This window comes from Eumetopias jubatus, unplaced genomic scaffold (assembly GCF_037043125.1).
Source record: "Eumetopias jubatus isolate StellerSeaLion01/CBP00866 unplaced genomic scaffold, mEumJub1_p1.0 scaffold_17, whole genome shotgun sequence".
In the NCBI taxonomy this organism is placed as follows: Eukaryota; Metazoa; Chordata; class Mammalia; order Carnivora; family Otariidae; genus Eumetopias; species Eumetopias jubatus.
Genome location: NW_028274823.1, coordinates 81,601,074 through 81,833,632, shown reverse-complemented (window position 1 = coordinate 81,833,632; position 232,559 = coordinate 81,601,074). Strand labels below are relative to the sequence as shown.

Genomic DNA, 232,559 nt, shown 5'->3' with positions numbered 1-232,559 from the left:
CCATTCATCTTTTGATGGACATTAGGGTATTTCAAGTTTCTGGCTACTAGCGTGGTGCTGTTATTAGCGTTCTCGTGCCTTTAGTGAACATACATATGCGTTTCTAAATCTGTATACAATTCCATTAGGAGCGGAATTACTAGGTCATAGCGTGTGCATACATTAGGTTTTGGTACTCACTGCTAAACATTTTTCCAAAGAAGTTGTACCAATTCACACTCCTGACGACTGTATGTGGAAGTGCCATTTGGCTGACATTCTACTTGGTTTTACCTGTCTTTTTTGCTTTAACCATTTTTGTAGTGTGTTATTTCATTGTGGTTTTCATTTGAATTTCTTTTAGATAATTAATGAAATTGAGCACCCTTTCAAATGGCCATTACACAGCTTCTTTCGTGACATGCGTGTTTGAATCTTCTCCGCCTTTTCCTGTTGGATCGTCTGCCCTTTTCTTTTGTTGATCTGTAGGTTCTGATAGCTTTTAGGGTTTTCTCTCTATCCTTGATATTCTGAAGTGTAAGTGTGGAATTGCCTTTGTTCTGTATGAGAGGGTAGACCTCAAAGCTCATGTCTTTTCCCAGCTCTGGAAACGTCTTGATTTTTCTTTCTTTAAATATTATTTCTCTGCCATTTCCTCCATTCCCATCTACTGGAACTCCTGTTAGATGTGTGTGGGATCCTTTCCATCTCTTCACCTTTAAATTGATCCCCGAGCCTCTTCACTACTTTCTATATATTTTTAACCCTTTGTCTCTCTATACTGCTTTTTGATTCATTTATTTTTTAGGGAGGGAAAGAGGGGGAGGGGCACAGGGAGAGGGAGAGAGAGAATCATAAGCAGGCTCCATGCCCAGCAGAGCTGACGTGGGGCTCGATTTCACGACCCTGAGATCATGACCTGAGCCGAAATCAAGAGTCTGATGCTTAACCAACTGAGCCACCCAGGCGCCCCTCTCAGTAACTGCTTTCTGAGTAATGTTCTTACTACTCCAATCTGGTGAGGGGTGACGTGGTTTTTGTTTGTTTGTTTGTTTGTTTTTAAATTCATGACTACTATTTAAAAAACTTCAGTGATTACTTAAAAATAATTTCCAGTACTTCCAATTGGTTGTTTTTCATATCCACCTGTTTTATTTCTGTGTTTTATCTTCTTTCGTTCTCTTAAAACTGAAGGTTAATCTTCAGTTTATCTCTCTGGTCATTCTGAACATTTATTTTAAGTCTTTGTCAGCCTGTAGCATAAAATTAATTTTCACTTCATCCTGAATGAATTCATGTTCGCATTGTTGATTTTAGTTATTTGTTTTTCTTTTCCTAGCATTAGGTTCCTTTTTGGAAATGGGCTTGGCATAGAAGTTGTGTGTGTTTCTGCCTGCTTTGTCTCCTTCTCTTCTTTCAGTCTTTCTGACCTCACCTCAAGTTGCTGCAGCAGAGATTCCCAGTCCCAAAGCACATCTTTTTTTTTTTTTTTTAAAGATTTTATTTATTTATTTGAGAGAGAGAGAGAGAGAATGAGAGATAGAAAGCACGAGAGGGAAGAGGGTCAGAGGGAGAAGCAGACTCCCCGGCAAGCAGGGAGCCCGATGTGGGACTCGATCCCGGGACTCCAGGATCATGACCTGAGCCGAAGGCAGTCGCTTAACCAACTGAGCCACCCAGGTGCCCCCCAAAGCACATCTTATAACAATATTTGGGGGTGTGCTGTATCACTGAGCCACTCCTGGTGCTCAGCCTTGTCCTCCCGATTCCCGGGGCACATTGCCCCCTGACCCCCTGTTGGCCGCTTCCTCTTAGGCCATGTCTCCTGAGAGTGGGTGTGCAGCGGTTGATTTCATCCTTTGAAACCCCAGACCCTGGTTTCAAGCAGTAAATCACTAATCTCTCATCCCATTTGGAACATTTTTAGTCCCTGTTAAATCTCGGAGGTTGTGGGCCCCATCACTTGTGCTGCTTCCTGGTCGGGAGCAGCAGCCCCTCTCACTGCTCCATGCGACTCTTCTCTTCCAGTTCATGGGATATGTAGTCTGTGTTTGAGGCCTTCCCGTCTTGTCTTTTTTTAATACCGTATTATTATTTGAGCAGACGAGGTGTGTCAAGGTAAGGACCTACTTACTGACCATCTTGACCAGAAATCCAATTACTGTGTATGTTTTTAATATTGGTGGCTACTTCCAAACATGGGGAAAATTATCGAATTTCTCTGCACTCCGGTTTATTCAGATGTAAAACAAGGCTTTTGGGGGCGCCTGGGTGGCTCAGTTGGTTGAGCGTCTGCCTTCGGCTCGGGTCATGATCCCAGGGTCCTGGGATCGAGCCCCGCATCGGGCTCCCTGCTCCGCGGGAAGCCTGCTTCTCCCTCTCCCACTCCCCGTGCCTGTGTTCCCTCTCTCGCTGTGTCTGTCTCTCTCTGTCAAATAAATAAATAAAATCTTAAAAAAAAAAAAAAGGCTTTTGGACCAAGTCCCTTAAAGTCCATTCTACTTCTGAATTCTGTAGTTTATGTAACCTATAGCCTATGATTGTGTCCACGTTCACTCGGACCATTTGTAGTAGGGTGGACTTAGAACCCATGGCTTCTGCCTTCTGGCTCAAGAGTTGTTGCTGCCCTAATTCCAAACAGAAAACCGGATAAGGTTTCAAAAGTAGAACCTCTCTGATGCAAAAGTTGATTTTAATACAAAGAGCGAAGGGCGGCCACCGAGAAAGAAGCTTTTTAGTGTGGTTATTACAATCTCAGAAACCTGGGAGCAGTCATCAGGGTGAGCGCCATGTCTGGAGCAGAGGTAGGTGGAAGAGGGGCGATTGGGGAATGGGTGCCTCTTAGGTCGTAAAAACAGTTACAGCTACCCCACCATCAAGGAAGTAGGGCCTGGCCAAAAGTACCTGTGCCTGTTCATCTACCGACGAGACAAAGTTTTTAAAAGCCACAAAAACGTGAAACTTTCAGAAAACTGATGACATTTTTTTCAGCCAGTTCAAGAAATCCAGGCTCTGGTTCTGCCATGCTAGCAGCTAGTTGGTAGAGTAGCTGAAGGCCCGGGTCTGTGGACGGTGGGAAGGCTGTGTTGTGTTTGGGGACAAAACCAAGGCACTAGACTGAAGTTCAGCCCCTGGGGTCTCCTGTGATCTCTGCCACTAAGTAGCAGTGTGTCCTGATACCTTCGCATCTCACCTGCTTGTCCTCCTCTGGAAAAGGAAGAGAGAGACTATGTTAGTAATAGACCAAGCAAGAAAACACCTATACCAGGAGATTGGGGCACGGGAGGGGGAGGGGTCCTTCTTCCTCTGTGAATTCTGTCCTTTGTTTGTTAAGCACAAAGGATCCTGGTCAACCAAATTAGTTCAATTTCGAAACCCCGGAAGTAAAAAATATAAGAAGATGTTACTAGAAGTTGATTTAATTTTTAAAGGTGGTGAGGGTAAGTGGATGGGAATTCCAAGGAAGAACTGTAAAGGCTCTGTTGGCGTAACCAGTGATCTGGGGTTGGCCTGGAAAGGAAGCATCTGGTGGGGGCATCTTGTTGTTGTCTCTAGCACTTGGGCCTCCACTCTGCTCACCACGCTTGAGTGGATTATGACTGCCCTCAGCTAATCCTAAACTAAACTCTTCCCGCTTGTGATGTAAAGCAACCACATCATTTCCCAAAGCAAACAAGTATAGGATTTCCCCAGTCCAGACCAAATGCTAATTTTCTCCTTTCGGCCTAACGACAGTCCCGCGACAGGAACGTGGGGTCCGTGATTACTCGGGACTGAGGGGGAGCACTGCGGCTTGAGTTACACAAGGAAAGAGGCTTCGTGAGAGCAGTCCCCACTGGGGTCAGCAGGACCCCTGCTTTCTGAGCTCAGAATGTGAAACCAGAGGAAACGGCCAAAAACGTCTGTCTCTTGATGCCTTCCGTGACTTGCTATAGCTCCGGAAGCTTAAACCTCCCTTCTGCCAGCTCTCGTCCCCTCTCTCACACCCTGTCCCCAGCATAGGTCAGGGTAGAGGGCAAAGCCATTGACAAGGGAAGGAGTTAAGCTCTGAGAGTAGAGGGCAGGCTTGAAGGGAACGGGGTCAAGGGCCTCTTTAACTCTGTAACTAGTTGACTTCTAAACTAGGGGGTGGGGGTGGGGAGGGGGCTTTGGCATCTGGAACAAGTGCCTACCGTATCATAGGGACTCAATAAAATACACGTTGAATGAACTGAGTGAGTTAACCTTCTGAGCCAGGTGTGGTGGTTGCACTGGACTTGTGACTTTTCCTCTGCTGGGGCTAAAGGAGGAAGCCTGGAGCAGCTGAGGGCTAGGTGAGGGACACATGCTCTTCTGAATGTGTTGCTTCTTTGCTGACTCATACTCCTTTTTCTGGGCTATTACTGTGGTCGGATCCAGAGAAACCTGGGTTTGGGCTTTGGGAGGGGAAGGGACGCAGGAGGTCCTTTGCTCCAAGGCCACAGGCCTGCCTCTGGCCACATGAAAGGGATCTTCTGCACGGGCCAGCCCGGCTGCCTGCGGTCTACAGGTGGGGTTCCGGCCAAGGTCTTACAACGTGCATTTGCCTGGCCTTGTTTTTTGTGCTTTGGTTTCTGTTTGCCTCAAGAACCTAAGGTGGGAAGGGGAAAGAGAGAGGCATTTGGAAGCCCGAGTCCCTGTGTAAATGTGACCTACGTTGTTCATGAAAATCTGTCTGGAGGGAGCTGTGGTCTGAAGCCGAAACATCATCCACACGCGCACCAGGTTCCTGTTGCACTGATCTCAGGCATGCCAATGGGCAAAGAGAAGAGCCGGAGGGACTGACTGGTTGTGTCTGCACGGTGCTAGCCTGGGACGAAGTCACTCACCCGCAGTCCCACCTCACGATAGCCCGTGAGGGAGACACTATTATTACTGGTATTTTACAGATGAGGAAAGTGAGCCTCAGAGAGCGGTGCCTTGTCCAAGGTCAGGGACACTGATCCCAGCAGTGGCCCCGGTGCCCTCACCCATGGTATGTGCCCCCCTCCGCTACGCACGCAGCTGCCAACAGTGTACCCGCCACGGCCCAGCCTCGCCGATGCACCGCAACACACTGTCCACACCGCATGCTTGATGTGTGCGACTCCACCAGGAGACACACTTCCTTGTGCCTCACAGTTGTGCCCTGGACATGGAGTGGCACACCGCACTGCACCAGGCATTTCCCAGAACGAGAGAATGAATTCGTTGTTTCTCTGTGTGGGTCGTTCATACATTTGTGCTTCCGCCAAAGCAGAGTTGCTCCTTAGGTCTATTTGTCTTCATAGAAATTATCAAAATCGGAGTTTGTCAGTCATTCCTCAAACACTGACTAGTTTAAATAGCTCCTTTTTGTAGCATCTACGTGTCATTTTGGGAAGGGCCTGGGCCCGTAATTATTCTTATCTGGAATATTTCAGCAAAAGAGCTACAGAAATGTGGTTGGACAACTGAAGCCCAGAGGGGGTAGGGGTATTTCTGTTCTCAGTGAAATAGTGCTTTATTGGCACTAACGTGAAGTCACTTCGGGATGACGAGCAGGTCAGCCAAGGGACAAAAAGACTGTATTTCCTTTCAGTAATCTAATTGGGTGCCCTTGGAAATCACTAGGTCTGTGCACAGAGGAGGAGGGACACAGAGAAGCCCTGTATTCACTAGAATTACCATCCACTTTTAGGTGATTAAAAAAAAAAAAAGTCTCTGGAACATATTCAAGGAACTACTTCAAGGAATAACATCCTTCTCTGCCAAGCACGTGTATCTTTAGCATATAAAATGACTTCATTTTTCACATAAAATTGACTTTTTAAAATGACTGGCTTGGGGGCGCCTGGGTGGCTCAGTTGTTAAGCGTCCGCCTTCGGCTCAGGTCATGGTCCCAGGGTCCTGGGATCGAGCCCCGCGTCGGGCTCCCTGCTCGGCGGGAAGCCTGCTTCTCCCTCTCCCACTCCCCCTGCTTGTGTTCCCTCTCTCGTTGTCTCTCTCTCTGTCAAATAAATAAATAAAATCTTAAAAAAAAAAAATGACTGGCTTGAACTTTGCTGAGCTAGAAAAGTAAGGCTCAAATTCTCTTCTCCCTCCTTCCCGTCCATTATTTATGGATGTTAATTAAGGCTGATTCATTCTTAGATAGTTGTGTAATAACAACTCACACGAGTGTCAAAGGTCACAGTAAAATGGGGCCATGAAAAGAAATGTCATGGGGAGAGTTGTTCCCAAGTTCAGTGGGAAGAGATTTTGGCTTCCTTGCCATAGTTTCTAGTGTCATTCTCTGATGACACTTTTTAAAGAGAGCCAGGAGACCCATTGTTTCCCAGTCGGTCATCCCATACACACTAGCAGAGTTCATCCAAATCTGATGCCCAGGGGCGTCTGGCTGGCTCAGGTGGTTGAGCGACCAACTCTTGGTTTCCACTCAGGTCATGATCTCAAGGCTGTGAGTTGGAGCCCCGCGTGGGGCTCCGCGCTCAACGGGGAGTCTGCTTGAGATTCTCTCGCTCTCCCTCTGCTACTCCCCCTGCGCACACACACTCTCTCCCTCTCTGTAAAAGAAATAAATCTTTAAAAAAAAAAAAAAAGTAAATAAATCTGATGCCCAGAAGCTGTGCTTCATCCTCCAGGCACGCCTGAACGTTTCCTGAGGCTCTGTCCCCATGCGGGGCCCTGGAGAAATGACCCAGGCTCCTATCTCAGAACTCCTGGTCTTCTGAGGGAGACAGACCCTGGAGAGGCTCCTTATTGTACAAGTGCTAAAAGGGAGGCACAGAGTGCTCAGCTCTCCCTGGGATGGCCGGAGAAGCTTCCTTGAGAAGGTGACCTCTGGGCTGAGCTGTGAGGGCAGCAGCACCCACCTGGTGGGAAGGGGCAGATGCTGCCAAAAGGCTCAGCAGAGTTACGCTGAGGGAACTGCAAGAGCATGTCTATTAATCTCACAGTTATAAAATGTGAGTACTCTTTTTTTTTTTCCCTAAAGACTTTATTTTAGGAGAGAGAGAGAGCACAAGCAGAGGGCAGGGGCAGAGGGAGAGGGAGAAGCAGGCTTCCTGCTGAGCAGGGAGCCCGATGCGGGACTTGATCCCAGGACCCTGGGATCACGACCTGAGCCAAAGGCAGACACTTAACCACTGAGCCACCCAGGTGCCCCCAAAACGTGAATACTCTTTTTTTTCTTTAAATTTGTTATTGTTATGTGAATCACCATACATTGCATCATTAGTTTTTGATGTAGTGTTCCATGATTCATTGTTTGTGCATAACACCCAGTGCTCCACGCAGAACGTGCCCTCTTTAATACCCATCACCAGGCTAACCCATCCCCCCACCCCGCTCCCCTCTAGAACCCTCAGTTTGTTTTTCGGAGTCCATCGTCTCTCATGGTTCGTCTCCCCCTCCGATTGCCCCCCTTCATTCTTCCCCTCCTGCTATCTTCTTCTTTTTTTTTCTTAACATATATTGCAAAACATGAATACTCTGATGTTGGTCTGAACAAAACAGTCATAGCAATTACTGGTTTTCCTGAGAAGCATGAACACAGGGCCTTTGTGTTTAGGCAGATCTAGCTTCACATCCTGATTCTACCACGTACAGACTATAATTGGAGGCTCTAGCGTACTCTCTCTCTGAGCCTCAGTTTCCTTATTTGTAAGATTAGCATAACACTTCCTTGGTCGGTGGGCTTTAGGGATTACAAGAGATGGCATATGTACAGACCTCCGATGATGACAAGTAGGAATGCTGGATTTGGCAAATAAAAATACAGGATACCAGTTAAATTGGAATTTCATAAAACAACAATTTTTTAGCATAAGTATGTCCCAAATATTGCATGGGGCATACTCCCTCTCAAGAATTATTTGTTGTTTATCTGAAATTCAAACTTAACTGGGCATCCTATATTATTTTATCTAATATGATAAACTCTCATCATAAATGAACTGTAACTCAATAAGTTATTGGCATCATGAGTATTTTTTTTTTTTTTAAATTCTGGGAAGTACTGACTTGGAGTAAGCAGGAATTTTGGGCTCTACATGATATGTGGGTGTGGGTGTATATACATGGGGGTGGGAAAACTATTAATGTAAGGAATTCAAAAGCTTCTCCAGGACTTATGAACATATGAAGAATCTTTTTTTAAGTTGGTTAACAACAGCAACAACAACAAAATCAAGATGTTCATAAGAACCATTTAAAGTCTAAAGTCCGGTCTAATAACCACACCGACGGATCCGACTTTCGGCACTTTACGCCCTTGCACTTCTTAGGAAACTGGAATGCTATAGCTGTTGACCTTTTTTCAAGGCATAAAGATAGTTCCCAGGCCCTTACGGGGTTGGACTCTACATTTATGGCCTCTTTCTCCTAATCGCACTGCCGGGTCATGGCGTCCTTGCCTAATGAGAGGACAGACCCCGGCCCGCCAGCTGAAAGAGCAGAGTCTAGCCCTTCACAGGACGCCTAACTTAAGCCAGCAGCTCTGGGGAGGGGCTCCGAAGGGGATCAGATAAGCCCCCTGCCCTCTAAGAGTTTATAATGATGCTACTGAGTCTGGAAGAGGAAAGAAAGATCATCGTCACATGGAGTCACTTCTGGCAAGTAATGTCTGTTGTGGGCAGGCGAGGTTGGCTTCCACCTCCCCAGAGCCCAGCCGGTCCCTGACACACAGTAGAGGCCTCATAAACATTTCATGGGGAAATGAGTCGGTGTGGGTCGGATTCCCTAAGGACGGTCTCATGGAACAGCTGAGTCTGAAATGGGCCTTAAAGGAAGAAGATCTTGCTGAGCAGAAAATTGTCTTCATCATCACTGTGGCAGCCTCCATGTGCTATGAACCAAGCACTGAGCGAAGTAATGTGCGTAAACTCTGCTCGGACGTTTCCAGTACCCTTTAAAAGGTTAGGTCCACGTGGCCCAAAAGCCCATTTTTCTTGTGCAAATCAGCTTGAATATTTCCTTTTCAGAGAGGCCTTCCCTGACCATCCTATCAAGAAGCATTCCTTCTTGTTCTCTCTCATCCCCCTATTCCTTCAAAGCATTTATGACCACTGAAGATGAGTGTATTCATTATTTTTGGTCTGCCTCTCTACAGTTCATGAGGGCAGGAGACATGCCTGTGTTCTCACTTCTCTGTTCCCGGCACCCACCAGCCAACTCATTTCCTGGCACTTAGCGGACCCTCAGTAAATATTTATTGAACAAGTACATCATCTGCACAGAATCATCTCCTCAGCCAAGCAAACAAACAAACAAACAAAACCACAACACCTAAAAACAAAAAAATAACCAAAGCTGACCAGGACTCGCCCCAGAGTTCCCAGATCCAAACATCCAGGAGTGAGCCCAGGCATCTTTTTCTTTTTTTCTTTTTTTTTTTTAATTCTGTGTGGGAATCTAATGCATAGCTGAAGATGAGGGTCTCATGGAGGGCATGCCACTGTAGGAGGGTATGTGGACCCATGCTAAAATCTCACGGATGAAATGTCCTCTATGCAGTCCTTCACAAAAAGCTTTCTAGAACCTTCTCTACTCTAAGAAACACGATGACCAGGGCCTTTCCTCAGTATAAACTTGTTTCTGGGGGGTGTTTCTAATCACCCATCATGTTCTCCCCAACTTTATTTTAATTCCAGTAGAGTTAACATACAGTGTTTTATTCATTTCAGGTGTACGATGTAGTGACTCAGCAGTTCTGTACATTCCTCAGTGTTCATCATAACAAGTGTGCTCTTCATCCCCATCACCTGTTTCCCCCACTCCACCCCCACCACCTCCCCGCTGGCGACCATCAGTGTGTTCTCTGTAGGGAAGAGTCTGTTTCTTGGTTTTTCTCTCTTGCTCTCTTTATTTCCTTTGCTCTTGTTCTTTCCAACTTTAGAAGTGAGACAATACCACCATAAGCAACAGATATGTTTGAATTAAAATGTATTTTCCATGATGCTCAGCCTCATTCCAAGTAAGCGACATGGAAGTTACAACTTCTGATACTGCTTCTCAAATGTTAGGTGGCGAAAATGCAAAAGTTTGACAGTGCATTTTATTGGCAAGGACTACAGGGAAACAAGCCACTCAGATACATTCCTGATGGAAGGCAAACCAAGCTAGCGGAGGGAAATTTGTCAGTATCTGCAATACCACATATGCACGCACCCTTTGTCCCAGCACACTGCTTCTGGGAATCCATCCCAGGGGTACACTGGCAAAATATAATGACACACACCCAGGATTTTCACTGCGGTGTCATTTGTAGTAGCAAAAGAGAAGAACTAGCCCAAATGTCTACCAGTAGGGGATTGGTTGTATGCAGCCTGTGGTATGCACCATTAAAAAAAATGGGGAAGCCATCTTATGTACTGGTATGAAGTAATCTCCAAGGTAGTATTTTAAGCGGAAAAAAATCAGTGCAGATCTTTATAGTATGATACTTTTTGTATAAAAAGCGGAGGGAAATATGAATACCTGTAGGCATTTGTTCACGTTTTTTAAAATAATGGAAAGATAGGGGCGCCTGGGTGGCTCAGTCAGTTAAGGGTCTGACTTTAGCTCAGGTCATGATCCCAGGGTCCTGGGATTGAGCCCCACTTCGAGCTCCCTGCTCCGCGGGAAGCCTGCTTCTCCCTCTGCCTCTGCCTCTCCCCCCATTAGTGCTCTCTCTCTCTCTCTCTCTCTCTCTCTCTGTCTCAAATGAATAAGATCTTAAAAAAATATACTGGAAAGATAAACCTAAAACTAATAAAAATAATTAGCTATGAGGAAGGGAAACCAGGCTTTTCTAAATATACCTCATTTAAGATTTTATTTGTGATGAGGTAAATATTATAATTTAAAAACAAAATTAAGTCAAAAAGAAAAATACATGATCTCTAACATTCAAAAACAAATACAAAAGAAAACCTAATTAGGTATTAAGGTGGAGACATATTTACACTGAGAAGACTTATTTCACACTAATTTAAAACACAGTATTTTGGGGCACCTGGCTGGCTCAGTCGGTAGAGTGTGCTACACTCAATCTCGGGTTGTGAGTTCAAGCCCCATGTTGGGTGTAGAGCTTACGTTAAAAAAAAAAAAAAGAAAGAAAAGAAAAGAACAGAAAAAAACCCATAATATCAGGAAATATTCTAAGGGCAAAAATAATTTTAAAGAAACAATGTATAGCCAGTAGTCTTACTGTTAGTGGTTATATTGGTTTTTCAATGTTTGATATTATTATTTATTTATATGATTTATCCTGTTGTTAGGAATCAAATCTTTTAGCCTAAGAAGGCTGCAAATAGAAAATAAAAGATAGTAAGGAAAATCTTTGCCATCTTAAATTTGAATTGAAATTATTAGCATGAACATGATTTACTTCCGTCAGAAACACACAGTTAATACCTCTGTCCACTGGGGCCTAAGAACAATGTAGTGAAGACCAGTTTGTTTTCTCCAAAAGCCATTTCCCACCAGAAGGAACCAGGGCACGTTGGAGGAGTGACTGATTCCTGTTCTGGGGCAGGAACCTACAAGATGAGGCTAGGATATCTTTTGTACCCATGGCAAGTCTCAGGCATCTCAGACTGATAGGGTCCTATCAACAGGCCCAGCCAGCACCAACCTGGAGGGGCTCCTAACTGGCCAGGGATGAGACCATTTGAGCATCGAAAATAATAGCTGCCATCAAGTAAAACGTACTGAATATAGAAAACTCTGCATTCATAATGATCCTTAAAATGAGAAATCCAAACGTCTGACACAAACCATTCACCACTGAAGGCAGCTAGCACATTAATATCTTGCTCTGAAAACTGGTCATTAAAAGGAAAGAATTAAAATACACCCAGCCTTGTACAGACTTATTTGCGGAATGGCCACACACACCTTGAACTGCCTGTTTGTGGAATTTTTAAAAGAAGATTTATTTATTTATTTTTAAAGATTTTATTTATTTTTGCGAGAGAGAGAGAGAGCACGGGCGGGGAGAGGGGCAGAGGGAGGGGCAAACTCCCCGCTGAGCAGGGAGCCCAATGCAGGATTCGATCCCAGGACCCTGAGATCATGACCTGAGCCGAAACCAAGAGTCAGACACCCAACTGACTGCGCCACCCAGGTGCCCCTGGAATTCTTGTACACTCGAGAGAAACCCTCGTGTGTTTAACTCCCTTTGTTGGGGTTTCTGTTGTGCACACCCAAACTTAATTGTAGCTGAGGCCACGTGTATAAACGAAACACTACGTTTTCTTGACTGATGAAGTTGCTTTCCTCCCACATGGCTGGAACTGCTTTAGTCTTTGCTCACCTTACAGTTCCCTCCGCCAGTACTTCGGTGCGATAATAATTATAATGAGGGATGCATAATTTCAGCTCTGAAGAGGAGCTGCACAGACTCTTGGTTCACAACAATGAAACAGGTACAAAGACCGTGGGAGCCTTTCCATGCTGAAGCTGTCAGGAGGAGAAATAAAAAATATTTGAAGGATGATGGGGAGGAGAAGAGAAAGATGGTAGTGGAAATTTTGCGGAAGAGTGACTTTTGTGCAGAAGTAGGTGAAAGCACCTGCGGTTTCGACCTCACGTTCCACTAATATGTGGTCAAGGGTGCTCCGGGCCAAGCCCTGGGCTAGAGACACGCAGTGCGGGTTACCTGATTTAATCACCACTAAGGTAACCTCAGGTCTCCATTTTTACTGTGCAATTCCCCTTCCTTCATCAGACTGTTATGTCGGCATTTTCCCATTTTATCACCGCTCTTCTCTGGAGGTGCCAGTGAAAAGTTAAGAGGGCCAGAGGCGCAACCACAGAGACCCGTTCCCCTAGGCAGAACGATGGAACCACGAAGACGGCTGGGTTCTAATCACAAACCTGCCAGGCTGCAAGGCAAAAGAGGAATGAAGGTTGCAGACAGAATTAAGGTCACTAATCAGCTGACTTCAAGAGAGAGGGAGTAGGCCCAGTATAACCCCACGGGCCCTTCGATCTGGGAGAGGGAGGCAGAAGAGAAGGTCAGGGCGAGCCCCATGTAAGGACCCGGCCAGGCTGTTGCTAGCTTCGAAGGTGGAAGGGGGCCAAGTTCCAAGGGCTGTGGGTGGCCTCTGGGAGCTGGCAAGGGAAGGAAAAGAGGCCCTCCCCTAAAGCCCCCAGAAGGGAGTGCAGACCTGGGGACGCCATGCCCTTAGCCCCGTGAGACCCATTTCGGACTTCTGGTCTCCAGAACTGTAAGATCGTAAGTCTGGGTGGTTTAAGCCACCAAGGTCGTGCTTACTTGTTGTAGCAGCAAGAACGGACGAATACACGTATTTATGGCCCCAGACTGAACCTCCAGCGTGAAGGGGTCCTGGCGCGTGAACTGCCAGTGCTGTTGGTGGGAGGCCTTTCTTTGCAGAGCACAGAGGAAGGGGGTGAACGTGTCAAAGGAGTCTGAGAAGTTACCCGGGATCGTCGGGTGTAACTTGAGCCCTAGCGGCAGGGTGTGCTTTGACAAGGAATCACTGCAACACGCCCATCTTGGACCCTTTGTTCTTTGTATAGCCCCTCCTTCCTATCAGTGGCCTCAATCTCTGTGTGAGAGGTAAGGAACACATTTCACTTTATGGCTACATTTTTTTCCCCTGCGTGTGGAACACCTCCAAAAAATTTTGAAACTAAAAAAGAAAAAAAAATTTAACAGGTATGTCTAGGTGTTTATCTTTTTTCTTTTCATTTGCAGGTAATAGGATGGGCTCTTGGATTCCACGGACCGTGGTCTATTTTCTTATCAGGAAAGTTTTCTCCTCTTGTTAATTCCCTGCTTACATTTAATCCTGGCTTGTGGTTTTGGGAGAGCTATGATCTTCTTGTTGGGTTCTCCAGTCTCTGCCCTACATATTTATCACATTTTCACCTCTCACTTTTCCCGTTCCTTCTCCCCCTTGAGTTCAGCGTGTTCTCCACTCCCAGGCACATACAGACCCACGTCGGACGCACTGTCTGCTGGGTCCCCAGAGCCACAGATTGAAGAGAGCAGATAGATAATCCAGGGGACAGCTGGGTCACTCTGAAGGTAGCAACACAGGGTTCACACTTGGGCCTGGTGAGGAAAGCCAATGCCAGGGGGAAGCTGAATTAATGAAAGAGCACACACTAAGCATGGAGTTTGAATTCCCAGCTGGTAGGAGATCTTTGAGGCTGACAACCACGAAAAAATAAGCAGATGAAAAACACATAGAAGAGAATAGGTTATCTGTTTTTTGTTATGCTCTCCTTTTCTCGAGCTTATTCTCCAAATCACTGGCCCTGTTCCCTTTCCTGTCGATGTGTGGCCAATTGTGTGGCTGTATTTCTAACTTTTTTTTTTTTTTTCTTAACTCTGGTCCCATTATCTCTTGATTTCTGATTCCCTCTTAACTAGCTCCTTTTGCATCTGTTTTGTCTTATCCATATTTGGTCTTCTATTTCATAAGATCCACATCTTCCTAAATCTTATGGAGAGTCCAAACCTGATGTTTTCGAAAATTAAATAGGTTTCCTGTAGAAATATTTTTCAAACACATGTTCTTCTGGAAACCTCAAGTGCCAGACTCTCTACTGTGTAGGTTAGGTAATGTTTCATAGGTTTCCCTCACCACTTTTTCAGTATTATCCTTGAAAAAGAAGAGCTGTATTCAGCTCTTGCCAATTGCCTGTAATCATGGGGAGATGGTCAGTGTCAGAATCCTTTGTTTGCATCTTAGACCGGAGGATGGACATGCACACCCCGAGCCCGTCTTTCGGTCAGCTTGGGACTTATTTTCATTCCAAATCTGTTCACTCTAAGGGACAGGTCCCTGGCCCTTCTGAGAGAGAGCTTCTGGTCTTCAGCGTTGATTCTTCCCACAAGCCAGAGGAGAGTAATCTCTGGCAGTTCTGCCTGCATTTATCCCTCCCACCTTCCCCCCACTTGGAGCCCCTCTGTTCTGTCTCTGGGCTTCTCACTCCAGGCTTTGGTACATAGACATCTGGCAGATAACCAAGGGGCATTTCCAGTTTCCAATGCCGCTGTAACTTCTTTACCTGCTCTCTTTGGTTCGTATTTTCATAGGATGTAGGAGAAGGGTCATCAGTGTTTCCTGGTTTCTTCCCTCTGGAATTTTTGGTTAAGAATCCATGAAGACTGGGGCGCCTGGGTGGCTCAGTCGTTGGGCGTCTGCCTTCGGCTCAGGTCATGGTCCCAGGGTCCTGGGATCGAGCCCCGCATCAGGCTCCCTGCTCAGCGGGAAGCCTGCTTCTCCTTCCACTCCCCCCTGCTTGTGTTTCCCCTCTCACTGTGTCTCTCTCAGTCAGATAAATAAATAAAATCTTTAAAAAAAAAAGAATCCATGAAGACTTCTCTGCTGGGCTTTCAGAAACTCTCTGCACTTTCTGATTTGCCCACCCCCAAATATGAACCCTGTGCTATGGCTCTCCTGGTTTCTTCCCCTCCTCTCTGAAATAGCACCTGCATTCCAAGGCCACCTGCTCCAAAGTAGCTCCACAGGTTGGGCTCCCGCACAGCTGACTCTGAGACGGTGATAAAGTCCAGGAAGTCGCTAGGGAGCGCTTTCTATGCACACCTGTGGAAGGGTCTCATGGAGGCAAGAATAGGCAGAAGCAGAATGTCCCCCCACGTTGGGATAAGGGGGCAAGTGATCGTTCTTTGGATGTGGGCTGCCCTGGAAGGAGGCATGACCTTGGGTCAGGCAGTTTATTTATTTGTTTATTTTTTTAAAGATTTTATTTATTTATTTATTTTTTGAGAGAAAGAGAGCACAAGAATGGGAGGAGGGGCAGAGGGAGAAGCAGACTCCCTGCTGAGCAGGGAGCCCGACGTGGGACTCGATCCCGGGACCCTGGGAGCACGATCCGAGCCAAAGGCAGATGCCCAACCGAGTGAGCCACCCAGGCGCCCTGGGTCAGGCAGTTTAAATAGGGTTGATGATGAAGACCCTTTCCAGCAGCACTCCAGCTTTCATTCCTGAGGGGGAATCTGGGTGGGTTAGCAGTGTCTACACCTTGGGCAGTCAATGGATACGACAGCCCGGTACTTTGACTTCTCAAGTTTTAAGGAACTAGATAAGAATATACGGAATGCTATCTTCATTGGGTTGATTCAGGTATAAGTGCAAGATTATAAACTTCTCGCAATCGATTAGAGCAAGATAATAACCAGATGGCCTTAGATCGTTTAGAGTCAGTACTTAAAGCTAAAAACATTTTTTTATTTTTTATTTTTTAAAATTTTTAAAGAAGATTTTAAAGGCATTTTTAATTGAGATATAACTGACATTGACATATAGCATGTAAGTTTCAGGAGTACAACATAATGGTTCCGTATTTGTATGCATTGTGAACTGATGACCACAAATAAATCTAGTTAACATCCATTGCCTTACACAGTTACCAAAAAAAAAAAATTGTTTTTCTTGTGATGAGAACTTTAAAGATCCACTCTCTTAGCAATTTTCACATATGAATGTGGTATTATTAGCCATATTTATATTATCATAACTATGTATATTTATTAGCTAAAAAACATTGTTGGCAGCTGGAGAGGAAACACAGAATGGCATTAGATAAATACAGTCCTCCAGGAGTAAGTGGTGAAAGCTAATAAGTATTGCCCGCCCTGGGAGGTGGCAAGGAGAATTAATGCAGAGACTTTTGGATCCTCAAAGAGAATTTATGCTGACTCTGTTGTCTCCCTACGTGTTATACAAGAGCTTGAAAGTAGAATGATCACAAACCTTAAGTGTCTATAGAAGAGACTTTTGTCTCATTCAACTGTGAAGCGAATCCCTCGTGTGCATCCTGTCTTCCTCAGAGAAAATTAATGCCTAGTGATCACAGCAGTTCCAATGGGGGTTACAACCTCCCGCGCCTGCAGAGGGGCGGGAGGGAAATGGCAGTAATGGTGGGCTGGGACGGGGACACTGATTAAGGTGGTAATCTCTCCTCCCATCTGCACTTCATGGTCTCCGTGTGTGATTTGGGCCCAGTGCCACCAAACTGAGTGACTTTGCAAGAGAAGCTAGAAATCCAGACTTCTAGGTGAAATTCCCAGATTGTTTAGTATGGGAAATTAATTCAAACTTAAACAACACTGTGTGAGCCAAGCAATAACTGTTATCAGGTGAAGTCAGACCTATGGGCTGCCTGATGATGACTCCTGAGTTACGTCTTTCCTCAGAATCCTTTTCGGTAAAGTTAGTGACAATTAATGTATGAACAGAATGATGCTATAGTTTATAGTTTAAATTGGCCCCAGGGTATTAACTATACATTCCTTCATATTGGGCAATAGTCCAGGTCAGTAAAAAACCCTAAGGCTTTTGACCAAAGGCCATTATGTAACTTTTAGAGATCTAAGATCCAATGCTGTTTGTTCTTCAAAGCCATTCATGACATGGACACATACTACTTTCTGTTAGTACCTCCTCTTTCTACTGGGAATGCCTTTCTGTTCTTGGGAATTAGTCTCCCTCTTCCCCATTCCAGCAGTGTGGCTCCATTGGGAGCTGCTGTGTTCTTACTGGATTTCCTGTTCGTTCTTTACTCATCGGATCCCGAGTGCCTGACCTGAGGCAGATGAATCCGAACTCCCTGAGGACAGGCAATCAGGCCTTCTCTGGTGGCAGCTGGAAGCAGCCGTGGGCAAGCAGGTGGTCGCAGCAAGAGGGAAGGAAGCTCTGCCCACCCACAGAGGGAAGCCGAGCAAGTGACAGGAAGAAAGAGAGGAGTCTTGGCTGCCTCTGTGATCCTGACTCTAGTTGTTTCTGAGGCCCCACTGCATCCTTTCCCTGCCTTCGTTCTCACTGTTTATGAAAACCAACAGCGTTCATCATTAGGGAAATACCACTTCCGGAACACTAATATGGCGATCATTAAAAAGACAAGACCGTAGCGAGTATAGGTGAGGATGTGCAGACATCGGAACCCTCATTGCTCATGGGATTGTAAAAGGGTTGCCACTTTGGAAAAAAGTTTGAAAGTTGCTCAAAAAGTCAAACATGGGGTTGCCATATGATCCAGCAATTCCGCTCCTAGGTGTATGCCCAAGAAAATTAAGAAACACATGTCCACACAAAGCTTGTACTTGACTGTTCATAGCAGCAGCATTCATAATAGCCAAAAAATGGAAATAACCCAAATATCTATCAACTGGTGAGTGGACAAATAAAATGTGGTAGCTTCATACAATGGACTATTATTCAACCTTAAAAGAAATGAAGTACTTAAACGAGGTACAGAATTTATTGACCTTGAAATCATTACGCTAAGTGAAAGGATCCAGTCACAAAAGATCACGTGTTGTGTGACTGCATGGGTATGAAGTGTCCAGAATAGACAAATCTGTAGAGAAAGATCCCAAAAGACTAGTGGTTTCCAGAGGCTGGAAGGAGAGAAGAGAGGAGAGTGGATATTAATGGATATAAGCTTTCTTTTTTAAATACCACTTTATTCTGAAGCTGTATGGTGGTAATGGTTCCATAACTACCAATATGCTAAAAATCCACAGAATCATATACTTCCAAAGAGTGAATTTTGGGGTGCCTGGGTTGTGCACTCGGTTAAGTGTCCAACTCTTGGTTTTGGCTCAGGTTGTGATCTCAGGGTTGTGAGATCAAGCCACACGTCAGGCCCTGTGCTCAGCGCAGAGTCTGCTTGGGATTCTCTCTCCCTCTCAAAAAAATAAATCAATCTTTTAAAGAATTAAAAATAAAAGGGTGTGAATTTTATGCTATGCAAATTATGTCTCAATAAAGTTATTGTAAAAGGCAGTGAGGTGTACTTGTTCACAATAATTTTGTCTCTGTTTTTCAGATAGTGTCAGTATTTCATTTACCATAGAGTCAGAAACCTAGTAAGTAGCAAGACTCAGCAAATCAATATACTAACAACCAACAGCTACAGCAATGTTTATCACAGAGAACGGAGGATGTCGGGTAGACAAAAGTCTGGGATATAAAAACGGGTTCAGAACAAAACAAAGATTTAAAAGGTGGAGGGTTCAATGCAGTCCTGCCCCAGGTATGGTCTGGTTCAGGAAGGAGCCTCTGTAGCAGAGTGTCCTCATCCCGCTGGGCATGTGGTTCACTGCACAAGGGCACAGAGCTAACAGCTAAGTAAGGGCTGAGCTTACTCTCTTCTCTGCCCCCAAAGCCATGTGCCCTGGTGCTTCCATCCAGAAGGACACCTTTCTCTAACCTGCACCAAGGCGCCCTGCAGCCTAGTGACAGGCCTCGATAAAGAAAGTAATAATGCAGGAGACAAAAGGTGACACACAGCAAAGCAGAGGGTGATCACCATGGGGTGGGACAGTTAAGGAAGCCTTCCTGAAAGATGTGACAGTGGAAATGGGCCTTGAAGAAAGGGTAGATAGATGTAGACTGAGCGAGGAGGACAGTGAGGGGTTGAGAGAGGCGCTAAAGGAAAGCTAAATCAGGAAGTGGAATGTTGGGGCATATTTGGGGAAACACATGTGGCCCAGTTCATCCATTGGTCACACATTTACTGAGCCACCCTTGGGGGCCAGGCCCTGAGCTAAACACTGGGACTAAAACATCACCAAGACACAGACTCTGGCCAAAAGCGAAATCTGGAAGGAGGTGGAGACCAGCACTCCCACCAGAGGGAGACAGGTGCAATGGTGGAATGTTTCACAGCCTCTAGGTTCTCTATAAACAGAGAAAGAGCAGTTCACATAGAGAGTGCTTTCTAGTGTCCAGATGACCAAGAGAAAATCCTGGCTGCCGAGTGCAACAGGAAAAAAATGTCCCTGGAAGTGTTCTCCTATATAAATAAAATAGATTTGGAAGTTCTCTGCTTGGAAATCTTACGGATGTTAGACCTGGAACATAGGCTCTCCGAGGCTGATTTATTTTACGACTACTTAATTGTCCTCAAGCTTTCATCTGGGATCAAACTGGTTATGAAAACAGTGTAGAAAGGGCACATCCTAGGTTTCACTTCTGCTTTAGATTTTGTACCCTCAAAGTAAAATGTCAGAGAATTTCCTCTTGTTCCCGTGAAAGACAAGAAGAGGACGTGTGATTTCACATGCATGTGGTACAGAGCAGTTAAATTGGACTCAAGTTTATTCTTGGAGACTCCTGAGTTATTTCCTGATGAGAAACTAATGGAACTTCTGTGTAATCTTACCGTGCGGATGTGTGGAGAAGCGGCTGCTCAGCGGCCAACACAATTATGAGTCTCCCTCTCCAAAGAGGAAGCATCAAGCACATCACCAGCCTGGATCTATGCTAATTCCTTTTCTGGAAAAGTTGCTTTAGAGTATTGGGTCTTATTAATTTAGAGGCTTCAGGATTCAAATCGCCTGAATATTTAGGGGGCCTCATTCAAAATCATGATCAAATGATCAAACAAGTGAAGAAGATTTGAGGTCAAATCGCTAGTCTTCTGGGCCAATTTCATCCGATTGTGGGCTTCATCTCACATCTTGAAGCCTTTTCTACAGATCAGCAAGAGCCTTCCAATCCAGCTTGAAGTGCCAGCTTCGTGTTATAACATGGGTGACACTCACAGGATGGAGAGGGACACTAGGCGGAATGCGAATGCAGCATGGTCGAGTCGTTGGTAGAAGGCTGGGGGCCTTCCTGCCCCATAGAACTCTTTTCCACAATGGCTGCACCAATTTCCCATTCCCACCAGCAATGTATAAGGGCTTCTGTCTCTCCACATCCTTGCCAGCATGTGTTATTTTCCATGTTTGGATAATATTCCAGTTGCTATGAAATGTTTTCTCATTGTGGCTTCGATGTACATTTCACTGATGACAAATGAAAAAGGGGCACCTTTTCATGCACTTTGGATCATTTGTCTTCTTGGGGAAAATGTCTCTTTGAGTTCTTTGTCCATTTTTTAATTGGATTGTTTGTCTTTGTTGAGTTGTAAGAGCTCTTTAGCTATTCTAGATATTAAATCCTTATCAGATATATGACCTGCAAATATTTTCTCCCATTCCATGGGTTGTCTTTTCCCTCTCTTGATAATGTAGTCTGTTTTTTAAGCAATATCTTCAGTTTTTTGGGGGGGTTATTTTTTTTTAAACTAATCTCTATAGCAGTGTGGGGCTACAATATCTCCAATTCTTAATGGAAGGAGGAAGCCATAATTGGGAATGAAGAAAAATGCAAGGAAGAGATCATGGGAATAAAGGAGAAACAAACAGTGGGAGGTAGAATAAATGCATGCCCACATGAAACATCTGTCACCTTCCCCAGAGCCACAAACTTCTAAGAGGATTTGAAGCTCTCCACTTCATCTTACCTGGTTTGCTGGAAACGAATGATAGAAGTTTAGAGCACATATTTCAAGAGTCATACAACCTGTGCTAGAATTCCAGATCAGCCACTTACTAGCTGAGGACCTGGGAGGAGGTATCTAGTCTGTCTGAACTTAAGTTTCTTCACCTTGTAACGATTCAGGGAGATAATATAAACCTGGCATATAGTAGGAACTCAATAAAGGGTATCTGTGAATACCATTGTTGTGCTACATCAACATCTAGCCCTGTCTTTCTGACACCCTCTTAGCTCTTCATGTGACCTAGGAGTCTGCAGCTGATGTGCTTGCAGGACAGCTCCCTGGAACATCTCTCTTCTCTGTTGGTCGTTGACCTCACTCACTTTGTCAGGTTGGAATTTTGGTCCTTACCTTTGAAGTACCTACGTGTATTTTCATATTGTGGTGCCCCTGTATATTCCACTTATTACTTTCAGGGGGATGTGAGGATTGAGGGGGGGGGAGTCTGTTTGCTGTCTTTCTTTTTGTACATTTTCCCAGATTTCCTGAAGAACAGAAAAGGGTGGAGGTCTGCATACTTTGCTTTGTTACCTGTAGAATTTGGCTCCTAATTAAAATGAAGGCATTGAGCATCAAGGGGCTAGGCAGTGTTCTTTATGGAATTCAGATTATGAATGAGAAACAAATATGCAAAAATTAAAGTACAAGGCAGAAAATGATTAATACTATGAAAATGACACAAGCAAAATGTTACAGATTTATGTAAGGAAATATTTACAAATGGTCAGAAGATTCATAAAAGGCTTCACGGTAGGGCTGCCTGCCTGGCTCAGTCTGTAGAGCATGCGACTCTTTGATCTCGGGGTTGTGAGTTCGAGCCCCACACTGGGTGTAGAGATTACTTGAAAATAAAATCTTAAAAAAAAAAAAAAGTCTTCATGGAAAAGGAAGAAGTTGTGGGGCGCCTGGGTGGCTCAGTTGTTAAGCGTCTGCCTTCGGCTCAGGTCATGATCCCAGGGTCCTGGGATCGAGCCCCGCATTGGGCTCCCTGCTCTGCGGGAAGCCTGCTTCTCCCTCTCCTGCTCCTCCTGCTTGTGTTCCCTCTCTCGCTGTGTCCCTCTCTGTCAAATAAATAAATAAAATCTTTTAAAAAAAAATTAAAAAAAAAAGAAAAGGAAGAAGTTGAAAGAGTAAGATAGATTGGTTTTCAACGAGAGGATATAAGATTAGTGCTCCAAGTATAGGGAAGAGTATCAGCAATGACATAAAGGTAGAGTGTTACACGTGTTTTCTTATTTAATCTATCAACCAGCCTGTAGCAGGGGTCTCTACGATGTGCCCATCCCTGGGATCCAGACGTGTGTAGGTTTAAATATATGTATCAAAGGGTCTGGATGTGTTGTTCCGTTCTCTTTGAACTTTTCTTTAATATTTTCACTCTCCTTATCTCCTTGAGCTGCATTCTGGTAGATATACTTTGTTTGAGCTTTTGGTTCACTCATTCCCTCTTTAGCAGTGAAGAACCCGCAATGAAGCCCATCTATTGGATATTACCTTTCCACAGCTGTGTCTTTCATTGTAATGTTTCTAGTTGATTCTAATTCTAGCGCATTCTCGTTTCAAACTCTCTCTTGTTTTATGGCTTTTTTATTCCCACCTAAACTTATTTCTTTGAGGAGTTTGAGAATATCATCCTTGAGGAGTTCACCCTCCACCCAGCACTCATAGGTACTGAACAATACATGTTTATGAATGGATCAAATTGAAATAAACGTCCCAACAGCTAGAAGCTTCTCAGGGAGGGAGAACCAAGAACACTGCCCTCCCTTTCTACTTTCCATCTTCTCAAAGGATGGCACGTGAGGATGAAATGGAGAGGTTTCTACAATGCATTTTACACACTCAGAAATAGTTACAAGAAATTATATTCCTCTGGAGGGGTGCTGGGAAGTCACTTTCCTTTTTCCTCCCCTTCGAGCCTTAATATAGAAAGCCCAGAGGTCACATCAATCAAGAACTGTTTGTCATGATCAAAAGTTCACGATGAAATATCACAAAGCCGACCAAGACAACAAACCCACAAACTCACCGGTGGCCAAGACCCTCGGCATCCACAGGCTAACAATCGGAAGTTTAACTAAACAGTGGCACAAACCAGTAACAAGAAGTGAGAGTAAACTCCGTCTTTAACATTTGAAATCTGAGATCAGTAATCAGGTTAACATTGTAATTTGGATTTAGAGGAGATTTTAGCTTAATAATTCTAGCTTGAACCCTGAGCTTTGCTGGGAGGGCTGAGGTTGAGTAATTTGGGTTTCTTTAGGCCACATTAAGAAACCTTGAGTTTTGCTTGATTGCTCTTCAATATGGAACAAAACAAAATATGAAACAGCTGGTTCTGATGAGGTGGGGTGGACATTTAGGCCTGCTAATGTGGGGGCATCCTATTAGAGGCCAGTGTCACAAAAAATAAGACAAACTTTGCTCTGATAATTTCCATCACTGCTAATTATATTTTCCATTTCTCCTTTATGCCCCCAAATGATCTTTTACCCCGTAAAGTTTGCTTTTATTTGGGTTGGATTTGTTCCTTCATTCAGAGAGAGAGCATTTTGAAATGATCTTTGATAAATTGGAACTTTGACAATTTGATAATACCACGGAGCAAATGGGAAGCCACCAGACTGTTCCATCTGCCTAGAGTTTCATAGGTCGCATACTGTTTGAGGAACTCCTTTCTGCAGCACTTTAAAGAGTCATGTGCTTTGCTAACCATCGATTGGCAGTTGTTAAATGACAGTCACAGGTCATTTGTTTATGTGTGTGTCCTTCGGAGGAATTGTTCTATCAAGATGTCATGGCAGGAAAAAATAAACTTATCAGGAAGCCCAGACTTTCCTCCGTGTCATCACCAGAATTACTTTCAAACTCTGTTCACTGGAAAACCTGCTTTACAAGTAGATTTTCATTGTGTTTTGGTGAAACCTTTTGTGCCAAATGAATCAGCAAAAACGTTTTCTAGATCTTGTTAGCCTCACACATGAAAGCTGCTAATGCTGTTCCAACATGACATTTTGTTAGAGAAGTCCTTGGACAGTAGAAATGACGGATACATGTTAAATATAGTTACGGTCTTCATCTATGTAAGTGAACCAATTTGCTATACAAACCTTACATACCAGGTTCGGGCACAGCTTTTCAAAAATTTATTTTGAAACCTGAGAACGTCAAATATACTCATTCCCCAAACCCCTGCTTCTCCCCTGTGAAATGAATTGCTTCATTAAAACCTAGTTTGTTTCTAAATCTAACAAATCCCCTTGTTGTACCTGGGCTCTAAATAGTCCGTTTTAGAATTTTCCAAAAGTGATCCTAGCACGGACTCCAGCTTTCTGAGTACCTTGGACGAGGTTTGGCTCACTTGCGAGAAAGAAATCCAACATTTGTTGAGTACCTACTGTGTGCCAGACGCTGCGTTGTCTTTAGATATGTTCTCTTATTTCAACTCTATTAACAGCCACGTGCTGTAGCTGTCATGTCCCCATTTTACAGACGAGATTACCAAGGATCAGAGAAGTCGAGTGAGGTTCCCATGGTCAGAAGGTGGAAGACCAGGAATTTAAACCCAGGTTATCTGGTCTCCTTCCCATGGTGCCATCCTGTGGAAAGGAAGGACATGAATGGACGGGCCCACTAGCTGGCCCTGGGGGGCAGGTGGGTCAGCCTGGCTCTGAGCTCACGGCACAAAGCCCTTCCTGAAGAACAGCTCGTGGCCAGGCAGGCCGGCCAGCACAGGAGCAGGCTTTCCTCCTAGTTTTTGGTTCTTGTATAAAAGTGTTCACACTGGGGTTTCAGGAACAGAGGGTCGGGGCCAGCACATTGCTCATGCATTCTCTTTAAACCAATAGCAACCTGGCAACTGTATTTTCCAAGCCTGGCTAGACAGATCATTCTGTTTTGCTCTGTTACTTGCAAGGGAGTATCCTGCCCTTTCAGGCTCAGGGGTGGGTGGCAGGCTACATTTATAGAGTGTTCTGGATAATGAGGTCAGGCAAACATTTGAAGAGACAGCTCACAGAGTACAGGGGCACCACTGTCTTTTTTCCAGGGCGATCTGGGGAAAGAAATTGGAGGCTGGACCAGACAACGTCTGCAGTTCCCTCTGAATTGGTGAAGCGCGCCAGTGCCTGGCTAGCAGGGACGCAGCTGAAGAAAGAACTGTAACAGTATTATTCTAGAAGGATATATTTTTAGTACACAGTATATAAGGTGTGACCCTCTTCTGTGGAGCAACACAGAATGGAAACTTGCCTAGCGCCAAGTTGCCACCGCATGATGAAGAACCGACGTGAGCTGAAATTCACAAATCGTGTACATACTTTCAGAGAACTTTCCAGCAGAGACCCTCAGATTTGTTTTTATTTTAATCAGGCATACAGAATTACCAAGGGGGGAATGAAAATAAGCCAAGATTTGGTATGTTGGTACCTCTTGCTGATTTTCCCCCATCAATTTCCCTGAGGTTTTTTCCCGACTGTCCTCTAACCAGACACGAAGGCAGTGATCTCTGACCTTTGTTGATTTTGTCTCTCTTCCCCACAGACCCTTGGGCCCTAATTTCCAATATATGTATTTACATATTTAGGAATTCTATCCCTTTACTACGGTGCTAATATTCTCTGCACAATATAAAACAGGCCAGAATTAAATTTTAAATATAAAACAGGCCAGAATTAAATTTTAAAGGACAAAATAAATAAAGATTAAACTTTTTTTTTTTTTAAATTTGAAGATCTAATTGGCTTTATTCAAAATTCATGAAGCGGGCAGCATCCCACCTAGCAGGTAGAAAGAGCACCAGGGAGGTGTACAAAATGCAGAGTTTTGTAGGCAGCAGATGGGGGCAGGAAAAGGAAGTTTCTTAACAAAGTGGGGACTCTTTCAGGCAGGGTCCTCCTTTGGGAAAGGTGGGGTCCACCACACAGATTCCCTCACTAGTATGGATCAGGGAGTTCCAGACTGACTGGTTACAAACCATATTCCTGGGACCTCGCTGAAACCGTAGTGGGATCAGATGGTAAGTCTTGGTTTGCCGATGTGGGGCCTGGCATGAGTGACTCTATTTTGGGCTGGTGTGTCCTTAGCACCGCTCTCCACTACTGCTCTGTGGTTCTCTCAGCTTCTGTTGATCCTTTGTGTGGTAGTCACGGGCCGAGACATTTTGTGCTTGATCCCTATGACTTCAGATTTGAAGTTCTTAAATCAGTCATTCTCTTCGTTCCTTTTCTGACATTCTGGTCTTAGGGAGACCATTTGCTTGGTGGTTAGTGGCTGCAAACATGCATTTAAAGGTTTTGAGAGAAACACGCCAGGGAGATTACTTGTAACTGTCTTAAACAGGATAATTCCCAATGTCCAGAGTGTCCCTTGGGGCCATCACCCCCTCCCCTGCCCCCCAGACCTAAACCAATCAAAATCAAATAAGTTGAAGACCCCACTGAAGGAGTCACCCTTTTAAGCCAAAGAGCTTGCTCAGAGATCTCAGGTCATGGAATTTCAACCTCCCCCAGAAGAGTTTATCCAGCTGCAGCAGGGGTGTTGGCCCCAGCACTGACATCTCCTTGCTCACCTGAAAGATAAACAACAGCTATCCTATTATCAAGAACAACTCTGGCCAGAGAGTCTAAGGATTTTTGTTGAGCAACTCTTGCTTTAGCAATAGATTGTGCAGTGTTCTTAAGAGAGGTCAAGGAGAGGTCCCTGATTATTTCACACTCCGTCCTAAGCAGGGAAGTAGGGCCCTGCCAAAGGAGGTGAATCCCTAATCAGGAATGCCTCTTGGTCATTCCCATTTGAATCTGTGGCTCAAGACTGGTTAAGTGACCGCCACGGAGGCCAGTAAAATTTTAGGAATCTGTAGACCACACAGGCAGTTTTCTTCTTGTTATTCTTGCCTTTGTCCCGTTTTTTTGCTTAGAGCCTAGACAGGAAAGGATTGAACCATCAGCCATCAACAGTTGGGAGCGCAGACTGAGGGCTCCACGCTGATGGATCAGGAACTGGCAAGAATGGTTCCCATGTGGATCAGAATTAAGGGCTGGGGGGTTTCCTGCTCAGAACCCTGGGAATTGTGGTCTGAAAGGCTAGGGGTGTGCATGGCTCTGGGCCAAGCCCTCAGCTGGGCTCCAGATTACAGGTTGATTCCATCAACGTGCCCTGCCCTTTATGGAAAAGCCAATTATATCAGGAGCTCAGGGCAGAGAGAATCAGAGCTCAGAACTGAGAGGAAATCACCCAGGGCCCTCAGAAACATTGAGAAAGACGGAGAACTCAGAGGGGTTCATGGGTCCTGGGCCTTGTTTCTCATTGTCCTCAAATACCATCAGAAGTTCACTTTGGATCCCACCACTGCCATCAAATCTGTTAAAAAACAAAATTCAACCAAGTAAACCTGAAGATCTCATTGGCTTTATTCAATGACTCATGAATTAGGCAGCACCCCATCTAGCAAGTAGAAAGCAGCTCCCAGATTAAACTTAAAAGTAAATAAGTAAAATAAATAAAAAGTACTTTTTAAATTGTGTTTTACTTAGTAACGTACAAAAGCCACTGCTTTTGCTAGGGAGAACAATATGATTATTTAAATATACTTCTTTCTCTTTAAGAAAACATGATTTGTGACTATGAAACTGCAGTGCAAAATTTGGGGCTAGTTCAGTTTATTGCAATACTTGTCTTCTTTTTTTTTTTTAAGTTTTGTTTATTTAAGTCATCTCTACACACAAAGTGGGGCTGGAACTCAGGACCCTGAGATCAAGAGTTGCATGCTGTACCGACTGAGCCAGCCAGGTGCCCCATACTCGTCTTCTTTTAATGTTTCTTTCCACTGAGATATAATTCGCATACCATAAAATTTACCCCATTTGAAGTATACAATTTAGTTTTTTTAGCACATTCACAAAGTGATGCAACCATCACCACTATGTAATTTGAGGATATTTTCATTGCCTCTGAACAACCTCATACTCATTAGCAGTCACTCCCCACACCCTCCTTCCCCAGCCCCTGGCAACCACTAATCTATCTTCCATCTCAGTGGATTTGCCAGTTCTGGACATCTCACGAAAATGGAATCATGCGCTATGTGGCTTTTTGTGCCTGGCTTCTTTCACTTGGCGTGATGTTTTCAAGGTCCATCCACGGTGTATCACGTATCAGTACTATGTTCCTTTTCATGGCCAAATGATATCCTACTGCATGGATAGCCCACCGTTTCTTTATCTCTTCTTCAGTTGCTGGCTGTTGGACTTGTTTCCCCCTTCTTGGCTGTTAGGAATAACATTGCTATGAACATTTGTGTAGAGGCTTTTGTGTGGACATTTGTTTTCATTCCTCCTGTATAGTATATGCCTAAGCTTGGAATTGCTGGGTCATATGCTAACTTTGTGTTGATTCATTCGAAGACTATATTCTGAAGTGGCTGCACCATTTTACAATCCTCCCGGCAGTGTTATCGGGGTTCCAGTGTCTCCGTACCCCCACCAACTCTTGTGACTGCCCATCTTTTATTAGAGCCATCTTCACGCGTGCCAATGGTATCTCACTGTAGTTTTGACTTCCGTTTCCCAATCACTAATGTTGTTGAGTATCTCTTCCTGTTCCTCTTGGTCTTCTGCCTATCTTCTTTGGAGAACTGTCTCTTCAAATCCATTGTCCATGTTTACAATGAGTTATTTATCTTTGATTGTTGAGTAATAAGTGGTTTTTGCATATTCTGGACACTAGACCCTTACCACATATATGATTTTACAAAAAAATTTTTTTTTCATCCTGTGGGTTATCCTTTTCACTTTCTGATAATGGTCTTTGAAGCACAAAAGATTATTTTGAGGAAGTCAATTTATCTATTATTTTTTGGAGGTTGCTTGTACTTTGGATATCATATCTAATAAACCATTGCCTAATCCAAGGTCATGAAGCTTTACATCTGTGTTTTCTTCAAAGACTTTTATAGTTTTAGTTCTTATGTTTAAGTCTTTGATCCATTTTGCATTAATCTTTGTACACGGCCTGTTGTAGGAGTTCAACTTTATTCTTTGAATGTGGATAGTCAGTCATTCCAGCATATTTGTGGGAAATATTATTCTTGTTCCTGTTGAATTATGATGGTACTTTCTCAATTCTATTCCATTGATCTGTACGTCCCAGGACTTGTTTTTTGTTTTTGTTTTGAAAGAGAGAGAGAGAGAGAGTGCACATGCCGTGGGGAGACAGAGGGGGAGAGAGAGAGAGAGAGAATCTGAAGCAGGCTCCATGCCCAGCATGGAACCCAACATGGGGCTTGAGCTCATGACGCTGAGATCATGATTTGAGCTGAAATCAAGAGTCTGAGCCTTAACCTACTGAGCTACACAGGCGCCCCCCCCCCATTACTTGGTTTTTAACATATGTCACAGCTGAAAAGATAACTCACAAAGATTCTTGGATCAAATGGAAAGAAATATGCTTCATTGGCTCCATTTACTAAGCATTTCCTGTCACATCCACTGATTACCCAAATGTTTGGTTAAAGATCTAGCTAGTGAGTTTCCATCTTTTCTGATGTCTGTGAAGTGATCTTGCAAACCAATAGTAAGGTATTGCATTTTTTTCCTTTTTAATACATAGACACAAAACTCATTAAAACTCTTAATTTGGAAAACTTTTTAAACAGGTTAACAAATTCTTTTCCTATGTGTTCAGAAGTACAACTATGAGAGTTTTTAGGAAGTTGTTATTACACTTTTGTAATTTTAGCAGCAAAAACTGCAGGATAACAAAAACATTTTGAAAGATTTATTTACAAAATGATCTTTCCATAGCTCATGTTTGTTACCTGAAGAAGGACTTAATTTCTTTCTTAAAAGCTGTACTAGGAAGTGTGAGATAAGTCAGCTCTTTAATTCTATTGTTATTCACTTGTGATTACGCAAATATTTTTAAGCTACATGTCCATATTGGGAGAGTATGTTAATTAAGACTTAATAATATAATTTGCTGATTTTTTTTTTTATGTCATTAGTTACTTCATTTACCTTTCTTTCTTTCTGCACTTTTAGGGTTAATTCCAGTATTTTTTTCTCGAAACTTCTAAGTTGGATGATATTCATTTTTTAGCTTTTTTTCACCTAATGTGTTTAAATTTGCCTCTAAGAGCTGTGTTACCTGCTTTTGGATATTATTGTTATTTTTTAAGAGTTTATTTATTTATTTGAAAGAAAGAGATTGCAAGAGATAGAGCATGAGCAGCAGGGAGAGGGAGAAGCAGGCTTCCCGCTGAGCAGGAAGCCCCACATGGGGCTCCATCCCAGGACCCTGGGATCATGACCTGAGCCGAAGACAGACGCTTAACCGACTGAGCCACCCAGGCGCCCCTGCATACTACTGATGCTTGAACTTCACTGAGGCAGGTTCTATAGCTTGATACTTGGTGGACTTTTGTAAACTTTTGCCCAGGGTTAGCCAAACTGTAAAGTTTGAGGGTGCAGTCTCTGCACAAGACTGCCCCCATATCTGACCCCAGGAACTATAAGGACTGTCAGCCAGCTTTAACATTGAAAGGAATAGTCCCCAAGCTGGCCCTCATTTCTGACACCAACTACAACTTCAGGGGGTTCCCCAAACCGGGCTCAGGTTAATAATTTGCCAGAAGGACTCACAGAACTTACTGAAAGCTCTATGGTTATGTTTTTTCTACAAGCAAAGGAGACAGATTAAAATCAGCCAAAGGAACAGACACATAGGGCAGAGTTTGGGGCATGGCAAGTGCAAAGCTTTCCTTGTCCTCTTCCGTGGGGTCGGGATGTGACCCTCCTGTCGATGAGGTGGGACAATGCCCAGGGGGCTTTGCCAACCAGAGAAGCTCATCTGAGCCTGTGTTCAGAGTTGTCGTCGCTGTTGGTTTTAATTTTTAAAAAGCTGAAGATGTACAATGCATTTGACTTATTAAGTGTTCAGAATTCTTATTGGGGCTTCTTTATATGGACATGATGGATTGATTGATGATTGCCCACACAGTTGAACGCCGTATTCAGGTGGACCTATACTGTGTGACCCAAAGCCCTCATTCTACAGGCTCTGTGAAACAACAGGAATAAAGCCTAGGAGTTAAGTCTCATTTCTGAAAACCTCTGTTTAGCCTACTGAATCCAGCCAAGGTTTCCCTGGCTCGGGTCCCATTTTCCTCAGTGGGTAAAAGGTCTCTTGAATTCTTAACTACTCTCAGTTGGAGAGCAGCACTCTTTTGTAGGCCTGATCAATAAGGAAACTGGATCTTGGTCAGGAAAGCCAGTCCCTGTCAAATTCTTCTCAGCTTGCTTTCTCCTGCAGCCCATTCCCTGACCTTCGCTTTGAGTGATTCCCTCCTCCCTCTCTGTTTCATAAAACTTTGCTGCTGGGTTAGAGCACTTATCACAGTCTGTTTTTCTTCTTCATTGTTTATTTACTCCCTACTAGACTGTGAGCTCCTACCTTATTCATCTTTGTATCCCTAGGACAACCCAACGTGGAGTAGTAACTACTGTATTGAATGGACTGGAGCTTTGAAACAGAAGACTGGCAGGAATAAGAAAAAGACACAGTCAGTACACATTTCATCTAGACCCAGTTGCTGTAAGAATTTAAGCTCAGGGCGCCTGGCTGGCTCAGTCAGTGAAGCATGAGACTCTTGACCTTGGGTTTCGAGCCCCAGGTTTGGTGTAGAGATTACTTAAAAATAAAATCTTAAAAAAAAAGAAAGAAAGAAATTAAAAAAGAATTTAAAGAAAGAATTTAGGTTCCAAGATAACATAGGGGGATTATCTTTAAATGTGTGACACAGTTTACAGAAATATTTTGGAAGAGGCAGCCAATGGATTGTGCAAATTCCTGAGGCTCAATCATAATTTCTGCAATCCGTGTCCTTTTTTAAAAAAAAAAAAGATTTTATTTATTTATTTGAGAGATTGAGAGAGAGACCACATACGGACAGGGGGAGGTGGAGGGGCAGAGGGAGAACCAGGCTCCCTGCTGAGCAGGGAGAGCGATGTGGGACTCGATCCCAGGACCCTGAGGTCATGACCTGAGCCAAAGGCAGACGCTTAACCGGCTGAGCCACCCCCCCCCCCTGGCGCCCCTTGTTTAGGAATTTAGAAGGTACTGATTAAATAGTATCTGACTACATTTTCAGTTTGAACATTTTTTACTAATATAGTTGATACTTAAATTTGCACAAAGACAGTGACATAGGATTTCACTTGTATGCAGTGTTCTCTAAAAGGAAACAGAAGCATGGGCCCCACTGTGGATAGAAAAACTCCCAAGAACTTCTGTATTCGAAAGGCCTGACTTTAACCTTTCGATTGGAAAGGCATCCATTTCGAAGAAATCCACTGCAAGTAGTAAGACATAGCTACTTACTAAAACAGCTAGATAAGGAACGGTGTCGCCTCACCTATGAAGTTCCCCTTCGAGAAAGCCCCTGGGGACCTAGATAGCTGACCACCTGAGTGACTCATCTTCTCCCTTCCTGTACCCTAATTTCTGCTCTAATGCTTTAAATTATCCAAGAGAGAGTAAACGTGAAGTTTACTCTCAAATCCCCCCTCACCCTCAAATCCTAATAAAAAGAGCCCTCGGTAGGGGCGCCCAGTGGCTTGGTTGGTTAAGTGTCTGCCTTCGGCTCAGGTCATGATCTCAGGGTCCTGGGATCGAGCCCCACATTGGGCACCTGCTCGGTGGGAAACCTGCTTCTCCCTCTGCGTCTCTCCCCTGCTCCTGTGCACTCGCTCTCTTTCTCTCTTTCTGGGTCAAATAAATAAAATCTTAAAAAAAAAAAAAAAAAAAAAAGAGCCCCAGGTAAATGCTCCCTTCCTCTTTCTGCACCTGTGACCTTGCTGTGTGGTCTCTGAGTATGCTCGCCATGCTCCCCTCAAGCTTTGTGAGTAATAAATCTTGTTCTTCAAGATTCCTTGGTGGTTTTGCTGAGGTGTATCCTCCAATCACAGTAAGAATGTAGAGAGCAAAATGGAGTCTCTCACGTCAAGCAGGGGCCTGTATCAAATAATGACACGAGCAGTTAAGGTCCTGCAGCTAAGAGACATCGCAGGACCAGTGTCAGCTGACACCCCAGAACTGATCATGAGCAGAAGCAGAGGAGGTCTGTGGGGACCCCAAACCAATTAAATCTCTTTAAAAAGGAGAGGACTTTGGCAGCAAACTGTCAGACTCTTCAGACCTGATCCCTCTACGTCTGACCACTTCAAAAAGGGCAGCTGCCGCCGAAGGCTCAGCCCCTTGATCTCCGAACAGAACCGAGAGCCTTCCCTGCTTGCACGTCAGAAGCAGTCAGTGCCGAGAGCTGACCCGGAGCAGACCGAGGCCTCATATCAACCACGTGCCCACAGACTGACTTCGAGTTTGGGTCGTTCACTTCCTGCATCCTTCTGTTATCTAGTTTGTTGTGTGGTTTGTCTTCTGCCATGCTCTGTGTGCTGCGGGAGAAGCCAGGTGTAATCACGTGCTGAAATGCCATTGAGTTCGGAATCCTGAACTGCTTTATAATTGTGGCTTCACTTTGCTTTATGATTGAATACAGCTGACATTGTGGAAAGACGTGTCTCGTGTGCACCTTCATAGCGTGCTCATGCTAAAGAACCACAGGGCCAGCCTGGCCACAACATTGGCCCCAGTGGTGTTGGGGGAAACACCTGTAGGGTCCACTGTGAGTAAACATGGCCCTTGTGAGGGCCTCAGGTATTTCTAGACAAGAATGTCACTATCAATAGGCTGAGAAGACACAACAATTTTAAGTGACTTTGGATGGAATGCTCCCTTGGTGCCCAGAAGAAGCAAATGCAAATGGTTTCCTAGAGAATGTGCCCTCAAGGTCAGGCCTCAGGAAATTCCCACAGAGAGCACAACAAATTTGGGCTCAGAAACAAAACAAAACAAAGCAAAAAAAAAAAAAAAAAACACCCGCAAAGAATATTCAAGAAAATAAGTCACCATGAATGAGAGGCAGCAGAAACAAGAAATGATAAAAGCAACCCCATGAAGACTTCAGATAGCTGGAGGTGGCTAGTTTGTTGTGTTGTGTGTGTTTTTTTTAAGATTTTATTTATTTATTTATTTGAGAGGGAGCGAGCCACAGAGAGAGCATTACCAAGGGGAGAGGCAGAGGGAGAAGCCGACTCCCGCTGAACAGGGAGCCTGATGTGTGGCTCGATCCTAGGACCCTGGAATCATGACCTGAGCCGAAGGTAGATGCTTAACTGACTGAGCCACCCAGGTGCCCCAGAGGTGGCCATTTTGAGTCAGGCATCCTAAGGTACTTTTTTTAAAATTCAGTTAGCAAAAACATATAGTACATCATTAGTTTCAGATGTAGTGTTCAATAATTTGTCAGTTTCGTATAACATCCAGTGCTCATTACATCCCGTGCCCTCCCAAATGCCCATCACCCAGTTACCCCATCTCCCCACCCACCTCCCCTCCAGCAACCCCTCAATTTGTTTCCTATAGTTAAGAGTCTCTCATGGTTTTTCTCCCTCTCTGATAACTTCCCATTCTGTCTTCCCTAAGGTACTTTTTAAAGAGAAATATACTGATTAAATTTACCCTAAGCATGTATGTTAAAATTCTAAGAGTAATCACCCAAATAATAGAAATCGAATGTATATGCTCCAGACTGATAAAGGGCAGAAAAATGGAATGAGAAAAAAAATACTTTAATCAATCCAAAAGAAGACAAGAAAAGGGAAGGAAATATTTAAAAAAGCAATGCAAATAGATGGCCATCTGATATATGCAAATAAGAAGAGGGCAAAAATAAATCCAAATAAATCAGTAATCAGAAGAAAGGTCAATGGCATGAACTTTTCAGTTAAATGTCATGGACTCTTAGGCTGTATAAAAAATTAAATCCAGATATGTGCTGTTTTCAAAAGACGTAACAGAAACAGCAAAATAGAGAAAGGTAGAAAGTAAAAGACTGGATAAAATATAAGCCGGTAAAGAAAAGAGGTGGGGGGGTGGATTACACAGGTGATGGGGATTCAGGGGTGCTCCTGTTGTGATGGGCACCGGGTGATGCACGGACGTGCTGAATCACTATATTGTACACCTGAAACTAACATTACACTGCATATTAACTAACTGGAATTTAAAAACTTAAAACAAGAACACAAAAAGCAATCAGGTAAATACTAAGCAAGAGAAAGCTGGTGCAGCCGTGTAAATCACAGTCAAAACACAACTAGAATTTTAAAATGTTGCCAGTAAGTCATCACTGAATGATAAAAGGCATGTTCACCAGAAGAATATAATAATTCTAAATGTATTGTACCTATTAACATAAATACAGCTTCAAAATATTATTGGGTAAAAGCAAAATGAAAAGGAGGAATATAGCTATATCTGCCATTATCGTGGGAAATCTTAATACATTATTTTCTCAATAATTCCTAGATCAGATGAAAATTTCTAAGGCTGTGGAAGAATTGTCCAACACAGTCAGCAAGCTCTAACTACTAGAAATATATAGAACCCTTGGCTCAGCAACTGGAGGAAATACATTGTTTTCCTGAACACAGGAACACTGTGCAATAAAGAAATTGACCATGCCAAAGAGAGGTGTGGCTTTTCCCTTTGACTCCTGGGGGGTAATCTATATCATACATCGTGGAAGTGTCCTTGTTTAAGGGTAGATGTGGCTGGCCACCCCCACTGGTCTTAGGTTAAGGGGCTAGTCATGCAAGGAAGACCAATCATGTGATATAGAGTGGGGGGCTTTGGGTCGCACAGTAGAGGAGACTGGATTCAACCATGTGGGCAATCGATCAGTCAACCAATCATATGTACCTAAGAAGCCCTAATGAAAACCCTGAACACCAAGGCTCAGATGAGCTTCTCTGTTTGGCTGTACTCTGTGCACACTGTCACAAATCAGTGCCGGGGGAGTCATGTGTCCTGACCCTGTAAGAGAAGACAATTGGAAGTTTTGCATGAAAACAAAAAATAAAGACCCTTCCCCTCCCACATATTGGGAATTTTAAAATCACCCTAGTAAATAGCTTATGGATCAACATAGATCTAAATGAAGAGTTTTAGTTAGTTTTGTATCTGTGTGTTAAAAAGGGGGGAAAAATGCAACATCGTACTATTGGTTTGCAAGATCAATCACAGACATCAGAAATGATGGAAACTCACTAGCTAGATCTTTAACCCAAACATTTGCATATTTGGTGGATGTGATAGGAAACACTTAGTAAACAGAGCCAGTGATGCATTTTTTTTTTTCCCTTTGATCTAAGAATCTCTGATCTTTTCAGCTGTGACATACATTCAAAACCAAGTACTGGGACGTACAGATCAATGGAATAGAATCAAGATTCTAAAAATAAACCCATATATCTATGGTCAATTGACTTTTGACAAAGGTACCATGACAATTCAACAGAACCAAGAGTAATATTTTCAGCAGATGTGCTGGGACAATGGGCTGTTCAGATTCAAAGAATGAAATCGAACTCCTACCACATGGCGTGTACAAAAATTACCTCAAAATGGATCAAAGAGCTAAACAAAAGAGCTAAGACTCTAAAGCACAGATGTAAAGCTTCACCAGCTTGGATTAGGCAGTGGTGTTTTTGGTAGGACCCCCAAGCGCAAACAACCAGAGCAAGGGCTGTGGACTCGGACCTTGGAATCCTGTGCTCACCACTGGATTTACAGTCTCGCTCGTGTTGTGTTCTCTTTGCCTCTGTGTTATCATTTGTAAAATGAGAGTAAACTACCGCAGAGAACTATTCTAAGAATTCAGTGAGATATGTTTATAAAGCATTTACTAGCGTGCCTGCACGTCCTAGACATTCAATTATGACCATCGTCATGAATATTATAAGGATAAGGCTGACCAAGAATCCAAGTGTACCAAGGGTCCATCTGATTATGATGAACCAATTACCCGGTAATTGGTAGATAACTGATCCCAATGCAACATAATTCTTGTCTGTAGATATGTAAATTCTGTCCTTTTAGTGGTTCAGTTGACTTCCTGTTCCAGTCCTGTGGGGCAAGCACTTTGCCTCCATTTGCAGATTAATTTTTTGATATTCCTAATCTCTAAGCAAGAACACTTTGTTGCATACTTTAAGTGGTTAAATTGTATGGTATATGAATTTTATCTTAATCAAGCCATTACAAATCTTTTTTCTTTTTTCTTTTTTTAAGTGCCCCAGCACTAAATTCCATGAAAGAACCCAGGTAGGAACAATTCAGGCCACTCTTCTGGAGCTAGAGGTAGGCCATAAGCCCCTGGGAGGAACCCCTAGGTATGGATCCCAGGGCTCATAGGGGCATCTGGTTGACCCTGCAGGCATGGGCAGAAGGCCAGAGAACACTCCACATGCACATGGGAGAAAAGAGATACATGGTCAAGTGGTTCCCAGTCGAGGTCCCAGAACAAAAGGAGCTTATAGAATATCAAGGAAGGCACTTCAAAGTGTGGGGGCTCCCAGGAGCAGGGCTGGGGTAGAGGCTCCTTTGGCCAAGATACCACTACCAAGAAGATGTTTCTTTCACAAATGCTTGCCTTTAGGGTTGAGTTCTATGAGTATACGCTAATTAAATTGGAAAGCTGAGTACAGCAAAAATAGAACAAGATTTTTAAAGTCTGTGCTACAAAATCCTGATCTTCTCCAATCCTTGGGGTTGTTAACCTCTAGATAGCTTTCACACTTTGAATTTAATGCCCTGGGGCCTTTCACCTTTGCAAACCCTGTTCCTAGAATCTTTTCTACCCTCCACGGATCAAATTCTCCTAGAAGATGTCCTTCCTGGCCTGTCATATTTCCATTTCCAGGAGGTATTTTACATCTGCTTTGCAAAACTGCAGTCCTGCGACCTTCTCCCTTATCAGCCCAGGGTAATTGTTATTTTCCTGACAAGCCTGGATGCCTTCCAGCCCCCAAGGCCTGTGCATCAGTCTCTATGGAAACCCTTTTCCTTTCCAGACAAGCTTGTCTCCTCCAGTACAAAATGGATTTTGCACTCTTTTGCCCTAATTCAAGTTGCCTCCCCCCACTCCTTCCCAGAGCTGCAATTCTTCTAGCAAGGAGGTGGAGGAAACCATTTCTGGCCGGCCAAGCTCATCTCTGCACACCCACGCCGGACTCCACCCCCCCCCCCCCCCCCCCCCCCCCGCTCGCCACTTTCCTGCCTCCTGCACCTGGGATTCCCGCGCACCCTGCCCCCAGTTTAATCACAAGACCAAATTAAAGTACCACCTTTTCCAAAGCACAGTGTGGCTATCTGCCTTTTAGAAGAGTCTAAGAAAAGAAGCACAAAGTTGGCCACGTGTTTGTAAAGATTTCCAGCTTTAGCCAGTGTACCAGTCTGGCAGGTAGAAGTCCAAAGGAACCCAGCTTTGTACCCAGCCAGCAGCTGATCTATTAAGCAGGCTATTCAAAATAATAATACTTTTTTAAAAAAAAGCCCAAAGTTATACATTTTTTTTTTAAAAGGCACAAATTTTTTGTTTTGAAAATTCCTGCAGGTAGAACTCCTGGGGCTTTGAGCATTTTGGGCCCATGGGCCTCCTGCCATCATAATGGCTCTTCATGGGCCCTACAGTTTTCCTTTCTTTCTTTTTTTGGTGGTCGGGGGGGGCACGGAATGGCATGAGAAAAAAAAATGAAAAATTTTCTTTCATCCTAAATTCATTTTTCTCTTCTGCTTTTAAAAGAAATGAAAACCATTTGACCTCTAAAAGTATTGTAATTCCAGGAATTATTCCTAATGGAGAGTTAGCCCTGAGACTGCATCTCATAATTCTCATCATGTAGCATAAAGGGGGTAGCTTGGTGGTGTGGTTTGCAGTTGCGATTCCGGCACCAGGCTGTGTGGGTTTGAATCCTGTCTCTGCCATTTCTAGCTGTGTGACCACAAAGGAGCTCTTTAATGTCTTTGTGACTCAGTTTCCTCATCTGTAAAATGGTTCATCAGGTCATGGCTAAGGTTAAATGGGCTAATTTGTGCTAAGACCTCAGATTGACACACAGCACTATATGTGTTAGCTATTATCATTATTAATTATTGCCAATATTAGGTACTTAGTCACCATATAGTGAATGAAACAACAAATACTCTTCTTATGCCAAGATACTATTTTCAGCAACATCAAACCACCTTAAAGCGTTTTTAAATATGGACATAATTATTTCTATTTTTGAGAAAGAGGAAAAAAAACCCAAAGCCCGCTGGGAGATGAGGTAAACCTTTGATAATATAGGAATGTATCTTTTTTCTACACATTCTCGAAGTCACATACCCTTTTCAGGTGGAAATATTAAGAGGCTATCTAGCCTAGCCTTCCAAACACCAAAAAGAATCCTTTCTCTAACACAGCATCTTGAACACTTCCAAGAACATGGGAGAGTTAAATCTCTAGTCCAGCATCTCTTTCCACCGTTAGTCAGGTCAAGTCTGAGAATGTTCTTACATATATGCCAACCAAAAACATTGCCCACTTCCGTCCCATCCGTGGATCCTGCTTCTGCGTCCTTGAGGCTACTTAGAACAAGGTCATTCTTTTTCAGACAAGCTGCCAAGTATTTTTAGTTGGAGGTCATGTATTCGTTTGTCTTCTGTATTCCAAGGTCGTATCCATACTTTTCATCAATGCTCAAGAGCCTGTGACTCACAGACTCTACGCCAACCTGATCTTTCTCCGAGGGGCACAATCTAACGCCAATCTTGCTACTTGGCTCCCCAGCATGCTGAGCTCTGACCAGGCATGGAACCCCAATACCGTTCCTGCCTTTGGTCTGGGCCCCTTTCTACATTCATAGAAATATAGGTGGACATTGCTTATGTTTTGATGTTTTGTCAGTTTCATTGTACTGTTGGTTGATGCTAAAGTAGTGATCAACTCAATTCTCTAGGTCCTTTTTGTATACAAAATCATGAGGCCAGGCCTTCTTCATCCTTCATGTCTACAATTCATTTTATAAACCTGAATGTAGGCCTTTCCCTTGTGATGACTATGTCAAATCTTACTGCTTGCAACCCAGTGTCTTAGCTTAGTAAACCGTGGTTTTCTTTGGGCAGTCACATTAGTTTTCCTAACTTTTTATCACCTAAAAAACGTGGTGAGCATACTTTGTCTGGTTTTATCTAAGTCGTTTACATACATCTCTCCTAGGGCAAGGTCAGACCACTCATCTGAGGAACTGCCTCTGGGTTGACTACTTTTTGGGTAAAGTCACCCAACCAGTTTTGAATCCTACCTGCCACCATTTATCTCAAATGTGAGCAGAACATACTTTGTTAATAGGCCAATTCAAATCAACATTTAATTTGTCTAGCACAACAGTTTGTAGACCAGGATGCCCTTCAGAATCACCTCCCTTAAAATATAGATTCCTAGGGGTGCCTGGGTGGCTCAGTTGGTTAAGCGTCTGACTCTTGGTTTCAGCTCAGGTCATGATCTCAGGGTCGGGAGATTGAGTCCTGTATCAGCTCCACACTCAGCGCAGAGTCGGCTTGGGATTCTCTCTCTCCCTTTCCCTCTGCCCCTCCCCCACTTGCACTGCCTCTCTCTCTCTCTCTCTCTCTCTCTCAAATAAATAAATAGATCTTAAAAAAAAAAATACAGATTCTTGGGAGTGCCTGGCATGCTCACTTGGTAGAGCGTGCGACTCTTGATCTTGGAGTTGTGAATTCCAGCCCCATGTTGGGTGTAGAGATTACATAAAAATAAAATCTTTAAAAAAACAATACAGATTCCTGGGCTGCACCCAGAGACTCTATGTGAATAGCTTCTAAGTTCTGAGAAGTAGTCATTTTTAAAAACACCCCCAAGTCGTTCTGCTATGGCTAGTCCCTGGGGACCAAGTGCTCTTGCTAATCAAATTGCGGTTGGGAAGGCAGAACCTCCTCTCCTAACTCAGACCTGCTGGATCAGCAGCTAAAGGTCACCAGCTGATTTGTAGGCACATTAAAGTTTAAGGAACACTATCTAAGCCATTCCTATAAGTTAACTCTCTAATTACTCAAGAAGGAGAAGGAAGAGGAGGAGGAAGGAGGAAGAGGGATGGGGAAAGGAGAGGAGAAGTTCTATCCCCTCCATTTATTAGAAATTTGGAATGAGGCACATTATTTCCCCTCTCTTTCACCTCAGTCCGTTTGTCTACCTCACAAGGGCTTTGTAAGGATTAATGAGTTAATGCCTGTGAAGCACTGAGCACACTCCCTACCCACAGTAAGCTCTTGGTGTGTCTTGTTCTGGGTTGAATTGTGTCCTCCCCAAATATACTGAAGTCCTAACCGTTGGTATCTATGAATGTGACCTTATTTGGAAATAGGGTCTTTGCAGATGTGATCAAGCTAACATGAGGTCATTAGGGTGGGGCCTAATCCAATATGGCCAGTGTCCTTATAAGAACAGGAAAATGCCTGTGAAGATGCATAGGGAGAGTGCTATGTGGTGACGAGGCAGGGATTGGGGTACTGCGGCTGCAAGGTGAGAAACACCAAAGATTGACAGCCAGCCCTGGAAATACAAAGAGGCAAGGAAGGATGCCCCTACAGTTTTCAGAGGAAACACAGCCTTGCCAACACCTTGATTTCAGACTGCTAGCCTTCAGAACTGTAAGACACTAAATTTCTCTTGTTGTAAACCACCTAGTCTGGGGTTCTTTGTTACCACAATTCAACAGCGGACAAGACTCTCCTGGTTCATCTTGTCCCAAGGTCTCAGGACCAAGGCAAGCTGCTCTACAGCCCCTTTCAAAATTGTTTCATCAGTTGTACACTAGAGATTCATTTCCTGGAGTCGTGCTGAGGGAAGGGTTGCTCCTGACACTCAGGTTGCTGTGTGTGTTGGCGAAGCACGAGGGGAAAACCTAAACATGTTTATTTAGTCCAATTTTTTGTTTTTTGTTTTTTTTTTTGTTTTTTTTTTTAGTGAAAGCCTTATTCATGTTTCCTTGAAGTAAACTATGATGTTCAATTTAAAATCAGTCTCCAGAATCTCTGTAAGCACAACATGGAATCCCTCACTGCCAGTAAATGCCAAAAGGCTGTACTTTTTTTTTTAAAGATTTTATTTATTTATTCATGAGAGAGAGAGAGAGGCAGAGGTAGGAGCAGACTCCCTGCTGAGCAGGGAGCCCGACGCAGGACTCGATCCCAGGACCCCGGGATCATGAGCTGAGCTGAAGGTAGATGCTTAAACATCTGAGCCACCCGGGCACCCAAAAGGCTGTATTTCAAGCTGGGGTTCATTGTAGACACCACCCCACCCACTGGGAATGAGCCCCTTTTTGTCTAGAAAGGCTTAGGCTCCAGAACAGAATGGCTAATATATTAACAGAATGAAGGAGAATAATTCAATTAAATGCAATTCTACTGGATTATGCCATTTCACATGAGTTTAATGCCTGAAAAAGACTATTCTATAACATTTCGTTGGTGACGTACATGTCCGAGGCACAGAGCTATTGGTGAGGGGAAGCTCTGTGAGATGTGATCCTGCCTTCAAGGAGCCCAGGGCACATGGTGGCTTCCAGTGCCTCAGAAGCAACTGTAACTTCAACCAAGGGGAGGGGAGATTGGCTGGGACAAGCCCAGAAAGCTTGGCAGAGGGAGTGGGCATGGGAGCCTTGAAAAATGGGAGGGTTTCAACAGTAGAGATGGGGGAGAATGTCATCCTAGGAAATGGGAACAGTGTGGGTCAAGGCACAGAGCAGCTCCCACATGTAGTCCCCACAGTGAACGGTGGCCATGACTACAGCATTAGGTGCATGGGGACAAGTGACAAGGGGGAGAAAAGCCTCGAAATATGGCTTCTATCTTAAGAGACTCGAATGCCTCCATAAGGAATTGTAGTCCAGAGGTGGTAGGGAACCATGAAGAGCTAGAGGCAGGATGTGGCATGATTTGATTTGTGCTTGGGGTCAGTGACTCTGGATGCAGATGGTGTAATGGATGGATTTAAAACAGAAAAGGTGGAAGAGCCGTCCTCAGGTTTATACTTGTCTTCTGAATCCCTTACTGCGTAGACTTGACAGCGCATTACACATGAACAGGTACAAGTTGTGCATCCACGTCCTTCTTTCTTAGAAGGTGGTCTGCTGGTCTCAGGGAACTTAGTCCCTCAACTCTCTCATTACAAAGATCACCTCTACAATATAATACAAGCAGCTTCTTGTGTGCAACTGACTTGAGTGTTTTTCCCCTCCTAGAAGGTAAAGTGTGTGCTGTAAAATATTTACCTATTTAGGTTAAAATTGAAATGTGAGCTTTATTTAAAAATAGGTGAACTCTTGGGGCACCTGGGTGGCTCAGTTGGGTAAGCGTCCAGCTCTTGGTTTTGTTCAGTTCAGGTCATGATCTTGGTCAGGATCCTGGGATCAGCCGGGGAGTCTGCTTGGAATTCTCTCTCTCTCTCACTCTGCTCCTCCCACTGCTCGTGTGCTCTCTATCTCTCTAAAATAAATAAACAAATCTTTAAAATAAAATAAAATAAACCATGTGAACTCTTTGATCTGGTAATTCCATGGATGGAAATTTGTCCTAAGGAAATAATCAGGGCGGCCACAAAGATTGATCTGTAAGACCAGTCCTCTCTGTATTGCATATAGTAATAAAAAATTGGAGGCAGCCTAAGCATCCAAGAGAAGACTGGGTAAATAAGTTATGTAGCCAATTAAATGTTTTTTGAAGAATATCTAATAATATGGGTAAATGTTATAATGTACTGTTGAGCTTAAGAAGCAGATTCCAAAACAGTATGATTCCATTTTTGTGAAAAAACAAATTAAAGAGTTCATGGAGAAAGATTGGAAGGGTATTGACCAAAACTGTAACAACAGTGGCTATCTTTGGTTGATGAGTGAGGAGTATGAGTGATTTTTATTTTATTCTTTGGCCTTACTTATAATTTTTTTTAAGTTTTCTACAATGAATAGGTATAATTTTTGGTTATCAGGAAGAAATGCTGTTTAAAAAATTGCTTTTACTCTCCAGGGGTAGAGTACCATTCAGGACTGTTCTTAGTTACTTTGCCTCTCTTGGGTGATTCCAGCCTCCCTTTGAATGAGAGGCTTGGTTCGGATCATCTCTAAGATCCTTTAAACTGTAAGCTGTCTTACCACATCGTGTGTGCCTTTCGTGTTCTCCTGGCGCCAGGCGCAGACCTTGTCATAGTGTCCATCACAAGGCAACAGCCTTCTCAGGTACATGTCTGCCTCTTCCCCCAGAGCCCTGGAGCTCCTTCAGCCTCTGTCTGTGAGGCGCACTATGGTTTCAAGTGACATATATTACTCAAACTGACTTGAGCAAACAAAGGAAATTATTATTAGGTCCTAGCACTAGAAGATCTATTTCAGTGTAGCTGGATCTGATATCCAGGTGACGGCATCCAGGCTTTGTGTCTCTCAGCTCTACTTTTGTTTCTGTTGGCCTCTTTTGTCGGCTCCCAGCAGCCTCGAGCTCACATTCTCACAGCTGCAGCCTCAACGGAGTCGGGGGAGACCTTTGTCCTCTCTGTAGTTCCACAGAAGTTCCAGGTCACTTTTCTTCAGGTCCCATGCATGTCACTGTGGTCAGGGGCTTAGAATATACCAGGAACCCCCCTGTAGCTGTGGTTGGTGGTGGTCGGGGTGGGACAGAGTGCAAAAGCTAGCTCCCTACTGAAGAAACCACATGAAAAAAGAGCAGGTTTCCAAAGATGCTATCAGCAGTTAAGGAGGAAATAGGTTCTAGGCTAGGAAGATGACATACCTTGTCCTGTGCCCAGCATCAAGTGGGTGAGGACTCAGTACAGCCTGTGGGGTGGAGGAGGGACCGACATAAGCTGTTGGTTTTCCTCCCCACAGACTATCATCTCACCAGCCAGGTGCACTCCTGACCGATGTTTTCTATGACTGTACATGCCAGCTCTGATCGTTTTTTTAAATAACTGGCTTAATCTTAGCTACTAATAGAAATTTGAAGCTGTTTCTATGAAGTCATTTTCCCCTTCAGCCTTTGTTACACATTCATTTTCTCAGGGTCAAGTGAGAATTTCTACTGGATTAATATAAAATGAGAAGGACTATCGTGACTCCAGGCACCACAGTGAACTGATATATGCTTTGTCTTTGAAAGGCTGTTGGGACATTTCTTTCAACAGTATGTGGGAAATTGTCCATCTCAAATATGGACTACTTTACTTAATGATTGTAAAACTCTTTTGCTAGAAAAGAAAAACAAAGAGCAGTAGGTGTTCTATTACTTACTTCTCTGTTTTAATACAGGTGAGATGTGTTTTTTTGGTTTTTTTTTTAGTTTCCTAGTGATTGGGCTTCCATATTCTTATTTTTAAAAATGTAATACAAGGGGCGCCTGGGTGGCTCAGTTGGTTAAGCAACTGCCTTCGGCTCAGGTCATGATCCCGGAGTCCCAGGATTGAGTCCTGCATCGGGCTCCCTGCTCAGCAGGGAGTCTGCTTCTCCCTCTGACCCTCTTCCCTCTCGTGCTCTCTATCTCTCATTCTCTCCCTCTCAAATAAATAAATAAATAAATCTTTAAAAAAATGTAATACAAGAATGTGCAAAAAAAAAATTCAAACAGTATAAAAGAATATCCCATGAAAATTAAGCCTTTCTTCTACCCCTGATTTGCCTACACAGAGATCACCGCTGCTAATAGCTTTCTATTTATTTTTCCAGAGATATGTGATACAAAAATAAGCCTATCTATGTGTACTTGTCTCCATAGTTCCCCTTTTCCTTTTTACACAGTTGGTACATGCACCTGTTCTGCTCCTTGGGTTTATTTTTTTATTTTATTTTATTTTTTAATTATTTTTTTAAAGATTTTATTTATTTGAGAGAGAGAGAGAGAAGTAGGAGTGCTGTGTTGTGGGTGGGGGAGGGAGAGGGAGAAGCAGACTCCCCACTGAGGGAGGCCGATGTGGGGCTCGATCCCAGGACGCTGAGATCACAACCTGAGCCGAAGGCAGACGCCCAACCGACTGAGCCACCCAGGCACCCAGGGTTTTTTGTTGTTTTTTTTTAACTTATTAGTGTGTCTCAGAGAGAGTTCCATATTAGAACAGATAGCTTTACCTTATTCTTTGTAATGACCTCCCAGTATTCTAATATAAGACTATACCAAAACTGGGTTTTTTTTTGGTGCAGAAAGGTGTTTTTTTTTTTTTTTTTGGTCTTGAACTAATTTTTTTCATTTTTTTTATTATGTTATGTTAATCATCATACATTACATCATTAATTTTTGATGTAGTGTTCCATGACTCACTGCCTGTGCACAAAACCCAGTGCTCCATGCAGAACGTGCCCTCTTTAATACCCATCACCAGGCTAACCCATCCCCCCACCCCCCTCCCCTCTAGAGCCCTCAGTTTGTTTTTCAGAGTCCATTATCTCTCATGGTTCATCTCCCCCTCTGACTTAATCCCCTTCATTTTTCCCTCCTACTATCTTCTTCTTTTTCTTTTTTCTTAACGTATATTGCATTATTTGTTTCAGAGGTACAGGTCTGTGATTCAACAGTCTTGCACAATTCACAGCGCTCACCATAGCACATACCCTCCCCAATGTCTGTCATCCAGCCACCCCATCCCTCCCACCCCCCACCACTCCAGCAACCCTCAGTTTGTTTCCTGAGATTAAGAATTCCTCCTATCAGTGAGGTCATACGATACATGTCTTTCTCTGATTGACTGATTTCGCTCAGCATAACACCCTCCAGTTCCATCCACGTCGTTGCAAATGGCAAGATCTCATTCCTTTTGATGGCTGCCTAATATTCCATTGTGCCTATATACCCCATCCAGAAAGGTGTTTTTATTAAGGCATGGGGGCAGGACCCATGGGCCGAAAGAGCTAAGACTATACCATGACTTTTTAACGACTCATCTGTTGATAGGCATGTAAGTTGTGACAGTCTTTTGATACCTGACCAATAAGGACTTTCCACTTTAGCTGACACAACGTGTTTGCCTTTTATTAAAAGGTATCACTGGAGGACTCCTCAAAGGATAAATAAAAATAAGAATTTTTAAAATTCTAAAGCCATGGCATTGGCAAAGTACCACTTTATACTGCCAGGCAAATTCCGGAATGCCTTCGTTTTCCTGGCAAATTGTACCTTTGTCCTTACACTCTATTCCTACCAACTCCTGTTGGAAGATAAGGGGAGGGCTGTTATATTCTTGCCTTAGGTTATTACCAACCTCAAGTTCTGGAACTGTGCTACTTCCCAGAGGAGACCTTGAAATCTCAGATTCAACCAGATTGACCTTAAGTGCGCTCTTGTCACACTCCTTCTGTCTCAGGAGGGGTAAAATAGGAGCTGCCAATAACCTCAATCACAAAAAGATTTGGGGGTCTTTGACCTCCTCTTGGACACCTCTCAAGGTCTTTCTCCTGGGGGCTTATTCAGCCCTTTGCTAACTAACTTACAGATTTTCCTTTACTTACTATGGGGTTACATCATGATAAACCCATTGTAAATTGAAAATACCGTAAGTAGAAAAATGCATTTAATACCCCTAACCCACAGAACCTGATAGCTTAGTCCAGCCCACCTTGAATGTGCTCAGAGCACTTGCATTAATCTACACACTTGGGCAAATCACCTAACACAAAGCCTATTTTACCCTGAAGTGTTGTCTCTCCCAGGTAATCTCCTGAGCACTGTGCCGAGGTGACAAACAGGACGGCTGTGTGGGGGCAGAGTGGTGGGAGGTGTGCAGGCTGCTGACCCTCGTGATGGGGCGGGGGGTGCGGGGAGGCACCTGGAGGCTGCCGCCCCCCATCCTGGGAGAGGATTGTACTGCATCTCGCCGGCCCGGGGAAAATGTCCAAACTCGAAATGCCAAGTGCGGTTTCCACTGAAATATGTTACTTTCGCACCCTTGTAAAGGTGAAAAAGCTGAACCACTGTAAGTTGAGGAATGTCTGTAGATACTTAACAGTAGAGTCACATCATACACATCTTTAGCTTGCAAGAATTCTATCGTGTGTCCTTTGCAAAAAGAGAAAGAATTCAAATAATGTGGGAACGGCCCTGCTGGTGGCTGGAGGAGCGTGTCCCCCGGGAGGGGTACGTTGTTGTGCCTGAAACCAGCACCACTGGTCGGCTGAGGACTTTGGAAAGATGGTGTGAATGACCGTAAGGGTTTAATCCAAAAAGTGAAACCATTTTTTTCCTGGGGGCAGGTATGAGAGTGGTGATGTAAGAAAGTAAGCAATTCGTTGGGCATAATTAATGGAGAGTAAGCGAATCTGGTAAAAGTGTTTTCACCATCGACCACACTAAACAAGTATTGGAACTGAACTTGGTTTTGTATCTGAAGGATTTTCAAGTTTACTGTTGCCTGTAAATGAATTGCACCCCCCTAATGTGGTTGAACTTAAACCACATTAAATATGTCCTCACCGTATCTCATCTGAGCTTCTGTGAGGCTCACGGGGGTAATGTAGCATGCCAGAATTTGCAAGCCAATAAATAAGTGACAGGTCTAGGATTGAAACCCATGCTTCCAGCAATGCCTAAAGATGTACGTGGCCTCTGCCCTTTACTGCATCCTCATTTATAACTCCGTCATGTAACAAGGAGAATGATGATGGCTCTGGGCTAACCAACTGGGCTTACCCAATACTAAAGGATTTCCTGGGACATAAACTGTTTTTTTTTTTTTGTTTTGTTTTTTTTTGAGAGAGAGGGAGAGAGAGAGACAGAGAGAAAGAGCATGGAGGTGGTGGGGAGGGGAGAGGGGCAGAGGGAGACGGAGAGAGAGAATCTTAAGCAGGCTCCACAACCAGCACGGAGCCCATGACAGGGCTCCATCTCACAACACTGAGATCATGACCTGAGCTGAAATCAAGAGTCGAACCTTTAACTGACTAAGCCACCCAGGTACCCTGGGACTTTCACTTTTAAAATTAAGATAGTTCCAGGCAAATTGTGGTGGTCGGTCAGCCTGTTTGGGTTTTGGAAAGCTTAAAGTCACATGATGTGGTCCTCCTATTTCATTGATCTTTCTGTTCTTTTTTTTTTTTAGAGGTTTTATTTATTTATTTGAGAGAGGGTGAGAGAGAGGACAAGCAGAGGGAGGGGCAGAGGAGAGGGAGAAGCAGACTCCCCGCTGAGCAGAGAGCCTGATGCGGGGTTTGATCCCAGAACCCTGAGATGCCCCTGATCTTTCTATTCTGAATACTTCCTCTGATATTCTGTGGCTGGACCTTATTCTGAGCCATAGTTCCAGGAATAATGCCTTGAAGGTTAAAACAGAGCCTGTGGATAAATTAAGTCTATGAGACCTAGGAGAGGCCCACTTGCCAATGACTTTGAACTCTCTGAGTCTTTATTGAAATCTTGAGCTCTATTAAAATCAATACTTTGATAATGCAAGTAATCACCGAGTGACTCAGGTGCTTTATGAATCTGTTTTCATGATTTTCTAGAGCTTGTGGATTGTAATAAGATGAACAAAGCCAGTGACGAAAAGTGTCAGGTTGCAGTACCTTTTCCCATGAGAGGTTAAAACAAAAGCAGATAAGAAATGAGTGATGGATAGGAAGCTCTCCAAAGAAGGTATACAGATGGCCAATAAGCACATGAGGAGATGTCCATCATCATCAGCCTTCAGGCAGATGCACAGCCAAACCACGATGAGATACCACTTCACACCCATTGGGACAGCTCTAATAAAAAAAAGATGGTCAGTAACAAGTGTCGGCAAGGATGTGGAGAAATTAGTACTCCTACACCACCGGTGGGAATGTAAACAGTGCCTTCAACTTCAGAAAATAGTCTGGCACTTCCTCAAATCGTTAAGCGGAGTTAGCACGAGGCCCAGCAGTTCTACTCCTAGATACATACCCAAGAGAAATGGAAACCCGTCCACACAAAAACTTGCACATGAATGTGCACAGTGGCAGCACTATTCACAACAGCTGCAAGGCGGAAGCTACCCAAATGTCCATCAATAATGGATGAAGAGAATGTGGGATTTCCATACAATGGGAGATTGTTAGCCATAAAAAAATGAAGTATTGATGAACGCTACTACATGGATGAACCTAGAAATATTACGCTAAAAAAATGAAAGAAGTCAGATGCAAAGGTTCACGTATTGTGTAGGAAATACCCAGAATAGGCGAATCTAGGAAGATAGAAAGTAGGTTAGTGGTTTCCAGTGGCTGGAGGACCGGGGAATTGTGGGGTGATGGCCAAGGAGTGTGGAGTTTCTTTGGGGGGGTAATAGAAATATTCTCCATTTGGTTTTGGTGATGGGTGTACAGCACAACTTTGTGAATATACTAAACCCCACTGAATTGTATACTTAAAACAGTGAATTTTATGGTATGTGAATTATATTTGCAACGAAACGATAAGAAGAGAAAAAAAAGGAAGGAAGGAAGGAAGGAAGGAAAGAAAAAAGGAAAAGATGAGAGATTGTTCTAAGCCTCGCTTCTGTCTTGAGGCATAGCCCAGACTGCGTTGCCAGCCTTCTGACCCAAGGAGGTTAAATCAAACCCAAGTTCAGCAATCAGTTCAGCTGTCAGCCCCTCCTTCCAGGTCTGGCCAGAAAGTTCTGGGGATTTTAAGTCGCTTTTACTATAAATAAAAGTAAGTGATCAGGTCACCACCCTCCCACCACAGGCAATGGAAGGGCTAAAAGGAACTCCTGTTTGTTGAGCTTTTAACATTGTCCAGAGTTTAGGTTGAATCTATAGGAATCCACGTAAACAACACTAATTATCCTGGCCAATAGGAGAGAGAGTTTATGTAGGATTTTATTTTATTTATTTATTTAAAAGATTTTATTTATTTACTTGAGAGAGAGAGCACAGAGGGAGAGGGAGAAGCAGGCTCTCTGCTGAGCAGGGAGCCCAATGCAGGGCTCGATCCCAGGACCCCTGAGATCCTGACCTGAGCCGAAGGCAGACGCTGAACCGACTGAGCCACCCAGAGGCCCGTTATTTAGGATTTTAAAATAATACTTAGTCTATTCCCTATGTCCTGGAGCCTAGCAGGGAAAGAAGGCTGGTCACTAATATGCTCTGATGCCAGTTTTTGTTTTGTTTTTGTTTTGTTATGTTTTGTTTTTAAAGAAGTCAAGATCCCTCCTTTGCATTCAACTGAGGGGAGATGTCTGATTATTCAGCCTGGGGAGAGCACACAATAGGACTGCAGAAACACTGTCCCAGTGAAGGGCTTGCTAAGCAAACGGGTATTATTGACCTAACACACCTTCAAGGATTCCTTAAAACTACATGAGAGATATAGTTGTTCCTAAAGTTCACCAGATGAGCATGTGTGCATGAAGCTAGTACATACGAACGCCCCTTCCCTAGCAGTGCCTCCATCTGGAAGCATCATTCAGGAGCCAGGAGTTAGTTCTTGCTCTTGGAGGTCATTTGAAAAGAATTGTAAAACCATTTCCTTTAAAGCAATAAATAAAATATTGATATCGCCTCTCCAACCATTTAAGCTTCTCTTTTCCCTTACGCAGGATGACTTTCCCACTAATAACTCCAAGCTTAATGCACATTATTCTGTTTGATAAGTTTTTAAGGAACTGCACAGGCATGGGCAGGCTGCGTGCCCGGTTGTTAGAAGCATGGCCTGTCAGCCACACCCTAGGTTTGAATCCTGGCTCAGCTGTGGACTTAGATCCTTAACCTCTTTTATGTCTCATTTCCGCTTTCGTAGAACGAGTGAAGCACTATTACAAGCTTCTGGTTGCAAAGGTTAAGGAAGTGAACATATGTAAAGCACTTAGGATAGTGTCAGGGGCTCTGTGCATTAGCTCCCTTGTCATGACTCAGCCAACCAGGCACCAGGCCTAACACAACAAAGTAATCTTAACAGCTCAACCTCACTTTGTTGCACCACCCCGGGAATCTATTTGTAAAAGGACCCAGTCCTTCACGGATGGGTGAAGCTAAAGCTTTCTCAGCAGAATTCTAATATGAAGAAAGGGGTCCGAGGCCAGGCGGATTAAGGAATAGAATGGGTAACTGGGACCAAGGGCGAGAACATGTTTTTTTAGGCAGGGAAAAGTCTACAGAATCCCACTGAGAGAGAGATCATGAGCAGGGGGGAGGGGCAGAGGGAGAAGCAGGCTCCCCGCTGAGCAGAGAGCCCGGTGCAGGGCTCGATCCCAGGACCCTGAGATCATGACCTGAGCCGAAGGCAGATGCTTCACCAACTGAGCCACCCAGGCGCCCCGGTTTTTCACTATTTGTATTCCATTTTGGATTCCCCACACACGCTTTTTTTTTTTTTTTTTAAGTTCACATGCAGTAAAATTCACTCTTTGTAGTATACAGTTCTACAGGGGCTTTTTGTTGTGTGTTTGCATTTCCATCGTTTTGACAAATGCATCGTAGGTGTCTACCTCCATAGTCAGGGTATGCAATAGTCAGAACAGTTGCATTACCTTCCAAACCCCCTATCGCTGCCTTTTAGAAATCAAACCCTTCTTCCAACTCATTTCCTGGCAACCCCTGATCTGTTTTCTAGCCATGTAGTTCTGTCTTTTACAAACTATTTTATAAATGGAATCATGCACTACATATAGCCTTTTGGATCTGGCTTTTTTCAGCTAGCAAAATGCTTTTGAGGTTCTTGCGTGTTCTTGTATGAATCAACAGTTTCTTCCTTTTTACTGCTGAGTACTATCCCATTGTATGGAGTAAAATATGGTCTGTCTGTCCACCAATTTATCCATTCGCCATTAGAAAGGCACCTAAATTGTTTTTAGTTTTGGGTGATTATGAATAAAGTTGCTATAAACATGCATGTACAAGTTTTTGTGTGAACATAAGTTTTAATTTCTCTTAGGTAAAATTTTAGGAATGAGATTGTTGGATCTATGATAAGTATATAGAGATCCATCTTTTTTAATAACAATTTTTTTGAGATTTTATTTATTTATTTGACCGGGAGAGAGAGAGAGAGCACAAGCAGGGGGAGTGGCAGAGAGAGAGGGAGAAGCAGACTCCCCACTGAGCAGGGAGCCCGATGCGGAGCTCGAAAACGGGACCCTGAGGGCGCCTGGGTGGCTCAGTTGGTTAAGCGACTGCCTTCGGCTCAGGTCATGATCCTGGAGTCCCGGGATCGAGCCCCACATCGGGCTCCCTGCTCAGCGGGGAGTCTGCTCCTCCCTCTGACCCTCTTCCCTCTCATGCTCTCTATCTCTCATTCTCTCTCTCTCAAATAAATAAATAAAATCTTTAAAAAAAAATAAAAAGAAAAGAAAACAGGACCCTGGGATCATTACCTGAGCCAAAGCCAGAAGCTTAACTGACTGAACCATCCAGGCGCCCCTTTAGTAACAATTTTGTTGAGATATAATTTACAGAGCATCAAATGTACAATGAAATGGTATTAGTACACCTCTTTGCAATATATACATATATCAAATCATGTTGAACACCTAAGACTAATACAATGTTATATGCAAAATTATGTCTCAGTGAAAAAAGAAAACAAAACACCACCACCTCACTGAATTGAACACTTAAAAAAATGTCATTAGTATAATCACAGAGTCAGGCATCCATCATCACTCTGCGAATTTAGGACATTTTCACTGGCCTACAAAGAAACTGCATACCCATTGGCAGTCACTCTGAGTCCCTTCATTCCCAGCCCCTGGCAACCACTAATGTACCTTCTGTCTCTATGGGTTTGTCTATTCTGGACATTTCAGACAGATGGAATCGTACAATCGTTTATAATCTCTTATAGTTCGCTCCTTTCACTTAGCATTATGTTTTCAAGTTCCATCCACATCGTAACAGATATCAGTACTTTGGATATACCAGATTTTGTTTATCCACTCATCAGCTGATGGACATTTGGATTATTTCCTTTTTTTGGCTATTATGAGTAATGTTGCTGTGAACATTTCGGTGCAAGTTTTTGTGCGGATGTTTGTTTTCATTTCTCTTGGGTATATATCTAGGAGAGGAATTGCTGAGTAATATACTAACCATTTGAGGAAACGCCAGACTGTTTTCCAAAGCGGCTGTAACCCTTTATACCTGGGCTGAATAAGGATTCCAATGACTCCATTCCCTTGTCAACACTTGTTATTGTTTGTCTACTGTATTGTAGTCATCTTAATGTGAAGTGGTATCTGACTGTGTTTGGTGACACTTTTTCCCTCCCTCCTTTTAAAAAAAAAGTTAATTGAAGTACAGTTGATATCCAATATTATATTAGTTTCAGGTGTACAACATAGTGATTTGACAATTATGGACACTACGAAATGCTCACCATGGTAGGTGTAGTTACTGTCTGTCACATACAAAGTTATTACAAAATTATTGACTACATTCCCTATGCTGTACTTCTCATCCCTTGACTTATTTATTTTATAACTAGAAGTTTGTACCTCCTAATTCCCTTCACCTATTTTGCCCATCACTCCATCCCCATGATACACTTTTTTTTTTTTTTAATTGAAGTACGGTTGACAGTGTTAAATCAGTGTCAGGTGTACAACATCATGATTCACCAACTTTATACTTTTCGTGACGCTCACAGGTGTAGCTCCCATCTGTCACCACCCAGCACTGTTACAGTAGAATTGACTCTGTTCCCCATGCTGTGCCCTGCATCCCCATGACTGACTCATCCCGTAACTGGAAGCCTGGACCTCTCACTCCCCTTTGCCCATTTTGTCCATCCCTCCGCCCCCTCCCCTCTGGCAACCATCAGTTTGTTCTCTGTATCCATGGGCCTGTGTCTTTGTCTGCTTTTTTGTTTGTTTTTTTAGATTCCACATATAAGTGAAATCATATGGCGTTTGTTTTTCTATGTCCAACTTACTCCACTTAGCATTATACCCTTTAGGTCCATCCATGTTGTCGTAAATGGCAAGATTTCATTCATTTTTTTTTTTTTTTTTTTTTGAGGCTGAGTAAATTCCATTATATCTTCTTCATCCATTCATCTGTGGATGGACACCACTTGGGCGGCTTCCATGTCTTGACTTTTGTAAATAATGCTGCAATAAACATAGGGGTGCCTGTAGCTTTTTGAATTAGCGTTTTTGTTTTCTTTGGGCAAATACCCAGGAGTGGAATTAGCAGATCATACAGTATTTCTATTTTTGTTTTTAACTTTTTGAGGAACGGCCATACTGTTTTCCACAGTGGCTGCACCAGTTTGCACTCCCACCAGCAGTGCATGACGGTCGGTTCCCCTTTATCCACATCCTCACCAACACTTGTTATTTCTTGTCTTTTGATTCTAGCCATTCTGACAGGTATGAGGTGATAAAGTGATTTCGATTTGCATTTTCCTGATGAAGAATGATGTTGAGCATCTTTTTGTGTGTTTGTTTGCCACATGATATACTTTTGATTAAAAAAAGAAAGCCGTGGAATTAAAATAAAGAGCCACTGACTTGGAAATCCTTCAAAATGCACAACAAGTTTCTGAGACTTGTTGTAGCTCACAGCTATTTCTTTTTTATTTTTAAAGATTTTATTTATTTATTTGAGAGAGAGTGTACCAGCAGTGGGAGGTTGGGGCAGAGGGAGAGGCAGACACCACGCCCCCTCGCCCCCGAGCAGGGAGCCCGATGCGGGGCTCGATCCCAGGACCCTGAGACCCTGACCTGAGCCGAAGGCAGTCGCTTAACCGACTGAGCCACCCAGGTGCCCCTCATAGCTGTTTCTCCTTCTCTAACTAATCCACTTCTCCTCAAACCCCAGCATTCAACTGAAAAAAAAAAAAGTGATTTCTGAGTTTATGCATTGCATAAAAATATTATCTTTCCCTGTAAAATTGCATGCATACCAAATTTCAGGTGTTTTATTGACTGAATAGATTTTCTCTTGGGGGCTGGTGACTGGAGGCCTAGCCAGGGAACGTTGACATAGTATATAACATTGTGTCTGTTCAAAACCACTCAAAGTTCCAAACAATTGAAGAGTAAGTAAAATGTGGCATAGACTCCACTAGTAAATTAGAGACTTTCTGAGGTTTCTTTGGGTGAGAAAGCAAACGAGATGTTATTTTCAAAGTGCCAAAGGAGCCGCCACACCATTGCCTATGGAAACCAAGAATTCCTCAGTTGAAGTCATACTTTGAGCCCCTTGCTCCACCATCGATGGCTGGGTGGCCGGGTAGGAGAGCCAATCCGTGACTTTCCATTAGCCCAGCCCCCTGCCTTTTCTAAACTACAGGGCGCCTGGGTGGCTCAGTCGGTTGTGTCTGCCTTCGGCTCAGGTCATGATCTCAGGGTCCTGGGATCAAGCCCCGCATCGGGCTCCCTGCTCCGCGGGAAGCCTGCTTCTCCCTCTCCCACTCCCCCTGCTTGTGTTCCCTCTCTCGCTGTGTCTCTGTCTGTCAAGTAAATGAATAAAATCTTTAAAAAAAAATAAACTACAGAGCCAGAGCCTGAAGCTGAAAGGGGACCTTGAACACACATTTCTCAAAGTAGAGCTCATCCAATGACAGTCCCACAGTAACTTTAGAGATCATGGCTACAGATTAAATGGACATGATTTCCCAAACAGCCAGATCATTTTTTTTTCCCCTGGTCATGATGTCTAGAAATCAGAATTACATTAGCCATTAACATGTGCTAAAGGAACAAATTTTGGATATCATGCAGAACCAAGAGCTCTGTGTCCAGTGTTTCTGGCTGATAAAGGAAATATATTCCTTTTTTTAAAAGCTAAAAAGCAAAATCTCTCACATATGCCAGAGACATTCTCATTATTTTCACTGAATGGGAAAACTACAGAAGTTGTCACTAGTGATCTGGTTGACAACCTAATTAAACAATTGGATCCAAATTATTGCAGTGTCGCATGGAGCATGAGCAGAAGAAACAGGTGCCATTTTTGATAAAATAATGTAATAAAAAATGAGATGAGCAGAATTAAAGGAAAGTTAGAATGTGCAGAAACATTTCACACAGAATGTCATTAAAACCACACCTCAAAGGAAGCATAGATTTAACATGCTCTACAAGAAACTATTGTTTGATATAAACTGCAATAAGTAATATAGGCTACAGTTGGCTTTTGCTACTTGTACCATAACCTGAGAATTCCACCAATTTTTCATACTTTGGAGGATCTTCAAATTTTGGATGGGATTCCAGTCATCTCTGTTTTATACCTTTAAAATTGTGAGATAAGCCTGGAGGTTATGATAAAAGTTTCCATCAATCTGGACACCCTGAATTGTCCTAAATGTAAAGGCAGTTCTAAATCATCCTGCTTGATTCAATTCTGTTTGGTAGATTTATTGAGCAGTGTTTGGTACCATGCTGGGAATTTCATAGCCCTTCGTGCAGCATCCACAGTGGTCCAAAAAGGTGGTTTTAAAGAACTTAGGAATGGGGCGCCTGGGTGGCTCAGTCCTGAAGTGTCTGCCTTCGGCTCAGGTCATGATCCCAGGGTCCTGGGATCGAACCCCGAATCGGGCTCCCTGCTCAGCGGGAAGCCTGCCTCTCCCTCTCCCACTCCCCCTGCTTGTGTTCCCTCTCTCGCTGTGTCTCTCTCTGTCAAATAAATAAATAAAATCTTTAAAAAAAAAAAAGAAAGAAAGAAAGAAAGAAAAAGTAAAAGAACTCAGGACTATTTTGGTTCCAAGAGAGAGCACCTGAGTCAAATGATCTGTGTCAAAGTCAGCAAGTGTGTTTGTCGGAAGGCTATTGGGGTAACTCCCAGGATCACAAGAAGAGCCTGGGGAAGCCGGGGGTTCTGCGAAGCCGGAGGCAGAAACTAGGAAATCGAAGCCATGAGGCTTTTAGTCAGTGTCTAAGAGCCGTCCACATGGGAATCGATGTGGCCGCCAGCATCTCTACACGTATTGTATGTTTGTATACAATACTGACCCTTCCTCGCTGAAAAGGGAAAGACCTCCTTCCAACAGTGAAGCTCCAAAAGGAGAATCGGCAGAGCACTCAGGTTGGTGCTAGGGCTGTTCTGGGGCTATGCTCAGCCTGGATCCCATGCCTGCCCCGCAGAAGGGAACTGCTAGACCAAAAAAAAAGACACAAGTCTCGGTCTTCTGACTCCACGCCTAGGATCCTTTCGGTGTGTCCCGTACACAACACAACTCTTTCATGGAGCCGGCCCAGCCTTGCACCTATAGCTCAGAGAACTGGCGAGAAGCCATTTGCGCGTGTGAGCCCCATCCAGGCTGACCACTCTTGGAAGCAACTGACCCCCTTCCAGAAGGACTCCTCAACGGGCCTTGGACTCCCTTCTTCTGGTCAACGGTTCTCAAAGTGTGTCTCAGTTACGTGTGTCAGGGGGAAAAAAAGGAATGTAGTTTTATTAAGTAAATAACAAAATTTTAAAAGTAACTGAATACTGAGGCACCTGGGTGGCTCAGTCGGTGAAGCATCTGCCTTTGGCTCAGGTCATGATCTCAGGGTCCTGGGATCGAGCCCCGTATTGGGCTCCTTGCTCGGCGGAGACTGCTTCTCCCTCTCCCTCTCCTGCTCCCCCTGCTTGTGCGCATGCTCTCTCTCTCTCTCTCTCTCTCTCGTCAAATAAATAAATAATAAAATCTTAAAAAAAAAGGTAACTGAATACAATAATCCATAGCATTCCTTCAAAACAAGAATGATGGAAATGGGGAGGGCGGGCAATTCCGTTTCTAATTCCATGGGGATGTATGTCCGTGTGCATGAGATTCAAGAAACCAGAGCAAAGATACCATGTGCTAGAGAAGAAACTTGACTGTTATTATCAATTCTTCCCAAATTAAATGTGTAATTTATTATTAACAATTTAATAGAAACCCCATATAATTTTAGGGGGCAGGAAAGGGGCTTAATAGTTCATTAGTTATTCTGGAAGAGCAAACAGGCAAAAAAGTTCCAAGTTATAATTTGTAATTGAGCTGCTTCTCCTAGAACCTCCCTGCTGAGGAGTCAGGATGTATTACTTAGCACTTGCTAGGGGAGACCTCTGTCAGCTAGCGCCGTTTGTCCTGGAGGAAGCACCCCAAACCAACAGAAGAAGAGGTAAATTATTCAGTGAATAATGTCAGAAAAAAATGATACAGTGAGACAATATTTTAGGTCTTACCTGATTTTTACACCAATATTTCCCCATCCTGGCCCTCTTCCATTCAATCAAGACCGTTCTAGGCTCAGGAAGGAACACAGAAAATGTACCTAGATTCTTTTCCTCTTTTTTTTTTTTTTAAGATTTTATTTATTTATTTGACAGAGAGAGGCACAGCGAGATCAGGAACACAAGCAGGGGCAGTGGGAGAGGGAGAAGCAGGCTTCCCGCGGAGCAGGGCACCCGAGCCGAAGGCAGACGCTTAACGACTGAGCCGCCACCCAGGCACCGGATTCTTTCTCTCATTTTTTAAAAGCCTAAAGCCCTTCGAGAAAGAAAAAGAACTGAATAAACAAGGCATCTGGGGGAAAAAAAGGACCGAGGCCTCATTAAAAACCCTCAACGAGAATTAGAAGTACCTATAAACTCACAGGGGAATTTCAGAGTGGGATTCAGGACCGTGTGTTTCTACAAGCACCCCAGGGGATTTTGTCATGGTGGAGTCGGGGAGCCGGTGGGCTGGGTTAGTGGCTGCGAAGCAGAATCTTGCCCAGGGTGTGGCACATTCCGGTGCAAGCCCCAGCCCAGAGGTCTGTAGACTGAGAAGGATGGAGGGAGCCCGGGCAGCTGAAGGTATCATTTTAAGGCTTCCAGTTATGATTTTAATGGAGCTGGGAACTCCTGGCAAAATCGATTTCCTTCCCTGTTCCCCCTGTGAGACATTTTATTCTCGATAGTGGGATGGTTTTTAAGAATGTTATCCAAGCTTGTCTTCCCAGCACACCTGTTTCTTCCCTTTCCACTTATTTTCTAAATTTCCTCTAACAGGTTAAAATGTGTAGGCAAGTTGGAAGACCTCTGTCTAAGGCAGTGATGTGCAGAACTGTGGTCTCAGACCAGCAGCATCAGCATCACCTGGGAACTTGCTAGAAATGCAGTTTCTGTGTCCTAAGCTTGATAACTGGCATGAGAAACTGTGTGTGTGGCAGGCGGGGGGGGGAGGGGGAGGTTGGGGGAGGGGCGGGCAGCAATCTGTAATTTAACAGAGGTGATCTTGATGCACCATCCCCTTTGAGAGCCAATGATTCTCCTAAAGAGAAACTTTTAAAACTACTGGGGTGCCTGGGACCCACCCCCCTCCTGACTGATTTAGTTAGTCAAGTGTGGGGTTCCTCAGATAGCTATAATGTGCAGTGAGGTTTGAGAACCATTAGGGCTTCCAAAGAACGCCCCCACCCTTTCTAGAACGGAATTGTCTTTTGAAACTAAAAGTGAACAAAAGAAAAACAAGTGTGTGTGTGTGTGTGTGTGTGTGTGAGAGAGAGAGAGAGAGAGAGAGAGGTATAATTAAGAAAAGACAGTGTTTTGAAAGGATTTCAAGGCTCAAGCATTAAGTTTGGGTTAGCAGTGCATATAACAATTTTGGCCAATATTTATGATTTTTATTATAATGGGACAGTTGCCCATTTTTCTTTAGGAGACTGATTTCTCCTATGATTGTAGTTGTGTTTTTAGTATCTGATGATTGAAAATATTATGTAAAGATCAGGAAATGAATTTCATAACATTTTAAATGAATTTGAATTTTATTCTTTACAGTAACATCTAAAGACATTTGAAAAATAGCAATACACATAGAGAACTATCACTTTTTCAGAAAATGCTCAGTACTCATAAAAACTCTCTTATGGGCGCCTGGGTGGCTCAGATGGTTAAGCATCTGCCTTCGGCTCAGGTCATGATCCCAGGGTCCTGGGATCGAGTCCCGCATCGGGCTCCCTGCTCCTTGGGAGCCTGCTTCTCCCTCTGCCTCTCTCTCTCTCTCTCTCCCTCTGTCTCTCATGAATAAATAAATAAATAAAGTCTTAAAAAAAAGAAAAACTCTCTTATGATACTGTCGGGAAGCCTGAGGTCTATAAGTTAGGATTTTTATACCTTTATTTAAAAGAGGTGGAGGGGTGCCTGCTGGCTCAGTCAGAAGAGCATGCGACTCTTGATCTCTGACTCGTGAGTTTGGGCCCCATGTTGGGCGTAGAGATTACTAAAAAATAAATAGATAAACTTTAAAAAAATGTTTTAAATAAAAGAGATGGAGAGAGAGATTATATTGATTTTGTACTGCTTATCTTTACATGATGTGAAATTTATAAAATCCTTTTAGAAGGTTGAGGACACACTAGTAAATTAAGCTACGCTCAACGTATTATATTCCAATTATTTGCAAATTAACCATCCATTTATGGTATCTCTGATATTCTCTAGTCATTATAATATTAATTTATTATATCACCACATTTCTCAGTTATGTTGGAAAAGAGCACTTACCATATAATTCAATATAAGTTATTTCTGAATGGAAAATTTCTGTCCTTTCATTATTAAGGACATTTCTAAAAGTATAACTAATTTGTCTGAATATGTCATCTTTTGTGACATTTTCTTAATTTTTTAAGCCAAATATTACAACTTCCACTTCTTTCTGCTTCTTTTTTGTTCCTTCTTTTTTCTTTCTTCCTTCTCCCTTCTTTCTTTTAAAATATGTCTTAAAACTTCACTCAGTTTAGGGGCACCTGGGTGGCTCAGTAGGTTAAGCGTCTGTCTTTGGCTTTAGGTCATGATCTCAGGGTCCTGGGATCGAGTCCCACATCAAGTTCCTTGCTCAGCAGGGTGTCTGCTTCTCCCTCTGCCTCTCCCCCCCACCCTAACTCCTCTCTTTCTCTCTCTCAAATAAACAAAATCTTAAAAAAAAGTTTCACTCAGTTTAGTTGGACATTTTTTTTAATAATTTGAAGTTTAAGGGATACAATTTGTTAACTAGATAGTTAATAGTTAAATAATTTAAGTTTAGTTAGAAATTGTTCTAATAATTTAAAGCCTCTAAACGACAGGGATTACATTATCTTCCACCTTGCTGAACATCTTTTAAAATAAATGGCTGAAGGCTGAAAACTCAGCCAGTGACCGAATATAACTTGTTTTCACTGAGGTTTATTGAATTTTGGAGTGAATTTCACTAACTACCCTAAATGTTTCTATTTTGCATAATGTGCGTGTGTACTCATAAATATTCTTCTCTTCAAACCAATACAACGACTCAACAAGAACTGTGGACCGGGTTCCACCCAAGAAATGGTGGCAAAGCATCACTTTTGCCTGGGAGTGTGGCCTTCTCCTCCGTGGGCAGGCATCTGGCGGGAGTCAGCATTGCTCTGCTCTGTCCGGGTCTTTACAGAAGGTTGGGGCACGCCAGGAAGAAGGCCAGGGAGTGGTGGGGCAGCAGGAACATCAGTCTGGTGACAGATCCCCCGTCTATCTGGCTTATCCTTGAAACTCAAGTTAAATCATCACGCCCATTAGTATCTGTTCATAGTCCAGCAGTCATTGCCTTCTTTGAGGTCCTCTCCCTATTACTTCGAATAGGCCTTTATTCCAGCACTTATCACGTTTCCTTAGAATTATTTGTGTACATCTCCATCTCCCTCACCAGACCAGGGGCCCTCGGGACAGTGACATTTCATCTTTGGATGCGGGGAGTGTCCTGTAAGGACTAATGAACAGATGGAAAGCCATGCACTGGGATGAGCATGAAGAAGAGAATGTGCAAAATCACATTGCTGCAGGATCACGCAGGGCACACATCCTCTCCTACCACCTTCTCCCCTTCTTCTGTTTTATCTCCCGGACTCGGCCATACAGATACTTAAAATTTTCTGAACCTACCATGTGATTTCATGCAGCTCTGTGCCTTTCCACTTTCACATTTACACACACACACACACACCCATGATGGGGAGGGGAGGGGAGGGTGGGCCAAACCCTACCCTTCTTTCAAGTCTCAGCTCATGTATTTTGTTCCCCGAGAAAATCTGACATCTGTCTTCCAAAGTTGAACTGGATGTCTCTCCTCTGTGCTCCCACAACATCCTGTCTTTTAACTGAATGGCCTGTCTAATCCATGCCCTCCATTTCTTCTAGAAAAGAGATTGATGGATACCCAGAGCCAAAGGAATGTTCTCTGATCGTAGGATGCACTGAGATGCCCACACCCTCCTGCATTCCCACCCCCTAATCTAGATGTTTCCTGAGCTCCATAGTGTCTGACCCCAAATCTGTTTCTGCCAGTTGTACCTGTAAGTGAAGTAATTTACTTTCACGGGACTTAAATGAAGAGCATACTAGTGGACAAAAGAGTAGTGTTTTTTATGAGAACAATGGATACTTTGGAAAGATAAGTGTCTCTGAAGTTGTACTGTTGACTCAGGTGCAGGCAACAGACCGAGGATGGAATGGGCATGCAGAAATCTTGAAAGGATCGCCTTTCACATTGCTTAAGGGCACGGAATTTTTAAATGTACCATACAGAATCCCCAACTGGAAATTGCTGAAGATGCCTAATGAGAGTGTTTTTTGGAACTCCTATCAGCCTACCCACACCACAATAGAACCCTTCAGCTGTGCATCGAAGATTAACGATTAGATTAGATTTTTACCTGCCCCGTCAAGGATTGTACTGAAGTGATTGGTTTGGAGGTGGGAGGCAGTTTGTCTCCCTCACTTGACTGTGAGTTTCTTGAACACAGGGATCACATCTTGCTTCTCTTGGGAGTACCTGTGCTTAGGAAGAGTGTTTGGATCCTTTAGAGGACTTTCTCTAAGGGCTTCTTGACTCAAGGGAACTCCTGAACTTATTTTTGGTTCAGGGGGTCAGGGTGTTTCAACAATAAGGTCTTTTGTTATTTATTATAGCCACTAGGGGGCAATGTAGCTGCATTCTTTGGGAATGGCCATCCTGGGGAGCTTGTCTCCAAGCTAGATCCCCTAAACTGTGATAAGCCCCCCTAAAGTGTGTTGGAGAACCTATGGCATAAAGATCTCACCAACACTGGTGTTCTTTGTATATGTGTTTCCTTTGTTTATTTGTGGGAGCTCACTGATTCCATCTTTTCTAAACAATAAAAGGAACAAGTAGTAACCGCCACCTCATTAAGTTAATTATCAAGCCCAGCCAGTTCTGGAAGAAGGAAAAGTAAATAGGAAGAAGAAAAAGAGCCCCTCGTGCAAATTAGTGTAAGGATTACAAATTGGTACAGTGTATGGCTCACGGTGCTTTATAGCAGGGGGCTTGGAGGGAGCACTACTGAGAAATTTACAGTTGTGTCCATATGAATGGACAGACTTCAACCCTTCCTCCCTCTTCCTTCTTTCAGCTCTGATGGGCTGGAATCAGACTCCAAAAATTAAGCTACTAGTTGCTCATTCAAAGGAATGTCATCTTCTAGGACCAAGATGGTAGTGAGACGAAAAAGAGTTCAAGACATTGTCTTTAAAAGAAAACACACACACACACACACACACACATACACACACAACCTGTGAAAGTAAACAAGAATGATTAGTTTGCTTTTGAGCGAGTCGCCCTGCTGAATTGCAGCAGAACTGATGGCCTGTGGTATGTATTAAGACAGCCTGGGTCCAGGGGAGTCGAGGCCTCCTACTTCATAAGAATTGCTTCCAGAGAAGTAGTGAAGCACATCTGTTCCAAAGTACTACTTGAGAATTAATTAATCTAAAATGAGATAAATAGTCCTATGTACAGTTTTCGTGGCATCTTGAAATAGCTGACCAAGAGGTGGAGTGATTCAGGTGCCAGGGTGTGGAGGGAGCCTCTGACCCGGGCTTGAGGCTCACCTCTGCCTCCAGCTGGTGTTGAAGGTCAAGGGTCCCGTTCCATCTCTCCTCTGGGTACCAGTTCCACATTGCCCCTCCGTGAAATACGGGGACCGGGCGAGTGGACAACAAAGGATCTCGAGACCTCCCCCAGGTCTAAACACTCATCTCTTCCTTTTCCAGGAAGTAACCCTTAGAGACTTGCCTTCCACTTCCTTCCGTTTCAGAAACACAACTCTTTTAGAGGCCATGTGAAAAAACAGCAATCACACAAATTGCTATTTCTCCGTCCACACTTAATTTACCTTTTTGCTTGCATCTGGCAGGGTGCAAGATATGGTTGGAACGGATTCAAGAGGATTTTTCCAATGAAATAAGAACGGATGTTACTGTTCAAACCACGTAAATTCAAAGTGTGTGTGTTCAGAACAGAAACTCAAATCCAGTATTTGCCCTCTAGCTGCTCACAGCTGAAGGGAGTGGTGACACCTTACTCAAACTGAGTAAGAAAATGCATATACTGACATTTCAAGACTGTACAAACAGGTAAGGCTGCCTTTTAAGTTTTTTTGACTCCTGAAGATTTTCTTTCCCCCCTTCCCATGGAGAAGTAATGAAGAGCCAGATCTTCAGGTGTCTGTCTGGAAGGCCTGCAGTCTTCCAGAAGTCCAGTTAGGTCTGAAACAAAAATTCCACCCTTGACCTCCTCAGAAGAAATAACTTCCGCAGCCCCTTCCTTCCAGAGAAGGAAGACCACAGTTGGCCAAGCCGTGTGTGGCGCTTGTGCATCTTAATGACTGTTTTTCAGAAAGCACTGTCCCATTGATCTGTTTGTGGCATTACGCAAGGAGTTAAGGTACAAAGAGGGGTCAGACCCAGGGACTGCCCTCAAAGTGCTTGTCACTAATTACAGCTTCCCTCCCCTTACACCTCTGGTCCCCCCAGACTTTTGGGTTAAGAGAGTGGCCTCATGCTGTCTTCCGATAAAACCCCGGTCTCCTAGGGTTTGGGCCAGAAGCGAGTTGGGCCTCCCCTCTGCTCTTTCTCCGAAGGGCCCATCTTAGTTGCTGAACAACAGAAGCACTATAGGAATACTTGGGGGTGGGGAGTGAACTGAGAAAAGTCGCCGGCCTACCCCGGCCATCTTCCGGGGCTGCCCTGGCTTACTTGACTTCGTGAGTTGCAGCAGGGCCTCAGCGGACCCACCTGTAACAGGCAGAAAATACCGCCAACTGAAAGGAGCGATCCCTTTAGCACCAGGCCTGGCTCAGGACGCGCAGGCGAGCAGCTGGCCCCTTATTTTGTCATCCCACGGGATGACGCTGGTGTGGAAAGCCTGGGTTTGAGGCCCCTCACTTAGAACATAACTTGGGAAAAGTCTGAAAGCCTCAGTTGCTTCGTTAGTAAGATGGGGAGAAAGTAGGCCCTGATGCCTTCGCGGGGACGCGGGGGCGCGGGAGGAGCGCACAACCCGGTGCGGACGCGGGGTCAATAACCTGAACCCCCGCCGTGGTTGCCCGCGAAGGCGAGCGGGCCGTCGGTGCACCCTGAGGACCCTGCCCACAGGCCCGTCCCGGAGGCCGGGATCCTTCCTGGAAGAGGCGCGGGGTGGGGAGGGAGGCGGGGGCGCGCCGGCACGGGGAGGGCCACCTCGACCCCCGCCTGGGGCGGGCGCGGCCGCTCGGGCGTGTAGGGGGCCGGGCCGGGAGCCGCCCGGGCGGTGGCCGGGTCCCTGGGGCTGGGCGCTGCTGGCGGAGCCGACGGGGCGGAGAGGAGCGCGGCGGGGGAGGAGTGGGAGGAGGGGGCCGGTCAAGGGAAGTGCGACGTGTCTGCGGGAGCCTTTTTATACCTCCTTCCCGGGAGTCGGGCCCCAGCAGCCGCCGCGCTTCCAGAGTGCCCGCACCTCCGCTCCCGGGAGTCGAGCTCCGAGTGTCCGCCGCTCAGCGTCCAGTCCGCCAGCATGTCGGGGATCAAGAAGCAGAAGACGGTAGGCTGCGGGCCGCCCGCCCCCACCCCGCCGCCGCTCCCGGGCACCGCGTCCCCCTCCCAGGGAGCGGGCGAGCAGCCGGGCGCGGAGGCTCCGGCGCCGGGAGGGGGGGGAAGGAGGAGGGGGAGCGGGGAGGGGGGACCCCGGGGCAGCCCTCGCGGGGCAGCCCCTCTCCGCCGGCGCCCCGGGGAACCTGCGCCGCTCGGGGTCGCCACGCCCGTGAGGGAGCTCCGGAGCGCGCAAGGCGGGTCCCGGCCGGGCCGGGGGCGGGGGGGGGGGGTCAGGGACGGGAAATTTCCTCTCTTCCCCAAGAGCTTCCCCGGACCCGCCTTTCCCTCCGTGTGATCTCCGCGCCGCTCGAGTGGGTGGCCGAGAGCCGAGGCCGGTTCCGCCGGGTCTGGGCGCACGTCGGCGGCACTCCCTGGCTTTTGTCCATGCCACCCCCTCCAAGGGAACGTTAATGACAGACTTCGTGGAGGGAACAGCAGTTGCCCCCGCCGGCAGCCCTTAGCCCTCCCCCTTGTTCAGCAGCTCCCTGCTGGCAGCGGGCGGCACCTCGGGGTCCTCCCGGGGCTCCTCGGCTTGGTGGGTTAAGATGAGCCGGCTGTTTTGAGGAGGCGCAGTTTAATCCAGAAGTAATCTGGGCTAGCCCATTTATGGGAGATAGAGAGATTGTCAAAGAAAAGTTCCTTTCTCAGCAATAGGGGTATTTTTTTTTAAGCAGTCTCCACGCCCAACGTGAGCCCAAGGAGGGGCTCAAGTCACGACCCTGAGATCAAGACCTGAGCTGAGGTCAAGAGTCGGTTGCTTAACCGACTGAGCCACCCAGGTGCCCCGAATAGGGGCTCCCACTAATTTTGCATCCTAAAAAATGGCAGCAGTAATCATTGACTCCACGTGGGAGGAGCCTTGCAGACAGCATTTGGTCCACACCGGAGGTGGTCTGCAAGCCCCGCTCAGATCCCAGCCGGCAGCCTGACTGCTGATGGTTCGACTTTACCACACTGCAAGCCTCAGGTTGTTTATGCTGGTTACTGAAAGGGTTGACCCCTCTCATAGAATTAGACTTGAACTTGGCACATAGTAGGTGCTCAGTACATGTTTATTACTATTATTATGTAATGCTTATTACTGAACTGTCTTTGAGGTGTAGTCCTGGCCGGCTGGGAGGAGAGATGGCAAACCAGGAATTGGGGGGAGGAGCCTGAAGGGGGGGCTAAGGCAGGGACTGCAGGTGTGGGCTTGAGCAGCAAGGGAAAGGCGGTGGGTGCTCTGTGGTTTCAGGGGACCACACTGGACCGCCAGGAAGGTCCAGGACGAAGGTGGCATCAACTTCATCTGCCTTTTATAGAAGAGCGATTTTCAAGTGGGGAGACTCTCAGTATTGTAAGATTGTTAAAAATATTGTTAAGTGAAAATCATCTGTGTTTTATTCCTATCTAATTTGATTAACTTCTGTAAAATTCTAAATGGTATCCTTCACGTGACAAGCTGCTGTGGCACTTGATGGCTTTGCAAATCAGTGGGGTTTTAGTTCTTCTCCGCCTGCTTCAAGAATTCCTTCCCAGTTCTTATAGGGAGCTTTGTCAAGCATTAGTAATGAAGGGACAGGTGGTCTTCCCCTTCAGGCCCCCAGTCAGCAGGCGCCCGGCAGTGAGGAAGGTCTGAGATCAGGGGGTTACAAACTGATCGCGGGCCCTGTGCAGTCAGAGACAGTGAGAAATTTGAGGGCCAGAGGCTTTGCTTTTTCTATTTACACATTTTAAACCTTACATTTTTTTGTTTGGGGTGTGCGTGTGTTCTGTGTAGGATTAAATTAACACCTGAAAAAGCTAGCAGGACCTCTGAACTTTTATTTAGCCAACATGATTATAATCCACGCACCAGCACAAATTCCAGAAGGGTCAGATAGAGGCAACTGGGTAAAGCAAGCCAGCTTTAAATGCATCTGAAATCTCCCAAGCTTTAAATGGTAACTCCACGTGTATTCTGAAACCTTGGCGGTCCACGACAAAATAGGTCCACACGTGTGGCCTCAGAGACAATCATTATTTGAGGAGTGGGTCTTACTGATCTAGGAAGCTATCCTAGAAGTGAGGCTGGGTGGCCTTTTTCAGAGACTCACAGGAATCATTACATTATTTTCTGCATTGTCCACAGAGGATGGTCAATGTACACCACAGTCTCTGCAGTAACTGCAAATATTTGTCGCGCCCCTACTGGGCGGGATGAATACATCTTTCCCAGGATTTTTTTTTTGCCACACTTTCTGGATGGGAGACTATAGGATGATTTTTCTCACGAGCTTGAGAAGAAAATGAAATGTTCTTTTATAAGGGAAGGTAGCACATTCCTTCCGTGCTAGGCATCCTTACCGTGAAAAGCAAAGACAGCCATGTGTCACATCCATCTCTCCCTCCCTTGACTTACCTCCAACTCTGGCCACCAGCATCCCACCTACACTCACACACACCCAGGAGAAGGAAGGAGGCAGTCAGCTTCCAGAGGACTAGAAAGAAAGGCAAAGAAAGGCCTGATTCTTTCTTCTTGCATCATTTCCTGGATTAGTATTTTTTCAAGGCAATGTTATGTTCAGACAATGTTATTATGTCCCAGAGACAGACAACCAATCTAAAAAAAGACAACTGAGATAGTAAAATATTTTCCAAAGGATCAAACAAGCCAGTTGGGAAGGAGTGAAGGAGTATTGGAACCTTAAAGCGATCCATAAATATAAGAGATTATTTGCCTTTTATTATTTTGTGTACAACACCACATTATTTTTCCAACGTTAGCTACTTTGGAAACTATTTGAAGGTTTGCCTCCCTAAGGCAAGACATGAATTTTCAGACGAGTATCCATTGGAAGGAAGGAGAGACCAGCACTACTTAGAGGCCACACTGTATTTCATTTCATCCGCACGGTGGCCTGCGCCCCACCAAACTGAGCCTCGTCTCTAGGGGAGGAGAATGCCAGGAGCAGCTCAGGATTTGGATGCAGGTCTGTCCGACTTCCAAGCTCATGCTCTTGCTCCTGCGGTATCTGTTTCAGGATGTAACCTCTGTGGTGCATTGTACCCATCTGTAAAATGGAGGTAAGGGAGCCCTTACAATGTTGTGAGGAGTCAGTAACTCCTAAAAAAAGTATCTCGCACAGTTCCAGGCCCCGAGTAAGTCCTTTGAATGTGGTAGCTGTTGTTACTACACTACGCTGTAGTGTAAAACGGTTCATCAAACAAGGAGCAGAAAGCACGGGTCATACCATTCTGAAAGCCGGGTAAATAAGAACCACCGGAATATTTAATAAGAGCAAACAGATGCAGAAGAATAGAAGTGATGATATGAACCCTCATTGTGAAAAGCTGGATAGAAGAGCCAGGCTGGTCGTGAGTTTGGACACACCAGAGTAACCCAGATATCAGCAAGATCTTGCCACCAACCTTGGCCAAGAAAGAAAGGGCTTCTATGCCTATGTCACTATTGGACTAACTTCTCTCCACCCTTCCTGTGCCTTCAACTGTTTCCAGATCTGCCTTAAAATTAGTCTTTGTCCAGTTCATGTTATTATCCCAGACTCATCTGTGTGGACTTTTACAGTTAAAGGTAAGTGCAGTTCACTCTGAGGTAGTTAGCTTTGTCTTTCATCACGTTTCTGTCCATGCACCAGACTCTGTGGTTTGCTTAGGGGATCATCAGGCCAAACTTGAACATGGGACTTCCAGGGAATGGGGACCTGGAGAGGAATCAATAATGTCGATATCAGTCCTCTAGAAGACGGCTGTTTATCTTGAAATCTATCAGTAAATAGTCACGGGCACCGCTTAGTCTTGGTGAATTGTTCACACAACAGCTGAGATGACACCCATGCCCAGCAACCTGGCACAGACCCTCGTACACACTAGGTTGCACAAATGGCCACAGAATTCATTAAAGGATGAATGTGCTTGTAGGATCTAGATTTTTCTGAGATTTCCCCTTCTCCTTTTTCATCTGTCTGCTCTTGTGTGCTTGCTTATTTTTGCCTGGGTATTTGTCATTACCACTGAAAAATGACTTGCAGGAGTTCTTTGAGGCTTAGGATGAATGGCTTTTTTTTAGGGGTAGAATTTGCTTTTGTTTCTGCCGCGTGTCTGGTGGCACCCCTAGTCTGGGACCACTTTGACCTAAATTTACCACTTAAAGTGTTTTAGACAACCCAGGTGATGTGAATTTGAGTTGCAGTTTTGCACACAAGGGCCAGCTCTTGCAGACAAGTTCTCACACCCACCCTGCCTCCCCCTAGGAATACTTTTCAATGCCAAGGCAAATTGTCCTTGCAGTCTGTCCGTGTGGGAGGTGGGTTTATTTGGATGCACTCTTTTGTGTGGGGGATGACTCTTACGAGCTTCAGCTTAACTTGACATGGGCTTTTTTATTCTTCCCACGTGGGTATGTTCTGGGCTTCGATTTCTCTTTCAGCTCCCCGTGAGGCTATCGAAATTGTTCACACCTGCTCCTATCAGGCGAGAAGTGCCTCCCTGCTTGCTTACCTCTTAGGTCCCTACTTCCTTGCAGATTTTAACCTGGTAGTTTCTTTTTCTCTTGTCAGCTTTTGGTGTTTCTAATTAGATTATGTTATATTGTAACTTGAATTCCTTACTTGTTTGCATGGAAGGAAATGTATACAACCTAGACCATCACTGCTGGAAACAAAAATCTCTGCCTTTTTTTTTTTTTTTTTTTTTGCTTATGTGTTATTTGTTTCAAGGGTACAGGTCTGTGATTCATCAGTCTTACACAATTCACAGCACTCACCACATCTGTCTCTTCTTGATTCCTGGGTATCATTAACATTTCATATCAAACCTTTACCTTCCCTACTTGTTACCGTTGTTATACAGGGAGCACTTTAAAAAGAAGTGCTTTAAAAACTTAAATCAGATTGCTAGTCAGAAATATTTAATTTAATTTAATCCTTTTTCCCTACAAAGTACTAATGTCGGGGTGGGGCTGCTTACCTTGTCTGGGTGGGCATCCTTTCAGATGTGCACCATCCGTCTCATCCTTAGTGTTGGTCCAGTTCAAGTGCATTCTGGTCTGAAAGGCCCCTTCTCACTTCTCCATGTCCTGTTCCTTGGGTACCCGGAGGTCACGGCTGCCCCAGCACAGTTCTGGGGCTAAGATCCTGACACTCTCCGCCACTCCCAGGAGTGTGGGAACCAGACTCCTGCCCTGGTGTGACCATGCCGGCACTTTGAGGAGCTCTGGGGGCTGCTGGAGTCTGTCTATGCCTCCTCTCCTCTGGGGTCCATCCAGGATCACAGGCACGCCCGGGGCCCCCTGCTTTCAGAGTCCCCAAAGCTACTAGGCCCCTCTCTCTGCGAGCCCAGCACCAGGCACAGGACACCACACCCTTTCTCAGACTCACACTGGTGTGTCAGCGCCCTTGGCCTTCAGTAAATATGAAATAAAAATTTCCAGCAAGGTCAATTAACAATAACATTGGATTTGTACAGCTTTGGTCTTCTTGTTCCTCTTTTCTGCCTTTTCGGTCGCCAAATATTTTTTTCAGCTTAGCATAAATTGGTGAACAAGATGGAACTAATTTTTTCTCTCCGTAAGGAACCACTGTCTCTAAAACTTGAACTGTAACTCTCCTCTGATAACACATGGTGACTTCTATCAGTTGGCTGAGGTGACTTCCTTTAAAACCTTTTGCAGCTCTTTCTGCATTTCAGATTTACTCTGGAAGTTGATTTTGCTATAACTGGTATTGAGAAAATATGACTGCAACATAAACATGGCGAACTCAGTCTGGCTAGCACCAGATAATTAACTTTTGGCAATAAAACTGTATAGCCTGTGACCTGTTATAAAGCTTTTCTAAAAATTGCATAAATATACTATATCAAATTCTACATCATTAAAGGTGATCATTTCTATGCCAGGTTAAGATTTGCTTTAAATATCTAGTTAACTGCCTTACATGTTTTGTTATGAAAAATACTGACATTTATCCACCAAGCGTCTATAGCCCATCTACTAATATTACAATTCTTTTTTTTCTTTTAACGTATGCTAGGTTTGTGCTTTGAAAATCATTTGCAGACTTTAGTTAAGAGACCTAAATCACCTACATTGAAGTCTGAGATGTTATCCCCATAACCTCATTCATCAACTCCCTCCCCAATCATCATTTATTTATGGAAAATTCATGCCTTCCCAATTTCTAGCAAAATCAGCAACCCAAGATATTGGCAATGATTTTTATTTATTTATTTGTTTAATTTTTAAGGATTTATTTATTTGAGAGAGAGAGAGAAAAAAATAGCATGAGAGGGGAGAGGGCCAGAGGGAGAAGCCGACTCCCTGCAGAACAGGGAGCCAGATGTGGGACTCGATCCCGGGATCATCAAGATCATGACCTGAGCTGAAGGCATTCGCTTAACCAACTGAACCACCCAGGCATCCATTGGCGATGATTTTTATTTTCGTGTATTTCCTACTGTTAAAAACCTGGGGCGCCGGGGTGGCTCGGATGGTAAGGCATCGGCTCAGGTCATGATCCCAGGGTCCTGGGATCGAGTCCCGCCTCGGGCTCCCTGCTCCGCGGGAAGCCTGCTTCTCCCTCTGCTTCTCTTTCTCTCCCTCTGTCTCTCATGAATAAATAAATAAAATCTTGAAAAAAAACAAACAAACAAACCTGAATTCACTTTTTGGTCCTCCACTCCTGGTCCCGCTGTCCACTACTTTGTTTTCCTTAAGGTCTCTAAAACCTTTTCCCTTTTTAGTTCCTGTCAAGTCCTCACATCCTGTACTCCATTCACTCAACAAGTGTTTACTGAATAACCCGCCCAGGGTCTGGGCTTGCCGTAATTAACTAGAGCTACTAAAGCCTTGTATTTCCTAATTACAGTTTTTTAGTCCATTCAAACTCTGTCATTAAGTCTTTTCTAAACATAGCATTTACTTTTTCTAATTGTAACACCCCACCCACAACCTTTATATTCTTTCAACCTTCTGCCCAGTCAGTAAGTACTACAGCGCCCTGGGCCCAAATCCACAAAATTCCCCACTGACTTCTCATATAATTTTAAAATCCTTTTCTCTACTGAGCTACAATTTTAAAGATTATATTTACTTATTTGTCGGAGAGAGAGAGAGAGAGAGAGAGCGCACAAGTAGGCAGAGGGGCAGGCAGAGGGAGAAGAAGCAGGCTCTCTGCCGAGCAGGGAGCCCGATGCGGGACTCGATCCCAAGACTCCAGGATCATGACCTGAGCTGAAGGCAGACCCTTAACTGACTAAGCAACCCAGGCATCCCAGAATTTTAAATTATTTAATTCAGGTTGTTCTTTATTTTTATTTATTTATTTTTTAAGTAGGCTCCAGAGCCAGTGTGGAGCTCAGGGTGTGGCTTGAACTCATGACTGTGAGCTCGAGACCTGAACCGAGATCAAGAGACAGATGCTTAACCAGGCTGTTCCTACTTTAGAAGAACCCTAGCATTTTAATCTCTGGAAGAAAAATTAAGAGCTCATCTTTATAAGCCCTGTGTAATTGCGATCGATACACAGCTTTTCAGAGCTTTCCAAGGCCCAGGGCCATCTTCCTGGCCAGCTGGTTGGTGATCCTACCATGAAGTTGGAACTCTGGTCCCCTCACTGCACCCCTACCACTTCTGTCTTTATCACATGCCCTTTGAAGGAGGCCCTACCCATTTCTTTCTACAGCTTTGTTTCTTCTTTTATTCACTGGGAAGTATTTGCCATAGATTAAAAAAGCACTCCCAAGCTGATTATCAATGAGTCATGATTACACCCTGATTTAGCTCTAGTGTTTTGTTTTGATCTTCTGGAGATAGAAAATACAGACCCAAGAGCAGTGTTCGCAAAATGTAAGTTTACCATTTTGAATTACTTTTTGATTGGCCAGCCCATTTCTCTTTAGCAAATTCAACCTACTCCCTCAACCTCACTCACTCTTCCTTAAGCCTTGTCAAATGGTTTAATCATTTTATCAAAAAAAAAAAAAGATGCCAGTGATTACATGGTGTGTAATGTAGATAAAATTATATTTGGTAGAAGTAGGACCTTGTCAGTTACACACTAAAACCTCAGTTCTTGTAGTTCTCGGAATTTCCATCTTAGCCTCAAAATCCATCCAGCTCCATTTATCCTAAGTTCATGAAGTTCCCTAAAGTCTATTATAACAATAATAAATGTACCTAGATCGCAGAGTCCTAATAGAGAGGGTCCGTTCCAAAATTATATGAGTAATTACAGCTCTTGGGCCGTGGGGTCAATAATACAATAATGCTTTAAGAAGTTACTAAAAAATAAAAATTTTTATAGTCATCCATTGTATTGACATTAGCCATGTGAGTAAGAAGAGAGCTCCTAAAACGTTGACATTAGAATTCCACCTGAGGGATTTGCATATTTATCAGGAGTTTTGATTTTTAGAGCATGTTTTCTTATAAAATTCCTACTGTGTTGTGACTTGTTTATCTCCAGCAGTGAGCAGGTATGTGGCAGGCACTGTTCCAGGGGGTTCCTGTACATTGGCTCATTTAGGGCTCATCATCTCATGAAGCAAGCTTATGAACAAATAGAAGGGAACTCATTTAAATGAAAGAAGTCTTTAGAGAGTTACTCACAGGAGAAGCTAAAATCTTAGCTCCTCTGTGGTTAATAAGTTGTTTATTTCTTAGAGGGAAGGAGACTTAAACACCAAGTAGCAAGCACAGCCGGATTAGGTAACTAAAACTGCTTCATTTGTAAAATACTTTGGCAGCTGCCTAGTGCTAATATGTCGAGATAATAGGAACGAGTTCTTTGTTTTTTTGTTTTTGTTTTTTTTTTTTTTTTTGAGAGAGCGTGTGCAAGCAGGGTGGGGGGCAGAGGGAGTGGGAGACACAAAGTCTCAAGCAGACTGCGCGCCCAGCGCCGAGCTCAAGGCAGGACTCGATCTCACTGTCCTGAGATCATGACCTGAGCTGATACCGAGTCAGACGCTTGACTGAGCCACCCAGGCGTCCCAATAATGAATTCTATTTAGGGCTATTCTCCAGCACTTCAGAAAAAAAAAAAAGAGGAAATGGCACACGATAGCAAATGTATGTTTACCTTCACACACTCCCCCCCCCCCCCCCCCCCGCTTTCTGGTGACAGAAGGTGAATAATTGGAAAATGCATTTTCTTTGTTTTCAGACCCAACAAGTATGGGTAATAGTTTTTATTGCTCAGCCTTACCGCTACGTGAGTATTCAGCAAACACAGACAGGATGATTTGTTTCCACTAAAACTGCTAATACTCAAGCCAAGTAGTAAGTGTGATTTGTAGACGATAGAAGGAGACCAGGCCACCCATGCATTTTTCATACAATACAAATTTGACCCAAATGGAGGTCAAGGCTTACGGATGTTGGCAGCCAGATGGAGATGGCTTGGATTTCCCTAGGGACCAAGGAGGAGCTTGTAAAGACTGTGAGATTGTAAAAGACACCTTCCATGATGTTTGGAAGACACATTTTGGGGAGTGGTGGCATTAGCATGGAGGAGGGAGCAGTACTGAAGGATGTAATTCTGGGGGTGAGAGTGCAGTCCTCTACTGGAGATGGGGTTATGTTATTTCAACGAAGAGAGTAGTGTGGTGACAGTATAGAAACTCAGTTACGAGAAACCATGTCTTCACCATGCCAGACATGTTGGATACGTGGTTTTGTCCAAAAGATGAGTTGTATCTGCACAGTCAGCCACTTTAATGAATGGAAAAATCTGGGTCATCAGGAATACCTGGTTTCTTCCATTTTTTTTTCAGTAATTGAGTCTACCTTTTTTTTTTAAAGATTTTATTTATTTGAGAATGAAAGCACAAGTGAAGGGAGCAGCAGAGGGAGAGGGAGAAGCAGACTCCCCGCTGAGCAGGGAGCCCGCTGCAGGGCTTGATCCCACTGAGCAGGGGAGCGGAGCTCGATCCCAGGACCCTGAGATCACGACCTGAGCCGAAGGCAGATGCTTCACCCAGACACCCCGAGTCTGTGTTTTAACAAGCCTTTTAAACAGCACACTATGATACCAATTTTTGATTACAGTGTAAATCTCCCTCAGGGCTTGGAAGGATATCTTGTTGACCCAGCTGGGTTCCCTAAACAGACAGGAAGGGACAAGTACTTATTCAGGGACTTTCCACAGTGTCTTAGCTCACAGTAACCAATGAGGTGCCTGATGTTCTCAGCCATGGTCTGTAGTCCAGAACCCTAAGGCTTACAGAGGTCAAATACCTTGCCTTCCGATACAGCGCTGGAAGAGTCTGCCTCCGAAGCATGAATGTTGTTTTCAATCATTCTTTTTCTTTCCTTCATTAACGTAGTGGATATAATGGATGCGAAGACAATCAGCATGAAGATGATTATTCTGATTTAAAGCTACCTTTAAATGTTGTCTTTGTGGATGCAGATGAAGGCAGGGAAGAAACTAAAAAGATGATGTAGTTGCCTTGAGATTGACTTTTTTCCTCCGTGGCTTTCTGGAATGTGGTATAATCTGTAGAAGATGTGGATTTTAGCAAATGCCGTTAAAAGGCAATAAATTTTAGTTTGGATGAGGCTCTTTGGCCAGTTTTGGGAACAGTGGTGTTTGGAATGAAACCCAGCATCTCGCTTTAACAACACAAAGCTTCAGTGTTCTAGCGGGTGAATGCACGCACTCAAGAAGAAGTGTCCTTAGAAATCATTGCAGTGACTTACATGTAACTCTAGATCTTGCCTTGTTCATTATGTGCGCACTGCACAGACAGGCATTCATCACCTCCCCGTTCCCAAAGCCCCACAAGCTCCACGCCTGTTCTCTGGATGTGCTAGAGGCTTTGCCAGCATTTCCACAGCTCAGCACAGAATTTTAATCTTTCATGATTCAGAGGACCCATATTCCTATGCACAGCTCCTTACCAGAACTGATTGTGAAAGTATCAAAAAATACAGAGGGTGGGGCGCCTGGGTGGCTCAGTTGGTTAAGCGACTGCCTTCGGCTCAGGTCATGATCCTGGAGTCCCGGGTTTGAGTCCCGCATCGGGCTTCCTGCTCAGTGGGGAGTCTGCTTCTCCCTCTGACCCTCTTCCCTCTCATGCTCTCTCTCTCTCATTCTCTCTCTCTCTCTCAAATAAATAAAATCTTAAAAAAAAAAATACAGAGGGTGACAAAACACAGCCTACAGTGGACCGATTATGGGGCCAGTGTTCAGAAGGGCGTCTCAGACCTGCATCAGACCCTACAACTGTGTGGTTTAGGGCATCTTCTGGATGCAGTTCCATGTTTGGGGGAGACACAATTTGCTGTGTGCTGTGTTTCCATGAGGGGGATTGTCACCTCCCTGAACTCTAGCGGGGCTCCTCTGGGTAATGCACAACCTTTTTCTTTCATCACGCTCGTCCTAGCTTCCCCGTAAATTCTTACCAGTGATCTAGCCACTCTCCAGAATGGGTAGTTACAGGTATTACAAATCATAGGTGAGGACAGTAAAGAGATGGGGCCTTCTTGTGAGCCGGTGGAAGAGTAGCGACAAGCCCAATTTCCCAAGATCCCTAGTACCTCATTTTGTCCCCACACACGGGGAAGCTCAGGGGCATCTGAGTGATCCTTGAATGAAGGGTTTCTTCCTGAGATTGCACCCACCAATTGTGTGTCATGAGACACTATGTGGCCTCATTCCCATTGAGAGACCTAGTGCCGTAAGTGTCCCAACACATGCATTAAGTGATTCAGCTAATTACATGTGTTTTTATATGTCTCTAAAAGACTAACACGTGATCCTTGAAATAGAGAAAGTTGTACATTCAAATGTTGCCACTGTGTGCATGCGCACGTGCTCGCGTGTGCGTATGTTTATTTTAATAAGGGGACCTGGAAACTAAACCATTTCTCCACTGCTTATTCATCCTGGATTATGGTCTTATTTCCATGGAACATAAAACTCCTGAAGCTATGTCTCTTCATGGTACCATCCTGGTTGGCTTTGTGGATAGTTGCCTATACCATGTGGAAATGGTAATTATCTAAAAAAGTTGATAGAGACAGAAGCTTGAGGAAAGAGATGGGTATGAGTTGAGATCTCTGGGGGGAGGCTTGACCCGGTGGGGGAAGAGTCAGAAGATTACGTCCCGGTGGCCCCAGATCCAGCCCCCTGCCTGTTTTGGTATGGCCTGTAAGCCGAGAACAGTGGTTACACATTTCCTTAAATGGTTGGGTAAAACAAAGGAGGAATTCAATTTCATGACGTGTGAAAAATACATGAAATTCAAATTCCTGTGTCTATAAATAAAGCTTTATTGTAACTGGGCAGTGCCCATTTGTCTACACATTGTCCGTGACTGCTTTCGAGGGAGATGACTATTTGCAATAGACCCCATGGCCTATAAAGTTGAAAATATTTACTCTCTGACCCTTTTTTTTTTCTTATAAAGATTTTATTTATTTCAGAGAGAAAAAGAGCAAGCATGAGAAGGGGGAGGGGCAGAGGGAGAAGCAAGCTCCCCGCTGAGCAGGGGAGGTTATTGTTCATTTATTACGACACATGATATTCTCCTTACAGAGAGCCATGGGAGAAATTTCCATCTGGTCTTAGTACCAGAAGGGTTCTGTTTTTCTGAGGTGTTTGCTTGTTTCTTTGTGTTTGTTTTGTTTTGTTTTTGGCATAACTCTTTGGAAACTGGGAACTGTGTGACCATCCGGATATTCCCCCTCAACACGCCTGCCATTGAACTCGGACGTGAATTTGCGGCCCACTGTCCATGGTTTGGCTCTAGCTTCAAGCTCGGTGCTGTGACACTTTATGTCCCTACACCGTTGTCTCTTTCTCATCCATTTCTGAATCATGAGATTTTGCTATGCTTTATGTACCTTACAAGTCACTATACATTTTTTAAGGAACCATGCAGAAAATATTAAATTAAAAACAAGACACATTTGTATTTTAGTTCCAGAAGATCACAGAGTTTTCCTTATGGTCCCACCTCAGAGAGCCCTTCACCTTCTCCCCATTTTTGTGTGACAGTCCAGGGCTCTGTGTCTGCAGGGCCTTAAACACCTGAAATGCTCAGTGGGTGCCCTGTGGTCTCGTTCTACCTTTCCTGGAGGCTTAAAGCCACTTTAGGATGGATGAAGACACAGATCAGAGGTTCTTCATCTAGAATCCAGAGAACTCAGAACAGTTGTGAACAAGGATGGGGAAATTTTTTTTTTTTTTAAGAGCGAGCAGGGTGGGGGGTGGGTGGCAGGGAGGGTCAGAGGGAGAAGGAAAGAGAGCATCTCAAGCAGACTCTGCCCTGAGTGCGGTGCCCGCTAGAGTTCTATCCCACGACCCTGAGATCGTGACCTGAGCTGAAATCTAGAGTCCAACGCTCAACCCACTGAGCCACCCAGGCATCCCAGATTTTGTTTAATTTTTTAAGGCCCCATTCAAATGGATCACTTAAAGGACTCGACCTATGGTGCCCTCTTGGAGCATTGATTCTGGCTGTCATCATTCAGTGTCACCCCTTTCTTCCATAAAACAAGGAGTGTACATGTCCTTATATGGAAATCCTCTTGGCTTTTGCCACATCAACTCTTCATATTTTCTAGTGAGAAATGAAAAACCTACCACTTTCACACTCTGATTTGTAGTTCGTAGTAAAGAGATTTGAGTCTCTGCATTTTCAGAGCTTGACGTGGATGCATTTCATAAGTTTGGAATTGGATAAAAAGAACAACCACCACCAGAGGTTAATGGCCTGATACCTTTCATGTGGTTCTGTGCCTCGAATGGTTCTGTTGTTGTTTTGATTAATCAAGAATATTTATTGTTCATGTACAGGGAAGCCAAGTGTCATTGAGAATATTGTTCTCTGCTAATATCTAGGTGTTAAAAATCCCTGGTTAGAATTCTCTGCATACTTGCCTGTGTTTTGTTTTATTTTAAAGATTTTATTTACTTAATTGACACAGAGAGAGACAGAGAGCACAAGCAGGGGGAGAGGGAGAAGCAGACTCCCCACTGAGCAGGGAGCCCGATGTGGGGCTCAATCCCAGGACCCCGGGATCATGACCTGAGCCAAAGGCAGTTGCTTAACCGACTAGGCCACCCAGGCACGCCCCCACTTGTCTGTGTTTTACGCGTCTTGTGTTCCATTCATTACACGGGTTCTGCATGCTTCCCTTAATTGTGTGAGACCTGAGTGGGAGCTTAGGGACTATCTGTCTTGTCCAGAATTTTTCAATCCTGCTAAGCCTCACAAAATATTGACTGGACCCCACTCCCAGAGAATCGGATCGAATTGGTCTGTGTTGGTTTCTTTAAAAGCCAGCTAGAAGTTTCCTCAGTTCTTCCTGGCTAGAGAACCATGGTCTAGCCTGATTTCTTCCCTGTACAGGTGTGAACCATTGCAATGTGTCCGAGGACTGCCAGCTAACCAGTAAGCTGGTTTTCTCCACTTTGGGATGCTACTTGCCCTTTTTGGATTTTTTTTTTTTTCCCCAGAAATGTTAGGCCATTTCCCAGCTAAGGCAGACTTCTGTGATTGCTGCATTCCTCACGGAATGTTTAAAATTAAATATTGCAACTGGAATGTTTAAAAGCTTGCCAGGCTTGTCCTGTTTTGCCATTACCTAATGAGCAGACAACTTTCTGGAAAAACCTGGAGAGCATTCTTTTAGTCAGCTGTTCTTGGCTGTGGTGACTATTTAGCCTTGGAGATGTGCCCCATTCTCCTATCACAATCGAGAAGGTGGCCCGTTTGTGTAAGTGGCTTGTGATTCTTGATAATGTAAGTTTCCAGTCCTCACTGTTGAACCTAGTATGTTCTGATGGGAACAAATCTAAAAGAATTCCTTTGTCACATTTGATAGATTTGAGTATCTGGAACCCACATTAGAAGAGCTCTCCAAAAATGCCTTTGCTTTGTGAGTTGTTGGTGTAAATTTAGCATTTCTGGGGGAAATGTGGAAGTGCCTCCTGGGCAGAAATGCCATCCCTTTATGTATTTCGTGCCTAGCACTTAAGATTATTTAGACTGAATCAAATTAATTTATAACCAAGCCTTTTCCCCCCCGTTGTGACTTTTCTTGCCTCCGTTTTTCTGGTTATGGGGTTTTTAAAAACATTTAACTTAATTTTATTATGTTAGTCACCATACAGTACATCATTAGTTTTTGATGTAGTAGTGTTCTATGATTTATCGTTTGTGTATAACACCCAGGTGATAGGTATTAAGGAGGGCACGTATTGCATGGTTATGGGTTTTTGATCAACTTTATCTCATTAGGTTTAAGGAGGGCACATATTGCATGGTTATGAGTTTTTGATCAACTTTACTTATCTCATTAGGTTTAAAAATTAATAAGTTGCCGTATCCAGCACTTAACTTCCCAGAGATTATTCATTCTTAATGCAGTACATAAAAGAACAAGTAGACATTTAATACAGATATTTAGGCTTAAAGAGATTAGATGACTCACGCTCATGGCAGTTCTTAAGTTAATGGTAGGCTTTGTGTTTTCCAGTTGGTTTCTTTAGGATGGCACCTTTCCTTCTGTCTTATTTTGAAGTAAATTTGGTTGCAACTGGTTTGAAAACTATGTGCCCACATATATTAAGCATAAAAGAAATTAAAAATTATCCTTTTACTCTCATTCTCCTATACAACCATCAGGAGGAAAACCAAATTTCACCTATAGTGGCTCGGGAGACCTTGGGATCAAAAATGGCAGAGAACAGGGGCACCTGGCTGGCTCAGTTGGTGGAGCATACGACTCTTGATCTCAGGGTCATGAATTCAAGCTCCACGTTGGCGTAGAGCTTCCTTAAAAAAAAAAGAAATGGCTTGACATCTTAGAAGCAGGGTAAATAAGAATAGGGAATGCTCCAGGCTGCCTCACCAGCCTGTGCAGAACCAGCAGGGAGAGATGCCAAGTGAATTTCCTCAAGAAAGCTCTTTGTGCCTCTTTTGGACCATCTTCATTTTCATAGGTGATATAATTTCAAGATTTTGTAGAGTAGAACCTCTTTATCAAGTTACGACTAGAGGCCTATCTGCTATCTCTTTATAGGAAAACAACATTAGCTCTATAAGGTTTATGTCATTGCCTCCATGTGGACTATACCTAGAACCAATCTATATCTAAGGCTGATTGATTCCAGGTCTGCCTGCCAAGGATGGAGATAAAAAAAACATGTGATCACAAAGTTGAGATAATAATCATTTTATTTAGCTATACTTAGCCTTATGAATAAAGATAACATTTTAATGTATGTTTTGAGAACTTATTTTGAAAAGAAATGATTTGGTGAAGCGAAGATTTAAGCATAAGAGAATAAAATCATAAAGCTACAAGAAGAAAACATGGATCTATTATAGTCTCATAACCTGGAAGACCTTTCTAAGCATGACGCAAACTCAGATCATCACAAACACGCACACGCGCGCACACACACACACACACACACACGTACAAATACAGGTCAATATAAAACCATTTTTAAAATTATATGCCAACTTTTTTTTTTTTTAATTAAAACAAAGTCAAAAGATAACAGCCAGGGTGGGGGGAATTTGTAACTCGTAAGAGACGTAGGGCTGTTTTCCAATATATAGATAGCACTCCTACCAAAAAGAAAAATCAGCGATCAACAGAAAAAAATGTGGTGAAAGAATATGCAATTCACAGAAAAAGAAATACAGATGGCTCTCAAACATATGAAAAGGCACTCGATCTCATTCATTAGGGGAAATACAAAGTAAAAGTATGAGATTTAATTTTTCACCTATCAGCTTGGCATAGGTAAAAACTGAAGGCGACATGGGTTGGCAAGAATATGAGGAAACAAGCGTTCTCATACGTTGCTAGTAGAGGTGTATACTGCTACAGTTATCGTAGAGATGTTTGGAAATACCTGTCAGAATTAAAATAGAGCATATTTTTTGAGCTAGGAAGTCAAATTCTAGAACTTTTTTCCAGAGAGATCTTGCAAATGGGAAAGATAATATATGTGCAGTGATATTCTTGGCAGCATTTTGTAATAAAGAGTTGAAAACAAGCTAAGTATCAATCCATGGAAAGATTGTATTTGTACATACTCAGTACCAGTTTGTTATGTAGTTAAGACCTGTAATTTTATCCCACTTGCCACCTAATGAGTTAGGTTGTCATAGTTTCAAGGCAGAAAACATAAGACCCGTGGGTTAGGGACAAAGGACTTTATTACTCGTAGCATAGTAAGCGTTAGGAACATTAGTATGTATGTTGGTTTCTCTTGCCCCCTCTCCCATGGGGGTGAGTGACATGGATGCATCTTGATGGATACATGCACAAGCAGTGAGTTACATTACAGGAGAGGAACTCTAAGCTCAGGGAACCTGAACCTTTTAATAATTGGCAATAGGCAGGCTGGCCCTTTGCTCTGGATGGAGATGCTCTCTATAATCCAAGGCGATTCCCTCTACAAACATCCTTGAAAAGATGGTCTGGAATAAACATTAGTTAGCACCCCGCTCACATGATGTGCAGAGACATAAGAGACCCACGGGGAATTATTTATCTCTTACTTATTTGTACACTTGGACACGCATATACACATATGAGGTTTGAAGGCTATTAGTAACTCCTGATACTTTGAGGCTTTCAGAAGCTAAGTTGCGTAGAGAGTGAACTCATTGGTCGTATTAGTAAGCGTGGGTCCGATGTCACCCAGTTGTGCTTAGATCAAGGTCATTATGGCCACAAACTCCACCCTTGGCTCTGGTCCACTCTCTGCAGGGCACGTCATTGGTCTGGAAAAGCCCCAGCTGAGAGAGAGAGCATGAATGAACCAGCACAAGCCATTCTTCACTAGTATAGCAAACAGCAGTAGTCGCCTCCTTGGGCACGTGTGGTACTCTCAGATTTGGGAATTAGACCCACTCATTTCTTTAGCAGTAGAGTGAGCCTTCCTTTGGTCTCATGCAGCTCAGTTTCACACTGAAATTAATTTTAGACCTGTGCTATGCAAGTCTGAATTGAAAATGGGCAGGAGTGGGTGGGGGGTGGTGGCTTTCTTGGTTTTGGCACCTGGATAACAAAGTACCCCGGGAACAAGCTGTCATTCATCAGTGGAATACACTGGATTTCTGTCTTGCGGTTCGGAGTGGGCCAGAAGGAGTCACGGTGGAGGAATGCGTTAGCACCCTGTTAGTCGGCTCCGTGCCCCTCCTGAGTTGCCCTGAATGCCCTGTATTCTGCTCCAGCAGCAATGGTCCATATTTTTAAACCTTATGGAAGGGTAATATACATACAGAAAAATATATAAATTTTTACCTGTACTGCCCAGTGGATTTTCATAAACACACCTGTGTAACCAGCACCTAGACTGAGAAACAGATGCTAACCAATTTCCAGAAGCTCCTTCCAGTCACTGATTCTCTCTCCTAAGGTCACCAGGGGATTAGTTTTGCTTGGTTTTGAACTTTATATACATGGAATTGTATATGATGTATTCTTCTATGTCTGGCTTCTTGTGCGCCAAGTTACATTTGTGAGGATCATGCATTCTGTTTGTGTGTGGCTGGAATTTTCCATTCTCAGTGCTGTGTCACAGTGATTCTCAACCAGGGATGAGTGAGCATTAGGGCGTTGACAATGTCTGGAGACATTATCTGGTTGTTACAACTGGGAATAGGGGGAAGGTCGCTGCTAACCATCCCAAAATGCATGGGACAGTCCCCCATGACAAAAAATCCATAGTGCCAAGGTGGAGAAAGCCTACTGTATACTATTCCATTGTGTGAACATACCACAATTGATTTACCCACACATTTCTTAGAGCCTCAGCTTCACATTCAGGGGCATTGTATAGCCCAGCCCTGGCTTTGAAATCCTTGAGACCACGCTCCCCACAGTCTCATCAAAATAAAGACACTATCAAACAGGCGATGTTTTGCACTTAGGATAAATGTTAGAGTCAAGATGAATTATTGTGTGTAGTCTTAGTCACCAACAAAAATTGTGTATTTTGGAGCCACTACAAGAATTGGAAGAGATTCTGAGTGAATGAAATAGGCTAACTCAGCGTTGTCATCAAACAATGAACATGTGGAAGGACGTCCTTGAATACAGCTTTCTTGAAGCATAATCTACATATTATCAAACTCATCCGATTTAAGGATTCAATGATGTACAATTCAGAGGTTCCTAGGAAACTTAACCGAGTTGTGCACTCATTATTACCATCTGATTTTAGAACATGTCCGTCACACCCAAAAGATTCCTTGTGCCACTCCTGTTCTCACCCTGAGTCCCAAGAACCAACAGTCTACTTTCCACCTCCAAATATTTTCCTTTTCTGCATGTTTGCTAGAACTGGAATCATATAATCTGTGGTGTTTTCTGTATAGCTTCCTTCACTTCGTAAAACGTTTCCGAGGTCCATCTGTGTTGTAGCAGGTGTCACTCGTTCTTTTTTATGGCCGAATAGTATTACATTGTGTTGGATGTAGCACGTGCGTATTTGCAAGTTGGTGGACATTTGGGTTGTTTTCCAGTTGCAGGCTATTGTGAAAAGTGGACATGTAGTATTTTGAAGTATAGCGAGGTAAATGACTAACACAGGTAGGCTTTTGAGGATAATTTACACAATTAAAAAACGGAAGCGAAAAGACCAGGGGATGATACAAAGAGCATCGGGCTAACACGGAAAAGAGACTTCTGACATTTACCTCTGTAGACCCTAGCATTTTTGAAGGCATTTTACAACCAAATTGCAGGGGCAGCAAAACTCCGCCTTAAAGGGAAGGAAAATATAGAACTGATTGCACTAAGAGAAGTCATTAAACACGCCATGCTTTTTAAATTACATTTCTATCGCATCAATTCAAAGAAATTCAAGTTTATGTCTTTATCCAGGTTCAACACATGCCCAATATGAAAGAAAAAAAGAAAAGGAAGAAAGAAAAGAGAGAGAGAGAAAAGAAAGAAAAGAGGGGGGGGGAGGGAGGGAGGAAGGCTCGGGAGGGGCGGGAGAAAAGAAGCAGAAACTAAACCTTGGGCATCTGATCCAGGTTTCCATTTTGATACAGGATCTTCCGTTAAAGATCTCTGTTTGCTTAGGGTTTGCTGGGGCAGCTCGTTTCTGTGGGTCTACAGAGGAGCAAAGCGTAACGCCCCACCCTGTCCCCAGGTCTTGCCCACACAACTCAACAAAGGGACAGCTTGTGAGGAAGGTACACAGAATCCCGTCAGCTCGGCCTTGAGGCTGATTTTTCCAGTTGAACCAAGAAGACCCTTGTGTTTTGGGCACAGTTAATCACCAGCATTCGAACAAGGCATCTTTATGATGTCCTGCGAAAGGATTTCCTAGGGCTGCAAAACCACCTTCACTTAGTGGGGATTGTTCTCCATCCTGGGGCCAGAACTTGCTGATGAGGTCCTTAAGATGGAAAGCATATGCTGGATAATCACGCAGGATATTTGTATTCGAGGAAAGTTACAAAGCATGGCACCTAAAAAGACGTTTGCAAAAGAAATGAAACACTGAAAGCAAGCATGAAGGGGTGAAGAACGATTGTGCTGCCATCCACATCAGGCCGGCCCGTCGGGTGAGGCTGTTGCTGATGGTGTTGGTGCTAGAAGATGCGCAGAGCTGAGGGGTGGGATGGGGTTGGCGGGGGGGGGGGGGGGGGGCTCTGCAGGGCTCCCTCTCGGCAGGCAAGAGGAGGGCTGTGCATGTCCTCAGGAGAAGGAGGAGGGACCTAGAAGACAAGCATGGTCAGATTGCGAGGCAGAGGTGGGGCTGGGCCAGCCCACTGTGCTCACAGTCAAGCCGAGGCTTCTGGAAACCTCTCTTCCTCACCCCGGGGGAGTGGGGCTCGAGGGAAGGAGGCTGCTAAGCCCAGTGATGCAGTCTGTTCTCCCCATACTCCCGAGGCGAGAACACAGTATTCCTAATCATGTAGCCTCTCCTGTGCCAACAAGGCGGGGCCTTCTGCGTGTCTGGGGGAATTTGCTTTACCCTCCGCACGTTTCCGTCGGCCCACGAGAACCCAGCAGAGCTCTGTGGTGTGAATTCGCAGGACTTGTGCAAAGGTGCTGCACGATGATCCTGCAAGCTTGCCATCGGAAATATTTTGTCCTCGTGGATTCACGAAGGTTTAAACACAAGTTTCGGGGAACCAGTCTCCCTAAGAGCTGCTCTGAGCCTCTTCCACTTCCTCAGATGCAACATCCTGCACATACGACACAGAAGCAGAAAAGCAGGGAATTGATACACAGCCCGCGTAGCCATTTTTGGATCCATTTCTCGTCCCATTGTACCAACGCACGTGGTTCGCAAAATGCAGCAGAATCGAGTTGTGCCATTATTTGAATGCACGATCGATGAAGCCTGTCAGGTTACTCCCGTTAAAAACAAATCCTAGTCGTGCCCCCCAGGACCCCAGGCTTTGACTCGACTTGACAAGCCGGGTGATTGCCGCCAGAGCATCTTTCCCTCTGCGCGTGTGAGAGCGGCCACGGGGTGTGGGGTTACACGTGGACCGTGTCGTCATCCACGGAGGGGTTTGCAGTTCCAGAGGCAGGCCACATCCCTCAGGCTGTCCCCCCGGCCCACTGGTGTTTTCCAGTCCCCCGGCGGGGGCTGACGAGCAATCGCGACAGGCCGAGCTCACGGGGTGACCGGCCAGCCACCCCGGATGTCCGCCCCGTCTGCCAACACCACAGATGATGTTGCTTTGCCTGTGCTGGAGCTCCCGATCTCTGCCCTTGGACCGCACGCACTCCTTTCGTGTCTGGCCTCCTGCCGCGCTGTGTTTGGGAGGCCCGTCCTTCTTGTGTGTCACCATAATTTGTCCGTTCTCACTGCTGTGGAACGTTCTATTGTGTGACTTCCTCACCACACTCCTGCAGAGTGACACTTGGGGGCCTTTTAATATCGACCCACCATCCCGTGAGGTAGGTGCTGTGGGGAAACTGAGGCTTGGCGCAGCTTTCAGATTTATTGCCCGCAACTTAAGCAGGTCACGGCGGGCCAGCCAGCGAATCCTCGCTGCCTGAGCTCTGTGGTGAAGCAGCTCTTGGGCCCGATTGCCTTTCTTCCAACCCCTGTCCTCCAACTGTCCACAGTTGTGCAGCCGTGGGACAAAATCTCTGTCACCGGGCTGCACGAAGACCCATTGCTGCCCCTGGAGCTAAGCTTTGTGCCAGGGCTGAGTTTACTGCCCTCCCCCAGGTGGCCCCACTAGTTCACCTGACATTTCTGAATCCCTGGTAAACCCAGGGTACACTGGAGTTGGGCCCCCCCATTGCAAAAGCACATTTAAAAGCTGGGTCAACTCTTGAGAGGAGAGGAGAGAGGAGAGTTAGTGTAGTATTGACCTTGTAAGTGTTTAGACTCCACTTTTGTCGGGTGGAATATGAAGAGACCTAGGACTCTTTGGGTTTTTTCTTGTTTTTCCTGTATTGAGGAATTCTTTTTCCTGCATTGAGCCTTCTCTGGCTATTCGCAGGAAAAGAAATATTAACTCCCATTTCTGTTTTTGTGATGTTTAAGTAGAGGTTACAGGTTAACTTAAAAAGAAAGATGAGGGCGCCTGGGTGGCTCAGTCGGTTAAGCATCTGCCTTCGGCTCAGGTCATGATCCCAGGGTCCTGGGATCGAGTCACCATGTCAGGCTCCCTGCTCAGCGGGAAGCCTGCTTCTCCCTCTCCCTCTGCCTGCCCCTTCCCCGTGCTTGTGCGCGCGCGCGCTCTCTCTCTCTCTCTCTCTCTGTCAAATAAATAAATAAAAATTTAAAAAAAGAATCTCAGGCCTTCTGTAAAAATAAAAAAAAAAAGAAATTGAAAAATAATTAAAAAGAAATTAATTTCCCAGCCTTGGGTCAGGAACCAGAAAGTTGATGATGGGAGGTCAGTTCTTGGCATCTTCTGGGAAGGAAATGGAAGGGCTCAAAGAGGGCCACCCGTTCCCAAATTCCATCCTCTGTAGGAAACGAGATACTCCACTCCTTCTTTCCCTGACCATTTTAGAACAGGGAAGGAGTTAGCTGGATCTTTGTCGAGTTGATGGCCAGATATCGCGCACCCGGGCAGGCAAATCGCACACTTTGTTTCCTGCCCTGGAGGATAAGAAGTAAAAGTTGGCTGCTACTTTCCAATGTGGACAGAAGTTTCTGTTTGTTTGTTTGGATGACAAAGCTGGTTGTGTAGGTATATACTGCGAGATTAAAGCAAAGTTTCTTCTTGAGGCATTTTATCCAAGTTACGTGTGCAGGCTCTCCTCCGTAGAGCTTCATCCTTCCATCCTTCTCTTCCAGACACTTCTTTCCACTGTGGAATCTGTGAGCCTGGCAAGGTAGGAGAGTGGCAGTTCTCAAAAAAAAAAAAAAAAAAAAGAAGGCTATTTTAGTCATTGGTTACTAGAGGAGGAGGGAGCAGCTACTTGGGACGGTCTGAGCACAGTCTTGGATCCTGAGGTTGACTCCCCCCCCGCCCCCGTGTCTGCAGACAGCCCTCCCCACGCCCAGCCGCACAGCCTCCCCCAGCCCATGACCCTGCTCACCACCAGTTTCAAGGTCATGTGTGAAGCTGCATGTTCTTAATATAGGCTCTTAGGGATTGCTGGAAAAGATTATCAAAACTTTGAAAAATGATGTTGTCTGAAATTTCAGAACTGGTGAAACTTTCATCTCTCGAGACAATGCCTACCATTCTCCCACCCTGCCCTTGTTTCTAGCAGCCAGCAGTTTGGAACCAAGACTTTTAAAACCATCCTTTCCCTGCGACTGACACCCAGGCTTTCCTTTGAAAGGGCTTTCGAAGGAGAGATTTTTGTAAGTGGAGTATAAAAAAAGGAATGATGTACAGAGACAGACATCCTCAGGGTTCAAATGTGTGTGATAAATGCAAGGCTAGACCTCATTTTCTAGAAGGAAAGCCCTAGTAGGATGCCAGATAAAATACAAGATTTCCAGTTAACGTTTGAACTTCACATAAGCAATGAGTTTTCCCCCTCGGTCTTGTTATTTATTTATTTATATTGAACTATAAGTAACACACAGTGTTATATTAGTTTCAGCTGTACAATATAGTGATTCAACAATTCTACATTACTTAGTGCTCCTCGTGATAAGTGTGCCGGAATCCCCTTTATCTATTTCACCCCTCCCCCCTCACTTCCCCCTGGTAACCGCCAGTTTGTTCTCCACATTTAAGAGTCTGGATTTTTGTCTCTTTTTTTCCTTTGTTCATTTGTTTTATTTCTTAAATCTCACTCATATGTGAAATCATATGGTATTTGTCTTTCTCTGATTGACTTATTTAGCTCAGCATAATACCCTGTAGTTTCATCCACGTCGTTGCAAATGGCAAGATTTCATTTTTTTGATGGCTGAGTGATATTCGTGTGTGTGTGTACGCACGCCACATCTTCTTTATCCATTCATCTGTCAATAGACACTTAAGGTTGCTTCCATACCTGGTAGTGGAACTCCTGGATTGTAGGGTAGTTCTATTTTTAATTTTTTGAGGAACTGCCATGCTGTTTTCCACAGTGGCTGCACCAGTTTGCATTCCCACCAACAGTGCACGAGGGTTCCTTTTTCTTTCTTTTTTTTTTTTTTTAAGATTTTATTTGTTTATTTGAGAGAGAGAGAGAATGAGAGAAAGAAAGCACGAGAGGGAAGAGGGTCAGAGGGAGAAGCAGCCTCCCTGCTCAGCAGGGATCCTGATGTGGGACTCGATCCCGGGACTCCAGGATCATGACCTGAGCCGAAGGCAGTCGCTCAACCAACTGAGCCACCCAGGCGCCCATGAGGGTTCCTTTTTCAAATCCTCTTTGTCACTTGTTATTACTTATTTATTTTTTTATTACTATTTTATTTTTTAATTCTAGCCATTCTGACAGGTACAAGGTGATATCTTGTGGTTTTGATTTGCATTTCCCTGATGATGGGTGATGCCGAGCACCTTTCCATGTGTTTGTTGTCCACTGTATGTCTTTTTTGGAAAAATTTCTATTCAGGTCCTCTGTCCATTTTTTAATCGGATTTTTTGAGGGGGATGTTGAATTGTAGAAGTTATTTATGTTTTGGATGTTAACCATTTGTCGGATGTATCATTTGCAAATATCTTCTCCCATTCACTTGGTTGCCTTATTTTGTTGATGGTTTTCTTCACTGTGCAGAAGCTTTTTATTTTGGTGTAGTCCCAATAGTTTCTTTCTCTTATTTCCCTTGTCTTAGGAGGCATGTCTAGAAAAAAGTTTCTACAGCCGATGTCAAAGAAATTACTGCTTATGTTCTCGTCTAGGAATTTTATGGTTTCAGATCTCACATTTAGGTCTTTAATCCATCTTGAGTTTATTTTTGTGTGTGGTGTAAGAAAGTGGTCCAGTTTCATTCTCTTAGAAGTTACTGTCCAGTTTTTCCAACACTATTTGTTGAAGAGCCTCTCTTTTCCCCATTGGATATTCTTGCCTCCTTGGTAATGGATTACTTGACTGTATATGCGTGGGTTTATTTCTGGGCTCTCGGTCTGTTCCATTGGTCTTTGTGTCTTTTTCGTTTGTTTTTGCCAGGACCATACTGTTTTGATTACCACAGATAAAACACAAGATTTTCCAGTTACGTTTGAATTTCACATAAACAATGGACAATTTTTAGTATGTCCCAAATACTGCATGGGACATATGGTAATTTTATTTTTCGAATCTGGCAACTCTGACGAGGTTTTCAATATATTTTCAGCATGATTTCTTTTTTTTTAAATATTTATTTTGTTTGAGAGAATGGGAGAGAGAGCACGAGAGGGGGGACGGTCAGAGGGAGAAGCAGAGTCCCCGCTGAGCAGGGAGTCCCATGCAGGACTCGATCTCGGGACTCCAGGACCATGACCTGAGCCAAAGGCAGTCACCCAACCAACTGAGCCACCCAGGTGCCCCCTTTTCAGCACGATTTCAATCATTTAATGTTTCGTGAGTACTTTGTGAACAATGGGTAGGCTTGGAGGCGGTCTCAGGAGGCTAGAGAGCTGGCCTTGTGCATCTCATTTCCTGCTGTACCCACAGCTCTTGGCACATTCTTTGGCATAGAGCTGGTGCTCAATGAATATATTTTGAAAAAAATTGAAGAAATAAATGAAGTGCAGAATATGATGGATTTGTGATCTGTGATGCTTGTAACCTAGGTTGGATGGAACACAAGCTCACATATGTACAAAGATCGTGTACTAACACTGTCTTATTTCAGATTTTAACTGGTTAATTTACTGACTAGACTAGCCACTTAGGTAAAGGAACTGGAATCTAGATACCTGAAAGGTTACTCCCACTTCAAAAAGAAGTGAAAAGGAAATTGCACATTGTCTTATCTGAGTTTGGTGTTATCTGTTAAATTATCTGATTTAAAACTGCTCTTCTAGACTTAATGTCACCTACCTTCCTTCATATACTTCTTTGTTCTAAAGTTCTAATCAAATGAGTTGTATATCTTTAATATCCTTATTTCTAACATGGTTGAATTTGATCAAGGGGAAGATGGATGTGTACTAAGTCGTCAGGTGTAACCTGGAGCCTTACTATAAACTAAAATTATTGTAAGCTCAATCTACATTGTTCTTCTAAGGAATTTGTATCTCATTATAACACTTTCATTTACAATAGCACTAAATAAAAAGCTAATTGACCTATATTTTTCCAGAAATAGGCATGTGGTGGGCTCCTGGGTGGCACAGTCTGTTAAGCGTTAGACTCTTGATTTCGGCTCAGGTCATGATCTCACAGTTGTGAGACTGAGCCCTGTGTTGGGCTCCACACTAAGCGAGGAGCCTGCTTGAGATTCTCTCTCTGTGCTCCTCCTCCTGCTTGTGTATGCTCGCTCTTTCTCTCTCTCTTTCTCTCAAAAAAAAAAAAAAAAATTGGGTATGTGGAACTTCTCACTGTCATTGGTTTGTTTTATTATTTTTCAAAATGTAATGATAAAACAGACAAGTGCATTTAATATAATCATAAATTCATCAAATCTCACGATTTGTAAGGCCTTCAAAGGTCCTATTTACCATCGAGGTTATATATTGTCTTTCTTCTTCAGAGGAAAAGCCTCAAGAATTACAGAAATTTCTAAGAAACAAAAACCCAAGCACTCTTTTTTATTCAGACTTTTTTGTCAGATTGACCAAAACAACCCTGTATTTCTTTTCTTACTTTTCTTTTCTTGCTTGAAGTAGTGCTCACATTCAACCCCACCAATTGTGTCCAAGCTGTCATATAACCAGAAAAATTAGAGTCGCAATTAAAAGAGAAGATTGATGAATTTAGCCACATTAAAAACACTAACTCTATGGTGAACGACATAAGGAAGGTCATAAGTAACACCAATCATAAAGTCAAGGAACAAACAACCAACGGGAAGAGCTCCTATAAAACAACTAGGAAAAGACTAAGAATGCAGTAGGAAAACGGGGGAAGGGTAGGGCAATGTAATTATATGTATCAAAATTACAAATGATCAGGGCGCCTGGGTGGCTCAGTCCTTGAGCATCTGCCTTTGGCTCAGGTCATGATCCCAGGGGGATCATGTGGGGCTCACCCCGCATCGGGCTCCCTGCTCGGCGGGAAGCCTGCTTCTCCCTCTCCCACTCCCCTGCTTGTGTTCCCTCTCTCACTGTGTCTCTCTTCTGTCAAATAAATAAATAAAATTAAAAAAAAAATTACAAATGACCATACTGATTGACCTGGCAATCCCCCTTCCAAGAATTCATCCCATTGACATATTTTCACACATGGAAAATTAAGTATATGACAATTCATTGCATTGTTTGCAGTAGTAAAAAATTGGAAATGTCTATCAAAAGGGAACTAGGTAAATATATTACGGTATATCCATACTGTGGAACACTATGCTTGTGTACAATGAATAAGAAAACTCTCTTTATTGATGTGGAAAGATTCACCAAAGGGCGCCTGGGTGGCTCAGTCAGTTAAGCGTCTGCCTTCGGCTCAGGTCATGGTCCCAGGGTCCTGGGATCGAGCCCCGCATCGGGCTCCCTGTTTGGCGGGAAGCCTGCTTCTCCCTCTCCCACTCCCCCTGCTTCTGTTCCCTCTCTCGCTGTGTCTCTCTCTGTCAAATAAATAAATAAAATCTTAAAAAAAAAAAAAAAGAAAGAAAGATTCACCAAGATAGATCTGAAAAAGCAAGATGTATAAATAGTGTGGAAAGGAGGATTCAACACATATCTCCATGGTTTAAGTTTTACTTCTGTTTGTGTAAAGAAACTGTCAGGATACACAAGGAACTGGTAGAAGGGGTTACCTGTCTTCAGAGGTGGAAGGGGGGGGAGGGAGGGTAGAAGCAAGCCTCTTCTGGAAACCTTTCTTGCAATAGAAAGTTTGTGAGTCTCGTGGATGTTACTTATTTAACAATTCAGTATTAAAAAAGAAGAATGTGCGTGGGCCCAGAAGACAGACTGCTTGGACTTCAGGGGGAAAATCAGGGGTCCAGACCAACGTGTGGGTAGAATATGGAGGTATTGGGTGTGCGGAATGACAGGGGAAAGTGCACATGTCATGGCGGAGGGCCAGCCACAGAGCTGTGACAGACCTGCTGGGTGAGCATCAAACGCGGCGAGCAAAGATGCTTTCTGAGAACCAGCTGGTGCTCTGGCTGATGCCCTGGAGAAGGAGAGGAGAGCAGTCCATGTGCCCAGGAATGGATCTGGGGTACAAATGCCCAAGTCATTCCCAGGAACCAGATCTAAGGAAATAGGAATGGGGGGGGGGTCAGGAATAAATGTTATGAAATAAACAAAACCTGTGTTTTCGAGAGCCCAGACTGTATCCTCTGAAAAAAAAATGGCTTCTTTTAGGTGGCATGTATGCACGCTTACCTTTTGTCAGCCAGCCCCAAACACAGCTTTGTAAGGAAGCCATGGTAATTTCCAACAAATCATTTGCCCCCTATGGTCTCGTGACTAAATTGAGCTTTAGGAGCCTCAAAGATCGCTCAATTTGGAATAAGAAGACTTTGATTTAGGCTTCTGTGTAAACTTGGGTAACACACCGAACGTCGTGGAACCTTAGTTTTGCCATCCGTGGAAAGGACACGATGAGGCATGCCATACTCTGAAACTCTTAGTTTCTGTGCCACGTAAGGGACTGACCACTGCAGATATTTTTACATGTCTTTAGTTCATAGGCACAGCGATGCATTTTGTGCATGGGTGAGAGGGCCCTGTGCCATTTGCTCTGTGCTGAGTCAGAAATGCAGAGCAGGAGGAGTTTTTATAGCTGGAAACCAAAGGAGAATGCCCCTGAATTTTGAGGGAAATCGTTAGATTTCTTTCTGTACTCCATGTTTCATGGCGGGGGAAGACTGAGCAGAGGAAAGCCCTAGGGCTGTCTTGATAATTTTACCTCTTATCAGTCACCTAATTGTTGTTATTATAATTATTTTTTAGTAATAATAACACTTTTAATTATCGTTAATAACAACTGTTTTTCTTACTGTAGCTAACATTTAGTGAGGGCTCAACCGTTGGTCAGGCCCTGCACTGTTTTATGTACATTTTCTCATTTAATCCTCCTGACAGCTCAGTAAGGCAGTGACTATTAAATAGGAGTCATTTTACAAATGAGCGATTGAGAGGTCAAGTCATTGGCTCAAAGGCATGGAGTTGCCAGAACCAAGGGAACATACCTCCAGTCTAGGAAAGTGGGGTGAAGGGCCAGAAAGTCTATTTATCTGTATGGTGATTTTTTTTTTTTTTAGATTTTATTTATTTGTCAGAGAGAGAGGAACACAAGCAGGGGGAGTGGGAGAGGGAGAAGCAGGCTCCCCGCTGAGCAGGGAGCCCCATGCGGGGCTCGATCCCAGGACCCTGGGATCATGACCTGAGCCGAAGGCAGACGCCTAACCCACTGAGCCACCCAGGCGCCCCTGTATGGGGATTTTTTTTTTTTTTAATTTATTTGAGAGGCAGCTCGGGGAGAAGCAGAGGGAGAGAGAATCCTCATGCAGACTTGCCACTGAGTGTGGAGACTGTGCGGTGATTTTTAATTAATGTTGAATTCATCTGCCAGTACTAATAGGTGTGGCTACGCCCCCAGTCTGTAACGGTGCCAAGATTTTGAACAGATTTTTTACCATTCTTCTCACCCACCCTTCCACCTTGGCTGCTCCATTCTTCTGAGAGTATTCCAGTCCCTGGCTCTCTACCTTTGCCCATAATAGACATTCGAATAACAAGCCATATTTTCCAAACTGTCATGGGCATGACAAATTAGTTTGAGTGAAAATAGTTAATAGTCATTCAGTAAATCTGAAACCCCTACAATATTCCAGACACATGGATTCCTGGACAAATGTGGGTAGAGCAGACTCTACAGAGCTCCTAATCTGGTGAGGCAGACAGACATGTCAACAAATAACCACAATTAATATGAATTCTCTAACATAGGTTAGCGGCGCCTAGATTTGCCTATGCATTAAAATCCTCTGAGGCACTTTGAAAACCAGCCAGCCAACCAACCTCAGTTTCTTGGGCCTTACCCTAGACCAGCAGAATCAGAAGCTCTTGGGGCTGGTCTTGGGAATCTGTATTTTCAACGAATACCCCTTGAGAGTTTTACGATTAAGTTTGGGAAACGAGCTATCGGTAGAAACAGGCTACTGTGGGGCAGAAGAAGCCAAGTCCGTCCGTGGTTGGGAAGATTAGCCAGAGGCCCATAGCAGTGTCTAAGCCAGGCCTTCAGGAGTGAGTAAGCAGACACGTAGAGAAAAGGACCTTCCAATTAAGGACAATGTGGGGGAAAGCCTAGAAGCATGGAAAATGATGGTTTGTTCTGGACTCATGTGCAGGGTTCAAGGCCAAGAAGGGCAGTAGGTAGTGCTGAGAAAGGTGGTCATGACCCCACGGTGAGGTCTGTGGCCTGATATCCCTGATTCTAAGCAAGAGAATTTGACTCTGATGGCAAAGGAGAGGCCGACCCGGTGGGGAGAGAGGCAGGGGGTTCGGTCTGAAGGCTGTCAGGGACGTTCTCACCAGTGATTAGCTCACTAACAATAGTGGGATGGCTTGAGAGGTAGTTCTCAGCCCACACTGACTTAGTGATAAATTGATTTTTTTTTTTTTTTTTTTTTTTTTAAGAGAGAAGGCTCAGTAGGATGACTTGTAGCTTAGCAGATGGAGGTCATTGCAAGTGTTGAGGGATGTGAGCAGAGGCACAGGGAGTGATGACAGGGAGATGGATTCTGCCGTGATCATGCTGAGTTTCAGAGGCTCCAGGGGACCATACGTCTGGGGCATTTGGATATCTGAAGATAGAGATTTGGCACCCCACAGCATATTGATGGTAGACAAAGCCCTGGGAATAGCTGAGAGCCGCTCAGGGTATAAGAGGGAAAGGGAGAGGCTATCTAGGGAGCGCTGAAGAACTGGCATCTAAGGGCATGGTTTTAAACACTTCGCATGCAGTGATTTATTTAATCTGTTTGAATTGACTGCTGGGCATCGAAGTCATGTTGCAGTGGGTTGGAGTCCTGTGCTCCTAATAATAACGACAGTGAGTCTCGAGAAAGGCATTAATCTGGCTCTCTCCCAAATGCCCTCTGCTTTTTTCTTCTTCACAGAAATAGTTTCTCTCTGGGTGCACTTTTTTTTTTTTAAGAAAAAGAATTTTTTTTAAGTAGGCTCCATGCCCAGCCTGGAGCCCAATGCAGGGCTTGAACCCCAGGCCCAGAGATCAAGACCCTAACTGAGATCAAGAGTCAGACACTCAACTGAGTGAGCCACCCATGCGTCCCACTCTGGGTACACTCTTGATGGTTGATGGGGAGATGGTGTCTCCTGATCTCAGTTCCCATCCCCGAGTTCTCCTAATTGAATCATCAAAAATCATCAAAATAGTATACATAAAAGGATTTGAGCTGGGCAGGAATGACCACACCAAAGTTGGATGATTCTGATTATCTCAGAGCATGATGGGTTTAGTGACTTTTTTTTTTTAAGATTTTATTTATTTATTTGAGAGACAGGGAGTGAGCAAGTGAGAGAGAGAAAACATGCTGGAGGAGGGGCAGAGGGAGAGGGAGAAGCGGACTCCCTGCTGAGCAGGGAGCCCGATGCGGGCGGGACTTGATCCCAGGACCCTAGGATCATGACCTGAGCCGAAGGCAGACGCTTAACCAACTGAGCCACCCAGGGCCCCCTTTAGTGACCTTTCTTATCCTTAGGAATCCACCTCACTGTGTAGAGTATAGGCATTATAACAGACGAATTTTTAATTCAATTGTGCTTGTGCAGAGAGTAAGCAAGCTTTTTTTTTTTGATAGGAATTTTTCAGAATGGTGATTTAAGGCAACTTCAAGCTGAAGGACTCTTTTAGCTCACAATAATGTATATTTTAGTTGGCTGTCTTGGAAAAACAGCGGAATAATCCACAAGAGGATATGCTCAGAAAGTATGTGGCCTGTTTCACTTATTCAAGCAATGGATTGAATTGATGTCCAGTTTAGTATTTTACCAGATTTTGGTGATGGCTAGGATTTCGGCACCAACTGGAACGCATTGGGTCCCCTCAGCTTAGTCTCTGAAGATAAGGGAAACTCACCAGAAACCATAATCACAGATTGTTTCACATAGTTCTTTGATGCAAATTTCAAAGGTTTTACAAATGCACTTGTGAGTGGGAACTCTGTTTATTTTATTTATTTATTTTTAAAGATTTTATTTATTTGACGGAGAGAGACACAGCGAGAGAGGGAGCACAAGCAGGGGGGAGCGGGAGAGGGAGAAGCCGGCTTCCCGCGGAGCAGGGAGCCCGACGCGGGGCTCGATCCCAGGACCCCGGCATCATGACCTGAGCCGAAGGCAGACACTTAACGACTGAGCCACCCAGGCGCTCCAACTCTGTTTATTTTAATGTGCGGGCTGCTTTGCCTGTGCTCTGGAGTCACATCCTGAGAAGACGTAGGGCACGGCAGGTGTCACTTTAGGAAGACTTTAGCACGTGACATAAAATTGCCCAGGACTGAAGTTATGAACATAGCATTTTCTCGAGGGCTGCGAAAGCTGTGTGCCCACGAGGAACGAGATACTGCGTAAGGACGTCACATCCGTCAGTCAGCCTACAGGTTATCACACTTCTATCAGTCACTCAACAAATATTTACTGGACACTTAGTAAAACCCAAGTACTCCACATTTGCTACTTCTTTTTTAATTTTTAATTTTATTGGAGAGAAAGAGAGCGAGAGAGAGAAAGAGAGAGAGAGAGCGAGCAGGGGGAGGAGCAAAGGGAGAGGGGCGAGCGGGCGGGGCCCCATCCAGGACCCTGGGACCGTGACCTGAGCGGAAGGCAGACGCTTCACCGACTGAGCCACCCAGGCGCCCCGTCCAGTAGTGGTTTTTGACAGGTGATGTAAATTGCTCTTCTCAGGAACTTGTCACCTCACTTGTCTCAGTTTTCACAACTCATGTTTTGACAGCGGCTACCTGATAGGGCCGCCACCTTCTAAGTCAAGAGTTAGCATAAGAAGTAAATACATTTCATTGTGAAAGTTGTGTGCATGGAACTGGATTTAGCATGTTCAGAGGCTCATCCAACATCTCTCTTTCCACAGAATGCCATAGAACCATAGTTTCCTCCATGTAAACTCCTCTTTAAAACATTATCTGTTTTGAATCTAGTGACACATCTTCAGTTAAAATTCCCCTGTCTCTCAATAACCATGGGATTGGAATTGAAGCGTCCGTGTCCAGTGGGTCGTGACTGCGTTGAAGTTGAGTTAGGACGGCCTTCTTGCTGCTCAGCTGTTGGCAGACTTCACTGGTATTGTTAGGGCCCTTTTCAGGGAGATTTCCACCAGTAGCTTCGGCTGACTCAGACTCTGCCTTACCAAACAGGATGTACAGAGGAGCATGCAGGGGTTCCCATTTGTGATAATCAGTTTCCAAAATGCCACAGTTCTCTCCATGGGCATTTTTTTTCCCCTCTGAATGAAATAAACTAATCTAGGGGGAAAAAAAACAATAAAATTGCAAACACAACACATCAGTTGGACTATATAGAAACAAGTATTAGGGTAGCCTGGTAACTTGGCTTCCTCTTTCTGGGAAATGGCCATACACAGTGAGATCCTTGAAGTAAGTAGTTCACCACTTTTAATACTCAAGCATTTCATTTTGGGTTATATGTCCCAAGGAAATAATCTGGGAAAGGAAAGAAACCACATTGATAATTATAACACTTTTGAAGCTCCTCATTTTAAGTAATGCAAATGAAGTGAGAATGATTTTTTAATTACTACATTGTTTTGGAGGATGGAAAGCCTGAACAGGCATTATCTCCTCTAGTCCTGCCCTGCAGAAGTCACACAGATGGCGCTGGGAGCCAGGAGCTCAGTGTAGGCAGAAGGAAGACCTGGACTGGGTCAGGAAGCCTGGCTCTGGGTCTTGCATCTTCCAGGTTTGGGACTTTGGCCCGCAGTTTCCCGATCTGTAAGTGGGTCTCAATGCCCAGCCTGCTTAGCTCCCAGGTTTTGAGCCGTACCTGAGATCATGCATGAGAAATGCTGCTCCTGGTAGCCTGCAAGAGCAGTAACTGGAAAAAGCATCTTGAACAGACTCAGGGAGGGGTCCCCAACAGACCAGAGACCCCAACAGCTCAGCAGTGAGGGCTGAGTTCAAAGGGACAGATTGGAGTTGCAGTTTGTGCAGCGTGGGAGGCCGGAGGGTGTAGACGAATTTGAATCCACTTTATGCAAAAGTCAAAAAAGCCTTGGAGCACAGGGAAACCTCTAACCTTGTGCATGGTTTCTTGCTTCCTGGTTCCGCAGAGCCCTGCCTTTCTCAGCAGCGCTCCCTGTGACAAACGGCTTGGACTGGGCTCTGGGAGGACCCGCCGGCTATGATACCATCCCACGTCTTTTCGCTTTCTCCCAGTCACGCAAAGTCAAGGCTGAGGCTTTGTGCCATCACCTAGCCCGCCCCACCCCAAGTTCCAGAAGCTCCTTGGGCACCCCTCTCCCCTCCTGCAGCGCTAGTGGGACCGGGGGTGGGCCTGGCAGGGGTAGCCCTGCAACCCTGGGGAGGGGGGGAGCTGTGTGACAAGGTCCCCCCCGCCCCCAGTAGCACGTGAGGCTGACCTGGGCCAAAGGCCATCCTGTGCTGGTAACTGAGGGCTCATGACCAAGACGGCCAGCACGGGAGCGGGGAGTCTGGGGTCCAGCAAGGAGGTTGCAAGCCGGTTAACTGGTGAGTACACCTCGGAACGGTGTATTTACTGGCTGGACTTTGGGGTCAAAGACGGTAATAATTGGAGCAGCAGTGGCAAGGATGTCGTGTGCGTAACTCTTCACCCCAGGCAAAGTACCGACCGTCCTGCCCGGTGCCTGATGTGCTCCCAAGCCCCACCTGCCCAGACCTGCCTGAGAGCGGACCCAAGTCCCTAGGACGCTTCTCGATGTGGGTGATTTAGACAAATGACCAGGATTTCCCTGGACTAGATTAAATGCCGCCAGGGCCCGTAAGGCTCACCATCTTACTTGTGTTCTGTAGTTGCTTTGATACTTTATGTAGAAGGCCATTTTATTTTGTTCTTTTGGCCACCGTATGAGGAAACTATACTTGGCCCCATTTTACAGAGCAGGCCTGGAGGCTCAGGGGTGTTACTAACTTGCCCAGGGTCGTGGGACAAGTAAGGCCACAAGGCAGGTTTCAAATCCAGGTTTGCTTGACTCCAAAAACCCATACTCATGCTACTCTTATGCATGCTGGAGGGAGTTTTTCTGAGTCAGTGACCTGGAAAAAGGTAGGGATGTTTGCCAAATTTTATTTAGAGACCCAGAATAGAAGTATGCCACCAACTCTGGTTTCCGCCAAGTGACAGTGTGAGGTGGTACGGTGCTGAGGATGTGTGTTCTGTTTATACACACAGGGAATCAAACATTTTTTTTTTCTTTAACATGTGTTTCGTTTTCCATAGAATTCTGACAGCCACTCTCGTTCCAATGCTTAGAACACCATATGCTCTTTAGAAGGGAGTAAAGGTTTCAGCAACGCAAAACAAAGCAAAGTTTTTGCCTGCCCCGCCTCTTTGCAGTTCAAATAATCATTCAGAACAGCTGCTTCTATTTTGTTTGCCTTTGGAGAAAATCAAAGGTAAATATAAGATAAATAAGAAGCAAAATACTGGGGCGCCTGGGTGGCTCAGTCGGTTAAGCCTCTGCCTTCGGCTCAGGTCATGATCTCAGGGTCCTGGGATCAAGTCCTGCATCGGGCTCCCTGCTCCGCGGGGAGCCTGCTTCTCCCCTGCCTGCCATTCCCCCTGCTTGTGCTTGCTCTCTCCCTCCACCCCCGCCCTGTGTCAAATAAATAAATAAAATCTAAAAAAAAGAAGCAAAATACTTTCTGCTGAACCAAAAAGCCCAGTACCTGGCCATCTGAAAAGATTTTGTTTGTCTAAACATTGCTGGAATGTTAGAAATCCTGTACAAACACCCGTGATGAAGATTCAGCTAATAAAAATCCAAAAAGTTCAGAGGTGAACTCTTAACCACTCTATAGTGGTGGTTCTTTCCCATGGATTCTGAACAGTTTTTGAAAACCAAGCCCTTGGTTGGGGACGCAGTTTACAAGATCCTAACAAAGTTTCCACAGATTAACAAAGTTTAGAGTTTATTCTGGATCTCTGCCTGGAGGGAAGGAAAAACAGCCAAAAGAGAGGGGAAAAAAAAAATCTTTGTGGACAAATGAAGCTCTGGTGGGTGTTCAGTTGCCCAGGTGGGCAGCCACCCCTTAAGTCAAGTATGCTGTGATTGGAACCCGAGCCCTTTTTTGGAAAGGCAGCAGGGTTGCACAAGAGAATCCCACCATGTGAGTCTTGGTATATATTCTCTCGTTTGCTTACTTTTTTTTTTTTGAAGATTTTATTTATTTATTTGACAGAGAGACAGCGAGAGAGGGAACACAAGCAGGGGGAGTGGGAGAGGGAGAAGCAGGCTTCCTGCCAAGCAGGGAGCCCGATGCGGGGCTCGATCAGCACTCTGGACTTTGGGGTCAAAGAGAATAATAATTGGAGCAGCAGTGGCAAGGATGTCGTGTGCGTAACTCTTCACCCCAGGCAAAGTACCGACCGTCCTGCCCGGTGCCTGATGTGCTCCCGAGCCCCACCTGCCCAGACCTGCCTGAGAGCGGACCCAAGTCCCTAGGACCCTGAGATCATGACCTGAGCTGAAGGCAGATGCTTAAGGACTGAGCCACCCAGGCGCCACCCCCCCCTTTCTTTAATGGCTCTTTTTTGGTGGGTGGTAAAATTTACATGTAACGAAATGCCCATCTACGTATACATCTGGTGAGTTCCAACGCCTGTGTACCTCAGACCCTTTCAGGACAACTGCTGTTCCGACGTGGTTGGGGTGTGTGTGTGTGAGTGTGTGTGTGTGTGTGTGTGAGATCTATTTTCCTGTGGATGGGTGCTTGGCTATTTACAGTTTTTGTCCCGATAAAGTTGTACGCGTCTTTTTGTGGATACATATTTTCTCTTGAGTAAATGCCTATGTATGCAATTGCTGAGTTGCGGGGAAGGTAAATGTTTAGCTTTAGACGAACCTGCCGGGTTTCTCTCTGGGATGGTTGTCCCACTTTATACTTCCACTGTCAACATGACAGCGTGTCCTCGTTGCCATCAGATTTAGCAAAGGCGTCTCGTGGGTTTTAATTTGCATTCTCTTATGACTAACAACACGGAGCCCGTCATGTGCTTTCTGGCCATTTGTGTATCTTCCTTGGTGAAGTGACTGTTCAGATTTTTTACTCATTTTATTGTTGAGTTGTGGGTATTCTTTATATATCTGCATATGGTATACAAGTATGTGTAAGAGACCCTCTCCACAGGGCGTGGGACCCCAGTTACTTGATCTTTTTGCCTGTATTTCCCCCCAAAGTGATGCTGAGGATCCTTCTTTGTTTAGCACTAGATTCCCAGTGCCTAGGATGGCCCTGGCAGGTAGTAGGGGCTCATTTACGTGAACATTTGCTGAGAGAACCCATGAATGAACAGTTGCCCTGACTTTGGGGCCTGATATCCAGATATAATTGCCTTGACTAAAAAGCAGTGATTAACAAGGAAACAGAAAAAGGCAATGTGACTGTTGTCCTTGAGCTGTAAATGACACTTGGCACAAAGGACTCGGGATCCCTTCAGGGGATTTGTTCAGCCAGGGGAAATACTGCTAGAATATCTCCTGAGCTCATCTAATTTGACCTCATTATGAAGCTTCTAGTGCTTCTTGGGTTCTGACGGAAGGATGATCAGCGCATTTGCCTGAACGGTGATCAGTGCGTCTAGCCTCAGAAGATTTATGTGACTTCACCCAGCTGACCCCACCTGTGCCCTCAGCACCTTCCTTTTGGCTCCGTCGGACCCTGGCAATGCCTGTCTCCTGCCTGGGCTGTGCCTCTGCTGGGCTCTGGGCCCCCTGGTGGGCCCAGCCCCCCTGGTGGGTGCCGCCTTCCTGCGCCCCCAGCGGCCAGCAAGGGGCTCCTTCACCTTGCTCTCGAAGCCATTTTCCCAGCCTCTCCTGTTGTGGGTATACACACTCACTAGTCACCTTCAGCATCTGTTTGGGAAGAGAACTTGGCTGTTTACAGAGTAGGTTCCCACACATTATCTCCTATTAGCCCCCAAACAGTCCTAGCTGTATTCCCCTTTTTGGTGTTTTTGTTTGTTTGTTTGTTTGTTTGTTTTTCCCCAAAGGAGGTGCCGTAAAGAAGCGATTTAATTTGCTCCAGAATATAAAATGGTCCACATGTGGCTTTTCTCTGAGAAAAGAGTTTTCTCTGGGTCTTGCTCTCAAAGAATATCAGTGCTTTTTTTTTTTTTTTTTAAAAAAAAGCTCTGGTGGATTTACTTACATGTGTGTTGTTTAAAAGGCTCCATAGATTTTTACAGTTCAGAGACTTGGATTCCATCTGTCAACAGAAATTCAGTTACCACACCAAAGACATATAGGAGTTGTTCCCAACATTTTTATTTAACCACCATGATGGGTTCTCCACACCCCCCGCCCCCCTGCCCTTGGATCACATACTATTTTAGAAATGTCCACCAGCAACTGTACTTACTGGCTTGTGTTACCATTTTTATTCATCAGATTCATAGCATCCAGAGTTTAGGATCGGGATCAGATAATCTCTGCCCTTACTGGCTGATTTTATTGCAGCCAAAATAAAGATGTTTGAGATTTGCATTAGCCTCCAAGACTAATAACTGGCCCATTTCTATTTCTGCAGGGCTTTCTGAAAGATTAAAAGTTCACACACTGACCCTTGGGAAAGTGGGAAACAGAGTGTAGAGCTTGAGAAAAAGTAGCCTCATGTGCCGTACCTCGCTCAGGGACTGTGCTTGGAAAAGATGTCTGTGTGGGACCAAGATGGTGCCCCTGCCTCAACGCTTTGCTCTGTGATCAGTGCCTCTCCCTGGCTCTGTAACAGAGTGGGGCTCAGCCAGCCCCTCCCCAGGGGCTGGATGAGCTGGGTCGTTTCCCGTCGACTTCCATAGGATCTGGTAGAGAACATGCACTTCTGGAGACAAAGACATTCCCTTAACCATTACCTAGAGGTGCACGTTTTTAAATGTCACAGAACCCAGACTTTTACATCGTGTCAATAATTGTCTCATTCAGATTGTACTTTCAGAGGGTCATGATGGGTATTCTAAAGGCAGTGTCTTTTTCTGATTTAGTAGAATTAATAAATGTCACTCTGTGTGCCAGTCATAAAAGAGGGGTTTCGGTTAGGGATGACTATTACTGTCCTCTTATTTTATTCTTTCTGTATACATATGTGTATATATACTTACTGTATTCATAGCGTATTACCATATGTATTATATGTATATATCGTATACACGTTGTGTTATATGTACAGTTATTGTATTAGTACATGTAAACATGTTGTATTACCCTTCTAGGTATACCTATCGTATTATTTCATTCTCACAGTATTGGGCTTGGTCTTGTTTTGTAGGAGAGCCAGCAGAAATCCACCAATGTCATCTATCAGGCCCACCACGTGACCAGGAACAAGAGAGGGCAGGTCGTTGGCACGAGGGGTGGATTCCGAGGCTGTACGGTGTGGCTGACTGGTATGCCATGTTGATCCTTTTTTTGTTTTATTTGAAAATTGATGTGTGACATACGATGTTAAGGAACTTAGCGTAACACATGATGTGTTTGTTTTAACATTGGGATGAGGCAGTGGTAAAAAGCCTGGCCATCGCCCCTACTGCTGCCGTGAGTGGGAAGCAGGCCTAAGATGGAGGCATGGGGCTTCCCTTGTTCTTGCCTCTCTCCCCTTTGGCAGGAAAGGGGCAAGTTGATGATGGCCTCTCCCCCCCCCCCACTTCAGCTTGAGGGGATCCCGTCATCTCATGCCTGTGCCTAAACGCATTTATTGGCAGTCATGATGGACCCTTCCTAACTCGACAGCGAGTGTTTGGCTGTCTACAAGGTTTTGGGTGTTTAGAGATCTTCTTTATTGTTTTCTGACGTTTTAACATTGTAGAGGACTGTTTCACTTAATATTAAAAAAAACAGAAAACTGAAAACAGAAGGATCTGCACAGGAAGGAAAACCAGTGATTTCCACTTAGCTGAGGATTACCCCTTGTAAATAGAAATAATTCACTCCCACGGAGGTGACCCAAGTGCATCTCTCCCTTTTCCTGTGTTTTTATAGCCTCAGAATGTCACAGCTAAGACTTAGTGACGGGACAGAAATTAGTCCGGGGCTGTTCCCTTGGGCTCTGAGCACAAGGTAGAGGAAGTTGATCCCTGGGAATAGAAGTCTGGCGTAGCCCAGACTCAAAAGGAAATACCATAGACATGGTATTTCAAACTGATGCAAAGATGTTTACCCAGGTTCTGAGACCAGCTGAGTGCTACTGCCTGCTCATAAATTCCGATTTATTGCGGCGCCCGGGTGGCTCAGTGGGTTAAGTGACTGACTCTTGATTTCGGCTCAGGTCATGATCTCGTGGTCGTGAGATCGGGCTCCACGCTCAGTGCGGAGTCTGCTTGTCTCTCTCCTTCTGTCCCTAATTGCTCTCTTTCTCCCTCTCTCAGATAAATAAATATATCTTTAAAAAAAAAAAAACCCAAAACCCAAATGCTGATTAATCCAACCTGAAGGGAATGCTGCAGAGTGTGGCAGGCAGGCACCTGCCTTACCCCTTCCCTTGCTCTTCAGTCATTCCTGTTCCCTGTCTCCATCAGCCTCCTCCTCCTCCTTGAAAATTTTTCCTGGTGCCTGAGGCACTTGCCTTTGGTCTCCTGGTTTCATTCATCCGTGGTGTAACACCTTTCTGCAGCTGGTGGGCTGGGGACAGACGGCGGGCGAGGAGCTTGCTATATTCCAAAAGGCAACGTTCACTTGTCATGAATCCTGCCGGGATGTCCCCCCCGACTCCATCTAAGAGACATGCCGTGTGGGAGTAGATAAAACAGCTGACTTCCAGAAGCTTCCCTCTTGTTACGTGTTTGCGCTCATGGGTTTGTCCAATATCTATTGGGACAAACACAGAGTCCACTTTCTATAATGTGGGACAGCCTTAAAAACAAAAGGTAACTGGTAGAAGAGGAGAAAGACCCTAAGGGATGGACTTCCCCTGTCTTTTCTTACTCATAAAAAAAAAAAAAAATCTTTTCCCAATTTATTCTGTAATCTTATGTTACAGAGATAGGCTATTGTGCAGGCCGACCAAGACAAACAAATGCTTCACATCCAGAGACTTGGTTGTGAGCCCCCAGCTGCACTTATATTAACTGTGTGATTTTGGACAAGCCAACTAAGCTGGCTAAGCCTCAGTTTTCTTATTTGTGAAATGACATAAGGATAGAACCTGCCCCTGGGAATGGGGGTAGGACTAAATAAAATAAAGCATGTGTAGACAGCTTAGTGCCTGGCCCATAGGAAATAAAGCTCTTGGGACGTGTAATTCGTGCGACCTCAGTGCATTAAAATAAATATGCCAACAATCTAATTTAATCCAGTTACTGTGTTGTAGCTCTTCATTTTGAGACCTGAGGCCAAACTGAAAGAAATTTCTATTATTTCCCTCATTTTCCAATGTGAGAGAACATGCCAGAGATTCAGGAGTTCTGATTCTTCTACCTTACACTGGACACAATTCTAAGAGGAATTTATCACCTAGGTCCCTGTTCGAATGAAACTGAGCCACACAAATAATGTAATAGTGTCTTCAACAATGATTTACAAAGATGGCGGCCCTTCCCTCGTGGAGCCCTTGCTTCTCGTGATTCTCTGTGAGGGCCACGGGTGTGACTTGAAAACGTAACGAACACTCTGGAAACTGTTTGCCTTTCGTACATCACCTTTCTTTCCAAGTCGTTTTTTTAAAGCTTGTTTTTTAGTCACCTCTGCACTCAACGTGGGCCTCGAGCTCATGACCCCCGGATCAAGAGTCGTGTGCGCCCCTGACTGAGCTGGTCCGGAGCCCCTCTGTCCTTCGTCCCTGCTTGTCTCTCACCTTTTTTTGTCTTTTCCCTCCTTCCTCCTGCCATCTTGTACATGTTAAGCTCTTGACCTTCTTTTCTTCACCCCAACTTTTCCTCTCCCACGCCTGGGTACTCCCCGACAGAGGCTTGGCACAGGGCTCTGTTTTTCAGGTCCAGAGGTCTTTAGGACAGCTAGATTTTTGGAGCGCTCCCTTTCTCCTCATGATTTCCCTGATAGAAATCATACAGTGTGTCCCCCGCCAATGCGCTTTGAAACCCTGGTAAAAGGCACATGGTAACTCTGTTCTCATGGAAAGGCTCCAGACCCCGAAGAGTGTAGGGCAGCTCAAAAACGCATCTATAGGCTAGCTCGGGATGACTGTCTTCATGTTTTGAGAATCATTTTGGGAAAATCTTGAAGCCAAAGGGATCTGTTGTCAAATGGTTTGTTTAGCAGCCTCTGTAGGAGAGGTGGGCCTCCCAGTCTCCAGGACTGGCTGCCCTGTCCACTCCAGCTGATCGCTGGCAGGAGGGGGCGTGAGAACACGGTCGCCAGGTCTTCTGATTTTTTTTTCCAAGAGAAGCCAGAATCTGGATTTGTATGCACAATGTTCTCATCTTTAAAACACGCTGCAGGCAAAATAGAACCCACTAAGAACCATGTACAACCCCCCAGACCCCCCTACTTATGAACCCCACTTGCTTTGAAATGCTGTAATTCTAATAGGGGACAGATGGTTATTTCGACGTTGGGAAGAAATGCAAATACTTTGACCTGCAGTAAACTATGCTTTTCCTAGATTGTAGTGGTTTTGATTTGAGGTCAAATGATTATAATGAACAGGTCTCTCCGGTGCTGGAAAAACCACAATCAGTTTTGCTTTGGAAGAGTACCTGGTCTCTCACGCCATCCCGTGCTACTCCCTCGATGGGGACAATGTACGACACGGCCTTAACAAAAACCTCGGATTCTCCCCCGGGGACAGAGAAGAAAATATCCGCCGGATTGCCGAGGTGGCCAAGCTGTTTGCCGATGCTGGTTTGGTCTGCATTACCAGCTTCATTTCTCCTTTTGCCAAGGTAAAAGGGTGGGGCGGCACACACAGGGCTGGAAAAGGAGTTGGTGAGGGCTGGGCCCCCAGGGCTGTTGTAGGTTCAATTTCCCCCGCCTTTTCTGCTCTTGCTCCCTCATTTCCTCTACTTAATATTGGTCCTGTCTAGAGAGCTCCTTCGTTTCCAGATGCCCGGGCACCAGCTGACATAGACCCTTCCACACTCACCTTCTGGCCAGAGTTGAAAGGAAGAAAAAGTTAAACAAGAAAAAGTCGAAAGCCCCGTAATCTCACATCTCCAGAGTTGGAAAGCTTAGTTTGCTAAGGGAAACAGCAGTTCACTGCCAAAGCCTCAGGTCGTGTGTGCTTAATGTTGAAATCGCTGAGGAAGAGGGACTCTCTTCTTGTTCTAAACCAGGAAATTTCTGGGAGCTCCAAATAGGATGCCACGCGCTTTGAACACTCCCTATGAATGAAATGCTCCCATGTGGCCAGCCCTGTCCTTCAGCAGAGATTTCTTCTCTGTGGTTTTTTCTCTGAAAGCCCTTGAAAGAGCCGTGTTCACCCGGGGGGGGGGGGGCGTTTCTGGACTTTCTCTAAAGGACCGATTCCCTGCCACCTCTGCAGAGCCCCCATGCCGTGTTAACCCAAAGCTATCAAGCACCACAGCACATGTCGTTTCATGATGAAGAATTCCATTGCGAAACCTCTCGCTCACCCTCTCCAATGTGTCCCCCCCCCCCCCCCGCCGCAGGATCGTGAGAATGCCCGCAAAATCCATGAATTGGCAGGACTGCCGTTCTTTGAAATCTTTGTGGATGCACCTCTAAACATCTGCGAAAGTAGAGACGTGAAAGGCCTCTACAGGCGAGCCCGAGCCGGGGAGATCAAAGGTAGGAGCGCCAGCCCCGCGGCCCCTTTGCCAGCAACCTTGTGCTCTCGAGCCTTCGTGCTCCGTCTCCAGAAACCTGTCTGAAGTCTCAAGAACTGTTTTCCACAGTTGCATCTAGCACGCTCAACTTTTTATCGAACCACAGTATATTCAATATGTCCACGGGCCCATTAACACGGGGCCTGGTGTTTTGCAAGAACTGTCACCTCAGCCGTAAGTCGTCAAGTTCAGGTCCCTGAAATGAGTGTGTTATCCATGAGTGTGTGTCTAAGGGGAGGGTTCCAGAGTTTTTTCTTCTTCTCGTCTTCCTTTGGATTCTAGTCAGCTGCAGAGGGCTTGGTCCTAGCCACATTTTGTTGATAATTTGGGGGCTTTCTATGTTGAAAATAAAGCTAGGTAAATATATACAGATATATATTTACCTATGGCTAGAGGTCAGGGACAGCTGATGACCTTTTCTGGTCTAACCTGAATTCTCAGTGTAACGCATTATTCCAACACGGGTTAAACCCTACTGTTTAGCAAGCCTGTTCCATTGGTGCCGATGTGATTTTCGCCCTCCTGATTTGCAGGGTTCACGGGTATTGATTCTGATTATGAGAAACCCGAGACCCCCGAGTGTGTGCTGAAAACCAACTTGTCCTCAGTGAGTGACTGTGTCCAGCAGGTGGTGGAGCTCCTGCAAGAGCAGGTGGGTGGACCAGGGCGCTTTTTTGTTTTTTTTAATTGCATAAAGTCACAATAGGTCATTTATTTACCAAAGCATTCTTGTTACAGTTTTCATTTCAAATTGTTACTAATTCTGCTTCCTTTCAGAACATTGTACCCCACACGATCATGAAAGGCATCCATGAGCTCTTCGTGCCAGAAAACAAACTTGACCAGGTCCAGGCTGAGGCCGAAGCTCTCCCTTCGTTAGAGATTACCAAGGTAGGATGGTGCGGGCTGGCCCCAGGAGAATTAGGCTTCATCGCCATCGTTATAATCTGTTTACAATCACTCTGGATAATAAGGAAGGTATGGATAAGGGAAATGCAATGTCCCTAAAGAAAAACACTTCATTTTTGCTTTTTTTTTTTTTTTTTTTTTTTAAAACCTCTTGCCAAGCAAATCTCTCACCAAGAGCTGCCACAAGGTAGCTGGTCAGTGCCAGGGGCAGAGGCAGACTGGGCAGGTAACTTCTGTTTTGCAGAGGACAGCATCAAATAGTAGTCATTATATCTTCAGTTATGCCAAAGTGCAGGCATTGGGCAGTATCCATTTGTTGGTGGCTGCTGAGAAAAGTGTTCAGAATGCAAGTTTAAAAAAAAAAAAATTCAAGTTTTTTTGTTTTTTTTTTTTTTTGGACAATCAAGAAGGAATTTGGAGAAAACAAAGAGCCGCCCTGATCTAAAGTGATAGGAATCTTTTCGTACTCTGCAAATCCCATTCTTTCCTAAAGAGGCAGAGTCCAGCCTCAGGAGAAGGTGTAGACCCTTTGGTCACACTGATTTTACTTCCTGGAACGCGTAGGCTGCAGTCCCACCAAGTGCACGGCAGATGCCTTTGGCTTTGTATGGGTATTATTGGTCCTTACCAGCTGATCAGATCTTCACTGGTAACTTTATCTTATCCCTTAAAAACCTTAAAACCAGAGTAAGTTGGGAACCTGTTGCAGCTCATTCATACCTCTTTGAAGAAGGCATGGCAAGTAGATAAGCAGAAGCCCCTGACCCTACAGAAGAAATTCGGAGTACTCCAGTGCTCCAGGAGCATGAGAAGTACATAATTATAATTACAGTGTGGAATGATAGTTGCAATAACAAAATGGGCTGCAAGGAACAAAGGACCTTCAAATAATCTCAGCATTGTTTTGGTTGTAGGGATGGCAGGAAAGGTCAGCACAGCCGTGACCCATGCTTCGGGGTTTAAAGGATGAATAGGAATTTCAGGTGGGGAGGAGGTTGGGCCTGGGAGGAGGTAGAAATCTCTACATCAGCCCAAAGGGCCAGAGCTTGAAGGGCTTTCAGTATCATGCTAAGAATTTTAGGCTTTTCGAGTCAATGATTTGCCAATTTCAGTCAACTACCTAGTACATTTGGTGAAAATATATAGCCCGCCCAGAATTTTTGGCCGGGGGGGGGGGGGAAAGGAAAGCATGAACAGCAGATGTTAACACAGTTGTCCATCATGAGGCTCTCTGCACTTCAATTTTAGATCACCACTCTCGGGTAGGAAAGTTCTAGCTCAAGCTTATCTGGCCCCTTGATCGAGGGTCGGCATCAAAACGGAACACTTAACACATGAAAGGTTCTGCCTTCATTCCTCTGCCAGCTGAATGAGAAAGGTCTGCCCTGGGGCCAGATGGCTGGGAAAGAGAGCTTATGGAAATGTTCACCTGCTTTTGTGTTTTGCAGCTGGATCTTCAGTGGGTCCAAGTTTTGAGCGAAGGCTGGGCCACTCCCCTCAAGGGTTTCATGCGAGAGAAGGAATACTTGCAGGCCATACACTTTGATACCCTGCTGGACGGTACGTGCTTTTGTTTGTTTCTTACTCTTCATTGTTAAAAAAAATCGTGCTTAGAAATATTCACAGGAACAAGAAGTGTTCATTCCTGGTATTAATTCTTGGTTCATACCTCTCACTCTGGAGATACTTAGGTGATTTATGGTGTGTCTGATTCTATTATGTATAAATTCCATTTTTAGGATTTTTTTGGGGGGTGCGTTATCCTCAAAGGATTATTGACTATTTGAAAGTAAGGAACTGAAAATCGAAGGTTTTACTTGCACACAAAGCCAAGAGAAGGTTAAGTCTGTTTCGCTCTACTTGCCTGGATACTCAGAGTAGAGGGCGATCGGGGGCCTGTTGGTTGCCGGCTGCTGGGACCATCATGGGGCAGCAGGGGTGAACTTAGAGCACGGGGCTGACTCGCAGGGGCCCTCTCACCCCCGGGGCCGCTGGGCCACTGGATGCTCTTCCTGCCCTTCCATGCGCTGGATCCTCCAAACCCTCCCGGGGCAGGGCTAAGTCCGCCCTCTGGGCACAGGCCAAATGACTTGAGAGAGCTGATCTGGTCCAGATCGGAAGCATTGTGTTATTCAGAAAACTTCCGGCCCCTTCTGTGATCATTTCCTTCCCAGAACGGCCTGAGCTTGTCAAATGGAACTTGTCTGTTTCAAGCCCCTGAGGAATGGCTGCTAGTGGGGGGAGCCGGGTCGGGGAGGGGGTGGGGGTGGGGGTGGGGGAGACGACACACCGAGTCTGTGACACCGAGCAGGGCTTCAGACCTTTTAGGAAGAAAGATCAAGGCAGATAGTCTTTCTTGGGAAAAGATGTTCATGGCCCGGGCTTGTGACTCTGCCTAGGGGGCTAAAATAACATTCCAAAATATAATTGGTTCCCCTATGGCTTGCCTTAGCAATAATAACCATACCTGTACAGCACTTGCCCATCTGCAGAGCATTTTCTCAGGCGTGATTTGCTTTGATCAGGCAGCTACGATCACCCCCCTTTACAGACGAGGAAGCTGATCCCAGCCTCAGTGCTTCGCCCGAGTTCATACCACTGGTCCAAGACCAGAGACCACAATCTCCTGCCTTCTGGCCCAATGCTTTCCCTACCAGGCTGCTCTCCTGGCGTCCGTTCCGATAGAAGTTAGAAGGTCAGGACGTCTGTACGAGGAAGGCTGACACTTACTTTGATGTCTTAATTCTGACACGTACGGGACACAGGCTGTGTTAAGTAAATGTCACGGGATGCCGCAGCCGACCTCGGGCAAGAGGTTGACCCTGAGCATCCCAACCAGAGCTGTGGCTAAAAGATGAGCGAACCACATGGGAAGTGAGGGCTCTGTTAGAGACACAGCGTTGTCACCTGTGACGAGGACTTGCTCCATAAAGGAAAGTGCCAGGGGTGCTGGGTGTGCTTGTGGAAGAAGTCAGGGGTCCTTCACCCGGGGTCTAGGACTTCAGGGTGGGGGTACAAAAACCATCGTAGAGTAGGCAGAAATCCTTTGTGGTTTACGAAGGGGAGAATGGGTGTTTTGCTGGGTTGACAGTTCTTAGCTTTTGATAGATTCTTAAAGGAGTCTGTGATCCAGAAAGATGCCGGACAGCGAATGCCGTAATAATCTATCCGGATCATTGAGGCACATCTCGCCCCCTCCCTCTCACGCCCTTTTGATTTCATTTTATGGTGTTCTGCAGTTTGTAAAACACATCGATTTTCTTTTTCTTATTTGGTCCTCGCTACCAAGGACGAAGCCCTTGGTACAGGCCTCCCTGCCCAGGCCCCCCACGTGTTTGCCCCCGAAGCCCAGCAGCACGGAGCTGAGGGAGGTCACTCCCCCATTAATACTGGACTCCCGCTAGCTCCCTATTCCTACCTGCTCATGCAGACATCCCAGTTCTTCCGAAAACCCACACCCAAGCGCTTGTGGGAGTTCTCAAGGGGGTGTTTCCTGTGCCCCCGAGTCAGGCCCACGGCCATGGGCCTCTTGGTGCGTGCATGCACGTGGCTCTCTGCACCCACGGAGGTGCAGCCCCTGCCCGTTCACTCCAGCCACTACTGTCCTCGGACCCCGTAGGCCTGTGGCAGCTCACAGACTCTCTGTCAAGTGGGAAGGCAGACGTCCCCCTGCTCTGCGCGAACCTCAGCTGAGGACTCTTTAGCAGTTGCTGGTTCCCACAGCGTCAGGGAACGGGAGGGAACAACCCTGTGAGCTGAACCCGGGCCTTTCTTCTCCTGCGGTTGCCGGGGTGGCTCCACCAGTGGGGCTTAGGACCACCAACCACTAATATCATAGTGGGGCACAGTGTGAGCTGTGGAGCCGAACTGGGTTCATGGGCTAGTGATCTGCTATGCACCTGGGGCACCTTACTGAACTCTGCGGGCCTCAGTTCCCTCATACGTAAAATGGGGCTGCTAATACCAGAACCTACCCCATGGGGATGAGGAAAGTTTAAGGAACAGCTGGTCCAGTAGTAAATGTTCCCTCTATTAACACCCTCCCCCCATACAATGAAAAGACGTCAAAGTCGTGAAGGCTCCCCCATAGTTACATCAGTCTGGAAGTAGCGCAGATAAGATGTTCATCCGTCAGCCAACAAATATTTATCGAGAGCCCTCCTATGCCAAGGTTTGTTCTAGCAGCTGGAGATAGAGTGCTAATGAAGACAGATGTGAGCTTTCGGGGACAGACAGTACAGCCCGTTTTCTGGAAGTACAGTGGGTTCTTCTCCCCATATCAGTAGTTGTCAAGCCTTTTTTTTTTTTTTTTTAAGATTTTATTTATTTATTGAGAGAGAGCGAGCAGGGGGCAGGGGCAGAGGGAGAGGGCCGGAGAGGCTTAAGCCGACTCCCCGCTGAGCACAGAGCCCGACACAGGGCTCGATCCCATGGCCCTGAGACCATGACCTGAGCCGAAACCAAGAGTCAGACGCTCAACCGACTGAGCCCCCCGGGCGCCCCTTAGCCTTTTTTTTTTTTTTTTTTTTTAAGCCACATCATTTGTTATGTCCGTGAACTCTGACGCAGTGTATACAGCAGATGAAAATGAAGGGGTGGGCTTGGCCTCCCTCCCACCTGGAGAGCAGCCCGGAGCGTGTCTGGAGGAAGCCACTTAACACAGTTCTTACCGCACCATGAGTCTCCGGGGAGAGCTCCCCTCGATGGCTCTTGGGCTGTGTAGACACAGTTAAATTCCAAAAAGTGATATATGTGTATCTCAGAAGGTCGAACAAGATCTCATTCATATGGATATCATTTAATTTTAATTAGTTCATGAAAGTCATGAGTCACCACTGACTGAAAATCTGAAATTTCTGGAGCCACAGACGTGTAGCCACCGTCATCTGCCATCAAACAATTGCACATCTCGTGATCACCTGCATTCTGCAGGCAATATATATATTTTTTAATTTGGACCACGTCTCCCAAAAATACTTGGTTGGTTTTAATTTTTTCAAAGGTTCATATTTCCCCTTAAATTAAAAAGCAAAACAAAGCAAAGAAATAAACAAAAAAACTCAGTCTACTCAGTCCAAAAGCAAAAAAAAAAAACACAAAACATTTTTTTTTAAGTGTTTCTGATGCTTACACAACAGGGGTTACTCCCTCTATCGCTCAAGGATCTACTTTCATTGGTTTATTATATCACTTTATTTCTCAGTGGATATCTAGTTTGGAGGCTGTCACAGACCCTCCAGTCATAAATATCTCACCTAAGTTAAAAAATGGAACCTCGAGCTCATGTTCTCACCTGGTGGCTTCCAACGAGAGTCATGACATGGCGACCTCATGAGACCTGACCGTTTGATGACAAGTCCTTCGCGGCTCTGAGTTGCCAAGGGGGGCTTGAGGGCTTTCCATAGATACCACCAGCATTTATCCAGCACCTAATGTGTTCTGACCCCAGCGTTTGACACAGGGTATCACATTTAATCCAGATAACACTACTGTGAAGATACATTGCTCATATGAGTAAATAAGTATTGGACAGGTTAAGTAACTCACTTGAAGCCTGGATTCAAATCCAAGTTATCCTGGCTGTAGTTCTTGTACTTACTCTGCTAGGTAGACTTTCGTGTCCTCGAAACATCTGGGATTCTAGAACGTTCTAGAGCCTTTACATATAGTTTGCTATTACACCTAGCAGAGCCTGGTTTGGAACCATTGGACAGTAATAACATGACATATTTGTGTAAGAGACCACTTTTTGCTGCAGCTGGAGGTGCTGCTGACATGTGTTATAATTATTTCAAAACAGATAATATCTGAGTAATGCTTCTGGATTGCACCGAACATCATTCAGTACAAATTCTGGTCTCAGAAGCCTTTTGCTGTTATATATTCTTCAGAGCAGTAGCAAAGAGCACAGTATATTTATACGTTATATGCGTGACATTTTGTAATAGGAATCTGTTCCTTGACATTGTTGCTTTAAGATTATTTTGGTGGAAAGCTGAAAACATGTTTCTTAATTGTGTTTGTATTTTTCTAGGCATGGTCCTTCCTGGTATGTACTTCAACTTTCCACGTAGTTGAATTATTATAATTAGATAGTTAAATTAATTAGAAATGGTTAAGAACATAATTAAAAAAATCCAAATGATCCAGTTGGAATTAACAGTTCATGATCCAATCAGTTATAATAGAATAATAATGCTACATTCTTCTGTTGATCAGAGTCCAAATAACGGGAAATTTCTGGATCAGATGCAGCTGTTGTTTATAATGTCCTATTTGGCTGACAAAAGTAAACTTGTTTCTAAATTATTGTTGTACATTTTGTCCCTGAGATTTAAAAAAAATTATCCTTTCTGCTAATTACTTCTACTGGTCCTCATTTAATTCACAAATCTAGGATTTTTTTCTACTGCATTTATAAAACATTTTTAATCAAGGGATAAATCAATTTTAGATGCAATTTGAATGGATGCACCTGGTTGGATTGTGCATGATTATATTTTGTGGTGTGATTATGCATGAATTTAATTTCAAGCTATGGTGATTGATAGTTATAGAACTGAGAATAAATAACGTTGCTATGACTGTAATGGAAAGGTAAAATTGTGAAGGGATCCTTTTATCTTTGGTGTTGTTTCCATCATTGTTGTCTTCCCTTTAAAAAGCCTAGTTAAGCTCAAAGCCGTGATGAGATACCACCCTACACCAGTCAGAATGGCTAAAATCAACAACACAAGAAACGACAGGTGTTGGCGAGGGTGTAGAGAAAGGGGAACCCTCGTGCACTGTTGGTGGGAATGCAAACTGGTGCAACCACTTTGGAAAACAGTATGGAGGTGCCTTAAAAAGTTAAAAATAGAGCTACCCTATGACCTAGCAATTGCACTATTAGGTATTTACCCAAAGAATACAAAAGTACGGATTCAAAGGGGCACATGCACCCCGATGTTTCAAGCGGCATTATCTACAATAGCCAAACTATGGAAGCAGCCCAAGTGTCCACTGACTGAGGAATGGCTAAAGAAGATGTGGTGTATACCACATCATATATTATGGAATATTAGCCATAAAAAAGAATGAGATCTTGCCATTTGCAATGACATGCATGGATCTAGAGAGTATAACCCTAATTGAAAGAAGTCAGACAAAGAAAGACAAATACCATAGGATTTCACTCAAATGTGGAATTTAAGAAACAAAACAAATGAACACGGGGGAAAAAAAAGAGAGAGGCAAACCATAAGAGACTCTTAACGATAGAGAACAAACCGGGGGTTGCTGGAGGGAGGTGGGTGGGGGATGGGCTGGGTGGGGGTGGGCATTAAGGGGGGCACTTGCTATGATGGACACGGGGTATTGTATCTAAGTGATGAATCACTGAATTCTAGTCCTGCAACTAAAAAAAAAAAAAAAGCCTAGTTAAGCAATAAAATGTGATTTCATTTTTGCTTAGGAACAGTCCTATGCAAAAGTTGTGTGTTGGACCAACTGTGGACTCAGCACACAAGGCTTTTTTGCAGAGTGAGGCAGCCCGCTGTAAGGCAGATTTCCCCAGAGCTGCGGCACACAGTGGGAAAGGCTGAAAGCCTGAGTCGGGGCTGAAAGCCATGGAGGATGCCTCAGCTGAACGTGACACTGTCAGATGAGTTCCCGCAGCGGAAGAGTTGAGGGAGGTGGTAGGCCAAGCCGCTCATCCTGTGTGGAGTTGTAGCTCCGGGTAGATGCAGTCAGTTGGCATCATTACTCAGTGGAACTCCTCTGCCTCCCCCCCCAACCCCCCCCCCCCAGATTGGCTCTCTTGACCACCCATCAGGAAGGGCTGTTTCCCCAGGGCAGGGTTTCCCTCAAGGCCAAGAGGAACATGGGTGCGAGACTACCTCGGGCAGGAACCTAGTGGACCAAAGGAGGCAACTGCCACAGGAAAATGGTGTTGGCTTTGCATTTTGGTTTTACTTGATTTTGGTCAGGTCACTGTGAGCAGTGTGGTCAGTGACCCACAGAACACATGGTTTTCTAGTCAGATCATCAGCACCCTTGAAGGCGTTCCACTTGGCTAGCCTCTCTCCCCTTTCCTCAGCTAGACTTCGGGGTGGGTTTCATGATCTTTGATGACACACCTCCCGTGATAAAGGGCTGTACGGTACGCCCCCACCCCCAGCAACCCAGGAAGTGTGGATTATTCGTTACCCCATCTCTCAAGTCGGGAAACTGAGCCCAGAGAAGGTGAACTGAGTCCTCAGAATGCCTGAGCTTTTGAAACAAAGAAGTCACTTGAATGTCAAAACCCATGACTTCCTGTGCAGATACCTTACTTGTGGTTTGCAAGGGCTCCCCGGGGCCCTGGGGGGGTGGGTGGGGATCACAGGATTTTGACAGGATTTCTTTGTCCCCTGCAGTTGCTATCTCTATCCTGTGACATTCTTTACACTCTAGTAACTTCTGGAGAGTATGTGGAAGGTGCAAAGTGATGTGCCCGGAGACGGGTTTCATAGCTGACTCAGATCTCAGATCTTTAACCCCATGAGAGGCATTCCAAATATTGGATTTTGAAGTTTAGGTTTGAAAGGCTTCATTAACCTGTGGGACATTTCCTCCCATTTGTTTCCTATGGAGTTGAATGTTTTCCTTATTCACGTGCTCTCGTTCCTTTCTGAGTCTTGAACTTGGGAATCCCCCCAGATCTCCCTAATCTTGTTCAGTGTTGTACGCTGACGGCGTGCCCCGTTTTCTCATGTATGACTAAAGCAGAGAAACGGACATAGTTGGTGGACGTCAGGTTCCCCCGCAGAAGGGGGGACACAGCTGGCTCATTTCTTTTACAGTATCTGGCCTCATTAAGAAATTAGATGTTTCCAGAAAGCCCAGTTGTAATCTTTGAAGCCCCAAACTGAAAAACAACTACATCTTTTAACCATTTTCCCTAGAAAACATTTTAAAAAGTCCTTCTAAGAAACCCCAAATAACTTCATACTCACTTTTAAAAATGTGTTAAAGACAAGCTTTACAAAGTGACATCACTGTCACTAGTTATTGCCAGTTATCGAGCCCAGCTCTAACATAACGGTGCCCTTGAGGGGTTGTTGGCCCCACACAGGAGGAGCCCCCCATGACTCTACTTTTGATTTATTAGTCAGGGTTCTCCAGACAAACAGGGTAGGGTGGACAGATAGAGAGGGAGAGATTGATTTTAGGGAATTGGCTCACACAGTTGCAGAGCCTTGGCAAGTCCGAGATCCGCAGGGTAGACTGGCAGGCCAGAGACCCAGGGAAGACTTGTAGCTCAAGTTCAAAGTCTGTGGGCGGAGCTCCCTCTTCTTCCTGGAAAGTGGGTCTTCTGTTGAGTCCTTCGACTGAGTCTGTGAGGCCTATCGCCTTATGGAGGACACTCTGCTCTACCCCAAGTCTACTGTTTTAAATGTTCATCTCATCTTAAAAATACCTTCAGAGAAACCTCTAGAACAACGTTTGACTGAATATCTGGGCACTGCAGCCTAGCCAAGTAGACACATAAAATGAGCCCTCACAGTTTCTAGGTCAGCTTTTAAGTAATTCTCTTGCCTCTTCCTTTGAGGTCAAGCGGGTCCTAGGCATGTGTTGTAGCTGAAGATGGGATGAGAAATTCTCTGAACAGCACATCCCATACCCTCCAGTTTGTTGTGTTGTATCCTGAGAAACCAGAATGCCAGTTTACTTAAATTCCTTTTAAAGTAAGACACTTAGCCTAAAGGGGAGAGGAGCTCACTCTCCACAGTAAGTGCGTGAGCTCTAGTAAATCCACTTTCTATGGTTTTACCTCGTCTGTGTTTTTTGACTGATGGTTCTCAATTGCAGTTGAGCTCGCAAGGGCTGTGATCCCAGAGAAGTCTTTTCAATACCATTTAAAGGTGATGCCATGCCTGGACCACAGGAAACAGACAACATCAGGAGGACTCCTTCTTTGGGGCCCTCCCTACTCCTTAGTGTTACTTGTCTGATTTTTTTTTTTTTCTTTTTCAATTCAGTGTGTCGGTACCACAGTTAGAGCCTAAAGAGATAATCTAAGAGACTGGCCAATGTTGTTACAAGGTTCGTTTCCAAGAAAGACTAGAGGCTTTTGTTTGGCCAACCTTCATTGTGTGTAATTGGGTTTTTAAAGATTTTAAACTCTCTGGTACGTTGAGGTCAGGACCAAGCTTTCAAAAGGGAACTCAGAAGGGAGATGCCCCCTTCTCATCCCCCAGATTAGATCACTCACTGAAGCCACCTCCGTGATTTGAAACTCGGCCCACTTTTCACAAATGCCCCATCTCTTGCATTGAGAAGCCTCTCGAGGACTTACGGTAGACTCTCAGGAAATTGGTGCCGCCAACACAACCGTGTAGGATTTAGGCCTTCGTTGCCTTTGCAGGAAATGTTTGGAATGGACGTTGTGCACATTTGAGTCATGCTTCAAGGAGGGCACACCTTGCATCCCATGCTCACTCATCACGTGGTTCCTTCTCTAGACGGAGTGATCAACATGAGCATCCCCATCGTACTGCCCGTCTCTGCGGATGATAAGGCGCGGCTGGAGGGGCGCAGTGAGTTTGTCCTGACACATGGCGGACGGAGAGTGGCTATCTTACGAGACCCTGAATTCTACGAACACAGAAAGGAGGAACGTTGTTCCCGCGTGTGGGGGACGATGTGTGCAAAACACCCCCATATCAAAGTAAGTGGAAGGGCTTTCTTGATCTCTTTCACTTTAGGACAAAAATCATTCCTTTTTATTCCTTCATGAAGGACTTAAAAGAAACACCAGGGTCAGTTGGAGGAATGCATTTCTTTTTTTAAAATCAATTTATTAGAGAGAGAGAGAGAGAGAGCGCGCGAGCGAGAGAGAGCATGAGCAGGGGGAGGGGCAGAGGGAAAAGGAGAGAAACTCAAGCGGACTCTGTGCTGAGCGTGGAGCCCGACGAGCAGCTTGATTCCACGACCCTGAGATCATGACCTGGCTGAAGTCAAGAGTCAGACCCTTCACCAACTGAGCCCCCCAGGCACCCCCTGAGGAATGCATTTCTAGGGCAGGTCTTGCAGGCTCTGCCTTCAGAGATCTTTAGATAGGGGCAGAGAAGTGTCTTTTCTGTTTGGGAGCTGCTCTGAATGAGTCACCGAGTCCTCAGATGCTGTGATGGCTGGCTCCCTCCGCTAAATGGGAAACAACCGGACTGGGGCGATAGTTGAGTCTGGCATCTTGAGTGAAGGACAGAAATCAGAGCCATAGCTAGAGCTTGTGGCACTCTCCATCTTGGAAATTCACTGGGGAAGCGCAGTCCTTCATCCAGCGTGGGTCCAACCTACCACTGGAGAGAGTCTCAGAGTGCATGCCTCGTGGTCAGTGACATCCTTTTAGTAAACAAAAATCAGTGCAGAGCACAGACGGTGGCAGAGTCTCCAGAGGGAAAGAGCACATTGTCATCAGTGGGTATTTTAAGATTGAAAAATGCGTTCATCTGATTAGGATTGTTTTGAGTCTATCCTGCCTAGAGGCAAAATAGGCTAAACCTCCTCAGATTCCTTCACAGCTTCTACTTGGTGCGGGTGGGGGTGGAGAGTCTCACGGAATTGCTGCGTGTGGTCCGTTTCCCATAAAGGAAAGTATGTGAGATTGAATGCAAAAGCCGTCCCTCGCCCAGCGTGAGAACATTAGGGTTGAAATTTTTAAAAAGCCGTCTAAAAGGAGGGGCCAGACTCAAAATAACCCCAGGATCTCTTCCAGGCCTGTGCCCCTACAAAAGATGTTTGAGTGAGCCTACTGGAGTTGGTTGGGCAGATGTTGGTTTGGTCTCGTTTGTTTCAGTTGTGACATGTTGCAAGGGAGGAAGGGCTTTTCCAAGGCCTCTGAACACAAGAGGTGAATGAGCAAAGCAGCTTCTCGTTTCATGGACACAATCATCCACCTTGTAGCTGAGCATCTTGATCCTGCCTCTGTTTCATCTACTCCCTGGTCCTCATGGTCTCGGGTTGGGTTCTGATCTTCTGTCAGTGACCCGGAGGGGGAAGAGTGACCCTGCATCCCTGTTCCAGAGATGTCCCCTCTTGGGGCCCGTTGTCCACCTCCACTGTGGTAGCCCTAAAAGAAACACCTGAGGAAGCTCTCGAGACTTAATTTCTTTTCATCTTTTCGTCAGTTGGAGCGCAGAATTTCATAGAAGCCAGGGAATACGGTGCTGTGACTCGTGGTCTTGGTCATCTGGTCAGTGACCGTCTCATGAGGTCGTCAGAGGGACTCTGCAAACATTCCCAGTGAGCTAATGGCGAGAAATGGGCCATGGATAACCTGACAGAGGAAGGCACTCAGCGTACACACCACACCCAGAGCGTGACGCGCGTCCCCTGGACGCACCGTACACACTACACACCCTTTACAGGGAAGGGACTTTCCACTGCCCCTTTTTTTAGCACCTTGAAATTTACAGTGAAATTTACACTTAAAGGTGTTCTTCCCCCGCCGCCCCCCCCCCCAAAGTAACCCCTTCCAAAAGTGGCCGTGGGCCTTGTTGCATTTCCAGTGGCCCTGGGAGTACTTGGCTGGGTCAGTTCCGGGGGTTGGCGCTGAGCGCTCCCTGTGAGTCTGTGAAGGTTGGGATCCTGGCGTTAGAGAAGTATTCAGGGCTCTTTCCGGGCTGGCTCCAGCTGCAAGCACCTCACCCCATCTGGCTGCGGCCGAATCCTGGGCGTCTTCCTCCTCCCCTGTTCGCTGGGCCGCCGAGCCCTGGCGATTTCGCCCTGCGCCCCCCCCCCCGGCCCCGTGTCCTGCCTGACTCCGGGCCAGCCTCGTCCGTCTCGCCCAACCCATCCCCGGCTGGTCATGCTCCGTAGTGGGCCAGCGTGTTGTCCTCTCCTGCTCCTGCACGTGCTGGTCCCTCAACCCAGACACTGTTCCTCCCGCCCCTGCCACTTCCCCGGGCTGCCACCCCGTTCCTCCTTTCTCCCCGTGACCTGTAAGCGTGACAGGGGGTGCCTTCTTTGTGCTCCCAGAGCACTTTGCCCTTGTGCGGCCCCAGCTCCTCCAGTTTTGTCACCTGTTCAGCCTTCTGCCCGCTCGGGAGAGGAAGGGCCGTGCCGCTGGGTGGGGCCTGTGCTGCAGGCAGAGCTCGGGGGAGGCAGCAGGTGCAGTGGGAGGAGCAGCCTGGCTTGGGGGTCCTGGGCGTGGCGTCTTGGCATCTGGCAGAGCCTGTGCGCCCTTGAGCGCTGACGCTTCTCTCGTCTGCAAACGAGGCGTGAAGCCCTGTCCTCTGCACCTTCCTTGTCGCCCCAGAACCTCCAGACCAGGAGGGACCGCACAGACATGAAGGGATGTTCTCCACGGGGACCGCCTCAGTTTTCTGCCTCTTGATCCTCATCTCTGAACCCTTTCGTTGTGACCCTGTTTGCCCCGAACCGGCCGTTTCTCACTTCCTCCCGGTTTCCTGCCCGCTCCCCGTCCCCTTGCCATTGCGACCAGTGTGCCTCCCCACACTCAGCAGCGGCTCGCGCTCCAGCCCGTGCACCCCGCCTCCTCCCCAGGCTGTGTCTGTGGGGCTCCTCAGCGCAGCCGCCTCGTCTTCGTGCTGGAGTCTGGGCTCCCCCCCCCTCCTTCCTGTGATTCCAAGCGCGGTTGCCCTCTCACACTTCCTTCGACTCGCCGGAAGCCCGTCCCCCATTTCTGTCTGTGCGCCCAGGTCCGCAGACTCTCTCCAGCGGTGCCCCCCTGGCTGCCTTTTAGCAGGAGGCCCAAAAGGAGCTGGGGGCCCTTAGGCAAACAAAGCCTGAGAAATGGGGCAGAGCCACGGAAGCTGCCTTCCTTGTAGTAGCGAGAGCTCCGTTCTGGGGACAGTTGGGCCATCTTGGGGAGAGAAATGCCCTTTGCCTCTCCCCATTTCAGAGATGCCAGAAGCATAGTTCAGCATTGTTCATCAGATAGGCACATTTTTTAGGCTGAGTTGTGAACCAAACTGGACAGAAGGCGCCTTCACCAACAGAACAATATAGGGTGGACCCCTAGCGTCCAGCCTGAGTTACTGCACTCCTAGGGATTTGGGGTAAGTCTCCACATTTTATCCGTCGCCCACCTCTGGGCCAGGAGGAGAAAGCAAATGCACAGGTACGGGGATTTGACAGTATTCTTATTAAGTGATTTTCCTCCCTCCATCCCACACGGCCGTGTTTTTCCTTTCCGTTGCTGTGACGACCCCTCCCGCCGGGCTCACCCCTCACGTTTGTGGGGCCCAAGGCAAATGAAAGCCCACATTCCATATTTAAAAGTTACCTATCGAACTAACAAACCGTTAGATAAAATGGGTTCTGCCCTCCTACGTTAAGAATACCCTAGAAGGTCAGGTTCAAATTTAAATTCCGCACCAGAACATGGTATTGTGTGAAGAGCTGGCTCTCGACCTGCCACGAACCCTCTTTCCTTCTCTCTGCTTGGCCTTGTCCTGTACCAGGAGGGCGCCCCAGGCCGGATAGCTGAGCTCCATCCTCACGCCCCCGCAGACTCCCCTGCCCCGGCCCCTCCCCAGAAATAGGGCTGCCTCCCCGGCTGTGTGGTCCACCCCGAAAGACAGGCTGCGAGAGGAAGCGTGTGGTTCCTTGTCACGGTGTGCATTTTCTGTTCCTCACTGTCCCCCGAAGTCACTTCAGCAGAGACTGGGTCTTGACGAGTGAGGGTATTAACGGTAACCTCTGTGCTTTCTTTGAAGAATCTTACAGTTTTAGATTGTACATTTAGGTCTTTAATCCATTCTGAGTGAATTTTTTTACAGGGTATAAAATAAGGCTCTTTCTCTTTGAATGTGGGTACCCAGTTTTCTCAACACCGTTTGCCAGAGAGACTGTTCGTTCCCCATCGAGTGGTCCTGGCGCCCTTGTCAAAGATGATTTGAGAAAAATAAGGTTTTAGCTACTTGAGTCTGTGCTTAGCCTTGGATGTGGATTTGGCAACATATTGCTGCTCTTTGGACATTTTCTTTTGTTTTCAAATTAGAGGTAACAAAGAAGGATGTTTCTTTTCAGAGTTTCCTTAGAAACTGTGCTCAGCAATAATGAACCGGTAGAAAACAACTTGCCTGATTTCCCCCGGCTTCTCTATTTTGCGTCCTTACTGAAGACAGTCTAAGACACATCAGGCTGTATGAGGGATGTGCTGGCGGTGGTTCGCAGAACACTGGGGGTCCCCGAGACCTTTCCACAGAACGCCAGTCTCAAAACTCCTTCGTAATGCTGAGACATCCTGTGCTGTCTTCACTGGGCTGACTCTTGTACTGCCCGTGCCAGAGCAACGTGGGCGAAACTCCTGGCCCCTTGGACTCAAGACGCCTGGCTCAACTTGGGTCGTCCTCTCGACCCCAAGCACTCGCAGTAAAAACAGGGCCGGCTTCAGTTAAGAATGTTCTTGATGATGGGGTGCTTGGGTGGCTCAGTTGAGCGTCCAACTCTTGATTTTGGCTCAGGTCATGATCTCAGGGTCATGGGATCGAGCCCCGAGCCGGACTCCCCGCTCAGCGCTGGGCGTGTGGAGTCTGTTTGAGATTCTTTCTCTCCCTCTGCCCCTCCCCTGCTCGCTCGCACTCTCTCTCTCTCTCTCTCTCTCAAAAAAAAAAAAAAAGTATAAAAGGGTTGAGACCAAAAAGTTTGAGAAATACTGTGTTAGAAATGCTTAAGAATGGAAGGCGGTTCTTCAGGCTTAACCCAAGGTTGGTGTAGGAGAAAATGGTTTTCAGATACACTAGAAGTCGACACTCATCTCCAAGAACTTTACTCATGGTCTTTCTAGATGGTGATGGAAAGTGGGGATTGGCTGGTGGGTGGAGACCTGCAGGTGCTGGAGAGGATACGGTGGAATGACGGGCTGGACCAGTACCGGCTGACGCCTCTGGAGCTCAAGCAGAAATGTAAAGAAATGAACGCCGGTACGTAGACTGCCCTGTGTGCCCTTGCCAGTCCTCCCCGCCGTCTGATTATAGAATTCGAGATACCAGGAATCTGCCGTCCTTATAGTTTCAAAAAGCTGGAAGCCTCTATGGATGTGTGTACTGCTACGGACTGGAGCAATTTAGAAAGCTGAAGTACATCCACATATTGCCATAGGATGCGGCAGTTAAAAATAGGCACGGACACCGAAAAATACCCAAAGTGTATTTATTCAGCAAAAGCACACATTGCAGAACAATCTCTACAGCGTAATTTTGGAAAACAAAATACAGTAATTGCTCTTAACACCCTAAGTTACTTCTGTGTCTAGAGGCAGAAGTCTCTGGGGCGTGCGCCCCAAACCGCAGGTGACAGGGGCCTCTTGGGGAGGGAGTTAGACCAAGGGGCGGGAAGATTTTCACTTTTGTAAATTTTGAAAAAGAGAGAGAAAAAGTAATGGTGGGATTATGGGTGGTTTTTATATCCTGTCCGGGGCTTTTCTGGATTCCCCACAATCTCCATGATGGATATTTATTTCCTTCATAACTAGAAGGAAATGAAGCCTCTCAGGAGCCCGTCACTAAGTGGAGTAGTTTTGAAGATTTTTTTACAGTGAAGGTGAAATCATGTTTTTACGTCTTTAGGTTGTTAAAACTTTTCCCAGGCCCCAGATGGTGCTGGTCGTTGCTCACCCCCTTGGGGAGCGAGCCTGAAGCAGAGGGTGACATGGGGACTGAGTGGTGCTTGGTGGCAGAGGCCCTGGTAACAGATGCCTCCATTTCCGAGGCAGGCTCTCCGATCAGGGCTTCCTGCCTGTGTGTCCTGTCCGGTCTGGTGGGTGACTCTGGAGTAACCAAGTAACCCGCAAGGACCCAGGTGGACTCCCCAGATGACTTTCGAAAGCAAGTGGGCATAGTGAGTGCCCTGAACAGCAAACATAGCTGTTTCCTTTCTTTCAAGATTTTTAAAAAATTTTTAAGTCATCTCTATACCCATTATGGGGCCCGAACTCCCAACCCCAAGATGAAGAGTCCCATGATCTGCCGACTGAGCCAGCCAGGCGCCCCTTCTTTTCTTTTAAAATTCAAGATCTAATTGGCTTTATGAAACAATTCTAGCAAGCAGAGGGGAGCTCCCCCTGCATTTCCTTTTTTGTTCTTGCGGACGAGCGACAACGTGCATTTTGTTCAGCTTGGCCTTTGTCTGCTCCTTTCCCAGATGCGGTGTTCGCGTTCCAGCTGCGCAACCCCGTCCACAACGGCCACGCTCTGCTGATGCAGGACACCCGCCGCAGGCTGCTGGAGCGGGGCTACAAGCACCCCGTGCTCCTGCTGCACCCTCTGGGGGGCTGGACCAAGGACGACGACGTGCCCCTGGAGTGGCGGATGAAGCAGCACGCGGCGGTGCTGGAAGAAGGGGTCCTGGACCCCAAGTCAACCATCGTTGCCATCTTCCCCTCCCCGATGCTGTACGCTGGCCCCACAGAGGTGAGCGCTTCCCTGGGCCGGGCTGGGGGCCTCGGAAATGGGGGCTCAGGCTTTACTTAAGAGGAGCCAGGGAGTCTCTGCGATCCTTTTCTCTCATGAGCAGATTCTGGAATCTTCCAGTCTCTCTTCTTTATGCAACTTCATTCTGTTTCCATTTCGTGTTTGTAAGAATGCTAGAAACACCACCTCAGAGCCATCACGCACTGCCTTTGGCAACGTGGAGCTGACGTGTGAGCAAGGAGGATAGTGCAGCTTGACTGAGGCTGTAGGGCAAACCGTGTTGCCCCTCACACCCAAGTCCCGAAGTTTCAGTCACTCTGCCTGGTTCACCACACACGCCCGTGAGCGCCCTTAGAAAGGAGCATTCGTCTCTAAAAGCTCGGTGTCCCCTTTTGTCATAGCACAACGAGCCCGCCAAACGGATGCTCTCCGTCCCGTGGCACCAAGTGTGTGGGAAGCGTGATCAATTGGAAGGGTCCCAGCGCTTTGGGGTACCCCAAACAGCGTTTCGGAAATGAATTCTCTTCAACCAGATCGCAGCGCCAGGCCCCCTCATCCTCTGTATTTCTCACTGAGCTTCAGACGGGGTCATTCATTTTGAAATCCCAGTGTCGTGTTGAACTAGAATCGGTGTCTTCGTATAATCTGCTCATTATTGGCAGTCGGATAATCAGACATGTTGGAATTTGTAATTTCCTTGAAACTGTGATCTATTCGGAATAGGGAGGGACTAGAAAGTAAAATTCACATGTCTGAGTGTTTCTGGTCCATGTGCCTGTCTGGAGGGGTGATTAGGAGACAGAACCTCGGGTTCTAGGAAGCTGGGGTGAGGTGGGGGGAATTCGTGTCTAGAGCTCCTACTACCCTCCCTGATGGAGCGAGCGTGAAGAGCATGGGGTCTTAGACACTCCACTGACGTCCTCCAGCTATCGGTTGATCCTGGATTACTTTTAAAGCAGAACAGAGGCATCTCTGTAAACGGGAACCCCCGAGCTGGCCAGCGGTGACCAGCATCTCCCTTGCGTGATGTTCCCTAGGTCCAGTGGCACTGTCGGTCCCGGATGATTGCAGGGGTCAATTTCTACATCGTGGGCCGGGACCCCGCAGGCATGCCCCACCCTGAGACCAAGAAAGACCTGTACGAACCCACTCACGGAGGCAAGGTCTTGAGCATGGCCCCGGGCCTGACCTCGGTGGAAATCATTCCATTCCGCGTAGCTGCCTACAACAAAGCCAAAAAAGCCATGGACTTCTATGACCCGGCAAGGTAGGTTTCCAGAGGAAGATTCTTTCATCACCATCTGTACACCATCTGTGGAAGGGCATCTCCACATGCTCCCGGTGGGATGAGAGTCCCTAGAAGGCCGAGGCCTGGTCTTACATGTTCCGTGCCCCCCCTGAAGTGTAGCACGGCCCCTTGCATGTCAGTGGATGGTCCATCAGTAGCTCTCTTTCAACAAGTCTTCCTCGAGCAGGTGTTAAGGGAAAGGAAGCCAGCGTAGCAGCAGGGGGCGTGCCCGTGGACAGAGTAGGCACCCAGGCGGCGTGGAGCGTGTGGCTGCCGTCACACCCGCCGTCACACCCCCTGCTTCTGCAAGTTCCTTTACTCAGGAGTTAGTGAACTGCCCCCTCCCCGAGGTGAAGGAAAAGATAGGGTCTGAGACGCGTCACCTCAGGCAGGCATCTCTGGGGGCGGGGTGACTTCCCCGCTCTGAGCTCTGTGTGGCTGCCCCGTGACAGGCACGACGAGTTTGACTTCATCTCGGGGACACGGATGAGGAAGCTGGCCCGGGAAGGAGAGAACCCCCCGGACGGCTTCATGGCGCCCAAAGCGTGGAAAGTCCTGACAGACTATTACCGGTCCCTGGAGAAGAACAACTAAGTGTCCTCCGGCTCCAGAGTTTCTTCTCGAAGTGCTCTTGGGTTCTCTTTCCTATTTTTGTGATTAGATGCTTTGTACATGATTGCTTCTCAGTGACTGATTTTCATGTTTTATAATGGGGTAAAAATTGTGTCTATAATTTAAAGTCAACTTCAATAATATATAAAAGAAAGTCCGAATGAAGACCACCTCCTAGCAGGTGCAAGCAATACTGTTATTTCAGAATGAAATTGTGTTCTCTACTGCATCTGATTACGTAGGTCCCAGGTTTCTGAACGCTTTGACTGTGTGTCTTAAGTTTACTTGCCAAGAGGTAAAGTGTATTTTCCAGCTTAAGTCTTGCCCAAGGTCCCAGCAGTAACATGAACCAGATTGAGCAACCTCTTCTGTACAGCTGACCTAAGGGGGGGGGGGAATTTCTCACCCCTAAACGAGGTGGGGCTCGCGTGAAGATTCTCGCTGTTTCACCTCCTGCCTCCCGCCCCATCTGCTAAGGGCCTCAAGCCACACCTCGGATCCATGCGACCGAGTTCGGCCGAGAAAGTTAGGCTTTCTAAGAAAGGAGGGAGGCCTTACCACCCTTCTGTGAAGAGAACTCCAGTTCAACGGTGATTTTTCAGTTGGAGAACACAGGACGCCTTGAGGAACAGATTGGCACCCACGGCTCAGACGATCCGGCATTGTTTGTTGTGGGAAGTTAATTTTTCTCCTCTTTGCTGTGGTCACTGTGTCTTGGGAGAAGCAGCTCGGGCCAAACCAGTCCAGACCATCAGACTAGTGAGCTGCTGGAATGGGGAAAAGACCCCAGAAGCCCTTCTGTCTCCCAGGGGTCCCCACCACACGATGCCCAGCGCCGGCTTCAGGAGCGCCTGAGCACGGTCCCAAACTCTCACAGTTGGCATCGTTAGAAAGTACTGGTGACACCCGACAGGCTTGCCGCCGCTTGACCTGCAGTCTGGGGCTCCGTCTACCCTGTACGACACAGGGGCTGCCTCTGGCCCCCCTCAGTTGCTTAGCATAAAAGCTCCTCGCACAGAAGGCACTTATGAAGCAGTCTTCTCGGATGCCAGAAAGTCCAGAGTTTTCTAAACCCAGGGGATCTTAGTGCAGCTGGAGAAAATACTTTTCCAAAGACTCATGCTGTGCTGAGACATCTAACCTCTGATGGCTTTACTTCTCGGGAGGTGATCTTTATACCTAATTCCTTGTTGCTAAAGAATATATGAAGAAACCGCACCTTTTGTAGCTAGGTCTCTCTGGAAGAGACTTAAACTGGAAAGAGAAAACTGTGATTTTTTTTTTTTATTTTTTCTAAGAAAATGCTCATCTTAGCTACTGAAAGTTCTTCTGAGAGTAAATTACACACAATGGCCACAGCAAAGTGTATCTGCCTTGACTAGTATAGTGCCTATGTTGATTTAATCAGAGGTACGCAGTACTGCCTTTTTAAAGAACAGTGTATTTATTGAAAACATGGGATGGAATGTAGTGCCTTAATCAATATATTTTGTGATTTTTAAGATATATTTAAAACTGCTTTTCTGCTCTTAATAATACTTAGTGCAAATGACTATTTCTATGTACAATTGACGCTTGTTTTTATTTTAATAAACTTCTCAAAATGGACGCGGAGTCCTTTCTGCCTGTGACCGTGTGTGTGGTCGGCCATGGGACTGCCGAGGGCTTTGTGACTGTATAATTGGGAAGAACAGCAACCCTCTGACCACAGTTAAGAGGCTGTTTGCCCATGTCCGAGTCACTTAACTGCACGGTGGGCGTAGATGTGCAGGGCTCCTGATGTGCTCAGGGGGACGAGGCTGCTTGGGGGCTCACCGTAGGAGGATGTCACCGCGGGAGGGTCTGACCTCTTTCATCCTTGCTCCCTTTGCTCAAAGTGCCCCCAGGGAGTGCGCCAGCTGGGCTGGGAGCGGGTTTTTGCTGTTGCCTTGTTTTCCGTCCGCTCCCACACCACCGCCAACCTCAGCCCTGGCTCCTTTGTCTTGAGCTGGGTACCTGTTTCCACCCCTACTTCCTGTGGCCTGCGGGCACCTGGCAGTCTGGGGCTGTGCTGCCCCCCCCCGCCCCCCCCCCCCCCCGGCCGCCTTCCTGCGGTCCCGAAGGCTTCCTGCACACCCTGCCGCTGCTCCTCATCGGGCAAACAGCCCGCTTCTCGCCCAGGGCCTCGCTTGCTCGCTCCTTCCAAGTGACCGTTAGCGGGACCAAGCAGGGCAAGACGTGTGAGGACACGAAGACACACACAAGGGGTGCCGAGGGGGGGTGCCAGACCCTCAGGGCAGGGAGAACAAAGCCCGGAAAGGCCCCTGGACGTCGCTGGGTCTGACGATGGCAGACCTTGCAAAAGTACCAGCGCTCAGGCCCCAGGATTTCTCTCCAGCCTGTCTTCCTTGCACGAAGGAACCAATCCTGGTTACTCGAGGTGAACAAGTGATTTTGTTTTCTCTTTATCTTCCATTCTGGGACCCGGCCGTCAGGTCTGGCTTTCCTGACAGGCACTGGAGCTGCTCTTACTTGTGAAGGTCGGAGGGACCAATCGTGCCGCTTTGCCTCAGATTCTGAATGCAGGTCCCCGTTACTTAAGCATTTCCTCATCACCACATGCATCAAGGATCAGGAATGCACTACGCACAGATTTTGAAAACCACTGACTTCGCTTGCCTCTCACATCCATTTAGTTCTTCGATGAATTATTAACTATTATTGGGCCACTCAGTATGTTCATGGAACGGGGAAGATGATACACAAGCAAGTCACTGGTTCTCACTCCAGAATCCGCCTACCTTTTTTCTTATATTGTAAATTATTTTAATGAAAAAAAATTACTGAATTTTATTGATATTACTAAAAATAAATGGGTTACTGGCTAGAGTTTGGAGAATTAGTTAGATACAAGAAAAACCTAGATAGTATACCAACCACACTTTTCTATGGGGCTAGCAAGGAACGGGGGATGCTGGCGAGGACCCCCCCAGCTGAGCGGGCACAGCTCTTTTAAAGTCACCATATGTATTTACTATTGCTGGCATCAATAATACACACTGTATTTGGTAAAATTCTTAAATACAGTTTTTTCCCCCTAGAAGTTTAAGCCTGCTGTGCACTTCTTTCACAAAATAATGTATGTGATAGTTCTTATAAACTGTAACAGATGATACACACTTTTGTGGAAAGAACAATCTTGTTTTATATTTATTTCATACGCCTGCTTTCCATAAATAGTTCAAAGGTAAAATTCAGCTCATTGTAGGTTGTGTGGACTGCTTTCATGTAAATAACTCCAATACTGATCTGGTATTTTGAACTAGTTAAAAGACTGGCTTCTGCAAGTGTATTCACCAAGAAGAACCTACATTTATGGGAAGATATTAATCCCATGAACCACTAAAGAGGTTGTATCCCGTCCTATCCTCAGATGATAAAAGGAATTCTAGAAAGTACTAGATCTTTGGGTAGGCAAAGCAAACAACAAAGAAAGCTTCTAGCTCCAACAGAGTCAAGGAAATAAACACGTTTAATACACCGAAACATCAGGCCCACGCGGCGTCTCTAACCTATCTGATGGCATTTTGGTAACTGCCCATCAGAACAAGTGCATCCACCAAGGCTGACACCCATCAGCAGCTGAGTACTGCAGTCAGGTCCGTGTCGCTAACGAAGGGCCCTGCGTCTATCAACACGGCCGCCGTTGCCACAGTGCGCAGCTTAGTGAGCTGGGACGGGCACGTGGAGAGATCTATTTCAGCAGGCCCCTCATGGTGCAGACAAGGCAACGGGGGCCTAGAGACGGGAGACGGGAGAGGACTGCCCTGAGCACACGAGAGCCTGCAGCCAGACTCACTTCCTCACTCCCAAAGTGTTTCCATAGGATTCTTAGAACAATCCCAGAAGGTACCCATTTATGATTTCTATTTACAGATAAGGGAACAGGTGCTCAAGGAAACAAGTTTTGCCCAAGGCTACAATGCCGTATATACATGGCATACATACATACATATAAAATTCTATTACATATAGACAAGTTTCACAGCTGGGGTTGAAACCTATAAAGTTGGAAATGACCTTCACAGGACTTACAATTCTGCTAGAATGTAGGAGCATGTGAAAGACCTTTACTCCCAGAGTAACAGGAGAAAACCGAGGCAAAAATAATGCTTCTCTATAAGGCTGGCAAAGAAGAGTGAATACAAGGATTCTTCACCGACTGCCCTGTGGGGGGAGAGAAGCCCCTTGGGGGTGAGCAGGAGCCTGGGTGCTTGCGTGTACCCCTGGGAGGAGATTCCTTCCTAAGTCTGGATGCAGGGTACGGAAGAGCAGGCCTGCCTCAGATGGAGATTTGGCAGAGATGTGGAGAATTCAACCAGGACTCAGTACTGACCAAGACCCACAAACATTACCACCTTCAAAAACAAACTGCCAGGCTAGACAGTCCCCCTTACCTGGATCTCACAGAGTCAATGGTCAGAGAGGCTCTGAGTCTCGTGTGTCCTCCTGGTGACTGGCTGCCAGACCCCGTCAGAACTGAGCACACGGAGGGAGCCGCGGACATCTGACCCCTGCACGCCCAGCCCCTCCCAGCTCCAGTACTGCCGAGTTCCAAAGGCTGCTGCCAGAGAGGTCAGGGGAGGGCTTAGCATATACCCTTAGCACGGACATCTGACCCCTGCACACCCAGCCCCTCCCCAACTCGTCTTATTATGGCCGCAGCCCAGACCTGGCATGACCGGACTCTAGAATGGGGGACAGTCAGGCCTTCACCACAGCTGCCCGTCAGAGGAAAACGTTTGCCTCCCTTGGAAATAAAACAAAAACCAACATTGTACTTCAGTCTCCAGTGTTCTTTTTATACCCGTTATCTGGACTAAAGCACATTACCAACTAGAAGTGATCACTTAGCTCAAAGTTGGAGATGCCAAGCGGCAGTGAAGCATCGGGGGGAAGCAGAGCGTCTGGGATCCCGGGAGGCTGTCCACATGGCCTGCAGCGCCAGCTGCTCCCCACACACCTGCTAGTTAGAACACCACCATCGCTGAGCACATAACCTACGGCTGCCGGCGACCGGCTGGTCATTTGTCACTTTTGGTCCAGCCACCTTCTCCACAATACTCGTTTCTTTGGTCGATACACTGCTCTCTTTTGCATTTAGTCCTGCTCTCCAACCATGTAAGCCAGGGTTCCCGGAGGGCCCCTCTCTCAGAGCTCCAGGACCGCGGGCAGTGGTTTTCCCTGGGGTTTGCACACCCACTTCCAGGATTCAAGAATGGGGCAATTTAAAGATAAATGGGGTTCATTCAATCCAGTAGAAGAATAAAAGCTAGATCCTTGAGCAATTCCTGCTACAACACCTTCGGGAGCTTTCTGTCCTCAGTCCAGTTTTTGAACTTCCTTTTGAGCTCATGAGCTAGCTCCTCATATCCTTCAAATAAATTCTTTATTGCTGGAGTCAGTTGTTTGCAGTGGAACCCCAACGGGTACTTTTTACGAGACCAGGACTCTGGCACCGTAGACAATGCTCGGCTCCCTCCCACTCGTCTGCAAATAATTTGCTCGACTTGTATCACCATCCCCTATTCGAGCACCTTGGCCATCCTCAGGATTTCTGCAAGCAATGCATCTCCGGCACACAACATCGTGCTCTAGTTTTAAAACTGAACTGTCATGATTCACAAACTCAGATCCTTGATACGTTCCACACCAGCATTCACATTCACTGCAACTGTAGCTCCAAGCACAAAAGCTTGTACTTACAAGTGTTCTCAGGCAGAGTGATTTTAACTCTAAATATTAATCACAAACACATGCTCCTTCCAGTGTTTTGGCGATGAGCCCTTATGCTCTGTTAGCAGTAACGGTGTTAACATTAGCACCAGTGTGACTGAGGAGGTTGCGTTCTTACTCACATTGCTAACCGGTCCCCTTTAGGTCTGATCTCATCTGGCATCTTTGTCATCTGTCTTCTCTGCAGTTTCGTGAACGTGAGGGGAACACAGAATTTCCACCTATACATGTAAAGACAGCTTTAACTTTTGACAAGATCGGTGAACTCTGATGGCTGAATCTACAACAAATTTAATAACGAAGGCCCTCTGAGGACTTCTGTCAGCTCTAAATGGAATGATTCTACGGCTTTGAGGGCAGGATATGTGATCGGCATATTGGAATTCTATCCAATATTCTGACCTTAAGAAAAGCTAAAAAGAGAATTATAAAATATACATCATCCACTTTGTTTTCCATATCCAGAGGAAAATTGTAACATTTGTCAACAAACAGCACAATTCCAGTAAAAGCAGTTCCTACCAACAAGGGATGCTGCCATTTTTATAAGAGGCACTCAAGGCTTGCGACATCCTCGTTAACACCAACCCTTAGAAGTTGCAGCCACCCAGTAATGGTAGCTTATTAAGGCCCACATGCATTATTTAGATTAACCCAACCCAGCTATTTATAGTGTGGTGGGTCCTGGGTTGTCCTGCAGTTGGGAGCGGAGAGGTAGGAGTGAGGAAAATTCATAAAGATACTGAACTGCTTCAAATCCCGAGTTACTCAACTCTACACAAAAACGCCTGGGAATAGTTTGAGACACACCAGACTTACCAGAAGTCTTCCAACAACGAGGCTTTTAGAGAAATACCACACGGGTGGTCATGTCCATCTCAGACCCGAGTACAGGCCTCGGGATTCTGGAAGCATAGAGGATGCTCACAAACACAGCTCGGCCAACAGTGATGTAATCAGTGTGCAAAAGTAACACAACTAGTAACGGGAGCGCCCCCTTCTGAGCAGTCACTGCCCTGGGCGCGGTGCTGAGCACCTCTCCGCTGGGTGCCACCCATGGTTGCTCCACTTGGTAAATGAGCAGCAGAGGCTCGGAGGAGTTAGGTCACTAGTGCCCGGGACAGGGCTGGTTAACGGGGAGCCTGGATTTAAACCCAGGCTCTTCCACTCCACAGCCAGTACTCAGAACTGCCGCCCACAAGGGAATACCCCAGAACCCAGCACCCAACTACCTGTGTCAAATGCATGTCTGCAGCAAGCACAGATTGTAGAACACTAAAAGTCCTTCAGACGGATATAAAAAAGTGTCCTCCATTACTTTAAGGCCTTAAAGATGAGTCACGGTTGATGGGATTAGTGTCTCTAACTTCCTTTGGTGATTAAAACCATGATCAACGTAGCAACTATACTACTGGATATTCTGAATTTAAGAAAGGACATGAGAGACAGCTCCTCTTATTGTGAATCAATATGCCATCAGATTAAAATCAAATCCTTACTGAACTCCTTACGGAGACACAATAATGACTGGATACTAGAATGTATGCTAGAGGCGTGTGAAAGCTACACAGCGAGATAAAACACTCCGAGGGCAAGGTTTATACACTAAGAACAACCCAGAAAATGTTACATACCTGAAAAAGACCAAGAAGTAGAGAAAAATTTAATAGAGGATCCTCTTTATTACATATTTATAAAATAATAGTATAATATAGTCATTAAAAATGGAGACGAAACTTTTTATTTTTGGTATCCTGTGTTTTGCAGCCAATTTTCAATCACCGTCACCCTGTTCGTGACTTGCTTTCTGCCCTGGCCTCTACCCCACCCGTCATTCAAAGCACAACAGAATAAATGCTCCAACAGGTTCTGTGAGAGACTTCCTATCAAATAAATTAATCCAATAACTCACGAATAAAGACAGAGTTTTCAAAGAAATACAATAAAAACAAAACTATATGAAGCATAATTTAATCTTTCAGATGGTTCACAGAAGGCACCTCAAGATCATATTGTGCCATTTTCCTCATGCGGTGTGTTTAAGTGCCTGTAACAGAATTCTGGTTAGTGAAATTTTAGACAAAAAAAAGTTTCCTATGTAGGGCACATAGCATCGAATGACTACGGATACAATATGGGGCTTCTGATGTGTACATCTGTACTAACTAGGGCACAGTTTATAATATGCTCAGAAAACTTTAAAAATTAAAGTTACAAAATGAGTATTTTTAGCACATTTAGTAACAGCTACTTGTTTTAAACTATCATTTCATTTTTGATGACCAAATTATATTTGACCATAACTAAAGAACGTACAACTTTAAAATAACATTAAAAAACCACGGTTACAACAGAACTATGTCCGATGAAATGAAGAAAGGACAGTCACATACACCTGCTGCTGAATGGCACCGTGGTGTTTCAAAGCCATTCGTGGGCCAGGCTTCCAATCCATGTGTCGGGGTATCGATCTGAAACACGTCTCTACTCAGTGTGCTGCCAAAAGGAGGTGAAATCCATGTGAAATCCGTCCTGATCACACGAATGCCTGACAACCATTCAATGCTCATCACTGAACCAGTATTTTTATTTGATTATCCTGATACTGTAACAGTGGAGACACACCCGGAAACGGAGATGGGGCGGACTGCAACTATTCCACTGCAGAGTGATGCTCGACTTAAAAAAAAAAGCTGAAACAAAGGAAACAACTGGAAATGGCTGAATCACCGTACCTTAGACACAACCATAAATCTTCGTTTTGCTATATACTGTTTGGTACTTTCTGATTCAGTAGTTGGGGTAAAAAAAAGTTTCGTATTCAAACATATCTACATAATATCAATATAAAATGTGTGAATATATACATTTAATACACACACACACACACACACACACACTCACATCCCCCTTTCTCACGAATGACTCAGTGAATCATCTTTGAGACCAGCTTAGATGCTCTAAGGCTGCAACGTATGGCTACAGAGGTCAAACACAAGCACCCACTCGGGCTGGATCAAACTGTTCCTCCTCATGATTTCTGACAAGTAGTAATACCGCTTACAACAACTGTTTCTCAATAACTTAGAATTCAGAGTATAAAACCAGTGTTGGGAACATTGAACTCTCTCACTGGGTGAAGAACATTTCTCTTTTCATTCTATTTCCACTGATGGTAAGAGAGCGCATCGAACTAGATCACACTGAACTGTACAAATGATCTTTACTCTTAATCTAAACAAACATGTGTTAAAACATTCTGAAAGGCCGCATCCTTTGATTTCTTCATTTTTTCAATCGCCCGATGCAGGTCCTGTTGTTGCACGGGCCGGATTTCATCCTCATCGTGGCTAAAACGCAAACAAAACCACCAGATGGTCAAATGACTGGAATATACCTCTCTCAAATATGCTACCCAGATTAAAAACCTGACGTCTCTTTCCCACTGAAGACCCCCAAAGATAGCCATAGTTAACTGCTGCATGTGAATTCCTCCAGGAATTCTCGATGCAGACGAAAGTCTGGGGAGATTGTTAAGCAGCACTGACTGCTGGGAGGCAGGAGGCCAAAATGGCCGGTCATAAATACACATCTGAGATGTAGGAATGAAAACCAAACACTGCACACTAAGAATCACGGGCAGAGCATTAGCATAACGGGAAAATGTTAGCTACAGGTGTGTGGTTGATCTAAACGGGAATGGAATTCCAATCAAGGAATCGTAAGTAGCATTCATGGCCATATATTCATGTATATATTTAGCATGTGACAAACTGAAAACAGAATTCTTTGCTATTAAAAACCAACCACTCTAAGTCCTCCCCTCTTTAATAATAATATATAATGTCTCCTCATAATTTACAATACTTCGGAAAATACATTTGGGGAAAAATTATGATAAGCCAAGTCTATTAGCCAGATTTTTCATACTGAAATATAAAATTTTCAAAGGCTTTGAAGACAGCAGAAAAAGAGGACCTTCATTAGTAATGTAATTTATTCACACAAAATGTATTCATAGGTTGGTTTTTTTTTGCCTCTCTCCTCATATCTTATACATAAGAATAAAAACCTGTGGAAAGCAGACTTTTGGCTACAAGCAGAGGTCAAAAGTATTCCCAATGTTATCGACAGGGGAGCTGGATAATCTGGCAGCAAGTAAATGAAGTAAGCCTCTCTCTAACAGGGCCCCAGGGAGCACTAAAGGCAGGTGCAGAACTAGCGCACACACAGCTAACCTTTCTACGCCAAGGGACACACTGCTGGTGAAGCTTGCTATGGCAATGAGCTGTAGCAAGAGGCAAATCCAGGTCCTGTGGAGTGAAAGCCTCAGCGGGGGAGGAGAGAGGGGGCCTGAGAAACAAAAGGGCAAGAAGTGGAGAACTCATTCACCACAGGCCCAGGAAGTACACTGGTCTGCTAAGAGTTACAGCAACTCCTCAGAAGGTCAGTGTTTTGAGGAGACGCAGAGCTATGCTGGCCCAGGGCAAGGGGCCTTTCGGGAAGTGGTTCACCAGGGCTGACTTATTCCGGTTCTCTAGTGTCTCTGCTGAAACACATGAGTATGAATTGGTTTCTCAAACTCCTGCTTTGGAGTTGGCTGCAGTGACAACAGTTTCTTTGCTTAGTAAACATGTCACTGTCAACAAGCTAAAGTCTAACCCCCAGCCAAGGCCCTTACCCCCATTTACATGTGAAATTCCTGCAAGACAACAGGAAATGGGATTAGGAAGTTAAGGTGCAAAACAAGCCAGGAGTGTTGGGAGAACCCTGCTCTCCTCGCAGAGGTTGTGAGCCTAAGCTCCTGTCGGCCTTCTGTGACCGGGTCTCTGGATGTGCGGTAGAAATTCAGCTTTTGTTTCTTTCTCTGCATTCCAGAGCCTCCCCATGACCCACGTCCCCAATTCACTTTCAGAACTTCCCTTTAGAAAAAAAGTCAATTAATAAAGTTGGGGCAAGTGTTCATTCAAAGTCCACCTTTGATTCCATAAGCACGGTTGGTATTGTAAAGAAACATGAACTAACCTAAAAGCTCTACAAGGGTTTGACAAATCTCAGAGACCGTACCTTTCTTCAGACGTAGAATTCACATACTCCCTGACACAGAGGAGGGCCGCGTCCCTGCACATCTCCTTCAGGTCACTGCCCGAAAAGCCATCTGTTTCCTGGGCAACTTCGAGCAGATCCACGTGCCTGTCCACCTTCAACAGAGAAAAAGGAATGTAAAAAATGCTGCAGAGCATCTCTCCAAACATGCTTCTTTTTTTTTTAATTTTTCTATTGTTATGTTAATCACCATATATTACATAATTTGTTTTGGTGTACTGTTCCATGATTCATTGTTTGTTCATAACACCCAGTGCTCCATGTCCAAACATGCTTCTTGAAGAACACATACTGGAATAGCAGGAAAGGAGAATCATCAGTTTCTAGTCTTTACCTTAACCATAAAAGCTGGAATTTTGAAATTTAATTTTCGTTAACTGTCACTATGACTGTAATAGCAAAATAAAGCCTTCCTAGACATACCATGCAGTGCCCAGGAAGAACAGACAGGCAAACACCGTCGGACTCACTATGATCGGACCTCTCTATTCTCTTCCTCTGTGTCTGAGAAGACTTCTTATATGTGTACCTCAGCAGTCAGACACAAACAAGAATCTAAATTCTCTACTGCTTGTAATATTTGTGAAAAAGTACATGCATTACGCATCTGTCCTTCCACACTCATGGGACTGATGGACACTACCGACTTCAGGACAAGCAATGACAGAGACCGCAGGAGATGGGAAGCAAAGTATGTGAAGAGCACATGTTAAATCTGGGTGGTAGATTTAAGGTTATTTGTGTATACACTTAAAATGTTTTATGAATTAAAAAACTTAAAAAACACCTTCCAAATTATACTGAGATGTTAAAAATTAGTCTTCCTCCCTTAAACAATCAACACCTCCACCCCATCTCTTGACCACTCCTTTGTTGGACCACACTATGTTCTAACCATTCACAAGTCTTGTGCATGACACAGTGATAAAGTCACAAAGACGAACAAATCAAGTATGAGAAAGGATTGAAAAGGAGAAGATTCCAGTCACTGGGGAAGCAAGATGAACAGAGGTCGAGCACCATAATGGTTAAGAGAAAAGGCTCCATCACTCCTTTGCTATGTGAGCCTGGGCAATGTATTCTATACCTTCTCTGGGTTTCAGTTTCCTCAACTGTAAAAGAGCATTACTATGTATGTGCTCCTTAGATGGACGGAGGATTAAGTAAAACAATGTCTATCTCACCACTATGCTAGGCACATGGCAAATACTCTAAAAGTAACACTTTTTACAAGATAATAGCTATCAGACAAACCATGAAGTCATGAAAACTGTTTTCACTAGGCAACTAGGAAGGCAGCTCCCAAGTTAAACAAGGTTTTGAGTCTCAGGAGCAACACTGGCATCAATCAATGGACTCCGAGGATAGCCCGGACACAGCACCCACTTGTGTGCGGCTACTGCGTCTACTGTGGAGGGCGCACACGCAGGGCACTCTCAGCACCTCACATAATTCACTTAAATTCTCAAAATGATTCTAGGAGACTGTTGGCATTACCATCTCCTTTCCCAGTGAGAAAAATAAGGACGTAGAGACGCTCAACAGTATTTGCCCAAGGTCACCCAGCCAGAGGGGGAGGGGTCAAGCCAGAATGTGGGGGGCCCTGGGGTCTGTCTCCAAAGCCCAAGCCTGTGAACTACTCCTGCTGTGTTATGGAAAAGGTCTAAACTCAGATTCATTTGTAGAAGGAAAACCCGGATCTCCTCACTACAGAGACAGGATACCTGTATAAGGTTTCCATCTTATTACTTCTAATTCTTTTTATACTTTAAACTTAAAGCCAAAATCATTACCCTGTTTTAAATGAGCGAGTTGTGTTAAGGAACTATCAATAAAGAAATGTGAAAGACTAGAAAAGAGTATCATCTGAGGCATCTTTTAAGAGAATTACAATAATTTCCTTCAGATTCTAGTGAAGCAACAATATGCCTTCAGCATATAAATACCAGCTAGTGGGAAATAAGATGTTCCCATGTCGACAGTTATCCAGAAAGCATTCAGAAGTATTGTGAATCATAAAACTGGAGACTAGTTCTTTGTGCTTTAAGAAAAAGAACGCTAAAAATTCCTTATACCCATGACAAACGTAATTCTAAAAGAATGTCCAAAGATGCTACTGTTAAAAAAAAAAAAGCAGAACATGAAATCCAAGTTTAGAAATAATGAGGGGTTTAAGTTAGATGTGAAAACATTACAGCCTGTGTAAAGTATGACTATCGTAGGAGACAGAGCTTAAACTGTACCATTTATATTCGTCATCTGTACATACGTCATCCACATCATCTGTATCTATATCCAACCACACAAGTTAACTTCCGGCAATACCATCCTTCATTACGTTTTTTTAAATTAAATAATTGTATTAACTTGAAGTCTCTACAAAATTTTCAGCAACTACCTTCTAATACGTGATAAATTTCAAGCCACACCACAGCCATCCTAATTCAAAAGAACTCGTGGAATTATTTTATCTTTTTTGTTTTCTTCCCTGAACTGCTCATTGATGACTCTTTGTTAAAGGTTTACCAATTAAGTGTCCTTTACCTAAACAGCAGTACAACTACACAATGTCTTTTTGAAAGCAGTTATCGAATATTCAGCTAAAAGGCACATGTAATTTGTTGATTTCTCACTCATATAGGACAGGAGTTCCTTACCCAGAAAACATGGAAAGTTTTAGGAATTTTCCTGAAATTGTACAATATATTTCATGTACATGTAGTTTTTAAGAAAAGACTACACAGTGTTTATCTCTTTTATTAAATGGCTCTATCATCCCCACAACAGTAATCTCTGTAATTTGCTAGGTTCTTTAAACTTTTGCAAATAGCATATATGTTTTCTTTGATTGTTTTTAAAGGAAAAAATGAACAGGACACTACTGAAAGATAAGGGAGAAGAGTGGAAGAACCAAAAAGACATACCTGCTTTTGGACAAAGATTCAACATCAAAAAGATCTTAATTCTCTTGAATTATGATCCATTAAAAACACTAGTGTTTGTTTTTTATTGAATAAGACAAATTAATTCTAAAATTCATACAGAAAAATCAGCAAAAATAGCCAGAAACTTTGGCCAGGGGACAAGGGCACAATCCAGACCATAGGAAAATGTGGACAAACCCAACTTGGCTGTTTCAACAAATAAACTGAAAGAAGGTGGAGGAAAAGAAGAGAGAGATGAAGGAATATCTACAGCCTGTAGATTAAGAGATTGAAAAACTATTAAATAATTACCAATTATGAACTTTATATGGATCCTGAGTCAAACAAATACATGTTAAACAAACAAACCATTTAGGAGACGACAGGAAATCTGAACGGACGAGGTAGTCAATGATAATAATGCATTATTGTCAGTTTTTTGTTAAATGTAATAATGTTTATGAGGTTAAGTCAAAAAAGTTAAGAATTCTTTCTTTTAGAGATACAACTAAAGTAAACCTGGGAGGTGGGGAAGGAGGGGAGAGTTGGAGCAGAATTAGTGACCCAAGGATGGAGACAAACCACAGAAATACAAGAATCCCTCGCTATGGGAATCTATTTGTTTTTTTTAGTTTGGATATAGCAAGTTCAAATAGTGAGTTTAATTATTTTTTTAAAGTAAGCCCTATGCCCAACGTGGGGCTCAAACTCACAACCCCAAGATCAAGAGTCACATGCTCCACCGACTGAGCCAGCCAGGCACCCCTCAAATAATGAGTTTAGATATGAAGTTTAGGATAGTGAGGAATACGATGTTATTCAAAACTCAGAAACCATAAAGGGGGAAAAAATCCCAGTAAATTAAAAAGGACAAACCAGGAAAAAATATTTTCAAATCATATAAACAAGGCAGAATCTCCCTAATGTATTAGAGTTCCTATAAATCAGTAAGAAAAAGAACACTACAATAGAAAAATGGGCAAAGAATATGAACAAGTATTTCACAGAAAAGAATTCAAGTGGCTCCTAAACATACTCATTTCATCCCTAAAAATACAATGAAATACCATTTTCTACCTATCATGTCGGCACAGTTCCACAGCATTCTGTTGGCAAGGCTACAGTGGAAGAGGTACTCTAACATTGCTGGTAAGAGAGGAAACCAGCACAGACAATTTGGCAATAGTTACTAAAATTATAAATCATATCCTCTGATCTAGCAACTCCTCTTCTGGAAAATCCACCCTACTAATATTTCTGCAAAAGTGTAAGGAGACATGCGTACAAGGCATTTTTATAACAGTAAAATATCAGAACCAACCTGAATGTTCTCCATTATGGCGTTGATTAAATAAATTATGGTATATCCATACAGTAAAATCCTATGCAATGCAAAAAACAAAAAAACCCCAAAAATCCAAAGAGAGAGAAAGAACAAAGACACTATACGCTAATATGGAAGGATCTCAAAGATGAGTGAAAAAAGCAATGCACAGGACAGTGTATGCAGTTTATTACTATGGTTTACGTAGAATAGGGAAGAGGAATAATAGCATATTCTGATTTGCTGGTATAGACAATGCCATCTGAAAGGATACAAAAGAATTACAGGAGAGGAAGCAAGATTCTTCCCTGAATACCATTTAACGTACTTATTTTAATCCTGAAGCATGTGACCTTAAATACACAAACTATTAAAGATTTTCATTATCATACCTTCTTAAATCTAAATTCCAACTTCAAAAAATACTGTAATTAAATAAATTTAAAAAAAACCTGCATAGTGCTGTACAAAAATAAATGTATCTTATATAACTGGAGAACAGTCTGAAAATATCAAAGATTTTAATCTATAGATACAAAAACACAGGGCTTTAAAAGAAGCAGACCATCTTTATTAAGTTCAAATGCACCAGGGTTACTGATGTGCATGAACGGCCAACAGTTTTACAGTGATTTATGCCAAGTACAAAGCTGTTTATTCTCAGGTTACTTTTTCATTTCCCTCTAAAATGGTTTTATAACATAAACATATTTATAGGATGGGGAAAATTGAAATTCTCTACTTACATTTTCATTTTTCAAGATGAGTTTCAGGATTGCTTCTCTTTGTTTTAGAGCCTAAAACCAGAATAATTTCCAGTTAGCATTAAAAAAAAAAAAAGATCAATTGGTTTTCCTAATATTTCTTTTTTCCTCTGTAAACCATCTGACAGTACCTACAGGAAATGACAGAAACTCTAAAATATTGGCTTAACCAAGGTCTAGGTCCTAGACTGTAATCGTCTGTGCTCAACCTACTGAATTCCAATCTTCTTATTTTGAATCCCCAGTGATTAGCACAATGTCTGGGGAAAAACATGCCCTTAAATGTTTCTTGAGTGGGTGAATGAATACCTAGGACGACCAATGTCTTTCCCCTGTGGCTCTGCAAATTTCCTTTTCTTTATTCAGGGAACTTCTGAGAACTTAACACTGCAGTAAAATTTTTACCATTAATTGGAAGAGATGGCAACAACACCCCCTTGGTTCCTCCACTTGAACCTGTAACTTCCATGCTTGCTAATTCATATTAGTTTTTGTTCAGTGTTGACAGTACATTTGTTTATATGCTTTTCCCCCCAGTGATGGTTCACAGTATTATACCAGGGAATAGAAGCTTTTATGGAGTATCTTACATATATGGTAAATATAAAAGCTTTTTAAATAAGTTACCACGGCTGAACTCATTCTTATTCCCAAGGCACTGAAAAACAGAGCTAGTTATCACTGAGTATCAAATCAAATGAGCAGAAAACAAAACCAAACCCTGCTGCTTCTGTAATTCAAGAGTGTTAAGTGTGAAGGTAAACTTGTTATGTTATGTGATCACCAATAACTACTTTTTGTTGACAATCTAATTTGGAGAACCGTTTTAAGGTAAGGTTAATCATATACTTTGACACCATAGTTACAAAATAAGAAAAAACTACCATATAAAGTGTGTGTATTACTCACTAAGAACAGAATAAAAAGGGGGTTACAAAAGCCCAGTTTTTACATTAAGAGCACACAAATTTTTAACAAATTTGATAAATTCTGTTACAGCCCATTTTGATAACTTAGAACTTTAGCAAAGGCTACCTTCCATGCTGTTGTGTCCTATGCTCATTCTACTGTACATCAAAAACCTTTGTTTTCTCTTGGACTACAAGTAGAGATTCTATCAATTTAATCTTTGTCTTCAGAACCACTGAGGTAAATTATTTTTCTTTAAAAATGTCCGTCTTGCTAACAAAATAAAAGTGAAATTCTTGGTTGAGGCACAAAGTTCATCCACAGATGGCAGCAGCCTACTTTTCCGGCTCTCCCTCCACCTGTTTTCCGGAGGTCCTAAGTGAACTACCCCCAGAGGTCAGCATTAAACATGTGCTCCCACACCTTCTTGCCTTGTTCATTCGGAGAGCCTTTCCCCTGCCTTGCTTGCATATGAAATTCCTGCCATCCTTTAAGGCCCCGCTGGATTCCGTAAAGTTTACTACTCAGACAGAATTATTAGTTTTCATCATCATTTCAGGTTCTCACAGTTCTTTAAAGGTACTTTTGTAAAGTACCTTTTATGTCATTTATGTATGTCTGCCTTTCCTGTGACACAGAGTGGTGGATGGGGGCTGTGTTCCTTCACCAGAGCCTGGCAGGTGCCTGACACATACACAGTGCTCAACACTCATCAAACTCAATTCTAGGGACTCCTACATCAAGTTAGAAACTTCCTTCATTGATTTCTCGGGTACATTTTCTAACAGAGTGGCTAACTTTGTGCATACCCTCAGAAGGGCCAGAGGCGGTAGCAACAGAAAAGAAGAGATCAGAGCAATTCTAGAGGCCACCATCATCAATGTTAGGAGACCATGTTTACTGCCACCGACTGGCAAGCTGCAGAACATACAAGGGGACAAGTGGTTTTTAGCCAGAGACTGTAAGCGCTATTAAAATATTTTTATTTCAAAATCTGAAAGGAATGACACTGAGAGTTCCTCTACACAGCTATACCCGTACCATGCTGATCGTATGGCACACATATTCACTTACTAACCCTATTTCCTTCTTCAGTCGAAAGGCACATAAAATTCAAGATGTGAGGACGTTGTGAAAAAATTAGATGGTATGGTTAAGTTATAATAATCGACCTGAGGATATTCCTTAACTAACAAAATAAAAGAACTAGAAAGGAGATAAGATAGCACTGGTTCAAGACTGCCCTTACACCTGCATTAAGTTAAAGTGCAATACCTTAGCAAATGGTTAACCATTAATCCTAGCAAAGGAAAGCGCGGCAGCAGTCCCAGCCGAAGTGAGTATTATCAACTGTTGTATCCTACTGTGGTCAAGGTTTTACAACAAAGATTGATTTAAGAATCTGAGATACAGCGACAAGTAGGCTTTTTTAAAATCAAGACTTTTTGGAGGAGGAGCAAGATGGCGGAGGAGTAGGAGACCTAAATTGGGTCTGGTCCCAAGAATTCAGCTAGATAGGTGTCAGACCATTCTGAACACCTAAGAACTCAACAGGAGAGCGAAGGAAAGAATAGCAGCAACTCTCTGAACAGAAAAGTGACCACTTTCTGGAAGGTAGGACGTGCGGAGAAGTGAATCCAAGGCGATATTCGGGAAGATACACGGCGCGGGGTAGGGAACCTCCGTCAGCCCCTACCAGCAAGTGATAGAGCAGCAGAGCACAAATTAGAACTTCTAGAAGTCTGCTCCGCTGAGGGATGTCGCTCCAGTGGCTAAGCGGGGGTGGGGGGGTGGAACCCTCGCATAGAAAGACCGGGGGTGGCTGAGTGCGGCAGAGCTCCCAGGTATCGGAGCGGGGAAGCCGGCTGCAGAGATGGAGCCGAGGAGTGTGCTCTCAGCTCGGGGTTGCCATAAACCGTGCTCCGCGGCACAGTCGGGCCACTGCTCCTCCAGCAGGGACCCAACAAGTGGCAGATGGGGGGAGACTCCCCTTCCTCCCGGGGGAGGAGCGGCGCGGGAGCGCACCGCAGGGATCTGCTGGGTTTGGAGACTCCACACGGGGTCGTGAGCAAGAGACTTTAGAAACGCTCGGTCACAGGCCGGGTGAGCACGGAGTGCGGCCGGAGACCGGGGAGACGGGACTGATTGACTGCTATTCTCTGGGGACGCACTGAGGAGCGGGGCCCTGGGTTCTCGGCTCCTCTGGGGTGGAGACTGGGAGGCCATCATTTTCACTCTCATCCTCCAAAGCTGTAGGGAAAGCTTGCAGGGAACAAAAGCTCCCGGGAGCAAACCCGAGCAAATGACTTAGCCCGGCCACGGTAAGGGCGGGGCAATTCCGCCTCTGGCAAAGACAGTTGGGAACCAGGGCAACAGGGCCCTCCCCCAGAAGATCAGCAAGAACAGTCAGCCAAGACCAAGTTTACCGATCAATGAGAAGGGCTGAACTCCAGCACTAGGGGAATACAGCACACAGAATTCATGGCTTTTTTTCCCATGATTCTTTAGTCTTTCAAAGGTAATTTTTAAAATTTTTATTATTTTTTCTTATTTTTTTCGCATTTTTTTTTCCCTTTTCAACCAACATCTTATCAATTCCTTTTTTAAAAATCTTTTTTAATTTTCATTTTTGGAGTCATATTCTATCCCTTCATTGTAGTTAACCTTATTTTTTGTATACATATATGTTTTTCTCTCTTTAAAATTTTGGGATAGTTTCTTCTAACAGACCAAAACATACTCTAAATCTCTAGTGTATGGCTTTGTTCTAGTCTCCTGCCTGATCACACTTTTTAAAAAAATTTTCTTTCTTTTTTCAGCCAACTTCCTATCAGTTCCTTTTATGAACTCTTTTATAATTTTCATCTTTACAGTCATATTCCATCCCTTCATTGTATTTATCCTTATTTTTGTACATATATGTTTTTCTTTAAAATTTTGGGAGGCAGTTTCTTCAAACAGACCAAAATACACCCAAAATCTACTATGGGGCTCTGATCTAGTCACCAGCCTTATCATATTTTTTTCTTTGCCTTTCTTTCCCCACCAGTTTCAGGTCTCTTCTGATTTCTTTAGTGTATATTTTTTGGGGGGGCCATTGTTACCCTTTTAGCATTTTGTTCTCTCAATTTATCTATTCTCCTCTGGACAAAATGACAAGATGGAAAAACTCACCTCAAAAAAAAGAACAAGAGGCAGTACCGACTGCCAGGGACCAAATCAATACGGACATTAGTAAGATGTCGGAACTAGAGTCCAGAATGATGATTATAAAGATACTAGCTGGGCTAGAAAAAAGCATGGAAGATACTAGACAATCCCTTCCTGGAGAAATGAAAGAACTAAAATCTAAAGTCGAAATCAAAAAGGCTATTAATGAGGTGCAATAAAAAAATGGAGGCTCTAACTGCTAGGATAAATGAGGCAGAAGAGAGAATTAGTGATATAGAAGACCAAATGATGGAAAATAAAGAAGCTGAGAAAAAGAGAGATAAAACGCCTACTGGATCACGAGGGCAGAATTTGAGAGATAAGTGGTACCATAAGATGAAACAATATTAGAATAATTGGGAACCCAGGAGAAGAGACAGAGGGGCAGAAGGTATATTGGAGCAAATTACAGCAGAGAACTTCCCTAATTTGGGGAAGGAAACGGGCATCAAAATCCAGGAGGCACAAAGAACCCCCCCTCAAAATCAATAAAAATAGGTCAACACCCTGACATCTAATAGTAAAACAAGTCTCACAGACAAAGAGAAAATCCTGAAAGCAGCTTGGGACAAGAGGTCTATAACCTACAATGGTAGAAACATTAGATTGGCAACAGACCTATGCACAGAGACCTGGCAGGCCAGAAAGGACTGGCATGAGATCTTCAGAGCACTACATGAGAAAAATATACAGCCAAGAATACTATATCCAGCTAGGCTGTCATTGAAAATTGAAGGAGAGATAAAAAGCTTCCAGGACAAACAAAAACTAAAGGAATTTGCAAACACAAAACCAGCCCTACAAGAAATCTTGAAAGGGGTCCTCTAAGCAAGGAGAGCCTAAAAGTAACATAGATCAGAAAGGAACACAGGCAATATACAGTAACAGTCACCTTACAGGCAATACAATGGCACTAAATTCCTATCTTTCAATAGTTACCCTGAATGTAAATGGGCTAAATGCCCCAATCAAAAGACAGAGGCTATCAGACTGGATAAAAAAACAAAATCCATCGATATGCTGCCTGCGAGGGACTCATTTTAGACCCAAAGACACCGCCAGGTTGAAAGTGAGGGGGTGGAAAACCATTTACCATGCTAATGGATGCCAAAAGAAAGCTGGGGTGGCAATCCTTGTATGAGACAAATTAGATTTTAAACCAAAGACTATAGTAAGAGATGAGGAAGGACACTATATCCTACTTAGAGGTCTATCCAACAAGAAGATCTAACAATAAATATCTATGCCCCTAACATGGGAGCACCCAAATATATAAGCCAATTAATAACAAAATCAAAGAAACACATTGTCAACAATACAATAATAGTAGTGGACTTGAACACCCCCCTCACTGAAATGGACAGATCATCTAAGCAAAAGATCAACAAGGAAATAAAGACTTTAAATGATACACTGGACCAAATGGACTTCACAGATATATTCAGAACATTCCAACCCAAAGCAACAGAATACAAATTCTTCTCTAGTACCCACGGAACAGTCTCCGGAATAGGTCACATCCTGGGTCACAAATCAGGTCTCAACCAGTACCAAAAGATTGGGATCATTCCCTGCATATTTTCGGACCACAATGCTTTGAAAGCAGAACTCAATCACAAGAGGAAAGTCGAAAAGAATGCAAATACATGGAGGCTAAACATCATCCTACTAAAGAATGAATGGGTTAACCAGGAAATTAAAGAAGAATTAAAAAAATTCATGGAAAACAAATGAAAATGAAAACACAACTGTTCAAAATCTTTGGGATGCAGCAAAGGCGGTCCTAAGAAGAAAAGTATATAGACATACAAGCCTTTCTCAAGAAACAAGAAAGGCCTCAAATACACAACCTAACCCTACACCTAAAGGAGCTAGAGAAAGAACAGCAAATAAAGCCTAACCCAGCAGGAGAAGAGAAATAATAAAGATCAGAGCAGAAATCAATGAAATAGAAACCAAAAGAACAGAAGAACAGATCAACGAAACTAGGAGCTGGTTCTTTGAAAGAATTAACAAGACTGATAAACCCCTGGCCAGACTTATCAAAAAGAAAAGAGAAACGACCCAAATAAATAAAATCATGAATGAAAGAGGAGAGATCACAACCAACACCAAAGAAATACAAACATTTATAAGAACATATTATGAGCAACAATATGCCAGCAAATTAGACAATCTGGAAGAAATGGATGCATTCCTGGAGACCTATAAACTACCAAGACTGAACCAGGAAGAAATAGAAAACCTGAACAAACCCATAACCAGTAAGGAAACTGAAGCAGTAATCAAAAAATCTCCCAACAAACAAGAGCCCAGGGACAGATGGCTTCCCAGGGGAATTCTACCAAATACTGAAAGAAGAATTAATACCTATTCTTCAGAAACTGTTCTAGAAAACAGAAATGGAACGAAAACTTCCAAATTCATTTTATGAGGCCAGCATCACCTTGATCCCAAAACCAAAGACCCCATCAAAAAGAAGAATTACAGACCAATATTCCTGATGAACATGGATGCAAAAATTCTCACCAAAATACTAGCCAATAGGATCTGACAGTACATTAAAAGGATTATTCACTATGACCAAGTGGGATTAATTCCTGAGCTGCAAGGTTGGTTCAACATCCGCAAATCAATCAATGTGCTACAATACATTAATAAAAGAAAGAAGAACCATATGATCCTCTCAATAGATGCAGAAAAAGCATTTGACAAAGTACAGCATCCTTTTTTTTTTTCAGCATCCTTTCTTGATTAAAACTCTTCAGAGTATAGGGATAGAGGGTACATATCTCAACGTCATAAAAGCCATCTATGAAAAACCCACAGCGAGGGCGCCTGGGTGGCTCAGTCGGTTAAGCGGCTGCCTTCGCCTCAGGTCAGGATCCTGGAGTCCCGGGATCGAGTCCCACGTCAGGCTCCCTCCTCGGCAGGGAGTCTGCTTCTCCCTCTGGCCCTCTTCCCTCTCGTGCTCTCTATCTCTCATTCTCTCTCTCTCAAATAAATAAAATCTTAAAAAAAAAAAAAAAAAAAAAAGAAAAAGAAAAAGAAAAACCCACAGCGAATATCATTCTCAGTGGGGAAAAACTGAGAGCTTTTCCCCTAAGCTCAGGAACACGGCAGGGATGTCCACTATCACCACTGCTATTCAACACAGTACTAGAAGTCCTAGCCTCAGCCATCAGACAACAAAAATAAAAGGCATCTGAATCGGCAAAGAAGTCAAACTCTCACTCTTTGAAGATGATAGGATACTTTATGTGGAAAACCCAAAAGACTCCACTCCAAAACTGCTAGAACTCATAAAGGAATTCAGTAAAGTGGCAGGATATGAAATCAATCCAGCAGCATTTCTATACACCACCACCAAGACAGAAAAAAGAGAAATTAAGTAGTCGATCCCATCTATAATTGCACCCAAAACCATAAGGTACGTAGGAATAAATCTAACCAAAGAGGCAAAGAATCTGTACTCAGAAAACTACAGACTACTCATGAAAGGAATTGAGGAAGACACAAAGAAATGGAAAAAACATTCCATGCTCATGGATTAGAAGAACAAATATTGTGAAAATGTCTATGCTACCTAAAGCAATCTACACATTTAATGCAATCCCTATTAAATACCACCAACTTTTTTCAAAGAAATGGAATAATTCTAAAATTTGTATGGAACCAGAAAAGACCCCAAATAGCCAGAGAAATGTTGAAAAAGAAAAGCAAAGCTGGTAGCATCACAATTCTGTACTTCAAGCTATTACAAAGCTGTCATCATCAAGACAGTATGGTACTGGCACAAAAACAGACACATAAATCAATGGAACAGAATAGAGAGCCCAGAAATGGACCCTCAACTCTATGGTCAACTAATCTTTGACAAAGCAGGAAAGAATGTCCAATGGAAAAAACAGTCTCTTCAACAAATGGTGTTGGGAAAATTGGACAGCCACATGCGGAAGAATGAAACCGGACCATTTTCTTACACCACACACAAAAATAGACTCAAAATGGATGAAAGACCTAAATGTGAGTCTGGAGTCCATCAAAATCCTAGAGGAGAACACAGGCAGCAACCTCTTCAACCTCAGCTGCAGAAACTTCTTCCTAGACATATTGCCAAAGGCAAGGGAAGCAAGGGCAAAAATGAACTACTGGAACTTCATCAAGATAAAAAGCTTTTGCACAGCAAAGGAGACAGTCCACAAAACCAAAAGACAACTGACAGAATGGGAGAAGATATTTGCAAATGACATTATCAGATAAAGGGCTAATATCCAAAATCTATAAAGAACTTACCAAACTTAACACCCAAAGAACAAATAATCTAATCAAGAAATGGCAGAAGACATGAACAGACATTTCTCCAAAGAAGACATCCAAATGGCCAACAGACACATGAAAAAGTGCTCAACATTGCTCGGCATCAGGGAAATCCAAATCAAAACCTCAATGAGATACCACCTCACACCAGTCAGAAGGGCTAAAATGAACAAGTTAGGAAATGACAGATGTTGGCGAGGATGCGGAGAAAGGGGAACCCTCTTACAGTGTTGGTGGGAATGCAAGCTGGTGCAGCCACTCTGGAAAACAGTATGGAGGTTCAAAAGTTGAAAACAGAACTACCCTACGACTCAGCAATTGCACTACTGGGTATTTAACCCAAAGATACAAATGCAGGGATCCGAAGGGGTACGTGCACCCCAATGTTTATAGCAGCAATGTCCATAAGAGCCAAACTATAGAAAGAGCCAAGATGTCCATCAACAGATGAATGGATAAAGAAGATGTGGTGTGTGTGTGTGTGTGTGGTGTGTGTGTGTGTATCTCCACACCATGGAATATTATGCAGTCATCAAAAAACCGAAATTTTGCCATTTGCAATGACGTGGATGCAACTAGAGGGTATTATGCTAAGTGAAATATGTCAATCAGAGAAAGACAAGTATCATTATGATTTCACTGATATGAGGAATTTGAGAAACAAGACAGAGGATCATAGGGGAAGGGAGGAAAAAATGAAACAAGATGAAACCAGAGAGGTTTCATAAAAGACTCTTAATCTCATGAAACAAACTGAGGGTTGCTGGAGTGGTAGGGGGGGTGGGAGAGATGGGGGGGTGGGTGATGGGACACTGGGGAGGTTATGTGCTGTGATGTGAATTGTGTAAGACTGATGAATCACAGACGTGTACCTCTGAAACAAATAATACATTATATGTTAATAAAAAAAAAAGAAGATAGTAGGAAGGGAATAATGAAGGGGGGGAATCGGAGGGGGAGACGAACCATGAGAGACTATGGACTCTGAGAAACAAACTGAGGGTTCTAGAGGGGAGGGGGGTGGGGGCATGGGTATTAAGGAGGGGACTATTGCGTGGAGCACTGGGTGTTATATGCAAACAATGAATCATGGATCACTACATTAGAAACTAATGATGTAACGTATGGTGACTAACATAACATAATAAAATTTAAAAAAAAAAAGGAAAGCACTGACTACGACTGCCAATAATGAATCAGATCAACGGCCGTCGTTCCTCCAGTCAGCCTTCTGAAGGGAAGGATGCTTTAACGCCAGTGCTCCTAATTTCATCCTGTGCTAAACCAAAACCACAGTCCGGGTTTTCTACCTAACTTCCCGGGTGACTTGCTACATTCTAAAAAAAAAAATCACACAAGTAGCTAAGCTAACTTGGGGTAATTACAAACTTTGAAGAGAAGCAAATAACACTCATCTTAGGAAAGTAAGAAAGAAGGAAAATAGAATGGAGAGTGGAGAGGACAAATAAGCAGGAATTCTTGCCCCGTTCCTTTCCCGCCTATCATAAATAATAAGTCCGATTAAAGAAACCATTCCTTTCCTGTAAAAAGCGGAGTATTTAACTGTGCATAACATCAATCAAAACCACTCACAGGCTGGTTGATATGAAATCTTGTGGGCATTCTTCTCATGATGGCTGAGTCAAGATCCTGAGGACGGTTAGTAGCTCCCATCACTATGACCTGGGCAGATAAAGAAAACACAAGGTATCACATCTACCAGTAATGGCTCCTTTAGGATGTTATTACAGAGCTTAGAAGATACAAAAATTAAGGAGCGTTTAAATCTTCTATAAGAAATGATTTTAATCCAGTATTACTCAAAAATTTATAAATACAAATCAAAGTTAATCCTAAATAGATCAAATCATAGCAAAGCTGGTAAGACTGAAGCATTTCACCAGTCTTTTTGTAACTAAAGTGACATGCTGTTCAGTTAACGAAGAATTATAAAGATTTAAAGTAAAAAAGGTAGTATTTTGCAGTACGTGGTTCTCTATGGCTGCAGGATGAATAACTAAGAGCCATGTATGTTACAGCTTGGGAGGCTATATGGGGGGTACTTCAAGTCCTTTGATATTAATACAAAGGAATCATTTCCCCCGAGTCCGAGGATTCTGGCGATAAGAAGAGATAACTGGGTACTTTTCCCTCCAGATTTCACATCACCATTTCAGGGCATTTATCAGCACTGCTGGTGACATCTTCTCAATGCTATAATACAACCTCAAGCAATCAAACTTTCAACAAGGGCAAGAGAATAAGAGCAAACATCAAACATAAGAGCAAACATCAAAATGCTGGGTAGAATTTAAAAAAAGAAAAAAGAATGGGGTGACTGGCTGGCTCAGTCAGTGGACAGTGCAACTCTTGATCTTGGGGTCATGCATTCTCTACCCAACCTGTAGAGATTACTAAAAAAAATAAAAAAGTAAAAAAAAAAGGGAAGAAGAAAAGAAAATCCAATCTCTGGGTCTGTATCACTTTCTTTATAAAGGATGTGGACATGAAAAATCAACACAAATAAAGACAAAATATCCAAAACAAGTTAATTTCTGAAAGGCTTCAATATTACCATTACCGTTGGTGTTTCTGTATAACCCAACAATGGCCCACATCTGCTACCCAAAATGCAATTTAATGGTATTCTAATGAAAACTTTTAATATAATTTTATTTCAGCCTAAGAGGTTTTAGATTTCTGAAATAATCTAACTCCAGAACATGTTGAAAGACCCACTAAATCTTATATTCTACTTCTACTCTTTACATTTAATGACATTCAAGAGCCAGATTATTTTCAATTTAACTGTGAGAGGTTGCCACCTAGAGGGAAAAAATGTAAATACAAGCAAAAATTTGAGAAATGTTAGTTCCACAATATAATGCAATTTTGTATTTAAGTTGTCCTAAAATAAAAATATTAATGCTCTTATTTTTCCAATTTATTGACTTTCTACAACCCTATAAAATTAATAAGGTAAAATTTCTATGAAATGTAAAACCAAATTTTTTTTTTTTTTTTTAAACGTAGGATCTATGCCCAGCTTTACGCAAAGCCCAACTCGGGGATCAAATCCTGGGCTGAGATCAAGAGTTGACCACTTAACCGACTGAGCCACCCAGGCACCCCAAGACAAAAAACAGTCTTTTAAAAATGATCGAAGGAACTGTGTAAGATAAAGAATGAATATAAGTACATTTTGAGATAGAGCGTATATTAAGTGTTAAAAGAGTTTCAAAGTGGGAAGCTTGTGGAAGACTGGACATATCAGATTGCAGAGAATCACAAAAGACATTGTGGCTGAGGCAGTACTTTAAAAAACCTGAAAAATGGGCTGTATTTTGAGAAACATTCTAGGTAAACAAACAGCCTTTTAAAAAACAAAAGCCAGTATGGAAGATAGGATGCTAAAAACTAGGATCAAGGAATTTAAATAAATCTAGCACAACATGATGTAACAAATACATATACGATGGTAACAGATATTCACAATGGTAAAAAAGCAAGAGTGATCCAAACTACCTGTTTCACTTAAAGAAGTTTTTTTTTTTTTTTTTTAAAGATTTTATTTATTCGACAGAACGAGAGCAGGAGAGCACTAGCAGTGGAAGTGGCAGAGGGAGAAGGAGAAGCAGGCCCCCTGCCGAGCAGGGAGCCCAATGCGGGGCTCGATCCCAGGACCCTGGGACCCTGACCTGAGCTGCAGGCAGTTGCCTAACCAACTGAGCCACCCAGGCGCCCCAAAGAAGTTGTTTTAAGGAGCAATTATAAGAGGCAAAAACGGATAAACTGTACACAATACGTTAACTCTAATGCAACTGAGCTAAAATTCAAAATGGGAAGACAGAGTAATTTTTTAGTATTTAAGCAGAAAAATTAGCGCTTTAGTAGACTTTTTAGAATCTTTGTCTCACGTCTCTGCAGATGAAGAACATGTCATCAGTTAACCTGGATTTCCAGAACTGGTGACAGGTTGACTTGGGCCACTCAGCGATTTTTGTTTCCACTGTGGCATATCATACACACAAGAAAGAGCAGCGGTATTGGGCTGGATCCATAACAGAATAGACAATTTTAGAGAAAAGCTAACTGGTTCATATGAAAAATATGTCTAAAACTAATATTCAAGTTAACAATATCAAATTTAATCCCCTCAACACACAGAAAGGGAAAAAAAATTGTTACCAGAGTTTAACAAAAGCCACATCTTTATTTGCTCCTACAAATATAGATTTATCACAACGAAAACAGTGAACAACTGTCAGTGTAATGAAGAATCATGGTTCTGAAAGCTCAGTTTTAAGCTGTATCGTATCAGACCCGTGCTGTGTGGCTCTGGAGTATACTTGATCCAATTGCTGCTATTTCCATGACTTTTTTTTTTTTTTTAAAGATTTTTATTTTTTTTATTTATTCATGAAAGACAGAGAGAGAGAGAGAGAGAGGCAGAGGGAGAAGCAGGCTCCCAAGGAGCAGGGAGCCCGATGCAGGACTCGATCCCAGGACTCTGGGAACATGACCTGAGCCGAAGGCAGATGCTTAACCATCTGAGCCACCCAGGAGCCCCTTGACTTTTAAAACTACACTCTGTTATGGTATAATATGAAACAATTTTCTCTTACACGGGCTAACTAAGTGCTTTAAATACTGTTGCCCAGGAGGATAATCAGTGTTTGGAAACCTATAAAGTATTACCATTGAACAGCTTTATTAGCATCAATTATTGATAAAAATTATTCCTATTAATGTCACCTAAATTTATCTAAGTTGTGCTTTCTTCTCTAATCATCCAACAAACACTAAAGGCAACTTCCCTTCATAATGAAATTGTGTTTTTATAAAGGGGATGTAGGACACGTGGCTTAATGTTCTCCTTGAGAATGTTTTCACTTTTGATTTATGGTAATGTGGTGGGCGTAGGAGATCCTTAAACCCTCCGGCTATAAAACAAAAATAATGAAGTATAAAAAAACCTCAAATTAATCAACAAATCTGCAAAAATGTAAAGGAACTGAGCTGAGCCAGCAGTGAAGTCTACGGATAAGGGAAGTAAGAAGCAAGGGGAGAAGGTCACCATGCACCATGTGGAAATGTACAGATCTTAGACAGTGGGGTATACACTGGACACCTTACAGGCTTAAAGAAAAGAGACCACTCTACATAAAGCTGGGACTCATGAAGTACTAGGTCCTGAAAAAAGTGGTGAAATACTAGAAAATTCATTCAGGAGAGTCAAGCTTTGGTTCTTGGAAAGGCATAGAAACACATAAACATACACACACTATCTGAGATTTCAGGTTTTTCACCAGCTAACATGGATCTTGGATCTGAATCTACCTATTGGTATTGAAAAAAATCTGGCAGAAGACAAATACAAAATTGTCTTTGGGCCGTTTGGGCCATAAGCCTTCAACACAGGTTCTAAAAATTCAGACAAAAAGTTTTACCAAATATGATTTTTCCTACGAAATCACAAAACACACAGGAAATAGCCACCATAAACTCAGAACAAATGACAGAACCAGATGTGCAGTCATAGGTTAGAATTGTTGGATACAACTATAAAATTAGTATTTTAACACATTTAAAAGAATAAAGAAGGTATCAGAAAAATCATAAGCAAATACTTACGCAGTAAATATATACCAGGTAAGCTAAAAGCACTTTACTCAGATTCCTTGAAACCCTACAATGGTTCTGAGGTGGATCCTACCCATCCCCTTTTACAAACAGTTCTCCCTCCTTTCAGATACAGAGTGTATTATATATACTGTATTATTTGGCCAACACACAGCTAGTTGATCCCAGGGCTTTAGTTTTCTAATCCAGTGGGAAACATGAGTTGATGGGGAAGAGCCCATCAAAACTGACCAGGCAGACTTCAAGAAAGATCTAAAAGGATTTCTAGAACTGAAAAATACAGTAAGTGAAATAACAAGCTCAATAAAAAGATTAAATAGCAGAAGAGATACAACTGAACCTAGAATTAGCAAATTAAAAGAAGTAAAAGATCACCCAGACTGTAGCACATAGAGAGAGAAAATATGAAAGAGAAGTTAAAACACATGGAATATAAATAAGGTACATCCAACTGGCATTCCATAAGGAGATCCCATGGGGAATGGCGGGTAAACAATATTGGAAGAAATAATGGTTGAATTTTTTAGAAGTGATAAAAGAAATGATTCTAAATACAAAAGGGCAAAAACAGATTACAAAATAGGAAATACCTACAAAAGTTAAACAGTAACCTTTCCAATACTTTTCCATGAGATATAAAATAGGTGATTCATGAAAAAAAAAAGAACAGAAAAGTGGTTCTAGAACTTGCATTTCCAGTAATAATGGCAGAAAAACAAACATGCCAGGTGAATTTTTTTTTTAATTTTCTTTTAAAATACATTATCGTTCTGGCAAAAAAGTATGGAACATTCAGAGGCGAAGAACTAAGAGAAAATGGGAACCCCGAGAGGTAAACTGAACCGTACAGGTGCATTCCCTTCGGGGCATATCAAGGGACCTAGTTCTGGTGCTCACAGCCCTGCAGGGAGAACAAACAAGGCCCAGGCTAGAAGACTGTCTTTTATAAAATTGGATCCTGCGGAAGGTGCATCTGGCAGGAAGTGGGAAAATGTGTATGTTCCAGCAACTAATGAAAACAGCAAAAGGAAACGAAGGTCAGTGACCGAGGAATGGAGAGTAAAGATTTATGGTAAGGGTCTAAAGAAATGTTCATACAGGACCCACAGCCACTAGGAGGAGTCTAAAAACTCCAAGCAGAGGCTTCACCCTGGTTTTCTCTTCTCTGTTGTATTTGTTTCAGATACTTAGGTAATCTTTTAACACTTTCTTTAACATGAAGCCCTCAAAATGGATGAAAATGTGCACAAACCACGCTATTAGATCCCCATCACTTAATAAGTGAAGTTATTAAAAAAAAAACACATACTTTTCTAAAAAAGCCTATGAAGTAGCCCAGCAAATTTTCTCTTACCCGCGCCCCCCTCCCCACCCCACCCCCCGCCACAAGCTGGCAGCAGAGTTCTTTCACACACCTGGCAGCTGTGATCGGTGTCCAGTCCATCCCACAGACTCATAAACTGAGCTTTCATCATGGCTGTGGCTTCATGGTCAGAACTTGAACGGTTTCGCAGAAAGGAGTCTAGAAGGAGAAAGTCCTCAGCCTTAGAAATACTGAATTATTTACTCTTCCTAGAACTTCAAATCCTTAATCAAAAGCTGACAACTTTGTGAAAGAGTACAAGAAAAAGAGTTCAACTATGCCTTTTCACACATTAGTCTGATACAACAATTCTGGCAAATAACTGGGCAAATTAAAACACAATCAACTCCCAATCTTCATTTCTTTCCTAAAAATACTTTCATGCCAACATATTTAAAGTAGTACAGGAGCTGGTACTGAGAGGCTGGAAGAAGATCAAGTAGTGTCTTGGAGGAAGGTCTGTGCGCTTTGGCCCTAACTTTCCAGGTTATCTGCATCTTATGTATTCTTAATTATGGGGTCGCATTCTTTTTCCTCACATACTTTTCCTGGAAATAAAGAAAAATGACATTGGAAAATGTCAAAACACTACTAAGTGGGAAATGCGGGACAGAAAATGGTTTCAAACACACGTGCTAGCATGCATGTGTGTATATGTTATGTAATGTGAAAAAGCCTTTAATAAAAGTACACCAAAGGGCGCCTGGGTGGCTCAGCTGGATGGGGGACCGCCTTCGGCTCAGGTCATGATCCCGGAGTCCCAGGATCGAGTCCCACATCGGGCTCCCTGCTCGGTGGGGAGTCTGCCTCTCCCTCTGACCCTCCCCCCCTCATGCTCTCTATCTCAAGTAAATAAATAAAAATCTTAAAAAAAAAAAAAAGAAACCTGTCCCATCTAAAGGGGCAGCTGGAAAAAAAAAAAAAGAAAGTACACCAAAATGCTAATTGCTTTAGTTCTTTCTCAGTCATAGACTTAAGGACAATTCAAATTTTTCCTTGAATTATTTTGTCTTCCCAATTATCTACAAAGAACATGAAATGCTTTTGAAAGGAGGGAAAACATTTTCCTTCCAGAATGAAAAGACCTGGAAGACAGGACATCCTGAGAATGAAAAAAAAGACAGTAAAAACAAATCCTGGATTGCCTAGTATAATCCTATTCCAAATGTTTTCTTATATCCCTTCAAATAAATGGCATTTCTGAGTACATTTAACATTTCTGCATTGAAACTACAACTTGAAGTCTGTCAATCTATATGTGCAAGTAGCTCAGAAATGCTTTGCAAAAGGTCCATCCAGGCTTTAAAAAAAAAAAAAAAGCTTTTTTTTTTTTAAGTAATTATGGCAAAACCACAATACCCCAAGATGACAGAGTCTTCTGATGGCAAATATATATCCTGGATTTCCTTACGTAGTTCCAATTTTATACAGTCTGTCCCATTGTTGGACTATGTACCAAACTAACCCATCTACTCTGGATGTAGAAAATGCTGTCATTTTTAAATTGCTTCTTTTTAAAGATAATATGTGTAAGGTACAGCCACCTACCTAACCACAACTCTGCTATTAATTAGTCCTAAATTATCTTCATTACTAAGAAGCTGGTTCTGGCAAGACAGCTGCTTAAAATAATATGAAAAACTTAAAAGTGCTGGATAAGTATAAATAACCTAACTATATCAGTAATTAACATTAAATGGAGACGGTCTTAGAATACCCATGTACATGGTTAAGAAATTAGACTGCATTAAAAAACAAACAAACAAAAAACAACAACCCAACTGTCTGCTGCTTACGAGATACACTTTGAACCTAAGAGCTCAGATGCTGAAAAGAATGGAAAAAGATATGTATGTAAATACTGACAACGTGGAAAAATGTATTATTTTAAACTTAATGCATTCCCGACAAATGGTGCTAGAACAACTAGAAATCCATGTGCAAAAAAATATATCTAGACATAGACCTTATACTTTTTCACAAAAATTAACTCAAAATGGATTATAGATCTAAATGTAAAACACAAAACTATGAAACTTCTAAAAGATAATACAGGAGAAAATCTAGGTGACCTTGGGTTTGGTGGAGTTTTTACATACAACACCAAAAGCATAATTGATCAAAGAAAAAAATGGTTAAGTTGGACTTTTATTAAAATTCTGAATAAAGAACCCCCAAAAAAAGAAAAAGAAAAAGAATTCCAAATTTTGCCCTGTGGAAGACACTGTTAAGAGAAGAAATAAGCCGCAAAATGGGAAAAAAGATTTACAAAATACCTATCTGATAAAAAAACTGGTATCCAAAATATACAAAGAACACTTAAAATTCAACAATAAGAAAACAAACCAGTTAAAGAATGGGCAAAAGATCGGCACACACACTTCACAAAAGATAACACAGATGGCAAATAAGCACATGAAAAGATGCTCAACATCATATGTCATTAGGAAATTGCAACTTTAAATAATAATGAGATACCACGATATGCTTAATAGGATAGCTAAAATCCAAAAAACTGGTAATATCAAGTGATGCGAGAGGATGGTGAGCAACAGGACCTCTCAACTAAACGAGTGGAATTGCAAACTTGTATAGCCATTTTGGAAGGCAGTTTGGTAATTTCCTACAAAGCTAAGCACAGTTTTACCATACAATCTAGCAAATGCACATCTAGGTATTTACCCAATTGAGATGAAAATGTATGTCCACACAAAACCTTGCAAATCACTGCTGTTAGCAGCATTATTCATCACTGCCCCAAACTGGAAGCAAACAAGATGTCCTTCAATAGATGAATGGATAAACAAACAGTGGTAAAACCATACAATAGCATATTACTCAGCAATAAAAAGAAATGAGCCACCAAGCTACAAAAAGACATGAAGAAACCTTAAAAGCATATTGCTAAGTGGAAGTAGCTATCTGAAAAGGCTCCATATTGTATGATTCCAAGTATGATATTCTGTAAAAGGTAAAGAGTGAAAAGATCAGTGGCTGCTGGGAGTTTGGGAGTTTAGGACGAGCAGGTGGAGCACAGGGGATTTTCAGGGTGCCTGATACTGTGGTAGACAGAGGACAGTATGCACATGTCAAAGCTTATAGAACTGTAAACACAAAGAATGACCCTTAATATAAACTATGGACTTCAGTTACTAACAATGTATCAATACTGGCTCATAAATTCTAACTAATGTATTAAACTAATGCAAAGTAGTGATAATAGGGGAAACTGTGTGTGCAGGGGGAGGGAAGATGGAAATTCTCTGTACTTTCTTCTGCTCGATTTTTCTATAAACTTAAAACTGTTCTAGGGGCAGATGGATGGCTCAGTTGGCTGAGCCACCAACTGACTCTTGGTTGCGGCTCAGGTCGTGATCTCAGGGTGGTGAGACTGAGCTCCGTGTGGGGCTCCGTGTTCAGTAGGGAGTCGCCCTGAGATTCTCTCTCCCCCTCTGCGCTCTCTCTCAAATCAATCAATCTAAAAAAGAAAAACTGTTCTACAAAACAAAGTCCAGTAATTTTTTAAAAAAGCTTAATGAGTACCTGAGATTCTAAGAAAAAAAGGGGAAAAAAACTCACAGAGCTCAGGAAAAGAGGAAGCAGGAAACAAATGGTGAGAATGTGAGGTGACTATGCCGCTGTGTGTGTGCGTTTGTGGACACAGCAGAAATGTGTGTATAACACTGGAAGGTTCTGCGTCAATGTTAATATTCACGCTGGAACCACGACGCTCAAAAGGATGCACACTCACAGAAAAAAATTCTGCTTACTACTACAGGGAGTTAAAGAAGTTTGTCTGTCTCGGTCTGGGCTCTGGGAATAAACGAGTCTCCCCTGAAAAGTAAAAAACCAAGACCACAGTGGGGGGGAGTCTCTCTCAGGCGTGAAGTCTGGATTTGGACTGTCATTCATTCAGTCTAGAAACATCCAAGTTGAGAAATTATCATAAAAATTGGTCGTGAGTGATTAGACCCCACAGGCTCTCTGTGCAAGATATGAAAACTACTCGATTGTTCTCAGGCAAGGCAGAATTCTAATATAAAAACATGCTGTACGCTATCTAATGTCAGAAATGACCCAAGGAAACAAATTTGTATGAAAAGAGTTAGCAATACAAAGGAGTAGAATTTCAGAGCACAGAAAAAACAATCCAAAAAAAACTATATAAAAATAGTATGTTTAAAACTGAGACATAAAAGGGATTGAAATTCAAACAGAAGAGCAAACTATGGTGAAAAAAGATAAATCTGAAAAAGAATCAAACAGAACTTCTCAAGTTCAAATATAATTAAAAGGATACACACCCAATGGTCGTAACATAAACACAGCCAAGAAAAGAATTGCTTTTTATACCTTACTTAAAGACTAACTGGTTTTTAGTTGTACCATTATTTTATGCATCAACAAAGTTTTAAATGTTACCAGTTATAATGCTAAAAGAAGAAAAAACTGCCAATTAAATTATAACATGCTATCCCAATTTCAGAAAGGTTAAAATGTAAATAACAAAATGGTATATTTTAGAACTGATGAAATATGGTAGAGAACTCGATGATAAAACTGTGAAAATGACTCAAAATTAAGTAGAGAGGCAAAGTGGGTGTATGCACATTCATATATGTGTATTTTTTACAAAATGTAAGTCTTGCAAAACCATGATCAAATAGGAGAACAAGATAAAAATCTAATAGCACTAGAGAGAAAAGACAAATTACTTATAAAGAAATACTTGACTATAAGCAGAATTCTCAAAAGCAACAATGACTGGAAGACAATGGACTTGTAGCCTCAAAATACTGAAGAAAAATAATTCTGTATCATTTAAGAGTGAAGGTAGAATTAACACATTTTCATCCAAAGACAGAATTTACTGTATTCACGATCTTTGCTGAAAGAACTTCAACAGATTTTGGTTAAGAAGGAAATTAAATCCAGAAAAGGCAGATGTTCAAGAAGCAACAGTGAGCAAACAAACTGGCAAACGTGGGTCTCTAAACAAGTACCACCAGTGGAGAAATAACAACCAGTACGGAGGATACAAAATAAGAGAAAAAGTTAACATGTAAGAGATGAGTGGAATGATTAGTGTTTAAGAGTTGTCAGGTCCCTATATTATTTGGGAGGACGATAGAAATGGTTAGCCTAGACTTTTAAGGCAAGTAGGTATGCTAAATGTTTCACTAAAAGAAAAACAACATGGAACTTCAAAAACTTTGGCAGGGAAAAGGAGATAAAGTAAAAAAAAGTCCACTAGATTGGTAAATAAAAAAGCACACAGTGATATAAGAGAAATATATCCAAATATATCAGCTAGCAAAATAAAGGCAATCTGACTACACCTCCTAGATTGAAATCTTTAAAAATCTAGCTATCTGCGCTTTTGCGCAAAATTCACACCCAAACTCCAAAACTGTTGTAATAAATTTTTGAGAGAGACACACAAGGCAAACAAGTAACCAAAAGACTATACACCTGTACCTATTTTTCTCTCTAGAGTTCTATACAGCCTAACATATTGCATGTCATAGTATAATGAATTCAAAGCTGTGGTTTTAATTGCCATAGCTTTACTACGACTCACCATACCAGGAACAGAACAAAAGTACTGATGATCCATAAAATACAGAAAAAGTGCACTAATATAAAAGTCATGACATACAGGGAAAGATGATCTATTTTATAAGTTGGCTGTCCATATGGAAAAGAATGAAATTAGATTCCTACTTCACACTATCTATTTTAAAAAGAGGACTATTTATGGTGATAGTGAAGGGATTTGTAAGCCAGACACAAAAAGCATAAATCATAAGGAAAAAAGACAGATAAATACAACTGAATTTAAGTCCCTGTAAAAGAAACTATCATAAAGTGAAAACACAAGTCAGTCTAGAAAATATTTGCAATCATAATAAACATCAACAAAGAATTACCTAGAAAATGCAAATAACCCCAAAGAAAAACTAGCAATTTAAAAGCAAGGAAACACAAATGACTAGTCAACATGTCCAAAGATGCCCAAATTTGCTAGCAAAGCAGGGAAACACAACTCAACAATGAGATAATTCATTTTCTTTAAAGTGACAAAAAAATCAATGATAATGTCTGAAAAAATAAATTTTAGGGAAACTATATAATGGTGAGAGTGGAAACAGGCATGAGTGAGGTTGAAGACAGACCCATCACACAACCTCATGGCTCAACTTCCAGGCATCTACCCTGGACAAACAGACATGCGTAAGGAAACAGGTATGTGTTGTAACTGCGTGCTGCCTGTTAACAGGGAGAAGACAGAAAATGACTATCAAGTAAGGTCATGAACAGATTATGGTTCATTTTCTAATATGGAAATTTATACAGAGCATATATGGACGTTGGTTACCTATTTTGCTTTCTTAATTTGATCTAATAAATGTTAAAAACTAAATCCGGTCATCTAAATACCACCCTTAAGAATGGCGCTTTAAAATGCTCCATAGAAAGATCGCATACCTATTTCATCTATAAAAATGATGGACGGCTGTAGCTTTATGGCAAGGGAGAAGACAGCAGCCGCCAGTTTCTGAGATTCTCCATACCACTTATCGGTCAGCGTCGAAGGCTGAAGGTTAATAAATCGACAGCCTGCTTCTTTGGCGGTAGCCTTGGCAATCAATGTTTTACCACAGCCTGGAGGCCCATAGAGAAGCACACCTGGAAATAAACATGTTATTTTATCGTTTCCTTTAAGAGAACGGGGTATTTGCTTTAGCTTATGTGATAAGCAACATAATATTAATGCTGCCTGCACCAAAATTTTCCCCAACATTCACTTGTTACTGATAATTTTTTTGTGAATAGTAGAAAAGGAAGACGCCACTTTCTCGAAGTTCAGTGTCAGTGATGACACCTATGTGGGGTTATAATCATAGCACGCTTGTGTCTCCTCCCTTCATGGAAAGAAGACAGTAACACTCCCGCCCCTTGACCAAGAGCTGACAAAATGGTCTAACACCGCCCACCTTCACGAGCTAACAAAGCACAACAGCGCATCACCAGTAGCCCAGAGAAAACCGAGAACTTCTTCAGAACTGATTGCAGCCAACACTATTTCACTGTTACTCAGCAAACTTAAGTTTTGGCCAACAGGGCATGAGCCTTTTCCCACCCAGATAAGGATCTCCTCTTAAAAGGAGCAAAAGCAGCCAATCACTCCTGTTTTAATTTCCAAGGAATAAAACTGTATTATTAACCTAAAGTCTCCACTGACAGCAGTTTACTGCTTAATACAAATTAAGGTCATGCTTTTAATATGAGACACCCAAACTGGTCGAGCTCCTAAGCATTTTGGGAATCATCACCAACTGTTTTTCAACTAAAATGAGGAAACACTTTCGTAAGTTAATATAATACTAAAATCCTGACCATACACAGGTCTGACAGAAATTGTGATCTACAGACTTAAATATCTGCTTAATTCAGAGCTTCTCTACTTTTCTCATGTAATTGCACTTAAAAAGACAAGTCTTTACAGATGGCATGCTGGGGTAAAATGAAAAGGCTTTGGAGATTTCCAAAATATTATATAATAAAAATTAAAATACAAAATATAAGAAAAGTAAATATTTTGTACTAAAATCCCACCCTGCCCAAATTTTTTTTTTTTTTAATGAGAAACTTGAGCTTGATTCCATAAAACTAACAAATTTTTTCACATCAAGCTCTTCAAAATAATGTTCAAACTTTTCTTCTGGCACAATAGATTTTTCTGGTAGTCTTAATAATTAAGATTCAACTAAGCCAAGTTTAATCATCTTAAACTAAACTTTTCTGAAGCTATTTTAAAATTTAAATCAGTAAGTTTTGCCAGAACATGTTAATATTTCCATGCAGCCCTTTGCAAGTTTTAATTAAGTTCATTTACGTGTAAAAAATTTAGTTAAGTCAGTTATAATTTGAACTCTCTACTGACACTTTTCTTTTGAATGGCAACATGTGACTACAGAGTAGTCATCTAATGTCATTTAATTCAAATCAAACTGCGAACATGGGATGACTGCAGAAGCTTGGAATTATTATTACATTTGTTATTTTGATCATATAATTTAATATGGAATGCAGATCTACGAGCAAACTTTTATATACATATTACTTGAATCTTAGGGGGTTTTTTGAACAATCTATTGATGCAAAAGTCCTCATATCTTGTTGATTTTGCAGCTACACCGTCACTTTATAACCTCGGCAAGTATCTGTAGAATGTCCTCTTTGTTTCATAGTATCCATTTATCAGTTGGAATATTTTATTCCTAATAGTTCAGTTTTGGCATTTCTGCAGGATTAAGTTTTTCCTATTACTGCTCTTCAAGGATTACAATTAGGGTTATTAATTAAGCAGTTTTTTTTTTTCTAACTAATGTCTGAAGATTTAACATGCAAGTAAAGCTTTGGGATTCTATAATCTGCTGGAGGACAGAGATGTGACAGATGAGGGAGCAGGTGGGGGCAGTCACTGGTCACTTCCTGACCTGGGTGGTAGTTATGTGTTAGCTTTATAATTATCCATTCAACCGCTTTATCCCCATTTCTGTATGTATGTTGCTTCACCAAGATTCATGTTGTTTCATCCGGCATGTTATTAAAGAACCTAGCGGTTTTTAAAAGTGGCACCTCTTCTATATCCTTTGTTCATGTTTATGAAGAGTGATACATGAGTGGTCCTGAAAATGAATATGAGGCATTTGGCTTCAATTATTAGCTTTGCAACCTTTTAAATAGTTTTTCTGAGCTCAGTCTGATACTTTTACAACCAATTTCAATAAAACAAAAAACTGTGCCTATTACTTCGTGCTTTGTAGAGGATAAAAAACTCAAACCCCCCTTTTTTTATGTTTTAAATGAGAACTTTTCTTTATTTATATGTTATGTTATGTCACCATACAGTATTTCATCCGTTTTGGTAAGGCTTTACTTCATAAATACTGCACACAAATAAAAGATTTAGGATGAGGGAGAAAAGGAGAATTGGGACAAAAGATCCAAATCTGAAATAATCCGAGTGACAAATACCTTACTAGTAACCATCTTTTTTCTTTTTTGAGCTAGTTTACTGATTTTCAAGCTTTAATAAAAAATTTGTCCAAAAGGTGGAAAAATAAGTATCTGTAAAAACTAAATCTATTTAAATACAAAGTCAAAGAGGTGGGGGGGGGGAGGGAAGGAGGCTTTTGCAGCCCCAGAAAAATGACTTTTCAAGATATATTTTTCCTAAGTTACTTACAATTTCATGATGCATTGAACATGGTGAAATTCACAAACATAAAACTTTTGTGCCAAAATAATGATTACAAAAGTTACAGTTTATAAAAAGAACTATAAAGCATTCAGATGGAATTTTAATTGTAAATTTTGGAATAACAAAGGGTTACTGTTTTCATACAACCATTAATATTTTATGGCATGTTCTTGTAACCCTTATTGGCCTGAGAGCTGCAACTTTATACCTTCATGTAATTGTATGATTTCATGTGCTTGTATATTATAAGTCATTCTCAAATTATCCTTGTGTAGTCTCTGAGGCAGTGATGACTTTTGGCTTAGATAGCAATGAACTGTCTAGGGATAACATAAAATTGGCAATAAAGCAATGACTCTAGCCTAGGTAACCTATTTCCAGTTCAAAAATGGAACAAGCTACGGTATGCAACTGATTTTATGCTCTGCTTCTGTACACTAATATCCAATTTATGTTCAGGGTCAAAAAGTAAGTCAATGGTTTTTCAAACTTTTGTTCCTGATAAGAAACTATCCAAAAATGCAGGGCCAAAAAGCCTCAAACAGTGTAACTTGAGATTACATAATCAAGAGATACTTGTATAACTTACAAAAATTTGAAATACTCATAGAAACCACCTCTAGTTTTGGATAATGCTTTCAAATAAGCAGCAGATTTACACATAACTTTGAAGTATCCCATCATAATTTGGTATCTACTGTGCTAATTAGGGCCAAGTCCAGCTGGTGAAGTCACCCAATTACCTGGCCTAAGAGCTCGCTGATAAGGAAAGGAGCTTTCTCTAACAGCATGTGAAACACAACTCACTTTTCTAAATTCACTAACTTTGTGAAACTGAGACATGAAAAATTATAAAAGTTTTTTCTTGTTCAGACTACCAATGACCTGGAAGAGGGTAGTAAAGAACGTAACTGAATAACTCAACTTTTACTTTACTCTTCTAATCTGGGCTCAGATAAATCATTTGAATTTTCTTTGGGGGGAAAATTTTTTAAAAACATAATAAACTAAATGCTTTCTGTTAGGGGGGAAAAAAGGCAGCTTGTTGTTTTAGAAAATAAAAAGAAATACCTAATAAACAGTTTTGTTATTTTAGTTAATGAAAAGAACATGTCATTTTTGGTGATAACTGTCATCATCCTCTATTTCCCAGAAGCAAAAAGCATCTATTTCATGAAAATGTACAGTTACTGGCTGCAATTACTTCTGAAACATAATTTAATGCACTTTTTGATAGACACTGAAAAATTAGTAAGATTATAAGCAACTATAACTTATACATAGTGCTATTTTCGTATTTCTACAGATCCTATTTTTAAAAAAAATGTATGTGTCTAATAATTTGATTTCAGCCTTGACTAGCAACAGAAAAGCAAACCTGTCTAGTGTTGGGCATACAAAGAAGTGTAGCTGTAAATCAAGCTCTGCTGTAGCGTGTGTATCTGAAAGCTGCGGTAACACACCTCTATTCATCTCACTGCCAATTATCCTCTAGGCTCCATCTGAATCACCCTGAGCAAAACTTAAACATGATTAATATTTAAACATGATTAATATCTGAATGGACAAGAATAGAAGTATTACATTTAAGGATGGAGTTATAAACATTTCTTTTTTTTAAATAAGCATTTCTAATTCTTGAGTTCCAGGGCTTTCAAAGTGATTACTAAATAGGAATAAAGAAGTTTCCCTTAAAAATAAGTAGCATTTGGGGTGCCTGGGTGGCTCAGATGGTTAAGCCTCTGCCTTCGGCTCAGGTCATGATCCCAGGGTCCTGGGCTCGAGTCCCACACTGGGCTCCCTGCTCAGTGGGAGCCTGCTTCTCCCTCTGCCTCTCTCTCTCTCTAAATGAAATAAAATAAAATAAATAAATAGCATTTAATTTCTAGTTCATCGGTACTTCAGTATTTCCTCTAAAACACCACTGCAATCCAAAAATAATTAAGATGACTAAGAGGAAAAAAAATCACTAAATTGTGAAACAACAAAAAGAAGTCTTACTCTGAAAACAAAAGAACCCATATCATGACTTTGGATTTTTTAACCTCAATTTCCCCAATTTTTATTTACTTGGAAGTAGTAAAAATGTGTCTGAAATAAAGGGATTGTTTTGACATGTAATTATAGGGAAAAATTTTTACTGAAATTTGGGAAGCTGAAGAATGAGCAATTTTTTTTTTTAAAGATTTATTTGAGAGAGAGAATGAGAGATAGAGAGCACGAGAGGGAAGAGGGTCAGAGGGAGAAGCAGACTCCCTGCCGAGCAGGGAGCCCGATGTGGGACTCGATCCCAGGACTCCAGGATCATGACCTGAGCCGAAGGCAGTCGCTTAACCAACTGAGCCACCCAGGTGCCCAAGAATGAGCAATTATTTTAAAACTACTATTTATAAAATAGCACACTCGATCTCAGTTTTCTCTTAAAAATCCACCCTCAAAAATACCAGTTCTATAACGGCAGGAAGTTTCAATGTTTCCTATGTTTTTAATACTTTAGCGAATAGAAACTTGTACCATACCCTTTGGAGGCTGCAGAAGCCTGGAATTTTCAAACAAATGCTTCTTTTTGATGGGTAATATGACCGTGTCTTTCAGATCCGTAATGACATCATCTAAACCTGCAATATCACTCCAAGTAACCTGGTGAAAGGTAAGGTCGACATGGATTTTACAATTTATGTATGTATACTCAATGAAGTAAAAAAAATCCCCCCCAAATGGCACACTTTAATCTGATAATTATCTGTAAATAAAAGATTAACATATAATGTGAGCAAAGACTTTTCATAGCAATAATGAAATTACAAAAAGGAACTTAATAGTCAACTATCTACTATTTAAAAAAAAAAAAAAAAAGCACCAGGCCCAGCACTCAGAACTCCACAGGGGTCTAATAAACTGAATTCACTCCATTTATGAGGCGATACTCTGCCAAGAAGATTGAGAACCAGTTCAAACAGCTAAGTCAGCACTGGCTGATGGGGAGAGCCCCTAGTTCATACCAGGCACTCATACCAGGAATGCCCCTAATTCATACAGGATACTGTCAAATATAACAGAAATAGATTTTAGAAATAAAGTCACACAAAACTGGACTTTTGAATTTTATTAATCTTAAGTGTGCCAAAACTTTTATCTTTATAAGTAGCAAAAAGGAGATATGTACTTTCAAAATAAACACAGCTTGTGTATTTTCAAGCCTTCTGACTCAACTTAAAAAATCTGGGGGGTGAGGGATGGAGGGGAGAATAAACTAACTGAAAAAGACCTAAGTAAAAAACATCAACCTAGCTCTAACCTGACAGAGTAAAGGGGCTGGAGATGGGGTGAGTCAGAAGCAATTATTTACAAGTGATTTACTTTCCCTACAACTTAAAAAAAAAAAGGGGGTGAAAAGCCATAGCCAAATCTGAAAAAAAATCACCACCTACTTCCACTGTACCTGTAACAAAAAACAGAGTCTATTGATACAGCCTTACTCAAAAGTGAACGCTGGTAAGGTCAAGAAAGTCTCACTCTAAATTTATAAATCAAATTCAAATGGAGGATTACTTCTGGGGACATGTATCTCTGCGCATATGTATACTAAAAGACATTATAGACTTTTATTTTCCAGATTTAGAGATAGGAATATCATATTTATTCTATTTATTTGTTATCTGTTGTACAAAATTCATTTACGCTTGTTGTTATAAAATACACGGGACTTTAGAGTTTATAAATCACACTAATCTGATGTTCAAATAATCCTTTTGAAGTAGGTAGAGTAGGTATCACAGGGTCCCTGGATTATACAGGAGGGAACTGACAGTCAAAGAGGAAATAATCTGCCAAGGCCATGAATGGAAAAACTGGAATTCAGAAGCTTGTGTTGTCTACCATACCTTATTATGAAAATCTATACTTAAACTCTGAATCAAATATCCATATAACTTAAAGCAGGACTTTTTATATGCCATAAAGGTGAATTAAAGTAGAAGTTTATCTAAACAAGTGTATGCCAAGAAACGTTAATACAGCAGGCTCCAGACTGTTGTCCTCAGAAAGGCCTGCCTGTGGGGCTGGCCCTTGGCTGGAGTATGGGAGCTTAGATTTCAGGAGAATTCCCACCACTCCCCAGTAAGAAAACCTCACTGTGCCTCAACTGTTTGTGTAAACAAAATGGTTTATGGTGGGGACATCCATTTTCCCTCTGAAAGTCTAGAATTTGGGGAGATGTTAGGAAGTGGTCTACGCGACTAGCTCCAATTAAAACCGTGGGCGCTAAGGAGCCTCCCTGGTGGACAGCATTTTACATGTGTTCTCACAACTTGTGGCTGAAGGAGTGTGACTTCACTGGGGAACACTCCGGAAGCCTGTGCCTGATTTCCTCCAGACTTCATCCCAGGCCCCTCTTTTCTTGCTGATTTTGCCCTGTATCCCTTTGCTGTACTAAATCGTATCTGTGAGCACAAAGCTATGCGGACTCCTGTGATTCCTCTTAGAAAATCATCAAACCTGGTCGTCTTCAGGAACTCTGACACAAAGTGCTACACCAAAAAAATCTTAGATTAAAGATACGTACATGCATGTTAAGAGGGTCTACTAGATGAGCAGCAATACTCATTTCATATTCTGAAAGCTTCACATTTTTCACACCAATCTGTTTCATTAATTTTTCTGCCTAGAACGAAAAAACAAGCAACTTCCTTTAATTTCATATTTAGGTACTGGCACTCCAAAAGAGATGATATCTGTGAAGTCTAAACAGTGATGAATAGACATACAAGAATTTTCCAGGAAAATTCTAGGCCCCTTGATCTCATCTTTCCCCAGTGTAAGCCCTCGGGTAGATCTGAGTGTCCAACTCCACAGAAATCACAGCAATTTAAACCAGCTCCTAGGAAATGGAAAATATAAGGTACATGACTGAAGAGATACATATAGGGCCTTCTATTGCTCCATTGAGACTCCAGGGTCCAACTCGATCTCTTTCCTAGTAGGATTATCATGACAGGTGGAGATGAAACCTCAAAATGGAAGACAGAGGAGTTAAGCCTATCAAAAAACGGACAAATGGAGTTTCTTCCCTTAAAACAAGTTTCTGAAAACAGGTGCCTTACTTCCTTCAAATTACCCAGTTATTGACATCAGATGCCCAGAGCTATCAAATCTCAAATTGTTCTGAGATGTTGTCCTTTTTAGTTAAAGCCAATTCCTGGGACTAGGCAACCAGAGATAGTAAAAATAACTCTAAATTAGAAATATACTTACATATATTTTTAGACCTGGGCAAAACTAGCTTTAAACCTATGAGCTTTACCAAAGCAACAAAGCTTTCGATTAAAATTTTAAAAAATGGTTATAAACATTTGCTGAGAGTGCCAACTATCATGCTAAAATACTGAAAATGGATTAACTCACTGAATCCCCTGAGGGAGCTTATGAGGTAGGTACAATTTTTCCCCACTGAAAAAAAGGAAATTAAAAGTTTAGCTCAGATGAAATAATTTGCCTTAGGTTAAAGTTAGCAAATGGAAAAGACAACATACACATGCAGGCAACCCAACTCCAGAGCCCATCCACGAACCCACATGACTCTACTGTCCCCAATTATAAGAGGGAGTTTGTGACCACTAAGGAGTCTTCAAAAACCTACAGAAAACACATTCAAATTTCAATTAAGTGAGCATTTTTAGAAATAAAGACCAAAATTTTTGTTGTTACGTTTTCTTAAAATACTTAAAAAAAAATCATATTGTATCCTTTATTTTACATAAAGTAGGCTCTACACCCAACGTGGGGCTTGAACTCACGACCCTGAGATCAAGAGGTGCATACTCCACCAACTGAGCCAGCTAGGCACCCCCTAAAATACTTTGATTCTGTAAGATCTTGTTCTTGTCAGGGGGTACTGCTGCTTTAAATGAAATCCATATCACACAGCATTACAGTTAGAGATTGGCTGGAGGATTAGGATAAATGTGGATAAATTAGGATAAATCATATCCTTATAATGTAGCATTTTTAAAAAAGTGCTATGAACCACACTGTTTTCCCCCTTAGCTATCTCCTGTAAAATTACTGAAGCAATGGATAAAATAGCCTTTCCAAGGTTCTTTAATCTCTTTCTTGTAAATATCTTCTCTTTTGTTGACTTTAAATCTTTATGTGTCAGCTATTAAAGGTATCCTATTTTAGTATCTGTAATAACATCAATTTACTCTTCTTTTTCATTATGCTTCTATAAATGTGAAGCCATCCCAAATGTGTTCTTTTTAGGTTATGCTGTAAAACACTGTTTTTTTTTTTAAGGTCCTTAAATTTTTTTTAAATTTTATTTTATTATGTTATGTTAATCACCATACATTACATCATTAGTTTTTGATGAAACATTGGTCTCCAACCAGGGGTGATTTTTGCCCCCCAGAGGACATTTGGCAAAGTTTGGGAATAGTTTTGGCTGTCACAACCTGGGGGGATGGGGTGCTACTGCTATCTAGTCGAAGAGACAACGATGCTGCTGAATATTCTTAAAGGCACAGCATAGCTTGCCCTTCCCCAATTATCTGGCCCCAAATGTCAATAGTGCCAAGTTGAGAAACGCTGATTTTTCCCCCATTAGCTACCTGCTCTTAAAATTTTACTCCAGGGGGCGCCTGGGTGGCTCAGTTGTTAAGCATCTGCCTTCAGCTCAGGTAATGATCCCAGGGCTCTGGGATCAAGCCCCATGTCAGGCTCCCTGCTCAGCAGGAAGCCTGCTTCTCCCTCTCCCACTCCCCCTGCTTGTGTTCCCTCTCTTGCTGTGTCTCTGTCAAATAAATAAGTAAAATCTTTAAAAAAAAAAAAAATTTTTACTCCAGGCCACAACTGCCTCTTGCTTTAAATAGTAACAACCTTTTATGTCTGGGATTTCCTAAATAACAAGTATAGAGCTAGAAAATGCGGTGGTAAAATCTACCTAAAATCTTTTTCCCATGAAAGCAGTCCCATTTAACAATGTCTTCAAGTTGCATTAGCAACACTGACAGAAAAAAGAAATTAGTATTTACTGGGCAAAACTCATTTTCATTTTTTTTACAATCAGCCCTTAAAATCATCCTGAGAAGTAGCTTTTATTATGCTCATTTCTCAGATGAGGAACCAAGGATCAAAGAAATCAAAAGAACTGCCAAGATTACAAGCTAGGAATTGGCATTTCCAGAGTTCAAACCCTGATCTAATTCCAGAGCTCGTGTTTTGCTGAAACACTAATATTCCTCATTTGGGAGAGCAGAACATGGTTAATAAACAAATAAACAACAAGAAAGTACCCCCAAAACACATCATACCAACACCAAACTGTGTTCCAGAAGTTATTCAACTGTTTTTAGCTTTGACACCTTTAACTGAACCCGTTTCTAAAATGTTTTACCAAGAAAAACAAAATTATGATTGTACTCTAAAAACAGCTTATGTTCACACATTGCTTTATCATTTACAGCTCAGTGACAATTACATTTTCTAGTTACCAACTTTTATTTGGTTTTTATTTTTTTTTAAAGATTCTATTTATCTATTTGACAGAGACACAGCGAGAGAGGGAACACAAGCAGGGGGAGTGGGGAGAGGGAGAAGCAGGCTTCCCGCTGAGCAGGGAGCCCAATACAGGACTCGATCCTGGGACTCCAGGATCATGACCTGAGCCAAAGGCAGACGCTTAAAGACTGAGCCACCCAGGCGCCCTAGATATAATCTCTTATAAACTTATATTAAAATTCTTGAAACACCCTTTTCTAGAGGACACAAGTCATCTCCCCTTTTAGGGTTAGTGCACATGTATCTCTTCTGGTTTTACTGGATGTATTCTGGAAGTTACAGGATCAGATGGCCTTCTACTATCTTGCTCTTCCACTGCCCCTGGGCGTACAGCACAGTGCTGCACAGTTTTCTCTCCTCCAGTTTCCCCCTCTGGCTGCTCTTCTCTCCCCATCACTTCTACCTATTCCTTGGCCAATCAGGCAACGCTAACCGTGTATTCCCTACTGACTTCCTATCTCAATTTACTTCAGGTTTTCAGTCCTCTAAGATTCAGTGCCAGTAAACCTTAGTTGCGAAAGCCACTTGATCGATAATGTAGGTCACAATGGCTTCCTGGTGTCGGCAAACGTTAGCTCGTCCCAGTGTAACCGGCATTCTGTGATGGCTGCTCTTAAAAATCCCTGGCAGCTGACAGTTCGTGGTTTTTTCTTTTGAAAGGTTTCAGTGTATCATCTCTTCATAAAATATTTCGGCTAATACTTCTCTCAAAATAACTAAATTTTGAAGACTAAGGTATCATGACAGGACTAAAAATAAGAAGACATTCACTAAGGTCACAGTATGTGACTTTCATACGTAGAAGAATTCTCAGTAGTGAATCTTTTGTGGCCTTTGACAATTAAACTACAATCTCAAAAATATTATACAGTCTAATTAATATGCTAACCCAAATACTGTATTTATAAATGCTCAGTACAGGTCAAGCATTACGTTACTCATACTGTACTTGAAAGCTCTTAAACAGAGAGAGCTTACCTAGAGATTCCATTTCTCTACATCCCAATTAACCACCCTTTCAGAAGACATACGTATAAGAACTCTTCTACTACATCTAAATAGGATCCAAGCAGCAGCGGATGCCCAGAAAATCCCTGTCCCTGTTTAACACCCTGCAGAAACCATCTCCCACATTTCACCAAGCTGGGAAGTTTTCCTGGCTTCAGGCTAGAAATTATTTACAAATATTCTAATTCAAACATTATGACTACTTCTAGGTTACTGTTCCTAATATGAATGCACCAACATCATCGATTACCTTTCTTTCAGCTGACAGCTACACTGCCTTTAAATTCACATGAGGCCCACTGATTATCAGTAGCCTCAAAACTTTGTCTCAGCTTCTATATTCAGCGCTCTGCCTTTGTGACCATAGAAGTCATAGCTTCCTCCTGACCCATATTCACATGTGGTTTTTACCCTCAGTGTATACTCTCAATTCTTTTAATTCCCTTCTGCACTCCCACTTAATTATCCCCCACTTGGCAATATTTGACTTCCTAAATGGCCTGGACCACAGGTCATCATTTTAACAATGTCTTCTGTTGAACCTCAGAACCCCTTAGACTTGTACCCGTCAGTCTTATCCTCACCACCTCCGCACCACCATTGTTTATCTGCTACCGAGATGCTGAGAAATACTTGAAGTTAATAAAAACAAAACACTGAATTCCCAATAAAGTCATGCTTCCTTCAACTATGCTCTAATGTTCATAATCCACAATGATTTGGCTCATTAAATCCTGATCACATACTTACCTCAGCAGGTCCTAAACCTCCATTCTCATTCCCATTTAGTTATAACATCTCCCCACTTCACTGAGAGTAAATTAACTTAATCTTAAAATGTTCTTAACTACTGATCCTAACCCCTCTGGGACCTACCTCCATCATCATTGGCAACACCTCTCTACCTCCTCCTTTTCCACTAGTCTCTTCCCTTTTCTTCTTTACCTTTCCCCAGCAAACTCTGGAATAACCCCATTCTTTTACTTCAAATTATACTTGCTGTCCCCAGTGAACGGAAATGCTGATTTCACTAAATTTACAGATCGCTTTCTTTGATTAAATTCTTTATGTCCAGCAAGATGGCGGAGGAGTAGGAGACCTAGATTTTGTCTGGTCTCAGGAATTCAGCTGAATAGGGATCAAACCATTCTGAACACCTACGAACTCAACAGGAGATCGAACAGGAGAGTAGCAACAACTCTCTGAACAGAGAAGCGACCACTTACTGGAAGGTAGGACGTCCGGAGAAGTGAATCCGAGGCGATATTCGGGAGGATAGACGGCGGGGGAGGGGCCTCCGTTGGCCACTTCTGGCAAGTGCTAGAGCCGCGGAGCACAAAATCGGACCTTTTAAAAGTTGGCTCGGCAGAGGGACGCCGCTGCAGTGGCTAAGCGGGGGGTGGAATCCTCCCGGGACAGTGTGGTCTCAGGACCCTTGGGGTCACAGAGAGACCGGGGGTGCCTGAGTGCTGCAGAGCTCCCAGGTGTCAGGGCGGGGAAGCCGGCTGCAGATACGGAGCAGAGTCGCGGGCTCTCAGCTCGGGGTGGCCATAAACTGTGATCTGCGGCCCAGTCGGGGCACGGCTCCCCCAGCAAGGACCCAACAAGCAGCAGATCCGGGGAGACTCCCCTTCCTTCCCGGGGAGGAGAGGTGCGGGAACGCACTGCAGGGATCTGCTGGGTTTGGAGACTCCGAGCGGGGTCGGGTGCCAGAGATAGCAACGCTAGATCACAGGCCGGGTGAGCACAGAGTGCGGCCGGAGACCGGGGACACGGGAGTGACTGCTTTTCTCTGGGGGCGCACTGAGGAGTGGGGCCCCGAGTTCTCGGCTCCTCCGGGCGGAGATTGGGAGGCCACCATTTCTGCCCTGGTCCTCCAAAGCTGTACCGAGAGCTTGCAGGGAACAAAAGCTCCTGAGAGCAAACTGGAGCAGCTTCCTTAGCCCGGACCGACAAGGGCGGGGCAATTCCGCCTCCGGCAAAGACATTTGGGAACCACGGCAACAGGCCCCTCCCCCAGAAGATCAGCACGAACAGCCAGCAAGCCAAGACCAAGTTTACCGATCAAGGAGAACGGGAGAACTCCAGCGCTAGGGGAATACTGCACATAGATTCATGGCTTCTTTTTTTTTTTTTTTTTTACCATGATTCATTATTTCATCAAAGTTAATTTTTGTTGACTTTTTTTTATTTTTCTTTTTCCCTTTTTCAACCAACATCTTATAAATCCCTTTAAAAAAAAAAAAACATTTTTTATTTTTTTTTCATTTTTAGAGTCATATTTTATCCCTTCATAGTAGTTATCCTTGTTTTTGGCATATATATATAAGTTGTTCTCTCTTTAAAATTTTGAGGTACAGTTTCTTCTAACAGATCAAAATATACCCTAAACCACTAGTGTATGGCTTTGTTCTAGTCTCCTGCCTGATCACATTCTCTCCCTTTTTCCTTTTTTTTTTTCCTTAAATCTTCTTTCTTTTTTCAAACAACTTATCTTACCAAGTCCTTTTATAAAATCTTTTATAATTTTCATCTTTACAGTCATCTTCCATCCCTTCATTGTATCAACCCTTATTTTGTACATATATGTCTTTCTTCCTTTAAAATTTTAGGAGGCACTTTTTTCTAACAGACCAAAATACGCCCAAAATCTAGTGTGTGGCACTGATCTATGCACTAGCCTGATCATATTTGATCATATTCTGCCTTTTTTGAATTGTTTTGTTTTTGTTTTTATCTTTTTTTTTTTTTTCTTTTTCTCTTTCTTTTTTCTTTCTTTCCCTTTCTTTTCCCCTGGTTTCAGGTCTTTTCTGATTTGTATACAGTATATTTGCTGGGGACGTTGTAAACCTGTTAGCCTTTTGTTCTCTCATTCATCTATTCTCCTCTGGACAAAATGACAAGACGAAAGAAATCACCTCAGCAAAAAGAACAAGAGGTAGTACCGTCAGCCAGGGACCTACTCAATACGGACATTAGTACGATGTCGGACCTAGAGTTCAGAATCATGACTTTAAAGATACTAGCTGGGCTTGAAAAAAGCGTGGAAGTTATTAGAGAAACCCTTTCTGGAGAAATAAAAGAACTAAAATCTAACCAAATCGAAATCAAAAAGGCTATTGATGAGGTGCAATCAAAAATGGGGGCACTAAATGCTAGGATAAATGAGGCAGAAGAGAGAATCAGCGATATAGAAGACCAAATGATGGAAAATAAAGAGGCTGAGAAAAAGAGAGAGAAACAACTACAGGATCACGAGGGCAGAATTCGAGAGATAAGTGATACGATAAGACGAAACAACATTAGAATAATTGGGATCCCAGAAGAAGAAGAAGAGAGAGAGAGGGGCAGAAGGTATATTGGAGCAAATTATAGCAGAGAACTTCCCTAATGTGAGGAAGGAAACAGGCATTAAAATCCAGGAGGCACAGAGAACCCCTCTCAAAATCAATAAAAATAGGTCAACACCCCGACATCTAATAGTAAAACTTACGAGTCTCAGAGACAAAGAGAAAATCCTGAAAGCAGCTCGGGAGAAGAGATATGTAACCTACAATGGTAGAAACATTAGATTGGCAACAGACCTATCCACAGAGACCTGGCAGGCCAGAAAGGACTGGCAAGATATCTTCAGAGCACTAAACGAGAAAAATATGCAGCCAAGAATACTATATCCAGCTAGGCTATCATTGAAAATAGAAGGAAAGATAAAAAGCTTCCAGAACAAACAAAAACTAAAGGAATTTGCAAACACGAAACCAGCCCTCCAAGAAATATTGAGAGGGGTCCTCTAAGCAAAGAGAGAACCTAAAAACAGCAAAGAGCAGAAACGAACACAGACAACAGACAGTTAACAGTCACCTTACAGGTAATACAATGGCACTAAATTCATACCTTTCAATAGTTACCCTGAATGTAAATGGGCTAAATGCCCCAATCAAAAGACACAGGCTATCAGATTGGATTAAAAAACAAGACCCATCAATATGCTGTCTGCAAGAGACTCATTTTACACCCAAAGACACCCCCAGATTGAAAGTGAGGGGGTGGAAAACCATTTACCATGCTAATGGACACCAAAAGAAAGCTGGGGTGGCCATCCTTATATCAGACAAACTAGATTTTAAAACAAAGACTGTAATAAGAGATGAGGAAGGACACTATATCCTACTTAAAGGGTCTATCCAACAAGAAGATCTAACAATTGTAAATATCTATGCCCCGAACATGGGAGCAGCCAATTATATAAGGCAATTAATAACAAAAGCAAAGAAACACATTGACAACAATACAATAATAGTGGGGGACTTTAACACCCCCCTGACTGAAATGGACAGATCATCTAAGCAAAAGATCAACAAGGAAATAAAGACTTTAAATGACACACTGGACCAAATGGACTTCACAGACATATTCAGAACATTCCATCCCAAAGCAACGGAATACACATTCTTCTCTAGTGCCCATGGAACATTCTCCAGAATTGATCACATCCTAGGTCACAAATCAGGTCTCAATCGGTACCAAAAGATTGGGATCATTCCCTGCATATTTTCAGACCACAATGCTTTGAAACTAGAACTCAACCACAAGAGGAAAGTCGGAAAGAACTCAAATACATGGAGGCTAAAGAGCATCCTACTAAAGAATGAATGGATCAACCAAGAAATTAAAGAAGAATTAAAAAAATTCATGGAAACCAATGAAAATGAAAACACAACTGTTCAAAATCTTTGGGATACAGCAAAGGCAGTCCTGAGAGGAAAGTATATAGCAATACAAGCCTTTCTCAAGAAACAAGAAAGGTCTCAAATACACAACCTAACCCTACACCTAAAGGAGCTGGAGAAAGAACAGCAAAGAAAGCCTAAACCCAGCAGGAGAAGAGAAATCATAAAGATCAGAGCAGAAATCAATGAACTAGAAACCAAAAGAACAGTAGAACAGATCAACGAAACTAGGAGCTGGTTCTTTGAAAGAATTAACAAGATTGATAAACCCCTGGCCAGACTGATCAAAAAGAAAAGAGAAATGACCCAAATCAACAAAATCATGAATGAAAGAGGAGAGATCACAAGCAACACCAAAGAAATACAAACAATTATAAGAACATATTATGAGCAACTCTATGCCAGCAAATTAGATAACCTGGAAGAAATGGGTGCATTCCTAGAGATGTATCAACTACCAAAATTGAACCAGGAAGAAATAGAAAACCTGAACAGACCTATAACCACTAAGGAAATTGAAACAGTCATCAAAAATCTCCCAAGAAACAAAAGCCCAGGGCCAGATGGCTTCCCAGGGGAATTCTATCAGACCTTTCAAGAAGAATTAATACCTATTCTCCTGAAACTGTTCCAAAAAATAGAAATGGAAGGGAAAGTTCCAAACTCATTTTATGAGGCCAGCATTACCTTGATCCCAAAACCAGACAAAGACCCCATCAAAAAAGAGAATTACAGACCAATATCCTTGATGAACATGGATGCAAAAATTCTCACCAAAATACTAGCCAATAGGATCCAACAGTACATTAAAAGGATTATTCACCACGACCAAGTGGGATTTATCCCTGGGCTGCAAGGCTGGTTCAACACCTCTCAATAGATGCAGAAAAAGCATTTGACAAAGTACAACATCCTTTCTTGATCAAAACTCTTCAGAGTATAGGGATAGAGGGTACATACCTCAATATCATAAAAGCCATCTATGAAAAACCTACAGCGAATATCATTCTCAATGGGGAAAGGCTGAGAGCTTTTCCCCTAAGGTCAGGAACGCGGCAGGGATGTCCACTCTCACCACTGCTATTCAACATAGTATTAGAAGTCCTAGCCACAGCAATCAGACAACAAAAAGAAATCAAAGGCATCCAAATCGGCAAAGAGGAAGTCAAACTCTCACTCTTTGCAGATGATATGATACTGTATGTGGAAAACCCAAAAGACTCCACCCCAAAACTGCTAGAACTCATACAGGAATTCAGTAAAGTAGCAGGATATAAAATCAATGCACAGAAATCAGTGGCATTCCTATACACCAACAACAAGACAGAAGAGAGACAAATCAAGGAGTCGATCCCATTTACAATTGCACCCAAAACGATTAGATACCTAGGAATAAATCTAACCAAAGAGGCAAAGGATCTGTACTCAGAAAACTATAAAATACTCCTGAAAGAAATTGAAGAAGACACAAAGAAATGGAAAAACGTTCCATGCTCATGGATTGGGAGAATCAACATTGTGAAGATGTCAATGCTACCTAGAGCAATCTACACATTCAATGCAATCCCCATCAAAATACCATCCACTTTTTTCAAAGAAATGGAACAAATAATCCTAAAATTTGTATGGAACCAGAAGAGACCCAGAATAGCCAGAGGAATACTGAAAAAGAAAAGCAAAGCTGGCGGCATCACAATTCCGGACTTCCAGCTCTATTACAAAGCTGTCATCATCAAGACAGTATGGTACTGGCACAAAAACAGACACATAGATCAATGGAACAGAATTGAGAGCCCAGAAATGGACCCTCAACTCTATGGTCAACTTATTTTTGACAAAGCAGGAAAGAATGTCCAATGGCAAAAAGACAGTCTCTTCAACAAATGGTGTTGGGAAAATTGGACAGCCACATGCAGAAGAATGAAACTGGACCATTTCCTTACACCACACACAAAAATAGACTCCAAATGGTTGAAAGACCTAAACGTGAGACAGGAGTCCATCCAAATCCTAAAGGAGAACACAGGTAGCAACCTTTTCGACCTTAGCCGCAGCAACTTCTTCCTAGAAACATCGCCAAAGGCACGGGAAGCCAGGGCAAAAATTAACTATTGGGATTTCATCAAGATAAAAAGCTTCTGCACAGCAAAAGAAACAGTCCACAAAACCAAAAGACAACCGACAGAATGGGAGAAAATATTTGCAAATGACATATCAGATAAAGGGCTAGTATCCAAAATCTATAAAGAACTTATCAAACTCAACACCCAAAGAACAAATAATCCAATCAAGAAATGGGCAGAAGACATGAACAGACATTTCTCCAAAGAAGACATCCAAATGGCCAACAGGCACATGAAAAAGTGCTCAACATCGCTTGGCATCAGGGAAATCCAAATCAAAACCTCAATGAGATACCACCTCACACCCGTCAGAATGGCTAAAATTAACAAGTCAGGGAACGACAGATGTTGGCGGGGATGTGGAGAAAGGGGAACCCTCCTACACTGTTGGTGGGAATGCAAGCTGGTGCAACCACTCTGGAAAACAGTATGGAGGTTCCTCAAACAGTTGAAATTAGAGCTACCGTTCGATCCAGCAATTGCACTACTGGGTATTTACCACAAAGATACAAATGTAGGGACCCGAAGGGGTACATGTACCCCAATGTTTATAGCAGCAATGTCCACCATAGCCAAACTGTGGAAAGAGCCAAGATGCCCATCGACAGATGAATGGATAAAGAAGATGTGGTATATATACACAATGGAATATTATGCAGCCATCAAAAGGAATGAGATCTTGCCATTTGCAACGACGTGGATGGAACTGGAGGGTGTTATGCTGAGTGAAATAAGTCAATCAGAGAAAGACATGTATCACATGACCTCACTGATATGAGGAATTCTTAATCTCAGGAAACAAACTGAGTGTTACTGGAGTGGTTGGGGGTGGGAGGGATGGGGTGGCTGGGTGATAGATATTGGGGAGGGTATGTGCTATGGTGAGCGCTGTGAATTGTGCAAGACTGTTGAATCACAGATCTGTACTTCTGAAACAAATAATGCAACATATTTTAAGAAAAAAGAAAAAGAAGAAGATAACAGGAGAGGAAGAAAAGGGGAGTATGTCAGAGGGGGAGACGAACCATGAGAGATGATGGACTCTGAAAAACAAACTGAGGGTTCTAGAGGGGAGGGGGGTAGGGGGATGGGTTAGCCTGGTGATGGGTACTGAGGAGGGCACGTTCTGCATGGAGCACTGGGTGTTATGAACAAACAATGAATCATGGAACACTGCACCAAAAACTAATGATGTAATATATGGTGATTAACATAACAATAAAAAAAATAAAAAAAAAATTCTTTATGTCCTCCTTTTCTCCTGGATCATTTTTATAACATATTTACAAATAATTCTCTTTTGCAACCTTCTCTTCCTTTGGTTTTGACGACTTGACACGAATGATTTTCCAGATAGTGGGAGAGAAACGTGAGGAGGGGCTTTTAAAAGTTATATTCAACACCCACCAATTTCCCCAATTCTTATTTCAGAATGTAGGCCTTCCAGTTGAAATTTACTACCACAATGAACGACTACTAGTCTGCAGTGTTTTGTATACTTCAGGTATGTTCAGGTGGGAAAAAGTAGTACAAATACCTTACATTATCCTGGTTTTTTCCTTTTTCTTCTGGCCTTTTTTTTTTTTTTTTGGTGCTTTTATTAATAATTGGGTAGATTAAAAAAAGGTATCTTTAAAATACACAGATGAGGTAAAAAGAGCCATAGAACACGTTCTCAGTAAATTATTTGTTATATGAATAAATTCAAGTTGTTAATCCACAGAAGGTATTATTGTAAATGGTAAAGATCAAAAGTAAAGATCAAAATTTATTCCCTCTCCTATAGAACCAATTGTCCAAATATCATGTATTGAAAAGTCCATCCTTTCTCCAATAATCTACAAATAAGAGCCAATTCTGTCATACATCAAGTTTCCAAAGTATGCCTAGGTCTGTTTCTGGAGTCTATCCTGCTAAATTTGCCAATCCAGCCCTATGCCAATAGCATACTGTTTTAGTAACTATGGCTTTATAAGTTTTGATATATATTAAGGCAAATACTCCCTCCCCCAATACATGCCTTGTTTTTCAAGAGTCTTGCCTACATATAAACTTCTATTCTTCCATAAAAATTTTAGGAGAAAAATACAACAAAAAAGCCTGTCAGTATTTTTTATTGGCATGGAATTTAAGCAGTTTTCAGTAGTTTTACAGTTTTCATTAAAAATGTGTTGTACAACTTGTGTTTGTCAGTTACTGTATATTTTTGATACTACTGTAAATAGTATCTTTTTAAAGTTGCATTTTCAAAGTGTGATGGGTACACAGAAATAGCTGATTTTTGTACACTGATTTTATATCCAGCAGCCCTTAAACCCTTATTAACCCTGAGAGATTAGCTACAGACTTTGTTTGCTTTCTATGTAGATTACCATATTGTATGTATAATGACTGTTTAATTTCTTTTCAATCCTTCTACCTCTTCTTTCTTGATTTATGCATCATTAACAGTAAAATGTTGAACAGAAGTGATGACGACAGGCTTCCTTGACTTGCTCCTAATCATAAAGGAAATGCTTTCAATTTTTTACCATGAAGTATGTTTCCTATAGTAAATTCATTTTATCACGCTATCTTCTATTCCTACTTCACTAAGCTTTTCTAAAAAGAATAAATATTTAATTTTAACAAAGGCTTTTTCTGCATTTGTTGAGATAATCATAGCTTTATCATTTAATCTGTTATTATAGAACATTATAAATACATTTTTTCCTCAATTGAAGCCAGCCTTAAACTCTTGGAATAAATCCAACTGGTCATAATGTTATCTTTTTTTATACACTGAATTCAACTTGCTAGTATTTTAAGAGTTTTCTATTCATTTAATTGAGATAAATTATAGCCCATTACAAGTTTTAGGATTATTATTATGCTACCCTCATAAAAAGGTTCCCTCTTCTAGAATTTGTATAAAATTGTTACTATTAATTTGTTCCTTATATGTTGCTAGAATTTGCCAGTAAAATTCTATGGGCCTGGAGTATTCTTTACCAAAATATATGTCCAATATTAACTTATTTCATAGGTATGGAACTAACTGTTCATGTCCAATTCTTAAGTCAGTTATGGCAATTTATATTTTTCTAAGAGTCTATCTGTATCATTTAAGGTTTTTAAATTTATTGGCAGTTATTAATTTTCCTTATTTTTAATGTCTGCAGCATCGTCATTACGTCTCCTCTATCATTCCCAGTAATATTTATTGGTGGCTTCATTTTTTTCTTAGTTTTACAAAACTGTCAAATATTTTTGTATGTTCAAATAACCAACTTTTTGGTTTCACTGATTTTCTTTACTGTCTTTTCATTTTCTGTATTTTTATTCACTCTCTGTTGTATATTCTATTTCCTATTAATTGGTCTTCCTATTATTTCCCTTCTTTCATTATCCATGGGTTTATGTTAAAAATCTTTTCTTGAGCTTCAGTTTGATTTTTTATTTATTATCTTCTTTTCTAACAAACACTTAAGACTATAAATTTCTCTCTAAACATTAATACATTAAGTTTAATTCAATCATATTTTCTTTTTTTTTTAAGTTTACTTAGAGAGAGAACACACGCGTCTGCGTGCACATGAGCAGGGGGAGGGGCAGATGGAGAGGGAGAAGCAGAACCGTTGAGCAGGGAGCCCCAGGTGGGCTCTAGACAAATGAAGATGAATACAGAGCCAAGAGGAACGGCAAATTCATGTTCTTGTTAATACTGTACCTTTCTTTCATGCTCTTTATTTTTAAAGATTTTATTTATTTATTTGAGAGAGCATGAGAGCAAGATTGAGAGAACAAGTGGGGGGAGAGGCAGAGGGAGAAGCAGACTCCCTGCTGAGCAGGGAGCCCAGCGCGGGACTCGATCCCAGGACCCTGAGATCATGACCTGAGCGGAAGGCAGACGCTTAACCAACTGAGCCACCCAGGCGCCCTCATCATAAATATTTTCTAATTTCTACTATGTTTTCTTTTACTAGCAGTTCTTTAAAGATGTTTCTTACTTTCCAAACTTATTGGATATTTAATGATTTTCCTGTTCTGCACTGGAGCCAGGGAATGTAACAAACATGCTACCAGTGCTATGAAACTTGACATCTGCTTTACAACTTAGCATTTAGTTAAATTTCAAAAATCTTACACAGGTGCTTTTTAAATACGTACTGTGCATTTTTTGAAGCACAATATACTATATGTGGCCACTAGATAATGCTGTTACTTTCGTAAATCTGTGATATCTTTACCCATTAAAAAAAAAAGTTTCATCTGACTACATCAAAATAATAAGCTTCTGCACAGCAAAAAAAAAAAAAGGAAGCAATCAACAAAACTAAAAGACAATCTACTAGAGAAGATATTTGCAAATGACATATCCAATAAAAGATCAGTATCCAAATTATATAAAGAAATTATACAACTCAACACAACCCCCCCCCCCAAAATAATCCAATCCAAACAGACACTTAACTACAGAGAAAAAACAGATGGATACCAGAGTGGAGGCGGGTGGGTGTAGGGTGAAATGGGTGAAACGGGAATGGGATTAAGAGTACACTTATCATGATGAGCACTGAGTAATGTATAGAATTGTTGTATCACTGTATTTTACATCTGAAGCTAATATAACACTGTATGTTAACTATACTGGAATAAAAAAAATGTTTTTTTAATATTTCATCTACCACTTACTGAAAGCAATGTTAAAAACCTCCCACCATGATGACGGATATGTTATTTCTCCCTATAGTTTTATCAATTTTTTGCTTTATGTATTTTGAAGCTATATTAATAGATGTACACAAATAAAGAAATATTATATTTCTTGGTGAATTGAATCTTTAATCACTCTGTAATGAAACCTTATTTTCTCTAATAGTATTTTTGCCTTAAAGTTTGTGTTCAACCAGCTTTCTCTTTATGGTAGAGGCATTTTCCATCTTTTAATTTTCAACCTGTGTCTACAGTTTATATGTGTCACTTCAACTACTATATGGCTTAAATTTCTCTTTTTAAACCATTCTTACATCTTTACCTTTAGGTAATTACCAAAGAGGGTATACTCTTTTGGAGTCAAAGATTAATGGGAATAGTGTCTATGAGACATCCTACCTTGGAAGGTCCTGTGCTTTGTGTCCTGAGCTCCTCTGGGCCATAAAAACAGAAGTTCAAATTCAGCAGGTTCAGCAAATTCCCCCCAATATGAAAGCTGGCCATCAAGCTCATGTTATCTTTTTCAGTCTTTGCCTCCAGTTTTTTATCTGAATTTCTTACTTTCTTGCTAGCTCATGAATACCTTTAAGAAGATTAAAAAAAATATTTTATCTAGATCATTTAGTTGCTTTTAGCAGGAAGGTCAGTCCGGGTATCTAGTTACCCTAATCAACCTGTTCATTCTCCACTGGCTTCACTTCCCCTTCCCATTCCCCAAATGAAGGCTTATTCTTCAGCCAACTATTTATGGTGTTTGATAGCACCTCCTTTAGAGATCTCGTCACTCCCAATACAGTCATCAGCATTTATCATATTCACGATTACAAGAAAAGCTCTCAACAGATATTTGAATGTATAAATCCTAATGGTGGTAGGAGGAAGGTGGGGAAAACCCCACAAATGATACATATTTACACAAGAATAACCCCGGGGCCTGCGGCATCCCAGTTGAGACTCACTTCTCTAATAAGCCCAACTACTTCTGAGCGTCTGATGAGGAACCTCTAAGGACTGACCTTTTCTCTGAGATTTAGACCTACCATTAACGGCTGGATGAACATATTCCTCTGGATGCCTACTACCAACACAAACTCAATATGCCCAAATCAAATATCATCTTCCCATAAACTTGCCCATCTATCAGTTTCTAAACCTTGATGAAAGATACCATGAGTCTTTGAGGACTCCAAACAGATCTTGGATTCATTTGTAGGGTGTCATTTTTCTTTTCCCGTATCATCACCAAGTCCTTCCAGCATTCATTCTCATTAGTCGATTTCACCCATTCCATTCCCTTTGTCACCCCCTTATTCTAGGTCTTTGCCAGGCCTACTGCAGTCTGGTTAAGTCTATGCAACAGATCTTGCTTCTGGTCTCCCTAACCCCAGTTCCTGCTATACACTACTGTGAAGTTAATTATCCTTCAAACATACCTTTGCACATCACCCACATACTCAAAAATCCTTAACAGGCAGTTTGACAGTTTAGTAGTTCATCACTGCCTACACAGAAGACTTCAGCTGGCCAACAGGGTATTTCTGTAGCTGGCCAGGGAGGTAAGGAAGGAGAAGAGGAAGGCTATCGGAGAAGCTACAGCGCTGACCAAGCAAACAGCATGCCTCTTTCGTGGCTGATGATGACTTCTACAATGCTGTGTTTTTTTTGTTTTGTTTTGTTTTGTTTTTTATCAGCCTCTGTTCAAAAAGAACGGAGTAAGGAAAAGTCTTTTCTCCGACTTTACACTTTAATCCCTTACCTCTCCCTCCAAGTTCTACTAGTTAGTTGCATAAACCCTCTACTCCAATCTGACTAGTCTATTTACTATTCCTGCAACAGGTTTTGCTGTTCCTACAATCGTCAAGATTCTGTTCATGATCTTTCTACTTCAAATTGTCCTTGCCTATTCTAGTGGCCAAACTCTTTCATGAAGCCATCCTCAACTACCTCAATCATTAGTGACTGCTCCTTTCTCTAAATGCCATAGTTTTTGTCTACTCATTAGGCAATTAGAATATGCTACTATTATCATTTATATTATCATGGACAAGTCTTTTTACCCTACCACGGGCACTATGAGGACAGAGGTAGAGTCTAACACATCGTGTAAATGATATTTACAATACTATGCACACATTCTCAATAAAGGCTTAAGGGTAACAATCCATTCATGTATTATTTAATACCTGTGTTTGGCTTTCTACGTCTTCCATACGGGTGTTCCAGCTCTCAGAAGCCACGGAAATAAACAACAAAATTCTGTTTTAATAGTTACATCTCTGCTTTTAAAACTTTTTTTTTTTTTTTTAAGATTTTATTTATTTGACAGAGAGAGACACAGCGAGAGAAGGAATACAAGCAGGGGGAGTGGGAGAGGGAGAAGCAGGCTTCCCGCGGAGCAGGGAGCCTGATGTGGGGCCCGATCCCAGGACCCTGGGATCATGACCTGAGCCGAAGGCAGACGCTTAACGACTGAGCCACCCAGGCGCCCCTTAAAACTTTTGAAAATGGTATGACTTACCAATACTTTGGCCTCAGACTCAAACTGACTTGCATTGTGTAGGTGGCAGGAAAAGCTGCACTTCAGCTGACACATGGATATACTTAACTAACACACACACACACACACACACACACACACACACTGCACTGGTCAGACTTCTTAGAGAGTTATAAACTGAGTGATATTATGATAAAATCTAGACCCTGAGTCAACTATTGGATAATCAAATTCAGGGAACAAACTCACAACTGTTCAAATTGCTTTTCGGATACAAATAGTAAGCAGTAGTCACAAAACGGTGATTTTCACTGATTTAAGAGCTATGCATAGTACCGTAAAGCACTCACTTATTTACACCCTGGTCTGCCACACTAGCGTATAGCATTTTGAAAGAACAAGATTTATTTATCTTTTATCCTTGGCACCAAGAATTTGCTAGGAGCTCAGTAAATGTTTACTAAATGCATCACAGTCACAACACCCAGAAGGAATCTAAAAATCAATGAATATAAACATCTTGCCCTCAAACAGCAAGAAAAACTTGAAAGGCTCCTGTAAGGCTTTTACTTTTTTGAGCAAGAGTAGAAACTAAAACAGATATATCATCCTCGTAAGAAAATGACCACAAGAGGAAGTTACTAAAAATAAATAAATAAATAAACCTACTACTTATATTAAAAAATAATATTTAGCAATTTCTTAATTGGAAACTAGTGAGTTTCCAAGTGTAAGACTGACAGCTGATCAGTATTACCCACATTTCAAATGTCTACAAAGCAAAATGCATACCATTACTCAAGATAAGTTGTTTTTGTTTAGTCTGTTGAAATCTTTTACCTAGATTCCTTCATTCATTAGCTGACAAAAATATTCTAATGAAGACGTTCACAACAAAATACTGGAATATCTTTATTTTTCACCCCTTTTATCCTGATAAGTTATACAGTTAGAAAAGATTTGAAAAACAAATACTTTTTTAGGAATAATGAAATTAAATAGGACATTCAAACACATTTTCACATGGGTCTTAGAGAACTTCTAATTAATTTATAATTCTACTATATCCTTAGTTTAATGGAAAAATACTAGCTAGCTACAAGAAAAAATGATCCTCAAACATTTCAGTCATACCTGTTTCTGAGCTTCTACTTTTTGCTTTCTGGTTGGATCAATTGCATCTACCATCCATTTGATTGTAAAGTATGTTACTGCACCAAATATCGTCAAACGGAAAATTAAACCAACAACTTCATTCCGACTCAAGGGACGAGAAAAAGCTTCAGCATGTACCATCTTGATTAACCTTAAAAGACAAACAGAAATGTCACTAAGTAATAACTAGATTCATTACAATTGGGAGACTGATAAGTAGCTTAAACTTAGCAAGAAACCTAACTTCTAGTCAAATTCAACATTACCTGCCTTAAAGTGTCTTATTTTAAGGAAAAATGAACATACTAAAAACTGGGAGGTTTATTAAACTTTTTAAATGAATTTTCCTTAAAGCTCATATAATTTAAGCAGACAATAATTCTGCAATAATACAGTCAACATCTTATGGTATTTACTCTTTTTAAACAGCTTTTAAATAACTATTTCAGAAAATCTAGAGATAGAATGACCAAAACACCAATCCAACTGAAGAAAGGCAGCCCGACAATGAAATAATTTACTAATGTGATGGTAAGAATTTCTTCTAAGTACAATGTACAACAGGCAATTTTTGAGTGAAACTGAAACTGAACAGACTCGCTTTTTCCTTAGGCTTACTTTTCAGGTTTTCAAGGCCTGTTTAAATTTAAACATGCCATTTTCTCTATTAATAAGTGACATTAAATATTTTGAGCCATCCTGTTTCCAACCACCCAGCTAAATATGAAGCACTAGAATCTTCAAACCTTTTTGAACCACAACACGGTAGTCGCCTAAGACGGAGAGGAAAGAAGGAGGCAGCGTGCCCACTTTTACCTACATCTCTGAGCAGCCAGCTCAGTCACATACAGGCTTGCAGAAGGCATGCACACCCCTGTCAATAAGGCAGTAACTACCCAGAACAATAAGGTTGTTAGGGACGATGGGACTGTCACATTTTGGAAGACAGGATCTTAGATTCTAGTAATGCCATCTTCCTCTCATGGCATAGGACTATGCTGAGTGCTATGCTATGTGAAAAAGAGAGAGAATATATTCTGCACTCATGTGAACAGGAATAAATCAGAATTTGCACAGATGGCTCAGCAACCGGTAAAAATTAGGAACTGCATAGATTCGTATCTATGGTCCTCCACTAAAATTAGTTTCCCTTGTCACTACTACTACTCAGTTAAAGATCTTCTTCACTTCCCTCCCTCTGGAATAGCTCCAACGATTTTTAAATTCCTCTTAGATACCTCCCCCCTTCCATTCAAGAGTACATACTTCTCCCTGATAAAAAGACTTCAAAGCTTTCCTTTTACTTACAGGATTTCCAAGTGTTCAAGACCATCCTAACCTAACCTTAAGAGTAACGTTTAAGCATTTTCTCAGTAAGAACTTTCAATAGCTGGAGTCACTGGTATCTGAAAATGCCATGTGTATTTTCCCTCCACCATATTTGGTACCCTGGGACAGGTCATTTCTCTCCCTTCATCTAGGATTAGTCAATTTCTACCCAAACTTCAAAAACCAACTTTACCTTCTTCATCTTTCTGTCACATACAAGAGACGCTATTCAGTAATTATCTGTTCAACAGATAAACTGCAACTGCAGAAACACTTCCCACTCAATCATTCCAACAAAACTGCTGCCAGACTCTGAACGGTTTCCCAAAAAAAGTCAAGGGTTCCACGTTTCTCCATTACGAGGGGCCATTTACTTCACAATAGTACGTTATTTAACTTAACAAAATAATTGAAAGTCTTCATTTCAGATGAAGAACCTTTGACCTAGGGACATTAAGTGATTTAATTCACACCATAAAGCACCTATTGAACATGTATTTATAATGCCTACTATATACTGGGCATACGATAACGGTCAAGATACAATTACTGTCCTCAAGGAATACAGTCCAGTTATTAATTATATCTCTATAAATGGAGCTAGGGAGGAAAAGCCACCTAATTAAACTCTCTCCTCATGCAACAAATTCAAGTGTGCTTTCATCCATCAGCATGGATTCCTAAAGATGAGTTAACAATACTCCACTTAGAAGTAAGCCTTCATTCTAACAGAGTAAATTTGAAAATTCAGCTGGAAGATGTGATATCATGACGCAGGGATATTATTCATTGATGTAAATAAACCAACAGGCAAAAATCAAGGTTTTATTAGCTTAATCTGTGAAACCTAGTGCTATTCCAATAAAACATTTCCATTTATTTAAAAGCTTGAGTTAGCAGCGATAGAACCGCCACCTACTGGATGTTCACGGAACTACATGAACAACTAGGGCAAGTTTCAGTACATCCCAGTCGCCGAGACAATGACAATTTTTAATCCTATAAAAAATTTCAAGACATAAAACCTGGTAACTATACATTTTCCTATATTTAAATTAGTACCTGCAGTAGAGTACTCTAGACCTACGGCCATGTTTAAACCAGTAGTGCATCTTTCACAATGATTTTAAAATCCTGAAATGAAACTGAAACTCCTACTTGTAGGTTGTAACCGTATACACTTTATTGTCCACTCATCTATCGTTCGTATGACACGGACCCACCTGCAATATAAGGCCGTTACAGAAGCAATGCAGCAGAATACACAACAAAAGCTGCGTGTGCACACAGCAGTACGGAATGCATTTCAATCTTGTATAAATAAAAATTAAAAAATCAACAAAACACCCAAGTATGTACAAACGTACAGACGCTATTATGTACAACTAAGAAATATGGCAAAACCCTGCAATGCATAGTTATCTGTTAGGCAAACACGACACCAGACAGTTTCATTTAAAGAGTTCTCCGTTTCAGGACAGAAAACTTTAGAAATCGTACCACCTCGTCAGTGAGCAATCTACTGACAGGTTAGGGACCGAGAGTATGGTGTTTCTGTTCTAATTCACTGCAGGGTTGTAGAAAAGTTTTTCTCAACCCCAAAGTCCCAGTCTCGAGGGCAACAAGGCCCTAGGAACGCAGCCGGTGACAATGACTGCCAACCTTCCCATAAAGGACAGGTTATTATTAACAGCACCATCCTCTGCGAGAGCGTGCCCGGGCCTGAAGAACCCCCTCCGCCTTTGCACTAGGTAGTGGCAGTGCCCGTGCGACAGTCACACCCGGCTCCATCCGGCCGCCTCCGCCTAGGACCCCCGGTGTTGAGGTCGCCCGGGACGCCCCCAGGCCCCCGCGGCGACCCGGCTGTCTACCGAGAGTCCCTCGCAAGTCGCATAAATGGCGGAGGGGCGCAGCGCTAACGGAGACCCAAGGGCCTAGGCCGGGCCGGAAGCCAAGGCAGGCCCGGGACGCCCTTGGAGGTTAATCCGCCGGATACCCAGGGCTGCGGAAAGCCGGGGTCTGCACGGAAGAGGGCCGTGGGAGGAAGGCGCGGTGACCTTCCTCGCGCGGCCTCCCAGATCCCAGCCGGTCCCCAAGGGAGCTCAGCGGGATCCCGCGCTCGTCCCACGAGGCCCGGGAGAACCCCGCTACTCACCCCGGGGCGGACACTGAGGCAGCAGGAGCTCTCGGCCAGCCTCACACGGGAAGGAAACGCGGCCTGGGAGAGAATGCTTCCGGCGGGGGCCGTGCCCCGCCCCCTCGCGCGGAGCATGCGCCGCCCACGGCCGTCGGCAAGAAGAGAGCGCGCTTCCGGGTTTCAGACAAGGCGGAGTGCGGGGGTGACGCGGCGGGAGGGGGCTGGCGTTTTACGTGTAGCAGGTGCGGCCGCTTAGAGCACTCGCGGAGGTGCGGAGTTTAGCTACTGAGATGGGCTCGGGGAGGGCGCCAATCACAGCAGGTCCCTGCCGAGCTCGCGGGCTCCGGGCGCGACCCTGACAAATCGGGGAGCCTTTTCCAGAGTGCGAAGAAATGCTGTGCCTCCCCGCAGAGTTCTCCCCGACTCCTCCTTCAGCCTTCCGCCCGCCTCTCGCCCCTCACCCCGCGTGCACACCCGCAGGCTCCTGTTCTGTCTGTCCTTTAGCCATAGCGCTGACGCGCATGGCCACCCCCCACCCCTCACCATCTGCCTTTCAGTTTCTACGGTGAGCTCACCCTCCTCCCCCGTCTCCGCGCTAACAAACACCTGGGGGTGGCGCCTGAAAGCCATGTGAAACGACTTTGCAGCCCACCCAAGCAGGACCGGCAGTCGGGACAGAATAGGATATCTGGTAGCAGGATTTGCATTTCAGTGACTTCCCTTTTTCTTCTACACCTTCCCCTTTCCAGAATGAGAGACGTGACACAAGAGGTCCCAAGGGAGCAAACCTGAAAGCCAGCGCCACCTGAACGCACAGACGGCCAGGGGGCGAGATGATACTCCCCACTGTTTCCAGATAGAAGAAGCATCGCTTTCTTCAGGTAGAGGCGGCAAGACTACCCTCCTCCGGAGGGCAGTTTGTGCCTTTCTGCTTTAGACATCATCTTTGATGTCTAAAATGCTGCAGCCTGATTGTAGGAGTTAGTGTATGCTATGGATGCCTACTGGGTGTCCCGTGATCGGCTTCTATGTGCTTCACATCCATAATCCAAATTCCTCCAAAAAAACAATCCTCTTAAGTAGCCATGATTTTCTGTTTTTATTGACGAGCAAATTTTGAGGCCTAAGGAGAAAAACTTTCCTAAGTTCATGTACCTAATAGGCAAATTTCACTGGAACCAAATTTAATTCAGACCCTACCCTTTACACTTTCTCTTGGAGATAGTAATTTAATAGCAGTTCTATTTAAGTCTAGTTGAAAGAAGACCATGAAATGACAAAGTCGTAAGTCTTTAAAGGGTGAGGATGGGATGGCAGGGATGTGTAATATTTTAAAAACTATGATTGGGTTCATTAACAAGGATCAGAATGGAATTTAATACTGAATGATATGAAGCTAGGTTTAAGGAACTAGACTCGTTATTTAGAGAGGATATAGAACTTTGGGAAGAACAGGATGATTATAAGACCAGGACAGTTTACCAAACCAAAGCAAACCGAAACCATGGTTGCTCAGTAGTCTTGAAAGTAGTCTTGGAAGAGACTCTCCATTGGTTCCCTGGGATTATCCTCAGACTTATCCTCAGTCTGAGTCATTGCTTGGGATGCTCCTGGGAGCATGCATTGACAGAGCTAAAAGATAGAGATTACTGAAGGAAAGAACTTTAGGTGGCCCACTAAGATCGGCTCACCAGTAAGGAAAATGAGCTGAGAAATTCAAGATGGTAATGGACTTTCATCATTCACTGAGTGAAAATGTACCAAGGACCTCCGCTGCCTATGCTGAGGACCAGGGTGTCCAATCTACCCAGTTTGTCTGACACTAAGTGGGTTTTTGAAACATAGGACTTTGGATGCTAAATCAGAGAAAGTCTTAGGCAAACCATGAGGAGCTGATCCCCTATTAGGGACATCTTATATGGATTCTAGAATGAAGTGGAACTCCCGATATGATTGCATCTAGTCTCAATTCACCTGCAGTATGACTGTACAGGAAGTTGTTGGTAAAGTAGTCAAGACTGGCCATAGAGAGTCTGTGTGCCCCCAAATAAATTCTCTGCTCATTTCTTTTCCAGTGGTTTGGCTATAAACCAAGTACCTGCTGTCTGCACCTATACCTTTTGGACCTAACTTTCATTTAGCAAATTTTCAAGAAGCCTCTTATGTCTGCGTCCTAAGACATCAAATTACTGTCTTCTCACATATCATGCACGTTCATTTCCAGCTATCACTAGATCAGCTAAGTTCTTCCAGAATAGAGCTGAGTGAACATATGCTTTTCATCATAGGATAGCTTTATATAATTCCTGGCAGCACAAAACACCATATTTGGCCCACAGTAGGGGCTCAATAAATAATTCATTATGTATAACATTAATCAGGAAATTATGACAACAGATTTTTTTGTAGACTTTCTGGGCCTTCCCCTTGTGATTGTTAGAATCAAGATATTAAAAATAATTATTACGTTTATTATAGAAAGTTGGGTTTTGGGTTTTTTGTTTTGTTTTTGGTTTTGTTTTGTTTTTTACCAATGCCTCCTAAAACAGTTTATGGCAGTTCTTCCCACTTGGAACTGAATTATCCTTTACGTTTGTTAGTTGGATGGGAGTGTGATTAATTTGCTCCACAGCCAAGGTGAATCTTTGCACTAGACCCTGAAGGGGAAGGGATTCCTTAGATTAGGGGTTCTCCGATTTCATTGTGGGTCTGTTCACTTGGACAACTTGGCAAAATGCCCATTCCTACGTTATAGACTTAGAAGCTCCCATTTAACTGCTCTAGGTTTTGGGGATTTGAATTTTGAATAAGCATCTGAGATGGTTTTGGATACTTGGAAAAACTGCCCTAGTCAGTGATGATTTTAAGATTTTTTTTTTTTTATTCATGAGAGACGGGGGGGGGGGAGAGAGAGAGAAGCAGAGGGAGAAAGCAGGCTCCCAAGGAGCGGGGAGCCTGATGCGGGATTCAATCCCAGGATCCTGGGATCATGACCTGAGCCGAAGGCAGACGCTTAACCATCCGAGCCACCCAGGCGCCCTAGTCAGTGATGATTTTCGATGTATTTTTACAAAAACCTTTTATGTTCCAGCTCCAAAAGCCTGTCTGGTCAGCTGAACCATTAAGTCAGATGATGTATAGCAAAAAATCAAGGCAAGGAAGTCTCACGTTGAGATTCAGAATAAAATCTCTTTGAAAGGAAAAACAAATCTAAAATTTTTGGATAAGCAGACACATTACACCTGACCCTATTTGTTGCTCATTAGAAATGACTCTCTTGGGCGCCTGGGTGGCTCAGTTGGTTGGGCGACTGCCTTCGGCTCAGGTCATGATCCTGGAATCCCGGGATCGAGTCCCGCATTGGGCTCCCTGCTCGGCAGGGAGTCTGCCTCTCCCTCTGACCCTCCCCCCTCTCATGTGCTCTCTCTCTCTCTCTCTCTCTCATTCTCGCTCTCTCAAATAAATAAGTAAATAAAAAATCTTTAAAAAAAAAGAAATGATTCTCTTGACAGTGATTTAGAAAGAGCAGAACTTCAACAAATATATAGAATTACATCGCGGTAATTATGCCAGTATAATAGTCACTTGGTAGCCTTGGTTCTTTTAAAAGTTTCTTTTGACAAGTTAAATAGGATGGTTGGAGAAAGAACAGTAAAGCAAGAATATGGTACCTGAAACCAGAGAAGCACCGAGAAAGACCGAGATTAAATTGCTTGAAGCTCCAATAGAAAGAATAAGATGGCAACAAGGCAAAAGTAATGGAAAATTAAAATTTCAACAGAATGGAAGGAGTGGAAAGATGAATTGATAGCTCCATTCTATAAAAAGCACAGAGAGCTAACAGATGCAATAGCAAAGTTGTTCAGCTCTTTCAAAGTTGAAAGAACATGTTGTAAATTTACTTTTCATGCTTTTTACGTTTTAAAATTTTACACATAATTTAAAACGTGTGTATACGTACTTCTGTAATGTTATCAGGGTTGCACTAAACCACAATCTTCCATCGCCACATAATCCTTTTTCTTAAGTACTACTACCAATTGGACTTTTTTACAGTTTATGCTAGCCATAAACATCGTCTAGAACTTGGATATTTATTTTAAACCTGCAGTGTTTTGTTGTTTAGCTTTAATACGGTACTGAAAATATACTGCTCAAATGATACTGTCTGTGGAAAGTCGGGATGGATCAAAACGGAATTGCTTGGGAAGAAGGCTAACCCCACTGTAGACTCATTAGCAAAAGTTTTAAAGCATAGATGAAAGAGCAGTCTCCCTAGGATTCATTTAGGACCTTCATCAATACCCTTCCATATGCTTTTCTTCAATGGGAGAGAGGATGCGAGGGATTGGGTGAGAATGACAAAGATGTGAATTCATCAGTGAACATGGAAAAAACAGTAGTTGAAACATTAATTCTCAATTTCTGTAACAGCAGATTGATAGATGAAGCATAAAACAAGACCAGATGCTGTGGTTTCCAGGATGCACTTGGCTTCCCATGCTTTATAACCTGGAGCATTTATTGCTGTAAGTAGGTCACTTGCTTGCTCTCATTTACCTGATTCGAGGAAAATGCCCTTGAAAGTATTTGGAAAAGAATGTGTGCTGGTATTTAATATTCTAAAAATTAAGATTCCATAAAACCCCTTTTCCCCCCATTTCTCTATTAGTTTGAATAAGTTGTAACCCTGAAACATAAGTGAAACAAAAATGGATGAGAAGAATTTGAGATCTCATTTTCTAAGCACAAAAACACTAAAATCCTGTGTCCATTCTGTTTTCCCCCATAATTTACTCTACTGAGCCCCGACACAGTATCCATCTCTCAGAATTCTAATTGGGGTTTAAGTTTTTGTATTCTCTTATCAGATGTGAACTTCTTGAGAAGAGAGGATGCCTAGGACATAGGAGGGGCTTAACAAATGCTTCTTTAAAGTTTATGTATTGAAGTGTAGTTGACACACAAAGGTTATATTAGTTTCACGTGTACAACATGATGATTCCACAACTCTGTACATTCCGCCGTGCTCACCACAGTAAGCACAGTCACCATCTGTCACCATACGAGGTTATTACAATATTGTTGACTATATTCCTGATACTGTGCTTTTCATCCCCATGTCTTACTTATTTTATAAACAGAAGTTTAATCCCCTTCCCCTATTTCATCCATCCCTCCGCTCTCAACTAGTGTTTTAATTAATTGATTTCCCCCCCAAATCTGACCTATCTAATGGGGCTTTTTAGGCTCCATTCCTACAGATTTCACCTGACTAGGGGAGAAAAAGGAAGGAAAGACATGGTTCAAAGACAGGAGATGTGGAATCAAGCCATTTTACTGACCGTACGTATATTATTGCCGTGTTGTGATAGGTCCATTCCTGATGTGTCCACCAGAGACCAGTCTCATCAGGGTGAGTCTCGGTACCCATAGGATTCAAGAACATGGACACTGCAGTCCAACAGACCTGGGTTTGAATGCATGATCTGTTCTTTTTTACTAGCTCTTTCACTTTGGGCCATTTATTAAGCTCACTAAGCCGCAACTTCCCCATTTTTATGTGGGGACAGAACAGTGTGCATGCCATGGAGTTGCATTGAAAATTAAATGAGACAGTATCAGGAAAGTGCTGAGCTCTATGCCTGGCAACTAGCAAGTACTCAATAAACATGCCATTGTAATACTGATATTTTTATTATACTGTGAAATGAGGTTCTCTCATTTCCAGAAGTCTCTAAGGACAAAGATTCCTTCATATCTCCATAGTATTTGCATGAAGACTTCACCTCCCAAAGTTTTAACCATAGCACCTCGCCTGGGTTCTCTGACTGGTGAAGGGCCACGCCTCTCTCTTTGCCTTCTTGATTCTCTCATTCTCACTCTCAACACACCTCTCTGGCCGACTCTTCCTGATGAGTAGTCAAGAAACCATTTTTGATAGTTATATAAGATCTATAAGATTCCATCCTTATGGTCACCAACAATTAAATTTAAAATATCGATCAATCCATGAAAATAGCTATGTGGATATTTCTCAGTTCACTGAAGACCATTACTGATATTGGCTGTTGTTCCCATCTGTCTAATAACAGCCATTTATTGAGCTTACAGTTCTGGCTCTCATGGAGTTCTAAAGACTAAAACATCTTATAAAAATGCAAGTCCTCACAGGGCTATTGATTTTTTTTAAAGCTAAAGGTTTATCCTATATTTCATCCCCATTTATCATTTGTTTAGGGAAAACTTCTTCCCTTCGATTGTTGAGTGGGTTTTGCACAAGAAAAAGAAATTAGTTCATTGGGTAAAGGTGGGATGCTGAGCCAGACTGGAGATTTTAGAAGTCGATACTTTGCCTGTCTTTATGTTTTCTTTGCAAACTACAACTTTCTTATCACACTTGGGGACTATCATTAACATCAGAGCTGCTATTCTTCATATAAAATTTAATTCATTTGAGCACAACACATTTAAAAAAAAAAAATTTACTATGTGCAACTCATGGAAACGCTCCTGAAATTGAGGGAGTTTTCCTGAGCAAAAGAAGCACTATATCCTGGTTAGAGACTGAGTATGTGGCTTTCAAAAGCAAAGACAAGGTCAAACCTTGCTGATTTTAGATGTTTAAGAAGGAGATTATACTAGACCTTCTTTCACCCTAGAGAAGCCCCACAATAGTGTACTGGCAAGCTAACATTAAAATCACCCGTCTCATCTTTTTATTGTCAGTGTTTCTGGAACCAGAAAAACAAAACAAAGGTGTAAGTAAGAAACGAAAGAAAGAAAAGCCTGTAACTTGAGTCACAGAAGTACAGGAAACAAATCAAGTATACTAAGTTGGCTGTGCTCAAAGCCGCGTTCAACTTCAAAACACTATACCTGATAGAGTTTCACGCACCTTTCTCCTTTCCAGTCCGTTGCTAGTGATTAAGCTTAAACTCTAGAACTATTCTGAGAGCAGTCAATGCTGAATGAGTCCAGTGCCAGAGGCATGGCCCATACCTGTTCCTTTATGTCCTCTGTGTTCTCAGGTAAATGGGGAGGGGGGCCACAAAGGGGACAGTTAAGGAAAGGAGGCAAAGAGGTTGACCCTCCGACAGTGTTTTTCCCCGCTGTGGTATTGTGCAAAAAGCAGAAGAGATGCTAATGATTCTTAACCAGCTGAAAGCATGAGAATTTTGTCTAGATGATCTTGAATCTCAGGCTGGACAGTGTTCCACCTTCCACAGTCCAATGCATCCATCATTCAGTCCTGCTTGGGCTAGATAGACTGGCTTTCCGTAGTCTGTTAGTCCTGTTGTCCTCATGGGCTAGTGTCGAAGGAGCCTTCCCCGACTCCTTTCTTAGAACTCGTGGAGGTAGACGGGGAAACAGTTTGAGTGGTGTCTAAAGTCATGAAATACAGTGATTGTTCATTTTTTTTGGAGAGGGGAGGGGTAAAGAGTAAATAATCCTACTTCCTCAGTTGAGTGAAGAATCATAAGCATTTCCAGCACGTGAACTCACACATGTAGACAAAAACAGGAGACAACTAAAAACCTCTCCGGAGACATTCTTCCTCATTCGATAGGAGGGTGGGGGTCTATGATACTCCGTTTTGGTAACCATCTCCAAATTCTGTCTCTGTACCCGATACAGGAAAGTATTGCCAAGTCCAGAGTGTCAGGTACAAATACAGCCTCTCTCAAAATAGTTTCGAGCATGCAAGATGCAGGTTATTGAGTACAGCATTTGAGAAGTTCTGACAACACTAAAGGGAAGGGTCAGCTCTGTGGCCCTGTCACATGTCAGATGGCCTTTCTGGGTCACCTCCTCTGGAACTGAGCTAGTTCTACCAGCTTCGTCATTCCACGGTTCTGTGATTCTCTCTGGCCTGAGTGTGAAGCAACTTTGGTTTGAATCTCTTCCCCCCTGCGACCCAACAAATGAATGCTAAGTTTGAATTCTAGGTTTGGGAGTAGAGTTGGAAATACTAAGTGAGGAAGGTTTCTGAGAAGATTTGTGTAGTAACCCCTTGTTGGCCACCATTCTGCCCGTCCTAGTTTAGTCACAATGTGGTTTCACATTTGTATGCTTGAATCGTAAAATGGGTATGTCTGGAAGAGTTCAGTTCCTTTAAATTAAAGGACTTAGCTCCACTTACCCCTACCCCCATCTGCACCCCTATCCCAATCTTAAGGTCAGATGGTAAAGATGGAGGAGGTCTGCTCTTCTCCACCCTGTCCATATATGACAAGTAGAGGATAACAGTAGGAGGCCGGGCCTGGAGAAACCATGCCCTTCTTTTGCGGAGAGACCAGCTGGCTACTAAGAATGTTGCCAAGGCTTGCAAAAATGGTACTAGAGAGAAAGCAAATGCAAGAAAGCATTAAATATCAATATACTAAGGGCTACATCAAGAACTTTTTCAAAAAGAAGTGTGGTTAATATAAAATAAACCCCATCTTCCATAGCAGATCATGGCTCCCAGGATATGAGCTCATGAGCAACTGAAGGAAAATAGTCTTTTCTGCTTTATTACCAATATTATTGTTTTATTCTCTTGTAAATTCCCTATTTTCTGTGAAACCTTGAACTTGCCAGGTTTTAGCTAACAAGGCACTTTTCAGGAAGGTACCTATCACCACCCCCAGTTAGTGAGAGATCACTATGACAAATTTTGAAAACACTCACATAGATTCTAATGAATCATGTTTTAATTGAGAGCTGAAGAGGAAGAGTGCAGAAGTAAGAACATAGATTTAGCTGTACCTATGTGTTCCTTTGGTACTTTTATTAACAGAAAAAAATTCACCTCTTTTTTTTTAAAGAAGGTTTTAAAATCTCATTCTCTAGGAAGTAAATTCAAGAGTAGCAAGTTCCATACCTCTTCTACACGGTACAATTTACTGTTAATTTCATTGACTGTTGATATACTGAGTGGTGTGTTAAGCTTGGAACACATCTCTCTCACTGAAGTAACAAACCAATATTAAGAAAGATAAGACACATGCATTTTTCCCTTGATAAAGACACCTTCTCCAGTGTTATAGAAATGATTAGGGAAGACCTAGATATATTTTTAGGAGGATATAAGTTCAAGGAATCACATTCTTTCAGGATTGAAAGGAATATCACATGTCATTGAATCTTAGTGGATGCCTCTGAATCTTGAACTTATCCTGATACAAATTGTTTTCAAATATTATAACAACAGTGTATCCTATTTGAGTTTTATTTTAAATTAACATATGGTAAAATTGACAGTGTGTGCATATGTGTGTGTGTTTACAGTTCTCTGAATTCTGATACAATAGATTCATATAACCACCACCACAATCAAGATACATAACAGTTTCATTCTCCTTAAAAACTACCTTGTGTGACTCCTTTGTAATTACCTCCCCAACCCCTGGCAGCCACGGATCTGTTCTCCATCACTGTAGGTTTGTCTTTATGGGAATGACATAGCAATTAAATCATGCAGCATGTAACCTTTTGAGACTGGCTTCTATTTGGCATGCCTTTGAGACTCATCCAAGATGTGCATATGTCAATAATTCACTCATTTTAATTGCTGAGTAGTATTCCATCCTACTACAGTTTGTTCATTCAGTCACTGAAGGACATTTAGGTTGTTGCCAGTTTTGGGTAATTATGACGAGAGCTGCTATAAGCATCTATGTGAACAGAAGTTTTTATTTCTGTAGAATAAATACTGAGGAGTGGAATTGCTAGGTCATATGATAAGCATCTTTTTAACTTTATGAGTAACTGCCCAACTGTTTTCCACAATGGCTGGACCATTTTGCATTTCCACGAGAAGGTACGAGCATTCCGTTTGTTCTGCATTCCCACCAGAACTTGGTATCATCAGTATTTTTTAAGTATTCTAATAGCTATCTGATTGTGCTTTTGGATGGCATTTCCCCTAATGACTAGTGACAGTAACACTTTTTTCATGAGCTTAGTTGCCATGCATTTATCTACTTTGGTGAGACACCTGTACAAGCCTTCGGTTCATTTTACAATTAGGTTATTTTCTTACTGTTGGGCTTTGAGGGTTCTTTATGTATTCTAGATACAAGGCCTTTGTCGGTCTGTAACTTATCTTTTTATGCTCTTACTAGTATCTTTTGTTAAGTTTTAAATTTTGATCAAGTCCAATTTATCACTTTTTTTCATTTATGGATCATGTTTTTGGTGTCATGTGTAAGAACTCTTTGCCATACCCCAGGTCATGATGACTCTCTCTAAAGGTTTCTTCTGCAAGTTTTATATTTTACATTTAGATCTGTGATACATTTTGAGTTCATTTTTGTATAAAGTGTGAGATTTAGGTTGAGGTTCATTTTTTTTTTTAATTTATGTATTTATTTGACAGAGAGAGACACAGTGAGAGAGGGAACATAAGCAGGGGAAATGGGAGAGGGAGAAAAAGGCTTCCTGCTGATCAGGGAGCCCGATGCGGGGCTCAATCCCAGGACCCTGGGATCGTGACCTGAGCCGAAGGCAGATGCTTAATGACTGAGCCACCCAGGCGCCCCCTTGGTTAAGGTTCATTTTTAAGTATACGAACATCTAACGCTTTTTGTGGAAAAGATGATCTTTTGGACCTTTGTCAAAAATTAGTTAGCCATATTTGTGAGGATGTCTTTTTGGGTTCTCTGTTCTGTTCCACTGAGTTTTTGTCTGATCTACGTGACTATCCCTTCACCATGACCACACTGTCCTGTTAATCTAGCTATAGAGCATAACTTAAAAGTCAGGTAGTGGGATTCCTCCGATGTTTTTCTTCTTTTTCAAACTTATTTTGTCTTTTTCTAGTTCCTTTGAATTTCTATGTTAATTTTAGGATCAGCTTGCCTGTATCCACAAAAATTCTGATGGGATATTTAATAGAATTGAGTTAAATCTGTGCCTCAGCTTGGGGAGTTAAGTTTCTTGTCCCCCAGTAGGTCTTCCCATTTGTTTAGGGCTTTTTAAAAATTTCTTTTATTAGTGTTTTGTAGTTTTTAGCGTGGAGATCCTGCTTATGTTTTGTTAAATCTATTCTTAAGTATTTAAATAATTTTGGAGTATTCTAATTATTTAAAAAAATCAGTTTCAGTTGTTCATTGCTGGTATACAGATAAGACTATTTTTGTGTTTTTACCTTATGTCTGTGACCTTCCTTAACTCAGTTCTAGGGGGAGTTTTTTGGGTCACTTTTGGTTTCAATCATGTCATCTGCAAGTAGGGACATTTTCATTTCTTCCTTTTCAATATGCATGCCCTTTATCTCTTATTCTTGCCTTATCATACTGGCTAGGAGTTTTATTTATTTATTTATTTATTTATTTATTTATTTATTAAAAGATTTTATTTATTTCTTTGACAGAGAGAGACACAGCAAGAGAGGGAACACAAACAGGGGGAGTGGGAGAGGGAGAAGCAGGCTTCCCACAGAGCAGGGAGCCCGATGTGGGGCTCGATCCCAGGATCCTGGGACCATGACCTGAGCTGAAGGCACACGCTTAATGACTGAGCCACCCAGGCGCCCCTGGCTAGGAGTTTTAGTATGATGTTAAATAGCAATGGTGGGAAGGAACATCTTTGCCTTGTTCCTGATCTGAAGGGGAAAGTAGTCAGTCTTACATCACTAAGTATGATATTAGATGTTAGCCTTTTGTACATGACCTTTACGAGGTTGAGGAAGTTCCCTTCTTTCTTAGTTAGCTGACAATTTTTTTTTTAATCTTGAATGGATGTTGAATTTTTTCAAGTGCTATTTCTGCATCAATCGATATGGTTATGTAGCTTCTCTTCTTTAGTCTATTAATACAGTAGATTACATTGGTTGGTTTTTTTAAAATGTTGAAGCAGCTTTGCCTTTTCAGGATAAGCCCTGCTTGGTCGTAGCATATAATTAAAAAAATACTTCAGTGTTCAATTTGCTAAGATTTTGTTTGATTTTTATGTCAATGTTTATGAGAGATATTAACCTAGAGTTTTTGTTGGTTTTTTGTTTTATTTGTTTTTGGGTTTTTTTTTTTTTTTTTTTGTATTGCCTTTGTCTGGTTTTGGTGTCAGGGTAATGCTGGTTTTATAAAAATGAGTTGGGAAGTGTTCCGTCCTCTTCTATTTTTTGGAATAGTTTGTGTAGAATTGGTATCCTTTCATCTTTATATGTCTAGTAGAATTCTACGGTGTAATCATCTAGGCCTGGAAAATTATTTTGAAAGTTTTTTTTAAAAATGTCCTTATAGTTATAGGATTCTTTAGGTTGTCTGTTTTCTTTTTGATGAGTTTTGGTAGTTTGCTTTCAACAATTATTAATTCTACCTAAGTTGTCATATTTATGTGTTTAGAGATGCTTATTGAATTCCCTTAATACCTTTGTAATATCTGTAGGGTCTGTAGTGATAGCCTCTTTTTGATTCCTGATAATGATAATTTATTTTTTTTTTTTGGTTAAGATTTAGGAATTTCATTTCTCTCAAAGGACCAGTTTTTTTTTAAAGATTTTATTCATTTATTTGAGAGAGAATGAGAGAGAGCGCCTGAGGAGCAGGGGGAGGGGCAGAGGGAGAAGCAGGCTTCCCGCGGAGCAGGGACCCCGATGCGGGGCTCGATCCCAGGACCCCGGGATCATGACCTGAGCTGAAGGCAGACGCTCAAGGACTAAGCCACCCAGGGGCTCCTACCCTCCGTAGTTTCTGATGAGAAACCTGTAGTCACTGAATTGTTGCCTTGTAAGTAATATGTCATTTTTTTTTTTTTTTTTGTCTTCAATCATTAGCAGTTTGATTATGCTGTATTTGGGCATGGATTTCCTTGGATTTCTCATGTTTAGGGTTTACTCAGCTTCTTGAATCTGTAAGTTTATATTTTTTACCAAATTTGGGAAATTTTTAATCTACTCGAATATGTTTTACTGCATTGTATTCTTTCTATTCCTCTTCTGGATCTCCAGTAACATGAATATTAGATCTTTTGGTTTTGTCCCGTTGGTCTCTGAGGCACCGTGCATTTTCTTCCCATTATTTTTTCTCTTCATTGTTCAGATTGAATAATTTCTCTTGAGTTACTTCAAATTCACTGACTCTTTCCTGTGTCATCTCTGTTCTGGGATTCGGTCCATCCAATGAGTTCTTTATTTTGGTTATTTTACTTTTCAGTTATAAAATTTCAATTTTGTTGTCTTTACCTTCTGTTTCTTTATATTTAAGAATATTTCCCCTTACTTCTTGGTACACTTTTATATAACTGCTTTACAGCCTTGGTTAGTTAATTCCAGCATCTGTATCATATGTGCATTGACCTCTGTTACTGTCTTTTCACATGTGAGTTGAGATTTTCCTGGTTCTGTGTATGGTGAATAATTTTGAATTGTATCCCAGACATTTAGAATATTATAAGACTCTGGGTTTTGTTTAAATCCTGTGCAGGATATTGATATTTTTGTTCTAGCAGGCAATAGAGGTAGTTGCGTTCAAGCTACAAATTCTAACCAATATTCTGTGGGTTGTGGTTTCAACGTCCATTCTGTTTTCAAAGCATTTGTAGTACTATTTGGATCTATGTTCTATGTGTGCCACTGCTCAGTGATCAGTCTGGGACGTGTGTGGTAGCCCATCCTTTAGTTCGGTCTCAGAGTCTTTTTTTTTTTTTTTAAGATTTTATTTATTTTAATCTCAGAGAGACACAGCGAGAGAGGAAACACAAGCAGGGGGAGTGGGAGAGGGAGAAGCAGGCCTCCAGCAGAGCAGGGAGCCCGACGCGGGGCTCGATCCCAGGACCCTGGTATCATGACCCGACCCGAAGGCAGACGCTTGAACTACTGAGCCACCCAGGCGCCCCCGGGCTCAGAGTCTTTGGTACAGTTTAGGCTCAGCTCTGGCTTGAGGGGGAGCCTAGGAGTTTATAATCAACTTTATCTCTTACTTTCCTGAGTTTCTCCTTCTCCATGATCTCTGGTCCTTCCTGGCTCCCTGGACTTCGTCTTTTACTCCCATCACCAGAAAGCTAATGTTTTAGTTATCCTGTTCCGCTGCCTACTTCCTGAGACTGGGCCATGCCTGGGGCCAAGCAGTAAAGGGACAGAGAGAAAACAACTGATTTTGCCCACCCCCCTGGGACCACAGCTTCTCCATAGAGAAAGGTTTCCTTCCCTCAGAGATTTTGGTGCCTGTGGGCCCCCACTGCCACGGTAGTCATTGCTATTGCTGGGGCAGCAGGATTTCCTGGGGCCTAGGGTACTAGAGAACAGAGAAAAGAACAGGAAAAAATGGCAGATTTCCTGGACTCTCTGAGCATTAGGAAGTGCTTTTCCTGATCCTTGAGCCAGAACAGAACTGAAAGCCTTCTTCAAGAGCTTTCTCTGTGCCCTGGCACCCATTCCGAGTTTCAGGCTGCCTTACATCTAGTGACCAGGGGATTCTGATAGGGGAAAAAACAAAGCAGAAAACTCACTGCTGGGAGGACCTGGGTGGCTCAGGCAGTGAAGCATCTGCCTTTGGCTTGGGTCATGATCCCAGGGTCCTGGGATAGGGTCCCACGTTGGGCTCCTCACTCATCGGAGTCTGCTTCTCCCTCTCCCTCTGCCCCTCCCCCTGCTCCTGTGTTCTCTCTCTCTGTCTCTTAAATAAATAAAATCTTAAAGAAAAACAACTCACTGCTGATTTAGTGGTGCTTTGCAAAGTTCTGGTCTTCTTTCCTAGTTCACCTGCTACTATTTATAGGCTTTTCAAAGAGCTGTTCCATGTGTTCCATCCAGGTCTCATAGGTACATTCAGTGAGAAAAGCAGGGTAGAGTGTGCTTACTCCTTTTACCTAGAACTGGAATAACACATTTTATTTGCTGTTATGGACCGAATGTTAAAGTCCCTCCAAAATTCATATGTTGGAGTCCTAACCCCCAATATGATGCCAATTAGAGATAGGGCCTTTGGGAGGTAATTAGGATTGGATGAGGTCATGGAGATGGGGCCCTTATGATGGGATTAGGGCCTTTATAAAAAAGGGACACCAGAGGGCGCTTGCTCTCGTGCTCTCTCTCTTCCTCCCCCCCCCCCCCCCCCCCCCCCCCCGCTCCCTGCCATGTGTGCCATCTGCAAACCAGGAACTGAATTGGCCACCACCCTGATACTGTATTTCACAGCCTCCAGAACTGTAAGAAACTAAATTTCTGTTGCGTAAGCCTCCCAGTCTAAGGTACTTTGTTATGGCCATCCAGCCTCACTTAAGACAGTTTCCAAAATAATCATGAAAAACATTCATGGCCCTACATATTGTGTCACTCTTCCCAATTCAGCCACAGCTTTCCCACATAGTTCTGCGTAGTTCCACCGAGCATATTTTCTGCAAGGTTTATTAACAATTTTTACTGAACTGAATTTTCAGACAGAAAAAGAAACAATCCCCTAAAACTAGACTGGTAGCTTTAATGCTTTTTATTGTTGAGTTATAATGTCTCAAATATGTATATTTTTTGATATGTCAATGTTTTGAATTAATTTGCTGCTTGATTGTTTGGGTCCTGGTCCCCTTGACTCAATTTGCTCCGTGTTTCACTGTCAATCACCTCAAGGCTAAATGGCCCAGGTCCTGTTTGGACCAATTATTTTTATTTATTTATTTTGTGTCTTTAAGAAGCTTATTTCAAAGTGCATATGGTGAGAAGCCCACCGTCCATTTCTTTCACATACAGCATGGTAAAATACCAGAAATGAGAGTAGTGCCGAATAAACGTAATTGAGTAGAAGGAAGATAAGGGAGCTACGGAACCCTGCTTCGCTCACTTGATAAAGGCTTGTCATTGGCAGGTAATAGTTTTAAATAAATTCATATATGAAAAAAACAGAACACTAGTCATTCTTGACCATCAACAATGAAGGACAAGTCCTCATAATTGGAGTGGAACGAGACTGGAACTAAGTTACTGTCTCAAGTAAGCCGAAGACTCTAGAAGCGAGCTTTGGTACCTTAAGGCAGTTTCAGGTCATGCTCTATTGCTCTCCACCAGATGGACTTCCTTTTCCATTTTTTTCTCCCACTAATCTTTTCCATCTCACCTGTTCCGTTTTCTTTTTCCCCTTTGCACAAACTTTTACCTCTATGAACTTGTGTTAATCTGTAGAGCAGGCTCTAAAGGAGCCGCTGGTCCTCGAGGGTAATGCCTTTCCTTCCTCTGCCTCTCATCTCTTCCTTGCATGCCCTCTCCACCCGCATTCCTATTCCACCATACTGTCCTTCTCCCTAAGAGCGAGCTCTAGTTCTGCCCATGGTGGCAAGAAGGCACGGCTTTCATTCTGCTAGGGTTCCCTTGAGAATAAAAGCTCATTACTTATTCTAGAATAAGAATGCTGCAGTGCCCCCCCCAACTAGAGTTTTATTCAACCATTACATTGTTCCAGAGTTAATATGTATAATTTGTGAAACTAAACCTCACTTGTGATTTGGCCACTTCCATCTTAGAGAAAATCAAAAGAACAGTGTTAGAAACAAATAATTTCACCAGAACCTGTTTGAAAGAGAAGAGTTCGCCTCTTGAATAAAATTAGGAGTCCACATCCTGGGCATTTTGGTTATTTGTGCTGCAGCTGAGGAAAAGGTAAGGTATATCACTGTGTTTGGTTTGTAATTAAAACAGTATCATAGGTGCCCCCACCCCCTTCAGAGCACAGAGTATTAACTAAGGTGGACATTTCCTCTGTTGATGTTCCCTCTGGGAAACAAAAGATAGAAATAGTGAGAAAGGCCTTTCCAGATAATACCCCACACCAAAGTATTGAAAGAAAAGGTTCATATAACATGACATGATAATGTCATGTAACATATGAATATTATTACCTAAGGATTATATTATATCCAGCTGATAAGTTGTATTTGTATGTTTAAGTGTGTATTTGAAAAAGTACGTGGTCTTTCAATTATTGAGTTTATAAATCCTTAACTGAGTGTCTGGGAAAAAACTGTGCTAGGCATTGTGAGGACAAAGGTTTACACAAGAGGGTTTTTTTTTTTTTTTCCCCCCTAACCTTCAAGAAATGTCAGCGCAAAGCGGGAGTAGCTTCACTGAAGTGAAGATTAAGATGGGGCTAGGTGTTGTCAGGGCTGAAGCTCGAGAGTCTAGGTGCCTTTTAGGTTCTGTTACTGTACCTTCTGACCGCTGTGAATCAGGCAGGTTCTTGGGGAGCCTCAGCTGGTTTGCTCTTTGCACAGTTCAGCTGTGATTAGCATCCTTCTAGTTGGTAGGAGACATTGTCCAGGAAACTCTCTAGCCCGTGGGGGAGGTGGCATCTTCTGAACCAGCACCCCCCCGCACCCCCCCCCCCCCGGCAGAGAACTTTGAACGGGTGGAAGAAGGAGTTCGTGTGCATTCTTGCTCATGTCACAATGTTGGGCCTGTGACTCAAGCATGTGGCAGGTCACTGTGATTGGACCATTGGATCACCAGGCCCTGACTTTAGAGTGGCCAATGCTGCTTTTTCAACTCTTAACTGCCACATGGGTACGACATAAGATATATCAATAAAAGACATAAAATTATTTTAAAAATACTGTTTATTGGGACATCTTGAAGGACTGGGGTCAAGGGAGTGCTTGTTTCCTTACCATCTCCAATCTGGCACATGTTGATAATTATTCGTCACTCATTCAGCATTTACTGAAAGCTTACCAAATGGCAGACAGCGTGCAAGGTGTTGGAGGGGGCAGCTGGGCAAGAACAAAGGAACAGAAGCTCTCTCTTCCCTCCGTGACAGCTAACAGTGGACACTCCTACAGTGTTTACCACATGCCAGGCTTGTTCTGAGTGCTGCATAGCTCCGCTCCTAACCCTTAGAACAGCCCCATCCGTTAGTACTAGTACTGTCCCCATTAGACACCGGACAACCCTGGCCTGCAGAGAGATGCACCAGCTTGCCAAAGATCTCACAACTGGAACGCGGCGGAGCAAAATTTGAAAGCAGACCGTCTGGCTCTGGAAACTGTGCTTTTAACCTCCATGCCAAATAGCTGCTCAAGGAATTTATGGTCTGAGTATACATGGGTAAGTACATCTGTTTTCAGGGTGAGGCAGCGAAAAACGGTGTAGAGGGAAGACAAGAAGGGACTCAGGTTGAGTGTGTTTGCCTAAACGGACACCAAGAGTGTCTGACTCAAGAAATGCTCCATTCCATGCCCCAAGGTGAAGAATGGAATGACAGGACATTATTAAGCACGGTGAAAAGTTGGAAATATTTGCCAGCAATGGCAGTGCAGTTTAATTTTATGTCCAGGGCTACAAAGGGCTACAACCCTGCTTTCACACACACACTGTGAGGGTCAGTGAATACAGTCAGTCCAGTGACATCATTTTCTCCACTTTCTCCGCTTTGCTAAGGGGCAAAGGTGCGAAGTCCGCTTCCCTGTGGAGGTTTGCACCTGTGGGGCGTGTCTAGGAAACTGATGGCATGGTCTTCTGGGAGAGTACTTGCAGCATACTGGGAACCTTCTGGAGCAAATTGCTGAAGGTGGAAGGCTGCAGAAATGATCATCAAGCCTCAGATGTCACAAGAGAGGGATGACTTTTCAGTCAATGCTTGGGGTAGAGAGGAGGATAGGGTCAAGTTGTGAGAAATACAGGAGATGTATTTGTGTAGATCACTTAACAGTGGATGTTATCGATAAATATTCCTTATCATTTATGTAGTATATAATATGTAAGTACTCACCCCAGGCTGTCCTTATAAAAGCATGTTTGCAGAGACCTAAGAGAGAAAATGTAAACATGCCAGAGGTCTTCGCAAGACCTTATATATGCTGTTTAATGACCTTCTATAGTTCTAAATGTTATCAACAGATGTTAGTAATAATAAGTGGTGGTGGATAGTATCATTATTGCTCTTGTCCCCATTTTTTGTTGTCACTAATTTTATATTGTGGTCAGTTGGAAAATAGGATTTACTTTTGGAACTATTCAGGGGCGCCTGGGTGGCTCAGTTGGTTACGAGACTGCCTTCGGCTCAGGTCATGATCCTGGAGCCCCAGGAATGAGTCCCCCATCGGGCTTCCTCCTCGGCAGGGAGTCTGCTTCTCCCTCGGACCCTCCCCCCTCTCATGTGCTCTCTCTCTCTCTCTCATTCGCTCTCAAATAAGTAAATCTTTAAAAAAAGAGAAACTATTCAAATATTTAAGTAGATTTTTCTAAACAGAAAGAGAGGAATGAAATTCGGCAAGGAACTTAGTTGTTATTAGTGGGCATTGTGGATTTTGCATTCCCACAGAAACAAACTCATGAACTAGGATTTTATTATCCTAGAATGAATTTCTTGCCAGGAGTCACTTTCTGCCTATCTCACCATTTGATATTTGCAAGATCACTAATAATTCCTCTGTCCACCCCACATCCCTTACTTCTTCCCAGGCAAGTAGAGAGATTTCAGAAAGACGATGAGGAAATTCTTTTCCTTCTAATTTGTTCTTTGGCCCTTTTAATCCCCCTCCCTCCACTGCCGGCAGGGCGTTAGTCATTAAAATGCGTCAGACAACTGTGATGCCTTCAGGATCATAACCGTGATATAATCACGTTACACGCCCATTCAAAGTTCTCTGCTCCAGGGTCAAGCCTATGGAGCTCCTGCCTCCTCAACTGGTTTTTCTGTTGTGAGAAGGATAGGAAAGGAGAGAGAGAGATGAACCCCCTGTAATTCTGAGGCTCATGTTTCACTAGAGTCTGGTAAATCTCGAGATACTTCCCTGTTGATAAATTTATTTAATTTATTCCTATTAACCTGGCATATCATAGTCTGTTGCATGAAAATACCACATTTTATTCAGCCATATTGATGGACATTTAGGTTCTAACTTCTCGCTATTTCAAATAATATTGCTATAACATCCCTATGTAAGTGTTTGTATGACATCTATGAAAGTTTCTGTAGAGTAGGGGTCTTCAAACATTTTATCCCACAATTTGGAAAAACTTTTCCTCCTTACACATTTTAGAATTGGAATCAAACTTTTTATCATAACTTTTAGTTGCAAAGGAATTAATTTCCTTGTAATGGAAACATTAACATTTAAAAGTAGAATTCTTTGGGCACCTGGGTGGCTCAGTCAGTTAAGCATCCGACTCTTGGTTTTGGTTCCGGTCGTGATCTCAGGGTCTTGGGATCGAGCCCCGCGTCTGGCTCTGTGCTCAGCAGGGAATCTGCTTGATACTTTCTCTCCCTGTCCCCCTGCCCTGGTCCCCAGCTCTGGCTCTCTCTCTCAAATAAATAAATAAATCTTTAAAAAAATAAAAGTGGAATTCTTAAATGTATCCAATGGTGTATAAATACCATAGTGATCTGATACTCACCGTTATCCATCACACATTAACGATATGAACAAGGTCTCCTATAGTGGGAAATTCTACGTCACTTCTTTTTCTTTTGGGACTTGAACTTTCTACTTGTCACAGGCTTTTATTTGAATGTAACATACATTATATGTGTTATGTGTGAGTGTTTTTTATTGATAACGTTACCATATTTCTCTCTAACAAATTTTATATATAAACTTAAATTACATTAAATTTCTTTGATCACAATACTCCAAAGTGTTAACAGTTTTTCTGAATTGAGTTATCATTATTTTTAGTTCATAATTGACCAATTAAATGCTTTTAAATGTTGATCACATTGAAACATAAAAAATATCAATGGAACTTTAAGAAATCGGTTTGTGTATCATGAACGAATTTTACTTATTTCTAGGAGATGGGTTCAGCATCAGTTTATGCCCAGTTTTTGCTTTTATATTATAAACCCCGAGGACTATCATTCACGTACATGAATAAGTAGGTGACGGTTGGAATAAATTGAGTAAGTGATGTTACTCATTTATTTGAAAGCTTTCCCCATTGTATGCCCCACATCACTTAGTGGTGTTATTTTTAATGATTTATCAGTGGGCAGTTTGCTTAGGTCTTCCTTCAGTTCACTAGGAAACAAGAAATGTTAAACTAATGTTCAAAGTGTGTGTTATTCAGTAGACTCACTCAGATTCTCAATGTTGATATTATTTCGGATTGTCTCTTTAGTTTCTTGTAGGTTTTTACCCTTTGGGGCAACATATCCTTGAGCATTCAGATAGAGAAGACAGGTGTGCCTTTCTCTTCTCAAGAGGGAGACAGGGCCACTATGAATGGGAGGTAGGGATTAGGAACCACGGGGGTGCTTGACTCCATGGGTTCTCAGGTAGTTCGGACATGGACGATAAAGATCTGGAATTATCCCCTTGAAAACGATCTGTGTGCCTCCGTTCTCCAGTTTGAAACTCCTACTCTGAGGTTTATCCCCAGCAGCAGAATTGCTATTGTTAGAGTCTCCTACGCTGTGTGACCCATTTCCCCAAACCCACGTCGCTGAGGACATTGCTCTGCTTCTCAAGGACTCGGGAGAGGTTCCCTCTGAGAATCCCCATATATGATTCATAGGAGTTTTCTAACTTTGGGAAAAGCCCATGATCCCTGTATTTAAATAACTGGTGGCCAGTGAGTGGTAATCCACCAGAGTTCTAGGAAACATTTGATTTCTATAATTTGCTTTGGGACAACCTCTGAAAGTATTTTCATTCGTAACTTTCTTTCTTTTAAAGGGCATCCTGAGTCTCCATCAACCAAGGTGGTACAAAAACAGCACTCTACTTGGTTTGTGTTCTGTGCCCTGAAGCAGAAATGCGTTTAATTGTACATTGCAAAATAAACATATCTAGAGGAGAAGGTTATTAAAAATATTTTGCGCAGTTTGGAAGAACAAACTAGAGGTCAGGATTGCTTGACCTAGCGTCTCCAAGCAAACCCCAGTCAAGTAAGCTGCCAAGGTAAGTGAGCTACTAACATATAGCTTATTCTTTGGGCAAAACTTTCTGGTTTGCAAATTTCTGGATATAGTTAAAAGGGACAATACATTTCAAAAATAGAGTAACGGTCCTCCTCAGGCAGGTGAATTCTACTTTAAAAACAGATTTAATGTGCCAAATTCAAATCATAAGAAGCTTGCCCAGTTATAGGACAAATACCTCAACATTGTAAAATAAACAGGACTTGAAATGCAGACAATCCTATTTTACAGTTACAAGTTATTTTAAAAATATAAACACCGAATAATGGAGCAATAAAATATATTACAGTTAGCAACTCTGTAAGGACACATTAATAATGAGGTAGATCTTCATTAAGGCCTCCCTTCCACTCGCTTCAACAGGTGACCTAGGAAGAGGGTGGCCCTATGAGCTCTAGCAGCCAATGGCCTGGGACCGCACCCTGGGAGGCAGCCAAGACAAAGGTACTACGTCCAGGAAAGACATTTCAGATAAGACTTAAGTTTTAGAGCTAAGAAAATAAGGGTTTGTTTGTTTGTTTGTTTTCTCCTTAGAAAAATAGACTGTTTCTATCTACTAACTTCCTGCCTCCTCCCAAGTTCCCCAGCTTCATAAAATTTATGTTAAGGATTTGAAATATTCCCAGATTAGTTGTTAAGTATCATGACCTTCTGTTTACAGCTCTCCTTTTCCTCTTGGGTTTCCTGAAATGTAAAACCTGTACATATATGTATATTTTTAAAGATTTTATTTGATAGAGAGAGAGAGCACAAACAGGGGAGAGGGGCACAGGGAGAGGGAGAAGCAGACTCCCTGCTGAGCAGGGAGCCCGATGTGGGGCTGGATCCCAGAACCCTGAGACTATGACCTGAGCCAAAGGCAGCCACTTAACCCACTGAGCCACCCAGGCGCCCAAACCTGTATATCTTTTAAGAAACGCTCAGCGGGGAGTCTCGTTCTCCTTCTGACCCTCTCTCCTCTCATGCTCTCTCTCACTCTCTCTCTTAAATAAATAAAAATCTTAAAAAAAAGAGAAAGAAATGCAACATACTTAAGTACAACAAATTAGCAAAAATCCACCAAAGAAAACTGTTTACCTATTGTATTTAGAAAAGATAAAATTTCCCTCAGCTAGATCTGACAACATTACGTTTTTCTATGGTATTCTTTCTGAGGTTGCTATAAGATAGAAAAACCTAAATTGCAATGAGAGTACCTTTTGAACTTACTAATTCTAAGACGTCCTTAACAAGAAGGCTATGATGGGTAGGATCTAGAAGTGCTTTATTTTGTCATTAAGTGGAACCATGGAAATTAAAGTGCCCCCCCTCCACTGGGCCCCACTAGGTTAAGTTTAAAATATTAAATGTAAATTAAGGATACCATATTCATGTGGTTGAAAAATCAAAAGGCACAGAGCAATACCATAACATACAATGGGAGGTATGGGCCTTGGAGCCATGTAACTGGGCAGTGCTGTAAATGTCACCTTCCCACCTGTCTCCTAGCCATATCGGTATCTTAATAAGGAGAATTTTTTTTTTTTTTTTGAGAGAGAGAGAGTGTGTGCGGTTGGGGCGGTGGGGGGGGGGTGGGGGTTGCAGAGGGAGAGAGGGAATCTTAAGCAGGCTCCATACCCATCTCACAACCCTGAGATCATGACCTGAGCCAAGATCAAGAGTTGGACGCTCAACCGACTGAGCCCCCCAGGTGCCCCAATAAGGAGAATCTTGAAATGTAGAGGTGAGTAGGAGGTTTCCGGTGAGGGCGAACTTCCTGATTCAGAGATGGCTGTCTTCCACAGGTGGCCTCACCTGGCGTGGTGGAAGGGGGCGGGAGCTCTGGCAGGCCTCTTTCCCATAAATCGCAATGAGAGTAACTTTTGAACTTACTAGTTCAGATTCGTAAGGGCACCGGTCCCATTCGTAATGGCTCCACGCTCATGACCCGATCACCTCCCAAAGGCCCACCTCCTAATACCATTACCAGGGGGTGAGTTTCAACCTAAGATTTCGGGGCGGCGGGGGACACACACATTCAGTCTGTGGCAGCGTGGAAAAACCGAGGCTGTACACAAAGGATCAGCACCTTTTCCAGTCCTCTCTTGCAATTGTCCTTTCAGTGTATGTGTATTTGTATAAGAATAGAAGAGGAAGGGGCGCCTGGCTGGCTCAGTCAGTGGAGCATGCGACTCTTGATCTCAGGGTTGTGGGTATGAGCACCATATTGGGTGTAGAGATTGCTTAAAAAAATAAAATCTTGGGGTGCCTGGGTGGCACGGTGGGTTAAGCGTCTGACTCTTGTTGGTTTCTGCTCAGGTCATGATCTCATGGGTCATGAGATCGAGCCCCACGTCAGCTCTGCGCTCAGTGCAGAGTCTGCTTGAGATTCTCCCTCTCCCTCTTGCCCCTCCCCCAGCTTGCTCTCTCTCTCTCTCAAATAAAATCTTTTAAAAATAAAATAAAATCTTTTTTAAAAAAGATTTAATTTATTTGAGAGAGAGAGAGAGAGAAAGCAAGCATGAGAGGGGAGAGTATCAGAGGGAGAAGCAGACTCCCCCCTGAGCAGGTAGCCTGAAGCAGGACTCGATCCTGGGACTCCAGGATCATGACCTGAGCCGAAGGCAGTCGCTTAACCAACTGAGCCACCCAGGCACCCAATAAAATAAAATCTTTAAGAGAAAAGAATAGAAGAGGAAGAAATGGGAAGAGTAAAGGGGGAAAAAAAGACCTTTATCTCGGGAAGTATATTAGTGAGCCACTGGGAATTCTTAACCACATGAACATGTCACTCAAATAAACTTCCCTGTATTGCTCTTTCCCCTCCATTCCCTTTTATCTAGTCTCAGCCAAGTATATTTTATTATTTTGAGGTTTAGGTTTTAGGGCAAAGTTCAGAACTAATAGGCGACAATATTCGTGGAAGAGAGGCAAGCAGGGATGCAGCCTCTCCTACCCTCATACCAGGAACAAACTAACCCTTCTCTGGGGCAAACTGGCCTGGTGAAGTCCAAAGTTCAGCTTTCTCTCTGCAATGACCTGTTCAGACTTCAAAGAGACCCGTTGGGTGGTGTTGCGTCCTTCTGGACTTGCCCTGTTGACTATGCTGTGCACCATTTACACCGTCTCTGGCTCGTCAGCAGGTGGCAGTGTTCCCTCTATTCCCAACGGCGTTCGGCATTCCCTTCCCTTTTTTTTTTTCAGGCCACATATAAAGGCTGCCTCTTGAGTATTCCCAAGTATTTCCTTGGGAAATACTCTCCCAATGATCTACTAGCACTGAGGAGGAGAAGCAAATTAGCAACGCATAGCATAAGTGTTTTCACATTTGATCTTTAGAACCCTAATCCCCTGGTCTAATGAATTGTCCAACTTCAGGGCAAGAGCGTGAGCATCAGTAATTGTATTGCTTACTTATCCTTGTCTTCCCCTATTCTAGACCCTATTTAGGGGCCTCAGGCAGTCTTCTTGTTCCCTTCATTCCCCTCTGTTCAAGGCTTGAAAACAGTATTAAAAGCTATCTGTAGCCAAATTTCTCTCTAATTAACTTGTTTGGGTTTTTATCAAAATGAGGTTTTCTTCCCATCTTTATTCACAGATGGAATAGCGGGAATTTTCCTAGGCTGCAATGCAGGGTCCCTCACCGAGTAGCTCCGTAATCTGGTCATATAAACCCTTGGGGCTTCAGTTCATGTGTAAAATGGGATTGGTGAACTAAGGGACTTTTGAGGTTTCTCCTAACTCTTATACTCCTGGATCCGGAAGTAGCCTGCCCCTGCCTTGAATAGTGGTTGTACTGTGATACCAGATGAGTGTTTCTTATGTTTTCTTTGGGCAGCAAGTTATTCAATAGCACAAAGAGAGTAGATTTAGGGGAGGCAGTTGATCTTGGGAGAGAGGGTACTCAGGGTAAGGTGCAACCCATGAGCTACACTAGATGCCATTTATGACAGATATTCTCAAGTATTTCTGTGGCAGTGGACCCCAAACAGGCATTCAGTCTTAAATGCTAGAACTCCCTTAGTATGCTCATTTATTTAAAAATGAAATCAGGGTTGAGCTCTCTCCCTGGTTTATTTGATATTTTTCTGATAATGGGCATTCGTTGATTTTTAGACTTAATTCTATTGGGCAAGGTCACTTTTTTACCTTATGAAAACACTAAAGGATCATTGTAAAGAACCTTCAACCCATACAGAAAGAAAGATATGGAAAGAGAAATTCTCCTCCCTCTGAAGCCCTCCCTCCCCATCTTGTAGTCAGAGATAAGCAGTGTTATCTTCTCTCTTGTTTATTCTCTTGGATATTTTCCATGGATTTATGCAAACACAGATATATGTATTATCCCTTCTGTTTTATTTCACTGAATTTTGATGGATAATTTTGTGGCATGCATTAATCCTGGAGTAGAAATATGCATGTAACATGGATGAGAGAGCCAGTGAAGAAATTATAGGATTAGGGAACAAGATAGATAACAAACAAAATAGTTGCTAATCAAATTGTCAACTGATAGCAATGATTCTTTCTTTTTTTTTTTTTAAAGATTTATTTATTTGAGAGAGAGAGCACAAGTGGGGAAAGGGACAGAATCCCAAGCAGACTCCCCAATGAGCATGGAGCCCAACTCAGGGCTGGGTCTCAAGACCCTGAGATCACAGCCTGAGCCGAAATCAAGAGTCAGATGCTTAACAGACTAAGCCACCCAGGTGCCCTGATAGCAATGATTCTTAAATGAATGGGGGGAAATCAGAGGGGGAGATGAACCATGAAAGACTATGGGCTCCAGGAATCAAACTGAGCATTCTAGAGGGGTGGGGGGTGGGGGGATGGGTTAGCCTGGTGATGGGTATTAAAGAGGGCACGTATTGTATGGAGCACTGGGTGTTTGCACAAACAATGAATCATGGAACACTACACCAAAAACTAATGATGTACTGTATGGTGATTAACATAACATAATAAAATTATTAAAAAAATGATAGAGGGGCACCTGGGTGGCGCAGTCGTTAAGCATCTGCCTTCAGCTCAGCTCATGATCCAGCCCCGCATCGGGCTCCGTGCTCCGCGGGAAGCCTGCTTCTCCCTCTCCCACTCCCCCTGCTTGTGTTCCCTCTCTCACTGTGTCTCTTTCTGTCAAATAAATAAATAAAATCTTAAAAAAAAAATGATAGAGCTTCCAGGAAGAACTGACCATGGAAGATTGTTTTGAAAAGACATTTCTAAGGGAGTGGGCTGGGGTCATGGTAGGAGAGGACCACCAGTGGTTCCTCCATTTTTCTCCATGCTTACTACTGAGAGGTAGAGTCTCTTTCTTGTCCCGGGAATCTTGACAGCCTCCGTTACTTGCTTTGGTCAATAGAACGAGGCAAAAATGATGCTGTTCCAGTTTTGGGCCTATACCTGGCAACTTTAGTTTTTGCTCTCTTGGACGATAATCACCACGTAAAGAACACTGACAGCTGTGCTGAAGAGGAAGGCCTCATGGAGGCAGCGTGTTTCTGGAGGATGAGACCCTCTGGAGGGAGACAGGCCCAGCCTCTCGCTATTTCAGCCACTCCAGCTGAACCACTAGCCCTGTGCTCGAAGTCGTCTCGGGTCCCCCAGCCCCCGTCAAGCTGCCCCAGCCAACAAACACGAAGGAAAGATAAGCTGTCACCACTGTGACACTGTCCATAGTGCAGAATGTGAGCAAGAAAATGGTCCATGCTGTTTCAAGCTGCCACACTTTGGGGTAGTGTGTTATGCATAATAAATAATGGAAATCGATGTCTGGGAGTTGGATGTTGGCTTAAAAAAATCTAAGACACGTGGCACCGGCTTTGGGAGCAGGCATTGGGTAGAGGTTGGAGAGGTGAAGAAGAAACTCTTTTTTTTTAATTCACTATTTTTTTTTAAATTTCTATTTTGAAACAATTTTAGACTTACACAAAAGTTGCAAAACTGGCACAGAGTTCATGCATGTTCTTCACCCAGCTGCCCGAATAGTGATAAATTGCATAGCCAGAGAATAATGATCAAAACCAGGAAATTGACATAAACCACAGACCGTGTAGGAACTTTGCCAGTTTTTCTGGTAATGTTCTTTTCCCGTTTCAGAATCCAATCCAGGATCCTGCGTTTGCATTTAGTTGATGTATCTCCTTGGTCTGGGAAGGAGACTCTTAGTGGAGGCTCTGAGGGTCGTGAGAAAATTGTATTGCAGGCTGGAGAAGTGGTGCTGTGTAGTCGCAAAATGTTTGGCATCCCTTGTGAGCAGTAAAACACAGAAGACAGAAAATGTACCTAATGAACTTGTAGATCTGGCAAAGGGGAGTTTCAAGCTGCACGTTCAGAATATCAGTTGGCTTCTTGTAGTGAGGTGTGATGGTGTTACTAGAGAGAGAGAGAGAGAGAGAGATGTGTTAAAAAAGGAACTGTTCCGTTTTCAAGCAGAATGTAGAGGAAATAGGGCCTTGGAGATTCTGTGTTGTCAGCAATAGTCTCAAAGGAAGAAATGGCCTCAGGGGCCTGCCTTTCGAATGTGGCCTTGAGGTAGAAATCCAATCAAGACTATGTTGAAGCCTCTACATGTTAAGATGTTGTTTCATAGACCCTCTCATCTAGCCAAAAGGGCTCCTAAGAAGATTCTTCAGGGGATTCCAACAGCATCTCCTTTGATAAGGCCTAAAGTAGACAGAAGTTTGTTCTTGGAAGAATTATAGATGTTGCTTTGTGGGCAGAGTTGTCGAAGGCAAGAAGTAAACTCCGTTAAGACTCATAGGAAATCCACAAAATGTTGAAGACAACTGTATTGATGAAACCACTGCTAGCCTGAACTAAAGGGGAAAGAGAGAGTTCAAAATGTAAACAAACAAACAAACAAAAAACCATTGGGCCCCCAGCTTTCTGTGGACAGGACCCAGGCTGAGAGAGCTATTGGACCATAAAGGGCAGTCAGTGGCTTATGGAAAAGGAAGCCTCAAAAGTCATAGCCTGCATCCCGGAGTAGGGAGCCAGGAACAGTGGTTTGGGAAGCAGCTCCTGGGGAGAAGAACCAGCCCCTAATGGCGGGGCGGTCTGGGTTCCCAGAGTGAGGGTGACAGTGCTCAGCTGGCTTTCAGAACTGCTAGGGCTGGTGGCTGCTCTGTGCCTTCTGTCTCCCCCGCTTTGAACACAAGTGTCTGTTTTACTTAACTTATCCCTGTCTCAGCGTCATATGTTGTGTCTATACCTCGTCTTTTCAGCTCACAGGTCTCCAGAGGAAAAGGAGCAGCATCTAAAATGCCTCCGCCACGCCTACTGTCTACCATTAGATCCTGGCCCTTAGAGCCAGTGCTACACAGAATGACAATTTGGGGGGAGGGAGTGTATTCTGCAAGTCTGTGTGTGTGGGTGTGTGGGTGTGAATTGTTGTGGCCAAAGGGTGGCTTATGATAGAGTGTTTCCCCATATGACTGCCAACAGCTCCTCTCATTCCAGACACTCCTTCCATTAGGGAGTGTGGTCTCTTTCCTGTCCCCTTGGGTCTGGGCTGGCCCTGTGACTGCCTTTGGCCAGGAGAATACAGGGAAAGTGATGTTCTGGGACTTCCAAGCCCTGGCTTTCACTAGCCTTGTAGCTTCCGCTTTCTCTTTCTTGGGATCCAGGCTGTACAGAAAGTATAAAGAAGCCCGGGCTGGCCCACGGAATGATGAGCGATCATGCTGCCCGCCATCTTGGCTGTTCCAGCCCCAGCCAAACTGACAGCTAGAGGTGACCACACGTCTGACCCCAGCTGTGTCATGGGAAGGCAGAAGAGCTGCCCAGCTGTGCGCTTCCCAAATTGCAGAAGCGTGAGCAAAGAAGGGGTGGTGGTCCTCTTCAGGCACAGAGCTTATGGTGGTTTGTTAGGCAGCAATAGGTCGTTGAAGCCATTACCAAATGTCAGCGTTCTTTCGACTGCTTTAACTTCACTCCAGGGGCTGAGAAGAGATTGTAACAGCGTCAGATAAAGAAGCCAAGTTTCAAGGAGACTCAGTTCCATAAAGGCTGGACCCCATATGCCACAGTCACTGCTCTGTCCACAGAGCTTTGCACAGAACGAGCACGTGATATATGCCCAGATATATGTTGATTGGACAATTAAATGAATGAATGGAGATAAAAGATGCCACACCATGAAAAAGAAAGAAAAGATACTCTAAACAGAGTTTGTCTCATTCCCTTTTTTCTTTCAAAAAGGTGCTCTTCGTTTTCAGAAACAGTGATGCCTCGGAAGCCAGAAGGATGTTCTGAAGGGAAAAATTTGTAGGAGTGAGGCACAGGACAACCTTGACTCTCCATGTCCCTCCTACACTTAGACAAAAGAGGGCCACTCTGGGAAGCACCTGGCAAATGCCCCAACACCTGCTGGTAGATAAAAATTATCTTTTTCTATTCTTGGAAGAGCTAAAAGCAGAATATGTGTTCCATAGGACTATAGTTAGAGTTAATACCAAAAGGACCAGAGTAGAATAACCAATAGCCAGTGTTAGGTTGGAGAGTAAAACAGTCAGTGCTGATTTGTCATGTTAGGTCTTCTCTTTCCCATCACTCTCTGGTCCAAGTCACAATTTCTGAATGCAACTTGGACCCAGCATGTGCCTATTCTACTCTGTGGTTCTCCCAGGAATACCTGGCCCCATCCTCATTTCTCTGAGAGTGATAATTTCATATAGCACACCTCTCTACTGGGACGTGAAAGGAGACCCAAGTGCCGTGTGCAGTAGCTCCAGGAGAGCTTAGAGACAAGAAGGGAAAGTTCTTTTTTAGGGTATGGTTACTTGCAGTGCCTTCTGGAGAAGTACCTTCTGGAGACATGTCTTGGGCAAAACATCTTTATTTAAAAGAATAGCAATATTACTACTGAGTATTTACCCCAAAGATACAAATGTAGGAATCCGAAGGGGTACATGCACCCCGATGTTCATAGCAGCAATGTCCATAATAGCCAAACTGTGGAAAGAACCAAGATGTCCATTGACAGATGAATGGATAAAGAAGATGTGGTATATATACACAATGGAATATTATGCAGCCATCAAAAGGAGTGAAATCTTGCCATTTTCAACGACGTGGATGGAACTGGAGGGTGTTATGCTGAGTGAAATAAGTCAATCAGAGAAAGACATGTATCATATGACCTCACTGATATGAGGAATTCTTAATCTCAGGAAACAAACTGAGGGTTGCTGGAGTGGTGGGGGGTGGGAGGGATGGGGTGGCTGGGTGATAGACATTGGGGAGGGTATGTGCTATGGTGAGCGCTGTGAATTGTGCAAGACTGTTGAATCACAGACCTGTACCTCTGAAACAAATAATGCAACATATGTTAAGAAAAAAGAAAAAGAAGAAGATAGCAGGAGAGGAAGAATGAAGGGGAGTAAGTCGGAGGGGGAGACGAACCAGGAGAGATGATGGACCCTGAGAAGCAAACTGAGGGTTCTAGAGGGGAGGGGGTGGGGGGATGGGTTAGCCTGGTGTTGGGCATTAAAGAGGGCACGTTCTGCATGGAGCACTGGGTGTTATACGCAAACAATGAATCATGGAACACTACATCAAAAACTAATGATGTAATGTATGGTGATTAACATAACATAATAAAAAAAATTTTTTTTAATAAAAGAATAGCAGTATTTGTAATTAGGATAAGTGAAATAAGGGGGAAAGACTTGGACCCTTGGAAGAATAGGGTGGTTTAAATTCATACCTATAATTATTATATTTTTCTTTTCTGTATTATTTAGAAAACAGTGGTTAAACAGATAAAAATAGAAAAGATTGCTTAAAAATTAAAGCCATTGATTTAGATCTCTATTTGAAAGGTCAGCGTGTGGGAGATGAGAAAGGCATTACAGTGATCAGTGTTCAAGAAAAGACATTTTAGCAGCAGAACCTACAAAGAGCACATCAACTATTTATATCACCCACATCAAGTTGCTGGTCATTTCATTTATCAAAGAAAATAAGAAAGCTATTTTCTTTGGACATTCTTTGGGTGTAGTGACGATACAGTTTTGGAATCAGCTGTTAGAAACTATAATTAAAGCTGGTTTATCATGTTTACCAATTATTCTGCATAGAATTCTGCATTATTCTGCATTAGTCTCCCTGAAGCTTTATATAATTCTGTCTTTGTTACAAGCTTCTGTTTCTCCCTAGGGCAGTCTGAATCCAGACAGGTAAAGAATTGGAGTGCCTGGAAACCAATATTTTGTAATATGTGTACAGTCGGTTGAACTTGAAAACAATATACAGATTTTAAACTTCCTGTACATTCGACAGAGTCAGCCATTTAGAGGTTTCAGCCCTACCACTTGGGTAAGGAGATCCCTTGGGTACAAGGAAGAAGGAAAACAAAAATGGAAAACAAATTTCCTTCAGGAACCTATTTAACACTGGGGAGGGGAGGAGGTTTTTTATTCAGTAATTCCTAATAACTACCTGATAGTACTGTCTGGTTGGCCAAACGTCTGTCAACATCGGTGATCTTTCGTTCACTGCTAGAGAGAAGCAGAGGGAGCTCGTGTTCAGAGAAGCAGCAAAACTCATGTCCCATTTTCTTCCCTCTGCCAATGGAAGTGCTGTGGGCCAATCTCCCGTTCCAGCCCTTTAGTGTGGGTGGTGCGCGCCCTTTCTGCTCCACAAGAACTCTGTGCCATGGGAGTGGAAAAGCATCCTGTCTCCTCATGAACCCATTTCCTTCCCAGGAAGTGGATTTCAGAATAGGGTAGGCTCTGTTGGGGGGGGGGGGGGCAGGGAGAGTAGGGCAGTGCTAATAGCAAGGACTCTGGAGACAAGATCAGCAACCTGAGAAACAAAGGTGGGGACGTTTTACCCCTCCCCAATCTACCTCCCTTCATTTACCTTCCTCTTCATTTACCCTTTCCCCACCAAGCAATACTTGCTACTCAATGGAACACCGCTCAGTTTCTTACCATGAAGTCCAGTGGAACACCTACAAATCAGGGACTCCTTATCATTGGTTTTTTAAAAATAAAGAAATCTCAGGCTTGCCCTAGGCTGTGTGGATAGGATTTTCAATTTTGGAAACCAAATGGAGGCCTTTCTCCTACTCTTTCCAGATTGTCCCCCCCACCTCATTTCATTTTCCACTTGGGGCCTCTACCTCCCACAGGCTGACCAGGACCATGCACAAAAACAGCCTCCAATGAATAGCAACACTGAAGATTCAGCAGGTTGCTAACTCCTGCAGGCCTATCTTAAAAAGGATGTTGTATACAAATGCAAAGTGTTATGGAGCCTGGGAGATTTCTAAGAACA

The 232,559-nt window shown here is 43.1% G+C and overlaps 2 protein-coding genes and 1 long non-coding RNA gene across 14 annotated transcripts; 2 read left to right on the top strand and 1 right to left on the bottom strand.

Moving 5' to 3' along the window:
• Window positions 1–66,828: 66,828 nt before the first annotated feature.
• On the top strand, window positions 66,829–133,226 carry PAPSS2 (3'-phosphoadenosine 5'-phosphosulfate synthase 2). The gene is made up of 12 exons (XM_028104645.2): window positions 66,829–66,951; window positions 106,949–107,066; window positions 110,281–110,516; window positions 111,243–111,381; window positions 111,953–112,071; window positions 112,197–112,310; window positions 113,777–113,888; window positions 122,813–123,018; window positions 128,104–128,239; window positions 129,459–129,727; window positions 130,765–130,994; window positions 131,468–133,226. The coding sequence occupies exons 1-12, from the start codon at window positions 66,925–66,927 to the stop codon at window positions 131,607–131,609; spliced, it is 1,848 nt and encodes a 615-aa protein (XP_027960446.2). The 5' UTR covers window positions 66,829–66,924; the 3' UTR covers window positions 131,610–133,226.
• A 6,131-nt stretch (window positions 133,227–139,357) lies between these two features.
• Window positions 139,358–199,576, bottom strand: ATAD1 (ATPase family AAA domain containing 1). Of its 7 annotated transcripts, none has more exons than XM_028104560.2 (10): window positions 199,486–199,576; window positions 195,981–196,152; window positions 176,801–176,899; window positions 174,756–174,876; window positions 169,455–169,655; window positions 163,018–163,124; window positions 157,553–157,642; window positions 147,503–147,553; window positions 142,470–142,603; window positions 139,358–140,752 (listed from the first exon to the last, which is right to left on the bottom strand). In XM_028104560.2, the coding sequence occupies exons 2-10, from the start codon at window positions 196,140–196,142 to the stop codon at window positions 140,632–140,634; spliced, it is 1,086 nt and encodes a 361-aa protein (XP_027960361.1). In that variant the 5' UTR covers window positions 196,143–196,152; window positions 199,486–199,576; the 3' UTR covers window positions 139,358–140,631. The 7 variants fall into 7 exon arrangements, with proteins under 7 accessions (XP_027960361.1, XP_027960366.1, XP_027960363.1 ...); XM_028104565.2 differs by lacking the exon at window positions 199,486–199,576 and adding an exon at window positions 198,554–198,575; XM_028104562.2 differs by lacking the exon at window positions 199,486–199,576 and adding an exon at window positions 192,749–192,932 and having other exon boundaries at window positions 195,981–196,050.
• A 64-nt stretch (window positions 199,577–199,640) lies between these two features.
• On the top strand, window positions 199,641–229,446 carry LOC114210305 (uncharacterized). 6 transcript variants are annotated; one of them, XR_015767138.1, is made up of 7 exons: window positions 199,651–199,736; window positions 200,217–200,348; window positions 203,902–203,996; window positions 204,843–204,883; window positions 221,053–221,277; window positions 221,661–221,741; window positions 226,639–229,446. It is a non-coding gene; the product is annotated as an uncharacterized LOC114210305 (long non-coding RNA). The 6 variants fall into 6 exon arrangements; XR_015767136.1 differs by lacking the exon at window positions 204,843–204,883 and having other exon boundaries at window positions 199,641–199,709; XR_003609503.2 differs by lacking the exon at window positions 204,843–204,883 and having other exon boundaries at window positions 229,217–229,446.
• Window positions 229,447–232,559: the final 3,113 nt, after the last annotated feature.

Excerpts from the sequence above, each read along its gene's own strand:
- PAPSS2 (XM_028104645.2), top strand. The coding sequence starts at position 66,925 with ATGTCGGGGATCAAGAAGCAGAAGACG. Across the intron at positions 110,517-111,242 it reads TCATTTCTCCTTTTGCCAAG|GATCGTGAGAATGCCCGCAA; the intron begins GTAAAAGGGTGG and ends CCCCCGCCGCAG. Across the intron at positions 128,240-129,458 it reads ATGTAAAGAAATGAACGCCG|ATGCGGTGTTCGCGTTCCAG; the intron begins GTACGTAGACTG and ends CTCCTTTCCCAG.
- ATAD1 (XM_028104560.2), bottom strand. The coding sequence starts at position 196,142 with ATGGTACATGCTGAAGCTTTTTCTCGTCCCTTGAGTCGGAATGAAGTT. Across the intron at positions 176,900-195,980 it reads AAGTAGAAGCTCAGAAACAG|GCAGAAAAATTAATGAAACA; the intron begins GTATGACTGAAA and ends TTTTCGTTCTAG. Across the intron at positions 169,656-174,755 it reads GCTTCTGCAGCCTCCAAAGG|GTGTGCTTCTCTATGGGCCT; the intron begins GTATGGTACAAG and ends GTTTATTTCCAG.